This window comes from Venturia canescens, chromosome 4, assembly GCF_019457755.1.
Source record: "Venturia canescens isolate UGA chromosome 4, ASM1945775v1, whole genome shotgun sequence".
NCBI lineage: Eukaryota > Metazoa > Arthropoda > Insecta > Hymenoptera > Ichneumonidae > Venturia > Venturia canescens.
This window is the reverse complement of record NC_057424.1, coordinates 8,437,585-8,663,067: the sequence shown is the minus strand read 5'-3', so window position 1 is coordinate 8,663,067 and position 225,483 is coordinate 8,437,585. Positions and strand designations below refer to the sequence as shown.

At 38.9% G+C, this 225,483-nt stretch overlaps 18 protein-coding genes and 4 long non-coding RNA genes across 57 annotated transcripts; 15 read left to right on the top strand and 7 right to left on the bottom strand.

The window, feature by feature from the left end:
• Positions 1-18,703: 18,703 nt before the first annotated feature.
• PpD3 (protein phosphatase D3) lies at positions 18,704-23,189 on the top strand. The gene is made up of 8 exons (XM_043416837.1): positions 18,704-19,051; positions 20,011-20,400; positions 20,489-20,775; positions 20,871-20,976; positions 21,304-21,446; positions 21,913-22,220; positions 22,647-22,728; positions 22,842-23,189. Exons 1-8 carry the CDS (start codon positions 18,958-18,960, stop codon positions 22,899-22,901), a joined length of 1,470 nt encoding a protein of 489 aa, XP_043272772.1. The 5' UTR covers positions 18,704-18,957; the 3' UTR covers positions 22,902-23,189.
• Positions 23,190-25,439: 2,250 nt separating this feature from the next.
• On the top strand, positions 25,440-34,307 carry LOC122408708 (DDB1- and CUL4-associated factor 5). 2 transcript variants are annotated; one of them, XM_043415671.1, is made up of 9 exons: positions 25,443-25,607; positions 25,793-26,364; positions 28,752-28,932; positions 29,983-30,252; positions 30,462-30,688; positions 30,816-31,030; positions 31,143-31,416; positions 31,841-32,197; positions 32,687-34,307. In XM_043415671.1, the coding sequence occupies exons 2-9, from the start codon at positions 26,169-26,171 to the stop codon at positions 33,214-33,216; spliced, it is 2,250 nt and encodes a 749-aa protein (XP_043271606.1). In that variant the 5' UTR covers positions 25,443-25,607; positions 25,793-26,168; the 3' UTR covers positions 33,217-34,307. The 2 variants fall into 2 exon arrangements, with proteins under 2 accessions (XP_043271607.1, XP_043271606.1); XM_043415672.1 differs by having other exon boundaries at positions 25,440-26,364; positions 31,874-32,197.
• Positions 34,308-35,238: 931 nt separating this feature from the next.
• LOC122408707 (integrin alpha-8-like) lies at positions 35,239-44,923 on the top strand. The gene is made up of 9 exons (XM_043415670.1): positions 35,239-35,842; positions 37,210-37,591; positions 38,217-38,515; positions 38,743-39,202; positions 39,338-39,480; positions 40,649-41,277; positions 43,516-44,048; positions 44,223-44,512; positions 44,592-44,923. The coding sequence occupies exons 1-9, from the start codon at positions 35,393-35,395 to the stop codon at positions 44,649-44,651; spliced, it is 3,246 nt and encodes a 1,081-aa protein (XP_043271605.1). The 5' UTR covers positions 35,239-35,392; the 3' UTR covers positions 44,652-44,923.
• On the bottom strand, positions 44,662-52,885 carry LOC122408709 (spidroin-2-like). The gene is made up of 6 exons (XM_043415673.1): positions 52,691-52,885; positions 50,661-51,147; positions 49,241-49,503; positions 48,711-48,930; positions 46,142-46,428; positions 44,662-46,026 (listed from the first exon to the last, which is right to left on the bottom strand). The coding sequence occupies exons 1-6, from the start codon at positions 52,715-52,717 to the stop codon at positions 45,832-45,834; spliced, it is 1,479 nt and encodes a 492-aa protein (XP_043271608.1). The 5' UTR covers positions 52,718-52,885; the 3' UTR covers positions 44,662-45,831.
• Positions 52,886-55,308: 2,423 nt separating this feature from the next.
• Positions 55,309-68,076, top strand: LOC122409327 (uncharacterized). 9 transcript variants are annotated; one of them, XM_043416806.1, is made up of 5 exons: positions 55,309-55,663; positions 61,829-62,096; positions 63,965-64,066; positions 67,632-67,757; positions 67,881-68,076. In XM_043416806.1, exons 2-5 carry the CDS (start codon positions 61,925-61,927, stop codon positions 67,976-67,978), a joined length of 498 nt encoding a protein of 165 aa, XP_043272741.1. In that variant the 5' UTR covers positions 55,309-55,663; positions 61,829-61,924; the 3' UTR covers positions 67,979-68,076. The 9 variants fall into 9 exon arrangements, with proteins under 9 accessions (XP_043272741.1, XP_043272740.1, XP_043272735.1 ...); XM_043416805.1 differs by lacking the exon at positions 55,309-55,663 and adding an exon at positions 58,095-58,270 and having other exon boundaries at positions 61,833-62,096; XM_043416800.1 differs by lacking the exon at positions 55,309-55,663 and adding an exon at positions 58,095-58,270.
• Positions 68,077-68,471: 395 nt separating this feature from the next.
• LOC122408914 (uncharacterized) lies at positions 68,472-72,839 on the top strand. The gene is made up of 3 exons (XR_006260562.1): positions 68,472-70,261; positions 72,201-72,461; positions 72,598-72,839. It is a non-coding gene; the product is annotated as an uncharacterized lncRNA (long non-coding RNA).
• A 6,598-nt stretch (positions 72,840-79,437) lies between these two features.
• LOC122408777 (cytochrome P450 4c3-like) lies at positions 79,438-98,318 on the top strand. 3 transcript variants are annotated; one of them, XM_043415806.1, is made up of 7 exons: positions 79,438-81,041; positions 87,141-87,338; positions 92,132-92,317; positions 94,603-94,672; positions 95,210-95,336; positions 95,441-95,840; positions 97,619-98,318. In XM_043415806.1, the coding sequence occupies exons 1-7, from the start codon at positions 80,846-80,848 to the stop codon at positions 97,954-97,956; spliced, it is 1,515 nt and encodes a 504-aa protein (XP_043271741.1). In that variant the 5' UTR covers positions 79,438-80,845; the 3' UTR covers positions 97,957-98,318. The 3 variants fall into 3 exon arrangements, with proteins under 3 accessions (XP_043271741.1, XP_043271742.1, XP_043271744.1); XM_043415809.1 differs by lacking the exon at positions 79,438-81,041 and adding an exon at positions 83,936-84,014; XM_043415807.1 differs by lacking the exon at positions 87,141-87,338.
• Positions 98,319-99,798: 1,480 nt separating this feature from the next.
• Efr (ER GDP-fucose transporter) lies at positions 99,799-103,535 on the top strand. Of its 2 annotated transcripts, none has more exons than XM_043415810.1 (6): positions 99,799-100,065; positions 100,153-100,251; positions 100,608-100,824; positions 100,907-101,221; positions 101,295-101,446; positions 102,208-103,535. In XM_043415810.1, the coding sequence occupies exons 2-6, from the start codon at positions 100,175-100,177 to the stop codon at positions 102,452-102,454; spliced, it is 1,008 nt and encodes a 335-aa protein (XP_043271745.1). In that variant the 5' UTR covers positions 99,799-100,065; positions 100,153-100,174; the 3' UTR covers positions 102,455-103,535. The 2 variants fall into 2 exon arrangements, with proteins under 2 accessions (XP_043271745.1, XP_043271746.1); XM_043415811.1 differs by having other exon boundaries at positions 99,800-99,967.
• An 884-nt stretch (positions 103,536-104,419) lies between these two features.
• Positions 104,420-109,021, top strand: LOC122408779 (uncharacterized). 5 transcript variants are annotated; one of them, XM_043415812.1, is made up of 4 exons: positions 104,420-105,672; positions 106,480-106,636; positions 106,925-107,075; positions 107,315-109,021. In XM_043415812.1, exons 1-4 carry the CDS (start codon positions 105,644-105,646, stop codon positions 107,488-107,490), a joined length of 513 nt encoding a protein of 170 aa, XP_043271747.1. In that variant the 5' UTR covers positions 104,420-105,643; the 3' UTR covers positions 107,491-109,021. The 5 variants fall into 5 exon arrangements, 1 of the variants encoding a protein (XP_043271747.1); XR_006260530.1 differs by lacking the exon at positions 104,420-105,672 and adding an exon at positions 105,800-105,973; XR_006260531.1 differs by lacking the exon at positions 106,480-106,636.
• A 1,838-nt stretch (positions 109,022-110,859) lies between these two features.
• On the top strand, positions 110,860-115,806 carry CD98hc (CD98 heavy chain). Of its 2 annotated transcripts, XM_043418196.1 has the most exons (9): positions 110,860-111,341; positions 112,303-112,675; positions 112,758-113,002; positions 113,293-113,418; positions 113,505-113,918; positions 114,018-114,244; positions 114,699-114,704; positions 115,291-115,440; positions 115,528-115,806. In XM_043418196.1, the coding sequence occupies exons 1-9, from the start codon at positions 111,102-111,104 to the stop codon at positions 115,601-115,603; spliced, it is 1,857 nt and encodes a 618-aa protein (XP_043274131.1). In that variant the 5' UTR covers positions 110,860-111,101; the 3' UTR covers positions 115,604-115,806. The 2 variants fall into 2 exon arrangements, with proteins under 2 accessions (XP_043274131.1, XP_043274132.1); XM_043418197.1 differs by lacking the exon at positions 114,699-114,704 and having other exon boundaries at positions 110,862-111,341.
• On the bottom strand, positions 115,798-118,141 carry LOC122410136 (JNK1/MAPK8-associated membrane protein). The gene is made up of 5 exons (XM_043418202.1): positions 117,900-118,141; positions 117,329-117,778; positions 116,409-116,578; positions 116,167-116,243; positions 115,798-116,093 (listed from the first exon to the last, which is right to left on the bottom strand). Exons 1-5 carry the CDS (start codon positions 117,935-117,937, stop codon positions 115,878-115,880), a joined length of 951 nt encoding a protein of 316 aa, XP_043274137.1. The 5' UTR covers positions 117,938-118,141; the 3' UTR covers positions 115,798-115,877.
• A 481-nt stretch (positions 118,142-118,622) lies between these two features.
• On the top strand, positions 118,623-148,197 carry wdb (widerborst). Of its 3 annotated transcripts, none has more exons than XM_043418199.1 (10): positions 118,623-119,404; positions 120,983-121,520; positions 142,285-142,481; positions 143,028-143,222; positions 143,308-143,438; positions 143,776-143,893; positions 144,127-144,402; positions 144,608-144,837; positions 145,160-145,305; positions 145,584-147,722. In XM_043418199.1, exons 2-9 carry the CDS (start codon positions 121,382-121,384, stop codon positions 145,299-145,301), a joined length of 1,428 nt encoding a protein of 475 aa, XP_043274134.1. In that variant the 5' UTR covers positions 118,623-119,404; positions 120,983-121,381; the 3' UTR covers positions 145,302-145,305; positions 145,584-147,722. The 3 variants fall into 3 exon arrangements, with proteins under 3 accessions (XP_043274134.1, XP_043274133.1, XP_043274135.1); XM_043418198.1 differs by lacking the exon at positions 145,584-147,722 and adding an exon at positions 147,956-148,197 and having other exon boundaries at positions 118,625-119,404; XM_043418200.1 differs by lacking the exons at positions 118,623-119,404; positions 145,584-147,722 and adding exons at positions 120,451-120,594; positions 147,956-148,197.
• A 135-nt stretch (positions 148,198-148,332) lies between these two features.
• Positions 148,333-150,350, bottom strand: LOC122409075 (solute carrier family 25 member 45; the record flags this gene model as incomplete). The annotated part of the gene is made up of 3 exons (XM_043416315.1): positions 148,333-148,943; positions 149,035-149,158; positions 149,898-150,350. Coding segments are annotated over 3 exons (831 nt in total), but the record flags the coding sequence as incomplete, so codon positions are not given.
• Positions 150,351-150,501: 151 nt separating this feature from the next.
• mute (muscle wasted) lies at positions 150,502-157,977 on the bottom strand. Its single transcript, XM_043418195.1, has 13 exons — positions 157,003-157,977; positions 156,557-156,856; positions 156,204-156,475; positions 155,879-156,054; positions 155,587-155,786; positions 155,192-155,509; positions 154,915-155,107; positions 154,277-154,816; positions 154,001-154,157; positions 153,199-153,763; positions 152,765-152,993; positions 151,575-152,348; positions 150,502-150,933 (listed from the first exon to the last, which is right to left on the bottom strand). Exons 1-13 carry the CDS (start codon positions 157,428-157,430, stop codon positions 150,883-150,885), a joined length of 4,203 nt encoding a protein of 1,400 aa, XP_043274130.1. The 5' UTR covers positions 157,431-157,977; the 3' UTR covers positions 150,502-150,882.
• An 846-nt stretch (positions 157,978-158,823) lies between these two features.
• LOC122410137 (ejaculatory bulb-specific protein 3-like) lies at positions 158,824-160,811 on the top strand. The gene is made up of 2 exons (XM_043418203.1): positions 158,824-159,144; positions 160,450-160,811. Exons 1-2 carry the CDS (start codon positions 158,982-158,984, stop codon positions 160,593-160,595), a joined length of 309 nt encoding a protein of 102 aa, XP_043274138.1. The 5' UTR covers positions 158,824-158,981; the 3' UTR covers positions 160,596-160,811.
• Positions 160,812-161,250: 439 nt separating this feature from the next.
• LOC122410126 (carbohydrate sulfotransferase 11) lies at positions 161,251-174,542 on the bottom strand. Of its 6 annotated transcripts, none has more exons than XM_043418186.1 (5): positions 174,397-174,542; positions 163,600-163,981; positions 163,207-163,494; positions 162,862-163,097; positions 161,251-161,645 (listed from the first exon to the last, which is right to left on the bottom strand). In XM_043418186.1, the coding sequence occupies exons 2-5, from the start codon at positions 163,918-163,920 to the stop codon at positions 161,480-161,482; spliced, it is 1,011 nt and encodes a 336-aa protein (XP_043274121.1). In that variant the 5' UTR covers positions 163,921-163,981; positions 174,397-174,542; the 3' UTR covers positions 161,251-161,479. The 6 variants fall into 6 exon arrangements, with proteins under 6 accessions (XP_043274121.1, XP_043274117.1, XP_043274116.1 ...); XM_043418182.1 differs by lacking the exon at positions 174,397-174,542 and adding an exon at positions 169,274-169,602; XM_043418181.1 differs by lacking the exon at positions 174,397-174,542 and adding an exon at positions 167,087-167,187.
• On the top strand, positions 163,737-179,461 carry LOC122410127 (inactive hydroxysteroid dehydrogenase-like protein 1). Of its 5 annotated transcripts, none has more exons than XM_043418188.1 (5): positions 163,737-163,875; positions 175,142-175,648; positions 176,607-176,843; positions 178,178-178,521; positions 179,008-179,461. In XM_043418188.1, the coding sequence occupies exons 2-5, from the start codon at positions 175,489-175,491 to the stop codon at positions 179,212-179,214; spliced, it is 948 nt and encodes a 315-aa protein (XP_043274123.1). In that variant the 5' UTR covers positions 163,737-163,875; positions 175,142-175,488; the 3' UTR covers positions 179,215-179,461. The 5 variants fall into 5 exon arrangements, with proteins under 5 accessions (XP_043274123.1, XP_043274127.1, XP_043274124.1 ...); XM_043418192.1 differs by lacking the exon at positions 163,737-163,875 and adding an exon at positions 174,288-174,444; XM_043418189.1 differs by lacking the exon at positions 163,737-163,875 and adding an exon at positions 174,527-174,665.
• A 1,214-nt stretch (positions 179,462-180,675) lies between these two features.
• Acsl (Acyl-CoA synthetase long-chain) lies at positions 180,676-212,074 on the bottom strand. Of its 8 annotated transcripts, none has more exons than XM_043418176.1 (9): positions 211,958-212,074; positions 196,345-196,481; positions 186,416-186,770; positions 185,585-185,953; positions 185,086-185,481; positions 184,632-184,944; positions 184,216-184,479; positions 183,864-184,139; positions 180,676-183,486 (listed from the first exon to the last, which is right to left on the bottom strand). In XM_043418176.1, exons 2-9 carry the CDS (start codon positions 196,362-196,364, stop codon positions 183,332-183,334), a joined length of 2,148 nt encoding a protein of 715 aa, XP_043274111.1. In that variant the 5' UTR covers positions 196,365-196,481; positions 211,958-212,074; the 3' UTR covers positions 180,676-183,331. The 8 variants fall into 8 exon arrangements, with proteins under 8 accessions (XP_043274111.1, XP_043274110.1, XP_043274112.1 ...); XM_043418175.1 differs by lacking the exon at positions 211,958-212,074 and adding an exon at positions 211,572-211,947; XM_043418177.1 differs by lacking the exon at positions 211,958-212,074 and adding an exon at positions 210,982-211,111.
• LOC122410128 (uncharacterized) lies at positions 197,442-200,072 on the top strand. Its single transcript, XR_006260853.1, has 2 exons — positions 197,442-198,237; positions 198,454-200,072. It is a non-coding gene; the product is annotated as an uncharacterized lncRNA (long non-coding RNA).
• Positions 211,402-212,361, top strand: LOC122410129 (uncharacterized). The gene is made up of 2 exons (XR_006260855.1): positions 211,402-211,488; positions 211,979-212,361. It is a non-coding gene; the product is annotated as an uncharacterized lncRNA (long non-coding RNA).
• Positions 212,362-214,091: 1,730 nt separating this feature from the next.
• Positions 214,092-216,150, top strand: LOC122409513 (uncharacterized). The gene is made up of 2 exons (XM_043417144.1): positions 214,092-214,602; positions 215,093-216,150. Exons 1-2 carry the CDS (start codon positions 214,514-214,516, stop codon positions 215,724-215,726), a joined length of 723 nt encoding a protein of 240 aa, XP_043273079.1. The 5' UTR covers positions 214,092-214,513; the 3' UTR covers positions 215,727-216,150.
• A 5,162-nt stretch (positions 216,151-221,312) lies between these two features.
• Positions 221,313-222,934, bottom strand: LOC122409267 (uncharacterized). The gene is made up of 3 exons (XR_006260641.1): positions 222,826-222,934; positions 222,425-222,686; positions 221,313-222,264 (listed from the first exon to the last, which is right to left on the bottom strand). It is a non-coding gene; the product is annotated as an uncharacterized lncRNA (long non-coding RNA).
• Positions 222,935-225,483: the final 2,549 nt, after the last annotated feature.

Sequence of the window (225,483 nt, the reverse complement as noted above, 5' to 3'; positions counted from 1 at the left end):
AACACGTTTATCTTAATAATCAATAAGACGAACCCTTTAAAATTTGATATGCGTGTCAGTCGCGATTAGACATTTAAACTCTGTGTAAATTTCAAGACTTTCTTAAGAAAATCGTTTCGTGGATAAACTACCTTAAATTCTTACCGCGACGGGGGGAACTCGTGATACGAAAAGGCTCGAGAATCGCTCGATCCAATCGTATAATAATCTTTATTATTTCTGATGAAATTATTCTGGAATAAGTATATGAAAAATGGCGAGTACGATTGCTCGAGTTCAAAATTCCACGAATTGACAATCTTCGTACAATCGCTATCGCGTTTGGTCAAAGTAGTCGTCTAGGAAAGCCGCTTTTAAGCAATTCGATGTCTGTTTCGTAAACACGCGTCGTTCCTCTTTGCTTATGAGGATTGAGAAAATGAGCTTGACAGCGATTTTTTTTCTGGCGAATGTAGGAACGGATCGGGGTGGCTCTTCGGTCTTGTAAAAATGAAAATTAGATTCGCGTACTCGCCCTTTCGTCCTGTTAGAATTTATAGCCCATAAGCGGCGCCACATCGAGATTGTCGCGTTCGGGAAAGAGATCGCGAGAAGAGTTTTTGGCCAACTCGATGCGGAACTAGCGCGAATGACCCGGCTACGGGTTTTCTTTCGAAAGATAGTCGAATCCAAAGATATAGCGAGGTTGAAAAAAAAACGTTTCTGAAGAAGAAGAATTTGGCAATTTTTCGGACTCCGCGCATAAAGCATGCACAAATTAGTATTTCTCGCATTAATAAAATCTTTTCGTACTTTTGAGAATATCCTTGAAACCATACCGAAAGGCTCGCCATCTAGTCAGTTATTCAACGATTTTTTCACTTTCAAACTTATTAAACGCGACAAAGGCTCGCTCGTACCGAAGCGAAATTTTTGTTGCAGCGAATTTCGTTTTAATTTTGTTCCATCGTTCCCGAAGCGTGTGTACGTTTTTTCGACGAGGCTCCCGGTAATTTTGAGCGCCGCGGAAAAGAGCTCTCGCCTCCGAACGTTCGGTGATGTTACGCGCGCGCATGCATCCGCAGACACCTAAGCGCGTTTGCGAATACGCGCGCACGCACCCTCCAATACAGAACTCCCCGGACAGGTTGTAGCTGGGTATTTACGTTGAGAGGTCAGGTAAGCAATTCGTGTACAACTGTAAATTTAGCGCTTCAACCCTTTTTATGTATATATATGCGTGGATGGAGGAGGGGACTCGGTTCGGGGACAAAAACAGCCCGAAAATATTCCATCAAAAAATCCCGGAGACTTAAACGCCTTAACTTCTTCCTCGGGGCTTCTTGCCTAATCTCTTTCTTTTTCTTGCCAAGTATTGTACATCCTTTCAACACCTTTTTCTTACTAAATCATGCCGGCACATATAGCATTTCTTCGTCGCTCGAGCTTAAACCAAAACGAAAGGGTTAAAAGTCTCTTTCCCGTCGCTTTCCCAGTTTTTTCTCTCCCATCGGGCCACGGTTTACCGATGCTTTTCTCTTGCCCAATTCGATCCGATTCTGCTCAACGGGTTCCTCCGTATTTTTTAGAACCATTTTTTCTCTCACTTTCCCAACTTTGGTGCACATTTTTTTCTCGATTTTAAATCCCTGAAGCTTTACAGCTTTTCGTAAGATGCAGAGAGCCTCGGCAGGGATTTGAGTTCGAGCGTTTTTCTCGACGTTTTTTGTTTTTCACCATCTGCCTCAAGGGCGCAAGAGAAAGCAGCGCTTTTACTGGTTTTGTCCAAAATTTTTGTACAACATCCGACGAACATTCCTCTTCATTCCCCTTTCGATTTCAAATCTCATGCTTTTTCGTCTTCGATAAAAAACACTTGAAAAGTTTGCATAATTGTTCCGTCGGTTTCGAATCGCTGCTACCCGCAAACATTTGACCTCGTGGAAAAAATTTAATAGAATTTACTCTCGCGGCTGTTTCTTCTCCATCAGGGCGGTCGAGCCTCGTCGCAACAGCGCGGTCAGCCAGTGAAAGAGATTCGCGAGAACACCGAGGACCGAGCGATCGAGACAAAAGTGGTAAATCATTTTTTGATGGGAAGCAAGCCTCTCCGACAAAATTATTGGGAATATGAAAGTGGCATTGACACGCGAGACACCCGAAGATAGCTGAGCATTGAAAGAGAGAGAGGGAGAGAGCGCGCGGGTAAAAAGGGGATTTGAGATTAGGAACGTCTAAAGAAATTGCCGGTGGAAGGGTCAGGGATGAGGATCGAACGCTCCGGAGACAGGTAACGCGAAAAATGTAAAGAGTGACGAAAGTATGCGTGAATGGAGTGTGGCTGATTCCGAGCAAATATCGAGAAAAGGTTTCCCGAGTTAACTCGGATGGGCTTGTACTTTATGTTGTTCTCGACTTTTCCGGCTGGGGTGATTTTGCATTATTGCGGCCAATAATATGCACACAAACAACATAATCCTTGTCTTTTGGTCTGCTGCAAGGGATGGGCTACCTCGACGGATATATTGTTTCACCGTCGTTACTTTCGACCCGAGAAAATGCCTCTTCGTTCCTTTTGGGCTTCTTCCTCTTTTTCTTCCTCGCCCCGCGGTCTTGTGCTGCTGCTTCTTCTCTGCTGGAAAAATATAAGTGGGCTGAGACCCTTTCGTCTTGTGACGATTGCAAGGATTTCCAAACTGCGAACAAAACTCCTATAAAATTTTTCGTGCTCCACCCACCGATTCTCGGTATTAGATCATGTTTAATTGCTAGCTTCAAATTTATGGCTGCACGGATTATGTCAAAACGGACGATACGAAGTGACGGGCGCCTTACTTTACCTACGCTCGTTTTCTCCCTCTTCCGCAAATGTCTCTTTTTCATTGTTATTGTACCTTAACCCACCCTCGGGAATCTCCCTCTCTCTCCTTGCCAATATATTTCTTTTCGACTTTGCGCCCTTAATGGAAAAAATAGGAAAACGCGCCGCGTGCATTCTCGATATGCGAACAGGCTTTCGAGACTTTTTCGCTCCAATTTCCTGGCCTTTAAATCTTCGAGACGAGACAAAGTTAGCGTCGACAGAGTTTGCCGCGAATCTCAACGACCCTTCCATGCCTGGGAGTTAACACTTTTTTAACGAATATTCGTTTTCACGTGACAATCGTCGAAAAAAATATTCCCCAACGAATCACGCCCGCATCGATGCATCGAAGCTACGAAGTTACGCGCTCAGTCCGGCCTCGCTGTAAAAATCAGAGCCCCAGAAAGGTCACAAGGATCCTCGAGGACGCTTCGGGATGTTGTGAAAAATGAGTATGAAGGACATTTTGTCATGAGAGGAAAAAAATTGGTCGACGGATTCGGAGCTCTCTTCGCTGTAATTTTGAATGATGGAACGTAACTGTTGTTTTGCAGCGGTGTGAACGTGACCCCGTACGCTGATTGTTAAATTTTGATTCGGGTTTCACAAACTCTGTAAATCCAATTGAGCCCAAGTGAGTTTATACACGCACTCTTATAACAAACATAAAATTTAACATCCATATATCGTGGTACATTCGAGAGCTTAAACTTCGGGCTCGTTAGCTCATAATTTACGGAAGTTCGAAAAGAAAGGATGCCTCAGGAAAAGTCGAAAATTTTATAAAACGGCAATAGCTTTGCGAATTTTTGTCACATTTCAACGCTGCGAGCCTCACGACCGTTAACCCCGTTACCGGTGGGTAACAGTAAACGTACCAAATTTTAGAGTCAGTGGAGCGACAATAAAAACCCAAAACCGTCGTAAATTATTTTTCGGAGAGCGCACACTGACCCCGAAGTGTGACGAGAACGTGCTTAAGTGTGATGTCGCAAAGCCAACTGCACAACTCCCATCCTCGAATCTCTCATCGCCCTTTAGCCATTTTTGTTTCAGCCGAAAGATATTTTACATATTTTTCCATTTATTATAAAATCCTCGAGGCCCTAAGCTCCTCTCGAAATACACGAATTTTCGCATGAACGCCGGACACAATCATTCTGATAATTGCTCGAGGGCGATTTTTATTGACGTTGCATCCCTCGAGCGCATCGATATATATATGCGAACGCATAAATCTCCGATGCCTTTCATATTCCCCGGAGCCTCTTCTATCGGAAGCTTCGATATCAAGTCTCACACTCTTCGGAGATGTTGCGAAAGCCTTTGAAATATAGAAAAAAAAGTCATTGGAGCAACGAAATGCGGCATTACGAGGTGCCAATGAACGACTATACTGGTCGCTTTCGCACTTTTTTCGAGCGTTTCCTGGTCGTAAAAGCCGCTAGGGAACGCGCGGATAAAATAAAACTCTTCCAACATCATCGCAATTGCTATTGAGTGAACAATATTTTTCTCTCGTCAGTGTAATGGCCGTCAGAAAATGCAAGCGCATTCGTGGCTTTTTGACGAAATGAAAAAATATTTTTTCTCTCCGATTCTGAGCTTACCTCCGACCAGAAGAAACAGGAATTGGGAAAAGGATTTGGCCAGCACAGCTGTTTAAACGCCACCCCTTTTCCGAGGGATCCACTCATCCGACGTGTGACGATTTCCTCCAGCTTCGTGTTTTCATCTGCGTATACATATGCATGCATATGCCATTTATATTCAAGCGTATCGAAGAATCGGCTCGGCCTTTTTGTATCGAAGTTGCTGCCTGGCGCTATCCCGAAATAATTGATTTTTCAAAGTCGGCACCGAGCTGCTGCGAACTTCCGACGGAATCTTCAGTCCGGCAATGTTAACGTGAATTTACTCGTTCGGATTCTGCGAAGATCACACGAGCAGTTAGTGCAGGGGTTACATCGCTTCTCGTTGGAATGGTAGTTGGGTCGGGACGGGAGTAGAAAATAAGCGAGATTGACACGAGAAAAGTGGGCACGTGGCCTCACCGTGCGTGTATTTCTTTTTCGTCGAAAACCCCTCGACCGATCGCATCGCGATTGATGGAAATAGGCAGGCTCGTACGCGGCGACGCCAGTATATTTGATAGAACCATTGGATCGACCATTGGAACCCCTTTTCGGATCGTTGCTCCAATATTTATTTCTTTTTCCTCCGATGAAACCTTTATCTGTAGAAAAAAATCGGGGAGCTTCGGAACGACGGGAAAGCCGAGCACCGAGCATCAGCAGGCGGCAAAACGCGATGGAAGCTTTCAGTTTACCCGAGGCTGATGCTCGATTTTCCCGTCGTTCTAGCAAGCGGAAACGAAGAAATCACTTTCGAAGCTTTTATTCTTTCGGTCAAAAGAGGCGTTACCGCGAACGCGCCTTATTTTTATTATCGAACAGTCCGCGTCGATCGCGACCACATGATTCCGCATTTTAATCGCCGCAATCGGTACGTTCCGCGCGCACTCTGGGGAAGGAGGGTAGAAATGTACAAAAGCAAAAGAAGCGTTAAAAAAAGTAACTGTGACATCGAAGCGAATGTAAACCCAGAATCTTTGTCCCCAAAGAAAGTCTCCGCACGGCAGAGCAAGCATCTTTGTATCTTTGTACGCCGTGCCCCTGCGCAGCTATATCTGCATTTCCAAATGCGACTCCATGTATCAGACATCCTGTAAAAAAGCCTCGAGTTTCCTGGCACGAGATTTCTCCGCACGGAAAATAATTCTCATCGCTCGTTTCATTTTTTCCCCACGCTGAAAAACTTCCGTTTCGAGAAAGCCGGTCCAGCGGGAGCACCGGTCATCCGAGGGTCCGACTCCGCTCCTCGACTCCGCTTCATTTTTCTATAGGAAAAAAAAGAGGGTAAAAAAAATACATAAGGTCCGATCACGCAAGATATTCGGTGGTCGCCCGTTGTCCAAAATGGGGAGAGGAGCGAGCGGTGGCGGGGGGCATGCTGAGAACGCAGGCTGCACGGATAGCTCGCAAATGGTGCCCTCCCTCATCCCTCGTTGTGTCCTTTGCCGGGCTTTTTTCCCGCTCGCTCGATTCTACGGAGACTTCTAACCGGCGCTATTACCCGTGCGTGTGAGCAAGGGAGAGATCGAGCTCGCGCGCGCGCGCGCGTCGAGCACAAACAACTGACAGCTGACCCACGCTCGTGCTGGCTTGACCCATACTTATGGTTCATCTGCTGACACCACCCCTGTATACGTTTTCCATTGCACGCTTATTGTGGCTGCACGGTGAAGACTCGCTCCTAGTTTTTCGCCGCTCGCTTTTCATCTCATTATCGTGGGGAGCAACACTTTTAATTCGCTTCATTATTGCTCGTTACTGCGTCGCGAAAATCGTTGAGGTGGTACGCATTTTCTTTTCTTGTAGAATCCATCAGCGAAGGAGCACTCGAAGCAGTCAGCTTCCGCGGATTCTGCGACTGCTGTTGATGACCGATCTTCGCGGTTTCTGGCTACACCAACCTGACGATGCGGGTAGACGCACGAGAGAAGATTTGGGCATTTCGTGAACAAAGACGCCGCCGCAGAGTCCTTGATAACTGAGCTATTCACGGGAAGCTGAGGACAGTTGTTTCTGTTCGTACACGGGGAAAACGGATTCGTTTTGTATTCGCGAAGAATTTTCAAATTCGATTACAAATAGCATAGTATTTTTTTAATTTTGCTACTTTTCGTTCCTTCAATTCTAAACAGTTTTATGTGGATAGTAAAAAGTGATGGACGGTGAGAACTATATTTCTTTTTTTTTCGAGTGTTGTTCATCGTGTCACACTAGCACTTACTGATAAGTGGAAATTTATTGTAGATCGCAATTTTTTAGTGTCAGCATAATAAATACACGAATATACACCGAATACGTGTGGCATTTAACCAAACATAAAGTTTTTTTCAGCATTGTCCGAGTATACTTGACAATATAAACATTTGAAGTGGCTGAAAACATTGTTGTCCCCGAATTCCTGCATGCACAATTTCCTCTAGAAAGTTTTCGCCGTGTACGTGGACCGATGATGAGTAGCGACCCACCCACTATGACGCCTCCGTTTCGCCCATCGTTCGGTCAGCCTGGAAGAGAGCGATGAACACTTCTTTGTTGAAATACTTTTTTCTTTCGGCTTCGTTGCAACGAAATGTTCGGTTGGATTAACGAAAATCGTGACGAAGAAATCGAAATTCTGTTGATTCAATAATATATGTTTTCGTCGTGGCGATTCGTCGTCGAATCGTCAAATTTCTTTAGAATGCACCGCGTCCGTTCGTGATACGAAAGCTCAGTTCGTTAATGAACGCACAAATCGAATATTTCACGGTTAAAATCAAATTTGATAACATTATATTAATCTCGGGTGTTTCAATAACGATCATTTGTATTTGTATATTTATTTTGGTATTCGATCCGTCGATATTGTGCTCGAACCCCGACTTAACTTCCCGCTTATTTCCTCAACCCACGAGGTCAAGTGTACCGTTTTTTCGGCCACGTTTTGACGATCGTATCATCAGTTTTTTGCTGCATTTTTTTGGAGCCAATTCCCCCGAAGAATCAGGTGTAATTGTGGTAACGCATGCGGCTCGTTCAATTTTTTTCAGCCGTTTTTTCCTCCCAGTTTTTTTACTCGGGCCCGCGCGAGCAGATCGGATTTGTTCGAGGGGTGAAAAATCTCCACGATGCCTCTATTGAATCCCCTGCGTAGATCACTTCCGAACTCTCTTCCTCGATGTATTCGCTCGTGCGTCTCCCCGCCCGTGCCGCGTTCGCTCCTTCTCGGCTCGGCCGTTTTTCCGTCACGCATTTTGCTCGCGCGCGCGACCGTTCTGAAGTCACACTCACATGTACCCGGGCCTACAGATGGGCGCGTGCCGAGAGTCAAAGTGGATAGTTCTGCGCGGAGTCTGAATGCCCCGCCGTATTCTTCCCGCAATGAAAGCCGATTCTGCGCTCGGCCCGATCGATTTCCTGTTTTCGCAGCCGCTCCATCAGATCTCATCGAGGATTACACTCAATTCATAACAGATAAATTACGTTTATAGATCATAAAGCTCACGATAAACCGTGAAATCTGATAAACCATGAAAATTTGGAGTTTATTAGAGTTTTTGTTAGTTTTTTACTTTCCGATCGAAAAACGCGGGACGCCGTTTCTTTTTACGCTGCTCTACCTCAAAAGGGCACCTGGCATGAGCAAGCAGACATTGAAAAAAAACTGATTTGCTTCTGGGGCTGAGCTCCGTGAGGCATTCAATGTTAAGGGAGCGATCCGTCTCTCGTTTGCTCATTTTTTTCATATATAATATCTTGCCGAGCGAAGATTTTCTTTTGTCATACTTTCTACTATTTCGTGCCACTAGATATTGCTGAATAAAGAAATTGACGCAGCATGTACCTCGAGAATCATCGGCCAATTAATTTGGAATCGTATCAATGAATTAAATGGAATCCGGCCACTGATCGACGAAAGTCTGACTAGCCGCGTCGAATACGGAACTCGGTGAAACTGCCGATCGTTATGACGAACACGGCGAACAATGTTGTTGGGATGCAAGATGCGTAATCAAAGTTTTTGGTTATTTTTTCAAAGATGCAATAAATTGGAGTGGAATCAAATTGCATTTGAGTCGTTGCGAGGTGGCAAAAGTATTGTATTAATTTGATATTGTTGGATCACTTTAATTAATTCTAATAATTTTTTATGAATTTATTATTATTATTATTTATTATGTTTTTTGTTCAACGTTTTTTAAGAATTCATTATGAAATTTTTCCATGATTTCGCTGGGATTATTGAATGATGAATATTATATAAATTCAACAAAATAAATTTAATTCGATGAACGAGTCATTCTTTTGTTTTTAGTCTCTCAAATCGAGAGTTTGCTGAAACACTTTCCTTCGTCTGCACAGCTTTAGTAGGGTCTGACTTTCAACTGATTCAATCAATGTAATAAACAGAAAACGTGAAAATTTTCACATCCTTTGAACGTTGCTTGAAGGATTCAGTAATTCACTGTGAACTGAGCGATTTCTAATTTTTTTAGGCATATACATTTTTTAGTTGTCATGACAACGGGTGAACATTTTTCATTTCAATGCTATAGGTTCTTTTGAAAATTGTTTCGAGCCAAATGTATCTGAGAAAAAAAAACGGCGTCAACACTCAGATAACTGCAAATTTATTATTCCTAAAAGATGTAGATTGTAGATAAATCGAGAAAATCAGAAGACGAAGCGTCTTGAAAATATGAAAAAAAGGGTTAGTGAATGTTAAAATTAGTTGTTGAGTGATGGAAAAATCAAGATTCGGCATTGAGAAAAAAAATTGTTGATTTAATGACGATTGATGCTATTGCGGAAGAGTTTTCGGAGAGAATGACTCTGCAGCTTGATCTAAAGTTCTTTTGTTCGTCTAATCATGTTTAACCTCGTAATGATCATACATTTCATCGGCATCCCATAGTGCCTCATTTCGTTGTTCCAATAAATTTTTTTTTCTTAGTGCGTTCAATAAGCTGAGTTATTATAGTCGTTAGAAATTCGTTTTGTTCCTCGATATACGAATCGCGATGATTTCTCCAATTTCCTTTTCAACGAAAAATCGTGTTAAAATGTTTTGATGGTTGAATTTTTTGAGAAAAAGTACACCTGGAAGGGAGCTGGACGTGACGGCGAAACCGGCATATGCTCGAGGCGAGCCAATAGTTTTAATGATTGAATTTACCGGATTTCGAGTGGTCCTTTACATCGTGGCTCTTTTCTCAATCGAGCAGCGTATTTTTTTCTCAGTATGCGCTCACCTCGAGGCGCAGGCTGTGTCTCTCTCAGAAATGGCGCGGGGCTCGAATGTCCAGCGATTATAAGTGAGAAAAGCGCGTAAATCGACCGTTTGTCAAATGCAACGGGGATCGTACGGATGGTGACCGTTGGTCGTGCCTATCGGAGAATACGTATATGGGATTGTATGAAAAAATGGGAAGGCACGGTGGTCATCGTGGGAGCATCGAATCTCGCGTTATGTTTGCACGCGACGAAGAGTCTCGCCCCATTGAAAATCGAAACGTTCGGAGGATTGCGAGCGAGAATTACACCGAAAAAGCATACACGAAGGCTTCACAAAAATTGTGCAATTTTACGTGGCAACCTGATAAATAAGAAGCCCCCCGACATCCGAGGGGTCAACGCTGCAATAAGAAGGGTCACCTATTGAACAAAAGAGGGGTCGCGGCCTCTGCACCAGGGGTTAATATGCGGGCAACTAAACATTTGCAATGGACAATGGTAAGATTTATAGGTTGAAATACGTATATATATGCGTATACGGACCATTGTCCAGCATTTTTAGACCTTGAATCTGACCGTGTTACAACTTTCGGTATATATCACTGCGCGCGGATACTTTTATAATCGTGGCTAAATCCAAACCCCTGCGCGTCGTTCGATTAACGTGAAATTGGGCAACGCGCCACGACACTTTCTTATTCATTTCACCCCAAGTTTCCATTCTTTCTCCATGTCCGAGAGTCCTCTCGTTCCGCCATAACTGTAACAAGAGTTAACATCATCGCTCGCGTCTGCAACATTCCAGCTTTGTCCGAGTTTTCTCTTGGAAAAACCTTCGAAAAAGTCTGCAGGATCGTATCACTGAGATTGAAAAATTTTTCGTTGAAAAACAGTTGATGTTATTGGAGAAAATGTTTTTGGGGAAAATGACTGCGCAGCTTGATCTAAAAATCTTTTGATCGTTCAATCATGTTTAACTTCGCGATGATCATATACATTTCATTGGCATCCAGCAATTTCGTTGTTTCAATGACTTTTTTTCTTAGTGTAAACTCGAATTAGAGAGGCTCGATTTTTCTCGATGATTTCCCAGTCGGTCGGTTATTTGGGTTTAAAAAACAAAGAGAATCCATTTTTTTTGAGATCCCTTCGATCGGACACCCCCGGCGTGACTTTTCAATTGTTTCGATCACTTTCGAATGAAGAATCGTCGTTCCCCATTGTGCTCCTTCCTCCTATAGCTTCCCCATGCTATTCAAGGATAATCCGATCGAGTGAGGCAAGATTAAGGAACCAACCGACTGATGTTATAGTTTCAGACAGCGTGGGCCTGCGTCGCAGGCCAAACACGAGAGTGGGCCGAACGGTTGAATGGCTCGAGGAACCCGAGCGCAACTACTGCCTCAGTAAATGGACGTTTTCTTTTATTTTTCATCGGCTTACTAGAAAATTTCATCACTTGACTCCACAGCGAGCTCACTATTACTGAACCGAAAAACCCGGTAAAGAGTAGAAGCTTCGCGGACTTCTGCACGAAAAGCGTAATTTTCGGGAATGTGATGAAACTTTTGAGTTTCCTGCATCAAACTTTATCATCGATCAACATTTTTTCCTCGCTTCAACTATATTGGACCAAGCCGACTGAAATCTTTTTCTCGTCCGCTCGGTTTCGAACCGATTTTTATACTCCCAATTCCCTTCAAATGCGGTCCTGTCTTTTTTATCCAGCTGTATAAATTTCTCGATTTTTATCGCATTATGTTCTAAGCCCCATCTCCGCAGTGAGATTCGATCGCTTCAATGGCCAGGGGACCGTCTCGGAGACCGCCACGAGTAGCAAACTCTGTTTTAAAACATGCAGAAACGGTGGACGTTTTTACGAGTAGGATTTTTGAAATCTCATTTTTTTTTACTCAGTGACATTAATTAAAAAATGAGTCAATCGCGCAGCGATTTATTTTTATAAATTGGAATATCGCCAATGATCGATAAACTGCAATAAATGTTAATCATTAAATTGCACCGTGGTTTGATTTATTATTTCGCGTTTTCAGTTCCATCGTGATTTTATTCAGTCCCATTGTGAGGAACTAAGATTTTTCCACCACAATTCCCCTATTTCAATATTTTCAGCAGCTTTTCTGCCCCGCTCTCTTCGTTCGCTTCTTCCTAGATTCACGTTTATTCATACGAAAGCGTTGACACTCGATATGGGCTCGACTTTTAATTCTGTAAAATATAGCACCCGACATACGCTGCTGCCACAAGGAATAGAAGGACGACGAGAAAGACCGTAATTTGCCTACCGTGGCATAAATACAGGAGTTTATTACACAAGACGAAGTGAAAGTTGGATTGGCGCACATAAGTGCATGTGTATTGCGTGAGAAAGAGCGTGCGGTGCATGCGGTGACTCGGATGCCTAAAACACGTGCGTCGTTCCCGAGAGATGTGGCGGCTAACACAAATCCAATGTAGTTATGTGCATTGGATGCATTGGAAGAATACAGCATTCGGTCGTCGCCATTCTTTGAATGGACGATGCGAGACCCTTCGAGCTATTTCTGCTGAATATCTAATGCTGCGCTAACGAAAAAATTAAAGGGTTAAAAAAAATTTTCTAATTTTTAGTGGTTTTTCAGAACGCTGTATCGCAGTGAGAAATGGTCGTATCGAGATCTAAAAAAAAGTATTTTGGGGCTTCGTGTATCAAGTTTCAAGATTTTGTGAGAAAAAATAACGCGGAGTTACATGTTCTGTGTAATTTTGAGAAGTAGTGTGGGATAAAACATTTGCAAATTTTTGTGCTTTTTTTTAAATCCAGGGGCTTGGAAGATTTTTTTTCCAACTGAGCCGGGGTATAGAGCGAATAGCTTGTTCATTCAGCTCCAATTTGCTTTTTTTGAAACCTCGATACGACCATTATTTGCTGAGATGTTGAACTTTAAATAAAAAAGGATCCTTTCGTATTTGATCGACGATATTTCGAAAACCAATAATCGCACAGAAAATTCAAGGGCAGTTCTGAAAACTGGAATGAGTCCTACAATTGGTAAATTAAAAAAATATTGGTTTCTCCGAACTCAAATCTTGAAAATAAAAAAAAATTTAGACGGTATATTGAAAGTATTGATTTTTCCAAAATTAATAGATAAAAAAAATAGAAAAAAAGTACATGAAAAAATAAATACTAATAATCGTAAAATGTTCGGTTGCAGCACCATCTCAAAATTTCGGGATTTGTACACCTTTGTTCAATGCAGGTATGTTTTTTTAAAATCGATTTATCTTCTTTTTAAATTTTTCTCGACGAATGTTCAATGCACGTCTATAAATTAAGAATCACAAAATTGTGTGGGCGTGCAAGCATACAATTGAGAAAAACATTGACCGGTTAAAATCACAGACGCCAGAGGTTTTCAAGTGCCTCAACACGAAATCATTCTATTGTCATGGAAGGTTCTGTATGCGTGCGTCCAAACACGGTAGGTCGCAGAAAATTGTTTGAAGTTTTCTAGAAAAATTAAACAAAACATTAAAAACACATCAGTCATGATTGTTATTCGGAATTTATGTTTTATGATGAAACCCAAGTAATTATAAAAATTTAACGTATATCGAATATGAAATAAAAAAATTTGCAATATTTTGAAATTCGACATGAATTTTTCCAAAATAATTCAACTTTTTTTTTATCAATTTGAAACAATTATCGAACAATGCGCCCCGGATTAATAAAAAAAATGGGAAAAATTTTCAAACTCCTCTGGATTATAATTATTATCAAACATAACTATTAGCGGCTAGAAAGGAAAAAAATTCATAAAGACTTTTCGAAAACGTCCCATTTTAGAATATTTGGATATTTAATCCTTCTCCATTATTTCTCCCTTAAAGATTTAGTTGACATCCACAAATCCCACGAAACATTGGTTCGTTCGACGAAATATTCAATGTGCAACAAGTCCGAGAAAAAATGACTCCTGCATCGAAAGATTCATTCGATATTTTCCAAAATTTTCTTTCAAGGGGCTGAAAAAAAATCGATGAGAAAGCCGATTTGTTCCGGCACCTCGCAAAAAAGAAATTTCGTAAAAAAGTGGCCAAGTCCATTGCCATCGTCTGTTTTAACCCCTTTTGTCAACACCGCGTTTGGAACATGATTAAATGAGATTACGAAATACAGATTCGAGCGGATGAAAAGGGCAGGGATCGTGCCGAGGGTCGTTCTTTAGCTCTTCAACCCCGTTAACCACGCCTGTTAAGCGCAGCCGACCAACCACCGAATCAACCTGTCGATAGAGTTCAAGATAGGGGAGTTTTTATAAGCTTCACGTAACCAGCTCGACACAAACACTTGCCTCAATTTTTTTAACACCCTCCACTACGCAGGGGTTCCCTTCCCATAAGGCAACGAACCCACTTAGCTTTTGGCATGTTCGAGGGGTTTGGCCTGCTGCCGATGCGAGGAAACTTTTTTACGTTCTATAATAGAGTGTTCATTGTGTATTATGATCCAGCACGTCGGTAACCAATCCACTCGTATAGCGAGCGTTCCGTGACGGGATAATCAGGCCGCTTAGGAAACCAATTAAAATGTGGGCTTTCGTAATACCGTCTCGTCCCCGAGTTCTTCAATTTAATTGAAATTTATTTCGACTATTGAAAACAAGGAGATTCTTTTCAGATGCTTAACAAAAAATGGGCAGTTTATCATCATTTTTCTTTTAGCAGTCGAACACTCGCAGCGGAATCCTCTGTTGAAGGATCAAAAGTCAGAGGAAACAAGAAATTCGAAATGAAAAAATGTTCATTTTCATTCGAGATTTACATTTCATTGGTCAACATTGACGTATCCTTGAAAGATTTATGTCTATTTTTTCTCCATTATAGATTTTTATTTTATTCTGTTGTTCGATATTCGCAGTTAACCGCCTCGTCGTCGAATATTGGTTCGAAAATATGAATACGATTCCAACTATTTCGATTTAATTAAGATCTTCACCATTCGAATCAGCGATCGTTCGACCAATTGAATTAAAACGAAGTGATTTCAATTTGATGTCAACAAGAGCAGGCCAAAATTCAACCTATTGCGTGACTCGTGCTGCTCGAACGGTTTCCTTCCAAAGTTCCACCAGTCACACGTTCCGGTCACGTAAGTTTTTTTCGAATGAATCAGAAACGGGACAAGCCGGGGAAAAAAACGCGCCCTATCCTAATCTACCGACAAGTGCATCGACTATATTACTCGGGTCATTGAAGGGTCACAAAAAGATGTTGTTGTATTGTCAGTGCCCGTGTGCGTTTTCTTTTTGTGGCCATTTTTTTTTCTCCTTTTTCCTCAGCGCCCGTTAAGACCCGGTTTCTTGCTTGCTTGCACCGGGATCGCGCGCGGCGTCGCGCCGGTCGCAAGCGATCGGCTCGAGCCCTTTTTTGTCTATCCCTTTGAAGTTTACAAACGCAACGTTTTGTTTTTTTTTTTTTTTTTCCCCCCCCAACCGAGGCATTAAGTTTTTTTTATACGCCAACGGAGGTGTGAGACTCGGCAGGATTAACAAATTTTAGCGAACGAACTCGAGTTTACGGCAAAACGTGAACGTACACAAAGCCGAATAAGAGAATAAAAAAATGGGCCCGGAAGACTCGAATATTGAAACGGACTCGAGCCAGAGCAGGCTCTGTGAGTTGTCGCGGCGAAAAAGGGTTAAGGCGGAGCATGCCAGGTATAATCCCGTGCTAATCTCGCTGAATTCTTCCGCATTTTCTTTTCTATCGGACCTTTTTTGTCGACGCGACAATCCATTAAGGGCCGCGTCTCATCGAAAGCGGCGACGAGAGAAAGTTCTCCACGGTTCGTACAGTTAACCCTTTCGCGCGCTCCTCACATATATACTTAAAATCTGCACTTTTTTCGGTGTCTTTTATTAACGGGGCTTAAGCGTAATAAATAAAAAAAATTAAACAGAACGACCGGACGTCTCGAGGCCGCAAATACTCCCCAAATATCTACTGAGAAATTATACACTTTTCCCTTTTTTTTTCTCACAACCAGGAAGACTCTCCTTCAAAAAAAATCCCCCCACCCCGACCATTCACAATGATCGTTTTAAAAAATCGCATACACTTCCCTCCCTAATCCGTCCATACGCTATTGAGTGATCAAAGTATTTTCGAATTTTATCAAAAAACGGTCGCTACGGTGAGGAATATTATTTTTTTAAATACCGGATAAGATTCTTACCAATATAACTGAGTTAAGAAGCTGTTGTAAAATAGGTAATCGGATGAGCGCAGTGAACAACGAAGCAGTGAAGAAAGTACATCAGCATGTGGTATAAAAAGTATAGAAAGAATTGTGGAAAAAAGCAGTTGAATCAATATTTTTTATTTATTTATTCGTATTGTTTATTTTTATTAAACATCTCGACGAATAGCTTTTATTCTCTTGAACAAATAACGAATCGATCCCACAAATCCGTCGCGTTCGAATTCGCGACGAATTTTGCGACGGCCAGTTCGCGCAGGCCAGTTATTAAAGAGGGTGGATCACGAAATCAAAATAATCAGAATTTGATAAAATTTGGTGACAACATTATTTGGCATCAAGTATACGAATACATTTTTTTTCTACTACATGGTTATCGCATAATTGAGCGTTAACACCTTAGGTGGCATCGACGCTGCATTTGGCGTCATAATTTTTCCTGGCCCAAAGTGTCGATGACGCCACCGACGGCGTCATCGATTATTTCGAGATTGGCTTAAGATGATGGATCAGTCGGTAATCACAAGCGTGAGTGCGAGAGAGATAGCTGAAAATTTTGAAAAGGAAATTTTTCCACATCGTTCGTCTGATCGAAAAAATAAAAATGTCATCGGATTTTTGCGATCGTGCTGCGTACGATGACATTTTTATTATTTTAATCGGACGAACGATGTCAAAGAGTTTCAATTTGAAAAATTCGAGGTGTGATTACCGACTGATCCATCATCTTAAGGAGGTTGAGGCGTATCTTACGTTAAAACTATTTTCCAACTTAGCACATTAAAATTTTTAAAACAGAAAGCTTAAGACAGTATTAACCCTAGAACGCATGACTGGGGTGTGAGCACACCCCATGCGAACTTCAAACTACGCTCCCGTCCTAACAAGCGACATTATCGACTGATTATCGACGGATTTTTTTATATATAAATTCAATTGAAATTAGTTTTATCGTACATCATTCTTTTCGTTATAAAAAAACGAAGAAAATGGTGTAGGATAAAGTCAGTTTAGCATCGTATAGGACCGGATTTATAAGCAGAAAAAGAGTGGGGTGCGTTCAAACCCCGGTCATGAGGTTGAGGATATGAAAAAAGGCACATGAGGTGTAGGGTTAAACTTCTGGCGGGATATGCCGATGATTCACCGTCGTAAAATTGAGATATTTATTGTTGAAGTTTGCAATTTTTTGAAAGCTTCCATAAGAGCCCATGTTTAACCTTGTCATTTTCGACAATGAATATATCTCGATTACTAGGCGGTGAAACCTCTTCAAATTTTTCACACATAATTATTTCAATTCATTATTTTGGAATAATAAAATCTAATCTATTTTTCGTATGATGTCCTATATATATCGCTTCAACTTCCTTAATCGATTTCCACGAAAATTGGTACCCTGGAGTTTTTGAGGTCGCTGATTGTGAATTTGCACTTAAAATGCACAAATTCAAAATGGCGGATTCAAAATGGCCGACTAAAATGCAAAAATTTATTTGAATCAAATGAAACTTTGTTGGCAAAAAATCAAAATGTTGGATTGGGTTTGGTGCATCGCAAATGGCGGACCTAAATGCAAAAATGTTTTCACAAAACATATAAATCAAAATTTTTTAATGGGATCTTCGTAGGTGGGATACACGTAAAACTTTAGATATCGATTTCGACGATCACTGAAATTTGTTCAGTCAATAATTTTTTTTCTCAGTGTGGGAACAGAAAATTTATAGAGTCTGACAAAATATTTGAAATAATGAATGAATTTTTGTGCCTTGCTAATATCAGTCCTAACGTGTCTAACAATCGACGGTATTATGTTCTCATGGTTTTTACCGTTTCTAAAAAAATATGAAAGTTGATAAAGTCAGTAATAAATATTATGTTATAGTGATAAGATAAGCCCAATCTGCCCAATAGGAACTCGAAAACGTGAAAATGCAGAAACGTTAAAATAGTTAGGTTATGCATTTTACGTATAGACGCGATCCAAAGAGCGGAGTTATGAGTAAAAAAAAGCAGTTTTTGTACTACGATTCTGTAAGAGGAATATTATTTCTTTGATAAAATCACGATTGCAGAGTCGGCGTATTCAGGATCTGTTCCGATGCGACACAGTCGCATTTCAACTGATTCCAAAATTACTTATGAATATAACGAACGATTTAAATGTTTCAAGATCGAAAAAATAATGGAATTTAGTGAACAACAATAAGTTTAGTTTTATAGCTGTATGCAGCGGGGCCACAAAGGTTGCCGGTTGCCGGTTCAAACCGTCCAACACTGAACGTTGCGTTACTTTTTTTCATAAAATTTCACTTTAAAAGATCTCATCATCACACTTTATATTGCTCCACCGAATTCTGTGCTTACACACATTTGACGCGGCGGCGCTCCTACCTAGCACTGCCTGGCACACGTTCCGGCAGATACCAGCTCCATTCCTTCCAATATGTCAAGTTCTCGTGCTGAAGCAGCGTGGGGGGGAGGGGTAGTTTGAGTTTTGCGGGTTTTGCGACATGAGAAACGAGTGTTATCATAAGGTGGGTACAAATTGAGTTTGAAAATTTTGTCTCGAGAAAAACGAGAAAAAAAGACAGTGAATGAGAGAAAAATTTAGAAACAGCGGCTCGAGGAGAATGGAGCGATCTATATTTTCGACCGAGTAATATACGATGCACGGAAATGTTCCAAAGTTGACCGCAAGAAAAATTGGCGCGCATGTCCAACTAGTACAACTACCAAAAATCTTGATCATGGAAGATTTCTTGCTGGTCTCGGGTCTCGAATAGTTATTCCGTGATAACTTCATTACGCTATTACGCTCGGCGCACGCAAATAAGAGCATGCATATCTGTTAAAGTGAGACAAAGACAAAGAATAAAATAAAAGTGCGGGTATATCTGATTAATGCCTCATTCATTGGCCATATTAGTGTGGCGTTTGTGCGGCACTTCGTGAGCTGGTTTATAATTAAAGGATAAATTTTTAACCCGGGGGTAATGAGTGTAAACGCCGAGATCACGGGGGGACCGACCGCGGAGGATGTCAAAGAGGCGGAAATAGTCAAAGAAGTGGCGAATGAATACTTCAAAAGTACGTATCTACATTTTTATGAAAAGTCCAACTAACTGGATGCGTTTGTTATCAAGATTGTCGTTCGGTCCGACACTCTACTCTCCAAGCCCGAGGCAGCGTCCCTTTCGCGCAGTCACGTGCGTTTCGAACTAACCAAACTCCACTTTTTTTTTCTCCACCATGAAAATCTCGACTCTTAACCAAATTGGAGAGACACTGCAGTCGGCTTCGATACTGCTAAATCACGAATGCATCGATTATCTCACAATCGTCCGAGTTCGTCTCAACCGCTCCAATAAACCTCTTGAGTAGTTGATAGTTTCCAACTCCAACGATTGGTGTCTTTTTTTTTGTAATAGAGTTACATTAAAATGATTTATTTTCAATTGTTTCGTCTTAGCATATTTTTTTCCCGGATTCAAGCCTGTTTGAAAATTTCATTGTCCATTTTCTTTTCAGTGGTGCTTTCACAATCCTTTTAATATGAAAAAGAAATATACAAACAAATGTTTAGTCATTTTTCCTCTATATTATTTGTATTTCTTTGTGTTGCATTCACTTGCGATATTTGTTCAATCAATCAGAATTCCACTGATATTTTTTTCATCCAGATCAAGCATTCAAGTTTTTACTTATTGAGTTTTACTATGTTCCCATTAACAAGCATATAATGATACTTTTCACATGGTACAATTCTGAATTTTTTTATTTTTTATATTTTTCCATATATTTGAGATTGAAATATGTAATATAAAAAGATGAGTGTATTGATTTTTCAATGCTTTCTACTGATGTACATAAAAACAGAATGTTTTTAGTTTATTCGAAATAAAAAAATTTAGACGATGCAGGAAAATCCATTCAGGATCAACGATCATGCAAACCTGCTTTCAATAACTTTCAATTGAAGAAGTTTTCTAAACGATAATTTTTCGGCTTTACCCATGCTCAATTATTAATTGTTTTTTCAATTACAGATCAAGATTACAATAAAGCCATAGAACTGTATACCAAAGCCATAGCATTGAATCCAACAGTAGCAGTATACTATGGAAATAGAAGTTTTGCATATCTCAAAACTGAATTGTTTGGTTATGCGTTAAGCGATGCCTCCCAGGCAATTGAATTGGACAGAAATTATGTCAAGGGTTACTATCGACGAGCAGCGGCGCACATGTCCCTTGGTAAATTTAAATTGGCCCTGAAGGATTTTGAAACAGTAACAAAAGCTCGACCAAACGATAGAGATGCTAAGATGAAATATCAGGAGTGCAACAAGATAGTGAAAAAACTAGCTTTTGAAAAAGCTATATGCATCGAAGATAATAAAAAGAATATTGCAGACACAATCAACCTAGATGCAATGAGTATGTTTAAAAATTCTGTAAACTTTCATTTAGAAATAACGAGGGCATGTGAAAATGCTATTCTTTTTCTGTTTTCAATATTTTTTAGCCATTGAAAACGAATACATCGGACCGGAGCTCGAAGATGGGAAAGTAACAGTGCAGTTCATGAAAGATTTGCTTCAATGGTATGAGGATCAACAAAAATTGCATAGAAAATATGCATACAAAATTTTGCTCGACGTCAAAACATGGTTTATGGCTCAGCCCAGCTTAGTCAACATCGAAGTACCAGAGGACAAAGAATTCACCATTTGCGGCGATATACATGGCCAGTTCTATGATTTACTCAACATATTCAAGCTCAACGGATTGCCGTCGGAGACTAATCCTTATGTATCCTTTACTTCATCGACTTTATATACTCTTCATTCGCATCGCTTGAGTATTTCCACAAATCACCTTTCTTTATTTCTTAACAAATTTTTTAGCTTTTCAATGGAGATTTCGTTGATCGAGGCTCCTTTTCAGTAGAATGTATATTTACGTTGTTTGGTTTCAAGTTGTTATACCCCGATCATTTCTTCATGTCGAGAGGTGAGTAATATCTTATACAAAGAACTGTAAAAAAATTTTGCATTTTTATCACAAAATATTTTTAGTATTTATTATTCGTAATCAAATTCATAAAAATAATAGTTGACAATTTTTTATTCAGAAGGAAAGAAATTTTGAATTTTCTCTTTTTAACATTAAAGAAAAGAACTCTCATACATTCTATATTTTCTTAAAGTTAGCTCTTATATCTATTGTGCGATGCTGTAATGGAGAAATTCTAGATATATTTTAGAAAATAAAATTGTCAAAGTGTTGTTCCATTTACGTTTTTCGTGTATCAAAATTGGTGCTCAAACATATTTCCAGGTAACCACGAGTCGGCAACAATGAATCACATGTACGGTTTCGACGGAGAAGTTAAATCGAAATACACCGCTCAAATGGCAGAGCTATTCACCGAAGTTTACAACTGGTTACCGCTAGCTCATTGTATTAACCGGCGTGTCCTTGTGAGTCGATTATACAATTACCATTCCTAGACGGTTACAATACGTTTTTTCTAGAAGTAAACCGGAAATCGGAGTTCAAAATGGCTCCAATCTTTTCCATAGCATGGAATTTTCGAAGTACGCAATAATGAAGTTTAATCATACCCTTTTTCTCTTCTTTTCTTTCGAAAATAAAGAGAATAGCGTATAATAGAGTTGTCGTGATGTGAATTCAATAAATTCAATAAAATAACAAAAAGTTTTGACGAAATGCAAATTATTATTTCACCAAAAAAAAATTGAAGGTCGTTTTCTACCGTGTCGTAAGAGTTTGAGATAATTTGTGAAGATTTTTTCTGAATTGTACAATAATGAAATATAGATTGCTCAATAACTTTTTAAATTGTTGAATATTAATGTAAATTGTTGATCAAAACTCTTAACTCATAAATAATCATGAAAATTGTAACTGTTTTTTGTTTATTAGGTGATGCACGGAGGATTGTTTTCGAGGGACGATGTGACACTGGATGAGATACGTGATATCGATAGAAACAGGCAACCACCGTACGAAGGTGTAATGTGCGAGCTTTTGTGGTCGGATCCTCAACCGCAGCCAGGCAGAGCACCGAGTAAGCGAGGCGTTGGCGTCCAGTTCGGCCCGGATGTGACGCAAGCTTTTCTCAAGCTCAATGACCTGGATTATGTGGTGAGAAGTCATGAAGTAAAAAACGACGGTTACGAGGTCGGTCACGATGGCAAATGTATCACCGTATTTTCGGCTCCAAATTACTGGTACGTTTGTTTGTACGTCAAAAGATATACACAGAAATAAAAAAACTATCAGCAAGTATTGTTACCATTATGAGATCCATTGCAATTTGAGTTTGTTCAGAGATTTGCTTGTATTTTTTTCTTCGAGTTTCCATTGATTTTTCATTATCAAGAGACTCGGTAGAGTACATTGACAGCCCTGTTGTCTGCTGGCCTGAGGTACTCACCGAGATTATATACTTTCTCTTACTATCTGAATAAAACGATTCGCGGTGTAATTATTAACCATCGAAACTTGAATATAATCCTTGTTTTTGGAACAAAAAAATTATTCTTCATTTCATAAAAATGAATTATTGTATTTGAATTCACAATGTCAAAGGAAATGATTGAGAATTTTTTCGAAGGCAAACCCAGCGACTCAATAAAATTACGTTACGTTCACAGCGATACCATGGGTAACCGAGGTGCCTTCATTAGACTCAATGGCAAAGACATGATACCCAATTTCACAACGTACGAAGCAGTTGTAAGTATGAATTCTGCGAACATGAGTTTAAACGATTCTTAAAAACTTCTTTTATACGATTGAATACTACAAAACAGTAATAATGATTTTTTGTGTTTTGCTCGTGTTTACAGCCCCATCCGAACATAAGGCCAATGGCGTATGCGAATTCTCTACTTAAGTTCGTGTGCTAGTGGTAACACTTTAGAGATAATAATTGATTAAATAATAAAATCATAAGGAAGCGAGGAGCAAAAGATAAATAAATAATTAATTGAAAGCGTGATGATTAACGATAATGCGAAGAACTCACATTAACAGTCACATTATTAGTCACATTAACAGAAGTACAATATTGCAAGACGAAAAGAAGGGAGCATCGCTTGAAAACTTTCTTCGTAATGATGATCATCTGAGTTATCATAAGAAGATGAGAATAAATACGAGACTTTCGATCCGAATAATAAAATATATAGTCGGGGGGGGGGGGGGGGGGGGGGGGTGAAATTCGAAACGATTATAAATAAGGAAACAAAGAGATAGTCGTTCGACAGCATATCGAATCGACATGAAATAAAAGCGAAAAACGTTAATGCTACTTAAAATTAAGTATTTTTTTCTTCGCATTATTTAAGAAATATTTTCAAAAACAAAAGTGAACTTGGTATTCTCGTGAACCGAAGAGGAAATTTACACGAATAACAACGATCATGGATGGATGGCAGAATTCGATTGAATTATTGAAGAATATTCTTCGATTTTCACGTGGTTTGCAACGAGTAACTGCGTCTATAATGCGTAAAGGTGTGCTCGAATGTATTCTTTTCTGAGCCTTTTTTCGACGTTTGAAACTCTGACGGACGAACAAGTGGATGTCACTCCGTCTTATATTAGGATCTTTATACGTACACATTTGTAGACACCCGTGTATGGATGTGCGTGTGTATGTGCGTCTGCGTGTGAGTAAACACACATCGTGTGTGATTTAAAAAGGAAAAAGCATAGGATGTAATACATTGTCCGCGCCTCGTTATTCGGTTGCGTTACAATACTTACGGCGGTACTTTTATACAAATTCAAACAAACTAAAGTCTCTGCCGTTGTGACGACGGCGATACTATATGATCTAAAGTTTTGTTTTTTGTTAACAATAAAGGATGTTTATAATGCATATATTTATATACTAACGTACTTCCATATATTCTTCGTTTGAGGATAAGTGGAATGTCGGAAAACAATGCGAGAAATGCGTTTCATATATCTTTCTAACCGCCCAGCATCAGTATTTTCGGATAAATTTTCAAAGAATGGGAATGAAGAGCAAACTTCTTATTTCATGAATATGCGACCGCGGGTGCGCAATTAATAGCTCTTTTGTATTTCGGGATTGATTATCCGAACTTGCAAACGATAAGGGTGAATACGAGCTCAGTTGCCATGCGCTCCAAAAAGCATATTGAAACATTCAGCATCGCAGAAAAACCATTTTGTTCCAAAATTCGATGACTGTTGACAAACCCGATGAGCGTGACTCAATTGATACAGTAGGACCCATTTTTTTGTGCAATTAAATAGAAATTTCTTTCGATGCAATAAAATTACTAAGATTCTATGAAAAATGAAATCACGAAATCCGAGGAAAAATTGAAATTGTATATGTCCATGCTCCAGAACTAAAAAATCGCTTTTATAGCAATTGAGCATTGTAGCAATCGTTTCAAGCATTGTAGGAAGTTTCACAAAAATATATTTTAGTCAAGACAAAAGACTTTACTTCGTTGTTCATATATACAGAATATGGAATTAGATTTCAACCAGATTAGACCTTTTCATCAACGAATACATCGTTTTTCATTTCTTTATTTCAAAACAATTAAATTGATAAATTTTAATAATTTTATCCCAGCAACATTGTTGTTGACTTCGATAGGTATCGTTTAAAATTAATTTTCCAACCATGAAAAATCAATATCTTTTACTCTAACAAAATCAACAATGTGTTGTAAATCTCTCCTGAAGCTAAATTGTTTTGGACTTTTTCTGTTAACTCAATATTATTGCTTCACAGCGGTTCTAGATATCAATCGTGAAAAAATTGTTTGAAAGCAGGTTTCTGAGGAATGTGCCATTATTTTTGTGGAAGGTATTAAAAAGCTATTAGCCATTTGCAACGATCAATTGGATAATATTTAATTTTCATTTAACAAATTAAGTTAAATTGATGTTTATTGATCAAACGATAATACACTTTTCCCAAATATCCTGCATCCTTCGAATTAAAAGTGGATACTGAGACTGTTTGTCCAATTGGACACAAAATAATATGAACGATAACCTTCATCAGATTCTACAAAAAAAAAAAAAAACGGTAGGTCCGGCTACATCGTTCGACCCATCGACCTTGTGTATCGGATAAATATCGGGACAAATATTTTTCCCAGGCGTATTCGAGACTTCGAGAGGTGTGAAGATTTGGACAAATTAAGTTGCAAGAATTTAGACTTTGAAATTACATGAAAATAGTATAGTATTTTTGCAGCATCGAATATACTAGTCGGATACGAGGTTCAAATTTATAATACAGAATATCGGTCGTTGATTTATCATATAATCCGTCAATGTTTTCGTTTTACGTGTAAATATTATTCACATTTATATATCTCGTAGAGATATGACATTTGAAGACATTAGCGCCACCGCCGGTGATTTTTGCTTCTAGTAGTGGGGCGAAACAGCTGATCGACAGGCGAATGCGCTTGTGTGAGAATTTACCGAGTCCAAAAGAAAGGTTTTTACTATACGGACAAAACATCAGAGATATCGACAGTCAGTCTGAATTCCCTCTTCGGTTGATATTTTTTCACGACTTTTTTTTATTGGAAACGCGTTCCTCATTTCCCGTAAGTTAAAGCTCGCGAAAGGTGCGCGCGAGCTTTACGGTGTGCTTATATAGCTGTAAACAATTTAGGTATTCCGCGGTGATTTTTTTTTTTCGATACATCGTCGCGCAACAGGAGCGAGAAGCTGTGGCAACGCGTTAAAGTAAATATATCTCTTTGTCGTGTTTTTTCCCGTGCTGACGCAGTTTAGGATCGGAACTTTCGTGCGGACGTGGATTTGAATTCGTGCATTCGAGTGCGCGACTTGTTTACACCCGAGGGAGTATCAAGCATCGAGAGGATACGACTACATAATACATGGAAGAAAGGGAGAAAAATTAGGGAGCCGTGAGTGCGAGGGAGACACGTGTATAGATATATTGTGAGCAATCTGGTGGAACTGTACGTCAAGAAACGGAAAGTCAAAGTTATATTGTAGTGACATTTATTCCACCGTACATATTATATACGTCTTTGGACATTCGTTTTCACGGCGTCGAGCCGTGAATGGGAGATCGTCGATAAAAAATATTGTTAAAAAATTCGTTAATCCACCGAAATCGTGAAATACGAGAGAGGGAAATGGCACGTCCGTCGACGCGTAATCCCCTCGACTGCTTTTTGCGAAGGCAAATTGATGATCGTACCAATCATTGCAAGCGGCTGGTTAGTGCGAGAATAGATGATTCTGAGAATCTCTTTCGCAAGGATTTGCTCTCCCATTATGGTTGCGTTAACGCCATAGAATTTTCACCACAGGGTGATCTCCTCATTTCTGGTAAGACACAAATGTACATCCTACCCTTTTTACTTATTATCTTTTTGCTGTTTCGCTTCCATCATAATTGTAGTTAACATTATTGCAGCTAATTAGACTGACTACCTTTATAATAACCTCCCTTTCATTTTCTAATCAATAAATTAAAAATAATTTACTTTTTCCTGGAATTCCGCTAGCTTCTATTTAAGATTGCTTACATATTCATTCTGTCATAATTTATCACACTTCTTCAAAACAAAAAATTGTCAATTTGCTTTTTTTATTGCACGGTTGTCACTTGTCGACCATTCACCACTTGGAAATGTATTCCCTTTGATAAACTGTTGAAAAAGCAAGACAATTCGTTCGATTTTCAGATTCGTGTGTATTTTCGTATTCATTACGTGAAAATCTACTTTACATATCAATACGAGCCACTAATGATTAACTGTGAAATAATTAATTAGCATTAACCATATGATATGTTGAAGTTCTTATCGCGGCAGAATTTTTATTTACGCCACTGTCTAGCCGCGTCCAGTTACCGTGTATTTAACATTAGGCTGTTCGTACAGGTTATATATTGCTGAGGATTTTATCGTGTGTACTTTCGTAATGTCACCCTGCCTTTGATTCTTGACGAATTCGTTTCACGCACATTTATTTCCCGCTATAGTTAACAATTTATACGAATATTTTCCGCTATAGTTGACAATTTATATGAATATTTGCTATCCTGCTATGAACCCGAAAATACATCGTTATGCCGGATGATTATACTCGTTTTATTCGTCCGGTTACATTATTTTATGCTTTCGCATTTATTTCATCTGAATATCCAGACGAATAAACGTAAAACAACTTATGCTATTCGTTCGAATTTGTAGCAGATAGTCCTGTTTTGGTAACAATGCTTGAAAATAATGTGACGTTTCCATAATACGTTTACGGACGAATAACATAACCTCACTCGTACGGTTTCCGGACGATAGACTCGTCCATATATACCCTAAGAAAAAAAAGTCCTTGGAACAGCGAAATGTGGCACTGGGGGGGGGGGGGGGCGGCCAATGAAATATATTGTATCATCACAAGGTTAAATATGATTAAACGAACAAAAGAGTTTTACATCAAACTGGAGATTCATTCTCTTCGAAAACATTACAAGAGCATGGATCAGTCGGTATATCGCAATCGTGAGTGCGAGAGAGATAGCTGCAAATTTTAAAAGTGAAATTTTTCCACACCGTTAGCCTGATCGAAATAATAAAAATTTTAGCCCATTTTTGCCATCGCCCTGGGTGGGCCGATAGAGCCTTTTTTTAATCGGTCAAACTGTGTCAAAGAATTTCGATTTCGAAAATTCCAAGTGAGGTTAGGTGATTGATCCGTACTCTTAAGGTGATGGAGCAGTCGCTATTTCGCCACCGTGAGTGCGAGAGATAGCTGCAATTTTCGAAATTGAATATGTTCGACACGGTTTGATCAATAAAAAAAGCCCCTGTCAGCGTATTTTTGCCATCTTTCCGCGTCCGTTGACAGAGCCTTTTTTTGATTAATCAAACGACAGCGGAGAATTTTCATTTCGAAAATTCGAGGTGAGGTTAGTCGACTGATCCATGCTCTTAAATGAATAAAACTCTTCCAATAACATCAATCGTTATTCAATTGACAATTTTTTTTCTCAGTGTATTCATCATTGTTCGTGTCACTAACGTATTTTTTTCAATGTTGGTGTACATTCGTGTGAATTATCATCAACACTGACTCCAAAGTTATGGACGAATTTGCTCTTCCTTTGAATAGGGAAGATTTGAATTTTTACTTCAATTTAAATCTACGCTCAGTCAAGAAAAATCATTTATAACAAAATCGAAAATACTTCGTCCAGAATTGTGGGGCAGACTGTAGGGCCATATATTGAGCCTTTTTTAGAGTCGCGGCAGCGACTCTGAGACAAGTACATTTATGCTGTTATGACGAGTTGCTGACTTGTTTCTTTAATAGTCAATTAATTATAGTATTTCAGAGAATATTGTAAGTTGACGTATTTTTTTTTTCTTTCGATTGCGAGCTCTTCGAATTTCCTCTTTTTACTCACGATAAAAGTTGCCGAATGTTTTCAAACTTCAGTGGCCGGAAATCAAGCTTCACGAAACGTAAAATTTCGAATAATTTCTTTACACGCTGGAAAAGTTGTTTTTTTTTTTTTTTTTTTTTTAAATTTATTCATTCTTGTTCCTTCAGAGCAAAGCAGAAATATTTTTCGTCAATTGTTAGGCCTCGAATTTAGGTCCGTACTATTTCACATAAGAAATTCGCGTCTCTGGGGGATCACACGAAATCCTAGAAATGCTTTGATTGAGAGATTGCCGACGATTGTCAAAGAAAATTTGTTTCCGCAGGTGGAGACGACCGTCGAGTGTTGCTATGGAAGGTCGAACAAGCGATCCAGGGTGTTGGAAAGCCCATGCCTATGAGGGCTCAGCATGGAAGTAATATTTTTTGTTTGGGTTACGACAGCGGTAAAACGAAAATATTTTCTGCGGGTAACGACGACCAAGTCATCATCCACAACCTCGAAAAGTAAGAATATAACGAAAGATCAAATTCGAGTTACAACTACTCGCAAAAATGAATTGGTCAACGAAAAACTCGATAAACATGTACTTGAAGGAAGTTGACGCGAATCTAATGGAAATCGAAAATTCCAACTTTAAGAGTTGAAATTTGAAAATATGTGAGAAATATACACAGTGCATCTATTCCCGGAATTATTGTAGAATCTACCGTCTAGTTGGCGAGAAAAAAATGAACGAAAATCACATTTTTCGAAGGGTTATACACAGGCTCTTATGGCAGGCACACTTTCTGTGCGATGATTTGGATTTAATGAAATAGAATCCCCCCAACTGTAGAGACCCAAAAACGAGAATAAGAAAATAGAATGTTTATAGCTATCAATGATGTCTCGAGGAAGCCTTGTTACCAGTGAAAATCACTGGGGAATGAGAAAACACTTGTTTGAGGTTAACGAGTAATAACGACATAAACAGTGGAAGCTTTGATAACACCATGAGCCAGCTGGTTTAAAATATAGATATGCGTACTTAAGTGAATAGAAAATGGCTGTTGTCACATTGTGCTCGACCACGAAAGTATTTAAACCGCTATCATTGTATTAAAAATTTATCAATTTCAACAAACAAGTTACACATCATTTTAATGAATGTGAAAATAAATTTTATTCGTTTCTTTGATTATAAAAAGAGCAAAAAAGTTCAGTTGTTTTTTTCAATCACAAGTAACGCATGATCTCCCTTAATCTAAATGATGAGTTTTAAAAAATGTAAATCTACGTGACAAGTGATTCGAAGACAAAATACTCGCGAGTCAAAAGATCCACTAGACGAGAATTCTTCGAGCTCGTACGATACCACTTTTCATGGAGTTTTATCGGAAGCTCAGTTGAAATGGAAACAATGAAATTGATTTAGGTGAAAATATGAAACTTTTTACGAAGAAGAAACTTCTCCCAGAAAACGATTGTAACGTCGGATTCTGGCCTGTTGACATTTCGTGCTTGTTACCTCCTTAAATATTTAATCGTGTGTGTGTATTTTTATTTTTTCAAAGTGGAGCTCCTCTTAACTTTTTTTTGCACGAGAAACCGGTGTACGGTTTGTCGACACATCCCCACAACGATAACGTCTTCTCGAGCGCGTGCGACGACGGCAGAGTGCTCATTTTTGACATCAGAGATTCGAGCAGTACAGAAACATTTTGTCTGGCCCAATATAAGACTGCTTTCCACTCCGTCGTCTTCAATCCCATGGAGCCGAGAACTCTAGCCACGGCTAATGCGCAAGAGGGTATAAGCTTGTGGGATGTCAGAAAACCGATGACGTACGTATTATCAAGGACAAGAAAAAAAAAAAAAAAAAAAAAAAATTCTCTCATTTCACCTTGCGCAAAATTTTATTGTGGAACGCGATTCCTCTTTTATTCACTCTTTTTATCAACTCTTCGACGTATTTATAAAAAAATATCTAAAACTTTGACATTCTCAAGTTAAAATTTAAACAGCATTTAATCGATGTTTTTCGTACTCGTAGGCCCGTTTTACGTTATGGAAGCGAAGGGCCCTCTCAGGGCTGCATGAACGTGCGTTTCAATTCCGCGGGAACGAGACTTCTCGCCCTCCGAAGACGTTTGCCGCCGGTCCTGTATGCTGTCGATTCTCCTACGCATCTCTGCCACTTTGATCAACCTGGTTATTACAACAGTTGCACGATGAAGTCCTGTTGCTTCGCCGGTGACGATGACGAATACGTTTTATCGGGTACTCAAGTTGACTCTGGTTTTCGATAACAGTCACTCATGAGAATTCATAGAAAAACGTTCTGGCAACACTGCAACTTTTCATGCTGATGCTAAATATTGACTGCTCCCATTTCTTATTGACACAGGATCGGATGATTTCAACTTGTACATGTGGAAAATTCCAAGTGAAGAAATCAAATGGGTGGACTCGGCACATATGATTTTACGTGGCCACCGTTCAATCGTCAATCAAGTCCGGTATAATAGAGCAAGTTGTATTCTCGCATCTTCGGGTGTCGAAAAGATCATCAAGATTTGGAGTCCATTCCCATTGTGCAACTCTTGCCTCGGTAGCTTGAAGGTATGTTTGCGTAGTGTCATTCCAATGTTTGAAAAAATAATAAAATTGTTCTTTTCAATCAACACTTTTCTTGTTCGACTTTTCTCACTATAAAATGCAATATTTTTTGCAGAGAGACTCGGGCAAACAGGAACGTCAGCGTCGAGTATTCACACATGACGAGTACATAGAATTGGTTTTGAGAAGCGGGGAATTTATGACCCACGACTACAGTCACCAATCGACTCTCGAAGATCCGAGAATGATGGCGTTTTTCGATTCTCTTGTACAACGCGAGATCGAAGGGTGGGGTTCCGAAGACACACCGAACAGCCCACGAAGTATAAGTGAGACGAAAAATACATTGAATCCAGGACAAACACAAAATTTCGCCACCGACTCTGATGGTGAGCAAAGTTGCGTTCGAGCAAATGGAAATAAAATTCATCTGATAAAAAATTTTCCTGCTTCAACGATAATCAGCTGAACAATATTTTTTTTCAACTTCATCTTGATTCTCCAACTTGAAGTCTGTGTTTCATCTATTTAACTTGTTAATAAGATGGGTTCATACAGAGTTAAACGAAATTGAAAGAAAAGTGAACATTTGGTATACAGTTTTGAGATGTTCTAACGTAAGTGTTTTCGTACCTTTCGAGAAATCAAAATTTCATAAGGTTTGCGGAATAGTTCACGAAAATAATCCCGAATATCTTCTATTCAAGTTCTATCTCAAATATGGAGAAAACGTAGTTTTTTTTTGTAATCCCTTTTGAACTTTTATACGTCTTGTGTGTGCCCTTGATATACGGATGGTATTTCGCTTTGTAGATTCCGCTCATCAAATAATGCGCTCTGTACTAGGAGCAACTACACGAAACAGTACTCGAACTGGATCCGGGGGTGGTTTGGCGCCGGAAAGATCGGTCGATTCGCCAAATCGAATAACGAGATTAATAGGAAATCGGCGCGAGAAACTGATGAGGCTAGCAGCTATTGAAGCCGGTGCTCAAGTGGTGAATCTCTCCAGTAACAGTGCGAACAACGATGAAGAATCAGACCCGCAAGAGAGGGAAATAGGATCGGATGAAAATGAAGAAGACGACGATGAAGTGCTACCGGCGAAATTCAAATCAAAATCGAAATCTCGTAGTAAAGGACTGAAACGTAAACAGCGAGCGGCTTCAGGTATGAATAGAACGGTTGCCGCAAAGTTCAAACCAGAAAACGTATCTTAGCAAAATTCGTCTACCAACAAATTCGGTCTCGTCGGGTAAATGACGTCCCACTGCAGTTCAGTTAGATTATTTTGACACGTGTTGTTCCGGGGTCGGATTCTCCAGAACGAATTTTTCTACTTCGGAGTTTAATAGTTTTCAGCATATGCATACAACTGAATTCTCAACGGTGCGCGATAACAAAAATCTGAACTGTAAGAATGACGGGATTAATAAATTAATACGAGATCATTTTAGAAAGATAGATATCTTTATTTTCGTAACACACGTTTCGATACAACAACTGATCTCTTACTCGTAACCATAATAACCAAATTAATAGTCATCTCGTAGGGAAGCTCAATCAATGAATATATACGCATGCTGAATTACTTCACAGTACTTTATACCTCACAAATGTTGAAATTTACCAAAAATGAAAGAACTCAAAATTTTTCAGCAACGATGTTAACGGCGGACAGCGATCACGGTGAATCGAGCAAAAGTAGCGAGAACGAAGAGGCAGTTCGAAATAAGCGAAAAAGAGGTCGTAACGAGGGGGAAGCCTCATCATCGCGAATTCATCGTCGTCAACAGGGTAAGCTGAGGACTCGCAAATCGGCGACAACCTCAGGAGAGCAGCAAACAAACACGGAGACGTCGAGTAATCACATTGATGAAGTTGTTAATGGTTTTACGGAGGAGAGTGCAGCGTGCACAGCAACGCCGTCAAAAATATTGTCAAGCAATAAAATATCACCGCCAACACCTGATAGCGGTATCACATCGTGCTCGTCTACACTCGAAAAATGTGAAAGCAACGGTAGCTCAGGAGCTCGAAACGCTGCTGAGAACTCGGATCACGAGATGAGAGTTAAACATCTAGAAACTTTCAAAAAAAAGATTGATGTAGCGCGCCGCGGCTATCGAAAGCGATTAACTCCGCAAGCAAAAATCGCTGCATCGACAGCTTCGGACTCTTCTGATTAGGCTATCCTTCAACAAATCGGAAGGAAGCTCGAGAGAAATCCGTGAAATCGTCACGAATCTATTATATTCATCGTTGTAGCACTTACATTGCTTTTAAAATCGCTTTTGTTTGTTTGATTTATTGAGAGGAAAGAAAACGTTTGAATTAAGGAAAATTACACTCATCAAAAGTCGGATGACACGCATCATAATTTATTCTGATTGAAAACAATAACAAAAACTATCAAAATTTCCAGGATTAATGAATCACTTTCTTATTTATATTCAAACGAAACTCCAATCCTCACAGAAAAAGATTGTCGAAGCATGAAAACTTTTGAAAAGTTTGCTTGATTTTGAAAAAAAAAAGAACTTTCTTCACCGTTTTTTAGTTCGGATCTTAGCTTATGTCATAATGATCGATGATCATTCATCATTTAAGATTTTTGAGAGACACGATGGTTTTCGCGACAAGTTAAAGAGCGCGAGGCCCTCTCCTCTTCACTTTTTTTAATACCCTACTTTAATCTAAGCGAAATGTCTAAACTTTTTACTGGAAATAAAACAAAACATAAAAAAACCATGTCGTTATTCTATAAAAATAATGGAAAAAAATGATAGGAAAAGAGCGAAGGAATTTGAAAATGCATTGACTTCCTCGTTTTATAACCCATCGTCCGATTATGTTATTATTACAAAAAAAAATAATCGCATATTTTATTTTATGGTTTTATTCGATTTTTTAAGCATTTTGGTACGCAAACAGGACCGAATTTTAAATGAAGTTTCGTAAGGCTATATGATGGTAAAATTAAACGCAATCGGAGATCGTTTCAACAAAATATTCCAACACAAAAGTTTCAACTCTGATTTGAGGCAGTATAATTGCTGTAACTCAAATATTTGAGTTGCAAAACATAAACGACCGAATTCGCGCAAATTCAAATTAAGTCACTACAAGAATCCATCAATTTTCTTCACGTGTGCGCAGCGCAAATTGATGGTGAAAAAAAAAACAGGAGACCCTCCGGCTCTTCATGATATCCATTTATATCTACATGGTCAATTTGTGATTCCTTGAAAAATATATTTCTAAAGTACTGCCAATTGAATTTTTAACGAATTATTGATTCTCGTCTAATCTTTTATCTCCGCCGAAAATTTTCACAAACTTTTCTCCCGAAGAAAAAATACCTCAGTTGTCAATTCTTATCGAACGCTTGTTGCGTTCTCTCGCCATTCGAATGATGTACCGATTTAATAATAGAACGAGAGAAAAATTCCGCCCCAGCTGTTAGAGTCTGCAGAGAAACACAAGGGGTAAAACTTCCGTTTACGTGTTTGAATATCCAAACAAGAAAATCAACAACTTTTCTAACGTCCATGAATCATCCATTTAATCTATTGTCCTGAATCAGAGTTCGTTTGTAATCGATCATTATTATTCGAGATGCAGAACTGATTTGAATGATTTGAACGTACGCTCAATACCAATAACCATCGATATTTGTTCTGAGCGTAGCTGGCTTAATGATAATTTCTATGGATCAGCATCACTGTTATTTTTGTTTCTATTCATTTATGAAGATTAGAAATCTGTGTCGCGCACCTTGTTTTACGTGCAAACATATTTCTCATTTGTATTAAAAGTTCTATCCCTCGGCAGACGTTTTGTTTGCTTCACGTTTTGCCGCGGTTAGAACTGTGATCGAGAATTTCGTTTTTCTTGGTCCATGTACGCTCCGAGTGACTTTAGTTCAGCACCCAAAATTTTCTAGATACATCGTGACGTCAAATCATTCGGTGAAGATAGATTACAACGATCATTTCCAATCGCTAATAAGCTTCGTAAAATTACTCATCCCGTGTCTCGATGACGTGTCACGTTGAAATGAAAACTTAAGAGACTTGTATATTTATGATCACGATGAATGACAAAAAACGTGCTATATCTATGTTTCGTTCCATGACGTTCCGCATATCCGCAAAGTTTCTTTGAAAAGCAAATATGCACGGAGCAAAGAGTTTCATATGTATAAGCGCGGTTTCTGAAGACCACATCCTTCCTAAGAGCGTAACGCGTGAGACCGACTCATTGCCCACCGAGCAGTCGCGCCGCGATTACTATTCGCGTAGAGAATTAACTTAATCTTTCACCAGTCGTTTTTTTGTAAACGTTTGAATATATTTGTGGAAAATGTTCTTTACGAAAATGGCTGATCGAGCGTTCGGGAAACACTTGAACACGTGGATTTTCAGTGCTTTTTTCACTCAACTGTTCATCTTCACAGGGGGATACAATTTCGACGTGAAAAACGTGAAAGTTTTTGAAGATCCGATGAAGTATCGAAGCTCGCGGGAAAGCTATTTCGGCTTTTCAACTGCACTCTATACGAGCTCTTTCAACGATTTAGCCGGTGCTTCTGTCCTCGTGGGAGCACCGAGAGCCAACTCCAGTTTCGTTCCAACAGTTTTGGAACCAGGCATCGTTTACACGTGTCCGGTAAACGGTAGCTGCGTCGAGTGGAATATCGATCCTACTACGAATGGCCACGTCGATCGGAACCCCAATCTCAATCAGATCAAGGATAACGCTTGGATAGGAGCTACCATTGGGGTGGAGAACAAGAGCCAACCGAAAATTATGGTTTGTTTCATACTCCGATTGTTAGATTATTTCGTGATGAAACAGTCTCAAAACGAGTCTCTGAAAATCAATTCACTTCAATTATCGAAGAAGTATCATTAAAAAAAAAATTCTGCAAATTAAAATTTGCAAATTGCTTCCTCAAGATGGTCAAGATGCACGATGCTCAAAGCTTACTCTATGAGGTGCTATATTTTTCATTTTGGCTTCCTCGTAGAGGGAGCTTCGAGCATCGTGTATCTTGACCATCTTGAGGAAGCAATTTGCAAATTTTAATTTGCACAGCATTTTTTTTGTATACAAGAAAATAATGTATTTTCTCTACCTTCTTTTACCAACTTTAATTTATCTCTTTGTTTAAATTCATAAAAAAACAACTATATGACGAGCCATCGGAAAAAACAGTTTGCAACTTTCAGTTTTCATCGTTATTCTATTTACATTGTAATTGAATAATTCAGACAACTCTGCTGAAAAGTATAGAGGAAGTACAGACTTATACACAATATCTTACAAAATTTCCAAAAATTGAAGCGATTAGACGATTTTTTGAAAAACTCATATTTTCGTAAAATTCAAAATCTCATAAAATTTAAACCGCTCAACCGATATTTCCCAAATTCAATACCAACCTTCCTATTATGATAGTCTATTTGTAAAAAAAAAATTATTAATAAATCTTAAAATTTTCGAAAGTTAGAGCGTCGATACCCTTTTTATGAAAATTTCAAAACGCCGTCAGATTCGTAATTTTTTACAAATTCTGACAAAATTGTCAGAGAATGAAGTACTTGTATAGATTAACATCTGTGCAAAACGGTAGCCCTGCATTTCAAACTGTTTCCGAGTTATAAGCGTTTGAATCGAAAGAGCCTTTCGATTTTCCCCATCTTGCTGTCCGAGAAGCCTTGCGCTCGAACTCGACCTTCAAGAACAACGGATACTTTCGTCCGGTATGGGAGCAGGCTTACATTGCATTATCGTGACGCCGCGATCGGGCACAGCCTCGCTAAAACGTACCCGCCGCCAGCATAAGCCATATTTTCTCGTATATCAAGAAATAATATGCTATGCTCCATTATTACTTTGTTTTTGTACAATTTTGGTAGGAATAAGAAAAAAAAAGAGAGCAAAGTTTGGGATACTTATTGGTGTACGGGTGGTGCTTCGCTGACGCGAGAGCGCTCCATACGTAGCCCTCTGACGGATTTCTGTGAAACCAGAAATCGTGCCAGGGCGTAAGGCTGTCCCGTTACAATTCGATTCAATTAAACGTGCCTTCTCATAAATTTTATTGAAAAATAAAATAAACAACGATTGATTTTCTAATTGTAACAAATACGTAACCATTTTTTCGTTCGTTTCAGGTCTGCGCGCCGCGTTGGAAGAACAATATTGTCAACAGCAACAAGCCGAATTGGTTCATGAACGGCATCTGTTATTGCAGTACCAAGGATGATGACCACGTGTTAGATAGGCCGATGAACCACCGCCTCATTCCATTGTTAGGCACCTCGCTGCAAATTTCATCCGGTACTCTTAGATTTTATAATTACGGCATGGGTCAGACTGGATTCTCGATGGACGTACCAGCCAACTCCAATGCCTCCGATTTCATATTGGGAAATCCTGGTGTCTACAATTGGAAAGGAATACCACTGATGACTAGCTTTACTACTGACGGCAATATTTATCAGACGATACCGCAGATTGGACGAGAGTCTTTGATACACAGCGGCGATTACTTCGGTGAGAAGTCGGAATCGGAAATTCCAATTCTTTCCGATTGCATGTATTGCTGAAACGTTTTAGCTGATTTTAGTTCCAAGCCCATTGCCTCTCTGACAATTGAAGATTTTTTCGATCCGTTATCGAACAAAAGTTGTTTTTAAGTCGTCGATCTTGTCAAAAGGTTTTTTAATGAATTTCTCTAGTTTAGAAGCCTTAATCAGGACAAAAATGTCGAAAGATTACACAGTTTTTACTGAGGGCGGTCAAAAATTTTATATTTTTCCCAACTCGGAAGTTTTCTATAGATTTTTTCATTCAATTTCAACTTCCTGAAGAAAAATATGATCGGATTCGGCGTTTCTCATGAAACTTCATTTTTCAAGGTTCTTTTGAAATGGACTCTGTCCACTGTGATTAAACCGTTCCCAAAATTGTGCTAAAGTTTTCGAAAACTAACCTTGGAGTGATCTTTGAACGTATCTGTGAAAAGTCTGCAAGCTTATAAACCGTTCGTAACGATTGAAAATTCAGCATTCCAATAGAACTTGGTGAAGCTCTAAAAATATCCAGACATAAAACTTGCTCCTATTTTCCTTGCAGCTTCAAATTAATCTTGAGAGTAACATTTGACAAATTATAACAGGATATGCGGTCTCTTCGGGGGACTACTTTGCGAAAAATGAAATCTGGTACGCTTCCGGTGCTCCTCGGGGTGCGAATATGAAGGGAAGAGTGTTGATCTTCCGATTCAGCGTATACGCCGACAGGAGACTCATCGTCAGTAAAGTTCTGGACGGTGAACAGCACGGTGAATACTTCGGGGCGAGCTTAGCATCCTGCGATGTAAATAATGATGGGAAAGCCGAGATCGTCGTCGGAGCTCCTCTGTGGTCGAGAGACATGGAGGAAGGGCGGGTTTATGCTTATGTCATCAAGAACAACGTTAGTTTGTCCAATGAACATTAATTTCGTCACACTCTTATCAATGAAAAAAATATAAATTTCAACGATTATAGCCAAATTTTTTGATACGCTCCCATCGGAAATAACGAACTTTCGTCTCGTCGAATTTCAGCTACTTGGAAACCAAAATACTTAACCAAAATTAATGAGTTTTAATCTGCAAATGGTACGAAAAATCAAACGGTTGGTGGAATTATTATTTTCAGGGTGATTTCGAGCCGCAATACCTCGAAGGTGGAGCGATCGGAGGACGTTTCGGCACAACCGTGACTTGCTTGGGCGATCTCGATCACGATGGCTACGGCGATATCGTCGTTGGAGCGCCGTATGAAAACGATCACGGAGCAATCTACGTATACAATGGAAATTCTAATGGGTTAACGACGCGGTATAGTCAACGCATCGGAGGCAAATCCATATCGAATGCCATTCGGGGTTTCGGCGCATCGATCTCCCAACCAAGGGATATAGACGGCAATGCTTACGCCGATATCGCGGTCGGTGCTCATCAATCGGGTGATGTTGTTTTATTGCGTTCCCAGCCAGTCGTCGTGATGGCAGTGAGCATAAAATACGAAAATTTCAAGGAACTGCTCGCTAACTCGACGTTCTTTATGGCGAACGTCTGTTCCTATTACAGCGGTTTCCGTGTGCCTGAAACCCTGAGTAAGTACTTTTATGAGCTTATTAATTTTTTCATGAAAATTCATGTCGATCGAGCCTGTCGGTCTGAAGTTCAAGGAAAACTTCGAACGAAATAATTCTGTCGGGAATGCTGATGCAAGAATCATTTCGGTTCAGGTGTCCTCAGAATTCTCAAAGTCGATCCTCTCCATGGCAGAGCTTTTTTCGGAGACCGGAACAACATCAACGCCACGTTCATTCTTCCGGCTACTTTGCAGTGGAGGAAACGTGTCTGCGATCAAATACGGATTAATCTTGAGGTAATCCGAGCTAGAAACTGTGACTTGAATTTAAGGGGGTCCTCTAGTTTCTCGGCTGTTTTTTTGCTGCTTTTTCAATCATTTTTCACGGGCAAACCACCGAAATAATCAATCTCATTATTTTTGCATAATCTTTATTAACATTTAAATAAGCTTTACAAATTTTTTGAAACCCAAATATGTAGAATAGAATAAAAGTCATAGTGACCGACGGCAAGACGTCAAAAGTAAAAGAGGTGCTTGACGGTAACGAAGATGGCGGCTGTTCTGCTTATCTGAAACCAAAAACCTAAACGGCTTTTTAATCTTCATATTTAAGATGATGGATCAGTCGGTAATCACAACCGTGAGTGCGAGAGAGATGGCTGCAAATTTTGAAAAGGAAATTTTTCCACATCGTTCGTCTGATCGAAAAAATAAAAATGTCATCGGATTTTTGCGATCGTGCTGCGTACGATGACGTTTTTATTATTTTAATCGGACGAACGATGTCAAAGAGTTTCAATTTCGAAGATTCGAGGTGTGATTACCGACTGATCCATCATCTTAAGACTAGCGATTGAACTAGAATGAATTCTAAATTACAAAAATTGACTTTTTTATACACTTTTTAAAATTACATCCTATTTTTTACTTATTTTTTCTTAAGTTTTTCGCTCGTACAAAAAAACACTATCGAAACAATCATGGTAATCCTGGTTCAATCGCTGTCCTATAACATATTAAAGATGCTGTATAAATTTGGACAAGATCGGTGCAGTAGTTTCTGAAATATGGTGGTCACCGTTTCGCAAAATGGTGTTTCGAGAAAAACGCGTTTGAAGTTCGCGCATGTGTTTTATACACTAAAAATTTCAACTCACCGTCAATCTGCTATGGCTGGCCTTTGGCACACATTTTCTACACGTGTTGTAGATGTGATTTATGAAAAAAAATCGATTTTTTCGAGCTGAGAAACTACCTTAAATATATCAATGAAATTTGGGGCCATTCGTTAAAACCGCTCGACTAAAACCCGGTGACTTTCGTCCTCGAAAAGGTCGTTAACTTTTGTCACTTATTTTCCGTTTCGGTAGAATTTTCCCAAAAATGATTTATTTATTTTGGGTCGGAAAATAAGCGACGTTCAATCTCCAATTGTAAGTGGATGAATTTTTGTGGATTCCAGAATGGTAATCAAAACGTCATCGACCCCATAGAAGTGAGCGTTTCCCTGGAACTGGTCAATCCGTTGGCGAAGGAAACTTTGACACAGCCTGCTGATAATTTGACAGGAAATAACTATTGTTCCAGTTGTCCGATGGTCAACAGACTTTTGTCTCATCTCGAAGATTCGATGAGCGTACCATTTGCGGTTGACTGCGGACTGGACGACATTTGCTCGTCCATTCTCGATTTATCGATAACCAGTGATCTCGATGCTGGTAATCGTTATACTCTCGGTTCGCAGCCAACAATGAAATTGACGGTTGGTGTAGCGAACCGTGGCGAACCTGCGTACAAAACACAAACTCAAATTTACATTCCACATCCAATTTCACTGGGTAGTTTACCACCGGAATGCATGGAAAATTCACGACTCGATGGCATCCTCCAAGTGACTTGTGAGCTTGGAAATCCCTTGAGGGATCGGACGACTTCGGTTGTCGAATTAGACATGAGCAACATTCCCAGTAACTCTAAAGAAGTAAACATTTTCACGAACGTAACGACGCAAAGTGTCGACCTAAACTCGCAACAAAATTTCCGCAATTTTACGATTTACTTCGATGTCGACGCTGATATAACGATTGCGGGGTAAGTTTTACGTTGAAAGTCAAAATACAATGTTCAAATTTTTGGCAGGGTGTTAACTCTACATGGGGCAACTCAACATCGTGTCATCTCTTCAGTGCATCTCTCCATCGTCAACTCTACATCGTTCCAAGTGTCCAAGCACGTCAACCCTATATCAGGGTGAATCCCGATCGCAGCAACTCGACATTTTCTCGACTGTTATATGTGCTCGTATTTTCCGTTGACTAGTCCGTTGTCAGACTCGCTCGTACTTGACGAAAATCGTTGAAACGTCTCACTCTTTATCCATGTGTACCGGCTGCCCGTTTCGTCAGCTCGCTAGTTTATCGACAAATTTCTAATCGAATCATTTCTTTATGATTTTGTCATTGAATAATGCTACGAGCAAACATTCATGACAGTCATAATAGATCTCTCTATAGTCTTTCGAAATGAAATTTCCTCGTTATATGGCGATAAGTGCTACAACTTCTCAACTTATTAGCTTCCTGAAATAATCTGAAAAAACATTCATCTCATTATTCTTGGTATATGTTTATTAGGATGTGTCAAAAAGACATTGTTTTTTTTCCAAAGAATAGCCTTTAATATTTCCAATATCATAGATTCCTGTACAAAATTTTTAGGAGTCGCTCATCGCAATTTTCTGTTTCCCAATTCAATAATCGTTCGCGAGTTTTGAACTATATAACTCTCGAACGGGCGAACGTACAATAATTCCTATGACAGGTTTTTTAAGGGAATCGAAGACTCTATAAAAAAGAGCTCCTATAATTGTGTGATAAATCTGCTATTTCGAAAGCCATTCACAGTCAATCGACTTGATAGTGAATTTTTAATTTTTTCCACTTTTCTAGTGAAACTGTCACACTTGTCATGGAACACCGCAGGAACTTTTCTCGAAATTTTGTTGTTTTCATTAAAATTATCTCATGGGAAAATTTAGATTTAACAAACCCAAAAAAGCCCGAACAATCCCAGATCGAAACAAAACCCTGATTCCAAATATTCAATCCAAATAAATCCAATCAAGCCCAAACAAACCCGAACCCAGACAAGCCCAAACACAAACAAGGTCAAACAAACTCAAACCCAGTAAACCCCAAATAAACCTGAACCCAAACAAGTTCGAATAAGTCCGAACACTTCCAAACAAGTTCGAACAATCCTAAACAAGTCCGAATTGGCCTAAACAAGCCCAAATAAGTTCGAACTAGCCCAAATATATTTGTTTTGGCTCTTTGGTGTTTATTGTTTGGACTTGTGTGTGTTTGGGCCTGGACACTTGGAACGATGTAGAGTTGCTGCATTTGGAAACTTTCAACGATGGACAGAGGCACTGTGTCGAATTTCCCAATGTAGAATTGACACCTCGCCCAAATATTTGATTTTTTTTGGAGATATTCACCATTCTCGTTAGTCAAATCATATTTCTAAGTGGAACCGGTTCATTGTACTAACTATGAAATAAAAATTTTTTTTTGTTGGAGCAACAAATTATGGTCAACACAAAACAAAGTCGTGGCCATTCCATAAAGATTTGGTTGTTTCAAACTCTTAATTCGCTAGCTGCAATAATAATTTCTTAAGGAAGTTGAGGCATTACAATGAAAATGATGTCATCGCTTTTAAAAAAAATCAGTCAAATTTTCAGACAGTTTGGGAGCGTCGTTGCTGAGAAAAATCAATAACAATTTGGGTAAAATAACAAATAATCTTATGGAAGTCAAGACACATTCAGTGATATCTCCGTTAAAAATGATGCTAAAAATATGAAATTTTTTGGACAACACGAGCAAAGCTTGCTGAATAATGTCAATTTTTTCAGATTTATTAGGAGATTTGCTGAGATTGTATTAATAATAATCTGTTTCCCGTACAGTTTTTTGAGGCTAGGATCGTCACCATTCGTCTTTTTGACTGAGCTTTCACCAGTTTTTCGTCTTTTTTTCCCAACTTTTCTTTGAAGTGTATGCAACATTGACAAACTGTAAACTGGCCTAACTTTTGAAAGGTGTACAGGTCGTAACTTTTGGGTAAAAAAAATGACTGTACAGCCTCAATTTCCTTAATACAATGTAAAATGTCATTGAACCAACAAAATCTTTGTCGAATCAACAAACTTCTCTCTGCGCGCCTCGGTCTGTTGATCCAACCAAAAAATTTGTTCGCTCAAAAAATGTTCTTTCAATTTCTTCCAAACGGATACGGAAGTTTCTGAAATGTTCAATCTTCCAGAAAATCTCAGGACCCTATACATTCCTATTTCAACAAAGAGGGCGATACGAAATTGGACGTCATAAGATTTCAGCATATTTGGGAAGTGCAAAAATTTGGCAAGAGTCCAATCGACGAATCGAGTCTCGCGGTACTCTTACCAACGTACTGGAATGACGAGGGTCACGGTACCGAGATCATTCGAATCAGTCAGGTCTTCGGACTCATGGAGGGAAGACAATTCTTCTGTACAGATTACAAAAACAGGACTGATGATGAAGAAACTATGGTTGTGGATTCACTGGTAGACCAGAACGCCACGATCAGCGCAGGAGCCAGTAATTCGAGGATTAAAAACCATGCAATGGAGAGGTTCAGTATTGAGGAAACTCCGAGTTCCAATTTGCCGCCGGACAGCAGAACGATTTATTTGAATTGCACCAATCCGACAGTAACTTGTACACAAATAAATTGCGCACTCGGAACGTTCGCGAGTTCTCTAACAGTAGCAAAGCTTGTCGTCACTATTGATCTTCAATTGAAAAATTTTCGACGTGAGTACATTGCTGACGGAATCTGCTATTTCATGTGTATTGACGTCTGAAAACGCACTTTAATTGAAACCATAAAAACACAGAAATAGTTGGAGTAAAAAATAAAAATGTTTGTGTAGAGTCTTTCTACAAATCGGAGCATTGTGCACATCAAAATCGGTGGGTTTTTTGCAGGTGAAACTATGGAGATCAAAGATATCGTGTATTTCGTCTCAAACGGTAGTGTCAGCATAAAACAACCAGAAGGAATTATTCAAGCGATGGATGATAAGCCCGACAGCGTACTCGTAAGCACGACGTTCGTGGGTTCACCGATCGCCGCTGGAATTGCGCTCTGGATCGTGGTGCTCTCGGTTCTGCTTGGTATACTGTTGTTGATTCTGTTGACTCTCGGTCTTGTCAGACTCGGATTTTTCCACCGTAAAAAACAAGAAGATCTTGAAGCACTCAGAGCGGAAAGTGATGTGAGTTGCATCAATACTGAACTGTAGCTTCGTTTCAGGATAATAATACTGAGATAAATTGTTCCATTGTGTGTCGTAGAAAACTCATGGTTTCGTCCTGGAAACGACCTCGTCGAAGGAAAATCTGGACCAGGATTAATTTGCCAAAATTTGAAATCTGTCACGAACTCATTACATTTTCCACAACAATACATTTCATTTTTCACTAATATCCATAGCGCACAAACTCCGTATATATTCATAAATTTACAATATTTATTTTCAATAAACTATGAACCGTCATTTGTGAAGACGCGATAACGACGTGGGTGTTTCATAACTTTAGAGAGCTTTCATATGCATATTGAAGGCCACGAAAATCTTTATAAAAATATAATAAAATTCTTACAGGCAACTGTAAAATTCTAGAGACGACATTGTTATGCTCTTGTATTTAAAATCATTCTTAGCTCCCGACAAGTTACAATGGAAACTGCAGCGGTGAGCACATCTTCGGACTCTCGAACCTCCGATTTAAGGGCTTTGTGGAAGAATGTTTCATGCACTGATCGAGAGTAAAAGGTAAACAGAAGCTGGTGTTAAATTATCCAAAAATATATAAAAACTGAAAAGTCAGCGATCTTTGGATGATTTGCGTAAAATTACAATATCATTTTTGTTCCACGTCGATATTCGACGGTTTCCGATACGCATTGGAAAGAATCAATTTTTCGAAAGTGGATTTTTGATTAAAGCTCGAATCTGTGAATGTATAGAGAAAGGATCAAAATAGAAGCTGTGTCCTAAGAGCAACGACGAGCAAAATGGAGTTATGGAGCTTATTAACGAGCAAATTAAATTTTCGCGGGAGCGAAATGAATTATGTGATGTTTCAAAAACAATAATTCAGAAATGCCATGACTGATTAGCTCTGAAAAGTGCAAGAATAGAGAAAAAAGAAAACTTTCGTATCTAAACAATGCGATGTTTACAGTAAATAATCGTACAAAAAAAACCGTGATTTTTACAAAGATTAAAAATACAATTAGCAATTCGGAAATTCGTCGGCTTCTAATTCTCACGGTTTTTGTTTAGAAAAACTGAACGTTGTCTGAAATTTGACATACGCTCGCCGAGCGAATTGCTTCAGATCTTTAAATTTCCGCAAACACTAGTTCCATCCAGCAGACAAACTATGCTAATAAAATGATTAAAAACTGGGAGATTCGATTGCACGTCGATTTTTGAATTCCTCTATTATCTCAATGTGGGAATAATAGGATCGACGACGAAAAATTACTGTATCCGAGAATTTCGGGAGTTCCGAAGATTCGGAACAACTAATTCTCGTCGTCGTCAAGACCTAACCCTTTGGATATATCAGCTGCCGAAAACTTCGCACCCCCCGACGCTGGAGGGCTGGACGGTTGCGGGGGTGGTTGATGAGTTGGCGGCGGAGGATTGTTTCTGTCTCCGTAATTTCCGTAGTAGCTCGGGGGTGGCCCCGAATGACGATCGTCGTGTCCTTCGGATTTCTATTTGAGAAGAAATACAAACGATTTCGTATTAAAAAATTTTTTCTTCGCACCTCTTTTTCGGTCAATGATCAATAGAAAATTAAACGACATTCGAGAACACATTTGCACTTACGTGCTTCGTCAATCCATCAAGAGCCGAGCTGAGAAGAGACGAGCCCAGAGCCGATCCAAGTCCGCTCAAAAGATCGCCTCCCCCACCGGATCCTTGCTGTTGGGAACCGTAACCTCCGGAAGGCTGATAACCGCCGTAACCACCGGGTTGCTGATGCCCTGCACCACCACCACCGCCGCCAAGAACACCACCGAGAATCGATCCCAGAGCTCCGCCCAAGGGATCTGATGGCTGTTGCGGAGATGGGTAATAACCTTGAGGTTGGTGGGATCCACCACCACCACCGCCTGTACAAAAAACGAGAAATTTTCATGAACTCGTGATCAATTTAATCAGCAATTCGAGGGAAAATGTGTGCGAAAATCCGACCCATTTTTTGATGCAATTAAAAAATAAATAATTAATATCTCTTCAACGCGTTAAGCTACAGAGTTCGAAGAGGTCGCAATCGAAAGAAAAAAAAAATAATAAAAAAATACGTCAACTTGCAACATTCTCTGAAATACTATAATTAATTAATTATTAAAGAAACAAATTTTGAAAATTTTCGAAAACAAATGGAAACGCTATCGCTCCGTTAAAGAGTCTCTGGCAGCAACTCGTCATATCTTATAAATGTACTTGTCTTAGAGTCGCTGCCGCGACTCTAGATACACTGCGAAAGAGACTCAGCAATTGAAACAAATTAGTTTCTTTCAACCAAAATATTTCTGAATCATTTATTTGTTCGTACATATACTGAAAATCTTCGTTGAGTCATTTTGATGATGAAGATGTGATTAAATATTTGATGGAGTAACTAAAAAGTATGACTAATATCATAAATAATACCAGTTGATCGAATGGAATTGTTCAGTCTCATCGATCATAGGTTGACTCATCCATAAGAGATTTTCACGATTTAGTCGAATGAATTAAACCATTCGTGATTCAACGAACAAGTCCTTGAACAATTTTTTTTCCCAGTGCAGTTGTTGGGGACCCTCAAAGGAATAAGAAATCTGAGATTGGCCGGATCCACCGGAACTTTGACGGAACAAAGGTTTTAGAAATTTATACTGGTTGATTAATATTTTCTAACTATGAATGATAAATCATTGGACTGCAGTAAAAAATGAATCAAGCATTGTAAATTCAGTGTGACTAATAAATGAGTCGATGAGAAACGTCATGGAAGTAGAAATTAATGATCCGACGAAATGAGAAAGTTCGAATGGTGGAAAGATTTTTTCGTTAATCATAAAGTTTCCTTCAACGAGCAAACTCAAATGACCTTTTAAATGGTAGTTTTCGAAACAGCGAAATGAAATTATCTCGTTTCTACATCGGCAGGATCGATGGTGTCCTTGAAATAATTGTTCGTTGCATTGCTAAGAATGATGTCATTTATCAACGCTGACTTTCAACACATCGAACAATTTCTTAATTCCAACGTCGAGTTCATACCGCGGTAGATTATGCGATATAAATGTGAAGATGTTATTAACCGAGATGACTTCGTTCGTGAGAGACGATCACGGAAATCAGAAATTTTATGAGAGATACGTAACCCTTTTCCGCCTTAAAATAAAAAAAGCACGTAACGAAATCATTTACTTCTCTCACGTGCTGTTTTTGACAGGATTTTAAGATTTTTTATGCTCCTCCATTGAGGCTAAATTAAATGCAATCGGTGGAATGCGATTATGATCTCCGAGGTTAATTTGCGACCATTGAAAACAACTTTATGTAAATTTGCAGGTTTTCTATACAACAAATCATTGATTAATGTCTTGCACTCTATTCATCGCTACGATTATGATCTAAAACTACTCCGATCTTTTGCATGGAGTATTCTACGAATACGATTATTATGAGATTTTTATCAAACTATTATGACCTGGTTTCGAGTCCTGTTGAGGTTCAAGCCAAAAACAATCGTTGCTATGTTCCGACGGTCGAGAAGTTTTTTTATCAAAACTATTCGATAAGCGTGCACAGAAAGAGTCCAAAATTAATATGACCTTTTCACAGATTTTCAGGTACTTCAACGTCGGAGAAACTGACCGAGTAAAACTCATTAGAATCACGTTTATTTATTAAGAATATGATTCATTGTGGGATTCAATTGCAACACGCAAGTGAGGTCCATCGACCGATACCATCAGCGAAAATGAAGTCAGGGGCGGCAATAAAAACCCCGAAACATTTCGTCATTAAGGAGGGTGGCTAGGGACGATACAATGTTGCCATGCTAAACCATGTAAAATACATTAAAAATTTCAAAATGATAAGAATTTAATAAAATTTGGTGAACATATTCTTTAGAGTTAAATTTGACAATACAAATTTTTAAAGATTTTTCTTCTGTACAGTTATCGAGTAATTGATCACTAAAGTTCACGTGTATAAGCATAGCAATAAATTCGGGGCATAAGAAATCTGCTTTAATGCGTAATTACTCGAGAACTAAGCAGAAGAAAATTTTAAAAAAAATTGTCTTCGCACTTGACGTTGAAGAACATTACCACCAAATTTGATAAATTTCTAATTATTTAGACTTGTGTACCAAACATCCTTAATATCTTACCTAGAGCGCCGAAGATCGAGCCGAGAACGCCTCCAGCGCCAGAGTCATGGGGCGGATAACCACCGGACTGCGGTCTCGTGTCGCCTTGAAGAGCGCTCGATGCCAAACTACTCGCCAGAGCAGCTCCCAAAGCTCCAAGATTGAGTCCCCCCTCGCTCTCCGTTGCTGCTTTCGAATCCGTTTTCTCATGATTTTCGATCTCGTGCTCTTTTTTATTTTTCTGTTAATACGAAATCGCCATCGAGACTTGACGTTAGAAACAAATGAAAACTCCTCCATCAGAAACTCTAAAAGGCGTTCTCGCGTCTTGTGCACCGCTCATTTTAAAACTTGTATTATCTGACTCGGATCGTTAAGTTATCATTCATAGTCAGTGATTTGGAAAGCTTCAAATGCTTCCAAACGATCGATCATCAACAAAGATCAATCTTAAGATAACGTCTTCGACAAAATGAGGGAAGTAGCGCCTGTGATGCCGCAAATTTCAGACAACTGTGAAGCCGAACCGATGAAAAATAACAAAGACCTACATTAATAGCGTGCATAGCCGCTGCGACTCCTCCCGCTGCAATGAGGCCACCGACCGCCAAACCCACTTTGTCCAGGCAGCCACCGAAAGCATCTTCTTCCTCAGCTTTTTCGTGGCCAGGTTGATAGCCGTAGGCTCTCGGTGGATTGTAACCACCGTCTGGAGCACCATACGCATCGGGCGGTGGGCCGTAGCCACCGCCCATGCCGCCACCCGCAGGGCCGAGCCCTTGGGGTCCTAATGTCGGGTAAAGACCACCAGGAGCTGAAAGGTCGATAATAATTAGAGAAAATGAGTCACGGCAGAGTCAAGAGGGAAATTCCTCTCTTGGAAAACATTTTTCAGCTCGTAGCGCAAATACATTGATTTTGTAATAACGTAGAGCAAACATGACGAGGCAGATTCAAATCCCGTTTCACTCTCGTGGCAGCCCAATCGATAAGAGTTTTTCTTCTTTAAGGAGCTCACCCCGCCTGGCAGCCGGATTTTTCGGGATTTTTCGCGATTTTTTTCCGGCGAGGAATAAAAGCATAAAGTTTTGAAATTCGAAGGGTTTATTTATTGGCATTTGAAGTCTTTAATAGAATTTTTTTACTCTCATATCTCGGATAGATTCGGTGTGAAAGTACTCCACAGGAATCCATATGTCTCCGTGCTCTCCACGACTCCGGGCGATTGGTTTATCCGAGATAAAAAAACCAAAGAACGTTTTGATCTGTAAAGCAGTGGCTATCGTCGCCTGAACTAAAATCATACAGAAGTATTCAAAAGTGAAGGATTTTCGCGCTGCGATACACAAAATTTCAATTTTCAAAAATGTTTCAAGCGCGAAAATCCTTCAATCTTTAATATTTTTGAATGATTTTAGTTCAGGCGATAGCCACTCCAGTATACTTATCAAAACGCTCTTTGGTTTTTTCATCTCAGATAAACCAATCCCCCCGGAATTGCGCGTCGGGACAATGGAAAATCATATGGGTTCTTGCGGAGCAGTTTTACACCCAATCAACCAGAGATATCAGAGTTGAAAAATTCTATTATAGACTTGAAAAATCAATAAATAAACCCTTCGAATTTCAAAAGTCTATGTTCTTTTTCCTCGCAGCTAAGACATCGCGAAAAAACCCCAAAAAATCCGGCTGCCACACACAGGGTGATTCCCTTAAGTGGTAAAAAACGTCAGTGACATTTTTCAATATCAAGCGTAAATAAAATTAAAAAAAATTAAAATCATGTCAGATATGAATCCAAGAATCTTTGATGAAATACTTCTGGAGGTTGCGAGGTGGAAATTAATTAAGATCAGAGTATGGAGTCAGTAGTCCCGGAAGTTCCCGAAACCAAATTGTTGTATATTTCGAAAAATGCGCGTCTCCCCCGAGAACTTTTAGAAAAAAAATATCAATCACCCGGTTGATTACCTGGTGGTCCATAATTTGGCACGGGAACGTCAGGTGCCCTGGTCAAGTGTGGCGAACGCGGGGGTCCGCTATTGATGATTTCATAAACGATGGATTTGACTTCGACGTCACCGTCGATCACCAGGTGCGTTATTCTTTGATAGGGTAGACGGTGAGCAAATTCCGTGAAATGTTTTCCATTCACGGCGATTTTGTACTGAAGTGCTTCGCACAAAACTATTATTTCGAAGTCCTCTCCAGGCTGAATCCACATCGGACCGCCGTTCTCTTCAGGACCCCAATTCATCGATTCTATGTGATTCCTCGTGATGAAACCCTCCGGAAAACGAGGCGATATGTGAATCGCGATGTCGTCTCGTGGATTCAGGTTCGGTCCTAGTTGATAGTTTATTGCGAAACGGACCGCGTTCGGTGGCGTCTTGCCTTGAATCTTCAACATTTTACCTGGCATCAAGCCACTATCGACCTCTCCTACGTACGGAATATCCTGCATCATAGAGAATGCGAAAATCGTAGTGTTAACGTTGCTTGGAAGAGCGTACACAACAATTTATCTCATTGCATTTCAATGAAATTTTTAGTCAGGAAAAATGAATGAAAATTTCGAAATTTGATTTTCGTCTCAAGTTTGACAAACTTTTCATTATTACATTAGAAAAAATAACCCTGTAACGCCTGAAAGACACCTTTCTCAGGTACCCTTGTCTAGGGGATTATTCACTATGAAAATGTAATTGAAAAAATTCATGAGCTACCTTGTCGACTATTTTTTAGGTCGCTTTTTTCAATGGTGCCGTTAAAATTTGGCTGAAACCCTTTTTTTTTTATTAAGTTTTTGCAAAATAAAGCAAAAAAGTAGCAATTTTTGAGGTCCGTTTTGTTTTAAATCAACGATTCAAAAGCCTTGTCGTATTATTTTTTAATGTTTTTCTGACGTACTTTTCCGCGTAGATATTTCGAAACTACGTCAGTTGATATTCGTCCATTGTCACGACGAGTAAGATTTTGCAATTTTCGAGGTAGTGAAATAGTTCTCTCGCAAATGTGAGTTTTATGAGGCAAATTTTTTATTTCCGTATGCGCGACGTTCCAAGGAGCTCAGCTGATTCTAACTTTCAATGCGCCCCGGCAAAGTTTCGACGCAATTCTTCTGTTTACGCGAAACTATGAAAAAAAAAAAATTTTTTTCACTAAAATTCGAAAAGACTGATGTTGGATTCAAAATTTTATAATGAAACTTTGTCGATTACGTGTTTTTTTTTTACGTACACGTGGTTTGGATTGTTGGAATTTCCTAAGTAAACACCAAAAACAAAAAAAAAATTACATAATGCAAGTTTCATAGTGCGAAATCGAATAACACCGATCGAATCGATATCGAATGTCAAATATCGCAATGAAAATATTTTCATGACACTAATTATTCAAATGTCACATGCAATGTAACGAAAATGAAAGATAAACACGAATAATACAAACATCGACAAAGCATAATATCGCGAAAACCGGTATCTCTGACAGGATCGACGTATGCTGCCAAATGCGGTCTCTGAGTTATTGAGTTGTATTCTAATAATAGAAGAATAGAGAGATTCGCGATTAGATATCTTTTACAAGAATTTCATGACGAGGAGTAGGAATAAGGTAAATATTTTCATAGGTGAAAATGTGCATAATCTTTCGGCATTTTTAAACAGTTTCGATATCGAAGAAACGGACGTTGTAGGAAGGTAAATACCCTACAAAAAAAATAGCCCGACGTCGGTCGTAGTCAAAATATTATTCACAATTTATTTTCATCTTGAATGTCAATTTTTTCTTTCTTTCATCAATAATAAGTTACGGTTCCTGATTTTTTTCCGCAGAAACGATGATTGAACCGGAAACAATGCGATGCTAGTTCGTCTCAACGGCATTGCGGGTATATTACGTGAGATATTCGCTGGATCATTGTAGAGGGGATTTTCGCAACATGTATATAGGTTACCAGTAAAAGCAAGAAATATAAAAACTGGCGATCCACAACTTACCGGATTCAGAACCGGTGATGAAGCCATTTTTGCGTTCGTATGACACTGCACAAAAAATAAAATAGCACTGAAGTCTCAACGGAAAATCTGTGTCACTTTCCAGCTCCAAAACCGAGATGGCAAGTTTCTGCGTACACCGAAACGCTACGTGCGTCTTCGATGAACGCTACTGACGATCTATCCACTTCTATTTACAGTGGTGACGTTTCACCTCGCAAGCCCATGCGGTTGCTTCATCTATATATCCAACATCCAACAGTCGCATTCCTCGTTCCGCGGAATCTATTTTATCAACGGAGAGTAAAGAAAGTGGGAGGCCGCACCCCAAGAGATAAGAACGAGAGAAGAACGTTTTATTCAACACTTCTCGAAAAATATATTTACGTGTGCTTCGACAGTTGACAATTTGTTCATTTTAAGGAAGTTGAGGCCGTACAGTCATTTTTTTTACCCAAAAGTTATGACCTGTACCTTTCAAAAGTTTGGCCAGTTTACAGTTTGGCAATGTTTTGCATACACTTTAAATATAGAGAAAAGTTGGGAAAAAAAAGACGAAAAACTGGCGAAAGCTCAGTCGAAAACACGGACGGTGACGATCCTAGCCTCAAAAAACTGCACGGGAAACAGATTATTATTAATATAATCTCAGCAAATCTCCTAATAAATCTGAAAATATTGACATTATTCAGCAAGCCTTGCTCATGTTGCCCAAAAAAATTCATATTTTTAGCATCATTTTTAACAGAGATATATATCACTGAATGTTATTTGGCCCAAATTGTTATTGATTGTTCTCAGCAACGACGCTCTTAAACTGTCTAAAAATTTAACTGATTTTTTTTCACACTTCACTTTATAAGATGCAATCGGTTTAAAAGCGATGACATCATTTTCATTCTAATGTCTCAACTTCGTCCTTAAACACTTGGGAATAGCTAAAACAACATTTTTTTCTCATTCCATATGTACTCGATTATTTTTTCATACATTTCCCTCTTCCCACAAAATTATAATCTCAAAATATTTTCAAAATTGACACCGGTTTTTAAAGTTTCACACGGATTCGTTTCATTGAAAGTCAGGCAACTTGTTTGGCAGAGTAAAATTGTGTTATGGAACGCGGAATCATTTTACCAACACATCGGATCGTTGGTGTTGTATGATAGTTCCGGACGATAACGCTAGATTGTAGTTGGAATATTCTTTTGTGGCGTTCCGTAGCTTCTCAATCTCACCGCTACGCGGTCAATCTTGAAAAACGCGTTTTTGCAAATATCTCGAAAGCGGTGACGTTTACGTTAAAAATGGTAAGAACCTTTTTTATAGAGAACAAAATTTCCCATCTTTTTTATTCGAAACTTTTTATTCTATTGTTAATATTTTTCGAGAAATAGTCGATTAAACAAACCAAATTTTAGTATTTGCAAAATATCTGAAGAATTTTTGGTAATACGGAAAAAACGTACGAATCAAAGTTGTCGAGCATGAAATTTCCTACAATTTTTGTATAAAACTTTTTTTCCTAAAAACAATAGTTGTCAAATTATGCCGCAATGAAATTTGCCGTCAGGTAAAAAAAAATCCGCCATCAGTGGACAGTGATAACCAATCGATTTTACCGAACAAAGTTGATTTTTTTCCTATCCAAATTGTTTATCAAAAGCAATGAAAACGTTACTGGAACGTTGCATATTCAGATTTACGAAAGTAGAAAGTAACGCTGTTTTGTTGACTCTCTTTGTATATCCAAGTTGAAGAGTTTCCTTGGCCTTGGCCCCCAAGTAAACCGCGCTGCAATAACGCAAATGGCAAAATCAATAAAATGTCCAGGGAATAAAGAATAAAACAAAGGAATGAATGGGAGCAATGATATTAAAGAAAACTGATCCGAAATGAGCGCACGGCGGAGCGACTCGGGAACCGCCCGATGTCATTGTGATGCGCGCAGTAACTAATTCACCCTTTTGCTCTTTTCGAACGCGGGAAAAAATGCGCGCTTGTGACCGTTGACGAAGAAATCCCCTGCTACAATCATACTCGCAAGGGAACAATGAAAATGATATGGAGCGTTACGAGAGCCGTGCCCAAGGCACACCCAGGATCGATCAATGTCTCGATGAGATATAAACGTCGACGGAATTCAGTGTCAATATATTCTCTCTCACTCATCTCTTATAACACGGAGTTGCAGACTATCCCGTTGAAATTTCTAGCGCGAGGAGAATTTTTACTACTCATTTTTACTGGCAAAATGTACATTCGCTCGCCACCATTCGGCAATCTGTTTTTTTTTCTCTCTCTCTTGCTGCGGGGAACAGCTTGAGATTTTGAGAATGAATCGATTCACGGATTTCTAGTACGAGCAACGAGGTGCTCTCCCGAGAAACTTCTGTGCTGATAACAGCAGGCGATAATACGTGGCTCGGTATTACTCATGCCTTATAAATATTCAAATGAGGGCTGATATGCGGGTTTTTGTGGCCCCTTCGGAGCAGAAACAACTGGCTAATGTCGACTGTTAAATCCTCGGCTTACTTCGGATATCCATTTACACCGCTTGGTCCGGTATCTCGGTCTTTTTCTTTGAGGACTCAACAGAAGTAATTTGCAATCCAAAGTGCGCGGGAGACTCGTTCGGTTATTTAACTCGGAATTGACATGAAAGTTTTTCAGATATTCTAATTTTCGTGTTAAATAAAAGTTGAAAAAGTCGTTGAAAAGGAGGTCAACAAATTCCGAGGGAAGAAACGTCCGACGATGCGCAAATGTAATTTCAGTGGATCCACATTTTTGTGGACGAGAATAATTGTACTTGGAGAAAACGTAAAGTTTTTGAAGTCTTTCGATGTGACGCAGCAGTTATCCTTACTGCGGAGTAGAGCATGTAACAAAGGAGCTCTGTCGTATAAAACTCGAAGGCCCTTGTCCCTGTAACAGGATCAATAGGCTACGTACCCGGACCCTTCTGATGCGGTGAGGATTTCGTTCATGCTTTCTCGTTGTCTTGCTTTTTATTCAGACTCGTTTGCTTTTTAAGCTTGATTCACAATATTGCGGTGCTGACTGAGCATCGGCTCAGATTTCGATCACGGATGAATGTTGTTTCGGCTCGTAAGATCGATCGAATTTCTTGCACTTTCATAGTTTCGCGTTCCTATTTATCGGCCAAGAAACAAACTTTGTTCGATGTTGATTACGATGCGTGGACGAAAAGTCATCATTGCATTGCAGATGCTCCAAGATCCTTCAAATATTCGTGTTCGCTTCAACATGCTTTTTGTGTATTCAGGGCCATTTGAGTAGTGAAAATTTGTGTTAGAAATTCTATTTCTCGCTCAGTTCCTTCCCGTCTCTTTCTCTCCCTTTCTTCGAGGTTTTCCAGTTTCCTCGGAGACGCGAAAGGCCTCACAAAAAATTGTCAGAGCTCTGCCTGAAAAAGGGACGGAATTGAGAGAAGGTCGCTTTTGAGTGGAACGAAAGCGCCTTCCGCGTGTGGATGCTGGGAGCACGAAATCGAATCGAGATTGGAGCGAGGGCGAATCGTGAATGAACCAGCAATAGTGTGGAACGAGCCTTACACTCGCACACGCGTTACAGGCAAACCGCATAGAAGCGTTGACGGATCGATTAAGATTACACACATTCGTGTGGCGGAGCATCCGAACGATCTTCAATACACACACACACACACACACACACACACACACACACACACACACACACACACATGAGATTATCAATTCCATGTCGTAAGTCCAGGCCCGCTTCGCAGCTAAAATCGTTGTAATAAACAAACAGTCCGGAGCGTTGCTTCGTCGCATAACGCATATATTGAATGAATGGGCTCGTTAAAGTTTTCTAGCTCTATTGGCAGTAATCTTCGGAGCAAGAACCGTATCAAAATTACCCGCAAACGCAGTAAACTCGTAATGAGTATTGATGATGAAGAATAAACTGAGAAATTGAACATTTTTACAAGTGAAAAAATCGACGGAAATCATGGAAACGGGATTTCTTATTTTTTCCGAGGTTTTATATAAGTTCGATACTTTTTATCAGTAATTTCAAACAGGAATCGTACGGAGAACGTTGTAAAATCACATGTGCTATAATCGCATTGAAACGACCCGGAGCGCACGTCACACGCGATCACAATATAATTTATTGCACGTCAATATTTGCGTCCTTTGTGTAGCGAGAGAACAATTGTACTGTTGAATCCTACGAGATCCATTCTTCATTGAGTTCTTTATTTATTAAATGAGCGCCTGAAACCGTCTGAATTGTCAGCAGAATCGATTGGTCGGTAATGTGCACAAGAAACCGCCCAATAAAAAAGGGATCATTCGCCTGCCTATTCTGCATGATAAAAGTCAAATTTGCCAAAAAACATTGACTAAAATCGAGTCGAAACTTAGTTCAAACGCGAGGCTTTCTTTGACTGTGAGAAATAAATATAAAATACAGAAAGTTTGCGCTCCATTCAAATATATCTACACTCGCGACCAGATGGCAAAAAATACACGTGCTTTGGGAAGGTGAGATTGTCACGTGAAATCAACTTCTAGGCGAAGAAGAACCCAAAGAAATGACGAGCCTCGAACCCTCTTTTGTGTTCTGCTTCTGACAGGAGCTTAAGGTTCTAAGGTCAGACATGTTATCTATGTATTTGGGCCAAACAAGACCATAGTAATATGAGAAGAGCGAAGGATTGCATAATTTTGTTTGAGATTGCCACAAATTGTTCGGTGCATTTAATCTCTGTGCATCCAAATACAGCAATTTGTAATTCCTCTGAGCATAAAACATTAAACGAAACGGGCATCATCGTCGCAGTGGCTCGAACTTAACTTATTTTCTCATTCCAGATGCGTGTCGCGCGTTCCAATAGTCGCTGAGGTCGCTGATGCACTTTTAGCGCATCGAAACTGCGATCGATTCGATCGGCTGGCTGGCAAATGCTTGAAAAATTCATGCGCAGAGACAAGGATGATTTTGTGATGACAGGAACTCGGCACGGACGCGCAGTACTTTGGCTTTCCCGATGGCGAACTATTCCAAAGTTTTTTCAATGCCACCCCATGCTACCGGTTGCACGAACAGCATGAATGAAGACTAAAACGGTATTGGAGCGGTCGGCCGCGAGGCGAGGGACATGCTCGCGTATTACGTCGTCGAAATTACCTGTGAAAACATGGTTCCTGCGCACGCACGTGCAACCAGCTCTTTTCCTTTGTAGCGTACATGCGGCGGGATCGAGATCCTCCGTTCGTAGTGGTGGACGATTATGAAAGCGAGATGTCCGTGTGCGTGCATGTGCGCGTAAGAGTCGCGAGACTCACACCGGGCTCGTCGCATAGAAACGACGCCGCACGGACTCTTTTCAGCCCCCTCGTTGAGCGCTTTCAGTTACACGCAGTCCGCACTACCCGCCGGTTGTTCTTCCGACGAACCGTCGTAGCGCGTTAACGCGGATCATTTCAATAGTAAAATAAGAGACCCGAGGATCGTAACTCGAATTTTTAAACTCACGAAGAAAGCAGCCTTTTCTGTTCTTTCTGTTGAATCGTCGATCGAAATGTAATTCCATGCTTTTGCTTTCGCTTTTGCTGTTTTTCGAATACGAGAATATACGACGGACTCTAATGTTTCTTCAGGCCAGAGATAATACGAAAGTCATCGTAGAGTTAAGCAGCTCTTAGCCGAACCAAGATTGCGCCATGCGTTCATCTACGTCACATGTCGCGGACGCAGCGTCGACTCCACCCTGTTGTTTTAGAAACCCATTATTCACGTGTCGTTGTGACAGCTTGTAACCCCGAATGAATTCGATACGTCCCCGAGTCCGCTTCGGGTGTTGAACAAACTTCTATTTTTCTTTCGATACTCGACCGCTTTTTTAATCTCCGCTCGAGTTTATGAGCATGAGAAATCCGAGACTTATTGATAACCTCGAGATTTCGTATGAGAATAAGAGAGATAACCCTCGTGACTTGGTGCACTTGAACGGTAAAAAAGTTCAGAGGTCGTCGAATAGGATAAGCAGATAAGAGCGTTGGTTCTACTCGCGCGTCACTGTCGGTGCGTTATTCACAGTTTCAGACCTTTGCTTGCTAGCAAAACACGCCAACAAGGGAGCACGTTTTTCGCGGGTTTTCGGTTGATAGTTCAATGCGGTAAGTGTCAGGAATCGTGATCGAATCTTCCTCGGAAGACACTACGGCTAAACTCTCGACACGTTTACTCATCGAGCTACTTATCGGTGCTTCGGAAGAGAATTTCAATATTCTCACGCAGATTCCTTTGCTTAGCGAATCGTCAATTTTGGTGAATCGTATTTTGTTGAATCCTTTGATTCGATTTGTGTTTTTACAGCACATTCCTATTATCGTGAGTATTGAAAAAAGTTCGTTTTGTTTCTAAAGCAATAATGTGAAAAGAGGAAGTAAAATTTGGGAAAAATTGACCAGAACGAGTTACGAACGACGCTGAAGTTTGCAACGTCGGAGTCCAACGAAATGAACGAAAAGAATATTTGTAATTCATCATTTTTTTGTTTCACGAATCATCGATGTGGGCTGAAAATGACGAATTGGAAATTCGGCAGGAAAGAAAATTGGAGATTTACTGAAATTTATCGAGAGCTTTTTCAAAATCATTATTTCGTTGGACTCCAACGTTGCAAACTTCAACGTGTCATAGTTACGAATGGAAAACAGTTTCTTAGACCGAATCAATTGCCTTTTTCTCAGCCTCTTCCGAACGACATAACGATCGCGATGATTATGTTATTTTCAATAATCCGTCGTCATCCGAGAAGTATAACTCTCGTAAAAGTATATTTTGAATGATATTATTTATTTTGTTCGTTTCTCTTTCCTTGCGGCGAGTTTGATGAGAGTGTCGCTCGGAGGTGACAATTCCGTTGAAGATGTATTAAAGTTTGTCGGTAAGACCCTTAATTGAACTTAATTAACGATTGTCGAGGACTTTCGTGAGTCATCTAAAAAACACACGCACACCCATAAACAGACACGTACGCGTGCGCGTGCGCGTGCTAAGCGGCTCAATCTCGCATGAATTCTACGATGCACTTTACCTATTTAAGCTCTAGCCCTCGAACGTTCGAATGACTTGACTTGTAGTAGCGCGCGACTGGAACGGCTTCGAGAGTCTTGAAGAAGCTTCTAATTATTGAGACGAGGGTCATCATTTGGCCGAGCATCTTCATCTGGGCAAATTCTCCACAAGAAATTTCGCCAACTTTCGTTATTATTGCACCGCGAATCGATATTTTTCGACTAAAAGTCGTGCAAATACAAACAACTCGTGTCGTTCGGCTTGTTCGCTCACGTTTCTCGGCCTGGATGATCCCTCCATGCAAATGTCCTCGTACGTATGAAAGGTAAACTTTGATCGAAAACTACGTGGAATTTTTCAATCGTCCCTCGGGCCTTCTGTCGACTGCGGTGCCTCTTTAATTCCAGTTTATTTCTAGTGTTGTTTAAGATGTGAGAAATAATTGAATTTCCGGTTTTAAATGCAGAACTCCGAAAGGTGACTCAGCCCTCTGAGTTTTACAGCTGCCGATCGGAGATTTTTTCTCAAATGACGCTTTACTTTGCTGAGAAAAAAAGGATACGAAATTCTGGACCGGAAGTACAGTTTAGAATCGTAGTATCCACAGTTACTCCGCACTTTTCGAAAAGTAGCAGCATCTGCTGAGGTTCGACTCTATAGTTGGAAAATATTTTAACTTTCTCAAGTTTCATAGTTTTCAGTCGTAATGTACATGTTCAATGTTCTCTTATTTTCATCTCTCGTCGTCCAGTACAGTCGCCAGCAGGGGATTATTGATACTTATATCCAAAGTTAATTTCCGATATGCTAATCACGCTGAAGCATTTGCCTGCTCGAAAGACGTGAAGATATTTAATGAACACTTTGGAATGTTAGTTTAGGCTCCCGAAAATTCGAACACTGAAAATTCATTGCGTGTATAATTATATGAATTGAGGAAGTCTTTTTTTCATGACACTCCATTTCCTGGTTTTCTGGTGATTCTCGGGAGATGATCCGGGGAGCTAAGTTGCCGGGTATTTTCCTTGTTTTCTTGTGCGTATACACTTCAAAAGTTAATAGTTTTGACCCCTCGTAATCTAGGAATTTTCTGAACGAGCGAGCCTTCTATCGGTCACAAAAATATTTCATTCGTCATAAAAGTAACGTAGTAAGAAAATTGATTGGTCGGTGCATCTCATTACTGCCAGATCCCCTCAAAATGTAGTTCGTGGTTCTTGATAAAGGGCATAAGATATTTGAATGACCGTCTCAACAGAGACTCAATCAATCATGCATATTGGTCCGCCAACTATGTTACTATTCGTTCGCCTCGGTGCACTGAGAAAAACCATTTTTTATGTGGATGGCAAATGATTTAGTTTATTCAGTTTAATTGGACGAAATTTATGACGCTGAAGTTTGAAACATCGGAGTCCAACGAAATGATCTGAAAAAACCGTCCAATAATTGCAGTAAATCTCAATCTCGTTCCCCGTAGAATTTGCAATTCGTAGCTTTTCAACCTGCACCGATACTTCGTGGAATAAAAAATGGCTGAATTACAAATGTTTTTTTTCTTCATTTCGTTGGACTCCAAAGTTGCAAAATTAGCGGCGTTGAATCAACAAAACCGTCGAAATCAAACTATTTCGTTCGATCAACTGCGATATCATTTCTTTGCTTGCCCATACTTCTTAGTTTCTCCAACGAATATTCGTTTGATTTTTAATGATGAAATTGGCTGAACGGTAATCCTTCGCGGATGACAACTAAATTAGTTTGTTGCTTGATATACTTTGCCGCCTCAGCATGGATTTGTTGAGCTGCACCAAAGTTTCGTTGCTTCGAACAATAGCTTGTTCCAGCATCTGCAATTTTTTTTCTTAATAATAATTTTGTTGCCTCATCGAACTCGATATATTTTTATTGAAAATAACAGAATTTGGTTCTTCCTGTGTTCTTTTCGACGCAACCCTTTTGTTTCATCGCTTCTGGCCCTGACTGAAATAAGAGCTCTGCGTCTAAAACAGTGCTCGCTCAGATTGGATCTTACATACAAATCTCTTGTCCGCACAGAAAGGCTGTACAATTTCCTGCACGCACCAAATTATGGATTGAACTGGTGACAACCCATCGCGAGGATGACGAGGAAGGAGGCGCGTTGTGGCTAGCATGACTGAACCGGGCTTTCGTAGGATCATCGTATTATTTCTACTGTCGTTGGTCGGTGATCTTGTCGCTGTTACGATAGTAGATCGAAATCCTGATGACGATGATATTCTCGAGCATCAAGTCACGTACGCGGATGCTCTCGCCCAGGCAAAGAATCTCAAAATCTATCCAGGTAATGTGCTAATATTTCAAAATCACGATTTTTACTCGCACACATTAATAATCTCCAGCAACTTGTGAACCTCGTAATTCCACCGGATTTGTCTCTTGATAGCCGCGATTCATACAGTAATGAGGACTCTAGACATTCGTGCGTGCTTGTAACATTTTCTTTCTTCTAGGAGCAATTTTCATAGCATTTTACCAAACGTTACTTTTTTCCATATCATTTCGAACAGGCAACCCTGAAACTTTTTGTTATCGAATATCCATTGTGCAATCCTGGATTGACAAAATTACGAGAATATACGAATCAACCAAACGGCTTCCTGAAATACGCCGAAAGTAATATTCGGTAAAGCCTATAGATTGCTTTCATTGAATGAAAAAATCTCGTGCGTTGACTCAACAAACTCTGCAAAAGGATAAAATTCATTGGGTCCATTCATGAGAGCGTTTTTGAAATTGAAATCATTTTTTTAAATGCCCGAAATATTTTTTTGTGCCATTCTACGAATACTTGATATATTATTTAACCAATTTATTTTCTCAGTTTGAAAATTGCCATTTCAAACAAACGATTGAACAACGATTCATTGCATCGATTAAAATATTTCGTTGAAAAGCTTCTCAAAGTTCCAATGCATAATAACAAAATTTTGTCGACAGCTTTCCCAGAGCTCCGATTCTTTGTGTTAACAAATAAAACAAAAGAATGAAAAAAAAAATAAAGCATATTAGAATTTTTCGATCCAACAAAGACGATTCTTCCCGCAATGGATAATGTGTAATTAATCGAATGATTTGAGAGCATGAAGGAGCACTTACTCATTAATCGCGAACGTGGAAACCATGCAGACACGGTAAGGCGGTACGAAGCGATGGACGCCATAATAATACAGTGGTCATTGCATAATCCTCTGTACATGCTGGCAGTCTTCTTAATGAGAGGGATGAAGTATGCATTTAGCCTGAATTCTCGTATTTCTCGTAATTTGATTGTGTATCAGGCACAGATTATTTGACGACGTCCATGTAGAAACAGGATTCTCGGAGGTAGCGAATAACAACCAGTGGAAGGTTTTACGAATAAATTACACATACGCGTCATTCTATTAAGGGCTTACGTACACTTGTGATGGGCGGAAAAATGGAAAATTTTTAATTAGATATTCTTCAAGTACAATTTCTGACGAATATTCTCACCAAATTTCATAAATATCGGAGCATTAGATTCGTAACTAAAACGTGATTATTTCAGAATCGTCCACGATTACTAAAAAACTATTAATCCGGTCCATACCAAATTTATAGGGCTTATTTATTACAATTATAGCTAGGCCCTGGACGAAGGATTTCGTTTTTTGTTGGAAAAAGAAAAATTGTATCAAAAAAACCGAAAATTTATCACCTCAAAAAATGAATTTTTTGTTCAAACTGTTGCCATTTTTTTTTAAATCAAAATTTTTACAAATCCTTCGTCCAGACCCAAGCTATTATTATAATAAGTAAGTGGTAGAAATTTGTTATGGATCGAATTGATAGCTTTTTAGTTATCACGTCCACTGCAACTGATGCTCAAAAAAGGTGCTACAGGAATACAGCTGGAGTTGCTTCATTTTGAGAAATTTTTTGATGAAAAAAATTGTACAAGTACACGAACATATGTACTAATGAATAATATCGTTGACAGTTTTTCAATAAACATTTATTTTCTTGTGGAAAAAAAATCAAGAAAATCACGTTGTTTCGCCCGCTGCGAGTGTGCACAAGGCCTTAACGTGGTACAAGTCTCAGACGAACCCCAATAATGCCATTGATTTTGTACCAATTATCAATTTTATTTTTCTCATCTGTATCTCTCTTTCTTCTAATTTCCAGGCACGATACCAGGGTGCAAGGAGTGCACGAGCTCTGAGATGACCTACTGCAGAGACGAAAGTGTCCTCGCTGATCACTGCTGTTGTGACGGCAGTTATAACAGTACGTAAAATTTTTATTAAAAGATAATAAAAAATAAGAATTGGGGAAGTTTATTAGTCCGTTTCAACCAGCATACTTTGTTTGGCTGTGCTCCTCAAGTTTTGTGGTTCGAACTGTAGTTTGATTCAGCATCCACAAACCATACTATTTCGTACAGAAAATATTTTGTGGACCGTTTTTACCGCGACGTATTTCAATGAAGAAAATCGAAATCTGTTTGGCTCGACAAGCTTTTTTTTATACACATTTACTTCAATGACAAACTGATGGGGAGGTCGCTCGTCTCAGAATGGATCCGGACGAAAACTGATGCCTACGAGACTGACGAACGGGAGAATAAATCGCGTTACAGCATCCGAGTATCGATAATTATTTAACCAACTTTAATCCAATTCTGGAATTGAAGAGTGATGAATTTTTGCTGAGAAAAATAACGCGAACTCCGCACGAAAAGTGTGGATAAAAATTGAAGGCTCGTGACGATCATTCGAAATCGCTTGATTGCGCAGTGACAATAAATCGTGCGCGTCATTGAAAACGTAGCTCTGAGGAAAAAAGTCAATCAAAAAGCGGACACGCTTAGGTGGCTGGAGCACATTCGAACTACAATAAGTTTGCAGAATCGACGAGCATCGAGCGTCGTTGATCAGGGCCATGGTATAAAATACAACGATTTCTCCGCGGAACTGGGTTGACGGTGAATTACGTAACTATTAGATTTTATATTTTCTTGCTCCATGCTTTTTGTCAGTCGAAAGATTCCGTATACGGGAATGCGGAATCCTTCTTTCCGTGACACCGTCACTGAGAGGGGAAGAAAAACGGTGAACCTTTCAGAGATTATTCCGAGAGAAAAAAATGAGCCCGCTCGAAGAAGAGCGTTTTCGTGCCTGTACTCGGTTGAGGGATTAAATTTCTATCTCATCCGTCTTGGCTCGGGAACAACAAAAGAGGACAACGGAAAGAATTTAGATGCAGGTCGACCACTGGGAACACGATTGGAAGAAATAAAATAGTGGAAAATCGAACGAAGTTGGAGGAAAAAACAAGAGCTCAAATCGGTTTTGTATCACGCCACTCTCGTTACAAACTCAATTCTTTTTGTTTTTCTTTTTCTGTAATTATATGCGAATTGCGGAGAAATGAAAACTTTATTCGATCAAAAAAGCGAGAATTCGTAATTCTTTTTAAATCTCGTCGTTTTGCGTGCATCTGTGTGCGTGTGTGTGTGTGTGTGTGTGTGTGTGTGTGCATAAATCCGTTTCGTTGGGCGGACCTGCGTGACGTCCTCTTTCGCACGTGGACAATCACGCGCGCGTGTACGTTCCACTCTGTGCGTGTTTGATTCACGAGCAGTTCAATTAACATGGAGAAATTTGGCCATGAGTCAGACGATGCTCAATCGAAAGTATTAGTCATTATTGTGTGCGAAAAACGATCAACGAAACGAATATTGTTCAAAGTTTTGGAGACTAATTATTTCCAGTGCGTTGAATGTTTTTTTCCCCTGTCAAAAAGCTATACAAACACACCGAGTAGATTCATGAAAATGTTGGTCCTTAGACATATCTGTTCGGAAATCTGAGAACGCACGCAAAATCCAGGAGCATTTAAAAGGCCGGTGAAGGCCGGAAATTAATTACAGTGAAATGTCAACGCCCTTGCAGTTGAATGCATTCTGCACGAATCGTTGAAAACAAGCGAGGATGTGATTGAATATTCTGTGCACGAAGAACGACGAAAGATACGAACTAGCTGATCATTGGCGAATGTGCAATCGACCCTCGTCGGTCTTGTAGCTTCAACAAACTGGAAACTGAACTGCTCGCACGTTGCTTTGTTTTCTAATGGACTCGTGCAAAAACTCTATTGAGAGATTCCTATTAACGGGCGCTAACCAAAAAATGGCACACGATGAAATGTTGCGTGAATGATTCGGAAATAATTGTGCATTATCGAAGCGAATGTTTGCTCGAAAACTAACAATGGACAAACCTCAAAGCCTGCATGCCTGCGATACCACAATGGGGCGAACACACGCGCAGATGTCCTGTAAGGAGCGCAATGAAATCGCATGTTTGCACGAACTTATGCCACGAACGTGCGTAAGGAAGAAAATGTAAGAGTCGGGGAAATGCTAATGACAGCACAAAGTTTGCGATCCGCTCCGATCCGCCGTTTTGTATAATCGACAACACCTCCCACGAAAAATGAATCATCTTAAGGTAGATCATGCCCGTAGGAACGTATTTTATGGGTGTCTAAATTGGGTCGATTTTTACTTCCTAATTGAAGATATTATCACTCTAAATTAATGTCAAAGTTATCAATTCAAATTGTAACTTGATTTTTTCAACTTTTTTTTTAGCGAATGATATTACAAGCCATTAATTGAACGGGCATCCATCACTGACTGAACCCAAAATTTCATTCGTCTCTGGCTAAAATACTATAGTTTTTTATGTAAAAAATCGCATTAGAGAGCGCAAAGGGAAATGGATCAAGAAAAAAGTGTTGGCCCAAACCAAGAAGAAACAAAATGCCGAAATAAGCAAACGTGAGATTAGGAGCGCTCATTTTACCAATTTCGTTTAATCCTCAACGTAATATATAGGTTTATTGCTATAGTAAGACAATCGTCTCGAATTTTTCCCAGGCCTTCACTATATACTTCATTGTTATTGCGTATTTTTTCATAAACTTCGTAAAAAGCGTTGATTTTCTTCATCTTTAAACACGTTTATCTAAATAACCAATAAGACGAACCCTTTAAAATTTGATACGCGTGTGAGTCGACTATTTAAACTCTGTAAATTTCAAGATTTTCTTAAGAAAATCCTTTCGTGCATGAACTACCTTAATGACGATTGGCAATAAATTGAATTCGGATCCATTCAAATTCAACAGTTTTGCTATACAAACATATGCGAGTTCCTTAAAAAGGCTTAAAAAAATCAAATAATCTGATCAAATCCATCAAGAAGAAATGCCACAAAATATTGGGATCGAAAGGCGACGTAAAATGCTCTCGCATAGTTCTGGCGAAAAAAAAAACTGTAAATGCTGGCAGCGGGAAAAAGAGAATTCGAACACGTGAAAAACGACGAGTTATCGAGTGCGGTGTCATGTCCGAATGTGATGATAACTAGCACAGGAAACCTGCGTTGTAATCGAAAACCGGATACGAGTTTTGTTGCATTCAAGAAATCAGGGCTTAACCAAGACCAAACCCTATCAATTATCACTCGAGTATTTTTATTGTTTACTTCAAAGAAAAATTTATTTCATTTGATAATAATCAAAGTATGACAGAATTATGGTACTTTTGTCTGATCTAAAAAAGACCAAAAAATATTTTGAATAATGATTAAAAATTTTCGATAAAACATTGAAAGATACTGATGAAAAAATGACAACCGGAAATCGCGGTTTGTTGGTAGTATTCAGCGATATTTTCATCACTTTTTTTTAGGAATTAATTAGCCTAAAACTATAAAGATGTCGATTCGAATGCATTTCTCTATCGATTCTATAACGACGAGTGAAATTTCTTTTTAATTTTCAGAGGTCTTTCCATTCGTCGAGCACATTTGCCGATTAAGTCGACAGCCTTGCAAAGTAATTGCGGCCGATTGCGCCGAATATACGAGGCTGAGAGAATGCTGTTGTCACTCGTATCTGGCTTCAGTCTGTACGTTTTTTGAAAAAGTATTTAAATGATAAAGGAAATCAAAGTGGATCGATTTTCAGTCGATTCAACTCGTACGCCGATGAATATTATTTTGAAGTAATTTCTGTTCCATTGTTGTTACAGGGAAGTACATGGCCGGTGGCGCACCCACTACAGCCTCGAGTCTAACTGCCATTGTCGGAGCCCTCACGGTGCTCCAACTAGTTCGACGTTTATTATAGTCATTTCCCTATTATTATTATACATTAAATGTACGTACTTTTGCATTCGATTTTGCACATAGATTGCTTGCTAGATAATAAATTATTTTTCCATCGCATTCGTTCATTTTTATTCATTCATTTGATGCTTCGTCATTTCGTGCAAAACACGTGACAATCTCACACTTTTGTCACGTGTTGTGATTCGAGTGGAGACTCGATAAATTGTCAAAACGTGCATACAAAATGAAAAGAATTTCATAAAATCTGGTAAATGTATTCTTTAAAAATATATAAGACAATATAAATTTTTTAAAATTTTTCTGCCACATAGCTCTCGAGAATTGAACACCAAAGTTCACGTGTATAAGCATAGAGTTTACATATATACAGTTATAGATCTCGTGCATAAGAAGTTCGATTTAACGCTGAATTATGCCATAACCATGTGGTAAAAAAATTTGAAAAACATTGTACTTGTATGCTTGATGCCAAAGAATGTTATCACCAAATTTTATCAAATTCTGATTATTTTTATTTCGTGATCCACCCTCCTTAAAGGTGCCGTACTTTTGAAGATTATTTCAATATTTATTTCGAAATATTGCACGAGCGTCGCTGTGAATTTTACTGCGCTCCGCAGTAAAAATTTCCGTACGAATGTTTGTGCCAGGATGCGGCGATAATATGGCAGGAGTATGCTGTCGCTACATCGGCCTATTTCCCCATTGTTTTTATATGCTCAGCCCCTTGTCGAAATGTGTAAATCACCGATTTAGTGTGCTATGGAATTCGGAAGTGAGTAAATCGATACTTATTTTTTGGGGCAAAGACATTTTACCGTGATGGACCGTAAAATTTACTAAACGTTTTGTAAATTTTAGTATACGTACCGTAAATTTTACTATTGTAAAACTAGAAATTTCGCGAAATATTTAAAATTTTACAGCGCGCAAGAGGAGTTGATTTTTTTCGTGATCTTGTCTCACGTTAACTTGAATGAAAGGGAATCTTCGATGCCGAGGTTTCAGTCGGCTCTATAGAAATAGCTCTTCTCCGTGGCGGCCGAGAGCGGAAAACATTTTTAGTTTTGTGATCGGTGGAGATACTGCAGATTTCTCACTTCACTCACATCAGTCGATGTGTTACTGTCCCGATGGATAAAACAGAAAGCATTGAAGCACTGCTTTGATGATGCTTCATTTTTTTATTGAAATTCACTCTCGTTTCACCATTTTTTTGAAAACTGAAGTTAAAAAGAAAATGTAAAAAAACTGGAATAAATTACCAACCACTTCGGTCTTAATTACTTTTCGCCATTTATATAAATATAAATGAAAAAAATCAAAAAGAAAACATTCATAAATCATCTTCAATCGGGTTGTTTTTCTCACTGATCCAGAAATGGAAACGAGTTTTTAGAATCAAATACGGTACGTTACGGTCCGTGTAAAGTGAGCTCCGAGTGTTCTTTTTTCTTCATGATTTTAGTATCGATATTATTGAAAACTCATCGTACTATCATCGACTTCTATTAGTCGCAAGTGTACGCGAGAATACGAATTATCCGCGGAGGATCGAATTCGAAAAGTTGTATACACAAATCGCTCGAGCCCGCGATGTCATTTTTTCTATCCGCTTTGAGGATTAGACTTTTGACCATTGAAAAAAGGGGCTGTCAACGACCTTCGTTGCAAACATTTTACGCACTCGATCCATGTCCGACGAGTTCGGCCACGTGCAGCCTCGTCCGTTGAACCCTGGGTTCAACGCTTTTTTTGCACTCCAGATGGTTCGAACCACCTGTGAAGTGAGCAACATGTAGCCATCCATATCCGCATAGGTTTCCCACAGTTATTTATTTCTGCTTTTTTTCATGCCCAAGTGGCATGTAACTGGACATCGCGGCCCTCGCCAGGAGGTTCGTGGGGAACGGCCGAAAAGTTCCTGAATAGAATTGAAGATTCAAAAACTATTATTGAGGACGCTGAAAACGGAGCGTTAGAAGTTTGAGGGGTGAAAGGGGAAATATTTATAAGAATAAATGAGAGCGAGGAAAAACGAGCGCGCTGGGCCTGATAAGAGAAAATCCGCGTGATATATGTGGGGTCTTCCGATACGTAATATCAGCGTGTTTGACATAAGCAGTAAAAAAAAAAAAAAATTATGACAAAACGAGCTGCAGTCGATACAAGACAACCGCAGGACATTGGTTGATAAGAGTGCAAAGTGATGCGGAAAGTAGACCTCGATTCACATCGCCCAGCGAGAGGCGAATATTGTCACATGCGTGTGTGCACTAGGGTGATTAAAAAAAAATCGATATTTTTTTTTTCAAAGTCGTAAGTGGTTATCTTAATACTTCATGAGCCAACGACTCAAAAATTCTTTTTTTTTCAATATTAATGAAGGATTATATGATAAAAAATATTGTTTCTTTCAATATTGTAACAAAAATTAGTAGTGAACAACTTGACATAAAAAGATGATTCTATATACTTGTATTGCAGGTTGATATGTTCGCATTTCGTGAAAACATTATTTTAAAAAAATGTTAATCAGCTGAAAAATAAATTAGTGCTAAGTGGAAAATTAACATTCACAAATTTCACTCCCCTAAAAAAAAATATTTACTGGGGACCCCATCAGTTTTCAGATTTTTTAATCCAATTTCGACTGAAAGCCGGCTTATAAAATAGTAAATTTTTTAGTCTCAGGAATGGATGTGTAAGCACTCTACCGTAGATGATTTTTCCCAGATATTGAGACTCTTAATTTAAAAAATTTCAAAGCTCGCCTCAGTGACTGTTGTATTATTTTTTTACGTACTGTTAAAAATTAACATAAAATATAAAATCGAGCAATAAAATTACAAATACATTATAATCCCTCAAATGTGCTTACATACTATGGATTTGCTCGGAGATATATTTAATACTACGCATAGTGGTACTATCAACACGATAGCAGCATCAGAATTTGTAAAACTGTTATTGAATTTTTTAAACTATAAATTTTTCCTCTCATTTCGGTCATACTACATTAAGAGTATTTTTCATTTCATTATTTTTTATTGTTTGTTGAGAATTTTACTCAGAGTTCAGCCGAAATGAGAAAAAAAAGTCATAATCGTTGGGTGTGACCTATAGCAGATTTTTTTTCAAGTTGAAAAGTTCTGAATATTAATTTATCATGAAAATCTGCAACATTTAAACTTGGATACACGGGAATTTACTTTTTAGTATCTCGATTTTTACTCAAAATTGTAAAAAAATATTTGAACGTCGTTGAGTGGACTTCTAAAAAGTTTTTAGAAAATTCGAATTTTGTCAGAAGGAGAATTTTTTATTAAGGAGTTTCGGTACAGGCGATACAATGTTGCCATGCTAAACCATGCTAAAAACATAAAAAATTTCAAAAAGTTTAGAATTTTATAAAATTTGGTGAACATATTCTTTAGTGCCAAATTTGACAATACAAATTTTTTAAGATTTTTCTTCTACACAGTTATTGAGTAATTGATCACTAAAGTTCACGTGTATAAGCATAGCGTTTCCATATATATAGGTATACATTCCGGGCATAAGAAATCTGCTTTAATGCGTAATTACTCGATAACTAAGTAGAAGAAAATTTTGAAAAAATTTGTGTTTTCGCACTTGATGTTGAAGAACATTATCACCAAATTTGATCAATTTCTTAATATTTTGACTTTTGTACCGAAACTCCTTAAGCTGTTTACGAGAAATTGAAAAAAAAAATTTAGAAAAGCCGTTGAGATGACCTCTGAGTTTTTTTCCAGCTCAAATTTTGAGAGAATTACTTTTTCATGAAGTATCAACATAACCGCCTGCGACTTTGAGAAAAAAACAATGTTAATGTTTTTTCTCAATATGTTATGAATGTGGGAGATGGGATAAAATGAGAATTGAAAACGGGCCACGCGCGTGGCGCGAAGATTATTCTTTCGCGCGAGGAATATTAAAAGCATTCACGATACGAGTGTGGAACGGAAACTCGACCTCATTTTTCTACGCTCGATATGAAAAATGATTGATTGAAAAGAAAAGAAAATAAAGAAAGTAGAACTCAGGGTACGAGGCGTTGCGAAAATCAAAGAACATCGCAAATTCAAAGTCAAGGAAAGAGGCGCGGCGAGGGTCATCTTGAAAAAAATAAAATAATCGTGGAGGTCAGGCCGGTGCCTTCGAGCGGTGACTTAGTAACAAAACGACTTTTTTAGATTCCTCGAAACCGCGGGCAACAGCCGCCAGGTCACAGGAAACAACGCCGTGAAGAACCTCGCGGCAACAATTAAGGCTCGTTTCACACTATTCGTGTCCTCTGATCGTCTGCAAGCTTTGTACGAGGTTTCCGGTTCATTAGACTGGCAACTGACTGTGGAAAAAGCAGCTCGCTGAAGCTGCATGGAAAAATGATTCGGATTTGAGTCAATTACGTCAAAATTGGAGGACAAGGAGTTACGAAAAAAATAAAAATAGTGGTAAAATAAAAAAAAAATACTGCATTGGCACAGCTGACGATTTTCAGCCACGAATTTGAGTGAAAAATTTTCTTCCATCATCCTTCGATTACAGCAGTAAAGTCGATCCCCTAATTTCGTTTTTTTCATATTTCAGTCCATTTTCTAGTGCAACGGAAAACCTGCAGTAAGAAAAAACGGTCTGTAAATCAAATCCATTGAGAGTTAGGCACACAACGTATAGTTTGATAATAACTTCAAGTCAACTGTTGTGACAGCAACTGTCGCCAGAATTCACCGTGAACATGATGAATAATATATGTTATTAGATCAAAATGTTTCAACTCACTGTCACACCCATCACCGAAGATCGAGCTTCGTCCATTGTACGACGCAGGTGGCCCGATGAACTACTCACCTGCACAGTTTGTGATCGTTCTTTTATTTCGTACAATATTAAATCGAATGAAATTTTATTTCAAAAATCCCGACGATTTAAAACTCGATTATAGTGAAAGCAAGGCCGTGTATCAACATTTTTTCATGCGTACACCGATCGAGCATTTTTGCGGCGCAATTTTGTTCGTGTCACGTTTTGGTTGGTATAAGGAGCGGCTTCCGTAAATAGGACGGTATAAAATCTTGGTAAAGTCGAAAGGCTCGAGGCACCGGTGGTAGGTAGCAGCGTCTTCTAATCATTCATAATCGTCATTAGGACGAAGAATTTATGTTTTTTGTTATTGTGGTTTGAGCTCTTCCGGCGAGCCAAAAAAGTGGCAGAAGGCGCTGAGATTATTCGGTGAAATTTGCCTGACATCACAATTACAATTAGTTGTATTGCGCGACGTCAAAAGTGAAACACCTGACATTGGCCAAGGTGAATGACATGGAACGAGTGGAGAACGACGTGGCCTCAAGAGCCGAACGCCACGTGTCGTCGTAATTGGCAATGTAAGGAAGCAGGAAATTTCTGCTTCTATTCCTCCGAGTTCTTCTTCAATGTGCGTCTTCGCTTCGGTCAAACACTTTTATTTTAAATGCTCTGTCATTCTGCACGTTAACTCGAACGTCCGATCGATCGGCTTTCGTTGCGTTGGCCTCGGGTACTGCGCTCAAGTCCAAATCTTTGAGATCGTTTGTCGTAGCATTGATCACACGATCGAAGTTCTTCGAAAGAGTATACTTCGGAGCTTGTTGAATTCTTAGCGTTCCAACGGCGAATCGATGCTAAATAATTCGCACGTATACCAATCTCGTATAACATTGGGAAATTCATCGGACTACTGCTCGATATTGGACGAGGAAAAGATGCTCAAAATGGACTTTCCTGGAATAGATGATGCGTGAGTCACTCTGGTAATAGCTTTGCAGGAAAATCATAACTGGATACGCGTCGATGAATCGTGTCTTGTTGGCTAGCAAACGAGAGTCTCGATGATTGACGTCGTCCAGCAACGTCGCACTTTCTTCTCCTTTTTTTCCTTAACGAATCCATTGTCTTTTATTCCGATTTATTGCCTCTCGCCTGTCCGGTTGTGACGAGCAATTATCCTTCGACGATATTCTCATCATTTTCAACCAGAAGAAGTTTCGTTGGTCCAGCGGAGGGCAGAGGGTCCGTTTTAAATGGACTTTCAAATGCTGCGCAAATCGTGGGAACACGGAAGATGCGGACGGGGCTTCCTAACGGGAATTTCCAACTTTTGCTTTCGCATTACAGCAGTTTCTGCCACGTGTGCATCCACATGCACCAATTAGGCGTAATGCGTTATTGACGATTTTTCACCGAAAGTGCCTCTTATGCGGGAAATGAAAAGTCTCGAGCTCGCTCGGTTTATCAGATGACACGTGCGCCGTCGGCGTTGATTTCTCCGGAGGGGGGCCGACCTTCTTCCATGCCCGCTGGTCGTTCCTTCGCTTCTGGGAATGTTCGAGTGACCGTACAATGTAATTACAAAAAAAACATCATCACATCATTTCATAATATCACCATCCATTTATGGACACGTGGGAAGTACTTACATACGTTTGCGTCGAGGTTTTCCCGCATAGATTTTCCACGCCGTTCGAAAACATCGAGCTCCGTGTTTACGGATGTCATTCGGACGTAACGAATTTGCTTAGACGCTATTTAATACACGTGTCGAGGCCTTCCGCCTGTTTCTATTCCCAAAGCGTGCGTCGAATGGGCACCTGCGACTAGAGATTTCGCTTTTCTATATGTTCAGATGATATGATCTCTGAGCAAAGCTCTGGGGGGGAAGCAAATTTATTGAAAAAATTTCGCCTTCGATGGGAATTCATCGATCCTGAAACTTTTCGAGCACGCGCAGTATATACTGGGTTCGAGAATGTTGATTTTGTCGTTCCGAATTTAAAGGTTCGGCTTATTCTCACGAGCATCTGGATCGATCTGGACGGAAGATCATTCAGTTGTTTACCTACTTGTCATCGTAAATCGCGCGGAGAAATCGAATGTCGGTTACCGCGGTAAGAGGAGTGTTGTAAATTATGAGGCCGCGATGAAATACCGAACACATGAATCGCCGCAAGTGCTTGTTGTCGGACGCAAATGCGATGGATTTTTTGAAGGTCTTCCCAGGGTTAGGCACGTGTCTGCTTGCCAGGTGTTGGAGCGATTCTCGAACACAGGATCAACAGGTTTGTCAACAGTTTCGGTGTCGGTCCCGAGAAATTCCATGTAATCTCTTTCTCGAGGCTTATCGCTTTTCGATGATAATGGGGTGTCGCACGCGTGGCTCGTATCTATTGTTATCGATTCATTCTTTCGTCGATCTATTATTGCGGCGTTTTTCCAAAACTCTATGAAACGCATTAACGAAACACGCGACAATCAAACTTCCAGAATAAGACCTTATTAAATTCAAGAATCATTGATAAAAACATTGGATGTTTTCTCGGTGTACGCGAGATCAGTTTCTACGTCGTTTCCCGCTCTAGGATATCCCCCCCGCGGCAAGCGTCTTCTCGAAGATAGACGCGCGACAAAATACTACTCGATGGAAAAGTTCGACGGCGTAGTGAACGCACGGTGACGAAACACTTCTCCGGACGATCGGACACCAGGATGGTCCAATGGTACGACGAGATTGCTGCCGAGCCCTTTGGATAGTTTGAGATTGTGGGTATGAAATAATCGAATCGTCGCGATCTTCGATCGGTAGAAATCAACTCGCACTGCTCGCCTTGTAATCTGGGTTTTTTCACAAACACTTTACGGATTCGAAAATTTCCTGACCGTTGATGAACGACGTGGCGCGTGTCAGGCGATACTTGGACATTGATTTTCCGACCTTTGATGCCTAGAGCAAAACTGCCGCGAGCACATTCGTCTGCTGCTTCTTATTTGCGGCCTCCAAAAACCGAAAACAATAAATGAAATGATGTCGAAAGCCCAAAATGGCGCTCGGCCATCAAATGCCGTTTTTTTCACTGGCATGTATAAAGTCTCATTACGTGCATGCCGAATCCAGGCCACAATCGTGTCAGAAACTCTGAAAGCAGCTAGCTCGTTGCGTAACGATCACGCAACGCATCGGGTTTCGTGGTGCAGCACCGCCAGACATTTCGCAAACCAGTACTTTCATTTTTTGCTCCAAGTGAAAGGCTTTTTCGCCTGCAGATGCACTCGATGTGCTCCTCGTTTGCTGAACATCGAGAGAGTTGTCACGCAATTTCATGGCCAACTCCGATTCCAGGACAAATTCATCCTGACCAGATTGAGTTTGCAACGGCTTCGTGTTGCTGCTGCTGCTGCTGCATCGGGAATCGTTTTTGTTTGTTTTGAGTAATGTGTTCCTTGAACTGGAATGAAACCAAGTGATGAATTGAGGAAGAAGAATGGTGCAAACGATTGCACGAGGACTGGTCTTCCAAAATCAGAATATCTACGTCACCTCAAGCATTTTTAATATCGAGTAGATCGACAAAGAAGGAAAAAATAATGAAACAATTTGCCAGCAATAAGGAGATTACGAGAACAGATATTTTGACAACGGGAAACAAAGGATTTCGGTAACAACGTCAATTTTATTTTTAGAGAAGAAGAGAAATCGTTCGTGCTCTCCCAAAAACGTATCAAATTCGAATGGAACGCGCGACACGAAAACGCGGACTCGAAAGACGCGAGAACAACTTCTGAAAGGCTTCACCCGCTTTCTCTAATGCGTCATATAATTTTAGAACAGACACGAATGTCACTCGTGCGTAAATTAACATGGTAAATAAACTGATATCGTTCTGAAAATTCGATGAAAAAAAGTAGTCTAGACATTCGAAGAGAGCTGGCGACCGACTGATTCGCTCATGGAGAGGCGTAGCCTCTGACTGGTCGACCTCGGGATCTCTCTTCCTCCTCATCATCCAAACTCGTGTTACTCTCTGTCCTGATTTTCTAGGAGATTTACCTCCCCGGCAACGCATAATTCTGGTCCGTTTTCGTAAGCACGATCAAGAACTTGACCGAATGAAAAACGACTAAAGCGCGACGACTGCTGCGCGCGCTTTCCAAGTGTTTTGTTGCGTGCCTCGGCCTTGTCAAACATCAAATCGATTCTTTTTTTCAATGTTAAGGGGTCTTTGAACGATAACTTTATTTCAAGCTTCATTTATGACGGGCAAAAAGGGGATGGAAGTAACAGAAATTCATTTTTTCTCGTCCCGTTCGCAAAATGGTTCAGAACTGATGGAACCGTTTCAATGCGACTCGGAAATAATTTTCATTCAAACAAAAATCTGCCTTATTCTCGTAGATCGTCACGCGATACTAACTGCCAATTTAGTAAACAAAGAAACTAACGAAATGCAGACGAAAAAATTAAGGCTCAAGGACACTCGGTGGCCACAGGTTCTGTACAATTTCTATCAAACTGTTTTTATCTCTGTTGAGGCCTCGCGCGGTCGTCGATCAGCCTGCCTCCGGGTACTACCCCCACCAGAGTAGCCTCGAGTCCTGCACGCGAGAGCGTGGTCCAGACCGACCGTTCGTACGGAGATTCTACTTGGTCACGCGGTATCGTCGTTTATCGCGATTAGAATCTGATTGGGACGCGACCGCTGAACGCCAACAGATACGAGTGGCGCTATCAGCGTGCCAAATAATGCCCGTCGTATATACGTCATCGCACTAAAGTGAAAGTTTCGACGCCATCTGCGGATGCCAGTGGAACAACGCTTTTCCACGGAGGAACCCTAAAAGCTCTTATTTAAATGCGCAATCGATGAATAGAAATTTGCCAGAAATGTCCACGCAAGCATTTTGGCCATGGCCGAATCAATGTCGCACGTTTTCGACGACCTGCTCGCACAGAACGAAATCGATCAATGAAGCTGGAAGGTAATGCGATCTTTGTCGTTGTTTGGCAACGCTCGAAAAAATCTCAGGCTAACGGACTCGCACCGTAATCGAGGATGAATCTTCTTCCATTTTATCGAATGAAAGATATCATGTGAATGAAAATATCATGTGAAATTGCATGTACGAAAGCCTCAGCTGCAGTTGCAGAATGGGAGGGGGAGATTAAAACTATTATTAGAAAAGGCCTGCATCGCGATCAGTTCATCGCAATCGCGTGCAATGAAATTCGGCACGATACGAAGGATTACGAAAACCCACAACGGACATGAGTTATTACGAATCTCATGGACGAGACATTGAGGTAAACCTGGGAAACAAGTCAAAGAGGATTTGGGATTGAAAATTGCGTAAGCAAATGAAAATTGTTTCTAAAAGATGGACAAAGGGATAACCATCATTGCACTTCCAAGCCTTTTTGCCCCTGAATTGATTTCAAGACGATGCGTGATCGCGATTCGTAATATAAAGAGGTACCGACGAAGTCGACCATTTTCAGCAGAAAGCGCGAGAGCTCCACAGAATAAACGAAACAAAAATTCTTCGAATTTGGGTTCTCAAGCCGATGTTTCAGTGGAATCGGAAGGCGCGATTCTTATCGCGTGCGATTATTATATCGAGGGATGAAATCCAATCCTCTTGTCTAAAAATTGTCAAATATTTCATCATTGACTTGGTAGTTTGAGCGCCAGTCTTCAGTGCCAATTGCGTATCTGGTCTCGGCAACATGAAGAGCGTCTCTTTTGAATTTGCTTTCCATCCGGTCTGTTATCGTTCGAACATCGAGTCGAGCCTAACCCAATCGTTCGGTCGAAACTTCATTAATAAATTTCTGATAATTTAGTGCGAGCTTGACCGAAACGATCATTCGCGTAGCGAGGCGGACTGCGCCGGAGGCGCATCGTCCATTGTCAAACAAGAGTGGTTAATTCCGAATATACGGGGCGAGTCTTGCATGTGTCAGTTGGAGCGAGCCGATCGGCCGTATCTGGGGCAAGTAGTCTGTAGCATTATCATTTAATGCTTTTAGCGAGCGAGGTGTCCGATGATGATATGATCACAATGAAAGAAAGGGAGAGGAAGCACCGCGGGGGAAGGGGAGCTCGTGTAAAAATGAGATCGTAATAAGGAGAAATGAGCGAAAGAGTGTAGAGAGCGGGGGAGAGGGGGCAAGAATACGAAAAGCGATGAACGTGTGTAGCGCGCGTGTGCCCTCGGACTCGACTGTGCGGACGCTTATGCGAGAAACGCTTTTTGCATCTTCCTCCTCTCGTATCAACGACGTACAATCTCCTTCTCGCTCTCTGCGAACAGCACGTGCGTTTCGTCGTTGGATTCTATTGGCGGAGAGATGCGGATCCTACTATCCACTACTACTCGAAAGCTTTAAAACGGAGCGAGCACTGTGCTCGCGTAGCGCTCCGTCTCTTTCTCTTTCTCTCTTTTCCATCGTCGTCAATTCTTATGGTAGTTGTGAGTTAGTTATGTACGTGTCTTTATGCAATACAGGGGAGCGTCGGTGTGAGTGGAGGAGCGTTTGTGTACGTTTCTCCAGTGGGATATTCTTCTATAGAGGAGTATATAAGGGCGACGAGTTCGGGTACTTGAACGTCACAAGAAGCGAATAAGTAAGAAGTGCCGGACGTTGCCTCGATCATCGTTCATTCATATATATAGTCACACGCACCGAGAAGAATCCGCATTAGACAATATTCGGCAAAGTGATTTCGAGCTGATTCGAAGGCTACTCCCGATCGAGATAGGCTGCATTGGATATGGATTCTCGCATGTAGCAGATACGACGAGTACGAAGATATAAAGTCGTAATCGATCATAAACGGAATGCATTGAGAAATACAAGGATAAATAAAGCGATATTGACGCGGACGCACCCGGTTCGATCGCCTCGTACTTCTTTTGCTCTTGCTCGGCCTCCCGAAAAAATAAAACTTTTTATTTCCTTTTGTGTATTCGCCGGAACGTTGTTCGGTCCACCGAGTCACGGATATCGGTGGTTCCAGTGATGAAGTGCCGTTCGTTGCTGTAGCTACGGAATTCGCAGAGCGAGAGATCCCCGCGCACCGGCGCGCCAATAAAAACGGGCAACAAAAATTGTATCGGCTCATTCCTCACTTTTCACCCATAGCTTTCCCTTTCTCTCTTTCTCTCCGAGTCTAAATTTTCGCCAGTACACCTCACTTCGAATATTATCTTCGCCGCTGTATTCGGAAGCTCGATCACCCATTAAACAGCTATCGCGCCGCCGCTCATTCGTCATAAAACAACGCGCGCGTTATTCGTCCAGACTTTTGTGAAAGACGGAAAAAAGCCATGCTCCACAGCCCCCTCCGGTCACACTAGGCGAGGCATAGTTATAAATTAATACAAGTTTGCATCGCGAACGCCCTAGCGAATTAACTTGTCGCGTGCCTGCCGACGAGAAATTTCTTCCTCTCCACAAAAACACACTTAATATCCGTACACATTTCCACTCTCTTGCGAACGAGGACGTTCAATACAGGCGTACACACGCACAAGATCCGAGAGAAATAAAGAGAGGGATAGAGAGAGAGAGAGAGAGAGAGCTCGAAATAGAGAGGACGCGGAGAACATCATAGAGTGAGCGACGAACAGTCCTACTGGCTGGAATGACAGCCACAAACTTTTGCGAGTACGAATTGCTCGAGTGAACTCTATGAGCGAACACCTGAAGCGAGTGGAGGAGGCTGATTCCATGCTTGTTCGAATGCACGGGTACCGCCAATTATGTTGAGTTATTGTGATTAAAATTATAAAAACTGTGCCCGATAACTGACATTGAAAATGAAGTTTCATTCGTCCGGGTAGATTGAAAAAGTGCGCTGCCGCGATCGTCAAATCGTAGATAAAAATCTGCCTGCTTTTTGTTCTTTGTTTCTCTTTTTTACGGAAACCTCCCGATTCGTTTTCGCTCCAAAATAACAGACTGCAAATCCCTGGGAAGACGAGTACGCGAGTGTGAAGAAACGAAGCAATTGGAGAGACAAACAACATGTCGGCGATGAACATCGGTCCCGCGATAACCGGGAAACTGTGGATTACTTTGGTGCTGTCTTTGAGTGTATTTGGACTGCTGTTGACGCTGTTCGTAAAGAGAAGCAAATTCCTTTACAGCCTACGAAACGTTCCGTCGCCGACCGCTTTGCCAGTTATCGGAAATGTGTGGCAACTCAATTGCAGCCTCGAAGGTACGTGCATGCCTAAAAATCTACTCCGTTCGACACTCTTTCTGCGATCATTAACAAACAGCGGAGCTGAAAGTTTTCTCGACAGTTCGATTACTGAAAAACGAACTCTTAATCCTGCCCGAATGACGTACGAACGGTATCATATATTAACGTGTGAAATTTGATTATTTTCGCAAGTAGCTAGTAATATAATGTAATCTAATCTAATCTAATCTCGCAGCATCGGATCGACGAAAGTATTGCTAAAATGTGTACACTACCGTAGCGCTCTCTAATTCCGCTGTAAATTCATTGCCAAAGCGAAAAAAATCACACCGTTCAATCACAATTAGCTTAATGTACCGTCGCCGCGCGCCTCTTTACGGGCTCCAAAAGATAATTGACACTGTTTTAATCTCTAGAAAAAAACCAGTTTGTAACCGGCGAGCTTGGCATTCTATCAAAATGTTTTTTACTCAGGGTCAAAACGTCTCGTCGCAATACTAGCCTGCGAAAAGCATTTGGGCTAATGAAAAATTTTCGTATAATTACAAGGAAACGATTCGACGTTCTGCGAGCATCGAATCACCAACCCTAATTATCCATCCTCTTTTCAATCTCGACCACAAGTTTAAATCGTTCTCATCAAAAGCCCATTAACGACGAAAACTCGCCGAGTTGTTTGTGCGCACTTTCGGGGATTCCTGAACGTGCGTGCTCGCGTACACGATTTGCAAACATCAACGAATCAATTTAAACTTATTCTAACGAATTCGCCGGACGCCCGTTACGGTACAAATTGTTGGCGCGCGTCCTCGATTCCTATGCGATTCGTAAGCTCATCCGTCCGAAGAACATTCAGATCTCAAAAGTCCCAGTCCCTTCCAAAATTCGTCTCGAGATGACAAACTGCAGGCAACAAGAGACGGTACGTCGAGAGGAGCTCAGACGTATAAGAGCGCGGAAATAAGAAACCTCCAAATTATAGGAGCACGATTAGCATAGATTCAGGCCCAAAAACACTCGAATCGGGGATTCGAACGAGTTCAAATCCATTTCCAGGCATCGCAGTGACTGTGGAGGGTCGGAAAAAAAGTTGATTCCGTTGTTTTACATCGGAAGCGAGAGAGGATTAAAAAGTTCAGGAGAACTCGTAAATTTTTCCGTTTTTTAACTCCCTTCATGCTTCGAGCTGAATTTCAAAATGTCGAAGAAAAATTTACAAATATATTTGTCTAATCGCCGCAGGATACTCAACGATAACGAATTTTTGTTAAAATCAGGCTTCATCTTTTATTCACGAGGCCAAACAGGATTCGATTCGTTTCGGGAACCGTCGCTGCTGTACCGCTACGTTGCGCGGCTACACACGCCACTTTAAACTATTTTAGTAACTAGAGGCGCTATGAGACTCGACGTTACTTTCCTTTGCAGTCTCTGCATTTTACTCGAGATTCGCGCGCTCCTTACCTCCGCGCCGATCGCTACAAAACTCCGCCGAAATAGTGCACGGAGAGACTTTTATACGAATATTTCGGATGAATTTGCTAGGAAAATTTGCAATGTTTTGTAGCAGCGCTTTTCTATATCGCCATTCTATTACATTTTATTATTATCTCTCAAATTTTACTATGTACGACAGGCAAAATTTAGGTCTGCGACATTCTTACGTCTTTGGCGAAATGTTAAAAATTGGTGAATTGGACTGGACAAATTGCTTGAAATTTTACCATGTGCCACTGGTTAATTTTCATGTTTATACGGAGCAACGCCTCGTATAATTGGTGAGCGGATGAATTTTGCTATGTTATTGAGCAAAATTCAGTGCCGTAAAAGGAAAAATACGAAACTATGCAATTTTTCGTATAGCAAAGAAAAACAACTGCTATGTTATCTCCTAAATTTTCATCAAATCATTTCATTATTTACTATGTTTTTGATAAAAATTCGCTCGGTGTTCATTTTTTATGGACATGAACCGTGGCAATGGTTCCCCAAACTTTTGCGTTATTTGACACACCCTGTACAACGGTTATTATTATAATATCGACGTGGTCCGACGTTACTATAAAAACATAGTAATTTCTGCTATAAAAGTCTCTCCGCGTGTGTTTCCGGAAACTATAGCAGAGTAAAACTCTGAATCGCATTATTTCGTTGAGGACGGAGTGAACGATCATCAAACGCAAATGAGATTTTATCGAACAAATTAGAATGAAGCAAGTGGATGAGAGCACATTGTTGGAACGCGTAAGAAAAAAGTTCGATTAGAATTTGAGCAGTTCTCACGGAAGAAGGCGAAAAGAAAACGTCGAGAGTTGCATTTTTAAAAAGTACACTCGAAAGACGGACAAACATTTTCGAAAGCAAAATTTAATGAACACCTTTTCGCATCCATAAACAATAATCGATATGATAGAAAAAATGTGTAAAGTGACGTTAGCTGAGTAAAAGTCACGGCTGTCCCGGGTTAAAAGCATCATAAAAGCTGAATCCGATTGAACTGATGAGAAAAAAATGGAATTTTCGACTGCAGCCTCTGTCGCTTGGCTTCGCCGCATGAATAATCCAGCGCTCATTTTTCAAGCTGCTGAAAAAAATGATGCGTGAATTACGTTTCACGCACAAATGGACAGCGAGTTTGACGCACGAGCTGCGTCAACGTAAATTAATAGAATTGCGAGAGTATCGTTCGGTGCGGGTTTCGCTTAGATTCGAGCTCTCCACCAAATCCATAAGCACACATGAGTATAGCCGCACCGACTGCGACTGCGACTGCAAGGTTTCTCGGGTGACTCGGGTCTCGCGCGCCACGTGGGTTCAAATCCTCGTGCCAACTCGCGCATGAGACGAGGTCTTCGCGCGTCGTCGAGAGACAGAGAGAGGTCGCAGCGACGACTGCGGTTGTTGCAGTTACAGGGGGAGGCCGAGGGAGCGGAGCAAACTTAACTCTTGGGGTCGGACACGTGCGAATCAAAACAAAGATCCAGCCACGTAAGGTTACAGAACTTTGATTTTTGCAATGATGCGCCGGCATGTGTCGTGCTTATATAGAACAATGACCGATTAACCAGCACCTCCGGACTCCGGTGCCGCTCGTATTCAGCCTCGCTTCGTGCCATTTCGTGCTCATTCATCCTCCGCTACCTACGTTCGGTGAACATTCAAATTGACGTCTCGATTCTTCGTCATTGAATCGTTCTCATTTCATAGCGAAACACGAAAAAATGGTCGCTCGAATTATCTAAAGCAAGTGAGACAAAGGTCGGAACGAATATTGGCGATTTTTCGGAAAAAATATAAAAAAATGTTCACTTCGTTTGATGAAAATTCATCCGTTATGTGATGAAATTAAACGATTCTCTTTCGGATCGCGAGAGAAACTCGGAACCGTCAACCATGCACTTTCATAGTGGACTGAAAAAATTTTATTGGACGTAACTAAATGCATGGACTTTGTTTAAGGGCGGGGTGACGTCAGTTCGGTGAAAAAAAGTTTAAGAATTTTTGTAAAAACTACAGATGATACCAATCTTTTTTATTTATTGTGGCATCATAATACAATATTTGAACAAGATTTTCTGAAATTTAAAAACTCGAATATCAATAATTAAGTCGATGGTAGCAGAGGCACTTCGGAAAAAAGTTGTCCATCGGTGAACAGTGTAAATCGAAATCTTTTGAAATTCGGCATGGTCCTTCCTTGCACAATTGACCAGGCATGTACGAGAGCTTTTTTCCAAATTTTCATAATTTTTAATTTTACAATAACAAATAGGCCCATTTTTTAGGCGAAAAACAGTTTTTTTTTTTATTTCTAAGTGTCACAAAAAAAGGCAAAAAGTTGGAAAAAAAAATCCTCTCGTAGATACCTGGTCAATCGTGTAAGAAAATACCATGCGAAATTTCAAGAAGATCGATCGAATAGATTTCGATTTATACTGTTCACCGCGATGGACAACTTTTTTCTATAAAGTGCCTCTAAAAATGTTCTACTATCGAGTTAATTATATTATTGATGTTCGGGTATTAAGGATTCCGGAAATATTATTCATATATTGTAATATGATGTGACAATCAATAAAATTGATTTGCTATTACCTGTCGCGTCTAAAGAAAATTCGTAAAATTTTTCACCGAATAGACGTTACCCTGCCCTTAACAAAATCTTTTTTTGAACAATAATTCTTCAATCTTCATTTAATTCACATAAAACGTTGATCTGAAAAGTCAAACTTTCCATCCTTTCACGTTCACACGACGGAAGAATATTGGCATTTTATGAAGAAATCTTTTCTTTGAATAATTCGTTGTCGAGGTATTTTCACAATTTACTAAGACAGTTTGTCCCACTTGTCCGCTGCGTTCTACATTTTCCCATGATATCATATCGCACGAACGTCGATTCGATGTCATATAATAATGTAAACAGCTGTTAATCGCGTTAGCTTCTTTCGAGTTTACTATTGATCGAAAGAGAACTGTCAGATGAAAAACAAATTCTAATGTTCCTTCGAACAGATCGTACTAATTGGATGCACGCCGCGAAAATAAGCTCGGCCAGAAATCGTTCGCCATAGCAAGGATGCCATCACCGCGACATCACACTCACCTGCGACGCTCCAACATTCATTATCATTCAAAGTTCAAAGATTTTAAGATCGCACGTATCGTGCTTTCCAATCTGTTTGATCTTTCAGAGCGATAAGATCATCCAAATATTCTCAACTGAAATTTTCATTATTATAATTCGCGATCTTCCGATGCTATTATTTTATCCGTTGTAACGAAATTAATTTTACATATAAAGGGGCTTCGTTTTTGTCGAAATAACTGTAAGAGCTTTGTGGTCCACTTTTCAAGGAGCTGAAAATTTAACTGAAAAAAATAGAATTCAATTGCATTTGCGGACGAGTCGAATCGCCAAGGCAGAAAAGATTTTTTAACGAATTATGAAACTGCGAGGGCCAAAATGAGAATCTCACAAACGTCGCCGAAACACTAAATATTAAATGAAAAGAGGGCTCGCAGTTGGCGTCGGTTTCTGCTTCCTCCTAGCAAAACTTTTGTACTGGGAGCCAAACCCGATAGGCTTGTTTACCGTTTCTTTTCTCGGCGTACGAAGCTACATTTCGAAAGCCGTTTTTAAAACTGTCGAAACTACAGTAAAAGCACGCTAAATTTGAAGCGGTGCCGCGATGAGAGTATCGGAGCCAGAGACTGGGCGAGTCGATCATTTTCGCATTTTGGCAAACCTCCGGCCAAGAAGCGGGATTTTTCGAAAAATATTTGCAAAATAACGCAGCGGAATGCACCAGGTTTTTAAAATCCGATGAGAAAAAATAATGGGCAAGAGCAATTGAGAAACGAAAAGTGCTGTTTGCCTCCAGAGTCGGAGGCCTTGCAGCGAACTATCCCCGTGCATAAGCCATAGACGCGCGACCGCAACGACGATCGCGGACAAAGAGCTCGTGCGCGTCGCGGCCTTGCAGCAAGGAGCACATCGGTCTGTAAAAATGCGTAACGATCGTTCCGGTCAACGTCCGCAGAAGGGCAACCACGTGGATCGTAAGCGATTAACGAGCAGTAATATATTTCCAAGGCGATCAGGGTTTAGCGCCTTTTGAGCGAGTCTAATACGGACGATTGTGTTATAGGTACGAATGCGCTTTCTCGCGGGGCTGGTATGCGCGTGCATGGCCGCTGACTGCGGAGCGAGGCTGTGCATGGGCGCTCTTCTCCGAAGATGTGGAGAACAGCGAGGGCCTGGCCGCGCGAAAAACCGAGAGACGCGCTCAATTATTTGAGAAATGATAGAGTATAGTGGCATAGAGTGAATGAGTGAGTGAAAGAGCGTAGAGCGAGAGAGAGAAAGACTTACACTTGTTTAGCCTTGGCGAACCGAGCGATAGAGAGAGCAATGACCTGCGTCGCGCAAGCGGCTCGGGGAAGGCTAGTGCGAGAGCGTGTAGGAACACTCGTCGAATAGAAATTTTCATCGGGGATTTATGTGCGATATAACGACGTTGTCTTTTTATGTCGTATCGTTCGCGTACGTTTCGTCCTTTGAGCAGCGAATCGCGATACCAATTTATTTTTCCTTTTTTTCTCTTCCTACAGAATTCTTCAAGAGGCTCGTAACTTGGAGTCGGGAATTCGGTGACATTTATCAGGTATGGCTTGGTATGAGGCCTCTCATATTCGTCTATCGCGCCGAAGGAGTGCAGCCTTTGCTCAGCAGTAGCGTACACATCGACAAGAGCCTCGAGTATCAGTATCTTCGACCCTGGCTCGGCTCCGGCCTCGTCACCAGCACCGGTTTGTCAGATTTGTGTATATATTTCTTTCCGTCACTGCTGCGTCCCACCGCGTTTCGAGGGGCTACGAAAAATACGAAGATATCCAACAACTACACACGATCATACTGTCCGCCGTGCTGGAGAATTCGCAATCGAAATTCTGCTATGATTTAATACTGGCTTTCGGAAAGGTCACCGCTCGTTGCCGCGCTGAACGAGGAGTCCGCGGAATTGCAAGAATCCCAAATCATTTTCTCTCTCATCGCTTAATCCTCAATCGCGCCTGAGAGAGCAGTACAAGCTCCTCAAAAATCCACGCGTCTCCCGAGAATTTCTCGGATCATTATTCACGAAATATCGTCGAGCTACCAATCGTCTTCCCGGTTTAAGGAGTTTCGGTACAGAAGTCAAAATATTAAGAAATTGATCAAATTTGGTGATAATGATCTTCAACATCAAGTGCGAAAACTCAAATTTTTTCAAAATTTTCTTCTACTTAGTTATCGAGTAATTACACATTAAAGCAGATTTCTCATGCCCGGAATGTATACCTATATATATGGAAACGCTATGCTTATACACGTCAACTTTAGTGATCAATTACTCGATAACTGTGTAGAAGAAAAATCTTAAAAAATTTGTGTCGTCAAATTTGGCACTAAAGAATATGTTCACCAAATTTTATAAAATTCTGAACTTTTTGAATTTTTAAATTTTTTTAGCATGGATTAGCATGGTAACATTGTATCGCCTGTACCGAAACTCCTTAATCGTCACTATTATCGAACGTAATCATCATCATCATCATCATCATCAGCAAAAGACGAAAACTTCAACGTCTAGTTGCACCTTGATTTTTTTTCAAAATAAGTATTATCAGTGAGGACTCAAGTAGAAAAGGGATTTTAAGGTAGATCATGCCCGAAGGATCGTATTTTATGGGTAGCTAAATTGGATCGATTTTTACTTCCTAATTAAAGATATAATCTCTTTAAATTAATGACAGAGTTATTAATTCGAGATTGCAAATCAATTTTTTCAACTTATTTTTTGACGAATTAAATTAGGAAATCCATCACTGACCGAACCCAACATTTCATTCGTCTCTGGCTAAAATACAATAGTTTTTTTATGTGAAAAATCGTATTAGAGAGCCCAAAGAGTAAACCCACGGGGAAATGGATGAAGTATGAATAAAAAAAAGAAGGCCCAAGCTAAGAAGAAACAAAATGCCGAAATAAGCAAACGTGACGCATTTTACCAATTTCGTTCAATCTTTAAGGTAATTTATTACTAGTAAGACAATCCTCTCGAATTTTTTCCCAAACTTTCATTACATACTCAATTGTTATTGTACTTTTTAAAAAAACTTCGTAAGAAGCGTTCATTCGAACCCTTTAAAATTTGAAATGCGTGTCAGTCGACTTCAAAACTTTCTTAAGAAAATCGTCCCGTGCATGAGCTACCTTAACGATAGAGATCGGCCGTTCCCATTATCGCGTAACTCGGCAGATTAAAAAAATCGATGATCGTATTAACTGATCAAAGATTAAATTCACGTGTACTTTAATCACTGATAATAATGAATAAACATTAGATTTTTTCTTCCCGTATCGATACTCGCGTCGTCGTTTACCGTAATTTCTAGATTTGGTCAGTAAATCCTGAAATCTCTGAACGATTGTACACTGGAAAGAGACTCGACGAATCTCCTTCAGCGTGGTCCACCTTCCTCCCTATAATGGACCTCCCGCACGCAAAAAGAGATGAACGAAATTCGGTGCGGAGCGTACCGATTCGTCGCGAGCTCAATCCTATACATTCGAACAATATTCGATACTAAATTAGCCTCCTGATTATGTTGTGACTCGATCGTATTGATAAGACGAATGCGGTATACACACCGGGGACTGCGAAATTTATATCAATTTATTCACCGCATTCGAGTATTCTCAGCCGATCGTAAACGACTCGAACGAGCCGTACTCGAATAGCCATTAAATCACATTTCAAATACTCGATCTCCTTGGAATTTGATGAACCGTTGGGCATGTATCTCATGCACTCGTCTTGCGACTCAATGTCCAATTATTCTTTCAACGAGGATTCTCCACCGGCAGCACACGCCTCGGGTTTACAATCCGAGCCTGCGTTAGCTAAAACCGTCTGGCATATGGGACGATGACGTCATCGGACGCAGCGCGTCAAGGATACCCTCCGATCGATCATTTTTCTCGCGATAATTCTCCGATTTTGTGTCGAACAAAATGTAGTGGATCGATTTGCATGAAACGTCGTTCCGATCTCATCCGAGATTCAAAGCGTCGCATACGCGCAATCCTATGACTCGTTTAAGGAGGGTGGCTACCGACGATACAATGTTGCCATGCTAAACCATGTTAAATTCATTAAAAATTTCAAAATGATAAGAATTTAATAAAATTTGGTGAACATATTCTTTAGGGCCAAATTTGACAATACAAATTTTTTAAGATTTTTCTTCTGTACAGTTATCGAGTAATTGATCACTAAAGTTCAAGTGTATAAGCATAGCGTTTCCATATATATAGGTATACATTCCGGGCATAAGAAATCTGCTTTAATCCGTAATTACTCGATAACTAAGCAGAAGAAAATTTTGAAAAAAATTGTGTCTTCGCACTTGATGTTGAAGAACATTATCACCAAATTTGATCAATTTCTTATCAATTTGACGAACGTAGCCACCCTCCTTAATTCCACCGCCGAAATGACTGCCGCGCGGTGTGCCATGCGTCCGAACATTTGCCCTTGTCTTTGAGCCCGTCAGTGTTAATTTTTTTGGAGTTTCTCCCCTTCAGGAGTTCCACCGTGCCGCGGTCGCTTCGACGACGTACAGAAAAGTTCCGATTCGGAAGCAGGCGAATTCCGCAGCAACTCAACATTCCGTTCCGTCGTGCGATCGAACACGATACCCGCAAGTGATAATTTGGTCACACGATGATGCCGGTTGCGTAAGCGCACCCGCGATTGCGTAACTTATAACGACGATGACACCTCTCGAGTTTGCAAAATTCTTCGCTCCCTCTCTCGCTCCTTTATTCTCTCCGTGAGCCAGCACGCACCGTTGAAATAATCCATTGCGGTGTCCGTTTACCTCCCGCGGTTCACGGGTGGGAACAACATTGAAGGTTCAACGACTACAACCCCGCGTGAACATAAAACCTCCAATGTGACGGAACGTACATTCTTTGTGGAAAAAGTCTCGTTTTACTCGCTCCGGCTGATCGTCCGATGGTTTTTATCTCCGGAAAAAAATTAATCAGCATTCGCGAGCTTGCTCAAACGCAGCGCCTGAGGAAACTATCGAGCTAGACGAATGAATTTTTATTGCAGAATACGCTGAACCTCAATCACTTGGGGTTTACAAAAAATTATTCGAATTGTTCGATTTATTGAGCTCGCGCGCGGTAAACGAGCGTCGGCGCTAAGCGAGACGACGAATAATCTAGCTTGCTAATCGCGTGCTATTTTTGTTAGTATCGAATACCAATTGGCATCAATAACAAACAAGTTATCCAGCATAAACAACGAGCTTGAGGTAATTTATGCATCCAAACGATTTGAATTATTTATACAGACATTCCGCGTCGGATGACTCCAATTTTTCATTTAATATTTGCCCACTCCCAAGCTTCTCTATTCTTTCTCGATTCTAAAATTGTCTCCGCGCTGACAAGTATCATTTGAAATAATAATAATAAAAAAAAAAAGAAACTCGAATTCGAAGTTTCTAGTTACTTTTTTCGGTCGCGAGTGATCAGCCCCGCGTTGAGCTGAGTTGACCTCCATTGAGAAATTTCGAAAATCAATGGAACGTGCGTGGACACGATCGTGGACCGATGGCACGGTCGCCAGTCTTATAAAAGGGTGATTGAAGCGCGCAGCTCCCGCAGCGAGCATTTGACGCGGTATAGAATTCCGGAGTAGGTTTAATGGTGGCGACCTATTTTTCCAGTGGATTCCCTCATGCTCGATCCTATCGAGCCTCGAAATAGTAGGATGAGTCGAGACGCCTGTATAAGAGCCGGGGAATCGAGCCTCGTACGGAAGCGCATTCTCCCACATACGAATTCGGAAGGTGAACCGCATGGAGAAAGGATCACACTGCAAAAAAAAAAACGATCGAAGTCATCTTTTTTGCGAATTTTGTCCTCTAGACGTTACGCGTCCTTCGGGCGGCGGAAACGATCATGAAAATATAGAATCGCAGGAGCAGCGAAGCCTCGTCAATTGCTTTCATTATCATCATTATTATTTAATAAGCAGACGGGACCGAAAATTTTGTCGTAAACGACGCGAGCGGGCTCGTCATCTTCGCTCGACTCGACGTTCAACCTGCTCGGACTTATCGTCCCGAGAATTATCATTATGAGTTTTCGACGGCGATACTCGAAATAATATATGTTATTTTGACTTTTACCGAGTCCCCGCGCGGAGTGTATAACCGAAACAACACGACTTCGGTCCTCCCAACACCTCCCGCATTCACCATACGAAGGCTCAATGATGCACGCACGCGTAGACGCTTTAACGACAGACACTTTCTCGCTCCCTGCTTGGTCACGTCTCTTTTCGTCTTTTCGTCGAAACGGTTTTCCGATGAGCGAAATAAATCTTTGGATTCTGTAAAAATAAGTTATGTTTTCACATTAAACGATCGTAACTACGTCTACGAGCCTTGCGAGCGCGATTGATGCTCATTCGTTTCTCAAACTGATTAACGCGACAAAATATATGAAACCGTGGACAATTATTTCCTATTGCTTCCAGGTGACAAATGGCACGCCAGGAGGAAACTCCTCACTCCGACTTTCCACAGTGGACTTCTCGAGTCATACTTGTCCTCGACGATACAGGAAGCTACTACAATGGTCTCCTGTCTCCGTGCCGAAGTCGGCAAACCCGAATTCGACATAGTGCCCTACGCAAAACGCGCAGCTCTAGACATGATCTGCAGTAAGTACAGTTCAGAATTCATTCTTCATTAAATAAACGTTGTACGCATTACCTACGCGCAGTAGCCAAACAATGCCAAACCAAACAAACCCAAAAAAGCTCATATAACAGTTTGTTTCATTGGTATATACGAATGTGCTGTAACATAGTCACAGCACAATTTATTTTCAAAAGAAATTGGAATTAAAGTGTGTGTCGGGAATATCTTTCGATGCGTGTGCGGAATTTGATGTCTGATTTTTTGTTAAAAAAAGTTATTTGCATAAAGAAATTTCAAGGTAACCGAGTATCATCATTAGACGTGTCTGTTTACTGCTAGAAAAGGAAAAAACATCCTACCGCCATTTTTCGGAAAAGTTGCACTTGTGAATATTTACCAAAACGTTTGCAAAACCGAAGGGAACGCGACATTTGTCACTTCTAGGTTTGATCTTTAATGTTCACCGAATCCCGGCAACCCCTCAAAATACACATTTTTCTGTAAGTTTCTCCAAGAAATTTGAAATAAGCGAAGGTTTTTAGTCAAAACTATCGCTAATTTGAATCCAGTAAAAAAAAAAAAACGATTGAACTTTTATTCTCTCCAACGAGAACCACGGATGAAAAATTTGTTAAAAAATTATGACAAAATTCATTGGAGTGACTTTTGTCGCAATATTTGTTACAAAAAAAAAATGTCGAACATCAAAAGTCATACCGCATGGCCCCTAAGGTCAATTGGATGCAAATAAACACATAAGACTATGCTCTCATTCGAGTGTTCGATTGAAGATTTCTGAGGAATATGTTCACGCGTCGCAAGACGAAACTGAGTGAGCTGCGCGGACGTTTTCAGACGTTCCAGCAAAACGAATTAAGGTCAAGAGAATTCGCAATGAATGACGAATAAGTGGAAGCTCGTGTAGCAAAGCTTCGAAATATCGCCTCCCCCCCCCCCCCCCTTGGTGCGAAAATTAAATTGAAAAAGCTGCGTATCTCGAACGTGCACCACGTCATCGGTACATTCGTCCTCAAGGCTCCGAAGTTGTTTACCCCGGAGCCGGAGCACGTTCTTCAATATTAACAATATTAATAAAAATTGTAATATGTCGTCGTCACATTCTTTATCCGCGTTTCAACATTTGAAAAGGTAAAACATGCATGGGTGTATGGGAAAAAAAACGATATTTTTTTTCCTTTGCATCTAGCGGGGAAAGTTGAATCAATGTGGAAAAAAAAAAGAATCCCAAAAGCAGAGCTGGCTAAAAAAATTATTTCAAACGGCGCATTGCGATTGAAGATTTTCCACGAAAAAAATCCAGAAAAGGCCTCTGATCATCGTATCATAAATCTTCAGAAAAAAATCACACAAAAACCACGAGAATACGATTTTTGTAGAAAATTGATTCCCCTACAAAAAAGTCCTTATGAACAATTAGCTCGGAGCAACCGTTTTGGTGCGCTATCACAAAATCAAATTTTTCGTTTCACGAACAAACTTCTTGGCAGTTTTTCGTAGAGAATTACTTCCTCTCTGTTAGAAAATTTTTATAATTTTTATAAAATCACTTATTTTAATCATTTTCACTGAATTATTGTAAACATTTTTCGTGCTTGATTTTCATCGAATAACAATGTTTCTCACTAATTGTAAATGAAACACTCTGCCAGATGGAAAACATGGGAGGTTGGTTTCAACCATTAAGAATAATTTGAGCCGATAAAAAAAAATGTCTCTCATTTCTCGATAAGCTACACACTATAAAAAAAAATATTTCAATCGGAAGGGGAGAGCGCCCACGTGCATCATTATTTTGAAAAACGTTACCATTTCATTCTTTACATGTATATATTGAATAAAGATTGAGAAACGATCGCAGTTTATCGATAATTCATTGCGAGATGATTATGTTGATGAACACAAAATTCAAGGATTATGACTCACGTTATCATAGAATGAGTAACGTGGGTGTGTGTATTCTTTCGCACTTCTTGTCAAATCTATTTACGTTGCGTCACGCTCGATGTCATCGCTAAAGTTCATTGTTACTAATAGCATCGTTACTGATATTATTATTATTATTATTATTATTGTTGTTGTTGTTGTTGTTGTTGTTGTTGTTGTTTGTCATGGTAATTTTCGTTACCAACGTCGTCGCTTTTCGTTTTCCTTCCACTTTTTTATCTTACGATGAAACTTCCGAATAATCTACAAGACGAAGCTCCAATTTTTGTACTTCTGCATCTTGCTTATCCCCTCTGTTGAACATTTTTTTTTAAATATCATTCCGTTGCTCTCTTTCCAGCCAGCAGCATGGGGTACCATATCAACGCACAGACGAACCTCAACAACGAATACGTCACATCTGTGGAAAAGTGAGTACACCGCATTTTGACGTTTCTCCACTTTTGGGGTAACGCGGCTTTGCCGAACGTTTTACCACAGATTTTCTATAAATTTCGAGAACTTTCGCCGAACGCTTCTCAGTAGATTTTTTTTTTCTAATTGTCACTTACAAAGATGCGTATAACGAAGTTTATCAAAAAATTTTAAGTTTATACCAATTTGAGTTGTTGCACTGAAGAAAAATGTCGTTCATTGAATAAAATCTAATTTAACCGCAGACGGTAATTTAATGGGCTCAACTCCTTTGTTGCCTCGAAGAACAACTGTTTTTTCTTCTCAAGTTCATAAATAGATAGAACGATGGTCAATATTGAACATGCTTTCGGGCTCCTGCCCGAAGACCTGAATTACCACTGTCAGATTATTCCGCCGCAGAAAACTTACAAGTTTTGGATTATGGTCGAAGAGCAGTTTGGCGGAATGACTGACCGGGACTCTTATCCCAGACACGCGTATTTGCAAAATAAAAAAAAAAATAATAAAAAAAAAAAACATGCGTCTTACAGAATGACTGCCATTATCCAGACGAGATTCACGAACATCTGGATGTCCATGGACGTCATATTCAACCGAACATCTATGGGGAAAGTGCATCAAGAAGCGCTTGACGTTATTCATGGATTCGTCAACCGAGTAAGTTGATTTTATTGGTCAAAACAATCGATTCTATTATCGTGCTCTTTATTTCTGTTGAGTGCAATGTTTTTATAAAAATTGATTTTATTTGGCTTGCGCAGGTGATCAGTGAACGCAAAGCTGAGTGGAAGTTGAAACACGACGGGAATTTCAACGAGTCGTCAAAAAAACGTCTAGCCCTGCTTGACATGCTTTTGGAATACTCCCAAAACGGAGCAATTCTCTCGGACGAAGACATCAAAGATGAAGTGAACACTTTCATGTTCGCTGGACACGATACTCTCGCGACCAGCATCTCGTGGGTTCTTTATGCTCTTGGTTCCCATCCTGAATATCAAACCAAGATTCTCGAAGAATATAACAACACTATTGACAACGATGAAATCACGAGCGAATCGTTGAACAAATTGGTCTGGCTCGATGCCTGCATCAAAGAAGCTTGGCGCATGTATCCGGTCGTCCCATTGATCGCCAGACAGATATACAAACCTATTAATTTGAGTGAGTAGCCATTAATTCGCCATTAAATACACAAGTTAAATACGCGTTTAAATATGAAGAAAAAGAGACAGAGGTTTAGGGTTTATGCGTAAAAAATCGTTTATCTTTCCACATAACGAATGAACGCTTCTTACGAAGTTTATGAAAAACGTACACAATAACAATTAAGGTGAGGTCTTACGAGTAATAAAGATACACGTTTGCTTATTTCGGTATTTTGTTTCTTCTTAGCTCGAGCCATTTTTGTCATAATCTTCTGTCTTTTTATCAACACTTTTTAATTGATCCATTTCCCTTTGCGCTCTCTAAAGCGATTTTTTACATAAAAAAAAAACTATAGTATTTTAGCCAGGGACGAATGAAATTTTGGGTTCGGTCAGTGATGGATCGCCGTTCAATTAAGGTAACTCCTGTACTGCATGCTAGTCAAATGAGTGCTAAATGTTCAAAACGCTTTTAGACCAAGTTTAACGTACCGATTAAATGTATTGTTAGTGGATTTGTATTAAAGCATATCTCATTAACATGTAAAAATATGAAAAACGCTAGTTTTGCAAAACCATCAACTGATGAATGCAAATTTCCACGCTGACACATTTTCACTGGTATTTTTCAAAGAATTGTCTGCGTTTATTCATCGATTTTATTCCAACCAGTCTCATTTTGTTCGTCAACCGGTCCTCTATGAATCCACCATGTAGTTGCTTTTTTTAACTCGATCGTTTCACTGTTGCAGCTAATTGTTCATTAAGTGAAAAAACTCCTTCATTCATAATTTCTGAAGGAATGAATTTAAAGGAAAATCTACGCGGTGAGTTCGTAGAGGATCGGTTGAGGAACAAAATGAGACTTGGTGCAATAAAATCGGTTAAAAAATACAGATGATTCTTTGAAAAATACCTGTGAAAATGTGTCATCGTGGAAATTTGCATCTATCAGTTGATAGTTTTGCAAAACTATCGTTTTAATATTTTTTCACGTTATCAAAATATGCTTGAATACATATCTACTAACAATAAGTTTAATCGGTACGTTGAACTCGGTCTAAAAGCGTTTTTAAAATTTAGCACTCATTTGACTAGCACGCGGTACAGGAATTACCTTAAAGAGGGTGGCTACACTCGTCAAAATGATAAGATTGATCAAATTTGGTGATAATGTTCTTCAACATCAAGTGCGAAGACACCATTTTTTTCAAAATTTTCTTCTGCTTAGTTATCGAGTAATAACGCATTAAAGCAGATTTCTTATGTCCGGAATGTATACCTATATATATGGAAACGCTATGCTTATACACTTGAACTTTAGTAATCAATTACTCGATAACTGTACAGAAGAAAAATCTTAAAAAATTTTTATTGTCAAATTTCGCCCTAAAGAATATGTTCACCAAATTTTGTTAAATTCTTATAATTTTGAAATTTTTAATGTATTTAACATGGTTTAGCATGGCAACATTGTATCGTCGGTAGCCACCCTCCTTAATGCCTCGTCATTTCGTTCGCCAAAAAACAAGATGAAAAAATTTATTTACAATCTCGAATAAATAACTCTGACATTAATTTAGAGTAATAATATCCTTAATTAGAGGAAGTAAAAATCGACCCAATTCAGACACCCATAAAATAGGATTCTACGGGCATGATGTACCTTAATTGATGAGCATCGCGCGGTTAACCGTAGTCGATAACACAGACATCTACGAGACATTTGAAAATATGTAGGATCATCCGTGGCGGCGGGTTATTATTGATAATAATGAATATAATAATTTCCAGTGAATCACGACGTGCCCGTCGGCTCGACAGTTTTAGTCAACACTTTTCTGCTGCATCGGGATCCTCGTTATTTCCCACAGCCGGACGTGTACAAGCCAGAAAGATTTTTTCCCAACAGTCCAAAGTTACCAGCCTTCTCGTACATACCGTTCAGCGCCGGCTCTCGGAATTGCATAGGTTTTAGGTTTGCGACTATGGAGACAAAAATGACGATACTTTCGATACTGAAATCGTACGAAGTGCGTTCGATCGAGCCCGTGGACAAACTTCGTTTGATATCTTCCATCGTTCTCATCAATGCCAATGGAATCAACCTGAAAATCACCCCAAGACAATAATTATTATTAAGAAATTATTCGCAGTAACCGTGATATTTTGAAACATTCGGAGTCATCAATTATATTCATCAATTCGAGTTAAAATTAGCACGAGATTCAGGCGATTCTCGGAAAAATGTTTCAGCTGCAAAAACAAAAACAAATATGACTTATTAATGGGCTCGAATCACCCTTCCATATGCGAGACAATAAAATTCCTGTACATCGCATTAATTTCATAATCGACCCAAGCTCGAACACAGTTTAGATTATAACGGTCTAATTTTTTTTATTATTTATATATCTGTAGACTTAATTATTTGCGTGATATTGATAAATCTACTTTTTTATAAACTCGCCAAAGTAATCGGCATACGTTTCGTTTATAGCTGGTATAATAAACAGTGTTGATGACTGGCGGAGAATGGAAAGCAGCAAACGAGTTGGAAAAAACCCTCGAATATTTTTCGCCACTCCGAGACTGTTGTCATTTTTTTTAGCAATTTTCGGGTGGTTGAATTTTGCTTTTGGTATTCGAGCTAAATGAAAAGAATAATTAATTAGTACAATTGGACAAAACTTTGAATCGTTACCTCAGAAAATGATCGCATACGTAGGATGCAACGTTTGTTTCGAAATTCCAAATTAATTATTCGATTTATTAAAAGTGCTGTGAAAAATTAATCAGTTCTAGCTCAAGCAGATGCGTAAATTTGTCACGCAAAAAATGATAACTGCGTATACGAAGAGTGTCGAGTGTAACGAACGTAGGAAAGTGTAAAAAAAAAAAATGAAATTAACCAACATTTGGGGTTTCGAACCACGTCGAAATGAATTTTATGAGCAGTTCGTCGGATGTCTGTCCACAGATTCACGCATCAAACATTTTCTGTCGGGTCAACGAATTTTAGCGAACTGAATGGAGTTTGTTGGTTGAAAAAAACTTGTGTCGAAATTTTTCAATCTCTGGTATATATTTTAAAGTCCGTGTAAAATCATCGAAAATCGGATCTTTAATCTTATCACATCTTGTACAATGAGCAGCACTGATGATCGGAGAAAAGAATTGAGATAAGTGTAGTCTGAGAATACAGAAAAATCCCTTTTCGAGAGTTGTTCGTTTGTGCCTGATATATGCACATGACCTTCCAAGTATTTGTAGTATTTGTAGTTGTTCAAAAGTATGTACGATACTGTATACGTATGCGAACGCTCATACGAGAAAAAATTACTCAAAATTTTGCTACTTAGCCGAAAGTACGATCAAAAAATGTGATAAATTTTATGCCTCTTTATAAAATAACTTCGCTTACATGATATGTAATTAGAATAATGTATAAGAATGATTTCATCCCGAGAATTTCGCAAATGAACATTCTTAAATTAAGTGTTAAGTAATTTATACATATATTTACTTAAAAAGACATAAATTTATCTTTGTTTATTTTTTACAAATAAAATCATTGTAATAACAAAACCACACGGATGTCTGATCACTTGAAAACACAATCTTAGAGTTTCGATCATTTTTAATTGCAAACTCTTCCGACCCAACCGCAGGCTGTGTGGCCAAGGAAGAAACATATGATTTTTTGAGGTTATATAAAGCGAATAGAAAAATAAATAATGGTTACAGTATTTTCGAATCTTATTATGATAAAATCTCGAAGAATTTTTGAAATCACAATTTTCTACGCTTTCGAAAGTGTTCTAAGCATGCGCGAAGAATTTATTAATCGAACCAATCGTCGAACTGTGCTGATTTACTACACCCACAGTCCCCACGCTCCAACCAAATAATTTCCACTGCGTCGGCTCTCAACGAAGCGTGTTCCCACGTGCTGTTACTGTCCGCGGTGCGCCACGTCAAAACCTGCAAACTCAGCAACTCAGCAAAACAGAAAACAGCAAACACCTTATAGAAGACAACTCGCGTTCTGTCTTCTATGACGTTCAAATGACATTCACTCATAAAATTGTGAAAAGTGGTTTTTTTTATACGGATCAACGGATGTCGTTCGGATTAATCGAAGTATTAATAGTTGTGAATTCCAGTAATAATTCGTGCTAATATTTATACGAACCGCAGTGTTCCGTGAATACATTTCTGTCGTTACGAAAATATGTTCGGTAAAAGCCGATGACAACACGTCCTAAATCGATCAAAGCACGTTTTTCGCAATTCCCGCGAGAAAATTCAATTTTTATAATTTTTAGGTTATGATATTAAAGTGAAACAATGAAGGCTGCACTTGCGATTGCCTTCGTATTCTTAGGATGCTGTTCGAACGTCATCTTCCTCGAATTACTCGTGAAGTGCGTTGAAATTTATGATATAATCATGTGTTATTCGAATAAATTCAATTACCATTTCAAAATTTTTGTGTCAAAAAATTCTAAAGATTTATTGACTGCAAACAATACAAATAGTAACAATCTCAATATGACAGAATCATTAAAATTTTGCATTTGTTATACATTCAAAATGTTATTATTTCAAAACTTTGCTTTCCTTTGTATTCTGTGAGGCAATCGACCGACCAACTTTTGCGTAATCAAATTAAATTAAAAAAAAAATAAACCAGCTGCATAAGCTTGAGATCATATATTTGGTGAATGAACTTGAAAAATGATGGAAAAGAAATTGATGTTTCAATATTTTGTTTCCGCAGAGAGGACCCTGGCAGTGGAAATTTGATAACATTTTCTCAATTCTTGGTTATTTCCCTGGAAGGTTTTATATTCACGTCAAAATTTGGCACAGTCAAGCCAAAAATAGGCATCAAAGATTACATGATTATGGTTTCTATGTTCTTTGTTGTCAGTGTGTGTAACAATTATGCATTCGACTTCAACATACCTATGCCACTGCACATGATATTTAGATCGGTAAATATTAAAAGTAATTAAAACTACTATTGCTTCGATAACAGTTATTAGCGAATAACAAATATAAAATATTTCATTTCAGGGTTCTCTTATAGCTAATATGATAATGGGAATCATAATCCTGAAAAAAAAATATGTATTGAGCAAGTACTTATCGGTATTCATGATAACAATGGGCATAATAATTTGCACGATAATTAGTGGACGGAAAGTCGAATCGACGCAGCGTATTACAGAAAACTCTGTGCCCACGACCCCTATGGAGAATTTTTTCTGGTGGACATTAGGGATTTCGCTTCTAACAGTTGCTTTATTTATATCGGCTAGGATGGGTCTTTATCAAGAAGTCTTGTATGTTCGTTATGGCAAACATCCCAAAGAGGCTCTCTATTATACAGTGAGTGAATAGAAAAAGTTGCGAGTAGATAATATTTTATGTGGAATGACAAACATTCTGTTTTTTTTTTCAGCATTTGCTACCATTGCCATTTTTCCTCACTCTAGCACCAAATATCTGGGATCATGCTCTGTTAGCCATGGAATCTGCACCGATGGAAATACCATTGTTGGGGATTATGATGCCAAAAACTATAGCATACCTCATTGGCAATGTGCTCACGCAGTATCCTTTTCCATTGAAATATATGCCTTTTACAAATATCTCTGTTCTCGTGGAAATCCGTTTATTTTGAACTGCCTGTACTGAAAATTGAGCTCAAATATCCAAAAATTGTGAAATTCATTTTTTTTCTGCGGTGAAAACATTAAACGAAACAGTCGAATGACTAAATAATTTGAAGGCAGAACTAAACATTCTTGAAATTAAGAGTCATGCGTGATTTACGTCTTCATTATACAAATATATTTCGCTCGGACTTTTGTGAGCGTTTGACATGATCAAAAAAGCAAAAACCTGTGCAAAATAGCGAATCTCGATAAAAATTCAGTGAAAGCGATACCCATGCTCCACTTATCATTTTCTTTCATTCCACTTGCTACACAGTACACACATTGTTTCTATTAAGAGAGATTAATGTCTGAAATCCTCTGTTACGTAAGACACTGTGACTCGACGAAAAGTCCATTTGTAACGTCATGACTAGACGTTTTTACTTCTTTATCACCATCGAATGAAGTGACCGATGATGCAACGCAACTCCGTTTAAAAATAAAGTAACTCGTTCTATTTTCATGACGTGCGAAAATAATCATATCTCTCAAAATATTTTACGGAAGCTCTATTTTCGTTTCGTACAAGAATATTCTGTTCGAAATCCTATAATTTGTTTCGTTCGATGAGCAGAAATAAATTTGCATCAATAGTAGAATTCCCACGACAATGCAAGAGTGAATTATTGTTTTCCTCAACGACTAAATAACCAGATACATGTGCATAAGTTCAGTTTTCGTACTGACAACGGAATGTTCATCGCTGACCGTAACCCTGGTCGTGACACTACGGAAATTCATTTCTCTCATATTCTCGATAATTTATTTCAAGAACCCCTTTACGATTTATCACTGGATTGGCACAGGGTGCGTATTCGTCGGCACGATCATATTCACCGAAGTAGTGTCAAAGATTCAGCAGAGTCTCGAGCCGAAATCGCATACGAAAAAAAGTCAATAATCCGAAGTTCTCACAAGCTGAATTGTATATATCTGTCATGTTAAAGGGATCGAAGAAAGAACGCGAGTCGAAGCATTTAGATAGTCAAATATAATCAAGTACGCAGGATGAATTGAGGCCTTTGTTCGGAAGTGCAAAAAAAAATGAACTCAAATCGGAATAATTAAGTACTTGTTGGATTATTGAGTCTGTTAAAAAAAAAAGTTTATCTCATGTTCCAATGAGCTACGAGAAATTCATTGAAGGTACTGGCTGGAGGCTTTTGTATCCATAATTATACTTCTTTGAGCGTGAACAAAACAAACGACCCTATTGAAGAACTGTCAAAAAATGTAATCGTTGGCAACAAATATTCTGAATATTTACCTAGATCTATTTCATAAGGAGTGGCTTTGTATATAAGACAGCAATGTTGGAAACTAGAAATGCCAGATAAAAGTCGACATTGAGATCATTATTTCTTGTTCATAATTTACCAGTACTTCCGTTTTATAATCTTACTAATTAATTATCCAGACGACATTTTATCATATATATGAAGTAGTCGAAGAAGAACATCCTTATCGCAGGATTTCGTGCAGATAAGCTACCCTTTTTATTTCCTCAAGAGATATCGGACACGTATGACGAATTTGTTTCTTGTGAATTATTCAATTTGCTAATTTCATCAAAGAATAATGTAAATAGTAAAATTATTATAATTTTGGGAATAATGTTCGTTTACACCGATGATATTTAATAGAAATGTGATTATCAATAAATTCTGTCCTTTTTTGGCGAAATGTGTACAGCCCATACTGTCTCTGGTATTATTGGCTCAATGTTTGCTTACTGACCCCAACATTGTTATGTACCGATGATGAATATTAAAGTTAAGGAACTTCTCAAATTCATACTGCTAAATGAAAATAGAGTAGTTTTACTTTCAAGTTTTTTAAAAAATATTTCTTGTCATAGCGACTTTTTAAAATTATTTTATGCTTTTCATGATCATACTTTTTTGTATCAATTGTTTTGAATTCAACTGCAGCTTTACTGTTGTAGAGATAGTACTCCGATTTCAATAAATCTCTTTACTGAATCTGATGGTTCTTAAGGTAAATCGTGCCCGTAGGATCGTATTTTATGGGTGTCAAATTTGGCTCAATTTTTTCTTTCTAATTAAAGATTTTATCACTCTAAATTAATGTCAGAGTTATTAATTCAAGATTGTAAATAAATTTTTTCATCTTTTTTTTGGCGAACGAAATGACAAGCCATTAATTGAACGGGGATCCATCGCTGACCGAACCCAAAATTTCATTCGTCCCTGGCTAATATACTATAGTTTTTATGTAAAAAATCGCTTTAGAGAGCGTAAAGGGAAATGAATCAAGAAAAAAGTGTTGATATAAAGACAGAAGGCTATGACAAGAATGGCCCGAGCTAAGAAGAAACAAAATACCGAAAGAAGCAAACGTGAGGTTACGAGTACTCGTTTTTTCAATTTCGTTCAATCTTTAACGTAAAATATCTTTATTACTCGTAAGACAATGGTCTCAAACTTTTTCCCAGACCTTAATCGTTATTGTCTATTTTTTCATAAACTTCGTAAGAAGCGTTCATTCGTTATATGGAAAGATAAACGATTTTTTACGCATAGTCCCTGTAAACCGGTGTATTTTTCTTTATATTTAAACATGTTTATCACTCATTAATCAATAAGACGAATTCTTTAAAATTTGATATCCGTGTCAACTATCCATTGAAACTCTGTGTAAATTTCAAGTCTTAAGAAAATCGTTTCCTGTATGAACTTCCTTAAGTGAACAAAAAGAAAAAAAACTACTGTAAAAATAAAACGAAAACTAGCTTTTCATTGAATATATTTTCATTAAGGTGTCTACCCTAATTAGATGGGCAAAATAAGACTATTTTCACGAATTTTTTGACTGATATAATTTATAAATATGGATATAAAAAGTGTTGAGCCTAAAAAAATACACTCTTAAAATATACAAAAAAAAACTTTTTTTATTTTTATTTTACTCAGTTTTCGTACAGAAAAATGGAGGAGAAGACAGGTCCAAAATAAAAAATGGCTGTGGGCTATTGATAAAATATCTGGAATGGATGATCGGAGAAAGAAAAATTGGTTTTAAATTCAATAGGTATCATCATCCGATTTTTTATTTTTTCAAAAATGACAAAATGCCGGCCATTTTTCCAAAAACTACGAAAAAAGTATTTTTTTCCATCGTTTTTTGCAAAAAAAAAAAAATAGTTTCAATAAAAATTTCAAAACTCGTATATGATACGCGCTATAGCTGCACAGTCATAAAGAACATGTAAAATTTTGGTAAGGATCGGTTGAATAGTTTCAGAGATTTTATCAACAAGCCGTCCGAAAACGTCATTTTGAGATTGAGAAAAACGAGTTCAAACAAAGGCGCACGTACACGATATCACACTGGGAGGTGCGTAGCCAAGTAAACGTCACCCAAAAGTACACTTGGACTGCTCAAATCTTTATGAAATTTTAGTATGATACTTTTAAATATGTATAGTTTAGGAAAAAGCAATAAAAAAATTGATTTTTTGGAAATTCTAATTCGAGTAGACCCCTTAATACAATCAAATAAATCCAATATCATTTTGTTACTTTATGCAGCTCATATGTGACTCTCGAGACATATTGATTGGACTTCAACGTATAAGTAGTAGTTGTATTAAAACCTCAATGACTTAACCGTGCATAATTAACAATTAGTAATACGACAATAGATTCATGAAACCCCAAGAGATGATATGAGAATGGCAAATTCAATGTCACCGTTGATGCAAACTTCTGTTATCGCGTCTCGTCATTACGTACTTTGTTTTCCACTTTTGGTATGCACTTTTCGTTTTTATAATCAATAACAGCACAAAGGAACCACACTTATACGGATGGTAAAAAGCTCGAGATAACCAAGTTAAAAATGTTGTGATATTAACTTTGATAAATATTGGTAAAGGATGACACGGTTTTTTCCAGCTCTGTAACTATAAAATTTTTGAGCAACGTTCTCTACATTCTCTCCCTCTCTCTCTCTCTCTCTCTCTCTGTTCTTGGAAAATATTTGCATGAAGCGAAAACAGGACACCCTCTGTGGGCACATCGCTGCTGTTGACCTCAACTAATAACGCAGTACACGTACAGCAGAAAGTATGAACATTTATAACTCGGGAAGTAATAAGTGAGTCATTATATTTTTTAGCAAGGCTAAAAAACGTTTAAACTCGTTTGTCTTATAACTACTTTTCGGCTTATGGATTTTATATATAGCCTCCGTATAATAACCGTTGTGACGGTAATACAAATGATACTAGTCTTTTGCGCGACTTCGCTTTACGAGGTATACACGTTCCAACAAAGATATTTCGAGACTCAAGTATATTTGTCTATAGAAATGTCAATTTCATTGTGAAAGAAAACTGTGCGCAAAAGTGCGATTTGAGTTGAAAGGTACCATGGGACGAATAACTGAAAAATTTTCGGTAATTCCTCAATCAGTCCATTGACGCCCGTGCTGAAAGATCAAAACCAACGCTATACGCGCATTGAAGAAAGAAATTTCTAGTTTCGCCCCAAATTTTTTGTTAAATCAACAAATCACGGCGACAAAATTTTTTTTTATAATTTCGGTGAAAGAAATTGTAACAAGCAATATTTTCTTGCAGCAGCGATTTAAAAGCGATTGCATCGCCAAAATTTTCGTTTAGCTCCCGAATTTCTTTTGTTCGCCACGATTTGTTGGTCAAACGGAAGAATTTGTTGCGTCAACGAATTCGTTTTCTTGCGGTGTGTTCCTTGCGTCCGAATTCATCCTCACGGTCGTCGTGCATATTTTTTTGAGAAACGGATGATCAAGAATTCGAGTAAAAAATTCTATAACGAGCAAACGTTTTGAGCCACTTATTATTGGATCGATTATACTTGTGTCGACTTTTAGAGGCCAATTAAAAAAATAATGTCAAACGATTAATCCGAAGCAATATTATAGGTGTCCATTTCAATCGGGCAGCCTCAAATTGACGAAGAAAAAAGGATCCGCGACTTCGACCAATCCTTTTTCGGTTGAACCTTCGACGACGATGCGCGATATCTTTCTCGTTATCTTGGTATGGAAAGCAAACGCGACAGCGGTCGGAACAAATACGGTAAAAAACCGATTCGCAGAATCGAGTCTGATATGAAATAGCAGTATTTCATTAACGGTCCAAAGATGTAGCCGGCTGCGTCGTGTTTTTTCTCCTCGCGAATCTGTGTCTTGAATTCACCCGGTGACCGGTGCGACCCTGATATGAAAAGAATAGTGTCGAGATTTGTGTTGGCATTTCTCGTTGTTCGCCCATCGATTCGAGTATGCGTTTATCTTTAGCCAAAACTATGAAAACGGTAGTTCGCGTTCTCTGCTCGACTTTTTAAACGACTTTTTTTATTGCCAGCTAGTCACAAGCTTCCTGCAGAAAGCTCATCGGGCTATTTCACTCCCTCATGGAAAAATGTACTCGGACGAGAATTCTTATCTCCTCGGGAAGTCTGGTTCGGGAACTGTTTATGTCAACATTTCCGATTCAGATGTCAAAAAATATCGAGGTAATTGCCACGTTCTTGCGTCGTCTCAACGACTCGCTGCTATATTCTTATTTTTAAAAAACATATTTTATTTCATGGCTCAATATTCGTCGTATATTTGAAGAGTCAATTTCGTGTGAAAATCTTCAACTTTTTTTATTTGACAAATGCTTTTCTGCTCTGTTATTTTCACTGTGCGTAACGACCGAGCTATCATTCTACGTTTGCAGCGAAGTATTTATTTTTCACTTTTTTTTCAGCGTTGAGCCACGAGGAGTACCAGTATTATGAAGCGAGACCACTTTGGATTAAAATAAGATTGTGTCTCTTCTGGTTATTCTGGGCTGCTTTTTTCACGGTCATCATTATCTTCGTACTTATCTACTGGTGCATCGCGCCAAATTTTTGCCCGAATAACGTCGTTTATTCCGTTTGAAGCTTTTCACCGTTACAAATTATCCGAGAAATGCATTTTCAATAATGATACGATAACGCGGTATTGTTTTTGTCGAGAACAAACGGATCTCTGGAATGTTCGTTGTAATCTCGTCGACTCGTCGTAGCAGACTAAAGAGCGCGAGCGAGTGTGTATGTGCGTGCGGGAGAGCGAGAGAGAGAGAGAGAGAGAAGCAAACAAAGCGAAAAACAACAAACACATATCTCTGTGATAAATCGGTGAAGTCGAGAAGCGCTTTTGCAAGCTGCTCGTACCAAACATTTTCGTATATATTCAGCGAAAAAATTTTTCCCTCAGATATATTACCACTACATTTGATAACTTTTATTGACATAAAAAAATGGTTTTCTCATTAAAATGACAAGCATAGTTGAAGAAACGTATCTTTGCACGAGCAACGCAACGGAATACTGTAATATCATTGTTACTGTTGCCATTATTATGTTATTATTGATATATTTAAGAGCATGGATGAGTCGGTGCATCGCAGTGGTGAGTGCGAGAGAGATAGCTGCAAATTTTGAAAGTGAAATTTTCCCATACCGTTTGCCCGATCGAAATAATAAATAAAATGTCCGTTTTCGCCATCGTCCTGCGTGGGCTGACAGAGCCTTTTTTCAATCGGTCAAACCGTGTCAAAGGATTTCGATATCGAAAATTCCAAGTGAGGTTAGGTGACTGATCCCGACTGGCCGTATAGGGCAAAAAAACAAAAAAAAACGGGAGTTATGCGTTTCACGGCGAGCACGGCGATCAGTGGGTGGGGGGAATTCCTTTGTCGCCAGTTTTTTCAGAAACGATGTATGATAATTGTCTTGACCAATTTTTGAAATCGCTCGAATCAGTCTTCAGCTTCCCAAATGTCCGTAGGCATATTGAACGACTATTTTGAGCTCATTGTTGTATTGAAGTTAGGTTAAGTACGGCGAGGATTTGGGAAGAGGGGCTTATTATAACCTTTTTTTTTTATAGACACATAGTGATACTCTTATGAAGAATCACGAGCTTCCGTACAAGCTCAATAGAAGATGAGAACAGTTGACGAAAGCCATAGTCGCGACAATAGTCTCGATCCAGCTCAGCGGTCCTACAATAATTCGTGGAACCGTAACTCGCAGAGTTGAAATATCATTACGCGTGCATCCATGTTCATTAAAAAATTATATAGTGATCATCGTTATACTAATTTTTCTTATGGAATAATTATTGACGTAGGCTATTGTAATGTTTCCGAAATAACAACAGTTCCCGTCGTATTATTGGTGACACCATTTATTAATCGGAACAACGTTCTATCAAAAATTGAAATGTAGTCGTTGTTGAGCCACGTGTTTATTCGTTGGAGGTCGGAGCGAAGATGACCACTTGGTGCCTAGTGTCGCCCGCTGTTTTTAGTTTCAGAGGGCGCTGACAACAGTTTTCCGAAGTTTGAATCCTACATTACAGCTATTTTCAAAAAATCCATCTGAATGTACGATTTTTATAAATATATCAAAAATCAGAAAACTTCGACGTTTTTTGCTTCCATAAAAAATCTACTCTAAAAGAACCTGATTATTTATTTAAAAAGAAAAAAAAATTTTTTGAGCCTATATTCGAAGACTTCAAAGATCGTACGACAATACCGCGAAATTTATTATGTAAGAGAATTTGAAGTAAATTTACGTGGCCAAGGATTTAATCGCTCAAGTTTTTTTTATATATTTTTCAATTTGTCTGGCAACCACTCCAGATTATTTTTTATATCAATTCCACGTCAGCAGATCAAAAAATTTTGTGATTTTCGAGTTCTGTTTTTTCGGTCGAGCCATTTTTTCGTGAGAATTATAATTGATTTATCTGCGTATGTGAATTTAAACAAATCTTTATTGTAATGAGTATATTAAATAAATGAATGAGAGTAAAAAAAATCAACTAATTATAAATAAAAATATGTTAATATATTTTTCCTCCATATACATCATATTTCGTTTCGCTATACATTTATTTTTGGTTTTATGTAGTTTCCATGTGTTCTGTTCCACGTGTACGAGTTGCGAATGAAATAAAAATATGGAAATAATAAATCGTCATATATAATTTGTGCAAATAATTTTTAGTAAATTGTTGCATTTTCATCGAGGTTAAATTATATATTTAGTGTTTATTAGTGCGTCGTTAAATAATAAAATAATATTTGCGATTACATTTTCGTATTTTGATTTTTGACTTATTTATATTTCTTTCGAAGAAGAATCTTGTTAAATAACAAGTCAACATTTTTCTTCTTCACTTAATTCCTTTTTTTTTTCTTTTTAAATATTCAAACTTGAAGTGTGATTTTTGTTTAATTCTTTCTAATTAACAATATTCCCATATTCACCATGATTTTCAAAACTTATAGTAGTTTCAGGTAAGATTAATAATATATATAGGGTAATATGGGGCAAAATGGACAGTGTCCGTTTTACTCGGGGTTCAAAAATAGATGAAAGACTCATCAATGAAACTTGCTTAAATCCTTAAGTGTCCATTTTGCCCCATAGTACCCTATATTGCCAAGTTTTTATATTGTTTTTGCAGCTCAACAGCGGTCCCGGAACCGTCAGAACTATCTGATCAATCGCAACAAATATAACGATGCACGGTCGGTAATACCAACCACTGCAGGCATTATAATTGAAAGCTTCTGCATGATTCTTGGCTACAAGCAATGGTTACGATTTCGATTATTTTTCGGCAAGTTCGATAAATCAATTTATAGAGTAAACACTTCACATGGGATAAGGATTTTTTCTTTCCAAGCCATAGGAACGATTTCCCTTATTCATTCAGCAAGTTCATTTCTCTAATTCAAGAGTAGAAATTTCGCATGCGATGAGATATTTTTTAATTTTTCTATTCCTTTTTTATAAGCTTTTTACTTTTATTAAAAGCTTTTTACTTTTAAAAAAAGTTTTTCCACAGATAATACTAATACTGGAAGACTGGAGTACAGCTCCCCGAAGGTCCTAACAACGGGAACGGGCTCGAATGTTTCAATAAATAAAGCAGTAAGCAGTAATAAGGGGAACATTTCCTTCTCTCTGCGAATTCCGAATCTGCGCATGTCTCATGTGCGCACGATTGTACAGTTTGAACGAAAAATCGTTTTCTGGCGTGCAACACCCAGCAACACCACACGACACACGGACGACAACACTTCTTTTATATTCGAGGCTATAGATGCTATAGATCCTATAGCTCTTCTCACTGTCAGCTAATTTTTTGATGAACTGTACCGACAAAGACAACTCTCATTCTGGTTTCTCCCTTGGAACGCTTCACAGTGGCTATTCCCATTCCCCTCTGACGCTTGGACGGGCAACGGCTAAAAAGAGGGAGAAATAGAGAGGGAGAGAGAGAGAGAGAAAGAGATCGAGCATTCGAGCAATGAAAGAGGGAGACGTAAGAAGTATAAATTGAGTAGAGTGAGATTGGACATTGGATAAAATCTTGAGAAACGAGAGTCTGCCTAATCCCCTCGACACCAGCTAAGTTGGAAAGGGACAGAGAAAAACGTCCTTGAAGTGGTGTAGAGCGGCAATATATAAGCATATACAGCTGTTGAGATGGAAAGTGGGAGACTCGATTTGGAGAGTGTCACTGGTGCAACGACTAACGGCACGAAGGAGCCAGTTGCTTCTTACAAGCCGCTGCCGGACGATTCGAATTGGCCTACAAATAAGCAAAGCGATAGCGATAAAGTTGATATGGGTAAATTGAACGAGGAAACAGGAATGGATGACGGGGCTCAAGAAAAAATGCTCAATGAAGCAAGCAATATCGTACCAGCTAAAGAACCAACAGAGGTTAGTATAACATTTTCTATTTGACTAAATACATTAGGTAAAAAATATATAGGACATGTACAGTTATTTATCAAAGCTTCGAAACAATATCCGAAATATTCCATATGTTTTTCGTCTTTACTAAACGCAAATAAAAAATTAATTTCAATAGAAATGTCAAGTTCAGTCGATAATTGAAACGGAATTCGATTGATCTTGTAATTGCTTTATAAATTCTTGATTGCTTGTTCGCTTTTTCGGATCATGAGATAGATGATTTCTTAAAACGTGATGTAGTCTCATTCAAGATTCTATAGAGCGGCCATATCGGACGCTTAGCTCGTACAATATGGCCGCAAAACGAGATGATGAATTGGGCCAGATTCATTGATTTTTTTCGAACACGCCCAAGACCCTCTTAACAGAAAACGTGGGTATAAGTGTTCCGTTTTTTTATGCTTTTCAATACCAAAAGCGGTCCAAGTACTGAATAGGTTACGAGTTACAAAGTTTGCAGAAGATGCTCTTTTATTTAAAATTTGAAAATATTTCAAAAGAATGATGCAAGCATCTTTGACAATTGCAGGTGGTTATTTCTCGGTAAAAGTTTATTGAAGGAAAATTTACATGACTGGAAGCTGTAATTCATGATTTTTCAATATGATATTATAAATAGCTGACATTTCCTATCCATCAAGGGCTTTCTCGTCAATCAGGAAATTTTATAAAGCCACAATTCTGCTATTAAAAAATATAAAAATTATGTCATGAAACTTGTCATTATTGTCATGAAATATTTTCAACCAGCCAATTTCTATTACAAAACAGCTAATTTCTATCAAATTTTCATGGATAGAAAAAAAAAATTAAACATTATTTGTAGCCAAAAGTTATTCTGCTGTAAAAATGTTGTCCAAAATTTTTTTTTCTCGAATATGGGGCGGCATCGAAGTTATCTTTTCTAAACGTATTTTCTTTTTAGGTGAAATTCATTTCTGAGAATGGAGATGCAAAAATTGATATTGAAATGGTTAAGAAAACGCTATCCGGCATGGGCAAAGAGGAACTGATGAAATATGCCAATGATCCTTTTTGGATTCGTTTGAGATGGTTTCTCTTTATTGGTTTTTGGGTTCTTTGGGCTGCGATGCTTGGCGGTGCCATAGCGATTATAGTAATGGCCCCAAAGTGTGCTGCGCCACAGCCAAAGACGTGGTGGGAAGAGAGTCCAATCGTGCAGCTTGAAGCTAGCGATGTTGAGGGTAAAGACCTCAATGGCATTACGACGTTGCTCGAATCTCTCAAAGACCAGCACATTAAAGTGGTGTCATTGTCCCATTTCATCGATGTGAATGGTAAGACGAAACGACTTTTTTTGACTATGAAAAATTAATCGGTCCAAGTTCGTTACTTATGATAGCCATTTTTTTCGTTAAGGACACATCAAAGATTTCCGAGATGTGCAGCCACAGGTTGGAACAATCGCGGAGTTTGATAATATCATTAAAGCAGCGAAAGATCACGCGATGCGTGTCGTTTTGGAACTTGATCCAAACCATTCGTCAGTCGAACATCCCTGGTTCATTCGTTCTATCAAACGCAAAGATCCATACACGAACTACTATGTTTGGGCTGATCAAAAAACCGATCCGTCCGGCACTCGTCAACCTCCCAATAATTGGGTACGTGGCAATAATTGTTTCGACAATGATTACTCGTGACATCGAGAATACTTTTGGAACTTTTGGAATCTGTTTTTTCACCCAAGAAATTTGACCGAAATGTTTGCAAGCAAATGCCTTCAAACATCACGTGAAATTGATCTGATGGTGAAATAACTGGCTTTTGGAAGTTCCACATCCTAATTCAAAATTTGACTAATTTTCTAGATTTTTTTTTTTGCTAAAAGCCAAAAAGTCATACAGAAAACATACAAAAAGGTTTCATGAAAATTTGTTTTGTAAAATTTCAGTTGAGCGTTAACGGAGGCTCAGCCTGGGAATGGAATGAGCAAAGAGGCCAATTCTATCTTCATCAATTCAATAAAACGCAGCCGGATCTTAATTTCAACAACCCAGCGGTCGTGGCCGAATTTGGGGTAAAATTAATTTTTTCTGTTGAATTCACCTATTTTCTCGATGCACCCGGCCTGTGGAATATAACAGAAATGTTGCTGTATTCCAGGAAATTTTCAGTCACTGGTTGCAACGCGGTGTCAGCGGTTTCAGACTTGGTAACACACAATATCTCACAGAAGACCCGAACCTTAAAAGCGAATCGTTCGGAACGGTACCTGCTAATGCGGACGAGTATCAGTATCTTACTCACGTACACACTTACGGTCGCCTGGAGAATGGTGAAATACTGCGTCAATGGCGAGAGATCGTAACCAACCGCACGAACGGTGACTGTTTGTTTACTCTTCGTGAAAAAATCGGCGCTGACATATTGGCAGTTTACAACGAAAAAAAAACTCTGATCGATCTGCCCAAGAGTTCACTATTCCTTGAAACTGCTAATGAAACAGTAAACGCCACAACATTATTCAATGGAGTTCGTCAGTCGATAGCAACGAGCGGTGATTGGCCCAGTTGGGATGTGAGTATCGTTGCTATTGAAACAAAATTATAGCAACTGGGATTATCTACCGCTTTTCTCATTCGAAAGTACGTGATCGTTAAAACGTTTTTTTCACAGCTCAACGGGAATGAAAGGAGTCTGAGAAAACGTATGCCTCGAGAAGTGGCCGATAGCTTAACTCTCATGACTTTATTGTTACCGGGTACACCGATTCTGAAGCTGAACGACACTCTCTCAGCTAAAGACGCTTTTTCGAAAATTGCCAAGTCTCGTGACGCGCAAACATTTTTGTACGGCAAAACTGAGACCAGTATCGTCAACGGCACTGTTTTCGTTTATTTGAGGTAATACTCTGATTTTTTTCTCATTGTATTTGAAAATTTGTATTCAAAATTCATTTGTATTTATTTCCTCGAATGGTTCTTGATTTTCTATGTCGTCCACCATTAATAACAAACCTAGTGGAATATTATTTTACACAAAATTCGAGTTCAAATGCAATGTCCCAGTAGTACACAAGTTTTTGTTCGCCCTCTCAAGTTCACGAAAAGGAATTGACTTGATCGCTCAATTGGTTTCATCCTGACTATTATTCCGCTCATTTGCTATGAGATCGGCATCTTTTATGCGACGTAATAGTTCCCCGAAATTTCGTACAAAAGCTTTTCAACCGGAGCTCATGTATATGTGTGGAAAGACTTACGTGTGCAAATTTTAAATAATACGAATAACATTTTGATATAACGAAATGACCAATAATTAATTTATCTTTCACGCTTATCCTTCCATGCGGTAAAGAAATTGGTGAGTCCCTTTACTAACATTTCAGCATGTGAGTTTTGTGTCTATTGCTTCTTCACCAGACTGCCTATTTTTCGATAATTCAACGTTTCTAACACGTTTTTTCTGAATGACTAAATTTTTTCTCCGATTATCATCCCTGCGTTTAACGTTTATAGCTAACTTTCGAACATTGAATAAAGTGAAAAATGAAACTATGTGAAAGGTAATCTTTTACTTTGCTTTTGATTTAATTTAAATTTGAGGAAAAAGCCCGAAAAACACTGGCCAGATGTTATTGCATGAATCACGATAATTGATTGGCAACAGATTGATGAAAAATTTGAGTGAAAAATATTCAGAAGATAAAGTTTTGACAGAACGGGAATTGACTTACAAGCAAAATTCCTTAAAGAGCATTTGACTTTCGACCGCGCATGTATTTTGACGCGGATTATCTCGTATACGAAATTTAATTTTTTTTATGATTTCTATGAAGATGATCCAATAGAATGATAGCATCTGATTTCTTTTTTCAATAATTTATCCATATGTCAACACATCGCTGAGTATGTATGTATATAAACAAGAAAAATGTATTAATCAATAGGCTAAAAAGCGGTACTCCCGGTTATCTCGTGGCGTACCAAAGTTCGGATAAACCTGCTGTTATCGACCTGTCGACATTGATGTGGGTTTCTTCAGAAGTGAACGTACTCGCTCACAGTCCTAATTATTCTCAGGGAGGCACCGAAATAATGTAAGTTTACGGTTCAAATGGAGCGGACAAAAATTGAAAGAACCCATAGCAGGAAGTGTTGAACTAATTTCTTTAATCTGTTTTTAGGGAAAAGCTTCCTTCCGATCGAGTGCCCATTTCACCAAAAAGCACATTGGTGATGACGTTTGTGCCAAAAGAATAAATCATGACAAATTAATGGGGCGTAAAACATCATATTATAACGATAACAATAATATTATATAAACGCCTATGCGATCTTATTGCCAGTTGGCATTTTCTCGTGCTTATATGTGGTCAGCTGAAATCATTTATTATATTCAGCAGTAAACGAAATGTGAACTCAAATATGAAATAATTCAATCATAAAACGCATCGTAAAATGAACGTTGAATTTATTTTTATCTTTCGTTTCGTTTCGTTTAAAAACTTCATATATACAATATACTTAAAAGATTTCACTCGATATGGAGTTTGTGGGGATCTGTAAATCTCGCGGTAAGTATGTAGAATAAAGCCGGAAGGGGTACGAGTACCAGTAACGCCGGATGAATGTTCATCCCCCAAAGAGTCGCAACGGCCACGATGCCATATCCGTGCATCAACCAATGTCCCAATATCACAATAATGTTCTTAATATCCGTTACGGAGCTCAGTAAGAGAGATTTCATCGTCTGCGAAAAATAGCAAATTGAAATATATTGGAGGAAGAGAGTTCAGATTTATTATTATTTTCACATGGGTTACCTGATTCATTTTAAAAGCAAAGTGCGCCGCGTTTGAAAGGACTGACAGGATGAGCGTGATGTATGGAAACGCGTAATCTGTAAATGCAAAAATAAAAAATACTCGATAAATATTTATGAAGAATCGTGAGCGCTGAAGAATAATCTCAAATCGCTTCACAAATGACAAATCATGTTCGTTAGCTAATTTTCCATTTCTACGAGGATTTGTGAAAAATGACCTGCTTTTTAAATTTTACGTACATATCAATCCCCCACCAACGGCATGAAGCAACGCAAGAACGGGGAAGAAGTATAAGGCAGCATAGATTGATAATTTTCCTTGCCTGGGCAAAAATTTTCGTGCTACTAAAGGTCTAATCAGTAACATGATCAGTACTCCCAGACCGTAGAAGATGAAAACCATGGTGTATCTGCGAATAAAATGTTTATGATTCAAATATCAAATTTCGTTGAATTTTCACGAATATCCTCGAACTATTGTGTTTCAATTCGTAATGTTTTCTTTGGAAATTTTTTCTAAAAATTATGAAATTAAATAAAAATAATAATAGAACGTGTTCAAGCGATTTCATATTCTCAATAGATCGTACTTCACATCATTGAAGTACCAAAAACCAGATCAATCTTACTCTCTTTCTGTTCCTTTTGATTTATTGAACAAAGTGAAAGGAAATTCATTGATTGGAAGAGTTTAAATTCAGCCATTTTTATTTTATTTATTCAGGAAAGTGTTTTATGAGAAATATTTTTTCTGTAAGTTTAGTTGAGATTCAAAAAAATCATGTTCAGCGTAGCACTATGAAAATAGCGTCCAAAAAATTTGTGAAAAATGTGAATGTCTAGCGATAACTTTGAATTTTTTTTACATTTTTATCAAGTATCAATGTTACGGAATGAATGTTCATCGAATGAAAGCTTTGACTGTAAAACATATGTCATTTATTTGGCTTTTTGCAGTATGAAAATTGAAGGATTTCCCAAATAACGACATTCGTATATAAAAAAAGAAACCTATTGCTGGTTATCAATGTGGCTTACATGCAAGTAAAGAAAACTTATTTCTCAAGGAACACATATAAATGAAAATGGATACTATAAACAAAAGATGAAAATTCAGAGAATCTATTGCTGGATAATAATCTTATAAAAGTTTTACTAACAACGGATAAACAGCTTCTTGCGTGCAATGCAAAGCTGTATCGTAATTGGGTTTAGGATTATGCAGCAGCGTGTACCAGTCAGAGAGTCTAGTACTTTTGCACGATCGTATATGGAAAGATCCCATGGGGTCCGTCAGTTGGAGAGTTATCAATGATGCTGTGACTATCTCGAAGAGCGCAGAGGCATGCATGGCTAAGATTTCCTTAGTGATGCTTCGAATCATTCCCACCATATCAATGAAGAACCAGTGTAAAACGAGCGCGAGAAGAGCCATGAACCCAAGGTAGAGCCAGTCATAAAACATTGGCACATCATCGCATTGTACGCAAGCTGACCACACATTACTTCTAAACCCTCGAGGACAAGCTCCGCAGTCAGTCCAATTACCATCTGGCAACAATTCTCGACCGCAATAAACGCCGGGACATCGAACCAGTGAATTCATAGTACTGTTAACGAAAATTCAGAAGTCAGAATAATTCGGATACAGAACGATCGTTTATATAGATGCGTGAAATATATAGAAATGAAATTGAAATTTTTTAAGAAAATGAACGACTTTATAATTACTTGGACATATTTATCCCGGCGAACGGTCCCGCTTTCATCACAATTTCGTAGTCTGTACACTTTTTGATACTCCTATGGGTATTCGAAATTCAAACATTTTTCTTTCCGAGTGTTTTACTCAAATGTTTATCACTTATCACTAAGTTTTCACAATCCTCAACTCTCATGTTTCTCCGTTTTGAAGTTCCCGATTCAACCACAGAGGCGTTTTTGACAACAAAAACACCACGAAGTGGAGAGAGAGAAACACTACGGGGGAAAACAACACTGAATATAGCTATTCGTGGTTATCGACCAATTAGCCAACTCTGTGAAGTTGGTCTACAAAATTTGTCCTTCACAATTTTTAAGAACCACCCAAGTAACGCAACCACTAACGTTGCGATTTTAATTATCCTCAATTTAGCGAAAGAGGAAAGAGCTTGAGTTTGTTTTCTAATGAATTATCGAATAAAAAATGAAACTAACTTCAATAACATGAAATATTTATAATCAAAATGAAAAATTGAACCAAAGTTATCTGATCGTTGTTTTTTATAAACAACCATGGTTTTAATTTTTTTATGTTCTAATAAAAAGTAAAAGATGAATGGAAAGTTGAATAAAAAAATAGTGGCGATCGAAAGAGATTTTTTAGAGATAGTTTTGGATTGACAAGTGGAGAAGTGACGCCATCTGTAGAAAACAGTTGGCGTGTGTACATTGAGCGAACTCGTGAAACTCCGGCGTGGCCCCGTCGATGATAGCCGAGTGAGCATTACTATTTTCAGGCACACCGAGGCACCTCTTGACGGGTTTTTTTTCGATAAGTGAAGGGCGACGTATACGGCTCACGCGCGGGGAACCCACATATTCATTTTTCATTCTCTTCCGTTGTTTGGTTAATTTCCGCGTTGTGACGCGCGAGTTGTATACGGTTGAAAATCTTCGACGGGACGCTAGGTGAGGAGGACCGATGCGCGATATTGAAGTGGTGCATTTGATATAAAAAAAAAGGGAGCGAGAAAGAGAGAAAAAAGCGAAAAATTTTCTTCTGCGAGGTGTTGTGAAAAAGAGAAGGACGACAGGGCGCGAGGCTGCGTTTCTCTCTTTCTGCTTCGTGCGCGTGTAATTTTGTGTATGTGAGTGTGCGTGTAGGTGTATGGTGTGCGCGCGTGCGGTGACGAGTTCAGCGTGAGACGCTGATTTTAACGAAAAGCCAAAAAAAAAGGAAACGAAGGAAATTCGAATTGAGATATTTTTTATTCAAATGTCGCGGATTGTGGGAACAAGTCTAGGTGCTCAAATTGCTGTACAAAAATGAGACAGGCACGTATGCGTTACGAGCAGCTGATGGCGGCCGTAAAGTCCTCTCGTCGTCGTACCTTCTTCGTGTCTACGAGTTATCGAGTTTGAGGCTCGGCGAAACTCCGTGCGTCCAACAACTGCAGCTTGTAAGGAGCCAGAGTTTCGAAGATCCTCGTTCGCCGTCACTTGGCAGATTTTTTTTCATCTTTACGAAGGAGGTACTTGGAATAAAACGAAAAAAAAAGTATATGTATTTATTTATATGGGTGTGTGCGTGAGTCTGTGTACATTTACGCATACTGCTGCAACGGTGGGTGGATAACGCAACGACGAGCTCTACTACGGCGCTCGCGGAGTAAAAGAGAAAAAAGATAGAAGTAATAGGAAGCAGCTCCCCTTACTTGGAGCCGCGAAAGAGTCACCCGATTACGAGACGGTATTTCACCAGTAGCGAAAGAAAGAGCGAGAGCGTGATGAGACACACGTATACACGTCCATACGAGGCGTGATATAACGGTGCCTTTCTCTCTTCTTTCATTAGTATATTTGCTTCGCTCTGTTCCTCGTGTCGTTTGTCTTTCTTTAGCTCTATGGTTGGTCCCTCCCTCCTATCATCTCTCTCTCTCTCTCTCTCTCTCTCTCTTGCTTATTTCTTTTTTCTCTTTCGCCTCCGGGATTCCGGCACTCGGACGGGTACATAGCCTCCTGGTTGGTACCCGGCTATCGAATTCTCGCGCAGTCGAATGAATAATAATAATGAAAAAAAAAAAAAAAAAAAAACTGATGGAAGGAAAAAAAGAAACGCGTGCGCGTGGGACGTGCTGCGTGTTAAAACGTGCGGAACTGCGTTTTTTTTTCAACATCTTAATTTTTCTCTCATTTCCACCGTACAGCAACCGTTTCTATAACAATTGTTCCTTATCGTTTTTTGTATTTATTTCCCGCTTTACAGTAAATCGGCATTATTGCTTTTATTTGCACGTTTTGAGACCCCCGCGAATGGAAATCGCAGCTAGCCCAATTACTCGCATTTCTACGCTCGTCGATAATTATCGTTCAATAAAGATATATATGCAATTATTAAAAAAAAAAGCATCACTTTTGGTGGTCCCCCTCCCCGGTTCTCTTTTATTGAGGAAATTTCGTGGAACGCTAGATAGCCGACGAGAGTGCGCGTAGTGTGCGGAATCCCCCCGCCCCGCTCTCCCTTCCTCTCTTGTTTCCTCGTTCCAACGATCAGCGCCTCGATGAGAATCCGGAAAAAATAAGAAAATAAAAAATGATTAAAAAAATGATAGTGTAATATTTGAAAATCAGAGACACTGCTTCGCGGTTTATGGCCATTCCATTAGTTTATTTTTTGATACACATCTCTATGTGTATCGCGATATAAATGGTGCTCGAAAAAGTAAGTCTGACTATTGTGTTCTGACTTTTTTTCGTGCCCGTCGCTTTTTTACAAACGGAACGATTCTAGTGACATTTCGTACTGAAAAATCGTGTTCGCATGTGTATTCTCATTCTATGAAATCATTTTCTTCATCTGCCTTTCTCTCTATCTCTCTTTCTCCTTCTGGTTTCCGTATCTTTTCGGGTTTTCCGTCAGAAATGGTCTCGAGTAAATAGGGCGTGAAAATTTAGTAATAAGAGTGAAATACAGTCCGTAAGGTGGGAGAGAATGAACAAGAAGATCGTCTTCGTTCTATTTTCTCCCAATTTATTGAAATGTTTTTGTTTTTGTGCTAAAGCAACGATTTCATATTAATAATGTTTATACGTTTGTTGCTCTCTGAAAGGACGGGGCCTCCGAAAAGCTGTTCAAATCTGGATCGTTTGGAATAAAAGAGAAACTGAGGAGAAAAACAAAGTATTTATGTGTTTCACACACAGGGAAAAGAATTTTAAGCAAAGCACTGAAGCGGTTGCTTAGAAGAAACCTCGAGTGCAGAAACAACACGGAGGGAAAGAGCGGCAGAGTGATCGCCGCTCAGGAATGCTTCCTCACAAACGTCTGTAGTGTCCGAAGAACGTTGCTTGTGCGTTAAACTTTAAACCCAACGCAAAATCTTGCAAGCCAACAAAAACAATACAGGAAGAAAAACAAACAAGCAAAACGTCGTTATACAAAGTGCATAGAGTAGCAGCAGCGCATTGTCGTTGTTGCAGCTGACTCCTCCGCAACCTTGATCATCAAAATGTCAGCTGGGAATTTTGTAGATCGCATAGATCCTTTTGCAAAGCGCTCGCTCAAGAAAAAATCTAAAAAGTCACAGGGGTCGTCGAGGTACCGAAATTCACAGGATGTCGAGTTACAGCCATTGCCATCGCTCAAAGGTCAGTTTTTTATTTGATAATATAAACTTACTTTTTTCAAAGCCTAGTCGAATGTCGACTATCCCAACCCCTAGCTGAGGTTATTCTATTTCCCACCGTAGAATCGAGTGGCAGATTTTTTTTTTAACGTTTGTGATCTTGTTCCATCGGTTATAATTGTATTATCTAAATGTTCTTACCATAGTTTTCTAAAGGAATCTGAGAACAGAATGAATGTGAGCTCGTTGAAGTTAATTTTTCAAATTTCTTGCATGCGTTCATTGATTCTTCCAACTCACCTACGAGCGATCATGAAATATTTCAAAACTTTTCTTCAGTTTTTGATGATTAGCTGAAAATCTTGAATGGAAAAAGCTTTTGGTCATCATTCAAGTTTTTGGAACTTCTTTTCCCCGGCAGACAGAAAACCAATTGTCTTTTTGATTCGCTTTGGTGTGGCAAGCGATTCTGACAAAATTAGAAAATACCATTTGCCACTAAGTGACGCCATAGTATAGCTCCATGATCTATTTCACCTTAATTTTCCTATTTCTACGAATATTATATGAACAAAAGTACTATCATTCTGTCTACAACAGTCTACCAAAACTATGCATCGAATTTCAACTCGATCACTTAGCCCGTTAACGAGACATCGTCGCCACTGACTCGTGAACCATTTTATCGAGGAAATCTGTAAAATTCTCCATCACATTTTCGTACTTTCCTGAAAAGTATTCTTCTCCTATTTCTCCTATTTCGAGGGATCGACGAATCCCCGTGAAAATTCTAGAAACGGAACCAAACCAGTTTCAAATCTATATTTCACACTATTCATTTTGATAAGGAGAGTTTTAAAAAGCATTGCAACCTGAAGCGAGTCTGGCGAACAATTGAATCGAAATTCAGAAACGATTCTTTGCATTCGGTGAACGATGGAAGAAGACTCGAAAAAGTACGTTCGCAAATTTTAATCGATTCCGCACAATTTTAAAGATGCGCTTGACACGTTCTGGAACTGGGGTCCCGAATCGCATAAACTTTTGAAGCTTGATTAAATATTCTGGAAAACGAAAAACAGACAGACCGTACTGGAATATCTTTCCCTCATTTTCGACTCCCAATACCAGACACGGCACTTTTCATTTTATTTTATAGCGCAAAAGATAACATTGATTAAATATTATTTTTAGCCAACAACATTTTCAGCGCTCGATTGCTCGCAGGGCTTAAATGAGCGGCGTGTATTTTATCGAGATGGCCTGAAAACGAGATTTAATATTGCCAGCGTTATTTTTTTCCAAACATCCATCGATTATCAAGTCAATTCGAACATGCCCGTTGGATAAACATTAAAAATTGAACAATTGTCACAATCGGGTTCGGGCTTTTCGATCCTATGTAAACGTGCATTTTCCTTTCGGTTTTTCCGTCGGACTTTCATGCTCGATCCATCAAAAACGCACCGATAATAGGAAAAAATCAAATGATCGAAACACTTACTTTTTTTCGATTTCATTATTCTGATTATAAACTCAAAAAGAATCATTTTAACAGCATTTTTCATAGCCCAATTAGTACGTTTCTAGTAAAATTATTGTGACGCATAAATGGTTTGAACGAGCATGTCACACATGCCATTGAATTATAACAATGAAATTTGCGATCTCGAGATGAACAATTGTCAACCGCTCGTGACATTGAATATGTTCGACACTCACATCCTCAATGGGGAACTTTTTTCTCACATTTATTCTCGAATCCATCGTTATTAGAAATCTATTTTTTCTACGAGGCAGATAATGTACAAACACGTGATACAAAGAGGCTTCGAAAATACAGCAAAAAAGATTATCGAAATTTGAATAAAACGGAAAATTGATAATTTAATTATTTAAAAGTTTTGCGTCGTTGGAATGGCACGAAAATTCTCATTTTTTTGTACAAAACTCTAGGCTCGATTCCGAGTGTTTCGATGATTAAACAGTTTTTCTTTAGAAAGTGACGAAAAATATTATCACGATTTTTCAGAAATGAAAAGACGACGAGTAAACATTTATTCGGTATTTTCGAGAGTTACAAGCACCAATATTGTGAAAAAAATATCGAAAACTGGCATGATGGGGAAAAACAATTTACCCAATTTACTGATTCTCAAAGTATAAAATAAAAATCAGTTTTACTTACTTCCAATGAAATTTTAATGAAAAAAGATCGTTTTTGCTACAAGCATGCAATGGAAATTTGGACTGAAACGTGGGGGGAAGAAAAAAATCTGCTAACAAAGTGAGGGAAAAAAAATATCCAAAATCAAAAAAATGAAAATTCCTCTCGCTGTTTTTCAACTGTGCAAAAAGTGAAATATCAGAAAGACACGGAGGATGGAAATTCTTCGGTTGAACGGGATCAACAATTTTCGGATTTATATTCGTTTTTTTTTCTATGCCCACCCCCAATGAGATTGGTCCGAAGAATGATTATTTTTGCTCGAATCACTCGGACGGACGGCAATTATTTTCTGCCACCTCCTCTCGTACGAAAGTACAAAGTAGGTTCTTACCACGAATTTAATATTTCAATGTCAGTATTTGTATATCAGTTACTTATTTATGAAGAAATAAGAGAAGTGAAGTGGGCGCGGCTCTGTGTCACGTAATATCCAAAGGGACCCGTAAACGTCACAATGTTTCGAAGAATAAAAGTAAAGAGACGAGAATTACGAAGCGAGAATTTCTCGCGAATTCGTAACGTGTTCATTGTGTGACTTCCATGAATGTCTTGTTGATTAATTAATTTTTTATGGTTTTTTTCGGTGCTCGACAACGCTCGTTAGTTTTTGTCTTCGCGTTTAAAGGCCACGCGACACATATTTTCATGGAGTCCAGCTCGAGCTCGTCACAGAAGCTTGTGAATCTTCGATTTTTTCGAAAAACACGAAACGCTTAATCGTTTCATTTAGCGAGAAGCTCGGGAAGCAGCTCCCTCCGTTGTAACTTCCGATCGATGGTACACGCTTTTTCCTTCCAAAGTCATCGACATTTTTTTCATCCAACGACACATTCCAGCGGTACAGAAACGCTCATATGTGACGTTCAAATGAGAATGACAGAGGAAGAGAGAGAGAGAGAGAGAGAGCGCGAGGAACGTTCAAGTAAGAACTTTAACCCGCAGTTATTCCTATTAGCAGTTCGCCCGTCAATGCAAAAGCAACGGTTCAGAATGAAGCGAATGACTTGGGCAAATTCAGAACGAAATGGAGCTCAATTTTCATCGCTTCTCGACTCGATCTTCCTCGGAGCGAAGACGTTCGAATTCCAAAGTGGATTCTCCGAGCTCCTTCTTGCAAGATCATCACATGATACACTTGCGAAAAGTTCCTTGTGCGAAAAATCGTCCGATTGCTTATACACAGAGCTATCATACGCAATATCTCGCCTAACCACGCTGACATTACTTTCGCTCAAAACTCGTGCCAGAATTGTTATTAATGTGAATCTATTCATAGAATAAGTTTCCCAATGTTACCATTCAGAATGCAGATTTCCTGTTCGTGTCTCTGTTCGAAGGAACTTCGAATACTTCCTTCAGCACTTATCATCGAGCTCGCTGCCCTGCTTTATTCTCATGTTTTTTCCTCCCAACTCGTTTCGTCGGCTTTTAATTTCATTCATAGAAAAACCGACAGCGTCGATCAACCGAAAATTTGGTGGTATGGATCGGTCGCCGTCCTACGGAATGCTACAGATTTGCATACTTTTCGCTGGTTCTTCGAGAAACTGCGATTAAATTGCTCAAAGCAAATGATGTATGACTAGGCTAACTCTTGGAGAGGTTCGAACGGCACCGAAACTTTGTGGAATAAGTCTGAATGGTGTAAAAAGAGTAATCAAAAATGGTAAAGCCAAGGGATTGAATATTGGCGTTAAAAAAATTAAGGATATTCACGGGAATCTAATGAAAATTGAAAATTCCAACTTTAAAAGTCCAAATTTGGAAATCATAATTCCTGTGCGACGATTTGGATTTAATGAAATTTAAGATCCTCCCAACTTTAGAGCCGACAACGAGAATAATAAAATAGAATGTGTTTAGATATCAATGGTGGCTTGAGGAAGCCTTGTTACCGGTGAAAATCACTTGGGAATGAAAAAAGAAAAACACTTGTTTGAGGTTAACGAGTAATAACGATATAAACAGTGAAAGCTTTGACAACATCATGAGCCAGCTGGTTCAAAATATAGATATGCAACGCATATAAATAGAAAATGGCTGTTGTCACGTTTTGCTTGACGATTTTACTACGAAAGTATTTTAACCCTTACCATTATATCAAAAATTTATCAATCATAACAAATAAGTTGAACATCATTTTAATAATTGCGAGAAGAAATTTTAATCGTTTCTTTAATCATGAAAAGAGCAAAAAAGTTCAGTTGCTTTTTTTAATCACAAGTAGTAACGCATGATCTTCCTTGAAATGCTTGTCAAGATGATCCAAGTTTCTTAGATTCTCTGAATATCCGTTTGGCTCGTCGTTCATACGATTCAACCTTAGTTTTCCAGATGTTCACAAATCGAACGTGTTATTGGATTAGAAGGCTGATTTTAATCAAAGAGACTTGAAGCCAGCGCTGGGTCGTTATTCGTTCTCGAAAAACTGTGAATTCGGAAAAATTCGGAAAAACCAAATACACCAAAAAAATTGCGTGGAACATTATCTCAAATGATTTCATCGCGTTCATTGAAATGCCTTCGAACGTCTCTAATCCCGAATCATTAGACCAGGGCCGTTTTCCCGAAAAGTTCGTTCACGATGCAAGACTCGAACGACTCGAGATCCGGATCGTTGGTCCTCTTCGTCTGAGAGTATCTTCATCATCGCCGCTGTGTCGCCTTGTCAAGGAGCAAACATATTTGCCGGTTATTTATAAACGGGACAGTGTTGTTCAATAATCTTTCTTACTGTTGATAACGCGTCTCCAATAATGATGATCGTGACGTTTTCGATCGTCAGTCGCCGATGTAAATATTTGATGACGCACGGTGTATTGCGTTTGAGCAACGATCGAAAGAACCCAGTCGATTGAAGAAGGTAGTAAGAAAATTTTGGACGTAAATTGAATAATCGTATTCGGTTTGTGGACAATAAATTGATGACGCTGAAGTTTCCAACGTTGGAGTCCAACGAAATGATCTAAAAAAACTCTCAAATAATTCCAGTAAATCTCCAATTTTCTTCCCTGCCGAATTTCCAGTTCGTAATTTTTTAAGCCACATCGATAATTCGTGAAATAAAAAAATAATTAATTATAAATCCTTTTTTTCGTTCATTCCGTTGAACTCCAACGTTGCAAACTTCAACGTCGTATAAATTTGATGAAGTTATTCTTCTGCTTTCTTTGGAAGGACGTAACGAAAAATGAGGGTTTGAGTGTTTCTGGGCACTCGCGTGTCGGAAGCGAACGTATCGTGTCGCATTCTCATCGCAAATAACTTGCAGATGTTTGACATTATTCTGGGCTTGTGCTCATTCAGATTTGCTGACAATTTAAAAACGCCTTATTGTCCATGGCTGGAGCACAAGACCGCTGCAACTCGAACGTTAATTCCTTCGGATCTCGCTTGAGCAATGATCTTCGGTACGTTTTTATTCAATGACGCTGAAGTTTGCAACGTTGGAGTCCAACGAAATGATCTAAAAAAACTCGCGAATAATTCCAGTAAATCTCCAATTTTGTTTTCTGCCGAATTTGCACTTCCTTATTTTTCAACCCACATCAATGATGCGTGAAATAAAAAAGTGATTAAGTATAAATCTCTTTTTCGTTCATTTCGTTGGACTCCAACGTTGCAAACTTCAGCGTCATTTTATTCATCCGTGTCGTTGGATCGCCGACGCCGAGTCGTCCGCGAGCTGGCAGTTCGAACGAATATTTGTTATCGTATTTATAACACGCCTTAATGTGTACTGCCAACGTATATGCAGAATCAAGTGAATGGTTATAAGTACCGAGCGCGTAGACTGCCGATGAATGTAAGACACTGGCAGGCTTCGAACGAGCGTGGATATCGACGCACGCCTGCCTGCCTGCCTGCCTGCACCCACGTCCACCGGCATATTCGCTGCCAATGCTTCTCGAATTCTCAGACTTGTCAAACGCTGAAACTTCTTTTTAGCTGAATCGATCGATCAATGAATCGAGCTCCACTCTCATTACTTTCTCTACCCCAAACGCCTCCGCGTTTTCAAAACTCGAGGGCGACTCAGTAAGTAATACTTCTTTACTCTTTGACTTTTTTTGCGTGCAACTAGCACACATTATTTCGAATATTAAGCCTGTCGAATATAACGCTCAAGTATTTTCGAAGCTTTTTTCAGCAATAATCGAACATCTAGAAATTATGGATAAATTTGCTGTCTTTTATTGTAAAGTGTGTGCAATCTTGAGGCACTATAAAAAACATAAGTATGGCACAGTCAAATTTACCGATCTTCATGACAAAGTTTATTTTTTCGATTTGGAAAATTTTCTGCCCCATTTGTTATTACTATTATTATTATTTTGTCTTATTATTTATATCATTTTTACGATGAATACATTCATAAACACACTTAGCTCATTTGTTTTTATTTTTTCACTTTATTCATCAACACTCGTGAAGTTCGAAGTAACCGCCATTTGTTGGAAATTTGTCGGATGAAAAAAATGGCAGTGCCATATGACAATGTAATTTATGCGATCCTTGAATTAATTTTTTTTTGCTGTGGCATTGAGAAAAGGGTTAAAATACAGTTGTGGAAATTAGGGGGCTCGATTTAACGATCGAAAGTTTTTCCTTATTTCGAAGTTTTTTTTTGCGGAAATCAGTGTAATAGACCAATGGAATATGGCAACCAGAATCATTTCCAGAATTTTTTCAAGATTTCAACCTCCGCTAAGATGAAATGAAACTGTAACAGGACCTCCGTCTCATCATTATTCTGTAATAAACGAAATATAAAAGCAGAATTGAATGTTTGAATTGAATACATGCTCTCTCGATATATTTTTTGCTTACGCGATCTTTCTCATGACGCTGAAGTTTCCAACGTTGGAGTCCAACGAAATGATCGAAAAAAACTCTCCAATAATTCCAGTAATTCTCCTATTTTGTTCCCTGCCAAATTTGCGATTCGTAGTTTTTCAAGCTGCACCAACGATTCGTGAAGTAAAAAATTGGTGAATTAGAAACGTTTTTTTCGTTCATTTCGTTGGACTCCAACGTTGGAAACTTCAGTGTCGTTTTCTTTCTCGAGAATAGAAATGATCAAAATGCTTTCTGCACCAAATGAATCAGATAAAAATTATAAATTGTACTTACCCCAGCGTTGGAGGCCTCTCTTATCTTCTTTTCTTTAGATTCAATGTAACCCGGCACTTTTTTCAATCACATCAATCAAATGACACGAAAGAAAAGACTACGAGAATCTCGCAACAAGCGGAAGGAGCATACGAAGCTGTGATTTATTGTTCTGATTTAACAAATTAAAGACACAGCTCGTGTTAGGGTTGGAGCGAGCAAAAAATATACTAGACGGCACAGTAAAAATTGTCAACTACCTCGTGAAGTTTCACATCTATCATTTAATGATTGGGATGACGTTGAAGTTTGAAACGCTGGAGCCCAACGAAATAATTTTAAAAAAGCTCTCGAATAATTTCAGTAAATCTCCAATTTTGTTCCCTGCCGAATTAGCAATTCGTCATTTTCAACCAACATCAATGACCCGTGAAATGAAAAAATGATGAATTACAAATATTTTTTTCGTTTATTTCGTTGGACTCGAAACTCCAACGTTGCAAACTTCAGCATCGTATGATTTTGGTAGTGAGTTTTTATTTCTTGTCCAAGAACATCGGATTTCGATAGAGGTCATTTTTTTCTGCCATACCACAAATTTTACTGCGCTACATCATAAATATTGTTACACTGTGGGCGAAATAAATAGTTGAACTAGTTTTTAGAAAGTATATGGGACGGTTTATTATGTAACAATCTGATGTGTATCGCTTGAGGTTCGTATAACTTTTGCGTTTTTTATCTTGTTTATTACAAAGGACGATCGTTGTCAGGAAACATAAGATCTTTATTTTAGCAATAAGACAAATACATGCGCATGCAAGAGGGGAGAAACCGTGACAACATTCGCAATTTGAAATTTATAAAATCGTTATAATTTTTCACAATTTCGCCTAATATTTTGAACAAAACCGCGATTTGCACCTTGTTTGTAGTGCTAAGTACAGTGATTTTTATAAAACATTTTAATCCGTGTACGGAGACACAAGATTTCCCAGTTCTTTCATCTCCGGTCGTCACAAATGATTGTAAAAAAACAAGATGATAAAAAAAGCATCTAGCCGGGCATATTCACAGATTTACGGCACAAAATGCCCCGCGATGGCGGTGGACCGAGGCCTTGTGCCTTTTGCCAATTTGAGGATGCCGGTGGAAGCCATCAGCAGCAATTAATTACGAAAAATGTATGGGTTTCCGGTACACCTGACATGAGCATCAACGACTCGCAATTAACGCTCTTTAATTTCGTCGGTTCGAAACTGGGGCGAAGTTTGCGATTCACGCTTTTCAGTAATCTTTTAAACGAAAGTCCAGTGACGATGGAACGGAAAATCACCAAAAATTTGGACTTTGAACATCAATGTTCGAATCGATTCCGTTATTGCTCGAGAGGATCCTAAAATCTTACGTTTGAAGATCCTAAAATTCATGTGTTCGCTTCGATCGTCTTTCTCTCCATAATTGAAGCAATTGCGGTTGAACTTTCCCGATGATGTACGCAGAAAACACTGTTTTTATAGGAAAAATTCATTCGCGATTGGAACGCACTCGCGAAAAATGGCGTTTGCATAGCCGAGTTATAAACAACTTGGGTTACACGTGTGCCTCATCAACATTTCTAGTCAGTCCCTTCAGAAGCAGTAGCCTCGAAGCTTTGTACGTAACAAAGCGAGTCTCGTGACGGGACCGCTAATATAGTGAAGTTTGGGGGAGTGCATTGAGGCTTCCCGAGTTCTTGATCAATTTCTCCAACTCAAATGGATTTTGACTTGGACCCAGGGAATTTCTGCAAGTTTCTAACTTTCGGGATGCATCGATGAATATCCATGCGCATAACTTTATTGTATACAGTTGCATCTTTGGCACGAAAGCTGTTGTTACGAACGTTTATTAGAATAAATATTGTATTTGAGCGGTCGAAAGAACCGCTGATTCAAGCCCCGCGATAGCTCAACAAGTTACGAGCATTAACTATTCATCCATGGGCTGCTGAAATAACGAGAAAAGTTTGATGTCGTCGCTCCGCTCCTTCGTTATTTCCTGGATTTCCCTCCGGATACTCAGTCCCTGGTACTATTTTGTCAAACGTCGTCAATATTCGCTGAACAAGTTTTAGCAGAGACGAAAAAATATTCTAAACCGATGACGCTGGAGTTTGCAACGTTCAAGTCCAACTAAGTCATCTAAAAAAACTCCAATAATTTCAGTAATTCTCCAGTTTCGTTCCCTGCCGAATTTGCAATTTCTAGTTTTTCAACCTGTACACCGATGCTTGGTGAAATAAAAAATTAGTGAATTACAAATGTTTTTTTCGTTCATTCCGTTGCACTCCGACGTTGCAAACTTCAGCGTCGTCTAAACCGTCGTAATCGAGCCTCCAGCTCGAACATCTCGCTCTCTCTCTCTCTTTCCCGTTCTATTCGAATAGTTGGAAGAGAAATTGATGGAGCGTGGCACAGTTCACCAAGTTTGAAGGTTTCTCGTCGGGTTTTTAAAGCATTTACTGCGAAAATAACTTCATCTTCACGCTTGCTAGCTCCTAATTATTGTTCGTGTTCCGCATACAAAAATTGTGCTATCAAACCGAGCTGAGAAACCATCGTTTCCCTTAGCCAAGCACTTATTTCTCGCTCAGATTGCTACTCGGAGCGTAATACATCACTCATCTTAACGAAAAATAAAAAGAGATAATACTTGAGATATCTGGTTAGATAAGTGTGTTGTTGACGGCAACGAAATTGAGAGAGACTAATGCTAGTTTCTCTATTAGCGTACGCTGAGGTCGTAAATCTTCTGCTCGCGCTAAGCTACAGAAGCCATGTCCCGATACATAACTAAAAATTGAAACGCGATTCGTCTACTGCGGATCCATTAAACAATGCCCGAGCACCTGGTGCTCGGTAAACGTTTATTCAATTTTGTCGATACTCGAATTCCAATTATTAAGAAAGATTTTCATTAGTTTTTGATATATTGCAGCACTGCGAAAAGAAATCTGTTGGTTCGACAAAATCCTCTGTTGGATCAGAAACTCGCGGCGTACAAATCCAATTTGTTGGTTTAACGAAACTTTTGGGGATTCAACGATGTTTTTTTCGAGGTGAGGAATGTTCGTTTGAGCCACCGAAATGAGGTTTGAATCAACCGAAATTTTCATTTGGGTCGACGAATTTCATTGCTTCAGCACGATTTATGGATCCAAAAAAAAATTAGTTGCCTCGATCATTTGATCTATCAGTTTTTTAAATCTTTAGACAGCCGGAATTTGGGAGTTGAAATAACCCTTGAAAAGTGCCCAAATTAGTGTCAGGGTGAGCCGATATAGCGGCTTTCCAATCTTCTAGAGATTAACCCTTAAAGGACGGTTCTGGTCGAAATATCGACCACTAGTTTGGTCGGGCACTCCGCTTGAAAAATTCATCGATATTATGCACAAATTTCGTGTAAAAAAAGGTCGATTTTAACGTAAAAATCCCCATCCTTAAAAGGTTAAGGGCGAGGTAACGTCAATTCGGTGAAAAAAATTTTAAGAATTTTTTTACACGCTACAGATAATATATGTCTACTTTATTGATTGCGACATCGCAATTCAATATATGAACAAGATCTTCTGAATTTTTTAAACAAGGCATATCAATAATTAACTCGATGGTAGCGGAGGCACTTCGGAAAAAAGTTGTCAACCGGTGAACAGTGTAAATCGAAATCTATTGGACCGATCCTTTTGAAATTTGACATGGTATTTCCTTACACAATTGACTAGTTCTCTACGAGAGTTTTTTCGAATTTTTCATAATTATTAATTTCGTAATAACAAATAGACTCATTTTTCGGCGAAGATCAGTGTTTTCACTTCCAAGTGTCATAAAATATGCGAAAAATCGAAAAAAAATTCTCTCGTTACCATGCCAAATTTCAAAAAGATCGGTCGAGTAGATTTCGATTTACAGTGTTCGCCGATGGAAAACTTTTCCGAAGTGTCTCTGGCTGCCATCGAGTTAATTATTGATGTTTAGGTTTTAAAAATTCCGGAAATATTGTTTATATATTGTTGTATGATGTAACAATAAATAAAATTTATTTTTTATTACCTGTAGCGTTTCAAAAATTCTTTAAATTGGGCCTTTTTATCCACCGAATAGGTGTTATCCCGCCCTTAAAAGCGTAGTAAGGGAAAATTACTACATCGGACTTCCGGTCCGGAAGGGTTTAAAAAGCAAAATTATGACAATACGGGCAGGGTTTCAGCTCGACACTGAGCACAAATTGTTCGCGCAAATTTATATCCTTATAGTTTATAAATATACGCGAAAAATGCCGAAACTGACCCTGCCAAATTTCCTAATAAACCGAGAAAGCTTCAATCGATCGAAAAAAATTTTCTTCTTCTTCTTTTCCAAGGTAATATTTACAATGCCAACGGAATAATTTGTAAACGCCGCATCGAGTTATTGATCGAACCAACAAAGCTTTCGTGCAGCTAATCAAATTCATGTTGAGCCAACAAATATTATCGAAATGAACTGATTCGTTCATTCGTCCGAACGATTTTCACTCCGTCAACTTCGCATCATCGAGATTCAAACAAATATTCATTAGAGCAACCGAACAGCATGCATAGGCAATTAAATAACTTCGGTTGTTCGACCGAAACCATTTGGTTTCGACGATTCGGTTGAATCATTAAGAAATTTTCATGATTTAGTTGAATAAACTGAGTCATTGTCATTCAGCAAACAAATCGTTCGATCTGTTAAATTGTCGTCCAGTCCAACGAAACGGATTCAGCTCACCAAACAGACTCTGAACGGGAGAAAAAATTGTGCGGAAATTTCAAACGGTTCGAGACACGAAGAAATCGACGAAACGAAATAGTAGCTTCCTCCGTCTTTCCGTGATGAAAACTCGATGCCACGGATGAAGTATATTCGATACGAGAACCGCATTATTAATCAGTGCACATGAGATACTCGCGAAAGAAAATGTGTACAGTCGACGCGGAGGAACGGATTACGTATGTTCTTATCCACGCCCATCGGACGATCACAGTTCTCCAGCGAGAGTGAGAACTATAAAAGAGACCCAAACGAGTGGGAGGCCATAAATACTGAATCATCAAAGGTCTCTATTGGCTCGAAATGTACCTTTGTCTCGTCACATGTACTGGACGGTGAAGCCGCCGCAGTTTCAGCCAATATGAACAGCTTTTACTTGTTTCGGTTGCTCTAATTGGGCTTACGTAACCACTCGAAGATACAAGCATAGAATACTTTATTGCTTACTTATGCTCGACTGACTTCCCTTGTTTTGTGACGTATCTCTCGATCCACTTGTTTCCAAAGTCCGGATTGCCTGCACATTATTCTCATGTTTACTGGCATCTCGGCGAATAAATGAGCAAATAGCGCTTGCAACGGTGCTGAATATATTTTTGATGACAATGGAGCCCTGGAACGTTAATATTTCGGGATACATTCGGCACAAACATGAGGCTGAACTTTGGAACGTTGGAGTCCAACGAAATGACCTAAAAAAACTCTCGAATAATTCCAGTAAATCTCCAATTTTGTTCCCCGCCGAATTAGCAATTCGTTATTATTCAACCCACATTAATGATTCGTGAAGTTAAAAAATGATGAATTACAAATCTTTTTTTCGTTCATTTCGTTGGACCCCAACGTCGCAAACTTCAGCGTCGTGCACAAGCATCGGTGATATCGAAGTTTCTCCTTCTGCCTGAAAGGCAACGGAGACAAGTTTTTTTTCATGATTTTTTCAATTTCGAACTTGCATTTCGAGCAGCTTCCCTGTAGAGATTTGGTCCTGTTGTTCCGCATGGAGGAGGATCGTCGAATAGTCGCGACATCCCAAATCTATTTGAGACTAGATGAAAATGGAAAATGATTTTCGTTGCAGCCCCACGATGGGTGGGGATCAAATGTTGGAACGACTAAAATTTCGAACAGCTAAAATCTCGATTTTATAAACTTCGAATGATAATATGGAGACAGATAGATTCGACTAGAGCTTTGAATGCCGAAAATAAATAAAGCAGAAACTGCAAGGTTCGAAGCACGTTTACATCGTAAATAGAATGTAGACGATGACTAAAATATCGATTTTTCGAAAATTCGACTATCACTCTTTCGATTCATAAATTACTACAGTCAGCGATACTGTGTGAAAATTCACAATTTTGAAAATATAATAACGAAAGACCAAATATTACTGAGGTTGAAATACTGAAACACCAAAAAGTCGATCGATCAAAATAAAGAAATGCAGTGGAGCTCCAAATACACGCGTCTCACTCACTCACTTACTCAGACCGGTGATCTCCAATTTTGAACACATCGCCGTTTTAACTTTCGCCTTTTCGAGCCATCCCTATTCTGCATATCTAAGTTTTATAGGCTCGAAAAATTCACTTTCGATTTTTTGCTACTCTATATTCTGGTTTGTCTGTAGAACAATTACTCTCTATTTTGAATTCAAAAATATGAACTTTTGACATTCGGATGGTCTGTTGAAATTTCATTCGAAATGAAAACCATTGAAATATATATTTTCGGGTAAATACGAATTCAAAGAAGGAATTTTTGATTAAACACGCAATCTGCTGAATAGTCGATCGGGAATAAGAATTTCGAATTACTTATTTTTCTCTAAAATGATATCACAACTTCAAAAATTTCGAAATATCGACCGTTCTACAATTCAGTTATTCAACATATTGAGCCCCATCCCCCACGGTGCGACACTCCAAATCGCGCATTGCTAGACCGAGCTACGGACGTCTTCAACGTTCTCGTTCGCGGGTTAACAATTGAAACAGAAACCATGAATATTCAAACCAATAAAACACGAAATACGACGGTATTGATTATGCGAAGAAAAAGGGTTAATCTCGTCGAATTCTCAAGCGGATTTTTCTGAAAATTTATTGTCGAACAGTGAACTTTAATGTGCACTGAGAATAGGAATGTTGCTGATACGTCAAACTCGTTGGTTGGATCAACAAATCGCGGCGAATAAAATGAAGTTCGTTGAACCAACAAAAGTGTTTGCTGATACAACGTTCTCGTCGAGGTTAAAGGTGCTTGATTGAACCAGAAAAAAAAGGAGTTGAAATCAACTAAATATTTGTCCATTTAACGAATTTCGTTGATTCAACGAACAATTATAAGCTCTACTCCATACGCGAGCTGTGCCACATCCCGACGAACGTCTCGTAGATTCGCTGTCGACTGTTGCGAAAGATTACGATGACGCTCAAGTTTGCAACGTTGGAGTCCAACGAAATGATTTGAAAAAAACCTCCAATAATTCGAGTAATTCTCCAATTTAATTTCTCGTCGAATTCGCAATTCGTAGTTTTCCAAACTGCACTGATACATCGTTACGTAAAAAATTGGTGAATTACAAATGTCTTTTTCGTACATTTCGTTGGACTCCAACGTTGCAAACTTCAGCGCCGTAGATTACGTCCGAATAAAGCCATACGTTTGCGTTTAGTTTTCACGATTTGGGCTCAGCATTTGTGAGTAGTCGGCGGGATAGTTGATCCTCCAACTCGAGGAGGCAGAGATACACCTTCATAATCTTAGATCCGGATGTGAAGTTATTTGGGAAAAAGTTGAATCGCTCCGTGGGAGAATATTGAAGCGAGAAGTAAACTGTCGGAGTTCGGTAATACGACAACGAGGACTTGTAATGTAATGGGGTAGGAGAGACGTACCTTCGTCTCTGTTTAACTCAGGAGAAAGCACACTCGCATTGGTCGGTATGGTGTACGCTTCTCCTGGTGTGGGAGTATTGATCCAGAATGTCGGCGACCGCCTCACCTCAGCTTATAGTGCAAAACCCACCCGGCTTGCTCTCCTCTTTTACGCCGCTACACACCACCGCCGCGAGAACTCTGCAGCAGGAACAACATCAGCGAACGGGCGGGCGCAGCAGCAGCCACCAACCACCGTGTTTGCACTCTTGACATCCCCTAACTTAACTATTTCTTCAATCACTGTCTTCCATTTGCGAGCTCTCCTTTCTCTATTTCAAATGTTTCGCCGTTCTTTCGGTTCCGGCTCTCGTCTGCTCGGGCTTGGCCTCTTTCACGCGTCTCCTTGCGTAACGTTGATGCCGTTACTTCAGATTATCTGCGGTTGCAGAGAGAATGCGTTTATTGGAGATTCAATCAGGGGGTGATTCGAGTTGGAGCATCAACAGTTTCGGGGTTTTTTTAACAAAGTTTGTGCTAATTACGCATTCAGTTGTGCGAGGATAGAAAAACGTCATTGCACGGAATATACTTTCGAGTGCGATCTTTATTCTTTTGATAGTTTTTTGCTGTGCTTTTCGCTCCTTTTATCCTCTCGTTCGTAGTCCTGGCCGAGCTCCACGCACCGTTCCTTCGGGTTTTAGTGCCCTCTTCGGAATATATCACTTGCTTTGTTCTTTGCGCCTTGTTCCCACGACTCCACTTCTCCACAGTTTCCATTTCAACTTTTCATACTTCAAACTCTTATTTTTCAATGGGATCGTTGATGGAAGACGATAAATAAAATAATACGGAGCTAAAGCATCCAGAGGCAAAGAATCAAAAACCCTCGAAGACTCTTCTGGAGATTTGATGAAATTTGCATTTTATAATTGGTCCACCGAGCTGCTGCGACTTTTCGCTCTTGACCTCTCTCGACGCGGTCGTTCCGCGCTGTCCTCTTTAACCTCTTCGAACGTATTTTTTTTTCGCTCCTGCTGCTACACTATTGACGAAGCACATGAAATCAGTGGTCAATAATTGGACTCTAATTAATTGCCGTACTTTCCTGAATCAGCACACTGTTTTTACGATTCGCTCAGTGTTCATAGATTTTCTGCTGCTGATTCGATAAAAGCTACTTCTAAACTGAAATCGCTTTCCATTGAATGATCTCGAGATTGCTAATTTTCCTGGCGGCAATACAACGAACAATCGATGCATATCATTGTTGACATCGATACGGGACTCGACGCCGCACAGATCAAAGCAAAGTTTTCCGATCTGTCGCTTGTTCGATCGGTAAAACGCGCTGCGCCTTCTTCTCGAGCTCGGTTGAGTTTCCGGCTCTCTCTCTTTTTATCGCAGATGCGGAGCTGGAGCTTTTGCATTTTTTCGAACGATCTAGCACGTCCGAAAAAAAACTTAGAATAGCTTTTCAGTGTGAACCGTTTATTGCGAACTCGGTGCATTGCTCCAAGGAACGATCTCGCAGGGAAGAGTTACTTCTATTCGTGAGTCGTGATCTCACGAAAATCTTCTGCAATTCAATGTTTTTGAGTTATAGATTTCGAACGAGCCGAATACGATTTAAGGCAGAGCTGCAAAACCCATTAAAGGGTTCTGCACATAAAATTCTTATAGCGAAGCACGCGATCCGGAATCGACACGAGGGCTAAAGCTCGCATGCTCACGATAATTCGCTCCTCCATATATTCGACGCATTCATCCCGCAGGCCATAATACCTTCTGCAGATTTTTGGGAGAATATTTTCCGTCACCTTTTCCGTACGAATCCGGAACGAGAAAGAAAAAGAGAAGAAAAGCCATCAATATCCGTAAAAATTGCTGGCTAGACGGATGGAGAACGAAGTTCGTTCAATTTGTAAAAAGTATTTTTTAATCTTGGAATTTCGAAGGCACCGGTTCATCTTTTTATCAGTTCCAAAGAGAACGAAAATATTGAGAAACGTGTTTCCAGTAGGTAAATACTGTAAAGAAGCCTTCAACAGTGATGATCACTTTCTCGTTTTGTCACTCGACTGCGAAAGCTTCCAATGTTGTTTGAAAAGAGTGTTAGATGCCGAAATACCGTTGAAAATTCGTATTTTGCATGTTCGGATTCGCCTAGTGGCCGTAAACGATGGATATCGTTGATTTAATACAACAGTTGGTATTTTTATGAGGTTTAAAAAAACTATAATTTTGAGTACCGATAGAGAAAATTCTCAATTATCGTGTCTTTTTGAAGTGAACAAAAAGAACTTAACGGAATTGAGATGAAAGAAAGTGTTCAGTGGTACATCACTACGAAAACGTTGCTGACGATAAATTCGTGCAATTAATCATCGAATAAGTGGCGTCCGGTAGCTCGATTCGCTACAATATTCGAACAGGAGAATTTTTCAGAAACCATCCCTTTCTTTGTTCATATCGAGATAAGTTTTGGGAGGAGAATAAAGGAAACGAGAGTCAAGGTGAGAATAATGGAAAAAAGAGAGTGAGAGCGGTAGGCAATGTCGAAGAATAAAAGTTTGCAAAAAGGAGGCGAGCCAGGGGCAGAGAAAAAGAGAAGGAGTGATCGACACAGAGATAAAATGCTAGCACGTGTATCCCAGACGATGGCTACTTTTATGAAAAATATGCCGACTCCCCTAAGGGGAGCAATAGAAAGAGTGACGATCAGAGACTGAAGAAGGACGGTAGAGAAAACTCTCGAAACTTGAGTCTTGCCGGTGTATAGCGAACTGCGCTGAAGGGCTCATGTCACGACCCTTCTATTTTTCTCCCTCCCTCCTTCGGCCATCTCCGCATCTCTTTTATTTTTCAATTCTCCGCTACCCTCGTGTGCTCTCCCCCTCCGGCGTGCCCAATTCTCATTGTCAGATATAACTATATCGCGTTATCGCGTGTACAGTGATTCACCGAACGCCAGTGTGAATGCAGCCTCGCGACCTGCAACAGACCCCCACTTGCGTTTATATCTGCGAACAATTCGCACATGTACTTCGCCTCTCTCTTCGCACCCATCGCAGCACTCTCCTTCCTTTCCTTCTTTTCACTCTTTTATTCATCACGAATAGCGTACAACGAACAGCTACAAAATAAACCGTGGATCCGGCGGTAAAATCCTCTCATAAACATGCTCTAAACAACATCGTGCCGTTGCACTGTTCGTCTGTGCGATTTGTACTCGTGTCTACAAGCCTCTCCGGGTCCAACCGAGTTCGCTCTCACTCTCGTTGTTGTTGTTCTGTTCTCATAAATCACACTGAGTTGTGATTTTTACGTAGATCGCTCCCATTCGTTCATTTCGTTCAAGCAACTTCGAATTACTTATAAAATGAACATTCGAAAGAAACGACTGTAAAACTTCCCTTTATGATGAGCAGACTTGTTTTTCCATACGTTCCTCCGTAATCAGCCGACTGATATTCGAAACAAACGAAATATTCGCTTGCTTTCTTCACCAATAGAAATAATGAGAACGTTTCTCGCCGCTTGCCTATCGCGATAAAACTCGTACGCAGTATTTTCACCGACCGTGATATGTCTTTTCAAGACGAGATATAATGCCACCGCTGCTGTAACAATAACCTATCCATCCCGCGTTTACATACCGTTGACATACATGCATTGAAAGAAAAGAAAAATCGCACAGTCTTTGTCCTTCACTCAAGGTCTCATGGAACGTTTGTTCCGCAAATTACTTCCACCAGTCTCGCGCGCACGGCTGTCTTTTGTGCTCGAATTTTTATTCTGCTTTCGATTTCGAGACATCGGACACAAATAAGCCGCTCATGCACATTTCGAACGACTTGACGTACCGCTATCGCTAGCCGACGTGTCAGAAGTCTTTTTCCAAGTATTCTCAGTACTCGAAGAGAGTACCGCAGCAACGATATCTGATGAAACATTCTCCATTTCCGATCCGAGATCTTGAAATATGTAAATTTTAGACGATCGTGGGGGACACCAGTTCGTGAAATGTGCTTATTTTCCATAGGCAAGTTGTTTACGCGGAGTGACGCAAAAATTTTGATACTTTTAAGTTTTTTTTTGTTTCGGTAGTTAATTCGAAGCGTTACTTTTTTCCGGGGATCAGTCGAGGGCCCCGCGCTCTATGATGACGCGAAGTAACGTAACGATGCAAGTGTGCATGTGTGTGAGAGAGAGAGAGAGAGGGTAGCATCAGTGGCGCTGACAACGGAGCTAAACAGACTCGCTGAACATGTGCGCGAGGTTGAAGGGAATGTTTTGTTTCCGCCCCTTTCGGTCCTTTTCATTTCACTTTCTTCATTCCCCTACGCCTGTTCTCTTTCGTGTTCTTTATTTACCTTCCGTTTCGGCTATTGCTGCTCGCCAGACTGTTTTGCTTGTTTTTTTTTATATTTTTCATTTCATCGTGTATCATCCGTGTTACCGAACCTAACGGGTGTCGTGAAAATTTCTTTCTTCGTCACTCTCTTCGTCGTGCAGTCGCTTTCGTAGATCACTTTCGAAAAACGTTTTTTGTTTTTTCATTGTTCAGACGACGCTTATCTTCGCGTACAGCTTTTCAAATCTTCCTGATCAACCTTTTTTCATCTAATAATCCGCTCGGAAAAATGGCTCGTTAACTTGCTCTTCTTTGACATTCGTCTCCCCTCCCCCCTCCCCTCTCGACGTTGCTTTTATTCGATGCTGAATAGGTTTTTCAAATCCACGCATCCGTTTAAATTTACGTAAAACGTAGTAAATTCGTTTGTATGTTTAATTTGGAATAACCAGAGCGCAATAAGTATGGAAATGAATGCTGTGGAAACGTAACGGTGCCGTGACGCAACCTTCACGAACTTTGGTCAGAAAAAAACATTTGGAGATCGACGAAAAAAGTTACCCCTTCGGTCGACCACAAAATCTTACGTTCTTTTCGTTTTTTTTTTATCGAGAAACTCGAAAAATTTCTTCCAAAGAAAATTTTCATCTTCTTATGTCACTGTATTCGTCAATACTGTAGTCTACGTGTATCGATTCACGCCTCCCAAAAGAAAGATTTCCATGGATGCTATTTAAATTTGTTGATGACCACGAAATCAGGATCTATGGTAACATGAAAAATCTTCACGATCCCTGACGGCGCTTTAGAGTAAGATCGTCGACTCGGTGAGAACTGTAACTGTATCCATTGAACAGTGAAAATCTCCGTGCGACATCGGTGTACTTATTCATGGTCGATTCGTGTGGTTATCGATGATTAAGTATTCAGTTGAACGGAAGAGAAACTCTTGACTCCCTATCTTGATCCAATTGAGTCTGGGCTTGAGTTTGATTGATTCATTCGAGTAGATAATTTTATTAAACATGAGAGATTTCTGTATCTTTATTCGAATCTCTATGTTGTTTCCTTTATCTTCGCTCTTTTTTATCACACACATTTACTTTGTGGCAACAATTGCTCGTTCTGACATAACGATATTACCAAAATAGAGTTTCAATTTCAAATAAGTTTTTCGGTCAGAAATTCTACTATTAATTTTTTGATATTTTTTTTTAGTATTCAACCGTCGTAAATTAAGCAAACTCCAAAATCCCCAAATGTACATTTAATTATCTTTATTGACAGTATTTTGCTTACACACTTTATTCAGCGTTTATACCAATCTCACAATAGCTGTGTCATTAATTTGCAACTTTCTTACGCTACAGATGTTACACCGGCGGAACAAGAGGATCTATTCATCAGAAAGCTACAGCAATGCTGCGTAGCTTTCGATTTCATGGATGTCGTAGCCGATCTCAAGGGTAAAGAGATCAAGCGCAGCACTCTAAATGAACTGGTTGAATACATCACAGCGGGACGGGGTGTTCTTACCGAGCCTGTTTACCCTGAAATCATTAAGATGGTACGCTTGTTAATCAGCTCGTACTAATTGTCGTTAGGACGAAAATTTTCCATTCATTTTGACAAGGTTAACTTGAATTTTTCTCAAATTTACGAGTCAGATGAATTATGGTTTCTTTGGTCGCTGAATTTTCATGCACACATGCCTAATAATGAATCAAACGAAAATGCGTACCTTTTGTTAATATTCAAGACAGAACGTAATAAAATAAAAATAAACTTTAATTTATAAAATTGACATACGAGTATGCTCGGAAATGGGTCGAACAAATCAATTTCGAATTAATCAATTTTTCATTCGTTACCGACAAAGAATTTGTGTCATACGAAAACGATAAATGTCAGCTTCTTCATTTTTAATGACACAGACTTTATTCGCTTCCAACCTTTTTGCGTTGATTTGCGTTGAACTTTCAGTAATATTATAAAAAGGGAAAAATCCCAAACAATTGCGACTCAATCGATGTAGATAAACCAATGTTTTCCATCTGAAAGCTGAAAGTGAGTGTAACCGTTTGATTTTGTTTTGCCGATGTTCATCGAACAGATCTCAGCAAATTTATTTCGAACGTTGCCGCCTAGTGAAAATCCGGACTTCGACCCGGAAGAAGATGACCCGACCCTCGAGGCTAGCTGGCCCCACTTACAGTTGGTCTACGAGTTTTTTTTACGCTTTCTCGAGTCGTCAGATTTTCAGCCCACGATCGGCAAGCGAGTAATCGACCAAAAATTCGTTTTACAGGTATGATATCGATTTCAAAATGATTTTCGAGGAAATTCTAATCTCTCAGTAAAATAACACTGTTAATACGACCTTTTTTTTCCAGTTGTTGGATTTGTTTGACTCGGAAGACCCGAGGGAAAGGGACTTTTTAAAAACAGTCTTACATCGTATTTATGGGAAGTTCCTCGGCCTTCGAGCCTTCATACGCAAACAAATAAACAACATCTTTCTCAGGTATATTATATTGTATGTACACATAAGCAAATTAAAGAGAAAAGTCTTAATGATGGACTGCAATGTGTAAAAGATTATGAGATACACATTGCAATTTATTTACATTCGGTGTATACACGTGAATGATTTATGGAACGAAAGTTGTGGCCCTCAATCTTTACGCGTTTTCTCTCGTAAAAGATAAATTCGCCAGACATAGAAGTTGTAGATCGATTTGACTATTTATCAAAAATTGAGTTTTTAAGAAGATCTTTGAAGTGATGAGCGTGCCAATTGATAGGCTATCCAATCTTCAATCATTCTTGTTCATAAATGGAACGTATTTTGCAATAATTAGGTTCGTGTACGAGACGGAACATTTTAATGGTGTCGGTGAATTGCTAGAAATTCTGGGCAGCATCATCAACGGTTTCGCTCTTCCGCTGAAGGTCGAGCACAAGCAGTTTTTGGTGAAGGTGAGCATTGAAATAAAGCAATCGATAATCGATGAAAAATGATTTTCTATGCACAATAAGCAAGATACAAAAATGAAATTTGTTACAAATAATCTTTCCCAATGTCGGAGAGCTAGGTGAGACAAAGCTATCGAAATAGTATTTCTAGTTACGAAATAACACTTAAAAAAAAGTATGGACATTGAAGAGAAATGTGAGTATGTGCTGTTACTTCCTTCATTTTTTTTTTGCAGGTCCTTCTGCCACTTCACAAGGTCAAATGTCTATCGCTCTATCATGCACAGCTGGCTTACTGCGTTGTGCAGTTTTTGGAGAAAGACGCGACTTTAACGGAGCCGGTTGTACGAGGGCTCCTCAAATTCTGGCCTAAGACATGTAGCCAGAAAGAAGTCATGTTCCTGGGCGAAATCGAAGAGATATTGGACGTCATAGAACCTAGCCAATTTGTTAAAATACAGGAACCTTTGTTCAGGCAAATTGCGCGTTGTGTATCGTCACCGCACTTTCAGGTATAAAATATTTTTTGTCCCAAAATGTAGGAATTTTATCATAATGTCTCAACAGTTAATGTACGTAGAATCTGCGAATGAAATTCCTTGAAAATTATGCAATCGATGAATATAATCGTATTGAAAAACTTTCAACGACGAGTTGAGGCGAATGCACGTTCGAGTGTTAAGTGCGAATGATAAAAGTTTCTTCATTTGCTTCTAGGTTGCAGAGAGAGCGTTGTTCTTCTGGAACAATGAATATATTATGTCGCTGATTGAAGAAAACAATCATGTGATAATGGGAATAATGTTCCCGGCATTGTACAGGATTAGCAAAGAACACTGGAATCAGACGATCGTAGCATTGGTATATAACGTTCTAAAAACTTTTATGGAGATGAACAGCAAGCTCTTTGACGAACTTACTGCCAGCTATAAGTCTGAAAGGCAAAAGTGAGTTCTTACAGTTCTTACCGAAATAATGAAAAAGAAATAATCCAGAGCGAAATGTTGCGATTCGGACTGAAATACTTATAGACTCTGATAATATTGGTCTATTATTATAACTTTTATTGTCCAACCGTGTTTACGCAGTCGTTTTATGTATGAACATACCGGCTTCACTGTAATAAACTGTAGAAATGATAGCGAATATGGTCCACGATTAATTTACTTTTTTCACATCACTGAAATCCGATTCGTAATTGAGACTGTATGCGATATCAAGTATAATCCACTGTATGCCTAATGCTGCCGATTGGATGATGATTCGCAGAGAGAAGAAGCGTGAGAAGGAAAGAGACGAATTGTGGAAAAAGTTGAACGAGTTGGAGATAGAGCGACGTGGTGCTTTAACGGCAACAAGTAACACTCCAGTTCCTGCCACAACTGCACCTGTGACGCGTCCCCACCCTTGAGCTGGTGAGAATAATTGGTCTAAAATCTTTGACGACACAAGAAGGGAACGATATAAAAAAATAGCGAGAGAGAGAGAGAGAGAGAGCGCGCGTTCGGTGCGTGTGTCGGTATCACGTGAAAACCGTGAATTTAACTAGCCAAAGCGAGCTCAATTAAAAACAATGTGCGCGCGCGCCTCTCTGACACGAGAAGACGACAGAGCAAAAAATATAACAAAAAAAAAAGAAATGCAAAAAAGAAAAAATATAAGAAAAACAAAAAACATTTCATTTCCTTTACAGGTGGAAACACCACACTACCACGCTGCCCAATCGTTAGTCCTTAGTTAACATCTGAACTGTGTCCGTACAGTGTAAAAAAAAATACAATGCTGATTGAGAAACAAACAAAAAAAAAAAAGAAATGACACGAATCACCGTCGATGGCGAAAAAAGTTACAAACACGCAAACCGATCTCTAATTTAATGGTGATTTTGACAAATGAAGAATTTATCATTGTAGTTGGGGCCTCCAAGGCGAATTTTTTCTATATTCTTTTTCATCTTTGTTTTTTTTTTTTTCAAACGAGTAAAAAAGCGGACGAAGGATATTGACAGCAGCAAAGAGAGAGAATAATTGACATTTGTGCGGAGATTTTCATAACGCGCGGAATGAGACTGATCTGAAGCGAGGAAGAAGAAAGAAATGAATTTAAAGAAAATTGGCGCAAAGCGAAAGGGATGGCAGGGATCGCACACTCACATGCATAAAAACGCAGACACACACACACACACACACACACACACACACACACACACACACACACACACACACACACACACACACACACACACACACACACACACACACACACAAAGAATTTTTGTTTTTGTTTATTTTTTTTCACGCCGTGCATATTTGACCGACGAGAATTTTTTGTATGATTTTATTGTGAATATTTATCATTTTAATTCGTTCGTAGCGACAATCGTTGATTTCTTATTAATGAAAGATTTTGTCATGCTTCATTGGTGAGATTGGGAATAGGATGTATGATGATGAGGGAAGGGGAACTTGATGGAAAGATGAGAAAAAAAAATACAACTGTGCACCTTTACGCTCGCTTCGAAGATACAGCAGTCACCATAGTTATTTGTCATTTTTGTTCATCGTCTTTTGTCCCTGCGATACACCTTATTCCTCTATTTTAAATGCGACAGACTAATTACATGGATTCTTTAATTTTAAAAACAACCGCAACAACAAAAGTTGATGAAGCATCATCGTTTTTTAATGATTTTTTCTCTCACGCGGATTTTGGAAGCCACGTCTCTTTCTGATCGTCACGTTTTGGTGCGCCAGTAAAATGGGAGTTGTTTAAAATGTATCATATATGCGCATTAATGATAAAGATGACGTTAACTATGACAAAGAAAACCCAACATAGTAAAATGGGTGTACGTGGGTGCGTCTGTGTGAATGCGTACGTTGCGTGTGTGCACGAATATGTATATACATATATGTGTACGAGCGCACGTGTGTGCGTGTTTGTGCTTGTGTGTACGGATATGAAATACCTTATAAAAATGTAAGAATATTGATGATGTGAGCGAAAAGTGCTGCAAAATGACAAATTCAGTCATTCCACACTGTACACGTTACAAATTGAACAGACAGAGACAGACAGACACACGCACACACACCCACGGACACGGAAACGCAAACACATCTATCACACACTCACATTCAAACGAAAAATAAATAAATTTACATACGCAAAGAAGAATATAGAAGGAAGAAAAAAACGTTCACTGGATCATTACAACGGAGACGGACTAGCCAGAGACTTGGGCTAGACAAACTCTAGCAATGAGAAAGCCGACAGCGCCCCGGCAGCTCAATCGTCGAAGATATATCTTTCTGTTACTTTTAATTTTCTTTTAAGAATAGAAAAAGAAGAGAAATTTAAGAGTAATAAATAAAAAAGAAGGATAAGAAGACGACGCGACAAACTTAGATACGTGCGAGTGGCATAGCAACAGAAATACCATTAACTGAATTAATTAAAATCGACAACCCATTGAGAGCGGAAAAAAACGTAAACAAAGAAAAACGAGAAATATTATATGTTGTTTTTTAAGCGAATGAAAAACAAAAAATGAATAAATGAAATAAAAGATGAAGTACGAAAGCGAGAGGAAGAACGAACATACAATAAATAAATAAAATTAATTGTACCAAAATATTCATGGTTGCTTATAAATATAATAAATCATAGAGATACAACGCATAAGATTTATTCGGAGCTGTGCTGCTCCCACCGGCTACCGTGAAAGTGTATAACGTGGGAAAGTTTTTAAAAATTTCTTACAAATTGCATATTAACCACTGGATAAATAAAAAATAGTTATATCAATAAATGGATGGAAGTAAGGATCGAGTGTGTGAATTTTGCTTGTGAGAGTTTTTTTTCAATTTTAATATCACGCAATAAGAGACCCTCTTTCGAATTAGTCGCAGAGTAATTATATTGTCCTAATACTTGAAAATAATAACACTGCTCCCTTTCTCTTTCTCGCTCTCTCTCTGTTGTCGACTGGCGCAGATTCAAATCGTCCTCATATTTATTAAACATAAATAATCATTTGTTTTTTTTTCTCTCTTTATTCTTCAGACGTAAATCTCGGCTTTCACCGACCTCACGAATAGAGAAAGAAAACGAAACGAGATTGACAAGGACCAGAAAAAATACTTGAAAAGAGAACATAACAGATAACAGAAAAAAAGGCAAAATTAGCTGAACAAGTGCAGTCACTTACGAGCTAACGTACTCTACGAGGGGAAACACGGCCGTTTATAATTTGTAAATGTTGTAACTGACCTCAAAGAATTCAGATGTTTAGTAACAGCAGGAAAGATTTTCGTTTTTTTTTCTTCGTTTATTTTTCTATTGCCTTTTTATTTCATTTCTTCCGACGCGTATAAATAGATATTTGGAAAAAAAGAATGTGCCATTTGTCTTCCTTGTTGTTATGTTTTTTCTTTACTGCATCACACCGTGTGTGTGTGTGTGTGTGTGCGTGCGTGCGTGTGTGTGTCTGTGTGTGTGTGTGTGTGTGCGTGCATATACAGATTCAAATGAAAAAAACGTCCAGGGATGGTACATTTTAGAAGCGGCAACGTTGTTAACATTGTTGGAGCATATTTTTACTATTTTAGCATTCAATTGTATGGATCGTAACAAATTATTCATATATTTTTCATTCGCAAACGTTGGCTATACAGAAAATAAATTAACGTAGTTGATGGAGACGTTAAGAATTATAGGGATACAGTTTAGATTTCGGAAAAAATCTGTAATACAATCATGTCGGATGCGAGTTTGCGAAAAAATGATGCTCTTTTTGTTCAATTTGCAAAAAAGTATTTAAAACACTTCATTGTCATATCGTATGCCAAAAATGCCGATGCATTGACGGGGAACGATCGGATAGCTATCATAACGAATCCTTTGAAAAATATTCGAGTACCTCCGAGTTTATATAGCTTGATGGTACAGTCCACCATTCCCTTGTACAAAGGATTTCTCAAATCGTCTGCTTGCATCCGCGATTTTATCGTATCGAATGGCACCACTGGCATCCAGGATATCGTTCCTGATTTGATCATTTATAATATTATTGAAAATTTTATCGGCTCAAATAGTAACACACCGCGTACATTCGAGTCACTCGTTTGATCATGTATACTCACCAGCTAATCCCCCAGCAATGAGTGTCTCAAAAGTGCCCGGATTAAGCTCCAAATGACCGTGCATATGATGACGGGCGTAGAGATAAACCAATACGTATAATCCGCTCGCAGTAGCATCTCTGTCCTCGTAGACAAAGCAAGTTTTAAGTTTTTACGACGCGAACTCATAAAACTAGTAATCATTTATTCCATTGTTGAGCTGACTCCTTGAATTTCTTATTTTCCTTAATTGAAAGCCCGTAAAAAAAGAGACTTGGTCGGATTACTTCTCAAATGAGAGTACGTCTCCGGAAACAACTTTGATATGAGAGAGAAAAAGATTCGACCCTTTAAAAATTTTTACACACATTCAATTTTTTGCCCCCCCCCCCCCCTCCCCGAGTTAAAATGATAAGTTTTGTAAGCCATTGTAATATTTTTTATTCTCGTTAACATGTTTTTTCTGGCTATTTGAAAGGAAAAAATGAAGAGATTGCGCCATCTTGCTGAGATGTGCTGAAGGTTGAAGATGTTGGACACAAATTATTTATAAAATTTGTGTTTATTTGTGAAAGTTTGTATGGAAAAGTTCCAAAAGTTGATATAATTACTTGGAACAAAATCCATTTATATGCCATTAAATATGCTAGAGTCGTGCTCAGAACAGAAGTTTAAAAATTCGTTAGTTACCACCACAGGTAAGCACCAATTCTTTATGTACCTAAATAACATTGGAACAAAACCGGTATAGAGGCCTCTCACGCCCATAGTCCTATAAACATCCAGGATTATTTTGGAAGAACCCCGATTTTCTGGTTTTCTACTCTTCGCGAACGTCTGTTCCTCCACACCGAAAAATTCTTTTTACCAAATTTTCATAGTATGCAAAAAGAGCTCGTTTGATCATATATTTCCAAGTAACTTTTTTCACCTTGACCAGTTTGCATACGGACTTTGATGAATTCGCTTGGACAAGCCATTACAGCCTGAACGACGCCAGCGATGCAGCCAGCAATGAAAGTGTCTTTGTATACCGTAACATCTTGAGGAACAATTTTTCCAGGATCGTTGCCTCTCGACAATTGTAACACGCGTAAACTGTTGCCATACACTCCGAAAAAAACTGAATTCAAACATCCGGCGCTTACAAGAGGAAACATCATGCCTTTGTAAAATCCTCTTATTCCTTGACTCTTCATAATGCGAGCGACGATTTTGACGCTCGAAAGACTTTGGTTGTTCATCTGTTGTATCGTTTTAACAGTATCCATCGGATGCCCGACTGCCAGACCGAGGGCTCCTAAGCCGTTAATGCTAATATATTTATATTTATATACGTATCACAATTGTGTATCAACAAATGAGTACTTGACCTGAACCTACGTAAAAAAATATGTCGATCGTAGGAGAAATTGAAATTGGTAGTCACTAAATGAATATAAATAACGAAACTATTAAAAAAATATTTAAAAGTAGTTGAAAGTCAAATAACCTTTAAATAAAATTTATTGAGCAACTCACCGGCTCCCCAGCCAGCTATAAAATCACAAAGCTCTTCCATTCAAAATTCATGATAATATATCATCTTAACATGTTTTCATTCACTGAAATATTCAGTGAAAATATTCAGTCTGTCAAAATGCACTGGCAGAAACGAACGCATCGATGTTTTGCAATGAAACAATTGAACATACTCTCTTGAACTTGTTTACGAACATCACGGTAGTTGACTGACGCTGTTTCTCAATGAGCGCACTTGATTTTGTGCAATTTCAGCGGAGAGTGAAATATTGACATAGTACTAGTGGTGAAATAAATGAAAGTTAATTAAACGTTATACATCTATAAAATCAATTTACAAATATACAGTTAAACCATTTTCTCCAGCAAGGATAATAACGTTTGGCATCGTTCCTCAACCTGAAAAAAAAAAATTCCTTATAATGTGAAACGGTAGGTAATTTATTCAGTATTGAAGCGGAATTCTCATCGCAATTATTAAATAATCATTATTTGGTTAATATGTTTTGATCTTATCGGATGCAGCTTTCTACGAAATGAGATCACAAGATTTATGTCAGCAGCACGTTTTTTTTAACTTTATTGCTCTGTTATCGTGTTTATAGGTCACTAACAATAAGATGCAAAAAGGTTTCATGATTTCGATTCTAGAGATGACTTCACTTTGTTGTTTTGAGAAAAACTGGATGAATTTTTATTTTCAATTGAATTAAACCAGCTCGTCAAGTACTCAGTTTTTTTTAAAACTAGATGTAAAAACAAGCAAGATTTGCAGTGGAATGTTTAATACAAAAAACTTATTCGGATGGGAAGTTTTTTTTTAACGCTAAAATCGATTTATAGTTTTCCTAATTTGACTATTAAATAACCAGAAAAGGAGTTGAATCTTAGTTAAATATTTCAGGGTCATAACTCAACTTTATGTAAGAAAAAAATCGATTGTTTTTTCGTAATCTGTTATCCGAATTTCCGTTTCATTTAATATAAGACGGCATAGCAGCGAAATTACTCATATCTGTTGAATAAATAAATTTATTTACCTGCTCGACCGTTCGGTCGCCGAGCATTTCGCTAACAGCAACAAATGTTGACTCCGAATAGTCCTTCTTGATATTTTGTAGCAATATCATATCCTCGTGTCTCGTCCAAGGCTTCAAATTGACTGGTTCCTCCGACTCCATAGAAACACTACTGTCTGATTTGTTTATTAAGACGTCCATACTTTCACAAGTAATATTCATGTCGGAATCGCTATTACAGGTGTTGTTCGATCGGACTGAACGTCCACCCGAATCATTCCACTGTTCACTTTTGTTTGAACTACTTTCTTCGTTGGTCTGGCTGTTTTCCACCGTTCCCGTATTCCTCAACTCTAATTTTGCTTCCCTTCTTTCTGCGCGTGTTTCGCGTTTGCTTTTCAGAGGCGACGTCGGCTCTACGCTTCCAGTGACAGAGCTCGGCCCTGCATTGTTGGACGTGATTTCGTTGGGTTTTGAGGATTTTCGTTGGTCCGCAGTTTTCGGTGGCGATTTTCCTCCTCTTTTCGACTTCAACGTCGATCTGTCACCATCATCATTATCTTTAATCGGCGATGTTTTCGCTGTGCACTGTTTTTGATTGGATTCTTCGGAACCAGGCTCGTTTTTCGACGACTTGCGACGCCGCGTTGCGGGCAAACCAGGTACAAATCGCTCTGTCGTTTTGAGCGAAATACGAGCAATATTTTCCAGTTGTTCTTCATCGTCACCGGGGAATGTGATTTTCGCTGGCCTCAAACCCTCCGAGGTTTGCAGATATATTTTTCCATTCAGAAACTAAATAAAAACCCATCAGATATAAACCAAATTTTAAAAGAAAAAAGATTTGCTGTGCAGCTTAGTACATTGCTAATTAACAGCAGCGCATTATTCTTAAGATGATGGATCAGTCGGTAATCACACCTCGAATTTTTGAAATTGAAACTGACGACATCGTTCGTCCGATTAAAATAATAAAAATGTCATCGTACGCTGCACGATCGCAAAAATCCGATGACATTTTTATTTTTTCGATCAGACGAACGATGTGGAGAAATTTCCTTTTCAAAATTTGCAGCTATCTCTCTCGCACTCACGGTTGTGATTACCGACTGATCCATCATCTTAAGCTCTCTCAATTTCAGGAACCAGAAAAACCGATTGAGAAGGGAACGATAGTTGTACTGCCCGTCGTTGACGATCAATATGCTTACCCGTGTTCCACACGAGACGCAATGCGCCGCTGTGATACTTTTCAAACCGTTGTCTGATGAATCGTGACAATCACATTTGCAATTATCTCCACCGTATGGATCCTCTTGTGATGGTGGTGGTATTTCTATGTTTTCGTATAGTTCCGGAGAGTCTTCCGTATAAATTTTGTGTTTGTCGTAAGGGCCCATGGGACACATTAAATTTTCGAACAAATTCATGGCGAACAAGCTGTAAAGTTTAGGGAACATAGTTGAAAACATTTTTTCATTGGGATCGAATGATTTTTTACAATGAATCTGAATTACATTAGATTTGTCGAAAGTATTATTTTGGAGTTGCTGATATTTTGTTTCCTAATCACAACACTGACGAAAAATTCAAAACCAATAAGAATATAAAAAAAACTCATTGAGTAACAAACATCAAGTCTCACCTATCAGGCGGCTTTCCCATGGGCAATACTTGAAGGAACATGTCCATGACCACTTGATGACCTCGTAATATTGGATCCATCGCAGCGTGAACATCGGCCATTGTAACGTAACGATTGGACGTCAACTGAGTAATGGCTTTCATTATCCTTGTTAAACGGGACGGTTGTTTGGCAAAATATATTTGCACGACATTCATGAATTCACTCATTTTTTGTAACATCGTATGTTGAGTTGACTCGTCGATCATTGCAGCTTGATGAGGATTTAAAAACAGTAAAAAATCCGTTCGCAATTCCGGGTAGTCGTGCAATACGTTGCAAACGTCTTTGTAGAGATTTATTACAAGAAAATCTTTTGCTGTTCTCATTTTTTCTCTTCCTTCTTTGGTATGGACTGCTAACTCGTGGCTTCCGGCTGAACGACCAGCGTCGCTGTATCTCATTTTATTAATATCTTCAAGTTTTTCGTTGTATTCCGTGAATACTTTAAAAATAGTTTTCACTGTTTCTGGATTGCTGGATTCCAAAGTAACGTGTAATTTTTGAAGAAACGATTCCGCAAATTCTGGATAATGAGAGAGAGAGACACACACCAGATATGATAAATCAAAGTTGAAAGAGCCGAAAAACCGACTTGAAAGTTCCATAAAAATTGGTTCAATTAGAAAACATTGAAAAGATCGCGACAGCATGATCAATCGATTTTCACGCGAAATAAACATTTTTCAAATGAATACCACTGTCTCGTTCTTTTTACATAGCGAATATGCAATATTGTGTTAATATAATCATTGAAACTCACTCGCAGCTCTTTCTTCTTGAGCAGATTCACTTTCTGCATTCAATAAGCGTTTTATATTTTCCAACTCTCTGGCTTGTTTAGCTTTTTTTCTAGTTGCCGAATCCTTTTTAATAGTTGTGCTTGCGAGCATCAATTCTGCTATTTCATCCTCGTTATCCTGAATCAATAAAAAAAAAAAAAAATAGAATATTTTACAACTTACGAATTTACAAATCCATTCGACAGATTTTCGATATGAAATCGTGCGAAAACTCATAAAAAATTTTTGAGGCTCACCCCTTTGGATGAACCACAAGATTCTTCGGAATCTTTGGAAGATTCGCTCTTTCCTCTGGATTTCAACTTAGCACAGTTAGATAATCCTTTGGAACCGGCAACTTGAGTCATCAATTTCATGTTTTGAGCACTTCGAATTTTCGCCAAACGAGGAGTTGTTTTTCTTAGCTGAGGTGACTTGGTCGTTTCCGTAGTACTTTCGCTACCCACTTCTGCTACGTTCTCTTCATTCGATTCTACGATTCTATCGTTGTTCATTTTAGGAGGTGAATTATCGTGCTTCACGCTTGGTAACATATTAACGATCGGATTTCGATACGATTCGTCAACAATTACGTTGGCCATCGGTGAATTGAAGCCCTTTGTTTTTTTAGCAAAATTCGCCTTTTTTTTACGAGATTTAGTCAAACATCCGCGTTCGATGAATCGCTGCCACATCGGCGGCAGCAGGTGACGGGGTTGATCCTTCGGTGCTACAAGCTCAGTATCTAGCGTTATACAATGTATAGTTCGCGGTGCACTTCCGGTTTTGAAATAATGCTGGAAATGACAAACATAGTTTTATTAAAATACGTCTTACCCATAGTTCGTGGAAACTCTCTCAATTATTGGCATTTCATCGAAATAACAGTTCATACATTTATAGGATTGGGCTTTTTACTCGCTCTGACGCAAGCAATATGATTGAATATGGCTGTAAGTGTTCTGCATGGCATGATGTATTTGACAATCAATTGCGCAACGTCCATAAGCAACATCGTTTTGTTTTTAAATTTTGATTCTTTCTCCTTGACAAACGGAGTAAATTGTTCGAGCCCCAATGCGATGAGACTAAAAAAAGAAGACAAAGTGATGAAACTAAATTTGAAAAGTTTCATGCCATTCATAGTGGTGAATGAAAGTAAAAATTCTCACAAATCTTCGGACGTTAAATAAGCCGCTCGGCTTGTCTTCAGAAGATATGACCGAAACGGCATTATTGGTAAAAGATGAGGGTACATGAAAGCCTTGCTCTCGACGAACGAATTCAAGAGCTCAGGATGAAACTTGGGAATATATTTGTGACCCCAATTGCCGTGGAAAATATCTTTCTGATTTTCCTCAGCCATGAATTTCGTGTATTCGAGGGTGAAGTTTTCATCTTCAAATTTTTGTTTCCAATTGCTGACGAAATTCAATGCATCGGGTAAATTTTCCACATTGAAGATAGAACTTGAGCCATCCGTGAGGTAACTGTTGCATTTTAATTATATTAGAGGATAATAAAAAATGATAAGTTACAGAAGTGTAAATTTTGTAATCAAATATACCTTAAGCTATCGAGATTTTCTTTACACTGTTTAGCATAAGAATGCAATTCAGGATGCATGTACGACATTCCGAAGTGTTGAGCCATCAACTGCACATGTTGTCGTAATTGCGTTGTTAGAAGATTGATCTGTTCAGAACTTACTAATTTTGGGAGTTCAGGCTCTGCTAGAGCAGGAAGAAGATCAATCATACAGTTGTTCTGAAAAAAAAAATCACCATTTCAACTGCGTATCAATATATACGATGATAAAAACAGCATGCCAGAAAATTTTTTTTTCTGACTCAACGTACCGTAGACGTATTTTGTACAGTTGTCAACGAATTATCCGATGTATTTTTTTTCTTTGGTAATTCGACCTGATTTTTTGAAAACATATCTTCGAACTCAAAAAGTTCGGCAACCAAGTCGTTTAACTCCTTTTTCGTAACTTTCACAGCTTTATCCATACGCAATTCTTCTTTGTCGACTGAAAAATGATCGAAATTCAGTGAATGCTTTGAAATTATAAATACATATGTGAAAAATAGTAAATATATTTTTTTCAGGAAAAATCCTTAACTACGTGAATTCGAGTTGTTCTTAGAACATTAAATAAATGGGGCATGTGTTACTTACGCAAATCAGTCTCTTTGTCCTCCAATATATTGTACTCGGGGTCAGCTTCTGGATCATCCTCAATTGCTGCATCATGACCAAGAGGTTGTGTAAACTCTTTTAGGAAGTTATCCCAGTCAGGATCTTTGTCACAATCCCAATCGTACATATCGATGGTAATGTCAGGTGGAATGAAAGCTTGTTCTATTTGCTCAAGGGGCGTTTCGCTGAGGCTGAGCTTCGATCTTGTTCTCTGTCCAATACTTTCAATTTCTGTCGGTCCCTGTGGCACTCTGTTAGGAAAGAAGATTGAAAATAATCGGAATCATACAGAACGATAATAAATTGTTTGACAAAAGAACACCGTTTCATACTCTGGTATTTTGAATACTCCATCATTGTCATAATGAACCTCGGTAGGCGCCTGTTTCTCCAATAGCTGTGTAGCACCTTCAGAACTTGCAGGTGTTGCTGGTTGAGAATCAACATCGCTATTTGTTAGATTATCACCTTCTGCCTCATCGTCGCTCTGCTGATCTTGATCAGGGCTGTACTCTTCGTCCGATGAATCCTCTGACAAATCTTTCTCAATTAGTTCCTGAACTTCTGAGGATGACGTTTTCTTTACAGGCGTCATTGGCCAGCGCATATTTGGCTGCGTCATTGCTAGTTCCCTATATTCATAGAATAATATCTTTGATATTTCTGATCTCATAGCCAAGCTTTGGGTTTAGGCGCTGAATTTCTTTTCTTTTGATTTTCACTTTGATTTTATATTATTATTCTGAAAAATTAATTATGATTAAGCATAACAACTTACTTAGCTTTGGCTCTTGTGAGTTTGGGCTCAAAAATCACCTTGTCATCTGTATTCTGTAAGCGATTTTGTACCATTGCCATAACATGTTCGTTGGTGATAACGTGCCTGAGTATGTTTTTCACATTAGTCGCAGTTAAATTGGTTTTGGCAGCTTTTGCATCGAGTTGCCTTTCAATTTCCTCTTCCATTTCATTGAGAGCAGAAGTCTCATCCACCTCAATTCTCAAACGTTTCTGGGTTGGTTCATAGTTATCTATTTCGGCTATATCAATTTGTAAATCGGCGTTTTCTGAATCTGATGATTCATCACTCATCACATTTTTAATATCAATATTAAATTTGAATGACAAGTTTGATTTTTTCGGGGATTCTGCTTTGCCTACTACTACCGAGTTCCCACGGTTTGCCAATTTTTCTGAATCACTCATATTTACACAGAAATATCGGATACAACCTGACCTTTTCTCCGATCTTAAATTGACAAGCAGTGCTCAATAACTTTTCTTTTGTCACTTTTGTCAGATGAAACTAAGGTTAAGATTTAATGTTTTGAGTTGTTTACGGAGTTCTCACTGATTTTCCAAATTGGTTGTACTGAGTCTGATTTAAATAATTTTTAAAAGAAAGAAATGTAATGAAACAGTTAATATTTGTATCGAACTTCTCCACACTTCCCTATGACGACAAATGTTATTTTTTAATCTACATTTTATTGCTGTTGAAACGATTATACCGACCCGACACAGTTATAGCAAAGTACTGTTGTAAGAAACGTCCAGAAACACTCGCACTTGCATTTTTAACCAAAGAACAATGCAACAACAACAATGAATTTCAAAGAATAGTCAACGGTGTTAAATGAATGGTTACATCGAAGTCACGGGACATAAGTATATGACCAGCTGGTATGACATTTCGTTCCAAGGTACTTTAACCTCACATTTTTTCAGCGGGAAAAAATACTGCGCGTTTACGGTGCGTTTGCGTGCGCATCTCGCTGCATTCGGGCACCGAACCGAAGTTCTTCACAGTTTTATCAGGCGGTGAATCTCTGTATGCAGCGTTTTATCTCCATTCTCCATTGAATCATCGGATTCAATTTAAAAAAAATTTCCACAACTTTTGGGAACAAAAAGTTTGAGAAAAAAATCTTTTCGCCTCGGGCATCATGTTTCAATATTTTCCAGAGGAATAGTGCCTTGCACAAAGAATAAAATATATATATATAAACGTGATAGGTAATTAACACATACTTAAAAACAACGTTTTTCTTTACTGCAGTTGAAGCCCTTTTATTACACGTCTCTATCGATTGCTATGTACTAACGAATAAAAGCATTTGTGTTATGAAGCAATATGTTACGAACGATGTGTGAATATCTTGTTACAAAACTCATTTTTTTCCGATATGCACGACCAATATTTTGGATGTATTCGATTTTCCTAATAATTTTTCACGGCGTCCAATTTTGCGGTTCACCCGCCGATCATTTTGTCATCAATTTTCTTTTAAGACGAAATATTCGAACTTCTGCTTTAATAGGATAGTATATTGGCTTTTATTGGTTCATTGATTTTCGAGTATTCGAGTATTTATTGATGCGTACTTTCGACTTGAAAAATTGGTTCGAATAATTTTGAATTTCTATACTACAAACAATTAAAATTATTGACCCTTATTTTAGGAGTCATCCCAATTGAGAAATGATTTTTCGATTAATTAATTCGTTAGGGCAACTGAGGGTAGTTTCGTTCACAGATTCCACGGTCCCACGAACAGCGCCACTGTCGCTATAGGCCCGATCGTAAAAAATGTACATACCACACACGATAATCAGTCGCATTTCTACCCTCAGAGAAGTCCGGGCTGTTGAACTGAAAACATTATTTCCAACCAAACTCCGTTTAGTTGACGTTTTTCGCATATTTTCGTGATTCAAATTTTTCCGGAATTAATATCGTCGAGACAAACTTGAAAGATGAAGTCCCGATTAATTCTCGCTCTTAGTCTCATGACAATTTTAACTTTCGTACAAGCTCAAGACATCAGCGCTTTGCTAGCGGACCAACGTGTAGTTCATCGAGGAATCCTTTGCCTTCTGGATTCGGGACCCTGCGACGCTATTGGAAAACAAATCAAAGGTCATTAGCATTTTTTTTCGCTATCGGTGAATAACAATATCATTAATATGAATAATTCAATGCGGAAATTAACAGAATTTACTTCTTTCAAGTTTTCATTTTTTTTTATTAACTCCTTGACGAAAAGTGAAGAAAATTTATAGAGCAAAATTGCCATATACTCTGAAGTGTGGAATCACCAGACAAAAAATCAAGTCGTACTAAAAGTTTGATAGCATTTCGAAGAATCAAGATATTTGAATTTAGCAAACGGCGCTTTAAAGAGGCCAAATTTTCCTTCAAATCTTCCTTCGCAAATATTTATTATGATCTTTTTTGGATTGGGTACGCTGTCTTGAAAATGACTATTTTCCGGTGTTTCATTGTCTGTTTAAAACTGAGCGCATGGCTCGTGGCCATTTTTCCCGTGAATGTTTTTATGACAAGCTCAAAGGCAAGCTTTAATTTTTAGCTTTATTATTTTTGGAAAAATTTCTACAATTTTTTTTCCCAAAGTAATCGTGTTTTTTGCTTGAAAAATATCATTTTTTAGAAAATACGTCTAAACTCGAAAATTTCGGAACTAAAATAAAATTGCCCAAGGCAAAAAAAAGTTGCAGAGGTCGACTGGAATTTTATCTAAATTTTTGTCCGATATATTTTTTTTTAAACCATGAGGTTTGGGCAAAAATATTAAGAGACGACGAAATCCCCTTTTTCCGAGTTTTTTATCGACGAGCATTATCACAAAATTTTTTTTCGAAATGTTTAAAAATCGAACCTCGGAGAATCTCCGAAACAACAGGAAAAAAACTTGTATTCGACCTAAAATTATTTCCAATTCTATTTATCTTTCTCAACCATAGTTTTTTACCCTAAATTGATGTGGTAATGAGCACTGCGGTGCCAAACTTTCCCAGGCAAGGCGTTTCTCCTCACGAACACTTGTCGACGGCTTCTGAAAATTACGAACTCGGTCCACGAGGTCGCTCTGTATCTTTTTTGCAATTTTTGTGGTTCGAACGCGAATACGTGGTGAAATAGCTTTTAGAAAATTTTCCAAAAAACTTTCTTTCAAATTCGTTTAATACGACTTTTGCTCGGTAATGTATATATTTTTTCCTCATTGTAATGCGTTATTGTGATTGGTGGAATTTAGAAACTCGTAAATGCATTTTCCTCGCAATGATATTTTTAAAGCTGCTTCGAGTTTGAAAAAATTTCACATCCAATTTGGCAAATGTTCTTGCATACAGTTATCGAAACGTGCTAATTTTGAACAAGTCACTATTAAATTTTTGTATTGAATGACAATATAATTAACAGGTTTACTCCCGGAAGCTATCAACAATGACTGCCAACGCTGCAATCCCCGACAGAGAATGAACGCTCGGAAATTGACACAATTTATGCGCACCAATTATGCGAACGCATGGAACTCGATTGTTCAACGTTACTCTAAGAAAAATTAAGCTCCCTCGAGACTTTACAACGCAATGCCGGACATTTTTTCATCGTCCCAACAATATTAAATGGCGAATTTTTATCGCTTTCGTTTGACTAAATTTCGATGTGCTTGCACGTGATATTTAAGAAAAAAAACTCTTTCTATGTCGAGCGACTCCGACGAGAACAAGACTATTGACTGTTTCCAAAATATTTCTGCCATGAAATAAAACTTTATCATATTTCTCGTCTGTTTTTTCCCCTTTCTTTTTTTACTCTTAGAATTACAGACAAAAAAAAATTTGACAAAATAATGTTAAATGAAGGGAGAATCGATGCCATCGATCGCTCGATTTTTCGAGGGTTTTTTTTTTCTTTTCACAAAGCCTCTATATACATCCTGAAGAATGGAAAAATTCTTCGACTGTTTGGCCGAAAATCTTCGGCCGGAGAAAGCGCTGAACCATTTTAAACCTCCCCCCCCCCCCCCCCCCCCCATCACTTCGGTGCCACCTGGGCTCATACACGAATTCCTTTTCCACAGAAGTTTTTCTTCCACAGATTTTTCCGGTTCTTTTTTCATCGATTAAAACGAATGACGTTACGAAAAAGCTGCCTCGTGGAAATCAATCGAATTGAAAACGAATTAGAAACGAAATCGGGTAAAAAATCGTTCGGGAATCTTAATTGCTTTTTTTTATTAGAGAAATATGTTTCCTAATAGCTAAGTTTCTTTAAATACTTATGAATCAACCGATTTGTCATTATGCTCATGTCACAAAGGTACGTTGGTCGATATGGCGTTTAACGAGCGTTCGTCAAAAACCCTCGTGAACAATTGGTAAGTGTAAAGATAAGTAAAGATAAGTAGGCTCCTGAAAAATTATCACAGATATGATTGGAAGGGGGATCAGGCTAACGAGAATCCAAGAACGTCTTCCAGGGAATAATCGAAGAGTCGTAAATCAAGCTTGTAATATTCGGCGAGTTTTCTCAGTTGTTTGAAATTCAACGTCGAATAGTAGGTCTCGAGTTTCTTGGAAGTTGGTTCGCTGCTCTGGGGCCTGGTAGGGAATCTGAAAAAAAATGTCGGATGTAAAACGTAGCGATTCAGTGTTCACAATAATAATAATAATAATAATACGAGAGCCCACGACCAAAATTTCGGTCTGATAGCAATACGGCCAAAACCGCATCAAATCGATAGTCACGATTGTCCTGAACTCAAAAATACCCATATCAGAAATTTTCCGCGTAGCGTTTGATCTGACCGAATTTTCAAAAATGTCAGAAAATTTAGCCGACCTGTTTTATAGCAATGTGTTTGACCAAGATACCGGAAACATGTTTTTCAGAAGTTAATAGTGTCGCCCGAACCCGGAGGATCACTTAAAAAAATTAGAAATGAGATTAAAAAAAAAAAACATAAAAAAAACGTCTGAAAATCTTGTTTATAAGTAAAAGTGCGTTAGTTGATGCTAACAAAATATTTTTCAGAAGAAAATGCTGTCGCATTACATTTCAAGAACGTTTTAAAAATGTCATTATCATGTCAAACAAAATAAGAAAATTCTTCGACATGATAAAATAAGTTGTGGAGGTGCAGAAAAAATGAATTTCAGAAAAATATAGCGTCGCACCGTCTCTATCAGAAAAGTTTTCGATACTCCGTTTTATCGTATTTACCCGAATCCGTAGAACCGAACTGAAGGGAGTTAAATAATTAGTTCAACAGGGAACTTGGATGGAATTGACAAAAAAAACCGTTCCCGCCACAGGAGCGTATCAAGTGCCGAGGCGTTTGCCAGGTTACGCCGCAACGTTTTTTTCGTTTTTCAGGGTATAGGCGACATCGAAAATTTCTGAAAACATTTTTTCAGTAATTCCGGCAGCCATAAAAAGGGTTAAAAAAAAAAATTATCCGGGTTGCTATAAAACATGTCGGCTAATTTTTTTGACATTTTCAAAAATGCGCTCAGGCTATGCGCTACGCGAAAAATTTCTGAAAACGAACTTTTTTTGTCATGAAATGACAATACCTATGCATGTTATGTAAATCAGTCGTATTGCTATAACGCCGACTGCCTATTTTTTTTGACACAGCAGAAATGGCCTCCCACGTAGTTGTTACACTTTTGACCGTTACTACCCACCTAGTCGAGTTCTGAATCATATAATCTAACGATTTTATATAGCTTTAGCCGTATTGCTATGAGACCCGATTTTGGTTGTGGGCTCTCGTACTGTAAAGGATAATCGAGCTCTGTTGTAGAGCTCGAACGAAGTACTCACATCACTGGTTTCGAGCCTATTCTCTCAAGGACTTCGGTAGCGTCTTCAGCGAGACTCTCGTACTTGCTTACGAGATTGTAATTGACGATGCAGGGCAGACACAACTCGTGGATCGGCGTCCAGTGCTCGTTGCGACTATTTTGCGTGTCGTCGCTCGTTATAAAATCGACGAATTCCCGAAACGTAACGTCGTCGCCTTTCGACAAGGATTCTCTCGTGGCGTTCGGTCTGTATTTCTGAAAAAAGGAGAGAGACTCGAATCAATAAAATGGAAGGAGATAATCGTGAGCTGCGATTGGTGCAATTCTCTTATATTTTTATGCTTTTAGCGACACATTCGGCTACCTTGATTATTCGTCGGCCAAAACGTGTTTGGAAGTACTTTGGACTCTTCTCATTTTTCGTTTCGAGCTTGTTCCGGTAAGCCGAAAGCAATCTTTCGAGCGGGTGTCGAACGACGATGAGTGCGTCGTAATTAGCTAATTTTTGCTCGATCTGAGGCATCGTGAAGTTACTCAGTCGCTGAAAAGTCTCGGAAGAGTGCGCCAAATCCGCTGGTATTTCCAGAGGGTCGTTTCCCGCCCACTTTCCCGTAACTATCATCAGAACTCTCTTCCAATTGGTGCAGGCGACCTAAACAGCAATTAGACAGGAAGATAATACGAGAGTCGATTTGCCTTTGTTAGCTTTTCGGTAAAGCGTCAATCAGTGTATAATTGTTGCATTCTACTCAGCTACCTTTGGCACGTAACAGTATAACAACTCGTGTTTCTCATCGACGATAAGATTGCGAAAGTCGTCAGGAACGAGTGTGCGCTTGGGATAATGACGCGCGCTAGAAATTTCACAATTGTACTGCAGCCTCTCTTGACGTTCAAACAGTGCAGATCGTGCCAGGGCGTTTGAGCTGTTCCACGTGTAGTCGAAAGTCCCCCGAACCGGCTCGCTATCATCGAAAATCTTCGAAACTCGATTCGCGTCTATCGTCAGCCAAACGCACAGCGAAACGACGACGTAAGTGCACAATATTATTTTTACACCTCGCCATCCTATCATCATAACTCTTGTTTCTCTTCTGGTACATTGATTCAACGAGATCACTCCACCGATATCGGACTGTCTGAAAATTTCAAGTGCAAACAGATCTTTTAGTTTTTAAATTCCCCCTCAGCTGCTGTCCCTCCCATGACAAATTATAGACATTAACTTTAGGAACGATTTAGGAGTTTGATTTTTCGTATTTTCTCAACGAAAAGTTGATTCATGGCAGTGCACTTTGAAAGCAGAGAACGAGGTGGTTCCCTTATTGGGGGATTGAGAAAAAGATGTTTCGTTGCGCAGCAGTACCGATACGAGTTTAAATCGTCTTCGATGCAACAAAATATCGTGAGAATAAATTAATAGGAACAATATAACGACAGGGATGTCAATGTACTTGTCCCGAGCCTCTACCGATTCTCTTGATCAATCGAATTGACGTAAAAAAATATTGGATTCTTAATTATTATTGATTTTATTGAATATATTGATTGAACATTGAAACGACGAGTCTCGCGTTCGATCAAAATCACCATTCAACAGAAAAGATTGTTGGATTCATTTTCTTTCGCCCTAAAAATAGAATTTCAGTGTAGGGAGTTAATTTTTAAAACGCTTGGAATCGGTGAGTAGATTTTCTCCCCATATTTCGTGTCAAGCTGTAACTAAGTTTCAAGCATTTCACCATTCATTTCATTTTGTTTAAAATTACTTGTCTAATAAAACTCGAGCGAAGCCTGGCAGCTAATAACATATCGAGCGACAGAGATTGGTTAGAATTATCCGAGTACCTCAGTTCTTAAAGTGACGTGATTGACTGCTTTCTCAGATTGATTACATGGACGAAGGAATTTTTGAATCCTCGAATACTAGTCCTCGAGCTCTTCGAGTCTCAAGACAACGGGCATCTAGATTTTCCATTTGCATAACTTCTAACCATGCAGTTGAAAAATGAATAGCCGTACACACGGAGAGAATTAAACGGTAATATTTAGTCTGAAATTCACTGTAAAATTAGTAACGTGTAACGAAAAAAAATTAATTCCTGTTACGCATTGTAAAATTATAAATATTTTGCGGAATTTTCAGTTCTATTATAGTAAATATTGCAGATAGTGAAATTTACGGTACGTATGCTAAAATTTACAAAACGTTTAGTAATTTTACGTTGCATCACGGCAAAATGTCTTTGCCCCAGCGTAGGTATCGATCACTCGCTTCCGAATTCCGTAGCACACCAAATCGCTGATTTACACACTTCGACAAAGGGCTGAGCATATAAAATAATGGGGAAATATGCCGATGTAGCGACAGCATACCCCTGCAAGGTTCCTATTATCGCCGCATCCTGGCACAAACATTCGTACGGAAATAAATATTGAAATAATATCCAAAAGAATGGCACCTTTAACCGGACATTTTTTTTAGCCATACTTTTAGACGTACTCCGGTAAAAGTTCCTACTTTGAACAATGAATATTATTTAAGGTAACTCCTGTACTGTACGCTAGTCAAATAAGCGTTAAATTTTCACAACGCCTTTAGACCAAGTTTAACGTACCAATTAAACGTATTATCAGTGGATTTGTATGACAGCATATCTTATTGATATGTAAAAATATTAAAAACGATAGTTTTGCAAAACCATCAACTGATAAATGCAAATTTCCACGATTACACATTTTCACTGGTATATTTCAAAGAATTATTTGCATTTTTTGGACGATTTTATTGCACCACGTCTCATTTTGTTCCTTAACTGATCCTTTACGAATCCTTTACGAATCCACCATATGGTTTTTTTTTAACTTAATCGTTTCACTGTTGCAGCTAATTATTCATTAAGCGAGAAAACTTTTTCATTAATCATTTCTGAGGAAATGAATTTAAAGAAAAATCTACGCGGTGAATTCGTAGAGGATCGGTTAAGGAATAAAATAATAAGTGGTGCAACGAAATCGGTTAAAAAACACAGATTATTCTTTGAAAGATACCAGTAAAAATGTGCCATCGTGCAAATTTGCATTTATCAAATTTTTAATATTTTTACATCTTAAGGAGTTTCGGTACAGGCGATACAATGTTGCCATGCTAAGCCATGCTAAAAGCATAAAAAATTTCAAAAAGTTCAGAATTTTATAAAATTTGGTGAACATATTCTTTAGTGCCAAATTTGACAATACAAATTTTTTAAGATTTTTCTTCTACACAGTTATCGAGTAATTGATCACTAAAGTTGACGTGTATAAGCATAGCGTTTCCATATATATAGGTATACATTCAGGGCATAAGAAATCTGCTTTAATGCGTAATTACTCGATAACTAAGTAGAAGAAAATTTTGAAAAAATTTGTGTTTTCGCATTTGATGTTGAAGAACATTATCACCAAATTTGATCAATTTCTTAATATTTAGACTTTTGTACCGAAACTCCTTAATAAGATATTCTGTAATACAAATACACTAACAATATTTTTAATCACTAACAATATTTTAAAACACTAACAATATTTTTAAGTTGTGAAAATTCAGCATAGAAAAATTCAATTTTTTCCCCACCATTATATCACGAGTTGGAGCTCGTCACCGCACAATCGTTACTAGACGATAATTTTTCAAATTTAATTCTCCCCGTGCACATTTCTTTCTAAAAGTATTGAAAATCAGGAATACTTTATGCAAAATTCGTGTTTAATTCATGCTCCTCTGAGCCTCATTCTCGGTCGCGACTAAAGTTCAACGTCGATCGGAAAGCGCATAGTATGTTCTAAACTATAATCACGGCATGGAGGAACAAAACATGACACCTTTCCCGTGTGTATGCAGATACTCGGTGTACGAGCACCGTCGTTTATCGATAATTGGGAGATTGGAGTCAACCAGATATTCAGTGAAGCGTGAAATTCAGTGTTAACAAAATACGCGCACGTGTATGGATACGAAGCGAAAAAACATACACCAGCAAAGAATTTTCCGCGTACTTATTTGAGCGAATGAACGGGATGGTGGTTGAGCTGGTTTCAAGATTACTCCAAATAGGTCAATACTCCGCGATTAATCGACAATTATTTATTTTTCACGAGCACGTATGCAGCCAAAAAAGCAAGAAAAGTCTCTTGGTGTTGCGGATACCGTTTACAGTTTAATGAATTCCGTCAAAATAAACCGCGGGAAAGAGCAGAGAGACCTGAGTCGACGTGAGCACCCACACGATTCGACGGATACGTAAAATAACGAAAATAAGATAAAGAAAAGTGGGTGTTGAATGCGCATGTCTCATTACATGACGCGCATCGATAACGATGCGTTGTACACACGACGGGTATGTACAAACGTCCTTTCGCTCGAAACTTTGACCAGGATGAAGTCAGCTCTACGCGCGACTATACCGCTGACGTGTTCTCGCACTCTCAAGGCATTCGAGTTGAGATAACAAACTGAGAAACAGGCGAAAAAGGAGGCTCGCGTTTCATCGCGAAGACACCCTTCTCGAGATTCCGAACAACTGTTGAACTTTGCTGCATCGAAGAATTATTGCTCACGTATTTTTTCGATGCGCATGCCATTCCTCTCACGAAGCAGCTCACCGTTGCGACGAAAAAGGACTTGCCTAATTCACTGTGTATAGTTCACTCCAAGACGCAATACACTTGGCGAGTGATTTCCTTGTTACGCAATCGCACTCGATTCGCGTCTTGAAAAATGCAAATTCACCGCATGGAATAAGCCGCAGAAACGAAGAAAAAGATGTGTACGAAAACGGCAAAAAATGACTTTGAATGAGAAAAAAACTGGCTACGCTCGTCGATATTATTCGTCTCGAATCCTCTAGAATTTTTTTCAACCCGAAAGACCCTGGATGAGCACTCTCTACGTATATATATATATATACGTGTGTGTATGCAGGCTATACGATCAAGAAATTCCGGTTTAGTCGAAACCGAGGAGGGATAGAGGACCATCTAACTGTACGCAAGGCGTACAACCGACCTTCAAATTGCATTACGATCCCGACCATGGCTGGTGTCTCTACACTCATACACGCGATGGAGTTTCACAGAGCATATCGCTCATTTCTTTATCACGTAACGGCGGCCTTTCTTTGGGTGAATAACCATTTAGATGTGACTGGTACGCGCGACGAGGTAACCCCATGCGATGATTCGGCCGAGTTTTTTCGGACTGTCAAAAGCGTCGCTTGGGATTACGAGTAGACGAGGAATTAATGAAACGGTAGTCGAAAAGATTGGAAAGAAATTCGGAGGGTTCAACGAGACGAAATTGAGAATCGAACGCAGTTTATGGTATAGTTCATGCACGAAACGGTTTTCTTAAGAAAGTCTCGATATTTACACAGAGTTTAAATGGGACTGACACGCATATAGAATTTTAAAGGGTTCGTCTCATTGATTATTTAGACAAACGTATTCAAATATGAAGAAAAACACACTGGTGTATCGGGACTATGCGTAAAAAATCGTTTCTTTTTTCATATAACGAATAAATGCTTCTTACGAAGTTTATGAAAAAATACGCAATTGCAATGAAGTATATAACGAAGATCTGGGGAAAAGTTCGAGACGATTATTTTACTGATAATAAAGATATATTATGTTAAAGGTTGCACGAAATTGGTAAAATGAGCACTCGTAACCTTACATTTGCTTATTTCAGCATTTTGTTTTTTCTTGGCTTGGCCCATTCCTGTCATAGATTTCTGTCTTTTTTATTAACACTTTTCTCTTGATCCATTCTCTTTTGTGATTTCTCTTTGCGCTCTCTAAAGCGATTTTTTACATAAAAAACTAGAGTATTTTAGCCAGGGACGAATGAAATGTTGGGTTCGGTCAATGATGGATCTCCGTTCAATTAATGGCTTGTAATTTAACTCGCCAAAAAATAAGTTGAATAAATGCATTTACAATTTCGATAACTCTGACACTAATTTAGAGTGATAACATCTTTAATTAAGAAGTAAAAATCGACGCAATTTAGACGCCAATAGAATACAATTCTACGGGCATGATCTACCTTGAGCAAGTCTGAAACTTCGAGATTCGAATGTGAATGCGAATCGATGAAACAATGGCCAGAGCCCAGTCATGATACCAACCGATTATTGCAATCCTCAATCACAGTTACACGTAAAATTTACGATCGTATGGTTTAGCTTTAATTTGAAAAAAAGTCGTAAAGCGAATGAGGATTCGTAGCGTGTAAACGTTTTCGAAATTGATAGCTGCCCGTGCATCATGCATATTAATTTCGGTGATGTGCGGTGCTTGAGTCAACAGTCGTTATATAGAATAATGCGCGTGAAAAATCGCATGAAAGTACGTTTTAGACGCGAGGAACATTTTTATGACGTTTTTACCTCAAATTAGCGAGTTTACGATCGAATTTTGGTTATTCCAAAGAGGCCTCGAAATAGCGATGATCCTCCATCGATTCGTGCACGTCCGGCGGTACCGCGTGAGTTTCATAGAAACGCAAAGTTCACGTCTTGGGATCCTCGCAAGCGGCGGGGCGACACACAACTAAACCTTCCGAGTGAACTCAGGTGGTAGACGACTTTGTCCGCTGCTTTGCTTCCACTACGCCCCGCAGCATGTACGTATGTGTTACTAGCACCGACGTTCTCCCGGCCTTTCGACCATTTATTCGAGTGAAATGCTCCTCTCAATGAAAAGACAGTTCACCAATTGCGCCGCTGGGTCAATAAAGATGCGCGCTACTCGGCATTTATTCGCATATATCCTTCTCGTTTCCCCGCCGCCTGCGGCCCCCTAATCGCGCTGCTATCTCGTACGGATTCGCAATATCACGACGCTCTCCCTTTTCCCCGCTCTATTTGTCTCGTTCGCGCTTCGAATCGAGTGACATACATCAAGTTCTTTCGTTCAATGCTAATTCACTGTATACGTATAGCGAAGAGATTCCACGAGAAATGAAAGACGCTTCGCTGCTTTCTTGCTTGAAAAGACATCGAGGTTGTAGATTCACAGCGAGTGGGCCGCACGACGAGCGACGAGCGAATACCATGCACGCTCTCGCCGTTGTGATTATAGTTGAGACTCAGTTTGTGCGCGCCCGTATTACGCCTTCCTCAGAAGTGAAGTTCGAATCTGCGTTGCTGTTTCTCAAGGATTTCGCTGGGGATAAAAATGACGCGGTGATTCCTCGCCGCTAACCGGGGCTCGGCCGTAGTGAGTGAGCCAATCTTCGGAGACTTTGGACACGAGACGGAGAGCTGTAGGCTTCGTGTCCAGGCACTCCTCTTTTCCTGATTTTCTCCTCGATTCTCGGCTCCCATTCATCCTTTACTTCCCCGGATTTTCCTCCCACGAAATAAACTCTTTTCGTTTGGATTTTTTCCATCTGCTTGAGTTCGTTATCCAATTTTTCACTCACAACCCACAGACTCGGTGGACGAGGCTCAGTTTGTAACGGTGACTGGTCAAGATGCTCGAGATCACCAACAGATTGGTCTCAATTTATGGAAACAAAAGGGAGACGAAATGGTCTTCGGACTGCGGATGAAGAAGATCGAAAGGGAAATAAAACTGTTCTTTCTCCATAAAACCGAAAAGATCTAACTGTATCCGCATTTGTGTGTCTGCGTGCCCGATGCAGCAAATCATTCTCAGAGTAGTAAAACAGCCAGAAAATTAAATGAAAAGACCTGCGTGAAAACCGCTCGGATTTTCATTCTAAAGTTACGAGCGCCCCGAGCTGCTTCCGAGTCCACGGATTCGTTGACTCTGAGCGTAGAAGGCCCCACTTCGGCGGGTTTGAAAAATAAAAACAGAAAAATATTGGGGAAGGGAGTAAATGCGTGCGGCAGCATTCGGTTGATCGATAATTGCTTATGGCAAACTTCTCCAATCATATGTTGCGGATAAAGTAACGTTATATTTCGTCTTTCTTCCCATGAAGAGTGCAGGAATTTTTTCAATTCCTCCTTCAATTTATCGCGTTTTAATGACGCAATTATATTTGCGAAAGCCATACGCCGATAAATCGGAGCAGGTGTGCGCGAGCAGCAAATTTTGCATGAAATATTGCGAAGGCATAATAAAATAATATCACATCGACGAGACTACAAGTAATCAGACTTCTCTTCCAGCATTCGATCACGATTCGTATTTCACATCGAATGACCGGGATAATGTTGTACCATGAGCCTTCATTGAATCGATGCTTTCCTCTTTTTCGACACAGCAGGCCTCTCGCCTCTCCCTCTTCTATTTCACACTTCGCACGATTGCGTTCATACGCAACCGCGACAGGAAGCAAAAACGAAGTTCGAAGAATGTCGTTTTCGTATACCAATGTCCATAGATTTTGCTATCGATGTCCATAAACTTGACAAAGCACTACTATCCACACTTACGTAATATTTTGTACGTACCTGCTGTGAATTTCGATCAACTTTTCAAGCTGCTTAATCTTTACCAATTAACTGACTCAAAAAACTCGTTCGAGCCGACAAAGTTCCAGTTCGTTTAGTGGACAGCTAGCATCTTTGTCATAATTTAGATCGTGATTTCGATTCACGAGCTATTCCGAATAAATTCAATGGATTTTTATTAATATTGAACAGCTCTCGAGTATATATTATTATATCGATGACTGGATAACGTTCGAATAAAACGACGTAAAACCCATCATTTTTATGGGAAAAAATTGATGGAATTTCTGTTAAAATAATATTCAGTCCTTGAGCCTGATTTCAAAGCATATTTTTAAACGAATTTTCAATTTCATGGAACTAAACAATTTTTTTCATTTCGAGATAAAAAAAAAGCTGCATATGGATTTCTACATCAAACGTGTCATAATGACACGAGAATTCTCGGAGTGTGCGTACGAGTATAATTCCGTAGATATGAGCATGATTAAGGTAGATCATGCCCGAAAGATCGTATTTTATAGGTCTTTAAATTGGATCGATTTTTACTCCCTAATTAAATATATATAAGCACTTTAAATTAATGTCACAGTTATTAATTCGAAATTGTATATAAATTTTTTCAACTTATCCTTTGGCGAATGAAATTACAAGTCATTAATTAATAGAGGATCCATCACTGACCGAACCCAAAATTTCATTCGTCCCTGGCTAAAATACTATAGTTCTTTATGTAAAAAATCGCGTTAGAGAGCGCAAAGGGAGATGGAACAAGAAAAAAGTATTAATAAAAAGCAGAAGGCCATGACAGGAATGGGCCAAGCCAAGGAGAACAAAATGCCTAAATAAGCAAATCGGAGGTTATACGAGTGCTCGTTACCAATTTCGTTTAATCTATAACGTAATATATTTTTATTACTAGTAAGACAATTGTCTCGAATTTTTCGAAAGTGTCTCGAATCAAGAAAAAAAGTATTAATAAAAAGACAGAAGGCTATGACAGGAATGGGCCAAGCCAAGGAGAAACAAAATGCCTAAATAATAAGCAAATCGGAGGTTATACGAGTGCTCGTTACCAATTTCGTTTAATCTATAACGTAATATATCTTTATTACTAGTAAGACAATTGTCTCGAATTTTTTCCCAAAACTTCATTATATATATTTCATTGTTATTGTGTACTTACACAATTTTACACTTACACAAATACAAAATACAAACTTACACAAAGTTTATGAAAAACTTTTTTCATAAACTTCGTAAGAAGTGTTCATTCGTTATATGGAAAGATATACGATTTTTTACACATAGTCGCTATAACGCTGTGTATTTTTCTTTACGCTTAAACACGTTTATCACTCATTAATCAATAAGACGAACCCCTTAACGTTTGATATGCGTATCAGTCGATTACCCATTTAAACTCTGTGTAAGGGGTATAGCCGGGTTTGTATGGGAAATCTGCCTTTGCGGCTTTTTCGACTCGCATTTGGGGGATCGTTTTGGTATCAAACAATGATAATTCAGCCAAACTTTCAGCTCTTTATCTCAAATGGCTTTAGAGATTTTCAAGAAACTCTCATTTCTTAATTTTATTATTTTTTTACGGTAAAAATCAAAACTAATCGGTGGGGATTTTTCCCCAATTCTTAGGAATAAAAGACGTAAAAAAGGACTTTTTGTAAGGACTCCCCGGACGAAATAAAATTTAAATCTTTGTTTTTACTGCTTTTTTCAAAAGTGACACTCACCAAATTTTGTCAACAAATGTTTCTTATACTCCTCTATACTCAAGATTTTTTTTCTCTAATCTTGCGTTTAAACAATCTTATATTTTTTTGATGGTAAAGAAATGTATAAAAAATTATTTTTTTACCGAAAAATGAAGGAATACATTACTTAAACAATATTTTTATCATTTTACTGCAAACTTATTGCATACAAACCATTCGAGATTATATCATTTTAAAATCGTTTTAACATTTTTTTCAACGATCTAGATAACTCACTTTAATTTATTAGGTGGTTGCATTAATTCCCGCTGTTCACATACAGATGTGGCTAGCAATTTTTACACTGAATTATAAATACTGTGACAAGTAAATTTTTGCAACTCGAAGGTGTATTAATATAATCCAATCAACAGTCGGCATTTTTATATTCTTTACGTGATATTTAATATACAGTAAAAAATGGATCGCGATAAGTTGTTCTTCCGATGTGTCCTTCTGCATTATTTTGATTGAAAAAAAAGTAAGGCTGAAGCTCACCGATTACTCGCGGAAACTTATGGGGAATCTGCTCCATTCGAAACAGTATGCAGAGATTGATTTAGAAGGTTTAAAAGTGATGATTGTGACGTTTATGAGAAAGAACGGCCAGGCCAACCGAAAAAATTTGAAGATGAGAAATTAAAAGCGTTATTGGACGATAATCCCGCCTAATCTCTAGAGAATTTGATCAACAACTTGGAGTCGATAAATCAACGGGAGTCCTTACAAAAGTGTTTTTTTACGTCTTTTATTCCTAAGAATTGGGAAAAAAATCCCCACTCATTAGTTTTGATTTTTACCATAAAAAAATAACAAAATGAAGAAACGAGGGTTTCTTGAAAATCTCGAAAACCATTTGAGAAAAACAGCCGAAAATTTGGCTGAATTATCTTTGTTTGATACCAAAACGATTCCCCAAATGCGAGTTGAAAATGCCGCAAGGACCGATTTCTCATACAAATCCGGCTATACCCTTTCAAGACTTTTCTTAAGAAAATCAATGTGGCAACCAACATTGATCAGAGGACCACCGTTGATCACGAGCATAAAAAACGTTACGAAAGTGAAATTTGTGGCATTTTGTGGGTAAAAAAGAAAACCGGTATACGCGCGACCGGTTTGGGAGTAAAACAGTCCCTCCCAATTGGCTTTTTCCAGTTACGTAATCGACGACGAGGAAGTATTTTTGACAAAATTCATAGGTGTTCAGAACGAGAAGCGCAGCATGACAGGAACAAAGTGTGGAGGACACTGAATTTTGCATTAATCGGGGACAGTGGACTTATGTGGCTCCAAGGAGAGAAAGTGTTTTACCTTCGTCGTGCAGTCGCCTGTGGCTCGAGAGTCGAATTCAGTTTACCGGTGAGACTTGGACGATCGATTAGCGCAGATTTCGAAGGGGATATCAGCGAAGAAAAAATATCCAAAGATGTTTGGATCGAGGGGACACTGTGGGCGTCTGTGAAACTTGGCAGAAGCGTGATTCTGCTTTACTTTTTTATGAGGTTCTCCGGTGGTCAAACAAGCAGTGAAAAAGTTACATTATCGAAAAGTGCATAGTTTTTCGCTGCAATTAGATCGCGGTAATATTTGTTCCTCGGCTTACTACTCGAGCGAGCACTACGGCCCGGTGAATCCCGCCCCAAAATGACAGCAAATTCTGTTTCTATTGCAATAGAGAATTCGCTCGCGTCGGATGCGATTATATAATTTGACCCAGTAACCTTTTCCGATAAAAACTTATCAGTGAGCTGATTCTTCTTGCCTCGTTGAAGCAATCGATGCGCGCTCACAGTGATCGTATGGTGGCATTTATTTAGTATTACATCCGAAAATTTTCATAATTCCATTAACAGCAATTGTAATTTTTCAATTTTCTATTTGCTATACGTTAAAGTGATTCTTTTAAATTGAAATTCGGCAAATATTGGGCGAGCAGAGCTCGAATAAGTTTTCTTGATCTTTGATTTTAGTGCGGTGCAAGCTACGATTGCCTCGCCAATAGGCGGTTGCGTACAAAAGCGTACAATTGAAAAGAATTCTATTTCATTATTTTCAGCTTTCATCGTGGCGAACCTTTAGCTTGATGTACACGCGACGCAGTGCTCCCACATGCGATTATATCTTGATCTTTAAAACAATGATTTTTCTTAGAAGCAGTTTTCATCGTTTTGCGTAAAAATTTACTGATTTTTATGGAATAATTGATAAAACGAGTAGCAGTATTCGCATCTGATATCGGTGTGGAGCACCATAAATTTGAGAGGTTGCCGAGTGAAATCAGTGCGTCGAGTGATCATTCGTGTCAAAGCATTCACATTTTTTTAGATCCACGAATCGGAATCTTCTCCATTCATTCCAAGTATAAATACTCCCAGACGTAATTATTGTAAAATTCTCACTAAAATGTTGATGTTAATCGTTATGTGGGTGCTCGTTGCCCTGATCATGCTGTCGGCGATCCTCGATCCCGTGAGTCGAGTTTCTCGCGCACTCTGGGAAATACTCGTGCCAATTTTCGATCGAACGCCCGTCGATCTCAAAGCGAAATTCGGCGAGTGGGCAGGTGAGTTTACGGATTTCAGTGAAGCGTCGTTTTCTATCAAGATCACTTTTTTTTCACCGTATCCACACAGTTTCTTTGTACATGGCTTTTTTAATTTTACAAGCGATCGCCTAGCCGCGCTCGCCACTCACTTTGCCTCAGTCCATTCGCCTTTTCCAAGTCTCACTAATGCCCGTTTTCGAATTGCACGATGAACCTCTTTTCACAATCCCCAGGCGAAAAGCTGTCGCACAACCGTCCACCTTGGCCTAGTTCTCCTTCGTTATCCTGCTCCCTTCTTGCTTCCCGCAACGATTCTTACAGCACACAGTTTTAAAACTGCTTTCTCGGCCTCCCCTCGCTCGGATATACAACTCAAAGTATCAAGTAAACGTACCAGTTCGTGATCTTGGCAAAGATTTCATAAACGATGTTATTATACGAGCTCGAAATAATTTATGGAACGAACGTCAAAGCTACAGGTCCGAGGGCACGATTGCTTATTGTAGCCGGGCTCACTTCGATCAAAGGAAACAAAGATACTTCAGTTTTCATTTTAAATTCGTAAAGACCTTTTAAAATTGGATTCACTAATGGAATTTCAGGGGTAAAAATCGAGTCATAAAATTTGAAATCTTTGACGTCAAACGAGTGTTTTTAATGTTGCTACTAATATTAAGGGGATATAGCCAAGAGCGTTTGAGATTTGTGTCAAATTGGAAAATCGTAGGAACAAAGTATTTTTATCGAATCGCCTCAACTCGAGAATCGAAGGAAATGTGCGTGTAAGAAAACATGGCGCAGACTTTTCGCAATCATGCCAACATTTTGTATCAGCAAATTGCTAAATTACATTCGACATAGATTATTATTAACGTTTCTAAGGGGACGAATTAGCGGTACAGGATAGCTTGCAGCACGTTTGAACAGCTCTATCGACGATCACTGAACGGGTGACTATTTTCGATGAAAATTTCAGTGGTCACCGGCTCAACCGATGGGATTGGCAAAGCTTACGCAAAAGAGCTCGCCTCGCGCGGCATTAATCTGATCCTAATCAGTCGAACCTTAGCCAGACTCGAGAATACGAGGAATGAAATTCTCGAGGTCAATCCAAAAATCGAGGTCCGAATAATCGTCGCGGATTTCAGCAAAGGCAGAGACGTCGCGGAAGATATAGCTAAAAAACTGGCAAATCTTCCAGTTGGAATTCTTGGTAAATTTTCTCATTCGATTGTTTAATCGAACTAGACATGAAGCGATGAAAAACTTATTAACTTTATCAAGGTATTCCTTTCGCGAACCCGAATATTCTACAAATAACTGATTTTAAATGACACCAAAGTAAAAGTGCATCGCCAATGTATTGGCGAAATTTCAAGTCAGGTTTTTCAACATTCAATAAAGAATTAAATCTTCGAAAATGGTAAAATTTATACGGGAGCTTGGGAAGATTTCATTATTACCACATTTTTATTCAATAATTCTTATACTAAATAATTCTAATTTCCTAATACAAACTGTCTCATGGAGAGAAAAAAATGTAAGGAATCCATAGCGACGATAAAAATAAAGGGTTACCGAATGCTTAAAAGAGATATTAACGATAGAAGTTGGAAAAATGGCAGTAGCAGAAGCTTTTCCTAAATAACCACGACTTCTCAGAGATTAGAAATCCGTCCAAAGTCGAGTGTCTCAATTTGTGCCACCAAAAAATACGCTCATGCAAAAGGAATACCTCAAGAGCCATGAACAGTGCAAACGTTGGAATTCTAGGTATTTTTTGTTTATTTTAAAGATAAAAATTGATTGGGTGGATTTAAAAAAAACCTCGTACACATTTTTTACAAACTAAGAAGTACCATGAAATACTATAAAAAACATTTAAAAAAAAATTTTTTCACGGTATTTTATTGTACATGGTTGTGTTAAAAGTGGTATCTCTCGAATCGGCGTTGACAGAAAATCTCAAAAATGGAACATCTCGGGACAAAAACCAAAAAGATTCTTAAAACATATGCTATTAGCTATCTCGCATGACACAGGGGATTTTCAAAATATTGTTTATAATAAAAATGGCGACTATTTGGAGAAAAAAAATTACAATTTTTGTGGATTTCTCAGTAGAAAATTGTTTATAAAAGAAAATAAAAAGTTATCAAAAAACGGCTACCTCATGCTGAAAACATACGTTTTCCCTACGAAATGCGATTTGAATCAAGTCGCTGGGATGAAAACTCTTTCAGTTTTGCTGTCAACGCCGATTCAAGGGGTGCCATTTTTAACAAACCATTGTACAAAAATATACCATTAAAAATGTTTTTTTTTTTTTTTTTTTTAATTTCAGTACTTTTGCGTATGTAAAAGACGTGTACAAGGTTTTATGTAAATTCATCCCACCAATCGTTATTTATAAAAGAAACAAGAAACACATAAAACTTCAACGTTTACACTGTTCATAGCCAAATGTAAAAACTCAGACGTCGTATGAAAATTATATTCCGATCGATGCTAAGATTTTTATAGGTTAATTTTCATCTTAACGAATAGTTAATAACGTGGGAATGCAGTATTCCTACCCGATGTACGTTGGTGAGGTGCCTCAGGACGATCTATGGGACATTATTAACGTGAACGTGGGTGCAACGACCCTCATGACAAGAATCACAATAAATGGGATGAAGGAGCGGGGCAAAGGTGCTATTGTCAACGTATCATCGGGCTCGGAACTTCAGCCTTTACCACTCATGACTGTTTACGCAGCAACGAAAATCTACGTCAAGAGCTTCTCCGAGGCGTTGAGAGCGGAGTACGAAAAATTTGGCATCACCATCCAACATCTTACTCCACTCTTTGTCAATACGAAGATGAATGCTTTCAGTCAAAGACTTCAGGTAAATATGTATCATAAATTAACACGTCAATTCTTTGTTTGAAGGGGTCAAGACACTCCGGAACTTGAAAAAGTATGAAAATTAATAAGTACATATTCACACAATTATCGAATGCTTAAAATCTTTTGAATTTTTTACAAACATGTTATGCTTTTCTGAAAAAACTGAACAAAAACGAGTTGGAAGCCCCTCGAACCGCTTTTGCAAATGTTTGCCGGTGGTGAACACGGTTCCTTCGTCATCGATCGTCGGAAAAATTAAGTTGGAGACGAATCTCGTGCGAGGTGATAGCCAAAGTGTAGCTGAAGAGTAAAAACAATATTTTAAAGATTCAAAGTTATGAAGCTTGGCGTCGAACAAATTCGATCGAAATCGTTCAACATGTGGAGATATAATGTTCATCAGTTCGAGGAGAAGATCGTGTCAAAAGTTCAATATTGTCGCTTTTTTAAAAACTTTTTTAATTGAACGATTGAACATTTTCAGGTTTCTAGTCTCTTCGTACCTGATGCGACAACATATGCGAAAAACGCGGTCGTCACACTGGGCAAAATCGACTCGAGTACCGGTTACTGGGCGCACGGGGTACAAATATTTTTCACCCTGATTCCACCGGTGTGGATAAGGACGAAGATCGGTCAGATGATGAATCAGTCGTTGCGGGAGGATTACTTCAAACAGAAGACATCATAAGTGGAGATGAAGAAAATGCCCTATTTCCTGGACAAGTAAAGGTTTGAGAATGGTTTCACCGCATTCAGTGGATGACATTAAAAATGTGTGTAACATAATTTTTTTTACATTTGTACATTTATTATCTTCAAAGGTTGTTTTTTTACTATTAAATCAAATACCGAAGTGTAATCACCAGCTTTTGGTTTGTTTGTAACACAATATTATCGAGTGCACGCCAATCAATAAATATTAATTAGTACCAATATTTCCAACGTGTTTATCGTCTTCGGCCAATTAGTCGTAGGAACTCTCATCGTAACCGAAAATAAATGAAAAAAATCTCCAAGCTACGAGTCACGTTTGGTAGATTCGTTTTATCAATTTGCCATTTTAATCTCTCACCCTCGACCTTGTTTTTTTGCGGCTCGCTCGATGCCAAGACCTCAATTTTCATTAGATGCGATATCATTATTTGGCGATCGTATCGAAAAAATAGGGAGAAACGTTATTACAATATTTTGTCAGTTCGATCGTACGAACAATTCGATTGAACATTTTCTACGAAGGAAGAAAGTCTGAAGGTGACACTTCGAAGGTTTTACACAAAATATACGTTCCTTTTGCGCGCCATGAGACACACAGAACGCGCGAGAACATCGATATCCCTTTACATACTGTTTCGAAATGCAGTGGATCGCTTATTGTTTCTCTTCCATTCATGCTTCTTGAAAAAACGCAATTTGTACTTTCCAAATGATAATTATATTACTCTCGTTTGTTGTGCTCAGAGTGTACCCGCCGATCGATCTCGCGATACTGTCAGTCAGCTTATAAATTTATTAATCTATGTTTCATGTACATACAATCCGTCTCGACACTCGGGGAAAAAAACATCATGCACGCATTGAATGCACCCACGCGAATTAGCCAGATAAAAAATAAAGAACACTTCATGACATTCACGTTAGAGCGATTAACAAAAGACCCTTCATATTTCAATGCTTTGCTCATCGATATTCGTCCACTAATTCTTTCTTGTACGATGAAACTTGCACTAACGTCGAAACATTCATGAAAGTTCTTGGCGTAAGATGAATTTGTATATATTTATTTGTTAAATATTCATAGTTTTTTCGAGAGAAAAATCAGGATGAGTGTAGTTATTATCGAACAATAACCGATGGATCATTTTATAGAGTTCAGTATTGAATCGGTGATGAAACATTTGTGAAGAATTTTCATAGAATTTTTCGTACGTTTGTATTATCAGGATTTTCAAATCGAAGCAATGCGAAAAGGAAAAATGCATAAATGAAAGAAAAGCATAAAAGGAAAATAACAGCTGCTGCGAAAGCGACAACGCCGTTGGCCTCAAACAGCCTCGATTCGCATGAAAAATTTCGTTATTGTTCATCACCTGTTAATTATACTATTCAGTGAAGCAAGAGTCGTGTCCACGAAAAGTGAAAGATGAACCAGTAGAAGAGGATTCTTTGTTGTTTATTGATAGATCTAATCGATGAGTAAGTAAATAAAGGGATGAAGCGTTTTTTAACTGCTCCAATTACGTACGGTATTTAGGCATTTTGTTTTTCTTATATATATTTATATATATATATATATAAACAGTTTTTGTTTTCTCCTAAACTTTCTTGTCGCAGAGACATGTACTGTGATGTTACAATAGTAGGGCTTTACGCGAATAAGCGATTCGACCAACATTACGACGTCACCATTAATATTCAACATAGAAATAAATGTATGCATGAAACTGCATCGTACAAGCTTACGAATGATGTATAATCACAGGTAAATAACTTTTTCTTTTTGGTTTTTTTTTTCGTGTTGGATGCAATAGAAAAGAAAAACATAATTTCATAACTTTCATACACGTATACGCATTAGATTTTAATACATTAATATAGCGTGTATCCAATCAACGAGACACTTTTTTTTTAACCACATTTTAGGTCCGAGAAACGATCCCGGAAAACGTCGATTTAGCGCGGCGACTCTTTGCCATTTAAGGCCGAGCCACGTTGCACCATTTACTCTTATATTCATACTAAACATTGCTAAAATTGTTGCTTTCATATTGTTCACATGATTTGTTTTCTTGTTGTCAATAAAATAAATGTTCAACCGCTAATTATCCTGACGCAGAGTCTCCTTCTCTCTAACTCTCTTTCTTTTCAGCGCACAGTATGGTAGACCGTGTTTTATGATGAAAGTGGAAGCAGTTCCCGAAATTTCTCTTATGATTTGGGACACAATTTTCGAACGTAGAGTCAATTGAAAATTCAAAACATTTAATTGATTGATAGATTTATACGAGATCGAGGACATTCTCAGCGTACGACGATTTTCGAGAACTGGTGAATTTTCGTTTACTTGCTCGCGGACATTTCCATTGGAACGAGTAACGAGTGGAAGAATCAGATAATTATTCGCGGGTTCATTTTATCGAAACTTTTCATCGAGCAGTGAATACCTCTATTTTGATATTTCTCCACCAAGGATTGGAATAATACAGTGAATTTAACTGCTCGAAAATACGAGCTAACTCCTAATTATTGTTAACAAAAAAAATAATTCAAAAGGAAACATGCCATTTGGGTGATTTAAATATATTAAATAATATTCAAATTTATACGAAAAATAATTTGGTTTTGTCATACCATACTCAGTATGCGCATCCACTAATCCAAACAAAAAATATCATCATGGCAACTTGCTTTTGGAGTTAGTTAAAATCAAAAGTATAAACAAAACATTAGCCAGCTTTCTGATGTGTCTCGGTACGGCGAGGACATCCTCAAACTTAATCTCTATGACGATTTTCAGTGTATCATACTTGCAATATCAATGAATAGGCATCGTTGGCGGTACAACGTTTTATGGATACTGACAAATTAATTTTCACCACACATACGCCGAAAGTTCAGCTTTCCGAAAACGGAAGGTTGAATTTTCGGTGCATGTGTGGTGACAAATAGTATACACTCCACGGGAGTGAAATTAGACTACCTCAAACCGTGTGCTGCCCGCGGTTTGAGGTAGTCTACTTACACTCCTTAGGTGCGTAATATACTATTTTCTCTGTCTTTAAAAATAGAAGAACGCGCGACATCGATAACAAATGATACAAATTTAAAAAAATAAATATGTACATAGAAGACTATTATTACTGTTCCAGAACAATTCGTTCACCATTGTCCGAGAATGATATACATTTTCCAATGAATTCAACCGCGATAATAATTGCACAATTAATTTTTACTTGAAGTGTTCGCTGTTTTGTTCAATATTGAACGTGCAAAAGGTCACCGGTATTAACAATTACTTACAATTTCCTCATTACGAATTCCAATCGATATATCTTCCATAAATATAGCATTTGACGAAGATGCGCAAAAACGTTCATCAACGAGGTCAAAATCAAAAGCCTGCCTTTTTAGCAATCATTTTTTCATTAATCGTGTTCGCTTACAGTAGAGAATGTTTCCCATGGACGCAGAGAGATTGATAGGAATATACCCGATTGCGAAATTGGATTATGCAAATTTGTGCGATCCAATCAGTAGTTCATTCAAGGAATAAACTCAATCGACTTTGCAGACTGTTTGGAGGCCAAAGGTAAACACTTTGTTTTGCGCGACCACGAATGACAATTGTACGAATTGACAGAAATTCACAATAGAAAAAAAACGTCGGTTGTATCGAAATGTTGAATAAAAAAAAATTTAATCACAATTATGTACGCGCTATCTGTAATGGCCTGATAACCGATATACTTTCGATAATCCACCGTGGTCGTCCTTTACAACGGGGATGGTATAGTACACATAAATCTACGCAAACAGTTCGAATACATAAAAGGACACATGCACACGTACACACCCACGGTACCGAGTGAATCGAGGGCGATCGCGTATCTTCGTTTGCCATAAGTATCGCCGGTGTTTATGAATTTCAACAACATTGGTTATTCAGGACACGCTGAGAGATCCGCGCGACGACTGGCGTTATGTTTGTCGATCTTTTTTTCTTTTTCTCTTCCGCGATGTCATACTTCCAAATTACTACGTTTGCGTACACGCTAGACGTTACACTTTGCGCATTTTTTGCCGTAACATCACGAGGCGTACATCCGATTTATCTCGTGCTGATAACGCTCTTGGACAGCTTTTCGCTTCAGTTTGAAAGCAGCCGTAACCAGACCCATATCCGGTGACCACTGCTCTGGACAGAGCTTCACAGCTCCAGGGATTTCAAATCTTTGTAGTTTACCTTTAAATGAGATAAGTCGAAATATTATATTCATGGTAAATTTTACAATGGGCGCATACAACTTGCTTGAGTTATGTTTGAAAACGTCATTTATCTGTTTCCTTTCAACCGAAGAAATGACGTAAGAATTTTAGATTTTTCAAACCCAAACGCTAATTTTTCCGAAACGATCAGAAAGGTTCACAAAGAATAGAAAACTCTTTGACAAAATTCGATAGAATTATAAAAAATATAAATATACATTCGATTCGACGAAAGAGTTGTGGAAATTTTTGTAAATCAAACCGCAAGATTCCACAAATCGAAAATGAGAATTAAAGGCATGTGTTTCAATCGTCATCCGATCCATTGATAAGTTTGATTTATACAGAACTCACATTTCTTCGCCTGTTCAACCAGTTCGTGCAGAACGGCCTTCTCAATGCGTGGATTTTCGCACAGTTCTTCAAGATTTTTCGTTGTAATATTAAGATTAGCTGCAATTTCTTCGAGGCTGCGAGGATTCGGTACGACAAGAGCGACTGTGTACGCCTTGAAAGCGTCTCCGTAGACGCAGATATTTTCCACAACGGGACAAGTCTTTAGTTCAGCTTCGACTTTACCGAGTGATACGTACTCTCCCAATTGCAATTTGACTAAATCCTTCTTCCGATCTGCCGGTGACAGAGTAAATAAATAAATAAATAAATAAGTTACGTGCTAACGAAAAGTTTCAAAGCAAATACTCACCGATGATCGTCATGCTTCCATCCGGATGGAATTCCCCAATGTCGCCCGTTCTGAACCACTGTCTGCCATTCTCCTCAAAGAAATTCTCTTTTGTTTGGTCCGGAAGTTTGTAATAACCAGCCGAGACGTTATCGCCACCTACAACAATCTCGCCTCTCGGGTAAGGTGAATCCGTTACTCTGTAATTCGCTTCTTCCCAATTTTCCAGTCTTATGTCACAGATAACCGTAGGAGCTCCGACTCTTCCTGTGCTTCTGTCGTACGCTAGTAATAAAAATGTTTTTTCATGAGTTTCGATTTTCAACAAAAAGCTTCGAACAGGCTTATATTATTTATTTCATTTTATAGACTTTTATAGACAATTAAATATAATTGAAATCATTAAAAAAAATATATACAACAGGTTTTATGCTTACTGTCCATAACTGTGGCTCCTGAGCACGTTTCCGTGAGACCGTATCCCTGCGTGACAGTAACGCACAGACAGAGTTTGACCTGTGTGTGAGTATCAGGGCTCAATGGTGCTCCACCGGATAAAATAAGTCGTACTCGACCGCCGAGGACCTGCCTCGCGGCGCCGAAAATGTAACGATTGAACAAAGGTGTCTCATAGCCACGTTTCGTCCATTTGAGCTTGTACTCGTATGCGAAATTGAAAATGGCTTGTCTGAACGCTCCAGATTTCTTAACTTTCTCGTTTATTCCTTTGGAGATGCGATCGAGTATCAGCTGTGAATATTTATTTCATAAAAATTTCTTAAAATTTTACCGTTTTTTTTTTTCAGTCATCATCATGGTGATTCAATTTGGTTCTCTAGTCCTATCCTCGAAACGTGTTAGGTTTTATTTTCTCGTTGAGCTTATACTCACAGGTACAGCGGTCAAACAAGTCGGGTGTAAGATGGAGGCGTCTCCTTTGGATCCCCTCATGATTTTGCTGCTAGAATCAATCATGGTCAATGGCGAGCTGTATCCAATGGGAACACCGGTAAGTAGGCAAACGCTTTCAGCGAGGAATTCGAATACGTGAGCCAGTGGTAAGAAGCCGAGGAAGACGTCATCGGGTTGTATGACAACTGCTGTAGCGTAAGCTTTTAGCGTGGCGATGATGTTTTTGTGAGAGAGGAGTACACCTTTTGGAACACCCGTCGAGCCGGAAGTGTACATTATGATGGCTGTGTCTTCGGGTTCCGGTGCAACGGATGGACGATTAGAAGTGTTGCCTTTTTTGATGATGTCTGAGAACGGCATCAAGCGTACTCCTTCCTGAAATGACGGAAATAATCGTGAAAAGCGTTTCTCTCTGGTGACTCGTTGGAGAAAATTTGTGCTCTCGTAATCCAATGAGGATGAGAATCCGCGTTGATACCTTGAAGCCCTTCGTGTCGGTTTCTTTCAGTTGGTCCTCCATGTAAATGAGGTTTTTAACTTCAGGAATCATGTCGAGCAGTCGTTTGAACTTCGGCAACAATTCGTGACTCGTTATAACCGTATCGACTTCCGTTTGATTAATACCATGAGCAATTGCCTCGTCGCCGAGAGTCGCGTAGATCGTAACAACCGAAAGATTCTGTTTGAAACTGCCGTGAGCTGCTATCATCCACTCGGCTCGAGTCTCAGCAAATATCACGATATTTTTCTTCTGCGTCAATCCCAGCTCGGCCAAGCCACGACCGAACGAGGATGCTAACCTTTCCACCTCGGTGTAGCTCTTCCACTTGTACTCGCCCATCTTGTACTGTCGGTTGAGAGAAAAAAAATTGATTAAACAAGACTTTTAACACTGGTACGTGAACTTTGAGGCTCGTCTTTTAATCGCAATAGTATATCGACTTTCCTTTCAATTGAACAAAACCTTTCTCTTAAATTGGGGCAAAAAAAAAAGTGTTTTGTGCGTTGAATCGAAGGCCGCACTAATCGATTTGTCGTACATAATTGAAAGCAATGAAAAAAAGGGCGCTTTTGGCTCAAGTGCCTCGACAAGATTTTTCGCATACTATTTTTTGAGCGCTTTAAGAGGCTCGAAAAATCAATGATACGGCTGAATTTCGTGCTATAAAAAGAATCCTTTTAATCTCCCACTTCGATCTTTATCCACACACCAAAAATCATGCAAACTCGGACGCATACAGGCGTACACAGGCGCGTGAAAGATCCTCGTGCAAGCACGTTGAAACGTTTCGTTTGTTTCTGGCCTCACCTTCTTGAAGATTCTGCCATTAGGTTGTAACTCATCCTCCTCAGCGAGAATTTGCCTCGTGCCGAGACACTTTTTGCCACTGTGCATATCTGTGACCCATTTAAGCATTTTCTCGAGAGTATCGATTTTCTGACGTTCCAGTGTTATGTGCAAAGGACCAGGTGGATCGACGCTTCTGTACGTAATCGAATGGTCGTCCTTTGAGATCCATTTCGCTTTTATTCTTCTTGATAGCTTCCTCTTTTCCCATGGTCGTTGAAGTATTAGATAAACCGGAAACGTCAGAAGGTCGTAGACGTACGACAGCGCCTTGATGGCATTTATCGCACCGGATATCCAGAAGCCTTCCATTTCCCTGTGAACAAACGAAGATTAACAATTTACTGCAATGAATCAATTAAACATGCGAAGAAAAAGTCTTAATTTCTTTTTCTTTTCTATTTTCTACAAAAAACATAATCCGTACAGAAAAGTAATAATACCGAATGACTCGATCATGCATGCAGCAAACACAGAGGGAAGAATGAGCCAGAAGATAAGAACAATCATCGATGAAATATTGCCAATTAATTAGTTCAAAAAATAGCAAGCAACGACGAAAAAGTTTACTAAAAATTGCAATCGTCCGAGAGAACATTACACAATTTACAAAATAAGCGAGCAACAATACATGTGCTTGAGGGGTCGATTATCGTATTAAAATAAACCATTTATCGCATACCGAGAAAAGAAATTCGATTCAGCAAAAATTTGGTTGAATCAGTAAATCGTGCGTTGAGCAAAACGAAGTTCGTTGATTCAACGAAACTTTTATCGACAGCAAATCAAGTTATTGGGCTGATAAAATTTTTTTTACGCTGACGAGTGTTGTTCTCATCATTACGATCATCGCATTGCATGTTGATCAAACAATTCCGAATGAAATTTTTGTTGAATAAACGAATTTTCCTTGCTCAGTGCACAGCCATCCATTCATAATCACGTGGAGTAATACAACGTTACGTTTCTTACGCATTAGTAACCTCGGCTCATTTCCTTATTATCATTGACAGTTAAGTAATGTATAAGCTGATGCATCGCATTCGGATTCGACTTCGATATCATCCGAATGTAAATCGAATGTTCAACTTTCAACAGGATCAATTTACGGCCAATGAGATTAGCCATACACGTTAGGTCCCACTGGACCTGTGCTCGAATTTGAGGTTCCAGAGGTCGAAGAAAAACATCAATACGTTTGAAAACGATTTGCTGTTGAGCTACCGCCACGACGCGTCAAGTCGCTGTTTTTATCAAGCTCATTTCGCGCAGCAACAAGATCAAACGTTGGCAAACAACAAGATTTTTCACAACTCCTCTCGCGTTAACTCTCGGAAGGCATAAAGTACAATTACTTGAGCGAATTGAATTATTGGTATCATGCGAGAGTGATTAACGACTGGGCGACAATCACGTGTTCGCGAGTTGTACGATGACTCCGCATATAACGACTGGGACGATTGAGAGCAAAAGAGTAAAAGATTATTCGTTCTCTATACATGCACGGACATGCATGGGCAAATCGGAGTCAACTTGACCGCGATGAGTTTCCACCACGATTCTACGCTCCGTTCTATTTTCTTAGCTCCCAAAATGGACTCTCGAGTTTCCATTTGAGTTTTTTTTTTTTTTTTTTTTTTTTTTTTCAATTCATACGGGATGCTGCGAGTGAAGCGGCCAAATAACGACGATCCTTCGAGCTCTTCTCTCACCGGATTCTTATTTCGTTGGTTCACGCGGAGCGACCAACGCTTATGCAGAATTTTCAAGGGTGGAGGAACGTTGCGCAACGTGCGATTTCTGTCATTGGCACGCGTTATTCCATCACGTGTTCGCTATCAATCCAATGTTGCAAGATTTATAACGAAAGACGAAGAGCAGTTGACAATGAATACGACGACACTCGAAAGCACGCGGAGGCTCTCCCACTCGATATTTCGCCGGCGATATACCGCCGAATCGGTACGATGATTCGTAACCGTTGCAAAAAATCTCTCTCTCTCTCTCTCTCTCCGCGTGCTGCTCCCAGACTGACAAAGGCAAACTCGGACACTCGCATTCGGAACGACACGACGATTCCTTGACTTTCCTTCTTCTCCCTCATTCATTACCTTCCGGAGCATGAAAACAGACAAGTACGCGGCGAATCGAACACCGCTAAATGGCACAGGCGGAACACCGCGTTTCTAACGGTAAGCTTCGCAGAGCCTCGATGCTGAACGCTCTCCGAGACGAGCTCGTAGACTTTTTAGCAAATGAAAGAAAAACATGCTCCCCCAACGGAGGTGAACGATCGTGCACTTCTTCACAAAATAAGGTCGCACTCTTTGCACGACTCCGAGCGAGCAGCGTCGAACCAGCAAGCGAGATGAGCACACGCGAATCTCTCCTCTCTTGTCGGTTGTTTGACCTTTTTTCATCATTTTTTCGTCTTCGATATCTATTCGATATTATTGCTATCGAGTATTGATCCTTGATAACGCTTCGTATTGACAATCATTTTGAGATCCTGGAAAATCTTTGGGTCGCTCCTCTTTCGTTTCGGAGCCCGTACCTCCGTGATCGAGCGATTAATTGATCGAGGAAACTACGTGACGAAACGATGCGACAGCAACGAAGAAAAATCGGGGGAGCTCCAGTTTTTTTGGAGTCGTGTAAAAATCTGCTATGAAGAATTCATCGATAAGGAACGTCTCGAAGTATTTCAGGTTTTTCATTATCGCGGAGACTCGCGTATCTTCGAGATCAAATAATCAGCGATATCAAAGTCCACGATGATTAAAACGCTTATAGATCCAATGAAGATAATTCTCAGTTATTTTTGGAGTTTGCATGCGCATCGTTTACAATTCAAAGGAATTTTTATGAATTTCAACACTCTGTGACAAGATTCGAGTGAATTTTTTTTTTTTTTTTGTCAAATCTCTCGAAAACGATCATGGAAGTTCGGAAAAATCTCTGCAAATCACTTCGCTCCGCGTACCACGGTCGAATATTTTCGGAATTTGGATTCAAAAGGGCAGGAGGAACCGGAAGTTTGGCAGAAATTAAAAGAAGCTCGGACGCTGTACACCGGCATCGAGTAGTTGAGAGTCAAATACGAGGTCAGTGTGCTTACTGAAAAGACAGATTTTCAACGAAAAAAGACAGAAATTCATTGTACTTGAAAATATCGAAATTGGAAGAAATTGATGCGAGAAATTGGAAAAAGTTGCGCGACGTTGTGCTGATAAAAAACAAGGACACGGCCGGGCCAAATGAACTCTGCGATAATGAGACTGGAACGATCGTTGAATGTTTTTTTGAAAAAACGAAAAATCCGTGCATTTGTAGGATCCGAAATCGTAGGAGAGACTCTCGTGTTGACAAAATTGGGCCATTGACACGGGTGGAAAACGAAGATGAGAAAATAGCGTTTGCGAGAGGTATGTGGTGCGCGTGGGAGCGTTTTCGCGGTCGCGATGTGGCAACGCGAAGCGTTTGCCGTGCGAGAAAGTTGGGCGCGAAATTCAAACGGAGGAAGCGAAGTCAAAAACTGTTCTCGTTTTTCGCACATAAACAAGCTTTAATGTCGCACTTAGAATCAAAGATTCTCGATGGAAACGTCTTTTGTGCTATTTTCGTCGTACAGAGTTGCCAATTGAAACTTGTCCAATGATTGAATAGTGCTCGAAGGAGACGCACAATATTGTAATGAAACTTTGATCCCTCCGGCAAAGGTTCTAACAGCTCAATTAGACCAAAGCTCTTTAGATTTTTTGCGAGCGTTTTTGTACGAGAAGAAAACGCTAACATGTGATTTCCGATAATTGCCGAGACTTTTTCTCCTTTTTTCCTCTCAGGTATTCACTCGGGGCGACTGCGAGCTTTTTTGCTTATTTCCTTGCGCAAGTTTTTCATAAAGCATCGTCCCGCACCGCGCCAAGTTGCCGCACGATGCTCGAGATATCTGCGAGTGAATTGTCCCGCGTACGCAAGTGTGCACGGCGCGAATGGGCGAGTTGAGCCAGGGCCGTATACGAAAAAAATCGGACCAGCAATAGCTCAAAAGGGTCAATCATTCCGTTGGTTTTCCTCGTCGCGGCCGGCCCTGGAAACGTCGTGACACAATTGAGAAGATTCGCCAAATATTATTCGACAAAAAACGCCATTTCATTTCGACCCCGTGGGTCGCATCCACATGTTGATACGGCCCGGAGTCGGAGAGCAACACCTTAAAAGCGGTATATTTGTAAAGCTGCTCGTTTCGTGACCCAAATAATCGGTACGAGACGAAAAACTCTACCCGAAACGAGAAATGAGGGAAACGTGACGGAACTGACGACTCTTTTTTTTCATTCATCGAAGTGGAATTGCGTGAAACTTTAATTCTTGAAAAAGAATTCATTCCCATATTCGTTTGCTTATGTATCGCATTATTTATCTCTTTCATTGCGTTGAAAATCATTGGAAATGTTTGTTGAAAAAACGAATTTATAAACCCGTTGAACGGTACGAGAGTCACGCGCTATCGTAGCGAGGATTGCATGACAGTTACTTTTGTAATGGAATTGTAACAATGAGAATCTTATTACAATCATTAAACACGCCCGAAACGTATTTTTACGTAACATTTTAAAATCGCTTACTTCTTTAGTTTAATGGCACTGACACTAATAGTCGCGATGCCATTCGCCTCTAATTTTCCTTCCGTCGTCATAATTACGGCAGTTTATAAATAAGCAAAAAATAAAAAATAAAAAATAAAAATAAACAAAATCGTCAGAGAATTCACGAGCGCAGAATGTATTGAGCGAGTCTTAGATCGAGCCTGAAGCTGACGTTTAATTTCATCGATTTGACGTGGCAAACTTCAACCGGAGCTGCTGGATTCGATATTCCTGAGATATCCACGTGGTCGACGAGTGGAGCGCGTAAACTCACAACAATAAACAGTCTCAACGTGTAAAGCACTCTCACAATGACTAGATGCGTAACGCGACTCGGGTATTCCGAAATTTTCCGCTCACTCGAGCTCAATTCGTTAAGAATAAGTGTAGAAAAAAAATGGAGAATTAGAAAAAAGAAAATGAGGAAAAATTAAAAAATTAAAAAAAGAAAAATGTATCACCGCGTGCGGATACACGTTTTATATCGAATGTTCTCTTCGGATCGCGTTCGCGGTGACGACTGATCCCGTTACGTTCGAGCTTTCATACATAGGTGTGCGGATCAAGAGAAAGAAAGAGAGACAGGAAAAGAGAGAACGAGAGAGACCGGTAGGGCATCGCACGAAGCGCTCCCCGGACCACGCGGCACATTATCTCCTCGGACTTTGAACGATCGAGGTCTTCTCAACGGTGGATATGTATGCGATAATGCGTAGCACGAGATGATCGCGACTAGACCTTCGCTGAGACCAAACAGCGCCCGGGTTTCGTTCATTTTTTCAATCCACTGGCCTCGCCTCGCACGTTATCTTCCATTTTTAACACTTTTTCAACTCTGGACGACGCTTAATTATTAACTTGCGTGTGTATCGCACCTCCAAAGCCTTCGTCGTCGGGGCATTTTTTTATCGTCCCTCTAATTTAAGCGACTCGCTCGAGTTTCTCGATTTTGTACAAAAAATACCGGCGCACCGAGGGGGCAATGAAACAGGATGGTTTTTCTGACAATCCCACGAAATTCGTGACTCGTGCAATCATTTTTCGGGCAACGGGAAGTTCCGAAAATTTGTTTTTGTCGGGTTCGGGAACGTTTGAAAATTCCATCTTTGTAACGAACTTTTGTATCAAATTCAATACAGCAGCATGCACGAGGAAACTGAAATTGAGGAAATTTAGACTCGCAATTGACAGTGAAAACGTGAAATGTCGCGTTGATCGGAAAGTAAATTTAAACGAATCGATTTTTTCACACTCCCATTTAAGATTCAACGTTTTTCCTTTGTCGTTGAGTCTTTCAGAGCGCGTTTTTTGCCAAATTTCATTTCGAAATCTCTCGGGTGTAGAGTCCGGAGCTGTTGGAAAACAGAGGAAGCGTATTATCTCATTTGGACTTTGGGCGTCGATCGTCCGTTGATCACGACGCCCGTGCCGTGCAAAAAATTCCCAGCAACACTGATCCCACGTATCACGATTCTCCCGGCGGAGATCTACGACTTTATTGTTCCCGTTATCGCCTTCTCATTTCTTTACGTTTTCCATTAATTAACATAAAAATGAGAAGCTACGTATCAGCAGAGAAACGCGATTGAACTTCATGCAGCGAGCGTTATTTCACGGAGGGCAAAGATCACGTTCGACACGTGTATTTGAGTTAGTTTGACAAAAATTCTCTGAATGCCAAGTTAAGAAGTGGATCGCTCAAGGTTTATTTGACGTTATCTACTCTCCTTTTTTCCTCCGTTGCGATGATTGTTAATCCGCGTGTTACTGCGCTCGATGATCCGATGGAATTCACCGAGAAAACTCGGTGGTCTTATCGGATTCTTTTAATTCATTAACTCGCGATCCATTTTACCGCGCAATTTGAAGTACTTTTTCGTGGAGTTAAAAGCCCGATAGAAATTGGGATTCTCTTCAAATTGATTCCTTCACTCATTTCGATAAGTGATTGCCAAACCTTTCACCGTGAATGGAAACTCAAAGTTCTTCGTACTGTACTTACAAATTTACGCACAAATTACCTCGCTACCGGTTTTTCGTTGATCCGCATCCGGTGATAAATACACACGGAGACAATTAAGTGGTAATATTTAGTGTGAAATTCACTATAAAATTTACCGGATGTCTTTGACTCCGGGGACAAGTTAACGAGAAACAATTAATTCCACTAACTATAATAGTAAATATTGCAAATAGTGAAATTTACGGTACGTACACTAAAATTTACAAAAAGTTTAGTAAATTTTACGGTCCATCACGGCGAAATGTCTTTGCCCCAATGTAGGTATCGATCACCCGCTTCCGAATTCCGTAGCACACCAAATCGGGCTGAATTTACTGCGGAGCGCAGTAAAATTCACAGCGACGCTCTGCAATAATCTTCGAAAGTAACCGGACATATCTTTTAGATATACTTTTAGACATACTCCGATGAAAGTTCCTACTTTGAACAAAGAATATTATTTAATGATAGGAAAATTTGAATTTTTCCCCATCATAATATCGTGAATTGGAGCTCGTCACTGCACTGTTGTTACTGGACAGTGATTTTTCAAATTTAATTTTCTCTGTGTATTTGGAAAATCCGAGCAATTATGTGATTTTTGCCAGCAAATTTAATCGAGAGTATCGTTCGTTGGCACGTTTCTTAACTTTTGGAAAAGACTTGAATCATCATCGATTTCTTACGTCGGTGGCAAACAAAGGTCGGTTGACGTTTCCGTTCGGAGTTGTTCGACGTTACGGAGACTAAGAGATCAGTATAATCCTCGAATTTCATTCACTCAGAGGCCATTAGAAGATTGAATCGCATCCTGTAAACGGAGGATAAACAAGCGAGTGGGGTATCGATGTCAGTGGAAATAAGGGTGTTTGTAGATTGCGGCTGATTTGAATGTTCTTCAGGAGTTGGAGCGTAAGCAAACGTTTGAAACGTCATTGAGGCACCAGCGGTATTTTTGCACGAGCGTAAAACAAATCTTTGCTCTTCGGTCTGAACCTGCTCATCGGTACCGGCTGCGGCGAGTACCGACGAAAGAACAAACGAATCTGGAGTCGTGTGACTCAATCGCAGGGTCTTGACGCGCAGAAACGTTTGCAAAGTGTGTCTTTCATCCGAGACACTCATGATCGAGTGAAAAATGCTCGAGCCAATCGACTAAAAATCGTTCAGTCCGCGTGTCCGGCTGAGAAACATTTTCTAATAATAATTTATTCACAATTTCGAGTCGTTGTCATCGAGCTATTCTGGAGGCACAGTTAGCGCAACGGGGCTGCGCGCGCGGAGCTTCGTCAAAACCACCGGTTTCAAGTTAAACTCCTTTTTGCACACTGTTAAAAAAAAATTCTTTTTCCAAGTAATTCAAATTATTTGAGGGAAATTCATTGGCTACTAAAATATTTTCATTTGGGTTGGATAAAAAAATATTTTACGTCCAATAAATCATTTTTTTGGCAGTTATTGATTAGTCGTTATAATAAAGGTTCTTGAAACTAAATACCGTTATTTAAATTAAATACAGAATTGCTGCCAATAGCAAATAATATATTTTCGTGGTAAATAAATAATATTTTTGGTGGCAATATTTTATTTTGATGACATACATGGAAATTACTCATGAGAAATATGCAATATTTTCCATTGGAAACACGCAAAGTACTTGAAACAAGTAATTGACTTTTATTCCAGCAATCACATTACTCTTCGGTATAAAAATAAAAAACTTTAATCGAAAAAATTTGTATTCCAGGAAGAAGAAAGAAATTACTTTCTAAATTAAGATTGTACATTTTTTTCATTTCGAACAAAACATACTTTGGCTGCAAAAATTCGAAAGCTCTGTCGAAATTTTTATTTAGTCAGCCGAATTAAATTGACGCATTGTTTGTAGTGAACGTGCAATCTCGTCTATTAACGGTCCATTATTTTTAAGAAATTTATATTTGTTTTTATAAAAATATTAAATTTATGTCAAAAACATATTTACATGGAAACAATAATGAATTACTAGATAATATACAAATAATTCATTTATTTGCATTAAAAAAAAGTTACTTGTTTGAAAAAAATTTTTTTAACAGTGCACTCTTGAGCAGTGTTTGTCGCCTGATGAGCGATCGCTCGTGCGATTTCTTTTCGCTCGGCATTCGTCCGAGTCGACGTGAGGTAGGAAACGAACTTGCGCCTACCACTTGGTCCTTTCGTTCAACGCATTTGAGATGGTAATTCAGCATCGCGAGTTGTCACTGGAAGCAAAACACTCGCATTCGAAGCTGATTTTCCAATCGAAACTAGATTTTTAAATTTCGTTCTGACGTTACAGAGGGAATAGTTTTTCGTCGCACCGACGTACGAGCCACTTGATTATATGCTCAAGATTGCTTATCAGATGAGAGCTCTCGAGAGCTCCTGGATCGCTGAACCACCGAAGAGGAGCAAATTTACACGAAGCTCCCTAACTTTGGCTAACACGCCGGTGTCTTTGGAATTCATGCTAAAGAAACAATTATACAAGAAAAACGTGGCTCCGATTATTTTTTGAGGAATTTAATCGATTTATGAAGGGAAAGAGTATCAATTACACGCGGAGAGAATTGAATTTGAAAAATGACTGTAACAATGGTGCGATGCCGAGCTGCAATTTTAATATTACTATCGGAGAAAAATTGAATTTTCCTATAAATTAAATAAATATTGTTCCAAGTAGGCACTTTTATCGGAGTATTTAGTAAATTTTGACGTCCTATTTGCAATATTTACCGTTACGAAAGTGAAAATTCCGCAAAATCGTTGAAATTATACAGTGCGTTAAAGGAACGAATATTTTTCGTTAACTTTTCCCTGCAGTCAATGATATCACGGTAAATTTAACAGCGGATTTCACGCTAAATATTACCGTTTAATTCTCTCCGTGTATAAGCATCCCAACGGCATTAAAATAGCACGAATCAAAAAACGAAAATGAAGTTTGCATGCATTCTAGGTGCACATTGTGCCATGCTCGAGACATTAACCCGCGTTTAAAAACACCCAAGTTCGAGTGAGGCAAAAACTGAAGAGGGATCGAGCAGTAAAAAGTAGTATTCTGATACGAGGATCAGCGCTCATTCCATGAAAAAATGGACACGTGCAGATAAGTGAAAAGAACAATTAGCTCGTAATGATTAGTCAACATCAATGAAGCATCAGTGCGACAAAGAGTTCAGACGTTTTAAGCTACTTGTCGCATTCGAGAAACTCACTGTTTGTCTTCCACGATCATGGTGGCCGATTGTTTGGTTGTCTCAAGCCGCAGCGATCCTTTACCCTCGTGTACAATTCTCACCACCCTCCTGCCCCCTTTATTACCTCGGTTTTTCGCTCGAATGCTTACTAATCACTGTAAAAATAATCAGACATTGCAAAAGTCATCTCAGCTCAGTGGTCATTTATTTTTGGGTTGTGCAATTTCCGTATGAATCGTTAAATGCGTAAAAATAATTCACGAGCGTCTTTTCGCATTCTACCAAAATCTTTTGTTTCCACCAATATGTTGAACGCGATTCTCTTCGTTACCAAAAATCGTCACGATTCACTGCCGCTGCTTGGTTGCGTTCGCGAAATTCGATCGTAGAGATCGAGGGATTCTTCGCGCATCATATCGTTACGAGTCGGATAATTGGAAAAAGTGGACGCTACTCGAGTACGCGAGGAAAATCGCTTCTCTCATTGATTCTCAAATTTCTGATGAGAAATATCGGTGGAATTATATTTTTAAAATGGCTGAAGCGTCATCGCGAAGTGCTTCCAATGATGAGATGATATTCAGCTACTTATTGCCTACTACAACGACGTTCAACAAAGAGTAACATTCTTGGACGCAGAAACAAAGAATTTTCTGATGGAGATCCCGATCTCTCGGATCGTTACGAAAACCAAAACCGATTCGGAATTTTCGAGAATGCATTTTCCATCGTAGGGAAACGACATGTTTTTTTATAACTCCTCGTTCGTGGAGCGATAACAAAAGTAGTTTCAACGAAGAAATAGTGGCCGGTCGATGCGATTTTCTTTTGAATCCAAATCGATTTTTATTTGCAACATTCCGTTGAATTGATCGATTTCGAAGCAAATGAGCGAGTTTCAATGAAAAATAGTATCAAAGCAATGAGAAAAGATTATGCAATGCACGTTGCTCCGACTGAACAAACGACAAAGTTCGTTCGAATATCTGCGCATGGAATCCGATATTGCGATCGGAGTTTACGTAAGAATGTTATCACCCAGAAGGATGACGGAGTCGAGCCCGGACTCGAAACAAGTTTTTTCCATGTTCATTTTTTCCCGCTTCCTGGTCACGTCCTCCAGTCCCCATTGGACTTGACTCATCAGCGGTTAAACGTGCTGGCTTCCCAAAGTTAATATCCACGTGAACAGGAAGCTGTTTGATTCTTGCTCGCGGCCGTCGACGGGTTCATCGACGATGAGAAATCTTCAGAATAATCGCGAGGAGAGCACAAAAATAAATTTGTACGAATCCCGATCATTCTACGAGCTGCCATGGGATCTTTGTGCACGCATCAGCATAATCGATCCAACGCTTGTAGCTTCAGCGTCAATGTTGCCTATACAGTATCGGTATTTCGTGCTGACGTTTTACAATCGTAACAGCTTGCATCATCAGGGTTAAGAGCTCTGATAAGTGGTCCACGCACACACGGAGAGCACAAATGAAGATTTTCATCGTATAGTTATACGACTGTGAATTCGCGGAGTGTACAGTTGTTGCGGCGGTGTCTTAATGATCAGAATAAATCTGCGGTACTCGCATCGCTGAACGGATGAAATTCAGGCTAGTAAATAGTGCGCGCCTCATTCGTTTGTTGTACGATTATCAATCATCCCTCGCCCCGCCTCCTCTCTCAAATCTTCTCTCGCTTTTTTATTCGCATTTATTCGCGAGCCTTTTGTAGTGTCACCTTGTGGCACGTAGGCTAAACGATCCATAGAAATGGTTCAGCGATGGAAGAAGAAGAACGAAAAGAGGCTTTGCGTTCGTTACGAAAGTAAAAGATCAAGACAATTCTGGACGGTGCTTAACAACAATTTTTATCTTCTGGTTCGCGTTGGCAGGCACTCACGCAGGGAGTTTGCGGGTAGAGCAGTATTTTCAGGAGTTGAAACACTTCGAACTTGATAACCGTAGATGTCACAATCGGTTTAACGTATTTTTAGATAAAATTACATAAGATTGTCTCGCGTGTAAATACAAAACAGATTTGAACGAGGGGCGATCTGACTTTGATTAAACGTATTTTTGACTGCGCTGCTCGGAGAATTCTCAGGGATTAAAAATATTTTTCCTCCGACAGCGATCACCGTTGGATCCTATGAAAATGGGGTTTCACGTCGTTGAGTAAATGCGACGTCACACGTTCGACGACAAACAAGGAAACAACGCAAAGTTATCCGAAGCGCATAAAACATTTTGTAGAATTTCAACGTTCGAGTTGTTACTCGGACGTCGAGATGAGCGAGATCCCGGATAGAAATAGAAACACGAGGCCAGAGACATCGCGCACTCGAGAGTACGACACAGTGAGAGACGCGAAAGTGTGTTGCGTCGCTGAGAGGTCGCGATCCAATCCGTTGATGAATCGGTCGACCACGAAAGTTGGATGATTCCGAAAAGTTGTTGATGTCTTTACGTTGCACTGCTGGGATCCAGCAGCGATCTGACTGCGTAGGTTTAATTTCATAACATATTGTCGATTTAGATTTAACTTTTGTTTTGCTTCGTTTCCCAAGGGCTCTTGGGAGGCCACACAAACGGTTTTCCGAAGGAAAAATTCATGATAATTCGACAGGAATCGATGACATCTTACAGGTACGAGCCTTTTTAACTCGGCAGTTTCTTTGGAGCCTCGAACACATTTCGATGGAATTCGATGAGGAAAATCTGTGCAACGATGTTGAACTTTTCAATTGAACGGAATTGCTAACTTTTAAAGAATCTCAGTTTTTTTTCACAATCTTGCGATAATTCTAAAGTTTTTAATCTCAAAAATCTGAACGGCAAATTTGCGGATAAAGTTGAAACGGTTTCACTGTTACGCGGCAATGGTCCCCGGACAAAATATCCAGGTAAAAATATCCTGAGACACGATATTCTCTGTAATTTTGTTGAGTCGATTAGTCTTTTTATTGTTTTTATTTATTTATACCAGGCAGGCAGAACACACAAACACACACGCACACAAATTCGAATAAATAAACAAAAATACACACACCCATTCAAACATGGTTGCAAGATCATTTCGTTGATAATGATAATAATGATTTCCTTGAATAATAGAGATAAAAATATATCCAATACATTCAGTCTTACAAGTGTAGGATATTTTCAAATCAAGGATATTATGTCATTAGGATATTTTATATCAGAATATTTCGACCCGAGGATATTTTGTTCCGAGAATCTCTTGTCCAAGGATATTTTGTCTCGGGATCTTTTGACTGTACACCGATTTCACAAACTTAAAAATAAGACAAGCAAACCTCTTTCAGTTGCCTTCAGAGCAGAATTCGGTCTGATAATTACCGTGTACAATTCGTCGTCCCCGCTGTCAGATTTGTTCGTAGATGTTTTTTTTTTTTTTAATTGGTGGTAAAACAAAGGGCTCCACAAAATGACCGAGTCATTGGATCTTTCTGAACGTCTAAGTTTGAAAAATGTATCAATCGTATGAATTTCATTGCCCAAACTTTCTGATTCTTGTCTTGGCAATTTTAGAGAAAATGCACCAAATCATAATCTCTTCTGAACTGCGATAACTTAGCTCTTTATTTTCAAATGAAGGTAAAATTGTTTAGTTAATATTTACAATCGTTAACTTTGCTAAAATCATTCCAAATTATTTTTAAAAATTTTATCTCGCGCCATATTAACAGAGATAAAAGAAAAATAAAAAGAAATAGAGTGAAAAACAAATTGAATATTTGATTCACTTTAATATTTTTTTCACCTTTCTCCTTCCCAAGTTATTTGTGATATCATTTTTGTCACTGATAATGCTTGAAAAATAATTTAGAACAATTTTAAACGAAAAAAGCGATTGTAAAGATTTCCCAAGGTTTGTCAATTTTTTGACAAAATGTACGATCAAGTTTCATTTTTTAAATCAAAACGAGAAGTAATGGGAAATTATATAACTTTATAGTTTTGACGTCTTCGAGTCAATTTAAACTATGACGCTGAAGTTTCCAACGTTGGAGTCCAACGAAATGATGGAAAAAAACTCTCCAATAATTCCAGTAATTCTCCTATTTTGTTCCCTGCCAAATTTCCGATTCGTAGTTTTTCAAGCTGCACCAACGATTCGTGAAATAAAAAATTGGTGAATTACAAACGTTTTTTTCGTTCATTTCGTTGGACTCCAACGTTGGAAACTTCAGCGTCGTTTTAAACTCTCAGAGTTGTAAATTGTAACGATCATTAACACCGTCGAGTGTTTGTTTTCATTGTGAATTGTGAAATCTACGTAAATTATTATAAAACGTTCAAAAATAATTGGCTAGCACTCGAGACTTTCCAAGCCCCTTATCAGGCTGAATTTTTGCCAGTTAACAACCTTCCTCCAATTTTTACGAGTAAATAGTCGTCAAAAATGAGCGTCGTATCGGAGGCATAATGATAACATTGTTATCGCAGAGCATTACATGTCACTGAAATTTCCAAATTTCCAACGTTGGACTCCAACAAAATAAAAAAAAAAATTATTCTAATTTTTTTTTTATTTTACAAATCACTAATGGAGGTCGAAAAAGGTAAACGTGCCAAGCATGAGCTTCTCATAGGTCTATCCGATCAAGGGCACTTTTTTCAGTCACTGGTACGCGTATGCACACTATTAGATTAAGAATCGAAAGAAACGAGTTTCGGGCCTATCGTGAGAGGGATTATTTTTTTTTTTAGGGTTAGTGTTAGGGTTCTGCATCGCTCATTTTGGAGGTTTTTACAAAAAAACATTTTCGAATAAAAACTTTTAAATTTTTGCTCTGACGAAGGTTTAAACTTTGCTATTTTTTCCTACGTAGCTCATCGAGAAAAGATTTTAAAATTTATGTTGACTCGATGATGAACACTAAAGTAGAATTATTAATGTCATTTTGCTACGGTTAGTTCTGTTTTTACAATCGAAATTTACAGTTGAACATAGCAAAATTTGAGGAGCTCGAACACAAACATCGATAATCCGCCAAAGTATTTAGAAATTTACTATAGTATACGTAGCAGAATTTCATTCGAGCTAGTACGATAATATATCGGTACACATGCCAATATTTTTTTTTTGCATCACACATCAATTTTCATTGAGTTCTCACTGCACAAAAAATTACTATATATGTTCGTAAGAATTGATAAATATTACGATATATAGAACCCTACTTCTGTGGCATCATAGCAGTTTTTACTGGAATTTTTTCTCCGTGTACGAACAGGGTGTTGCGAAATGAATTTTTTGACAATATTTGGTACATTCTCCTTTTCTGACCTCCAAAAATGATTTGTACAACGAAAAAATGAAAATTTTTCCAAAATGAATATGAAAAAATGATTTTGAATGATTTATTTTTTTTCCAACGTTGGAAATTTGCAGGGCGTTTGTGATCACGGAATCGAGCTCGTACAGCCGTTGAAACTTGGTGCGACATTCGATTACATAAGAGCGCCGTCGAGAAAATTTAACGCTATGATTACACAGCGGCGGGTTTTAAGGTCTTTTATTATGACGCTCAAGTTTGCAACGTTGGATTCCAACGAAATGATCGAAAAAACTCTCCAATAATTCCAGTAATTCTCCTATTTTGTTCCCTGCCAAATTTGCGATTCGTAGTTTTTCAAGCTGCACCAACGATTCGTGAAATAAAAAATTGGTGAATTACAAACGTTTTTTTCGTTCATTTCGTTGGACTCCAACGTTGGAAACTTCAGCGTCGTCTTTTATTTCCGAGCCTACAGTCGGATGAACACGAGGAGAAGCTTCTCCTTCGAAAGTTGAAGGGCCGATATCGCTGGCGAGGATTATGCAAGGAGTAAATTTATAGTTGCTCCGCCTGCTCGACGCTCTGACTGCGAGATCTTAATGAAATTTTTAACCTTTTTCTGACGGGAGCCTAGTAACTCCAACGCTTCTTTCTTCTCGCTGCTGTGACGCATGAAAGCAAAGCAAGGACTCTGCGACAGCTCAATAAATCTGAATTTCTCGTACGCATTTCTACGAGAGCAAACGCAATGATTGTTCGATCAAAAAACAGCTTCGAATATCGACTCAGCTTAACCTTGCGGCTCCGATGCGCCAAGGTTATGTTTCGATGAAATCGCCGATGAGAAACTATTTGCGCGAAATCCTGCGGCTCGCCGCGTCATTGATCTTTGACTTTCTTTCGTCTAATCCGACTCGGATAAGGAATGACTCGTGCGGAGCTCCCAGAACGAATACAGATAATAAGTCGTCGGTGTGATTTTCATGTCGGCAAATGGACCCGATAAAAGTGCCCTGGAGCTTGGCAAGTTGGAAGATCTTCGTTTGTTAAAAAATAAGAAATTCGCTAATGCGATTGGGAAAACTCTGACGTTTCACTAATATCGCGATGCGAGGAAAAAATTTCATCTATTTGTTCACTCTCCGCACGATTCAAAAGCTATGCCAATTTATTTCCACACAATTTTGACGGAGCAGCTTGAGTCGAACTAGAAAATTTAGTGATCTCTGCTGATTTGAACCTCCGCGTTTGGCGTCGAAGCATATTGAAAATAACGCTCGTAGACGGCAACCACGAAGTAAGCGTATTTGTTCGGACAAACATTTATTTTCTCTTGAATTTGGACGAAACTCGCGTTAACCGCTCGAACGGAATCGCGGGCAGAGCGGGCTCCGAGTGAGCTTCAGCGACGAGACTCGAACTCTCGGAGCTGATGAACCGGAAGTCGACGATGTTTTCGTCTCTGTGGTAGAATTATGGAGAGACGAGAAACAAGAGATAGAGAGGGCGAGAGATCGCGAGAAGTGAGAGAGCCAGACGAACAGACCAGACGGAGATGGAGAAAATTGTCACGACCATCAGCTATACCATATTACTCGATGATCATCGTGTCCCACATGGCAAAGCTTCCACTGACCGAGCTTTGAGACCAGCATTGCTTTCCCGGTCCCCTTATTATCGTGCCCGCATCCCTCCCACGTGAATGTGAGGCTCGCATACGAGGATGCAGTAACGATGCATCTGACGCCGTGAATCGTGGCGCTTTATAGGCACTCGCTTGAAAAACTCAATGTAAATCTCCTCCGACTTTGACCCCGGTCAATCTTCCTTCATTTTTCTCACCATTCCGACGAAACATGCTACTCTGCTACTGTGGAGGATATTACGCCACGATCGAGTTAAGGAGGGTGGCTACGTTCGTCAAAATGATAAGAAATTAATCAAATTTGGTGATAATGTTCTTCAACATCAAGTGCGAAGACACAATTTTTTTCAAAATTTTCTTCTGCTTAGTTATCGAGTAATTACGGATTAAAGCAGATTTCTTATGCCCGGAATGTATACCTATATATATGGAAATGCAATGCTTATACACGTGAACTTTAGTGATTAATTACTCGATAACTGTACAGAAGAAAAATCTTAAAAAATTTGTATTGTCAAATTTGGCACTAAAGAATATGTTCACTGAATTTTATTAAATTCTTATCATTTTGAAATTTTTAATCTATTTAACATGATTTAGCATGGCAACATTGTATCGTCGCTAGCCACCCTCCTTAATTACAATCAATATTCATCTTGCTATCGACTTTCCTTGAACGATCGAACGTAGACGGACTATTTCTTGGAGAAATATTCGCACGTTGGTAGGGCGTGACAAGTCTGCAGGGAGGCCTGATCAAATTTTCAGCTAAATGAGTGTACTCGGTTGATAAATAAACTGGAGAAGCTCTAAAAATATTATGCGATTGAACGACCAATGTCAACCACCGAGTTTCGCAGTGAGCTCGCCACTTTTTTCGCTTGGCAGAATAACAACCGTCCTCTTTACGGCTCTTTTAAAAAACAACGCTGCTCCTAACAGCTCTATACTCTCAAATTTGAAAATCAATATGTCTCTTCTTTTGTCATTAATCTTTTGTATTATCCGCCTAGAAATGTTAAAGAGTAGAGACGTGATTCATACATAAAATAAAAATTCTCGGAGTGGAATTGTTATCGAGTAGATTTGTAAGAGTCGAGTTGTGTTGCAGCAAGTCAACAATTCTACTCTCAGTAATGTATTCAATAACAGTTCTCCTCTAAATACATGCTCAAAGAGCGGAGTTGTTATTGTGTAGAGCTGTGATGATGTACCTGCTACTTAATAACTCTATCGACAATCATTATGACGCTGAAGTTTGCAACGTTGGAGTCCAACGAAATGATCTAAAAAAACTCTCCAATAATTTCAGTAATTCTCCAATTCTGTTCTCTCTCGAATTTGCAATTCCTAGTTTTTCAGGCTGCACCAATACTTCGTGAAATAAAAAATTGGTGAATGGTAAATGTTTTTTTCGATCATTTCGTTGGACTCCAACGTTGCGAACTTCAGGGTCGTCACCCATTCTCGATAACAACTCCGCTCCTTAAGATGATGGATCAGTCGGTAATCACAACCGTGAGTGCGAGAGAGATAGCTGCAAATTTTGAAAAGGAAATTTTTCCACATCGTTCGTCTGATCGAAAAAATAAAAATGTCATCGGATTTTTGCAATCGTGCTGCGTACGATGACATTTTTATTATTTTAATCGGACGAACGATGTCGAAGAGTTTCAATTTAAAAAATTCGAGGTGTGATTACCGACTGATCCATCATCTTAAGGAAGTTGAAGCGATATATATAGGACATCATACGAAAAATACATTAGATTTTATTATTCCAAAATAATGAATTGAAAATTTACGTGAATCTTTTTGAATAGCGCTTAATTGTGTGTGACAAATTTGAAGAGGTTTCACCGCCTAGCAATCGAGATATTCATTGTCGACAATGACAAGGTTAAACATGGGCTCTTATGAAAGCTTTCAAAAAATTGCAAACTTCAACAATAAATATCTCAATTTCACGACGGTGAACCATCGGCATATCCCGCCAGAAGTTTAATACTGTCTTAAGCTTTCTGTTTAAAAAATTTTAATGTGCAAAGTTGGAAAATAGTTTTAACATAAGATACGCTTCAACCTCCTTAACAACTGCGGATCTGAGTAGAGAATGTCCACCCTCTTTAAAATATCTACTCCGGTATGATATTTAATCCCCAATATCTCTATACTCATGATGATTTCAGAACGTATCTCATCATGAGTAGAGATAAAAGATCATGGATTATACATGAGTAGACGCAGAGAACGACGCTGAAGTTTCCAACGTTGGAGTCCAACGAAATGAACGGAAAAAAACGTTTGTAATTCACCAATTTTTTATTTCACGAATCGTTGGTGGAGCTTGAAAAACTACGAATCGCAAATTTGGCAGGGAACAAAATAGGAGAATTACTGGAATTATTGGAGAGTTTTTTTTGGTCATTTCGTTGGACTCCAACGTTGGAAACTTCAGCGTCATCGCAGAGATGTTATGAATTTCAGAGTAAAGATTTTAAGAGCAGAGTTCTTATTGAACAGAGCCATAAAGAGGACGGTTGTTATTCTGCCTTTTCGCTCTCCCAATCTCGAACGTATCATGGAAACGAATCCCTCTTGTTACGCTTTCGACAATTAGTATGGTTTACCTGAACTGAGTAAAGTGTGCAAACTCTGTGATTTCAATTGAACGCTTTTTTCCTTGCTTTGGGCTCGATCAAGGTCACGCTCTTTAAGGTCAGTTTGAATGCACCGTCGGTAACTCGACAATGGGTCAAAGTCGAGAAACTTTTTTGCTGGGACACTCAAAAAACGTCGATATTTACTGAGCAACCGTTGAGAGTAGACTGGAAGAGTGCAAAGCTGCTTGGAAACTGATTTCTTCATCTTTGTTTATAATTCAAATTTAAAAAAACCATTGTCAATCAAAAATTTCGTCTCCAGTGATAATTGACCGATTTTCGAAGTTTTTTTAAAATTCGGTTTGCTATTTTTCAAATGTTTCTGGTGGAACGCCGAGGACAGCGGTGTTTTCACTCTGCCTACTTATTTTCTGGGCGAGCTATATATAAATCGTAGAATGTCTATTCGCCGGTGGCAAAAAGAAGGCGAGAAAAAACTTGTACGACTGTTAATTATAGATCGAGTCGACGATAATAGTGTTTAAAGCTCAATAGACGGTGAGAAGGGTAAGCCGAGAGATTGAACTTCGTATTTCATTGATGCTCCAAAAAATCACACACAATCCTGTGAAAAATTTTGAGCTTGTCCTCGATTGCAATGTTTCCCCGTTTTCGGTCCACGCGACATGAAAATATATCACGACCGACGTAATTGAGTGAAAAAAATGAAAACTCGGAGTCAGAAAATCAATGAAATGAAAACTTCAAGTAGAAGAAATGTATTGATTGAAAATTTCGAGCCTTTAACGCCCAAAAGACACCTTTCGCATGCACCCTTTTCTAGGGGATAATTCACTATAAAAACGTCATTGAAAAAATTCGTAAGCTACCTTGTCGACTATTATTGAGGTCACTCTTTTCAATGGTGCCATTAAAATTTGGCTAAAACCCTTTTTTTTATTAAGTTTTTGCAAAATAAAGTAAAATGTAGCAATTTTTGAGGTCCGTTTTTTTTAATTCCACGATTCGGAAGCCTTAACATATTATTTTTCAATGCTGAAGTGCACAAATCGTGTCCTCGATATGTGTACTTTCGAAGTTCGTGCTTGGCTTTTTCCCTGGGCATTGCAAACAAACGGTAAAATTGCTTAAAATGTTTAATTTTCAGGGTATTCAAATTTTGTGATGAAAACGAGTATTTTAGAGTTGATATAGAAATTACATATGAGGTCGAAGGTTTTTTGGATCGCTGATCACAAATTTGCTATTATTTTTGCAAAATTAATTTGTTTAAACAATTTTTGGGAACAATCTTTGAGAGAAAATTAAAATTTTTCAAAATTCATTCCAGAATCGTGATTCACGAGGAAAAGTACGTCAGAAAAACATAATTATAATTTGTTTTAACAAATTGTTAAAACATTTTTAATTTTTTAATAATTTTTAATAATTTTTTAACAATTTGTTTTAACAAATTGTTAAAACAAACTTGAAACAAATGACAAAAAATGGAAATTTTTCAAAATTATTGATTACGAGGAATAGTGTATTGGTAATATGTTGCCACTATTTGTTTAACCAAATTTTTTTAATTCTTTAAACAAAAAATTCAAGAAATTTATTAAAAATTTCGTTTGATCGAATTTTGTGAAATTATTCCACTATGTGTCTGACATATTTTCCTGCGTCGATCTCAAGTCTGAGACCAATTTTAAGAAATTTCAATTTTTCATCATACTTCCTTTAAACAAATAGTTTAAACAACTCAAATAATTTTTTTTTTTTTCAAATTATCTAATTTATTCACTTTATCATTGAAAATAATATGATAAGACTTCCGAATAAAAAAAAAAGAGTTGTAGCCAAATTTTAATGGCACCATTGAAAACAGCGACCTTAAAAACAGTCGACACGGTAGCTTACAAATTTTTTCAATAACTTTTTCATAGTGAATAATCCCCTAGAAAAGCTTACATGCACGGGAGAGGAAATTTCACTAAAAACTACTATGGTCCCATAGGAGTAGGGTTCTATATCGTATAATATTTATTAATTCTTACGAACATACATAGTAATTTTTGTGAAGCGACTCGATGAAAATTGATGTGTGATGTCAAAATAAATACATCGGTATACATTCATATCGGCATGTTATCGTACAATCGCGAATGAAATTCTGTTATTTACACCGTAGTAAATTTCTAAACACTTTGGCGTATGATCGATGCTTGTGTTCGAGCTCCTTAAATTTTACTATGTTCAACTGTAAATTTCAATTGTGAAAACAGTACTAAGCATAGCCAAACGGCATGATAATTCTACTTGACAGTTCATCATCGAGTCAACATAAATTTTAAAATCTTTTCTCGGTGAGCTACGTAGGAAAAAATAGCACAGTTTAAACCTTCGTCAGATCAAAAATTTAAAAGTTTTTATTCGAAATTAACTTGGAAATTACAATGTTTTTGGTGGTAAAAACTTTCAAAATGGGCGATATATAAAACCCCCAATACCATGGCAGCATAGTAATTCTTACTATTTTTTTCTCTCCGTGTGCAAAATAAAGTGTACTTTGGGCGTTAAATAATTAATATAATGTAGACGACATTTTTTGGAAGAACTGAAACATTTTGAAGGAAAACAGAACCTTTCGTTATTGAACAAATGCATTAGAATGTGATAAAATTTCTTTGATTGGTGACGATTAAATTCGTGAGAGCATTGTATACTCCGTGAGAAAAAAACGGACGCGTTTAATATTTGTAGGTTTGTATACATTTGAAATACGATGAATTACGTATTCATGAGAGATGCATAACAAAAGCGTAGCTGGTATTGGCGAGCGAGGTACAAAGACGAGTACCCGCATTTGTGTTTTGCGTGAGAAATATACAACTGTTTAATCGAATCGTCGTGACCCCGGGACCGAGCACTGACCGCAAGAGCGAGCAATTTGTCGAGCACTAATCGGGGATCGTTCAACGATTTTTCATTATTTCACCGATTATCATATTTCTTGGGTGTTTATCTCTCTCCTACTTATTTCCTCGTCCCAAGTTCGCCATATTAGGGTAACAATTGAGAATCATTTATGCGAAGAATCATTCGTTTCAGGCTTTCTGATGGGGCAACAAAGAGTAATCGGCCGAGATTTCATTTCCGTCGAATATGCAAAAAATAAAAATTCAATCATTAGAATTTCAAATTATATTTTTTCAATCGATTCGCGATTACCTTGGCCAAGGTATCTCCCCAGATTTCCAAAGTTCTTACTTTCCATTTCCCAACGTTGGATCGTTTCTCAATAACGTTAAAGTTAACCCTTAATAGTCGCACGGGGTATATTGGACCCCAGCCGTTTTTCGACCGACGATATCAAATAAAAATTTCGAGAAAGTGGGACTTGTGGTGCCCTCGGTCGACAGTTCGAACCGTTGAGAAGAGAGCCTCGTTGTAATTATTTGAAAGGATCCGTTAGTTTAGTTTTGACGAAGCTGAAGTTTCCAACGTTGGAGTCCAACGAAATGAACGAAAAAAACGTTTGAATTTCACCAATTTTTTATTTCACGAATCGTTGGGTGCAGCTTGAAAAACAACGAATCGCAAATTTGGCAGGGAACACAATAGGAGAATTACTGGAATTATTGGAGAATTTTTTTCGATCATTTCGTTGGACTTCAACGTTGGAAACTTCAGCGTCATTTAGTTTTGGTAGTCGATCAAGTCAGACCGTGCGTAGATCCGGGGTCCGATGCACCCCAGCGTGACAAATTTAACTAATACTACCTAAAAGCGTAATTTCTCAGGTTTATAGAACGAGTTGATTTTTTTTTAAATTCAAAATTACGATTTCTACATCAATTTTTGTGAAAAAAATCATTTTTCCTGCATTATTTTCTTTAGCATTTTTTTTTAAATATTAAAAATAACACGAATAGAATAAAATCGTTATGGTCGTTTCTTAAAGGTCCAAAATACATTGCAGTATTTTTATTCATTTTTTTTTACAGTTTTTCAATTATTTATCGTCCCCCAAAGTGAGTGGGGTATTTTGGACCCCGTGTGACTATTACGCCAGAAACTTGAGGTGTGACTAGCGAGGGTTAAATAAACAAAAAATTTCACGATGAATTCGGACACACTACAAATAAGAACACTGTCCGGCGTATGTAGAAAGTTATGCCAAAAATTGGTCGAACCAATTTTTGTCGCCAGTTTTCTCGAAAACTGGCCCACCCACTGATCGCAGTGAAACGCATAACTCCCGTCTTTTTGGCCCTACGGACAGTCGGGAATTAAAAGATAATTCGAAAAAATATTCGCCCGCTTTCGTAGTCCAAGATTTTAGTGTCAAAACCGTGGAAATGAATGAATGAGCACATGTAAACAAAAACATGCATGAGAAAGATAAACGTACTTGACGCTACTACTTTTTGGCGGCTCGAGCTCGATCTGCGCGTTCCGCTTTGTCGAATACGGTCGACACAATATACAAAAAACGCATCGAAACACAATCGAATTATTACAAAAGCTCTGATCGACGAGTCTGATCATCGAAAAAATACGAACGTATAAATGAGGTCACGAATACGACACGCTTTGCGACTTTCCACAAGCAACAATTTTCAATGTTGTAAGAGAAAAACGGAATTAATATACCCACATGTAGAGAGTTGAACCACGATCTCGTGCTGTAGTGAAGCAAAAAGCAGCGAGTTCGAAGTTCTCTCTCTCTCTATCTCTCTCCCTCTTGTGTTCTAACGCACAAGTCGCTGGGACGTGGTTGCGAGACGCGCAAATTCCGTGTCTGTGACGATTCAGCGATCACGTGTCCTTTCAATTTAATTCCCCTCTTATGTATTTATTTGATGCATTCAAATATCCGGCGAGCAAATGACTAACAGATTTATCAGTTCGTGTATTGAAACATGAAGCGTGCGAATGATTGATAGAGGATCCCGGTGTACTTTAATCCTTGACAATTATTACGTTCTTTTTTTTTCATCGCTGTAGAGGTTATAACGGATGGAGTTATTTATTAATTGACGACTGTTTACAGTTTCCATTCACGATATTAATGCACTTATGAACTTTGAGTTTCCTACCGTGTACAGATTCGACTTTGCGTGGAAATAAAGCTAAAGCGTGCGGTTCTCCAAAAAAACCACGTGAATGCACTCACTACTCCCTGACACAACACAGACGCGCGAGCGCGCGAACACACACAGACGCACGACTCGGGTTGATTTGACGATTCTAATGGCCTGTTTTTGAAGGTTATTATCGTATCAAGTATTATTCTTCAAAACTTGTAAACGAAGAAACCACAAGGAAAACGGTGGATTTAATTTGCAAAATTAATTATTCGTTTCGTAACGTGTCCTCCCGTACATGTACACTGCTGACGACTGACGCTCGGTCGCTTCGTTTCACCAGTCTTCACCATAAGCGGATGGGCTCATGTAAAATGATTAAGCCTCTCTTTCTGCTGCATTCTGTTTCCCCTGTTTCTTTTCTGACTGGACAAAACTACCAAAAAATGTGGTGGGAAAAGGCCCCGTATTTGGCTGACGCAAAACTTGCCCTCTCTTATCTTATTTTACACATTACAGGTAAAGTAAAATATAAAAATTCACCGTACAACGCACCACGTGTTCTCGATAGATTTGATCATTTCGCTTTAGGATACCCCTACCTCTTATTCCTTTTTTTCCCCTTTCTTCTCACTTGCCTCACGGCTGTTCAATCGTATTTCAAGCTTTGTCGACGTGCAAATTATCCTCGACGAACACAAGAACCCGAATTCCACGGGAAGCTCAACGAATTGTCATTTTGATGCCGAGAAAATTGCGAATCCACGACAATCAACAGAGAGCTCATAGCGAGCCATTCATAACCTCGCTTTCGATGGGGTCCATGTTTTTTTTATTTCAATATTTTGGGTTAATAACACTGAAACGTACTAATAGACCGGTTTAAAAGCTTCAAAAGATATTACAGTTTGTTTTCACAATGTTAATTTTTAATGCCTCACGCCCTGCGTCTCAAATTTCAAGATTATGTTGAAAACGCTCAACGTACCTAATGTACACTGTTCAACAGCCGCGCAGTTACTATCTGTCTCTCTTTCTCGTGGGATCCACGAGAGCGAGAACAAGACAGATGTAGCGAGAAAGAGAACAGCCGAGCGACCCTCCCATCGCCTAGTCTTCGACATCGACTGAATCGCCTATATATCTCCCATGCACAACATAGTTGGGACGTGTGGACCAGGGATGAAACTAAACGCGTATGAAAGGTGTACTACAATGTGGTTGTTTAAAAAACCCTTCTGTATAGTTTCAACTAATTAAAATTAGTTAACATTATTTTTTTCAATTTTCAAAACTGTGTACCGATAACATTCACAAAATTTGCATGATTTTGTCATCGAAATAACGGCTAGACTGATAAAAAAAGATGCTTTTTGCATTACCTGCAGTAAATTTTCATGGGTGCTTTTTGATACACTTTTTTATTTACGTTATACTTCATAAAAAAAAAAAATAAGAACAAAAAAGAACTCATTCATTCATGAAATCGCATGAAACAACCGGTTCTGCGTTTATGGTGAACTCAAATGATTTTGATTTCAGCGGTGTTATACGAGAGAACTGAATTTATCGATAAAACTTTTATACGATCTCTTGCCTATGAGACAAGGAGTGCGTGTGTGTGTTTGTACATCGATGGCGATGTAAGGCCAGTTGTCTCACAGCGATTGTCTTTATTTGATTATGGCAACAGATAATAAAAAGACGATTTAAGTTTGACGTCGTGAAAATGCGACTTTGGACTCTGGGCGCTGAGAAGCGTGGAGATTTGGCTGACTATAGTTTACAACCTTATCCACCTGGACCAATGAGATCACAGTGATCAAAAAGTGGGGATTGTGGCGTGATCCTTGATGACGTCACGACAATTTCAATCAATAACGTATCACTTTTTATGCACAAGCGTTACTCGCACTTTTATCACGATTACCATTGTCAACTCATCAATTAAGTTTGTTCGGGCCACTTTGATATTATGATGATACTTATGTCATAATTTGTTATGTCATAATTGTTGACACACGTGCTGCATTCGATGCCTTTGCATAGCTTTCAAAAATGATTACACAACAAGATAACAAATCTCCTTATCGACAGCTGCTGTTATTACAAAATTGACGTGTTTAATGCGACTGATGGTTTCAAAAAATTACAATTGATGGCAGCACTTGATTTTTGTTGAAGCTCTTGGAAAAATATCCTGCAAAGTTGACACCTCTGAGAATTTGGCCATTTGATTCTTGATTTTCTGACTATTTTCTCGTGTAAACCGTTTATTCGACTCTTATAAAGTAATTAGTAAGTTATTAATCGGTAGTAAAGTAATTGGTAAGAAATTAGTCAATTAGATAAATTATAAACGAAAATTTATATGAAAGTTTACCGTTTTTTTTCAATTTCAACATACCATGAATTTTCAAATGTCTAATCAAAGCGCAATTCCTCATCGGTCACAAATTCTCTAAATAAAAAGTTTGTCGGATGTCCGTTCGTTAGGGATATTTGAAAAAGTAATTCTGTATGTCAGCCGATTTTTCCGAATTATAGTTGGCATTGGCAAGCAACTGTGTAAAGCGTGTAAAGTTGGCAACGATGAGACGGAGAGAGGAAGAAGAAGCCTGGGGTTGGCAGTACTGAGTGCTCACAGCGCTGCCAGCGAGTTTTGGAGTGGTTTTGGAATACAGCCAGATATGATCGATCTCTATGAAATATTTCAAACGGAATGCGGAAAATAGGAGCAGTGAAATTCTATTTAACCGTCAATGAATACAATGAAGAAAATCTAAAATAAATGCGTTCACTTTGAATTTAGTTTCATTGAGCTAAATAAAAATATGATGAGTAATAAATATAACAAATGAATGAAAAATCTAATTATTATTTCTTTTACATTATTACTATACTACGTTTCCCGTTAAAATCGAAGCTTGACATTACACGCGATTTTTCAAAAACGAATTATTACAAAGTACAAGAAACCATTACGAAATGGAACGAATGGAAAGAAATTTAGGTGAGCGCAAGAATTAGGGAAGATGTTCGCATTCTTGATGGACAGAGTTTCTACAATTAAATTCATAACTTTCCTTAATTAGATGTGTTTTAGAACGCGTATTGACTTTTTTCGGAAATTTTGCGCTAAACCGATTCCGGCAATTCTGCTCTCGATACGACTCTAAACTTTTTCTATAATTATCTTTTATCTCTAAGGTTTTTGTTTTTGATATTACTCATTAACTAATTGATGAAAGCGTATCAATCTCTACTTATTCTCGGAGGATACCAGAGGAGTTGAGAATATAGAGGGAGATGTTTTGTAATTGGGCACGATTTGGGCGAACGAGTCGGTAAAATGAATGATGGTGCGTTATAACGAACAAATCAGAAAACGGGTCTTTTTCAAGTTTTTATCGTATTGTAAGAGCTGACGATGTGCAAAAGTGCAAATCTAAAAGTTAGGTTAAGTTTGTAACGATCGAGGAATTTTGAATGCATGTTGTATGTCGTCTGAAGACACGAATAATATTAAAACGAAGGACCAAAAATGGATCCGATAGTACATCTGTGGAATCTATCAAAATTTTTCGAGAACACTCGAAATCCGGATATCATCAAGCTGCGAATGCACTACAAGTAAAAAATTAAACTCCTAATACAAATAATACAAATACTGCCATACACAATTTTTTTTTTCTCAATTTATCGCTATATGTACTTCGAATCCTTTAAAAGTTCAACTCAGACTATCATTATTGTCATTCATAACGTATTTAAGAAAATTATGTTTGTTCTTTAACATAGAAAAAGTTAATGTTTTTCTCATTGTATTAGCTCTTGGCCTTTCACGGACTATGCTCTGTTTTCTGGTCTACCTTAGAAACTTTAATTCTTCCAAGAAAAAAAAGAGCTGTAGAGACTACTCTTCTCTAGTATTTTTTTTTAAATACTATGTTGGTTGATATTTTTTTCGATCCATCAGTAGAATGCACATAATTAATCTATTTGTGTCTATTTTTAAAAAATGGGAAAACTAGAAATATTTTTAATGAGTATAAACTTATCAATTCACAAATTCAAGAGTGCGTCGATTCAGATTTATAACTTATCTGATTTTTGTTGTCAGGCAATGTTGTCAGAAACTCAACAGGAATTACGAGTTGCCTAAACAAAACTTTGGGCAATCTACAATGTGTCCACAGTGTTGCACGCCATGGTCAATGGTGAAGTACAAGTCACGAATACTCCCAGGCAAAACTATGAGTAAGCGTATAGAAAAACTCATGAAGTTTCCAGCTGATGCAACATCAAGAAACTCCAGTCGAACACACAGTCTTGTTAGCAAATGCAAGAAAAATACATCCAACAAATTAATACGCATATGTTCGGTCTGTTCAAGGACTACAACATTTTCCCTTAGCAAACCAAGACGGGAAAAAATTTCAGAGAAAAATTCATTTGTCAGTTTAAATGTTTCGACATCTTCAAAAAAAAGAAAAAAACGAACAAAGGACAGAACTGCAGGATTAAATCTCAGCGATTCTCAGACTCCTGAAACAAAACGATTCAGTAACCTACAGACCATCATTCCTAAGACACCTGCATCGTGCAATAGCAAGAGTAAACTGCTTCAGGCCAAAACCTCTACGCCTACGAGTTCCAAAAAACTGAATCTTGTTAAGTTAAAAGGAATAATGAATGCCGGTACAACTCCATCAAAAAAAAATAAGCTACACTCATTTCTGCAAGAATTCTGCTGAAAAATGTAGCTCGTCTTTACTGAATTTCAATACACTATAGTACAAAAAAAAATGTAATTTGATTCAGTATGTTAAAGTTATGTAGGTTATTATTTTTTTCATGACTCTTAGGATTCTTATGGAAGGAAGAAATTACATCAAAGAGGAAAAATTAATCAACACCCCTCTTATCGCATCCTTATGATTAAGTGATGATTTCTGTGTTATAAACTATCTTATGTCCTTTGCTCGAGGACTCAAAGTATCTCCATACCTCCGTACAGAGTTTCATCTAAATCGGTTCAGTGTTTTAAGCGACAGACAGAGTTACTTTTGCATTTATCATATGAAAGTAAGAAAATAAGAACAGAGAATTAGGGATTACAAAGGGTTTTGCAAAAAAAATGTCTACAATATTTAATAAATTTTTGACTTCATGTTACAACATTTTTGCAAGTTGAAAAACATGTGTCGAGAGATTTTTCTGATTTGAATTGATACAAAGTCTATATATTATCGGACAATGTTTTTTATTTCATATTAAGGTAACTCCTGTACTGCATGCTAGTCAAATGAGTGCTAAATTGAGTACCGATTATATTATTGTCAGTAGATATGTATTCAAACATATCTTATTAACGTGAAAAAATATTGAAAATGATAGTTTTGCAAAACTATCAACTGATAGATGCAAATTTCCATGATGACACATTTTCACAGGTATTTTTCAAAGAATCATCTGTATTTTATAACCGATTTTATTGCACCAAGTCTCATTTTGTTCCTCAACCGATCCTCTACGAATTCACCGCGTAGATTTTCCTTTAAACTCATTCCTTCAGAAATTATGAATGAAAAAGTTTTTTCACTTAATGAACAATTAGCTGCAACAGTGAAACGATCAAGTTAAAAAAACAACTACATGGTGGATTCATAGAGGACCGGTTGACGAATAAAATGAGACTTGTTGCAATAAAATCGATGAAAAAACGCAGATAATTCTTTGAAAAATACCAGTGAAAATGTGTCAGCGTGGAAATTTGTATTTATCAGTTGATGGTTTTGCAAAACTAGCGTTTTTAATATTTTTACATCTTAATGAGATATGCTGTAATACAAATCCACTAACAATACATTTAATCGGTACGTTAAACTTGGTCTAAAAGCGTTTTGAAAATTTAGCACTCATTTGACTAGCATGCAGTACAGGATTTACCTTAAAATTTATTTTACTAGCAACAACTTCAATTTTGATACCTAACATGATGTTTTGCAACAATTCAGTCTTAGCAACGACTAAAGAAAACCATGGCAACGAATAGAGGCTTCACATTTCGATATATCGAAATGTCTTTTTAATGAAAAGAGAAAAGAAGAAAGAAAATAAAAATAAAAATTTTATATTCCAGGTTTTGTGCAATCAGTTAAATTAATTTTCCACCCTACAGTTCACATATTCGAATTCGTTCCGTGTTATTCGAGGTTATGCAGCGATGCCACCTTTACGCAGCCAGAGCGGTAATAATGACTCGACTAAATCGAAGATTTTTATTTTATGTGTTCGACAAACTTCGTTTTTTTTTTTTAATTCAAAAATGATCCTCATCATTTTTTTGAACATTTCAGAATTCTTTTTTAGAACATCTAATCGGGAAAATTAGTTATTCGTGACTCAAATCTCTTTTGGAACGCGATCTCCATAAGATGTGTGTTAAAATTTCGAAATTTTATCGATTATTTATTGTTATATAACTAGTCGATGATGTGCTCAAAATTTTTGCAGGCATTTTCCTGTGCACTTTTTGACTATGAAGTAAAAAAATATCACGTTTGCATCTAATAATGAAGTTTGCGATAGATCAACCTTAAGAGTGACAACCATCGAATTTAGGGTATTTTTCGGAAAGCAAAATGACGCTGATCGAGCAGACAATTTTTCGTGATGCAAAACATTACGTTTCTCGTCTTTTGCCAAATATATGTTTAAAGAAAAATAGCAGATAGCAATATTTCGGTCGTCAGATGATGATTCCAAATTTTTTCTTGTTTCAAATATTGATTTTTGCTTTCAAAATAGCTTTCGTTTGGAAACGAAGAAATTTGAAATCAGTTCCTTATTCACACATTATTTTTCGGGTCTATAATCGTGCCTGTCTTATCCGGTGAGTAGTACCATGTATTCAGCAGTCATGATTCAATGCAGTCGACTCAGATGGCGCTCAAAGTGCTCCGAAAAAATTGGCGCATTACGTAAGTAAATACTGACTTCACAGGCGATTTTTAATATTTATCATTATGACAGTACTGAACAACAATTACGTTGCCGTTTACCGTTAAATGCAATAAATGTGAGAATTTAATTCTCACACAATAACAGTCACGAATTAAATGGCACGATCAAGTTTTGGGAGTAAAACGATCTCGTATTCTCTTCGGATTCGGTCTTGAGCGCCCATTCTGGGCTGAATTCCAACGAAATAAATTTCAACCGCGGCCGCTGATAACTTTGGAAACTGTGTATCCCTGCTTATCTGTATGTTTTCAAATCAACGAAAGATACGACAATCCCTCAGTCACGAGTAATTTTCGTGTTGTTCTGAAAGTCGAAGTGTTAAGTTTTTGATACAGAAAAAGTTCTCGTTTCCATGAGGATTGTTCAGAGTAAATATTTAGAAGTGCAACTTTTCCGAAAAATGGGGGTAGATCTTTTTTTTCCTTTTCAAAATATTTACCGAAAAAAAGTTTCCGGTAATGGGATGTGAAAATTTTCATCACAAAGCACATCACGTGATCGTCATAATTTTTTGCTGCTAATTAATCAAGTTTTCCCACGTGGGAAAATTGATAATTCAGCTAATTAACCCTCCGTTCGTGCATGGGGTCAATGAAGGCTCGAACGAAAAGGTCGATCATATGCTCGTTTCAAAATTCATTTCTTTACGTAATCAAACTTAAATATCGAATAAAAATGATTTCAATTTCATTCAGAAACTCCGTAAACGAAAGTTGATATTTTTGAGCACATATAAATTCATTCAAAAAATTGTTCTAACGGAGAGAGAATCACATCGAAAATGAACTTCTAAAGTTTGACATTTCATCGAAAAAAATCATCAATTTTTGTCTTTATATTTTACATACAAGTTGAGAGCGTTTGTGTTAGTGTGTTACACGAGCGAATTTTGCACGCGTTGCAAGAGTTAGCAGAAGCCCATTTTTCTCTGAAGTTGTATCGTACTTCGTGCAGACGTATATTCACAAAATTACCTCTGAAATCAAGCTTACGACGTAAACAAACAAAAAATCTTTGCTTTTCATTCCTCGAGATCGGGAAAGTAAACAAAAACGAATGAAGTACACCAAGTTTTTGGTCGATCGATTCAACTTCTTTTTCGGAAGACTTTTAAGTTTAGGCATAAAGTCCTCGAATTCTCTGAATAGCTGACGGTTTCTCGTTCAGCGTCGGACGAGCTTTGTGATCTTCAGCACGGTAACTGCGATCGCGAACCTATCGCTGTCGGTTAAGTAAATACTGTCTGATGTTTTAAATGAATAATTATTTTGACAGAGTCCAACATTCGCGTTCGCACTGATTTGCCTGCGCACATATTTTTTTTGATAACGTAAAAACTCTGTGCTCGTTCTACTTTTACCGACTTCATCCGTCCGTTCAAAGACGGTTTGTGCTACGATTCACCCATTTTTAAACGCGGACAGTAATTTTCTCACCATTCTTAGAATAAAAATAGAAAAATAACGTTGCAAAATACTTTCCTCGTTATTCTTCGTTTCGATTTAAGTAAGAGTGCGTTATGGAATTATTTTACTTATAAAATAAAATTGTACTGGATCCTAATGAAAAATGAGTTTATCCCAATCGACATTTTGATTGCAGCTCTTTGGCGTGTCTCTTTCGTTTTACGCGTTCGCAATGGAAAATAATTTTTGACAAACTTGTGGCGATATTTGATGGGGTTACTCCGGTGATGAATGAAATTAACGCAAAATATTTTTCGACGTTTTTTAGACTTTATCCTTTGATTGTCAGAAATAATAACAAGAGCGCTGACGTTTTAAAGAATTTGAGTAAAGCTGAGTGGAGAAAAATGCTGCACAATCATGTGTCCCAGACGCGAATTTGTTTGCGACTGGAACTTATCCCGAGCGTGCGTATTTCTGTTGTCATTTTTCTTATATTTTCCGACTTTAAGATTAAATTTGTTATTATTATTTCCAAACGTAATTTTTGTGTTTTAATTATTCTCGAGGTCACCCCGCCCATCCCGCTGATCGCAAGCTGGTCAACTTTACGTCTCTCTCTCTTTGCCGTCGAGTCGCTTTGCGACTGGCGCCCAACTTTAAAATTTCATCTTAGATTTTGTTTAAAATCGACGGGAAAGAGAGCCAGACTTTTGTGGCATTTTTTCGGGGCTTGGAAAAAATCCGTCACAAATTTGGCGCCCAAAATTCCAGCGATGAATCCAGCTGATTGAAAATTACAGAGCATATGTATTTTTGATTTTATCATGAAAATGAACTTTCATACAATCGAACTACAATCGCTGCGTGCTTTCTTCATTATGCGCGAAGAAAATAACGGGGAATTGGATTTGACGTCGTATTCATTTCCTTTCCAGTATCTTCCCCAACGTTTATTCATCCTTTTTCATGGAAATGTGTAACGTTCACTCGTATCATTGTTTATTGAAGTTTACATGTTGGACCGACCTCTCAGATATATCCTGTCATATCCACATTTGTTGTACTGGAGCCACGTCCGGCTGGTGTATGCTCTAAAATTGGCTCCAATTGGATTTCCGATACCGGCCAATGCAATTATATTTCTTATGCCGAACGAAGATGGACTATTTCTCCACAATTGTAAAAGTGCTTCTTCGAACTAGGCCAATTTTTTTTGTTCATTTTACTCATGGCGTCTGACTCCCAAAGGTTTCATGACTTTTTTTCTCTCGAAACCCAAAATTATTGTTCCCAAATTCCAAACTCATAGTTTCGGAAAAACTATTCTCACAGTATATGTGATCATTTTTAGAATTTTATGACTTGTTTAAAATATTTTTATGCACAAACTGTGAGAATGAAAAAAAAAGTTTTGCACATTTTATGATTCCTTTGAATTGAATTTTGAAATTTTTTACTTTCTATCTATAAAAAATTGCACGACGTTGAAGAAGCATACTTTGGCGATATGAAGCCGTTTACTTCGGACAGAAACTTGGATTCTTTTTCACATTTCTAGGCTCGAGGTGCGCAACGGCTACAAGTTTGCCTGAGAAATTGATCGAGCGTTGTCGACAATGGTCAAACTGTACGTGGTCTTGTTTAAGAAACTGCTGTTTGAATTTACGCGCGGATTTTACCCGCAAGGAGGATCGCTGGTACCTGTCAGAAGCTTCGAGTGTTTATTTCGGCAGAGAAATGAAATAATTTCACGTATTTTTTTTGGTTATATTTATTATTATCGATTTATTATTATCGAACGGATTTTGGCAGTGTTGCAAACTCCTGCTCGGCTCAAAGTCGATAACGAAACACTCTTAAAGGGCTTTTGGCGCGTCAGCTCTAATCATCTCCCCTTTCCCTTGCGCACCTGTGTCGGTTTTTCTCTTGCACTTTCTGAAGCATTATCTTGACAGCGAAATGGAGAAACTGTGTCGTCCTCGGAAGATATTTGAAAGTGTTTTTTTTTATTTTTCATTTTTTCCATTTTTTCTCGCTGCGATTTCTTGGTATTTGGATGGGCCAGCAATCTTGATGGGAAAATTTCGGTTTTTCCTTCGTATGTCAAAATTTACTGAAATCGATGGAACGGATAAAAAAATGACTTGGGAAATTAAAAAAATTGCTCATTCTTCGAAACACGGAGAGAGCCTCGGTCTAGCTTCGGAATAAGCTGCATCGGTCTTGACAGCAGCTCTTTTTACCTCTTATTCGAGATTCGATGACAGGAACAACGTGATCCGGGTGCAAATCGATACGACGCGTAGCTAAAAAAGTGTACGGATTTGGGCAAGAAGCTTGGTTTCGTGTGTCCTCCGCGAACCAAGTTTCTTTCGTTGGTAGGAGCAATCTCGATGCTCATGGGAATCATTTGTCTCGAGATATAAAGAAGAAGAGATTTTAAATAAATTTCTTCAATACGTGCACTTGTTGCTTTGATTTGGTACAGGCTCGACGATTCTCGCGTCGGTAGACTGTAGACATATTTTTTTGTGGTTTCCTGCGTTATTTTCGTTGCGCCACCGAACGTTCGACACGTGCGTGTTCCATGCTGTTGGAGCGCTCTTTTATTTACGAGGATACACAATAAAGTGCGTAAGAGGGACGAGAGCGGGGCGGGAGATGGGTCGGAGAGCGAGAGGCGACTGCGAACAGCGAACAGGATCTTTTTCCTCTCCGTTCTGACGTCATCGCGTGAACGCATCACTCACAACTGTCGAAATAGCGTGGTGGCGCTAGCGTCGCTTGACAGAGAGGAGAGGAGTTCCAAGGTCCTCCACCCACGACAATCAGCGGCAAATTCAAATAAAAGCGTATACTGTTGAGCGAGAAAACAGGCCATCAGAGAAATAGGAGTAGATCTCTATAGCGAGGAGCAAGTTGAGAGAAATGAGGCAACTCGGCGCGCCACTGTGCGCATATCGTTCGCGGGCGACGCGCAGAGCCACGAACATTTTCTGTGCTCGTCGAATATTCACCTGCACATGTATATTCGCCACGTAAAACCATCATGCGGAGTCGAATTCATCGGTTTGCGTCCACGCTCTTGTAGCCTTTTTCAAACCATTTGCAAAAACCTCCGTCGTACTTCACGAGTTTGAGGACAATCGTCGATACAAAAAACATTGCGAAAAAGTGGCCGATGCGGGTAACTCGGATATTGGAGACTAAAATTTTTCAGGAGAGGACAAATTCGAACGTGCCTTCAGCAACGGCAGTTGGAGCAACCTGGCGGTTTCGCTGCACAAAAAAAGCACTGTTCATCAATGAAAAAAAGAATCGGGAGATGACGAAGGCTTTTCGAATAACCTTGCAGTACATTTGGCAATGAAACAGAACGCCTTTGACGAAATGGTTCTCATGTGCCAGCAAGCTTTACCTCTCAGAAAAACGGATAAGCCATTCGGTTACCATCTCATATCCAGATCCAAATTGAGAGAAATAATTTCAAGGACTGATAGTTTCTGAATGTCTTTCGCAACGTTATTCTCGACAGGAGAGTTCATCGCATAACGTAGCATTTTTTATTCACGAGAAAAAAGGCGTGAAAACATCGAATATTTGATTGATTCAAATAAACTTTTGAGCAAGAGATGAGGGATAATACTTTTATTGTGAGGATGAGGAAGGCAAGACTGCTGAAAAGTTGCTATTGCACATCCCGTTTGGGAGTAACGGCTGCTGATCTCGCACTAGTCTTAAACACTTCTGGCTGATGACTAAATAACGTCGTTGCTGAAATCAAGTGTCTTGGGGATAGAGACGGGGCGAGGGAAGGGGGGGGGGAGAGAGAGAGAAGTTTTGAAAGGATGATGGTAGTGTTGCGCAACGTGAAGTTAACCGAGTAAAGCTCTTGTCTTCAACGGGAAGATGAGAGCTTTATGGTCATGGAATCATGTTCTTTGTAATGGCAGGATAGCATCACCGAGACATCCGGAAAAGCTTGGGAGCTCCGTTGGTATGAAATCATGCTAATGTCGGAGGAGGAGAAATTGAAAAAAGCTACCAAAAGAATAAGTAGAGGAAGAAGAAGAAGAAGAAGAAGAGAGAAGAGAGAAGAAAGAGGAAAGGAGAACGGCTGAGAGCGAACGAAGGAAGAATGACGGTCGTTAAGGAATGAAGAGCCGCGCGGAAGCATCGTCGTCCTGGCTCGAATGTAGTAGGACCAGTATCGCCGCGGCAATGGGGACGCGACAACGATCAGGATGGTTGCAAGAATTTTCCGAAAGGGAAGCGCACAGGATCAGCTCAATGGAGAGACGCAATGCAACAACGTAGGTTAGGTACGGAAGAAGCATAGGGTTTCGTGCGTATGCCGGTAAGAGACAACAGTCGAGAAGACCGGTGGAGCATTGGATGGCTGGCCGGCTGTAGAGAGTACAGAGAAGTATAGGGGCAGAGGCAGCCTGGCAGGCAACAGCAGCAGTGATGGCAGCAGCGCAGAGGCAGACAAGAAGAGACGACCGCTTGAAATCCCTCTCTCCTTCCCGCCTTTCCTGCCTGCCTGCCTGCCTGCCTGCTTGCCGCCCGTCTCGTCCGCCATGCCACTACGAGCCGAGCGAACGTACAGCTAGGCCGGCACGGTCCTGTAGCCCATTTGGCATTTCCCCAGCTATAGCAGCAGTCCTGTAGCCCATCGTTGTTATCGTCTCGCAGCTGCATAAAGTCGGTTCTCTCTGCCGCTCCACCCCCTGCCCCGTTGTCGCCTCTGCTTCGTCTCGCTCTATCCAACTCTCTCTTTCTCTCTCCCTCTCTCGTTCTCTCTTGTTCATCCGTCCGTTCGCTCGCCAGCAGCCAACTATCCAGCAAGCAATTCCCCTCGCTTTCCCTCGGTACCGCGCCACTCCTGCCGCCATCAACGCGCGTTCCCCACTCTCTGACCCCTCGTGCGCGTTTCCTAGTGCTCTCTGGCTTCGTCTCTCGCCCGTCCCCCTGCCTGCGCCCTTCGCATCCTCGATCCGTACTCTCTCGCCCGCGAATCCCCGCAAGCACCGTTCGTTTCCCCACGTCCCCTAGCGCTTGCCAAGCGAGAAATTCCCCTTTTCCCTCGCTCCACCTCCCACCATCATCTTCATCGCAGTCCACCACTTTCCGCCACCTCCGCCACAACTCGGGCTATATATGATGTTGCTGCAGTATCGAGCATGCTTGCTTGCTTCCCCCGTACGACCGATGGAACCTCTAACCCGCCGCAATCTCCACCGCTTTCCACCACAATCCCCCACCGATCCGCCACAACTTTACCTCGTCTCCTCTCTCTCGGCCTTCTCCTTTCTTCGTTAGCAATCCCAATTCCCATCTCTCTCTCTCTCTCTCTCTCTCTCTCTCTCTCTCTCTCTCTCTCTCTCTCTCTCTCTCTCTACGCCACAACCTTCGACGACCATAGATATCGGTCCTGCCAGGCGGGACGCCACGGCACTCTTCCAACCTCCCACCATATTACCGCTTCTGCTTTACTTCTATAAGTACTACTACCAGCAGTTCTACCACCACCACCACTACTACCAATGTGACCCGACATCATCAGCTAGCAACGCCATATAGCTTTCTACTGCCACACAGAACCACCAACACACACACTTTCGGAGAACGACTGAGAGAGACGAGTCGTGTGGGCGAAACAGACATGGAGAGAGAGAGAGAGAGAGAGAGAGAGAGAGAGAGAGAGAGACGAGCGATGCCGGGTGCGATGATGCGACGACTCATGCCGACGCGATGCAGCACTAGCACAATCCACACACAAATACACAAGCCCCGTCCTTGTCGTCCTATCGATTCCCCGTGCCTCCCCGCGACCCACCAACTACTTTGCCAGCCGTCCCTCTCGTCATTCCCCTCATACACCCCCTATACGGCCCCCTCACGGCTAACCTTGGTAGAGAATAACCCGCCGTTCAATTCAAGGAATTATGACGGTTCTCTCTTTCTCACTGGCATGGAGACGCCAACGACGAGAAGAGAAGCACCAACGAGAGTCGTATATCGCAGATCCCGCTCTCTCCTCCCTCCTTCCAACTATCTCTTCTTTATCCTCTTC

Coding starts and splice junctions, on each gene's coding strand:
- LOC122408777 (XM_043415806.1), top strand. CDS start 80,846: ATGTCGGCGATGAACATCGGTCCCGCGATAACCGGGAAACTGTGGATT. Junction 87,339..92,131: donor CGGCCTCGTCACCAGCACCG/GTTTGTCAGATT, acceptor TATTGCTTCCAG/GTGACAAATGGCACGCCAGG. Junction 94,673..95,209: donor TACGTCACATCTGTGGAAAA/GTGAGTACACCG, acceptor TGCGTCTTACAG/AATGACTGCCATTATCCAGA.
- CD98hc (XM_043418196.1), top strand. CDS start 111,102: ATGGAAAGTGGGAGACTCGATTTGGAGAGTGTCACTGGTGCAACGACT. Junction 112,676..112,757: donor CCATTTCATCGATGTGAATG/GTAAGACGAAAC, acceptor TTTTTCGTTAAG/GACACATCAAAGATTTCCGA. Junction 115,441..115,527: donor CAGGGAGGCACCGAAATAAT/GTAAGTTTACGG, acceptor ATCTGTTTTTAG/GGAAAAGCTTCCTTCCGATC.
- LOC122410137 (XM_043418203.1), top strand. CDS start 158,982: ATGAAGTCCCGATTAATTCTCGCTCTTAGTCTCATGACAATTTTAACT. Junction 159,145..160,449: donor TATTGGAAAACAAATCAAAG/GTCATTAGCATT, acceptor TATAATTAACAG/GTTTACTCCCGGAAGCTATC.
- LOC122408708 (XM_043415671.1), top strand. CDS start 26,169: ATGGCACGTCCGTCGACGCGTAATCCCCTCGACTGCTTTTTGCGAAGG. Junction 31,031..31,142: donor CTTGCCTCGGTAGCTTGAAG/GTATGTTTGCGT, acceptor TATTTTTTGCAG/AGAGACTCGGGCAAACAGGA. Junction 32,198..32,686: donor TAAACAGCGAGCGGCTTCAG/GTATGAATAGAA, acceptor AAAATTTTTCAG/CAACGATGTTAACGGCGGAC.
- Acsl (XM_043418172.1), bottom strand. CDS start 187,052: ATGTTCTCTCGGACGATTGCAATTTTTAGTAAACTTTTTCGTCGTTGC. Junction 184,945..185,085: donor CTTGTTTGACCGCTGTACCT/GTGAGTATAAGC, acceptor AAATATTCACAG/CTGATACTCGATCGCATCTC. Junction 184,480..184,631: donor AGGAGCCACAGTTATGGACA/GTAAGCATAAAA, acceptor TTTTATTACTAG/CGTACGACAGAAGCACAGGA.
- LOC122408707 (XM_043415670.1), top strand. CDS start 35,393: ATGTTCTTTACGAAAATGGCTGATCGAGCGTTCGGGAAACACTTGAAC. Junction 37,592..38,216: donor ACACAGCGGCGATTACTTCG/GTGAGAAGTCGG, acceptor AAATTATAACAG/GATATGCGGTCTCTTCGGGG. Junction 39,481..40,648: donor AAATACGGATTAATCTTGAG/GTAATCCGAGCT, acceptor TGTGGATTCCAG/AATGGTAATCAAAACGTCAT.
- LOC122410136 (XM_043418202.1), bottom strand. CDS start 117,937: ATGAAAGCGGGACCGTTCGCCGGGATAAATATGTCCAA. Junction 116,579..117,328: donor CAAGAAGCTGTTTATCCGTT/GTTAGTAAAACT, acceptor TTTTATTCGCAG/ATACACCATGGTTTTCATCT. Junction 116,244..116,408: donor CGTTGGTGGGGGATTGATAT/GTACGTAAAATT, acceptor TTGCATTTACAG/ATTACGCGTTTCCATACATC.
- wdb (XM_043418198.1), top strand. CDS start 121,382: ATGTCAGCTGGGAATTTTGTAGATCGCATAGATCCTTTTGCAAAGCGC. Junction 142,482..143,027: donor ACCCTGAAATCATTAAGATG/GTACGCTTGTTA, acceptor TTCATCGAACAG/ATCTCAGCAAATTTATTTCG. Junction 143,894..144,126: donor ACAAGCAGTTTTTGGTGAAG/GTGAGCATTGAA, acceptor TTTTTTTTGCAG/GTCCTTCTGCCACTTCACAA.
- LOC122409327 (XM_043416806.1), top strand. CDS start 61,925: ATGACTGAACCGGGCTTTCGTAGGATCATCGTATTATTTCTACTGTCG. Junction 62,097..63,964: donor GAATCTCAAAATCTATCCAG/GTAATGTGCTAA, acceptor TCTAATTTCCAG/GCACGATACCAGGGTGCAAG. Junction 64,067..67,631: donor TTGTGACGGCAGTTATAACA/GTACGTAAAATT, acceptor TTTAATTTTCAG/AGGTCTTTCCATTCGTCGAG.
- LOC122410126 (XM_043418181.1), bottom strand. CDS start 167,172: ATGCGCATTCAACACCCACTTTTCTTTATCTTATTTTCGTTATTTTAC. Junction 163,982..167,086: donor GGGTGCTCACGTCGACTCAG/GTCTCTCTGCTC, acceptor TGAAATTTTCAG/ACAGTCCGATATCGGTGGAG. Junction 163,098..163,206: donor TTGGCCGACGAATAATCAAG/GTAGCCGAATGT, acceptor TCCTTTTTTCAG/AAATACAGACCGAACGCCAC.
- mute (XM_043418195.1), bottom strand. CDS start 157,430: ATGAGTGATTCAGAAAAATTGGCAAACCGTGGGAACTCGGTAGTAGTA. Junction 156,476..156,556: donor GGAGTATTCAAAATACCAGA/GTATGAAACGGT, acceptor CTTTCCTAACAG/AGTGCCACAGGGACCGACAG. Junction 152,994..153,198: donor ATGGGAAAGCCGCCTGATAG/GTGAGACTTGAT, acceptor TAAACTTTACAG/CTTGTTCGCCATGAATTTGT.
- LOC122408709 (XM_043415673.1), bottom strand. CDS start 52,717: ATGGCTTCATCACCGGTTCTGAATCCG. Junction 49,504..50,660: donor GCCAAATTATGGACCACCAG/GTAATCAACCGG, acceptor TCGACCTTTCAG/CTCCTGGTGGTCTTTACCCG. Junction 46,429..48,710: donor CTCGATCTTCGGCGCTCTAG/GTAAGATATTAA, acceptor TTTTTTGTACAG/GCGGTGGTGGTGGTGGATCC.
- LOC122410127 (XM_043418188.1), top strand. CDS start 175,489: ATGTTGATGTTAATCGTTATGTGGGTGCTCGTTGCCCTGATCATGCTG. Junction 175,649..176,606: donor GAAATTCGGCGAGTGGGCAG/GTGAGTTTACGG, acceptor TGAAAATTTCAG/TGGTCACCGGCTCAACCGAT. Junction 176,844..178,177: donor TCTTCCAGTTGGAATTCTTG/GTAAATTTTCTC, acceptor CTTAACGAATAG/TTAATAACGTGGGAATGCAG.
- LOC122409513 (XM_043417144.1), top strand. CDS start 214,514: ATGGATCCGATAGTACATCTGTGGAATCTATCAAAATTTTTCGAGAAC. Junction 214,603..215,092: donor AAGCTGCGAATGCACTACAA/GTAAAAAATTAA, acceptor TTTTGTTGTCAG/GCAATGTTGTCAGAAACTCA.
- LOC122408779 (XM_043415812.1), top strand. CDS start 105,644: ATGAACATTTATAACTCGGGAAGTAATAA. Junction 106,637..106,924: donor CAGCGGTCGGAACAAATACG/GTAAAAAACCGA, acceptor TTTTATTGCCAG/CTAGTCACAAGCTTCCTGCA. Junction 107,076..107,314: donor AGATGTCAAAAAATATCGAG/GTAATTGCCACG, acceptor CTTTTTTTTCAG/CGTTGAGCCACGAGGAGTAC.
- Efr (XM_043415810.1), top strand. CDS start 100,175: ATGAAGGCTGCACTTGCGATTGCCTTCGTATTCTTAGGATGCTGTTCG. Junction 100,252..100,607: donor TTCCTCGAATTACTCGTGAA/GTGCGTTGAAAT, acceptor TTGTTTCCGCAG/AGAGGACCCTGGCAGTGGAA. Junction 101,447..102,207: donor ATTGGCAATGTGCTCACGCA/GTATCCTTTTCC, acceptor CTAAATAACCAG/ATACATGTGCATAAGTTCAG.
- PpD3 (XM_043416837.1), top strand. CDS start 18,958: ATGAGTGTAAACGCCGAGATCACGGGGGGACCGACCGCGGAGGATGTC. Junction 19,052..20,010: donor GGCGAATGAATACTTCAAAA/GTACGTATCTAC, acceptor TTTCAATTACAG/ATCAAGATTACAATAAAGCC. Junction 22,729..22,841: donor TCACAACGTACGAAGCAGTT/GTAAGTATGAAT, acceptor TCGTGTTTACAG/CCCCATCCGAACATAAGGCC.